Here is a 261,773-nt window from a genome sequence, read left to right as displayed (position 1 = left end):
TATTTTCCTTAGCCATATGGCTTGGTTGACAGCACTTGCTGTTGCACATACTCTGCTTCAGCAGTAGATTGAGCCACTAGACTTTGCTTCTTCGAGCTCCAGCAAAACATGGCTGATCCAAGGTTAAAAGCATACCCTGAGGTGCTTTTCATGTCATCTATCGAGCCAGCCCAGTCACTATCAGTGTAGCCAACCAGCTTCAGATTTCCTTCTTTGCCATACTTCAAACCATAGTTTAAAGTGCCTTTGACATATCTCAGCACTCTTTTTGCAGCTTGAAAATGCTTTTCATTACAACAATGCAGGAACCTTGAGAGCAATCCTACAGCATACATGATGTCTGGTCTAGTGGCAGTCAAGTATAGCAAGCAACCAACTAGACTCCTGTAGGTTGTTTCACATACTTTCTCAAAATCACCTTGGCTCAATAGTTTTTCTTCAACAGCAACAGGTGTTTTAGTTGCCTTGCTGTTTTGCATGGAGAACTTGGTCAGAATCTTTATGGCAAAGCTTCTCTGGCTTAGAAATAACTCATTCTGTACTTGAGACACCTCCATTCTAAGAAAATAGGACATCTCCCCAAGATCAGACATTTCAAACACTTCCTGCATCTTGGTCTTGAAATCAGCCAGCACTACTCGATCTCCTCCTGTTACTAGAATGTCATCAACATACAGGGACACAATGAGTTGTATTTGTGTCTCTTGTTTCTTGACATACAGTGTTGGCTCACTCTTGCTTCAATCGAATCCCAGATCAGTCAAGTAGCCATCGATTCTGCTGTACCAAGCCCTTGGAGCCTGTTTTAATCCATATAGGGCCTTCTTCAGTTTGTAGACCATATGCTCTCTGCCAGCTATTTCAAACCCTTGTGGTTGTTCAACATAGATGTCTTCATCTAAGAAACCATTCAGAAAGGCTGATTTCACATCAAGTTGATGGATTTTCCATTCGAGCTGTGCTGCTAAGGCAATCAGCAGTCTGATGGTGTCGAGCCTGGCCACTGGTGCAAAGGTCTCCAGGTAGTCCAGGCCATACCTCTGACTGAACCCCTTGACAACTAGCCTTGCTTTCAGTTTGTTCAAGGTTCCATCAGCATTGTGCTTGACTTTGTACACCCATTTCACCCCAATCACCTTCCTTCTGACTGGCCTTTCAACCAATTCCCAGGTCTGGTTCTTCTCAATCATGCTGATCTCCTCAGCCATTGCCTGCTTCCATCCTTGCTGAGCCTCAGCCTCTTCAAAGTTGCTTGGTTCAGCTATGGCTACATGAGCCCTTTCATAAATCTCAGTCAATGGCCTTGTTCCTCTAACTGGTTCATCATCAATGTCCATTTCTGGAACATTTTGGTCTGGCTCAGCTTGGTCTGTTGCTAGTTCTTCAGAAACTTCTTCAGGTTCATGTCTTTCCCAGTTCCAACATGACCTTTCATCAAATACCACATCCCTGCTTACTGACACTTTGTTTGTTGAAGGATCTAAAATCCTATAGCCCTTCTTAACAGTGCTATAGCCCACCAAAACACCAGGTCGAGCCCTTTCAGACAATTTGTCCCTTTTAACAGCAAGTACATGTGCATAACAGATGCATCCAAAGACCTTTAGATGAACCAGTGATGGCTTGAAGCCAAACCAGGCCTCGAATGGGGTCTTTTGATCCAAAGCCTTGGTTGGAAGTCTATTTTGAATGTATGTTGCAGTGTTAACTACTTCTGCCCATAGTGCTTTAGGCAGATTCTTCTGAATCATCAAGCACCTGGCCATATCCATCAAACTCCTATTCTTTCTTTCACTTAACCCATTCTACTGAGGTGTATATGTGTTGGTAAGTTGATGTTTGATGCCTGCCTTATCACAGAAGGCTTGGAACTGAGCTGAGGTGTACTCAGTCCCATTATCAGACCTTATGGTCTTCACATTGCAGCCTGTTTCAGTCTCAGCAGCAGTTTTGAACTTCCAAAACACAGTGGCTACCTCTGATTTCTGTTTTAAGAAGTAAATCCAGCAATATCTCGAGAAATCATCAATGAACAGTATGAAATACCTGTTTCCACTTAATGACTCAGTCTTCATAGGGCCACACACATCAGTATGCACCAGTTGGAGTTTTTCAGAGGCTCTCCAGGCTTGATTCGAAGGAAATGGGAGTCTGGCCTGCTTTCCTAATTGACATACTTTACATACATCATCATGGTCCACTGAGTTGATGAAATTTTCAGCCAGGTCCTCTCTGACCATTCGGGCCATCGATCTGAAGTTGGCATGTCCCAGTCTTTGATGCCACAGCTTGGATTTATCTGAAGTGGCTGTGTAGGCAATGTTTGACTTTTTTGTCCAGTCAACCACAAAGCTCTTATCAGCCATAGGGACTGCCATCAGTTTGGATCCACTTGGATCACTGATTTGGCACTGGTGGTCTTTAAACACAACTGAATAACCTTTTTCCAGCAACTGAGCTATGCTGAGCAGGTTTCTGTCAATTTCAGGCACCAACAGCACATTTGAAATCACTTTGGTACCTGTAAGGGTGCATATCAACACATCACCCTTGCCTTCAGCTTGAATAAAATGACCATTTCCTATCTTGACTTTAGTTCTGCAGCTTCTATCTAAAGACTTGAAGATTGCAGCATCAGGTGTCATGTGGTTGGTGCATCCACTGTCTAGGAGCCAACCAGATGAGGACTTTTCCTGAGCAGCTGAGCATGACACAGCAAAGACTTGCTCCTCTTGATCACTGTCCTCCTTAGCTACTCGAGCCTCAGCTTTCATCTGTTGAAACTGATTCTGCCTCGATTTGGTCTTACTCTTGCAGACTCTCTCAACATGACCATTCTTCTTACAATACTGACATACAGCTTTTGGATTAAACCAGCACTTTTCTTCTGAATGACCAGCCTTTCTGCAGTGCTTGCAAGTCTGACCTTCTCTCCTTGCAGCATCATTCTTTGGCTTGTCTCTCCAGGCCTTCTTGCCTTTATAGGCAGTGTTTGTTATTGCCTGAAAGGCACCTTCTTGATGCTCCTCCAGTCTGCTTGCTCTCCTCTGCTCTTGAGCATATAGAGCATTGATCAACTCTGTCAGGGAGATGGTGGACAGGTCCCTTGAGTCCTCGAGAGATGAGATTTTTGCCTCATACCTCTCAGGCAGAGTTGCTATAACCTTCTCCACTATCCTAGCCTCATTGAACTGCTCTCCTAAGAGCCTGATGCTGTTAACCACAGCCATAATCCTGTCGGAATATTGCTTGACAGTTTCTTCTTCCTTCATCTTCAAATTCTTGAAATCTCTCCTCAAGTTCAACAACTGTTGCTGCCTTGTCCTCACTGTCCCTTGAAACTCTTCCTGCAACTTGTCCCAGGCCTGTTTTGGTGATTCACAGGCCATAATCCTTGTGAAAATCACATCAGACACTGAGTTCTGGATGCAAGACATAGCCTTGTGCCTCTTGGTCCTTTCATCAGCATGCTGCCTGATCTGAGCCACTGTTGGATTAGCTCTAAGTGGCTCTGGTTCAACATCAGAGTTGACCACCTCCCACAGATCGAAAGCCTGCAGGTAGGTCTTCATTTTGACCACTGATATGTGATAGCCTTCTCCATTGAAGACTTGAGGTGCAGCTGGTGAAAAGCTTGATGAAGCCATGGATTTGTGTAACAGATCCCTTAAGAAATAGGCTCTAGATACCAATTGTTGGTGCTGTAACTGAAACTAACAGATTCAGTACAGACTTGTCGAGCAAGTCTCGAGACTTGCTGAGCAAACAAGAGAATTCGAGCAAAAGAAAAGAAGAAAAACTAAGAAAAATGAAGAGGAAAATTGATGAACAAATTGAACTTCATTCATAAAATTGAATAATGGCATAATGCCAATACATAAACCAAGTACTAAGCTTGTCAAAAACAGCAAATAATTACCTAAACATCACCTACTCCCACTAATTACATGGAAACTTGAAATTTTAGCTTGTAAACCTATACAAAGTTGTGTTTACAGCTCATACATAAGCTAATTACATCAGTCAACAACCTAACTTAGTTAGAAATGAACTAAGATTACATTTCATTGACTAGAAATTACAAAATAAATAAAATAAGCTTGCATCAGCAGCTCCTGCATGTCTTGGTCTTCATGGCCTGCATGCTGTCGAGTTTGCTGCATGCTGAACCAACTTCATCAAATATGAGCATTTATCCTCTGTCACACAACGCACATGGAATGTAATATTGCAATGTGAACAACAATAACTACCATGCTCTGGATCGACTTCATCATGACAAATCATGCAGTCTGAACTTGTAAATTCATCCGGAAGGAAATATTTGTGAAAAAGGCGATGGTCATGCCACTTGCTTTTGATGATGCGTGGCAATGAAGTGCACTTTTTATGGACCATAATGAAGCATGTAGAACATATATAGGCAACGTAAATTCCTTCAAGACCACACGCATCACAAATGTACGGCACTCGTCTCGAAAGTGGAGTGAATATGTGTTGATGGCGTTTGTCTTCAACAGCAAGATCAAGTGGTGGTGGTAAACATTCTATGTGAAATACAAGCTTACAATATGTACAACCATAAACAAATCCTCTTTTCTGGGTTACTTTACATATATTGCAAGAAAGTTGTTCACTATTAAATTGTAAAACAAGGGGATGTTGACGATGGTACATAAAATTTAATTTGAGAGGAAGCTTAGCACATTTCTCATGTAAATTAAATCCACAATCAGGAGAAAAATGTGTATAATTTGTTAATGGTTCCCAACACCCAAAGCACATAGCAACATAATCACCATTTTCAGTGGAAATCAAAGGATGCTGAAGGGCAACATTCTCAAGCTCTTTCAAATTATTCTCAGCAATATTAAATGTAAACAAAGCACATTTAATATGAAAGTCCAATCCGCAAGAGCAGTGATAAACAAACTTATTATCCTCTTTATCACAAAAATCACAAAAGTAGCCTCCAGATGAATAAGGTGCATTTTGCATAAGAAGAAGAGGATGACGACGATGAAAAGGATGATTAAGCTCCAAAGGTGCCTCGGCACATACCTTGTGAAGGTAAAACCCACAATCCTGGGCACAGCTAAAACATGGAGTTGACACCTTCTCGCCACACCTTGAACAGTCAGCTACAATCAGCTGATCTTCATTCAAAAGAAGCAAGGGATGTTGGTGACCATAATTCTGTGGCTCCTCCATTTCTCCTTCCTCTTTGGTTTTTTTCCGTCGACGTACCAAGAAAGAAAAAAACTGAAACTCAATGTTTGAAGTGAAGTACTAATTTGAAAGAAAGAGACTCCAAAACTATCTTAGTTTTTGCTTTTATTCTGTCTTTGCTTTCATACTTATCTTTATTAGTTGGTTTCTTTATATTTCTTAACTTTTGTTTTTAAAAAAATATTTTCTTAATAATAAAGTTAAAGATTAGTAAACTAGAAGACAAACCTTTATTCTAAAATTATAAGGGTACTTTAAATAATATTACAAGTATAGTTCTGTTTATATAAAAAAAAATATTAGAAGTATTTTAAACAATAAAGCTATTTTGGAAGGACTCCAACTTGCATGGGAAGCTAGCTATAGACATTTGGAACTAGAATGTAATAATGCAATAATATATAGTTGAACCGATTTTGGCTGGAGAAGTTATTGTTAATAGGACGATAGAGTTGCAACTGATTAATAAGTTCCTAAAACGTAATTAGAGTGTACAAATTCGACATACTCTTAGAGACCACAACAAAGTTGCTGACTACATAGTTAAACTAGTTGATCATAATCTTAATAGTTTACAGATGTTTGAAAAATCCTCAGACTCTACTCTAATGTTGCTGCATGAAAATTTGAATACATTGTCCCTTACTGTCAATTAAGAATTTTATTGGTTTGTAATTGTCATTGGTTGGCTGTACTTTATAAAAAAAATCACTCTATTCCTTGCTTTGTGGATTAGGAATGAATGTTGATATCCAATCTTTTTATTATTGTTGTGTGCCAAGAAATTACATCTCACAAATTTAATCTCTCTGGCTTAATATTGATTTTTAATTTTATGTGTTTATATAAAAAAAGAGAGTACAAAACATATTTTATCCTCTATGAAATAAATTAAAAATTTTTAATTAATTCTCTTTATATTTTATGTGTTGATAATTTTATAAAATAAATTATGAAATTTCAAACATCTGTTAAAATTTTCTGATAATTGAAATTCGATAACTGAAGTAAAACAAAATATTTGAAAAAGAAAGACCCCAAATCTATCTTTAGTATATTTCTTTTAACAAGTTTCTTTAGACTACTTTGATACATTGTTTGAGTGAATGAGTTTTTTATAAATATTTTCATAATTTAATGAGACTTGATATTTTATTTGAGTATATCTTCCAAAAACCTTTTTTTTATCAATACAATATTAGAGGATTGAGAAGGGGATCACAAGGTTTAAAGTTAAGCAAAATTTAGGAAAGCAGGAATGGGTGTCAAGAGTTGAGGTCTCTTAGGCCACTCTTTTTGGCTTGATAGCGTGGCGCTTATGGAAAAATAGGAATTTATTTATTTTTCAAGGAATTTCAAAGAGTTGTATGGAAACTATTAAGTTATCCGTTAGTTAAACATTCAAAGATGAGACTCATCTAGAGAATGAAATTTAGATTCTGTAGTAATTTAAGATAAGTATCCGCTTATTAAGATAGCAGTTGTTGTTTTCAAGAATATTTATTCATGTGATTTTTTCACCCAAAAAAATTCACATCTAGATGGCTTTTCTCGACTATATCCTTGAAAATGTGGAGCCTTTGGCCTTTGATTGAAGCATTAGCTGATTGGGCAATTGGCTTCTTTCCAAGTATTTCAATTGATATTTCTTTTGCCTCATATCTGAATGTTTTAGGATTTGTTAAGTAGACTTTTTATCTTAGCAGTTTAAGCATTTTCTGCTTATTTAGATATTCACTCAAATTTGTCTTTATCAACATAAGCTACATGGTAGAGTTGATCATGGGTCGGATTCGAGTCAGGTTTGGATAAATTTTTAGGTCTATATTTTAGGCCGGGCCTAAAAAACGGGCCTAAAATTTTGTCTAAACCTGACAAGCCTGAGCCCGGCCCTGCCTGACCCATTTTAATTTTTTTTAGCTTATTTCATTAAATAAAAAATTTTAAAACAAATATTAAAACAAAAAACAAAAAAAAAATGAGACTAAAACAATTCTTAAAACAATACACAAATTAAAAATATAATAAAAAGTAGTTATATTAAAATTGAAACAAATTAGAACTAAAATAATAGCCAAATTAATAAAACAAAAGTATATTTGATTAAAAATAAAAATATATATTTAATATATAATTTGGGCCGGTCAGGCCGGGCCCGAGCTAAAAAAGTTTTACCCGAGGCCTGACCCGTTTTCTAAACAGGCCTCATTTTTTTTTCCAAACCCATATTTTGGGCTTATATTTTTACCCGAACCCTCCCATTTTTCGGGCGGGCCATCGGGCCGGCCAGGTAGCCTAACGCATGATCACTCTACTACATAGCGACACTATTTTAAGAAGTAGATATCTGCTGCAATGCAAAACTTGGGTAAAGCCTTACAATCAACTATGGCTAGTACCACCCTGTAAACAATTCATAGTGATACTATTTACTCTTTGAAAATCTGCGTCAAATGTAACTGATCAGAAACTCTGTTTAAGCCTCGAGTATAATATTGTTACTTTTACAATGAACTTTCACACTTGGGGTATTGTCTTGCTATGACTCAATAAGTTATCTTGCTTCTACAGGGAACAAGATAAGAAAGCGTGCTGTTTGGGCCTTACATCGCTTCTTGCACTTCCCAGTGACCAGATTGGCGGGGAGGCTCCTGGGCGTGTATTCAGGGCTGCCCTTGATCTCCTAGTTGCTTACAAGGATCAAGTTGCAGGTCTCTCTCTCTCTCTCTCTCTCTCTCTATGTATATATATGTATGGGTGTGTGTGTCAATGCGCTTATACTAGCATGTTGTGTGTCTGAATTTGCAATCTTTTTGAGATTGTATCCATAAATCCTTCTGTGTTATTTATTTATTTACTTCATTTGAGTGAGCAGAAGCTGCAAAGGAGGAAGAGGCTGAAGATGATGACGATATGGATGGTTTCCAGACTAATGATGACGAGGATGATGGTTCTGACAAGGAAATGGGAGTCGATGCGGAGGACGAAGATGAAGCTGATAGCATGAGGCTTCAAAAATTAGCTGCCCAGGTATGCATTGTTTTGGCCTTTGAAGTTTATTTGATACTTGGCTTGTCATAAAGACCACAAATTGGCAAATAAGTTGGGAATGTCTAGCTACCGTATGGACAAAGACGGAAGATTCTCGAATGTTGGTACCGATGACTAGCATGGCAAGGTTGCCAATTTGTAAGAAAATGATTCTTTATGTTATGGGATTAATGAAAAAGAATATATCCAGATTTTGATAGTTTCTAGGTTGTATGTGTTATTTTTTAAAACATTTATTTTTCGAGAAATATTGTTACTTACACGAGCACTTTTGAGAATAAATTTTGATACCACCCTCATTGAGAATAATACATAGGGATTATTTTAAAAAAAATAACCCTAAAAGGAAAATTGGAAAGATTTTTGAGTTATTGTACTTATGAAATGTTTTAGAGAATATGATTTTGAAACACACATACAAGACTTGTTAAGTTCAGTTCTTAAATTAAAGCTTTTTATTTTTTTTTATTTTTTTTCTTATTAAAATATCAAAGTGGCTATAATGTTTTCACGTTCCATTCAAGTGATTATTTTCAATTTTACTACCCATTATTCTGGCATGCTTATGGTCATTTTCTCTTTATAATTTCCTTTTTTGAAGTTTATAAATCAAGGTTTAAGCATTTTATTTGGTTTTTTTTTTGGTAAATTGAACAATCAAATTCTCTTTATATAGTTTTCTTTCTACAATTATAACTACTACCGTTGCTCTTATCTCTCTCAGGTTCATATGCCTATCACTATCGCCTATCACTACACTTGTTTTACAAAGTTTGTTTTGATCTTTTTTTATTATTATTGTTATCTCTTTGTGATATCTTAATTTGTTAGATTGTAGCGTATTCTCATCTTACCAAAAGAGTTCTCTACATTTTTAATATATAAAAAAATTAATTTTTATTTCTAGTATCAATTCTAACATTAAAATAAAATATGATTGAAATTTATATTAATTTATGAGTTTTTAAGTTTTGAAATTGACATATGTATATTTATATAATTTTAAATTACACGAAAATTTCAAATCTTTAAATCAGAGAATATCGTGACTTCAAATGCCTTTAAAATTTATTGCAATTGTGTCAATTAAAATTGTTTTCGGAATCAAATTGGTTGGATCAGAATCAATTAAGGTATTGGTTTCAAATAAGGAGTTGAATAATTTAATTTGGGATATTGGAGCAGTTGAACCTCTTGCATCGGTTTTTATTTTATTTTTAAAGAAATATATTTTTAATTTTTAATAATTTATTCAATTAAACCATACAAATTGATTCAACCGAAAATGTATTTATATTTACATGTTTTCTATTCATGAGAATGAGTTCCGGCGGCTATTCTCAACAGCCATACGGTGGCGGTTATCGATGAGAATGAGTTTCTGTTCCCATCCTAGAGAAGACGAGCAAGGAAATTACATGTAAGGTTGTGATATAAGAGAGATAAATCAACTAATCCTTCAATTTTATTTGAAAGTACGGTACTAATTTCAGTTTATCAGATGCTAAACCCAATTTGAATATGCAGTTTAAAATTTTATTTTGATGTAAACTTTTATAAAGAAACAAAGAGAAGCATCCAACAACACCTTTATTATTGTAAGTACAATCACACTCCCAAATTACAAGAAATTTTAAAATTAACAATCAAACACCAATGCAAACCTCACAAGTTTCAGATTAATTACAATGACATTTATTTAAAACTTAAAAAGTCTGAAAAATCAACCTACAATGACAGCAACTAACATCACAAGTAAAAAGTCAAAGATCAAACCCTGTTTTTCACTCTTGAGTTTTCTGGCAAATGAAATGGCTGGTTTCAAATGGCTACATGTCCCACCGCGAGGGCCATTTTAGAGGATAGGGTGCTACACAATTCCAGTGGACAATATATTTGCACTCCAACTCGGAGCATTCAAGAGCCACATCTTCACAAGGCTTACTGCATTCATCACAATCAGGGTAGTTATATTTCTTCTTCACAATGGTGAGTGGGTGTGGATGACCTGTTTCTTCATAGATGCTCCCGAGTTTGAAGAATGGATATTTTTCAAGAACACAATCAACATGAGCAGAAGTATCGCATTTTGCACAATGATAAAACCAACGATCTGGGAATCGACTTTTTTCACAGATATCACAGTAATGATTTTCTGAATAACTGTTATCATCATGATTAGTGAGTGAAAGAAGATGCTCATCGCATTTGTGACGAACTGTAATTGGAAGTGAAAAACATTGAAGATGTAGTACAAAATTGCAATCCTTACAACAAAATGCCCCACCTGCCCACCTTGTTGTAAAACCACAAGCGTTGCACTGGCCTTTGTAGTCTCTGTAGAAAAAGAGGGGGTGTTCATGTTTCAAACATGTTCGAGCACCAGGAGTAAGAGCAATCACACATCGGAGACATATCTGACCCTCACATTCACTACATTCATAAGCAAAGGTATTAGATATTTGCCGACATTGTTCACACCTAATACCCTTGTACGAAATAAGGGCAAGAGGTTCTCGGCAACGATGACGCCAAACATTCTTCATCTTTGGCAACTCGGCACATGCTTTATGAAGAAAAAAAACACATTCTGTACAGTAGTAAAATGGATCCGTGATTGGCAACATACACCCTTCGCAACTATTTTCATATCCTCCAACAAAGGGACCTAACATTAGATTATGCATGTGCATGAAATGCGTTACTTTTGTAGCTTCTCCAGCATTGTTCCTCTCAATAACAATGATGGAACTTTCATTGGGTACCTCATCTTCATTTTCTACTATTTCATATGAATCTTTATCCTTCATTGCACACTTCACATGCAATATAACGTCGCACTCCGAACAATAGTAACTACCATAGTCTGTACTGACTTCATAATTGCACATTATGCAATCCAAAACTCTAAAATCTTCTATGCGAAGGAAATATTTGTGAAAAAGGTTATGATCATGCCACTTGCTTTTGATGATGCGCGGCAATGAAGTGCACTTTTTATGGACCATAATGTTGCATGTACAACATATGTAGGAAGCATAACTTCCTTCAATACCACATGCATCACAAATGAATGATGATCCTCTCGGAAACAAACTGAAAGGATGTTCATGCCTTTTATCTCCAATAACAAGATCTAAAGCTGCTGATACACATTTCAAGTGAGCAGCAAACTTACATGGTGAACAACCATAAATAAATCCTAAACCTTTTCCACTGGTTTCTCCGCATATCTTGCAAGAGAACTGTTCGGTATTAAATTGTAGAACAAGAGGATGCTTGCGATGGCACACATGGTTCAGTTTGAAAGAAAGCTTAGCGCATTTCTTATGTAAATTAAATCCACAGTCAAGAGAAAAGTATGTATAATTTGCTAATGGTTCACAACACAAAAAGCATTTAGCACCATCTTCAAGTTCTCGATCACCACTTTTAGGGCAAATCAATGGATGTTGAAGGGCAACATGCTCAAGCTCTTTCAAATGATTTTCAGAAATATTAAATGTAAATAGAGCACATTTAATATGAAAGTCCAAATCGCACGAGCAGTGATAAACAAACTTGTTACCTTTTAGATGGCATAAATTGCAAATGTACAGTCCAGATGAATAAGGTGCATTTTGCATAAGAAGAAGAGGATGATGAGGATGAAAAGGATGATTAAGCTCCAAAGGTGGCTCAGCACATACCTTGTGAAGGTAAAACCCACAATCCTGGGCACAGCTAAAACATGGAGTTGACACCTTCACGCCACACATTGAGCAGTCAGCTACAATCAGCTGATCTTCATTCAAAAGAAGCAAGGGATGTTGGTGACCATAATTCCGTGGCTCCTCCATTTCTCCTTCCTCTTTGGTTTTTTCCGTCGACGCAGCAAGAAAGAAAAAAAACTGAAACTCAAATGTTTGAAGTAAAGTAGTAATTTGTTTATATTTCTTAACTTTTTAAATATAAATTTTTTTCTTAATAATAAAGTTAAAGATTAGTAAAGTATAAGGCAAACCTTTATTGTAAAATTATGAGGGTATTTTAAATAATATTACAAGTATTTTAATGTTTATATAGTATTTATTACATGGATTTTGTTGTTGTGAGCTAAGAAAGTACATGTCACAAATTTAATTGTGTTGTAATTTTATGCGTTTCATAAAAAGAAAACTATAAAAAATATTTTATCTAATTAAAATATTTTATTGAATTCTCTTTATACATTGTTGATAATTTCATAAAATAAAATATGAATTTTCAAACATCTACTAAAATTTTCTGAGAAATTCGAAAACAAAAGTAAAGCGAATATTTGAAAAAGAAAAACCCCAAATCTATCTTTAGTATATTTCTTTTAACGAATTTCTTCGTACTACCTTAATACTTTGCTTGAGTGAGTGGGTTTCTTATAAATGCTTTTATAATTCAATGAGGCTTGATACTTTGCTTGCGTGAGTGCATTTATCAAGGATATTCTTTTACCAATACAATATTAGAGGATTGAGAAGAGGATGACGAAGTTTAAATCACATCTAGGTGTGAGACAAGAGCTTTAATTTGAACATTGAAGATGAGATAAAGTAACTTAGATTCCTCAGCAATGTTAACCAAATTTGCCCATCAACTCACCAATTGGTAAGCAAAGCTAGAGAACATATGCAACAATGAGTTAACCTCTTAAACAACTGTTTCAAATCCAAACTTTTCTTTTTAAATTTGGGCCAAGGAGAAGGAAAGGTTTGGGGTTGCAAAGTTTGTACCTTCAATAATAGTTTCATGGCAATGAAGCTCTGCTCATGACTGTAAATAACATAACTTTGTCCTCTTAATTGTCTACACAATCATTGCTTTTAGCCTTCACTAGATTTCTAAACCATGCAACATTAAGAAAATCAAGCATTGACCCTAAATCTTGTGTTTCGAGCCATATTGCTTCGACTCTTTTATTTTACATGAAATATTTATCCGGCGTATAGGGGTATGAATATGTTTATGTTAAACACGTACTCGTATTTATCATTCATATTCAAATTCGAATAACATAAGTTTAGAGTGAAAGAGGAATGAAAAAGGTATAGTAAAAGCACTGAAAATAAAAGTAGTTACGATACCACATTTATAATGTTCTTTATTTTCAAAGTCATTTAGCAACACTAATGTTTGTTTACGTAGTTCAATTTCCTTATGTCTGTGGAGTCTAGGTCAGTGGGTAATTTCACTATATTTAATCACAAATACAACAAATAATTCACACTCTATCACTCTCCAAGTATTGAGATCTCATCTTTATACCGAAACACTAGAACACTCATCTCCAAAATCTCCCTAAGAACTTGGGAAGTAAACACTTAACAATATTTACGATAACAATTTGCACTCTCTTAGAAAAACGATTCCTCAATGAATAGATTAAAGTGCTCTCGATAATCTCTCATATAAAACCTAGACAAGTCTTAAAGCATATATCAATTTTGGCTTACTAACATCAAATCTAAGTGAATACAAAATAACTCCTTGAAAATAGCTATTACAACATAAACATCTAAAGCACAATCAATCAAATATACGCTCAACAAAATTAACAACACATTCTCGATCAAATCTCCACATTTTAAGGGTTAAATTGGTTCACTCGTTTTCAAATTGATCTTCAAATGCCAAGGATTAGTTTCCATATATGACCATATTTTCTTCAATATAACTACACATTAAAAGTCTAAAGATTTTTTTCATTAAATTGCCAAACTAAAGAAGGTTGTTGACACCATTTTTTTGATAAAACGGGATCGACTTAGATTTTAAAAAATGAAAATAAAAACGGGAGTCGCCACCTTTTTGATAAGGTGTGATCGGATCACCTTGAAAAGTGGTTGTTTTTAATAAACGATTTGATTTTATTAAAACAACAATTTTGGTCCACAAAATTTAGAAAAATGGGTTCGGGAGTCGGTTACGTACGAGGAAGGATTAGCACCCTCGTAATGCCGAAAATTGGTACCTAGTCGATTAATTGATGTATTGGAGTCGAAGATTGAAAACTTTGAAGAGATTTAAAATACGATCTTTTATTGAAATACGAAAAATATTTGAAAAGAAAAAGGGCATACTTTACGTTGATTGAGAAAGAGAATTGCATCCCGTAAGTTAGGACACAATGTCTTGAATTCTTGATGCGCGAATGAATGCCAAAATTTATTTATTTTGAAAGATATTTGATTATCTCGGGTTTAGGAAAGAGATCATGTCCCGTGAGTTAAAGCATGATTTTTTGTTAATTCTCAAGTGCATTTAAAAACTTTGTTTGAAATGATTCGCGTATTTAGATTTATCGAGAAAATCGAAACCCCGTAAGTTAGGGTACGATTTTTCAAATATCAAAACACGAAAAAAAAAATTTGATAGATTGAGTAAGGTAAAACACAATGTCGCAAAAAAAATACGAAAACAAATTACACGGTGGATACGCATACGAAACAATAATGAGTACGATAGTGTAACGTAATATGAACGATTACGACAAAGATAAGATAAGGAAAAACAAACTAATAGCATGCTGAATAACGAGTATATAAGCAGATAAGAGTAAAATGCTTTGAAAAATAATAATGAAAGCGTGAATGAATAGATAATAAGTGAATGATAATTATAAAAATGCGATATGTATATGTATATGTATATGAAGTATAAGATATAATGAGAAATATGCAAGCATGTATATATATATATATGGAAATTAAAAATATGTATACAAGGATATATGGATAAATAAAATATAAAGTATATAGATATGGAAATTAAAAATATGTATATAAAGATATATAAATAATATAAGGTATAAGATATAAAGTATATAAGTATGTATTTATGAAAATTAAAAAAATATATATAGACGTGTAGCTATATACATAAAAATAATAAAAGATAAATGTGTATATATGTATGTATATATATTATGAAATATGAATACATATTAAGAAAATATATGCATGTACATACCTTATGATTATAAATAAATAGAAAATGCATGTATATATATATAGATTAATATAAAACAGGTGTGTGTGTGCGTATATATATGTATGAATTAAAATATATATATGTAAAGATACATAAATATATGTATAGATTACAAAATACCAAATATAAAACTATGTCTAATGTACAAATATATGATCACAATAATGACAATAATAATATAGTAATAATATTATATAATAATTGTTGACACCATTTTTTTGATAAAATGGGGTCGACTTGGGTTTTTAAAATAAAACGAAAATAGGAGTCGCCACCAATTCTTTTTAATGAGGTGTGATTGGATCACCTCGAAAAGTGGTTGTTTTTAATAAACGGTTTAATTTTATTAAAACAACGATTTTGGTCTACAAAACTCAGAAAAATAGGCTCGGGAGTCGATTACGTATGAGGAAGAGTTAGCACCCTTGATACGCCCAAAATTGGTACCTCGTTGATTACTTAATGTCTTAATGTCGAAAATTAAAAACTTTAAAGAGATTTAAAATACGATTCTTTATTGAAATGTTGAAAATTTTCGGAAAAATGGCATATTTCATGATAATCAAGTAAGAAGATTATATCCAGTAAGTTAGTACACAATGTTTTGAATTCCCGATGCGCGAATGAAAGCTAAAATTTACTTATTTAGAAGATTTTTTAGCTATCTCGGATTTAAAAACGGGATCATGCCCAGTAAGTTAGGACACGATCTTTTCTTAATTCCCGAGATCGTTTAAAACTTTAGTTTGAAAAGATTCACGTATTTAGATTTATTGTGAAAATCGAAACCTAGTAAGTTAGGGCACGACTTTCTTAAATCTAAATGCAAAATACTGCCTTTATTATTTTTTAGAAAAAATTCTCATCTCGGGAAAATAATGTGTCACATCCAATGCGTTAGGACACAACGTATTGAATTCACGATAATGAGCTTTTTTATTTTTTTATTTTTTAAAAGGGTAATCTCGATTATTTAGATTCAACGAAGAAAATCAGAACCCAATACGTTAGGGCTCGATTCTCTCGAAGATCCCAAATACCGAGTATTGCTTTTATTTTTAAAATGTCTTTTTTAAAATCTAAATAAAAATGGGTGTAATGGAATAACAATGATGATGATGTAAGTAAAATGATACAAGCAAAAACAAAAGATGAATAAATAAGAAGACAAATATAAATATGTATATATGTATAAATAAAATCAATTACGTATGCACAATAACAAGTAATAAACAAATAAAAATTCTGAAGCATAATGAATAATAATAACGGACATATAAATAAATAAATAAATAAATGAAGAAAATAAATAAAAGATATGTATATGGATTATAAAATACAAAAATATATAAAATATAAGTATGTACGTTATAAAAAAGTGTATGTACGAGCAGGTATGCGTTGTAAAATATATGTGTATATATACATATTTTGGAAATTATAAATATAGAAGATACATGTATGTATGTATATATATATAGGAAAATAATAGAAAGGTATATAGATATATATAGACATATATATATAAATTATAAAATAAAAAATGCGTTTGTATGTATATATAAATAAATTATAAAATATATGTACAAGCATAATGCATATATATAGACATATATATAGAATAAAAATAAACATAAAAAAACAAAACTATTCAATATATTAACACAATAGTAACGAATAAATAAAAGGGCAAATAAAACTAATAATGATAATAATTAATAATAATAATACTAATAATTCAAAAATAATAATATGATATAATAATATAATAATGAATAGATAAGTGTAAAAAGATAATTCAAAAATAACACAGGTGGACTAATTAGGGAAAAATAAAATTAAAAGGCCGAAACTGTAATAAAATAAATACTGAGGGACTAAAATGGAAAAGTACGAAAGGACGGATGGCCAAATGGGCAAATAAACCAGACCCTGGACACGCGTCAGCTTTTCAGCGTGTTGGTGGGTCAGGGATCTGATCGAAAACTACACAAAATTCTGGGCCAAATTTTAAAAATATTAAAAATGCGCAAGAGGGATTAAATTAAAAAAACATAAATGAGGAAGGACCAGGGTTGTAAATAACCCATCTGATGAAAACGTGTGGATCCTCCCTGGATCGGGTCGGGTTGCGTGCGGGTGGTCCCTATACGGCGCCTTTTTGAGCCACTGAATCTGGCACGAAACAACGTCGTTTTGCCTTAAATAAAAGCTACAATTTTGCCGTTTGTTCTTTCTAACAAAAAATGCCCTCTTTTCTCCGTTAGGGCTTTCGACCCAGTTTTGGGTGGCCAAATACCAGACCACCGTGCGCCGTCACGGCACCCCCCGAGAACGGCAGCCATGGTCACGCAGAACGGGGTTTTCTTGGTCCCTCTCTTCTGCGAGAAAAAGAGAAGAAGGAAAAGGGGTCTCTTCACCCTTTATGCCTGACTTTGACAACTGAGAGGAGGGACTCCGATGACGAAAATACGGCGCTCAGGTAAGTTTTCCTTCCTTTTCTATCTGTATTAATAGTTTTTTTTAAAGATTCGTAAAAAAAAAAATACGCAAATAAATCGACAAAAAAAACAAAGAACAAGAACAGTATTTTTTTATTTCTGATCTTTTTTTTTAAAAATCCCCCTTTTACATTTGTTTCATTCGGCTCTTATAGCCGATTGCATTGCTACTTTTTTCTTATTCTTTTGCTTTCGTTTCTGCCATTATCCCTGTTGCCCTTCCACTTTTGTCTTCTTTTTCATTTTGTTTGTAGGTACACGGCAAGGTAAACTTGCCGTTTTGGTGAAAGGCCGGCTGGTGGTGGCAGACTTCGGGCGTGGTGCGCGTTGAAGGCACACATGGGGTAGCAACCACGCATTAGGGTTTCTACTTTATCGAAACCAGTTAAGGTTTTGGGCCTGTTGGGCCCCGGGTCTTTGGGTTTAGGTCTGCTGGGCTTTATTTTGTTTAGTACTTGGGCCCGGGCAAAAATGGGCCCTTACAATAATATTAATGATATTAAAACATTTAATTTTCTAATAATAACCTAAACAACAAAAAGTAGGATTAAATTAGAAACTAATTTAAATTTCGGGACTGGAAATAGAAATAAAAACAACAAAAAGGATTTAATCGTAATGCGCGTGAAAGAAAGAGGACCAAAAGGGAAACTTTCCCATGTTGGTTAAACGACGCCCTTCTAGCGAGGATTAAATTGTAATCGCGGAAAAATTACGGGGAAAAATTTAAAAAAAAAACTAAAAGTACTTGATTGGAAAACATTAAAAAAGCGGAAGGGCTAAAAGTGAAATTAGCCCATCCCTTGAAAACACACGGATCACCCTGAAGCGGGTCGGGTCGGCCAACAGGTTAGGTCAAAACGGCGCCGTTTTGGTGCCTGAGAAGGCTGCCCAAAACGATGTCGTTTTGGAAGCCTATTTAAGTTAAAATTTTTTCGAAAATTTCATTCTTCCCACTTTTCAGAAAAAAATTCAAAAAACACTCTCCCCTCTCTCTTTTCCGGCCATGGGCCACCGTGCCTACCGCCGGTCACCGGCCGCCGGCGCCTCCGTACACGGCGACGGGAACTGAAAAGTTTCCTCTTTTTTTCTTCAACGCACTCCCTTGGCTTCCCCGAGCACTCCAGCGCCACCGATGAAGGTAAAAATCTTTCCTTTTTATTCTTTTTTGTTTCGAAATAGAAAAAAAATTAAAATAAAAATCGAAAAAAGAAAAAATACAACCACCTTCTTTGTTTTTTTATTTCTTCTTCTTCAAATCTTGTAAAGAGTTACAAAAAGAGATCCCTTTTTTACAAACATCAAGATCGGTTCTCTCACCCCATTTTTGATATTACATTCGGTATTTATCACCGATTTTACAAAATTTTTTGCTACTTCTACTGCTTGTGTGTTTTTTTCTATCTTTGCAGGTGCAAGTGGCCGGTCAGGGGGCAGTTGAGCGGTGATGGGACGTGCGGCTGACAGAGAGCCGCACCTAGGGTTTGAAAATTTTGTTTTGCTGCTAGGGTTCCTAGTTTTGTCTTGGGAGGGTGTTTTGGGCTTGTAATGGGTTAGGTTGTTGGGCCTTTGGGTTGTTGGGTTTGTAATTGGGCCCCGGGTCAAAAATTGGGCCCTACAAAGGTAAGTAATTAAACTACCTCAATGACAACCTACAGTGAGCACTATCGAGTGTCACTCAGCTTCATTATTTACATTTTTGCCTCAACAACATTGAATCAGATACAACAAAATCACTAACAATTACAATAAAAGAAAATAACTAAAAAATGTAATAGAAAACGTCCCAAGCGTAATTTTATACCCTACACTCGATATCTCAGTAATTTTAAAGCATGGTTGAAATATTTTTAATTGAAAACCAGATTGAAATATTTTAGAATAAATAATCTAGGGTTTGATGCCACTAAATCTATCACGCCCCGAATTAAGGCATGACAAACGCCGCACACTTGTAGGATAGAGTCTCATGAATATGCAAGGCTATTATACCTAAAATTTTAAATTGTCCAAAATATTTAATATAAAAATTATTGATTCATAATCTCATTAAAGTTTATCAATTTGTTTTGCAAATAATTTTCCAAATATGTAGTGAAGTTAATTTTAAAAAACAACTGAAACATGTTAAATAGCATCGAAAGTCTAAAAAAATTCAATAATTTCTTAAAACCCCTGAAGAAACATAATTATGTATAAAATTGTCATTCCCCAAAATTTTCATGTTCGCGAGCGAAGTTAGAATTTATAAAAATATTAAGAGAGTAACTAGCTAGCATTTACCTTATTTGGGTTAAGCAAACACAAAAAATTTTATGCCAATTATTTAGTAGAAAATATATAATTACAAAATTTACAAGTATTATGTAGTAACTAGACCTGTCTATGGGCCGGGCGGCTCGGCCCGTCCCAACTGCCTGAAATATGGGAGGGTTTGAGTAAAAATATAGGCCCGAAATATGGGCTTGGGAAAAAATGAGGCCCGTTTAAAAAATGGGTCGGGCCTCGGGCTTATGATGTTTTTCTCGGGCCGGGCATGGGCAAAATTTTAAACCCATATTTTGGGTCGGGCCAGGCCTGGGCCTAGGTGGCGGGCCGAAAATTTTTCCCGGGCGCGGCCATGGACAGGTCTAGTAGTAACATAGTTCAAAACATATGTAGGTCAAAGCAATAATTAAGACAATTTAATAATTTCCAAATGCACTAATAGATAAAAGCAACTCCCTTTTTATCGTTATAATCACCCCTAACCCCAATGACAAAGGTCAAAAATCATAATTTACCCCAGTGACAATAGGTTGAAACAAAAACTACAATTAACTTCGGTAGCAGTAGATCGGAACAAAAACCAAAACTTATTGAAATTATTTTATTTTATTTTAATATTTAATAATTATATACACATAATTTTCTTATTGAATTTTTTTATATAGTAATCTTAACCTTATTTTAATGTTTACATTAGAATAGTATTATGTATTTAGTATAGGTTTACTTTTTTAATGTGTTCTAAATTACATAATATATAAAAATAACATAATATAAAGTATTATAAACTTAAATTGGGCCGAGCTCGAGCCTTGAATGTTCAAACCCAAGCCCAACCTATATTTTAAATGGGCCTAATTTTTTACATAAGCCCATTTTTTAAGCCTAGTATTTTTGTCCAAACCCTCTTAAATTTCGGGCAAACCTTTGGGCCTAGGTGAATAGCCTGACCCATGAACATGTCTAGTACTTTGTCTCCAAAATCCATTAAAATCTAGTGATAAAGATCATTACAAATCTCAAACCTTCATCTCCTCTCTAAACCTAAAAAGTCCATAGTGGTACAGTTTAGGTTTAGATTTGTGACACTTACACCTATTTTCTATTGGTTTTTTAGCGGGTTTGGGATGTGAGGTGAAGGAATAGAGAAGAAAAGGGTGGGAAAATAGAGGAAAGGGAAAATGAGAGGAAAAAAAAGAAGAATAATTCAATAATAATTGTAGTTAAAAATAGAGAATATATATGCATGATAATGTTCCAAACAATCTAAACAATAATTAGAAACTAAATGATGTTTTAAAATTTTGGATAATTAATTTTCTAGGTTTGAGTTCGGTTAGGTATATTTATGCATGTGTAGATTTTTAGTCTAGATTTTATTTTGGTTTAAGGTAGGGTTGTAAATTGGATATTTGTACTCGTAAGCTACTTGAGTTTGACTCAAAAAAAAAATTAAACTCAATTCGGTAATTATCGAGCCAAGCTCGAGCTATTGATCGAGTCAAATTCAAGCTTAATAATACTTGATTCGAACAACTCGGAAGCCTTATTGAGCTTTTTATATTTTTATATTATAAAATGACGTTATTGCCCTCTATATATAACCCTAATCTTAATTATTGAGCCGAGCTCGAGCACAAAAATTAATACATACATATTTTTACAATTTTTTTAAATTATTCTACTTTTTTTATTTTATAGCTTATTGTATCCTATAGACAAAATTAAAGCTTTAAGGAAAATGATTGACTCCTCAAGTCAACTTTTTATTTGTCTTAATTTTTTTTCTTCATAAGTTATCTATCATCTTAATCCTATAGGTGCCATTGATTTTGTTTTTGTTTATAAAAATTTGTTGATCTCATCTCTAACGAGCTAGCTTATAAGTGGGTTAGTGGAGCTTAAAAAATGAGAGAAAGAGTACTCCTTCTATTGGAGCTCCGATAGTAGGAGGAGAGGAAGGTATTTTTGTCAAACTTGAAAAAAAAAATACATAAATATAGTTTGACAAACTTTACTAGTTGAAGGGTTGAGATTTTGACAAATGTTAGAGAAAGGAGGAGATGAAGGGCTGAGATTTGTAATGACATTCTATTGGAGCTCAAATAGAAAGATGAGATGAAGAGATGAAGGGCTGAGATTTATATTGACCTTCTATTGGAGCTCCAATAGAAGGAGAAGATGAAAAGATGAAGGGCTAAGATTTGTAATGACCTTCTATTGAAGCTCCAATAAAAGGAGTAGACGAAGGATTGAGATCTCTAATCAAAAGAGGAGATAAAGGGTTGAGATTTGTAATGACCTTCTATTGGAGTTCCAATGGAGGAGATGAAGGGATGAGATTTGTAATGATCATCTATTGAAAGTAATAATGTGTGCATAATAAAAGTAAAATGTACAAAGTATTTTAAAATAAACCTTTGATTGATTAATAAAATTAGACTTTTATTGATGCAAAAATAGTGGGTTCAAATCCCACGACATGCAAATTATTTATTATTTTTTTAAAATAAAAAGTGCAACCGGCCAAGTTAGCCTGGGCTTAAACAAACCAAACCAAAATAAATAATAATAATTACAACTGTCCAAAGTCCATCAGGCCCAATTTTACAATTACAAAGCTCAAATTAAACAAAAACCCTATTGGCCCAACAAGCCCAAAACCTAAACAATTTTCAGCAAAAAAAGAGGAAACAAAAACCCGAGCCACCGCTCCCCACTTCGCCACGTCAGCGCCGCACCCTAGTGCCTGCCACCACCAATTGCTTGCCACACCTTTAGATCCGGACTGTTGGCGTCGAAAAGAGGGTCTTTTGTATTTTATGGCCACCGTGGACGGCTGAGGGTCTATTTGCGCCCTTGGTCCTTCTGCTTTTCACCCTTTTTTCAATTTGGTCCTATGTCTTTTTTTGTTTTTTTAGATTGCACTGTTAATTTCAATTTTTTCAATTAGGCCCTCAAACCGTTGACCCCTCGGGAAAGGACATGTGTCTAGGAACTTTGGGATAATTTTCCATTTGGTCCCTATTTATTCTAGCGCGTTTCATTTTGGTCCCCTAGTCTTTTTTTATTTGTTCACAATTTAAGCCCCTAGATTCCATTTAAATTGCAATTTAGTCCTTTTTATAGTTCATTTATTTTATTATAATTTAGGCTCTAAATTTCATTTTAATTTCGATTGAATCCTTTATTGTTTAGTTTCAATCTTTTATATTTTTTTATAGGTATATTGTTATGTTATGTTTTATTTATTTATTTATACATTCATTCATTTATTTATTTCTTATTTTTTGTGTATTTAAAATTTGTATTTTTATTTATTCCTTATTTTTGTACGTATTATTATACATATTAGTATCATGATTTATTATATATTACTATTATTCTTTTATATTTTATTATGCATATTATGCCACTATTACTACAAATTGATATCGCATTATCACTATTCGTTAAGCATGGCATTTTTATCTATTTATCTATTTATTATTTAGATATCATTTCATTTTACTCATCATTGCTTTGTTTTATTTTATTAATTACTATGCGATTATATATTCATTCATTTTTGCCTTATGCCCGAATAAGTAAAATGCATATCATTTTAAGTATCTCTTCAAAGTTTTTAATTTTCGACACTAAGACACTAATTAATCAACCAGGTACCAATTTTGGGTATTACGAGAGTGCTAATCCTTCCTCGTACATCACCGACTCTCGAACTCTTTTTTTATTTTATTTTTTGTAGAATGAAATCATTATTTTAATAAATCAAACCGTTTATTAAGAAGAACCATTTTTCCCACCTCATCAAAAAGGATTGGTGGCGACTCCCATATTCATTTTGGTTTTCAAAATCAAAGTCGACCCCTTTTACAAAAAATGATTTCGACAAAAAGACTAAAGTAATCCCGAGTAATAAAACTTATTTTAAATAAGAAAAATCATTTTTTCAATTTTCCTAATAGAATTAGTGTCTGATTGGCACATGATATTTTAAGAAAAAAATCCTAATATATAATTTTAACATTATTTTTATTGTTACATTACTACCAAGTGGTTTTTTATTATTATTTCAAAATGTCATGCCATAACTTTTAATAGAAGAAACTTAATGGTACTAACAATTGGACCTAAATTATTAAATCTAAAAAAAAAAGAGACTAAATTTCTAAAAATAAATGTAGAAGAATTAAATCCTAAATGTACAAAATGCTTAGAGACTAAGAGCATATTTTAATCTTTAATTTTTTACTTTATAATTTGACACAAACAAATAATTACGCTAACACGAAATGTGGACAAAAAACTATACTAATTTATTTACATAACAACGACCCAACTCAAGGAAAGAAACTTAAGGGAAATTAAAAATAACTTTTATTAAATTATATAATATGATTTTTGTTTAAATTTTTTTTAATTATAATAATTTTTTTGTTAACTTTTATTAAATCGAAACACTTCAAATATAAATGTAGTAATGTGTTTGAGAGTAAAGTTTTAGAGAAGATGAAAAACTTTTTCAGATTAATGAAAAGTTAAAATTTGAGGATAATCTTTATATTTATTGATAGTTTATTTTTTAATTTATTCAATTTTACCTTTATTCTTTATTTTTTGGAGGAGATGATAGAAGATCATTACAAATCTCCGCCCTTCATCTCCTCCTTCTATTGGAGCTCCAATAAAGCCCTTCATCTCCTACTTTCTCTAACATCTGTCAAAATCTCAACCTTCAATTAATAAAGTTTGTCAAACTTTATTTATGTATTTTTATTTATTTTGTCAAGTTTGACAAATTACATTCATCTCCTCCTTCTATTCCGATAGAAGGAGCTCCAAAAATACCTTCATCTCCTCATCTCCTCTTTCTATTGGAGCTCCAATAAAAGGTCAATACAAATCTCAGCTCTTCATCTCCTCCTTCTATTGAAGCTCCAATAAAAGGTCAAATCTCAACCCTTTTTTCCTCTTTTCTCTAACATCTATCAAAATCTCAACCTTTCAATTAGTAAAGTTTGTCAGACTTTATATATATATATATTTCAAATTTGACAAATATACTTTCATCCCCTCCTTTTATTGGAGCTCCAATAGAAGAAAGAGATGAAAAGATGAAGGGCTAAGATTTGTAATGACCTTCTATTGGAGCTCCAATAAAATAAGGAGATGAAGGGTTGAGATCTCCAATTGAAAGAGGAGATAAAGGGTTGAGATTTGTAATGACTGCTCCAATAGGAGGAGGATATGAAAGGTTAAGATTTGTAATGAACTTCTATTGGAGCTCCAATGGAGGAAATGAAGGGCTGAGATTTGTAATGATTTTCTATTGGAAGTAATAATGTGTACATAATAAAAATAAAAAATACAAAATAAAGATACCAAAAAAGTTAATTTTGTTTGAATTATTAAAAAAGTTTAAAACAAATTTAATTTGTGCGAACAAATAAAGATACGAAAAGAAAAACAAAACTTACTATTAATCATTACTACTAAAAATTTTATCTTGTAATTCTATTTAGTGATAATAAGCATTGTGTATATTAAGTAACTTACATTAAACTTAACCTCGACTTTCAAATCGATAAAAAAATTTATTGAATCAAATTACATAATTTAATTTTTGTAATAGATGTTAGAGAAAGGAGGATACGAAGGGATATGACCTTCTAGTGGAGCTCCAATAGAAAAAGGAGATGGGACTAAGATTTGTAATGACTTTCTATTGGAGTTCCAATAGAAGGAGGAATGAAGGTAAAAAAGGAAGAGATTTGTAAAGGTCAGGAGGATGGGACTGAGATTTGTAATGGAGCTCCAAGAGGAGATGAAGGTATTTTTGTCCAAACTTTATGTATTTCCATATATTTTGTCAACTTCAAACGACTTTTACTCTTGATGGGCCGATGAAGCCCGTGTTTTTGGTTACATTTTTTCAACGAAAAGCTCATCAGCTGTCTGACAAGGGCTAAATAAGTACTCCTTTATCCACAAACAAAAGACAATTAGCCATCTAGAAAAGAATTAGACAGGTTGGTGAGGGAGGAGAGCACTATAAATACGCCGTTGGGGGCTTACTTTTAACACAAAGTCATAAACCCCATTTAGCCAAGGTGAACCAAGAAAATATGGAGGGAAACGGATACAACAATATTCCACCATCATCACCAGGAATAGATTTTACTGTGACTGAAACCATTAAATTTACAGAGAAGCCATTGGTTCTGACAACCCTATTTGTTGTTGCCGTGGTTTTAATCATATGCAGCTTCAGGTGTATCCGACGTTATATACATGGCAATAACGTCGATGGCAATGGCAATGGAAACTCTGCGTGTATCGAGATGTTTGCTTCTGCCTAACTCTCGCTAAGTTTTCTTTTCATATATATACCAGTTTGGTTGGTAGATATTGGTCATCTTGTTTGCCATGACCACATTTGTTATCAGCGTTGCCATTATCACAGTAAGTGTATGTATGTATGTATGTATGTATGTGATGCATACCAGCATTTTGAGGGAGAGCAATCCCAAACCAGTTCCATATTTCTCTATATAATCCTTCAGCCTAGAGTCTTCTTCAGGAGACCATGGCCATTTCTTCACATTTGCTTTGTCACAACAGGGAGCTCTCCCCATTTCTCTATTTTCTTTCTTCTTTGCTGACTTTTATCAAAACAAAGGCTCACCCATTTTATAAACTTTTACGGATCGCTTGGTTTTTGTTTCTGTTTTTCTTTTATCCAATTATTTGAAGTCACACCTATTTGGTTGTAGTAGATATTCGTCATCTTGTTTGCCATGAACACATTTGTTAGCACTTAGCAGTCTTTGTTAGATACTATATATATATTTATCACTCACTAATATGTGAACTTTAATTTTCCTGAACAGGTTGTTCTTTCAGGAAGCATCTATTCGATGATGGACTATATCAACGAGACGCTGATAATAATGTGGATTTGAACTTCATTACATTTATATCAACGGGTTGTTTAATTTCAGTGTGTTTATTAATTTGTCACCACGTTTGTATTTGGGATGGATTTTTATAAGACAAGTTGTTGAAATATTTGACTATTTTAAATTGAATCTTATGTGATTCGGATTAGTAATTATTCCAAGAAGCATCCATGTGGTTTGTACGGAATGAGTAGTTTAATTATAATTATTAAATATTAAAATAAAAATAAAAATGCTAAGGTTGGCCAAATCAAGGCATGGCAAACGCCGCGCACTTGTGAGATAGAGTCTCATGAATATGCAAGATTATCACTAACACCTAAAATTTGAAGTAAACCAAAATAATTAATATAAAATTATTAATTTATAACTCATTAAAGTTTATAAATTTGTTTAAAAACATTCAAAAACTTCTTAAAACCCCTAAAGAAAAATAATTATGCATAAAATCGTCACTCTCCAGATTTTTCACATTCGCAAGTAAAGTTAAAATTTATAAAAATATTAAAAGGGTAAGTAGCTGGCTTTTCCCTTAGTTGGATTAAGCAAACACAATCTTCTAGGTAAAATGTTTAGTAGAAAATACATGATTGCAAAATTTTACAAGTAATTGTGGTAACATAGTTAAAAACATATTTTAAGTGAAAGCAATAATTAAGACAAATTAATAATTTCTAAATACACTAATAAATAAAAGTAACTCTTTTTTATCGCTATGATCACCTTTAGCCCCGATGATAAAGGTCAAAAACCATAATGTTTTACCCTAATAGCAGTGAGTTGGAACAAAAAACCATAATTAAACCTGAAATGAAAACCAAAACTCATCTTAATTGCTAAAATTCATAATCGATTTACCCTTCCTTTGCCTTTCTCCCTCTTCTCTAGGATTAGTTTTCCCAAATTGCCAAAACTATAAAAACTATAAAACAACATTAAAGTTGGACTTTAAAAAAAGGGGCTATTAGATCACATAACTAATTGGATATTGTAAATAATGCCCATCTAAGAAAATTGTGGGTTAATACAAAACCAATCTGATTATGGTAGAAATCAATGACTTTCCCTTCCCATACTGAAAGACCGAGTCAATCATTTCCAGTCAAGTATGATGCACCGCCAATAGATTATAAGCACTCAAAATACTCACCATAGTAGTTTAGAGTAAACACCACCAGTATATAAATTATCCCTAGTTTCTTTCTCATCTCCACAAAGAAGACATAATGAATTAACTTGACACCCCATGCAAGTAACCCAGTCTCGGTAGGCAATCTGTTCTGCACAGCTAACCAAGCACAAAAGGAATGCCTAGGAATTGAGAGGCTCCCAAACAATTGTACTCCAAGGCACTTTCTCCGGCGTTATAAACTCCCACATTTTCCTTGCCTTGAATATGCTTTAGGGGTACGTTTTATCGAATAGAGTAAAAATGTATTGAGTTAATCGAATTAACGAGTCTCATTTTATAAGATTATAAGATTATATCAAAACTATTGTTAATTGATTACAAAAAGTTATGGATGTTTGTATAGATGAAACATAGAGTGCCTTTGTTTTAAGGAGATTAATCACTAATAATATCCTCCTTACCTATGAAATTCTACATGCTTTCAAGCAACGAAGAACTAGAAGAAAATGTTTTTTGCACTCAAACTCATTATGAGTAAAGCCTATGACAGGGCTGAATAACATTTTCTATGGAATATGGTGTTAAAAGATGGGCTTCGTTGTCTCATGGGTGGATTTCATTATGCATTGCATAACTGCTGTCTTTTTTTCGATTGTTATTAATGAAGAGTGGGGGAGATCTTTAAATCGACAAGAGGCCTTAGACTGAGAGATCCACTTAGTCCTTACAAATTTTTTATTTGTAGTGAAGAACTCTCATCTGTTATGAGATTGGCAAAGCGGGAAGAGTTATTGTTAGGAGCAAAAGTGTGCAGATGATGGCCAACGATCATCTTACTTATTACGATGTTGGTTTCTTTGATGCCTTGAATGGAGTTGAGTAGTTGATTTTTTTTGCTGGATTTTCGTTGGTTCCTCATGCACTATTTTTTTACTTTATTAGATTTAGGGTCTGTTTGATTGACGGAATTGATTTTCTGAAAAATTATTTTCAATTTTTCCAGCGTTTGATTGGCGGAAAACATTTTCCATTTGGAAAATGAACTCCAAAACAAGAGAAAATGGGTTACATTTTAGGGAAAATGTCTTACCCTTTCAATTTCCGTAAGACATTTTCCGTGCTCTCCTCTCTATCGCCTCCTTCATTCCTTCCTTCATTTCCGATAGAAAACTGCTTCTGTTTATCGATTTTCCAGTAACTTGTTTTTTTAATTATTCAATACTTGTTTTTTTAACACAATTACAAATAATTTATTTGATATTAGTTTTTTTCAATTTATAACGATTAATATTGTAGCTTAATAATTGAGTATTATTATAAATAAATCATTGCAATATATGTAAAAATAATTTAAAATAAAAAATTTATTAATATATATTAATATATGTAAAAACAACTTTTCCGAAAATATTTTCAAAAAATCTGCCAAGCATCAGAAAATATTTTACACAGATTCAATCAAACACCAGAAATATTTTCCAGTAAATCATTTTACAGAAAAGTAAAACATTTTCCAGAAATCATTTTACGGAAAATATTTTACTGGCAATCATTTTACGGAAAATATTATCAGTTATTATGTTTGTATGCTGAATTATTTCTTTAATATATAAAGTACAACAATTTTGTCATAAAAAATAAATATTTTGTTTTCATTTTTAGAAACTAATTTTCATTTTCTGTTTTTTTAATTGAAAAAATGTATTTAGTAAATAAAAATAAAAATTATTTTTAATAATGAAAATATGAAAACATTTTTGTACACTATTTTCTTATATAATAAAAACATAAGAAATAAAATAAAGATTATTAAATTTATATTAATTAAATTTAAATTTAGAAGTCATTGTTATCAATTCTCTTTTTTCAATTTTAAAAAACATTTTTAGTAAAAATAATGAAAATATTTTTATTAATTTTTACATATTTTTATTTTTATTTTCAAAAATCATTTTCAAAATTGTCAAGAAAACACATTTTCTTTAGTGTTTTTCATTTATTTCAGGAAACTAAAAATGAAAATAATTTGGTAAAAATACCATGAAGGAACTTACAGTAGTAGTTAACTTGTATTTTGCCCATATTACTCAAAACATGAGCAAAGTAGTCCCTATATGTTAAATCAAAGAGCAAAACTGTCATTTCTATTAAAAATTTCATTCATTTTTACTATTAAAAACTAACGTAACTGATGGAATAACTAGACAGTTACACATAGCATGTCACGTGTACTTTATATTGATGTATAAGGACATTTTACTCATATAAAGACTAATTTACTATCTTTTGAGTAGAAAGAGAAAATTGTATTTCAACTCTTGTACAAAGACTTCAATAATACTTTTATCAAATAATCTCTATTTCTTAAAACCAAACGCATTTAGTAAAGACTAGGGCATAACTACGGGCTGGTAGGGGCTTTGACCCCCTTAAAATGAAATTTTTTTTCATTTAGGCCATTGAACACTTTTAAAATTGTAAATTAGTGAAGGTAAAATTTCACTTTGACCCCCCTAAAAATAATAAAATTTTAATTTAATCTTTTAAAAATTATACAAATATAAGCTATTAAAATGATAAAATTATATTTTTATTATTGTAAAAATTACAATTTAAATTCGACCCCCTAAAAAAATTTCTAATGTCGCTCCTAATAAAGACGATGATACTTGTCCACATGAAAATTGACATTTTAAGACATCTTACCAAATTGTTTTAATGCCTTTGTCAAAATTTATGTGAGAATTAATGCACCTAAAAAATTGCAAAATATCAAGTTGTCGATGTGACCCTTTTTCTATAATAACAAATTAGCCTTCCATTATTTAGAGATTCTATTAATTTAATCTTAATTTTAAAAAATTTAATCTTCAACTTTATATATTCTATCAATTTTATATTGATTTTTAAAAATTCAAAAAAATAATTTAAAAATAAAAAATTTTAAAAATTCATTTTTCCATAAAAAATACATATAAAAATTACATTTTGAGGCAACTTATTAATGCATTCTCGGAAAATTACGTGAGAATTAATGCACACGTACAAACAAAAAAAGAAAAAATGAAAATGAATAGTCACCTATTTATTAGTATATTTATGGTTTGGTTACCTAAGTTAAATTTTTTTTTATTTTAGTCCATTATTGAAATATAATATTTAGTCACTTCTCTATTAAATCTTTAACAGAATGTTGGTGTGACTTAATAGCAAATTTAGTCCTTCATTATTTATAAATTCTACCAATTTAATTTTAATTTCAAAAAACTTAACAAATATAAACTTCAACTTTGCACATTCTATCAATTTACTTTTCATCTTTAAAAATTATATATATAAATTTATAAAAATACATACAAAAATGTAGTATTTATCGAAATCTTTCGCATTCTATAGGTTCATTAAGAATAGATATTTTTTTGATATAATACCTAAAACTACACATAGTCCCTCTTAGAGGTGCTCATGGGCCGGGCGGCTCGGCCTGCCCGAAATATGGGTTTGGGAAAAAAAATGAGGCCCATTTAGAAAATGGGCCGGGCCTCGGGCATCACTTTTTTAGCTTGGGCATGGCCCGGCCCGAATATAATATATAATTTTTATTTTTTTAATTTTAAAATATTTTTTTCTTTTTTATTTTTAAAATAAAATTTTTGTGTTTATTAAAAAAATAGGTCGGATCTGGGCAGGCTCAGGCTTAGGATTTTTTCTCGATCCGGGCCTAGGACGCGGGCTAAATTTTTTTCTGGGCCTGACCCGGCCCATGAGCACCTCTAGTCCCTCTTAACCCTTAAATCAAAGGATAATACGTTGAAACATACTCAAACCTACGTCATTTTGTACTAGCAATAATATCGATGTCAATCGAACTATGACTCAATCCACCGATAGATTTTAACACGCCTTCCCAAACCATTTTAATGCCCTGTCCAAAATTTATGGGAGAATTGATGGCACATGCACTTACACACACACACACACACAAAATGTGAGAATCAAATTCCCAATTACTACCATGGGACCGCCATTATTAACCTTCAAAACCAGATCCAAAGTTCGTCACCGAAACCCACAATTTTCCCGAGAGAATCGAAACAAACAAAAAAAAACACCCCATCTTCAACATCTCAATCATGGGTTCATCCAATGATTACATTCACATCGTAATGGTTCCATTCATGGCTCATGGCCATCTCATTCCATTCTTAGCTTTAGCAAAACAAATCCATCACCAAACTGGCTTCAACATCGCCATTGCTAATACCCCTCTTAACATCCAATACCTCCGTTCAACTCTCCGAGGAAACCCCATTCCCGGTATCCATTTTTTGCAGCTTCAATTCAACAGTTCCGACCATGGGTTACCACCCAACACAGAGAACACGGAGAACTTATCGTTAGATCTCATCGGTAAATTCTTTGCTTCATCGGCTTATTTGAAAACTCCGTTTTATAATTTGTTAAAAGATATTGTTAAAAAACAGTGCACACCACCTGTTTGTGTTATTGCCGATGTGTTTTTTGGGTGGGCTGTTGATGTTGCTAATAGTTTAAACACTATAAACATTACGTTTTCAACCGGTGGTGCTTATGGTACTTTAGCTTATGTTTCGTTATGGACTAATCTCCCACATCGTAGAACAGATAATGCAGAGTTTAATGTGCCTGGATTCCCTGATAGATGCAAATTTCATGTTTCTCAACTCCATGATTTTTTGAGAAAAGCTGATGGGACTGATTTATGGTCCAAGTTTATGCAGCCACAGATTTTAAGCTCTTTGAAATCCTTTGGGTGGTTGTGTAATACTGTTGAAGAGATCGAACCATATGGGTTGGATTTATTGAGGAAATACATCAAATCCCCTGTTTGGTCGATTGGTCCTCTTTTGCCTAAATCATGGTTAATCAACTCATCGGCATCGGGGAGACAACATGCAGGAAAAGAGCCAGGGACATCACCTGAGAAATGTGTTCAATGGCTTGATATGCATAGTGATGATTCAGTTCTATACATTTCATTTGGTTCACAAAACACTATTAGTCCATCAAATATGATGGAACTAGCAACCGGGTTAGAAAAAGCTGGGAAACCGTTCGCTTGGGTTATCAGGCCACCGCTTGGTTTCGACTTGAAAGCCGAATTCAAACCGGAATGGTTACCGGAAGGTTTCGAAGACCGAATGAGTAGGAATAACCAAGGGTTGTTGGTGAAAAACTGGGCACCCCAACTTGAAATATTGTCGCATAGATCAACCGGGGCATTTTTGAGTCATTGCGGGTGGAATTCAACAATGGAAAGCTTGAGTCAAGGTGTGAAAATCATAGGGTGGCCATTGGTGGCCGAACAAGCTTACAATTCGAAGATGTTGGTGGAGGAAATGGGGGTCGCGGTGGAGTTGACGAGAGGGGTTCGGAGCAGTATTTCAAGCGACAAGGTTAAGGAAGTGATTGAAATGGTGATGGGGAAAGAAGGGAAAGGAAGGGATATGAAGAGAAAAGCTCAAGAAATTGCTGAACATATAATGGCGGCTGTTAAAGATGAAGGAAATGAAAAAGGGTCTTCCATTAAAGCATTGGATGATTTTGTTTCAACCATTACAACAGCAAGGAAATAACAAGATCAATGTCTTCTTTTGAGCTTATAATGAATAAATTTTGTAGTTTTTTCATGAAGTGTTATATCATTTACTTTTTTTAAATTTTGAGCTTATAATGAATTTCTATTTACTTTTAATTTTTACATTTAGTTTTACAATCCCAAAACTCAGAATTTTTTTAAAAAAATCTAAGCTCAGATTTAGCTTGACCCTGAAACACCAATCTAAGCTCAGATTTAGCTTGACCCTCAAACACCGACACCAACCCTACTGCCTTACACCCACCTATACTGCTGGATAATGTTGTTTGAATTATTTAATCTGATCAAGTGAATCAATCAAGTTGATTGGATTGATTAAGCCATTAAACTAATAATTTGATTAATTTTACTATTAAACCGATTTTGAAAATCTTATATATTCCCTGCACCGGCCACCCTACACCTTTGCCAATAGACATACCTTGTTGTAACGCCTATTAACTCTAAGCCATTATCCATTTGTAACACCTATTACCTTAAGTCTTTATTGCTTGTCCTTACACTATAAACAAAATCCTCTAAAAATAGTTAAAAAATTAATTGAATTATTAATAAAAAATGTGAATCAATTGAATTCCTTGAATTGTGCATTTCTCTCAATTATTTTATGGATTTTTCTCATCATATCATTTATAGTCTCTTTTCAATTATTTAATAACATTTCAATAAATTTTTTCCATATCATTGATATATAATTTTGGTAACTTTTTTACCATGAAACCCGAACCCCGAATACAAACTTAAACCCTAAACATTAAACTCCAAACCTCAAGATTTAAGGTTTGATGTTCGAGATTTGAGGTTCAATGTTCAGGGTTCGGATTTCAAGATTCAAGTTTAAGGTTTAAGATAAAAATTACCAAAATTGTGTATCAATGACATGTAAAATTTTTTGAAATGTCATTAAATAATTAAAAAAGGGACCATATGTAACACCCCTAACCCATATTTGTTGCCAGAACAGGGTTATGGAGTATTACTGGAATAAACAGATTAAATACAAACATTTCATATTATTATTTAACATTCATGTCAGATATTATTCATAAAGCCCCTTGTGAGAGCCCTCGAGGCTCAAATTTCACTTTAGAATCGAATCGGGACTAAATTGAAAACTCAGAGAATTTTTCGAGAAATTTTAGAATTTTTCAAGGTGCAGGAAACACACGCCCGTGTGGTATTTGAAGCAGGGCACAAGGCCGTGTTCCCAGCCCGTGTAACTCACTGACTTGTAATACATTTAAGTACAGAGGTCACACGGTCAAGCCACACGCCCGTGTGCCAGGCCGTGTGATCAATTCTGAGCATTCTGTTTTGAAATTTTATGATGCTGGGGACACAAGGCCAGAACACACGCCCATGTGCTAGGCCGTATGTCATACACGACTGAGACACACGCCCGTGTCTCTGCCCGTGTGGACAAAATAAGGCCATTTCCAAGTCTTATTCCTCACCCAATTTCATCTTCCACCCACATAAACACTTAAACACATTCACCAACCAATTCAAGACATTTAAACCAAGCCAAAACCAAGTCTTATGCATGATATATTAATACCTATGATCAAATGTCCAACTTACCAAGATAACCTAATACTTATAAACACGTTTTACCAAATACATTATCATAAACTAATATCCAATATACTTATATGATTTTCCTCATTCAACCCTTTAAACATACTCATCAAGCATATTAAGACCATTTACATATCAAAACATATCATTTAATAGCCATTCCAATGGCTAATTTCAACCAACATTACATTGCCATCAATGGTAACATTTAACCTATACATGCCATTATTACCAAAATTATTTTACTATTTATATATACCGAAAAGTCCGGGGGATAGTGTGATGTAGCTTCGACCAACTTCCAACCTTTATGAGCTTCCAAGTACTATAAAATAGAGGAAATAAGACAAAGTAAGCACTTAATGCTTAGTAAGTTCGTATAACAGGAAATTAACTTACCATTCTTTTACTTATATAATAAACATGCATAATACATCCAAAGCAATTTGGCAATTAGCCTAACATATATAACCTCAACAAACATGTTAGCCATGTATTTCATGTGAATAATAAGAACGAGGATGAGCTCATTAAATATCGAGTTTCCAAGTATTTCATGCATATACAGATAATAGTTTCGTTTTGATTTCCCATGTTCTCATGTCAGAATTTCACCTGTTGAATCATTTGAAATCTCGATGGATACTGAGTAGTACACCTGAAGTGTACAACACTATAAATCCCTCAATTCATATCCGGGAGTACTTTTATGAACACTTAAATAGAAAGCTCTCTCTCAAGCACTATAACGGGAAGCTCATTAAGCCTTGTAATGGGAAGCTTATCCAGGCAATATAACAGGAAGCTCACAAAAAGCCTATAACAGGTAGCTCCGAAGAGCAATCAACGGGTAGCTTCGAAGAGCAATTAACGGGTAGCATCAGATAGCAATATAAAGGGAAGTTCAAACACACACTAACGGGAAGCTCACAATGAGCCTTTAATCGAGAAGCTCACGAAGAGCCATATAACGGGACGCTCATAAGAGCTGCGGTGTGCCCACAACACATGTGGGGTCACAATCGATCGGGATGCTCCGAAGAGCTATTAACGGGAAGCTCGCAAGAACATTATAACGGGAAGCTTGAGAGGGCTTGTAACAGGACGCTCTTTCGAGCTACGATATGTCCACAACATATGCAGGACCATTACCATTTCGGGAAATAGAACCCTGTATATCCATCAAATCTCATTATCCAAACGGGACTTATTTATTTATTAGGTATTTTCAGTTATGAGATCAATTACATACACATATATGACATTTACACAATTTAAATATTAAACACTCAATATAAGCATATAAATGTACACAATTAAGTTACATGAACTTACCTTAACAAATGTTCGCGAATTGTAATCTACTAATCCGATATTTTTTCTTTTCCTCGATCCAATTCCGTATTTGGTCTATCCGGATCTATACGAGTAAATTTTAGCATCAATTTAATATAATTTACATTCAATTCAATCTAATTCACATCCTAGGAAAAAATTACCATTTTGCCCCTATACTTTTAATTAATGATGTTTTCGTCCTTAGGCTCGGAAAATAAAATTCATGCAATTTAATCATTATCCCAAGCCTAGATATTTTCATATATATTAATATAAACCCATTAATTTCATGAAATTTCAGAATTTTTCATGAATTTAACAACTTTTCAATTTAATCCCTAAATCATGATTTCATTCAAAATTCTTTAATAAAATACTTTTAAATACCCATCAACATCTCAATTTCATCATCTAATAACTAAAATCATATAAAATTATCAATGGTATCTTTCAAAACATTCAATAAAATAAAAAACTAATGAAATGGTTAGTTGGACCTAATTGTAAAAGGCCCAAAACATAAAATTTTTAAGGAAAGAGCAAGAATTAAACTTACATGAAGCAAATATTAAAAAATAAGCTTAAACGCTCTTCAATGGTTGTTTTATATCTGAAAAATGATGATGAAAATGTCTAGAATTTCAATTTCCCTTTTATTTCACTTAAATTTGGCAAAATTTACAATTTTGCCTTATTTCACATCAATTCCTTGATTTTAATATGCTTATGCCGCCTCAGCCATCCCATGTCGGTCCTATTTCCCTTTTAGTCCTCCTTTATTTACTATTTAGGCTATTTAATCACTATTTTTTAATTAGCAAGTTTTGCACCTTTTTCATTTTAGTCCTTTTTAATTAATTAACCACCAAAACGTTAAAATTTTCTAACGAAACTTTAATACCACCTTAATGACACCCCGTAAATATTTATAAAAATATTTGCGACTTGACTTATAGGACCGAGATCTCGATACCTTTTTTCTAAATCACTTAACCTAATAAAGCCTTATAAAATACAAATTACTAATTCAAAAATCTTTTAAAAACCACATTTGGTTAAAAACGACATTTGGCTCGTAAATGTTAAATAATAAAAATTTACGAGCTTATTTGTCGGATTTAGGGGTCTCAAACCACCGTTTCTGACATCACTGAAAATCAGGTTATTACACCATAGATAATTAAAAATTGTAATAAAAATTATTATAAATTATAAATTTGAAAAGTACATGGATAGGACTAACAATAGACTACTCATTATAAATTATAAATTTATTATAAATTTTATTGTTAGTCCTTATACTTTGCAGAAGTTGTGAATTTTGTTGAGCTCGGGTTCGGATTGGTAAATGGCTTTACAGAGGTGACATTGTGAGCAGTGCCAAGCTTAGAAATTTATTATGCGATGATGTTGAGTTGGATAAGATAGACTACTAGTAACTGAAGGCGACGTTCCCTGCAGTGCCAAGCCCCGTATCGAGCTAGAGTTCGACAATATCAATGGTTTAGAGGAACCTATAGGCGCCATTCCAAGATGTGTCAAGCTCGGCAACGATGAACTATTAGTAGGCAAAAACAGTTCGATCATAGTTAAAGGCAACATTCCTGGTAGTGCCAAGCCTGATGTTGAGTTCCATCGTTGAGGGAAATCTATAGGTGCCATTGCAGGCAAAACCAAACTCGATTTAGAGTTTGAGTTTGACAATGAAGGTCGATAGGAATCCATAGGTGCCATTCTCGGTGAGCTGAGTTCGAGACCAGTGGAATATTAGTAGGCAAAGATGGTTTATCCGGTGCATATGGATGAATCGAAGTCATAGGTGCCATAACAGGTTGTTTGAAGCTTGACATTGAAGTCAATTTAATCGTAGAAACCATAGGTATCATTGCTGGTTGAGCCATTGGAGCCATTGTGGACTCTTTTGAACTCGAAACCGGTGGTTGATAACTCGCCCTAAAAGGCTCGGCAGGTGACATAGACACAAGATATCGAGCAGCTGCTATTTAATGCCAAAAAGTATGAAAACTGTTAATACGAAAATTTGGTCCAACTCGATCTATGAACACATTTTCTTAAATTTAATACGGTTGATTTTTTTTTAAAATTAATTTTTAATTATTTCATCCATCACAAGGCAAGACAAAGACCAGACACCAACAGAAAGACAGATAAGAGAATTTGCAGACACAAATGTTTGCTAAACAAATGACTACTTGTCTCTTCTTCATGGACCATTTCATTGGCTTAGTAAATAAAATATAATTTACTCAAATATATAAATTTATTTTTTTTAGAAGAAATATACTTATATTAAATGCATATTCATTGGAATATCACAACTTTGATACTAGCTAAAGTCAAAATATATAAGTTAAATTATGTTATTAGTCCCTGTATTATGTGTAAGTTTTGAATTTAGTTCTTATGTTCTAACTTGGTCAATTTTAGTTCTGTATTTTTTAAATTTTGAAATTTTAGTTTTTATCCAAACTGTAGAAGTTAAATTCATTAGGTCAAATTTTGCTATTAGTGCCATACTATGCGTAAGATATGGGTTTAGTCTTTGTTTTCAATTTGATCATTTTTAATCCCTATATTTTTCGAATTTTGAAATCTCAATTATGAATTAAACGGTAATTGTTAAATCAATTAACGAAAAATACTTGACCTTTTTTTTCTAGTGTTAAGTGAAAAGCGCAAGCTGACATTGCATTACATATACAATAATATGTTTATCGCATAAAATTTTGCAAATATCATATTTTAATTGTTACTGTTTCGGTCAAGAATGAAATTTCAAAATTTAAAAAGTATATAGACTAAATCTAAAATTTATGCACAATACGGGGACTAATAGCTAAATTTAACCCATATTAAATATATCATATCAATTGTCAACGAAAGCATTGATGCAATGGGAAAAACCTTCTCAAATTTATTTTGTATACCTCAATTACCATATTAGTCTTTAAAGTTTTTTTTATTTAGAAATGATACCTAAACTATCAATTTGTCTAATTTTATTAAAAAATGACAAAATCCAATAACAACATGCCATGTGTCATATTCTTATTGGATGATAATAAAATTGATAGTTTAGATATAATTTTTGACCCAAAAAACTTTAAGGACCAATCTGAAAATTGAGATATAATTTTGGGATTAATTTACTAATAAAACCTTTATTTTATTATTTCCATTTCCTAAGATCCGTTATCGACGGTCCAGTTCTTTAATTAAAAAATACATAATAATATAATAAACAACGACGCGTTTTCATAAACTTTATAATAAGCATTAATTTAATATAAAAAACATTAGGTTATATTAAAAACCATAATATAAATAATGTCACACCTAATTTGATTAGTCTCCCCCAACTTACACTTCTCTAAAAAGGGTGTTGTTGCATCTAAATTTTCTCCCCACCATGGAAATAGGGTTTTGTTTTTCCTTTCAAATCTAACTATTTTCTAGAGGATTTTCTCACCATACAAACAATCATATTTTGTATTATTTGATTTCTTAAAAAACTTAATTTCTCATTGCCTTCGATTAATTCTTTACCAATCAAAACATACATCTCTAGTTCCTCTTCGAAACCCGACAAGGCACCGACATCGATATCGATATCGGTATCAGCATCTTTGTTGGAATGGATGAGACGGAATTGAAAAGGGTTTTCCAAATGTTTGACAAGAACGGAGATGGAAAGATTACGAAGAAAGACTTGATCGAGTCATTGGAGAGCTTGGGTATCTTTATTCCCGAAGGTGACTTAATCCAAATGATCGAAAAATACGACGTCAATGGCGACAATTGCATTGACTACGACGAGTTCGGTGAGTTGTATCAATCCATCATGAGTGATAAAGATGAAGAGGAAGATATAAAGGAAGCGTTTAAGGTTTTCGATCAGAACGGAGATGGTTACATTTCCGTCGATGAATTGGGGTCCATTTTGGTCTCTCTAGGGCTCAAACAAGGGGAAAAGGCCGAGGATTGCAAGAGGATGATAATGCAAGTGGATGCAGACAGTGATGGTAGGGTTAATTTTAGCGAATTCAAACAAATGATGAAAGGAGGCGGTCTCAGTGCATTAACTTGACAAAGGGGTCATTAATCTCCGACAAATCAATACAATCTTTGTCTTCGGCTTCGACTGCACCAACCAATCGATTGTTGCCAACTGTCACTCGAACTCATAGTACGGAAATCCATATGAGGGTGCAATGGGATAGGTGATGTTCCTTTTTAGGGGTTAACTGTAAAATTTGATTTGGGATAGTGTATAAGTGTATATTGATATTTAATATGTTTATTTAAAATGAAAGGAAAAATTATCCGGATTTGGAATGAGTGTTGACCACGAATATGTATTTAATAAGAATATGATTTATATATATATATTTGGAGTAATTTTAACTTATAAATTATATTTGATCGATATCGTTAACTAAATATTGTTAAAAAATAAAAAAGTGTGAATAATATAAAACAAGAGTTTTTGATATGTTGGTATATACATCGATAATTTACCTTATATAGATTTTGATATGTTGGTATATACATGTTGTGTTTTAGTTATATTCTCATCTCATGTCCAGATTAAATCTTAACCTCATTTTAATAGTAGTAGGACTCGGTGTTATTTTGTAGAACCACATGAAGGTACCAAAATTCGAGTCTGGTGCCAAGATCTTTTACGATGAATATGGAAGGTGAGTATGCTTCATCATGTGTGTGATGTCTTCTCGTTGATCCAAAAGAGATGGGAGGACTTTGGCTTGTCGATTGGGATAAGAAAGGTTATTGCGTTAGTATTCAAGGTAAATTGGGTGTGGAAATGTGTCATTTTTATGTATATGTTGGCCTCTTCCACTTAAGTTTCGTTCATCATATCTAGCATATGATTATCACCTCATACTAAAGCCTAGATTAGTTGATTGAAATGTGTCGTAAAAATTATTAAATTTTTGTTTTCCTTTTGTATTCTTCCTATTTTTCGCCCTGTGTAGGGTTTAATAAACCTGATCATGGGTAAGACTATTCGACCTGGCTTAAAGGTCCGCCTAAAAGATGGGAGTATTTGGATAAAACTATAGATCCAAAAAATGTGTTTGGAAAAAAAAATAAAACATGTTTTCTAAATGGACCGGGCCTTGGGTAATTTTTTTTTGTCGTTGTTTTGTTGTCAATTTGTTACTATATTGCTATTATTTTATTATTATTGTTTGGATAATATATAACTCTTGTTTTAATGTTAATTTTGCTACTATTTTAGAGACATTTGCTTGCTAAGTTGCACCTATATTAATGTTATTTAAGTATAAAGATTTGTTTAGTGTATTTGATGTATTATTTTTTAAAATTTATTTTTATATAAAAAATAATATGAAAAAATTTAATACGAGTGAACGTGCAAAGCTCGGGTTCTAACATTTTTTTTCTGGATTGGGTTTGGATAAAATTGTAGATCCGTTTTCGAGCCAAGTCCAAGCCTAGAATTTTATCCAAACCCGACCTGACCCATGATTAACTCTAGGTTTCCAGTGCAAATACATAAGATGAGATTGACAACTAACACCGCGAATTAAGATTGTATGTAGAGTGATTGATCGTTTTTCCATATTGAGAGGAAATTTTTTTTCATTTAACAAAAGGATTAAATTAACTAGCAATCGATGAATGTAGTTGTAAGATTCATTACACTCATAATTAAATTTCGAATTTTGAAGATGACATTATTGAGAAAAACAATCAAAAAAATAAAAAAAAAACTTTTCATAAATCATAAAACGGATATTGAGAATACATTAATTACAAAAAATAAATTATTTAGGTAGGTAACGAATTTTTTTAATATAAATTCCCTTTAGTTTTTTTAATTATATTTACTATATTTACTTATTTATCTTTTTACAGTTTTTTATTTTTATTAATAATAAAATAATAAAATGAAATCAATCAAATGGAGTCTTAACTCTTAAAAGATAAGGAATTAATATTTTTTTTTTTGGTTTTTAGCCTTTTCTTAATCAAATTTAACTGAAAATAAAATAGGAACTTACTTAAATATAATTAAATAATAAATATGTATATTTTTGGTGCAAAAAAAGTAAGAATTTTCTCCAAAAATGGAAAATACCAAAAAAATAAAAAAAAATTTAATGATTAGCCTTAAGTACTCCAAAATATTCACTTAAAAAATATAAAAGCATTAAAATTTCAAAGAGAGAAAAAAAAAAAAAGAAGCTTTTATCTCAACAAACATGTCAACCACTCTACAATAATAAGTGGAGAAGAAGTAGAAAATCAAGTAAGTTTTTTTTTTAATATTTTAAAAAATAATAATTTTTTTTCTTTGCTGTTGCATTTTAGTTTCTTCTAATTCGATTTTGCGATTTAACTTTTTCCAAATTTTTTAGAATTATTCCTGAAATTCTAATTTGAATTCTTTTTAGTGGTTATATATGCGCTATCTCCCTGTTTGTTTCTCAAGAAAACCACTGGATTGTAGCTTTTCAGATCAATAGAAAAAAAATGGAAATAACTTGAAAAGAAGAAAAGAAAATTCGGGAAAAACTTGGCTCGCTCGACCTAACCAGTAACCAGAAATACTAAAAGCTCTTAATTTAATTTAATTTAATTTTTTATTCACTTCCTTTCCCTGTTTCCAAACAGCTAAAGGAAAGAAAATGTTAAATTTAGCTTATGCATATATGTATATACATGTGTGCGCTTGTGCATGTTCTTTTGTGGCCAGCAGGGCTGTGATAGAGTCGAGCAGAGCCAGAACAGTCTGAAGCTCGAGCTCACTCGAGACTTGATGCTTGAAGCTCAGTTTTAGCTCAATTGAATGCCATTATCTAAGCTCGAGCTTAGCTTGATTTAAGCTTGTTTACACTGTGTATATACTCAAACTCGAGTTTGAGCTTGAGTCCGTTTGCATATACAAATTTTTGGATAAAGTAGTAAAAGCTCAAGCTCGATTAAGTTAATGAGTTGCTCAGATCAAGTATTGAGATACTCAAAAGTTGCCTCGCTTGATAGCTCGAGCTCAACTCAGCTCGAGAATGACTGAATTGAATTCGATCTTTTTCGAGTCAAAAGCATTGTCTCACACTATTATTTGTGGGTGTATCTAAGCTCGAGTTTGACTCAATTTGACTGAAGTTTGAGCTTAAGTCTGTCGCATATATAAATATTTTGGATAAAATAGTAAAAGCTCGAGCTTGATTAAGTTCGTGAGTTGCTCAAATCAAGTGTTAAGATACTTAAACTTCACTCATTCATTAGCTTGAACTCGACCTCGAGAATGACTGAATTGAACCAGAGCTTTTTTTTGAGTCAAAAGCATTGTTTCACTTACACTGCTATTTGTGGGTGGATATCCAATTAATTAGGTGTTTCTATAAGCATTAAATGTATAAATTTGCATGGTTTCTGTTCAACTTACTATGTGATCACTAAACGATATTGGAATTGCAAAATAAGTTGTTATTATTACCAGTTTTCTGAAGCTTATGTTTATGATATTGAGTACCATGGTGTGCTTTTTTTCGCCAAGTAAATGTATAAATTGTGCTAATGCTTGTAGACCATTGTATGTTATCGGCTATTTGAAAGCCGATAACTCCACACTTCCAGAATGCTGACATGCTTACGAATTATGGTTGTTTGTGATTGTGATTATTGGCATATGTTAAAGAGTATAAGGAACCTTTAGCTGTTGAGTTGATTGTTAGTCTGTTACAGACTGTTATACTGTTAGTAAGGTTGTTAGCAATAGCTAACTCATACAATGTATATAAATAGTTGTAATGATACACAGTAAAGGAGCGGAATAAAGATTTCTCAATTCTCAGTTTATCTTTCTGTTTACCTCTGCTTTGTTGAGTATTTGTCATGGTACCAGTCGCCTAATTCTTGGAGACCTGTCATCTTCCGTTCTACATGGCTACCAATGCTTCCAGTGATTCTACTGTTGCACCACCATGTTCCTCCATGTTTAGCAACAATCAGTTGATTCAATCGTTTCCTCCACACGTAACTGTGAAGCTCGATGATAACAGTTTTGTGCAGTGGCGGCAGCAAATTCGACTCATCACCGACGGTTATAATTTGACTGGCTTTCTTGATGGCACGATAACGCTCCACCGAGGTTCGTGCAGTCGCCGGATGGTTCCTTGATGGCAAATCCGGAAGCGTTAGCGTATAATCAACAAGATAAGTTGCTTACCTCGTGGCTCCTTTCTACTATTTCTCCTTCTGTTTTACCTAGCTTTACTGATGCAAAAACAGCGAATGATGTTTGGATAACTGCTACTCGATTGTTTGCTCCCGTCTCTGGCGCAAAGCTCTCACGGATTCGGCATGATCTTTATTCGATCAAGAAGGGAGCGATGTCGGTTAAGGATTAAATTGCGAAGATTCAGAACATGTGTGCTTTGATAGATGCGGCCGGATCTCGGATTTCTGACACGGAGAAGGTTGGAATCGTTTTAGCCGGACTGCCGTCGGAGTTTGATACCGTTCTCACCCTTGCGTCATTCTCATCCGAGCCTCTACCGTTTCAGCGTTTGGTGGAGGTTCTGTTGGAATTTGAAAGTCGGCAGGTTCGAGCGGTTCAAGAGGTGCCGGTCCATGCTCATTTCGTAGAGGCCTTTTCGACGCCAGCGGTTGTTGACTCTGGGCGCGGTGGTCGACCGTCTGTTAGTCGAGTGAGAGCGTTTCGGTCTTGCGCTCAGTGCCAGATATGTGGCCGGTTTGGACACTTGGCTCAACTGTGCTATTACCGTTTCAATCGCGAGTATGGTGGTCCGGAATCGGGGGTGCGAGCTTCACGAGGTCGGTTGATAACGGTTCGGGTGCGGCAGTGGTGGATGGTTCTGTGCCGTATGGTGGTTCGGTGAAGGTTTCTGGTGATGCTTTTCCTTTTATGACGAACCAGCCGAATCCATGGTGGGATGGTTCCCTTTCTGGTGCGGCGCCCTATTTGCAGTTTAGCGTTCCTCAATGTTTTGAGGGTTGTGACAACAAGGCTGGCACTGGTGGTGTTTTTGGGTCTGTTGGGCCTGGCGCTAGGTCTGTTGGGCGTGTGGCAGGTTATGCTGCTGTTGGGCCGTCTATTGGGCAGGGTGTTAGGCATTCGGCAGGCTCGGCAGGCTATGGTGCTGTTGTTGGTGATGAATTTACTAAGCCAATGGTTGGGCTTTCAAACAATTTTGGTCCCTCCGCAGCAGTTGGGCCGAGTCCACACACGGCTGGTCATCAATTTGGTTCATCGTGATTTCGCTTAATCGAATTCGAATTGTGTTCAATTTACAGGGACTGTTGGTCATGATTCCAGTTTGTGGGTGTATATCCAATTAATTAGGTGTTTCAATAAGCATTAAATGTATAAATTTGCAGGGTTTCTGTTCAACTTACTATGTGATCACTAAATTTCGAGTCAATAAACGATATTGGATTTGCAAAATAAGTTGTTATTATTACCAGTTTCCTGAAGCTTATGTTTATGATATTTTGTACCATGGCGTGCTTTTTTTCGCCAAGTAAATGTATAAATTGTGCTAATGTTTGTAGACCATTGTACGTTATCGGCTATTTGAAAGCCGATAACTCCACACTTCCAGAATGCTGATATGCTTACGAATTATGGTTGTTCGTGTTTGTGATTATATTGGCATATGATAAATTGTTTTGTCCAGGTTTGCAGTGGAAAAGGAGAACCTCGAGCAACGTATCGAGATAACAGAAAGTTGAATCAAAGGTGAAGCCGGCATAAGCAAAGCTGACAAAAGCAAAGAAGATAAAGTTTTCATTATAGAAAGTTATTTAGATGGCGAATCCGGTGTAACTGAAGTCGAAAAAAGCAAAGAAAAGATTCTAGTTGCAGAAAGTTGTGCAGGAGATGAATCTGAGTTACGCAAACTCAACCTAAACCAAGAACCATATGAGGGTATGCTATTTGAATCCATGCAAGCAGCGAAAGCTTTCTATGACTAAACGCATGGGTTTTTAACACGAATTATCTCGTCCCGAAAGTGTGAGCTCGATGGATCAATCATCCATCGTCGACTTGCATGTAACAAAGAAGGTTTTAATAAGAACAGTCAAAAGAGTACTCGTGTTCGGGTTCGAAAGCGAGAGAGCAAACGAGAAGGGTGTATGGCGAGGATGAACGTGAAGCGAGAGAAACCCGGGAAATACGTTATCACGAAATTCGTTAAGGAGCATAATCATCCTCTTTTTGTTACCTCAGGAAAAGATCAACCATATACCGTAAGTTATTACCCTTCATTTTTGGTTTGAAAGAATTAGGCCGATATTTCTTACTGTTCTGCTTTTACTTGTCGGAGAGATAGAGGATTGTTATGTTGCTTCGACTATTCGTTTTTCTTGAAGTACATGTGTCCGGAACTTACGTTTGATGCTTATCTAGACACGGGTAGTCCTTCCTCCAAATACGTGAAAATCTTAGAAAAAATTGAATATACTTTTATCATATACATATTTGAGTCCCATGAATCGAAAAACCATACCAGACCTGTCTGTTCAACCCGTCGAAGTTGGTCGGTAATTCAACTATGTATGTTGAATCAGAAAATTAGGGAACCGGCCAAAACCAGTAAAAAAACCGGGAACTAGGAAGCTAAACCCGGTTAAAAACTGGGAATAGATGGAGAAAGAAGAAAGAAAAAGACAAAAAGAGAAGGCCATAGGAAAAAGGCCTGTTGAAGAAGAAGAAGCAGAAGAAAGTCCTTCCCCACCAAAACAAGTTTCAAAGTCACTAATGATGCAAAAGGAAAAGCATTCTTATAATAATCCTTTAACCAATTTTTTAAAAGGTTATAATCAAGAAATGCTTCCAAAGATATCTGTTTCACAAGAACCGAAAGAATCTCCTGTGGAAATGTCATCTTCATCAGAATCTTCAAATTTACAAGATGATTGAACAGTCCGGTCAAATATGGAATCAAAAGTCCAATCGGTTGGACCTCCGGTTTGGTTTTTTCAACTTTGCCGAGTACAAGTTTATAAATCAAATCAACCATGTTCTTTTTTTATGCATCAGGATGACTAAGATAAGAAAATCCAGGAATAATCATCCAAGTTGAATCAAGCAAATGAAGAATTAGTGTTTTGTAGGGAACAATTATGTGCATTTTTGGCCTCCATCGAGGAACACACAAACCAGTTATCGAAAAAAGTCGAGGGTGTGGTTCGAAACATCAAAGAAGTTGAATCTAGAGATCATCACAGTCATAATTTGTAGCATTCATGGTGTTCAAGATAATGGAGAATTAAGTGCCTTTTTTGGCCTCCATCAAGGAACAAACACATTTCGAAAACGATCGAGGGTGCCATTCGGAACATCAGTGTGGTTGAATCTAGAGATCATCACAGCCATTATTTTGTAGCATTCATGGTGTTCGACCCTTTGATAAATCTATGAAAAGGGTAAGTAAATTCTCGCAAATATATTATTTTTGTTGTGTAGATTTTGTAAATTGGTTGTAGGCTGTTAATCTTTATGAACAATGAGAGATCGGGACACAAGATATATTTACATATATATTTAATGTATTTGAAAAGTTTTTAGAATTTTATGTTTTCATATTCGGTAAAAGTATCGTGAAGATTTATGCATTAAGAGTTAAATTACATTTTGTTAATATGTTAGATTTTAGAGTAAATTAGTCTTTCGGTTAAAAATCCTTTCATTTTTACTATTAAAACTACGCATTATACGTCAACATAAGATACACATGGCACGATACACGTGGCATGTCCCAAGTCACTATTTGGTTATTTCGTCATAGTACAAATGAATAAAATTTTTAACATAGATTATTGATTTACTTTTTAATTTAATATATAAAGATTAATTTACTCTTTTTTTTTAATGAAAACTTACAATTATGAACTTCCACGATACTTTTACCTCTCATATTTATATTTAAATATGTATCAAGAAACATTAATCTTAAGCATCGGACATTTGTAATACACATGGATTATGCCATGCTTTGGATTGGATATTATCTTTTAAAAGTAATTATATGAATTAATTAAATTCTATGCTTTTGTTTAAAAAAATTCATAAACCCAATTTGGCCCTTGGAATTTTCACATTTGTGCAATCAAATCAAAGTATGTTTTAATTTTATTTTTATCCCAAATCAAAATAAAGCAAAGTCATATTTTAGGAAAATTACTATGAAAGCCCTTATATTAAAACTCAAATTGTACTTTTGTCATTCTAAATGGGTATATTAACCTATATGGTTAAATAAAAAGAAGCAATACATTTGTATCAATAAAAACTGACATTACTGATGAAATATCGTGCCACATGTACCTTATACTAATATACATAAATTAATTTTTAACAATAAAAATAGATAAATTTCTAAACTAAATTACCAATTTACTTTTTGATCTAATATATAAATTAATTTACTCTTTTTTTTAATTAAAAGAGACAATGCAATCTAACGTCTAGTATTAAAACATTCATTTGACTTTTTTTTTAAGTTCAAATCTTGAAACGATTTGTTCACTTATAGGTCTCTGTACTCGAATCTTGGAATGATTTGTTAACTTAAAGGATTCAAGTTTGAATCTTGGATTAATCCGATAACTCGGTCTGAATAAGGTAACATCTAACTGGATTTCACTCAACAAATATTAATGTTAATGTAATAATAAAACAATAATTATAATGCAAAACTCAGGGAAATATAATTTTGAGTTAATTATAAAAGAAGAAAAAAAAAGTGAAGTTTCAAGCTTCCAATTCCAAATAAACACATTCAGAACATGATTTACATATTCAGACATATTCATAATACAGAGTTAAAGTTTGTTCTTAACTTTTTTTCCTAGTAAAGTCTACTACAAAACAATATAATTGACACATAATATCATTTCTGAATCTTCAAGATCCTGATCCCAACACAATCATTGAAACCTGGTTGGAAAAAAAACATGTAGCATGTTGTTGTAATGAAAATATGTGGAACTTTATTCAAATCATTAACAATATATAAATGCTAAACTCAGTTAGATTAGGTCATAACTTATGCTACTCGGACTCAGGTGAGAGTATCATGTACGAGTATGTATCTGACACGAGTATGTTTGTTTCCTTTTAAGTTTTTCTGTGTATTTGGAGATTCGTTGAAGGGTTATAACCCATATCTATGGGTGGAACATGCGTATAAGAAAAACGACGAGTTGGAGAAACATAGCTGATGGTACCGGTAAACATGATGTTTATCAAAGAACTCCTAAAATGCCGATGACCCAATGAAAATAATATATTTCATAGGTGCATGAAATCTACTAGTGCTCTAGGTTTGGTGGTAAAAGTACAATCGAGGCCCTTATACTAAATCAAAGAGCAAATATTCTTTCTATTAAAAAAATTATTCATTTCTACTATTAAAAATTGATTCCTATACGTCAATATGATGTACACACAGTATGCCACTTATCACTATCGAGTTATTTCAATAACCACACCAACTTTTAATAATACAAGTGAATGAAATTTTTAACAGAAATGACCAATATGCTTTTTGAACTAATGTAGGGAGACTAATCTACCCATTTTTTAGTAGAGGGGGCAAAATGTAATCTGACTCCTAGTACAGGGGCTTCCATAATACTTTTACCAGGTTTAGCCTATAATGTTTCGACTCCTCATTTTTCTTTAAGTACCCTAGACTGCCACCTTATCTGACACGGCTTCGAACATAGTTTTGAGGATATGACCTTCTAAACACCTTTCAAGTACATGGAAAAGCCTTAGAAAAATTGAATGTGCCTGTGTTAGACACATACTCCTATTCGACACGCATGAATCGAGAACAATAGGGTTTTACGTTTAGTAAATACAAAACTTTGGAAATTTGAAACTTAACCATCGAAACTTTCTAAAACTACAAAATAAAGATTAAAAAACCAGATAACATACATACCTTAATAGCAACTTGCATTTAGATTCCTCCATCCGGAAGACCACTCAAGTCACCCGACTCTTGTTTCTCTCTCCAGATTGCGTGCACCTCATCAGTACGAAACCGTTGGGTGAATGTTGACTCCTCGAGTGGTGTTGAGTACCCATGAGCAAAGGCAAGGAGACCTGTATGTGCTATCATCGCTCCATTGTCGATGCAGTACCTGTCATCGGTTGCAAACAATCTCCCACCTCGCTCGGAACACATTATTCGCATCATCTCTTGTAACCGCTCATTGCAACCCACGCCACCAACAATAAGAACATCTTTCGAGTCACAATGAGCCATTGCTCGTTCCGTAATCTCCACGAGCATTGCAAATAGAGTTTCCTGTAATGTATTGTAGAATAAGTTGAAAACGATATGATAGAGTGCTTGTAAAAGGATCCTTGGACACTTTACCTAGTCTGAATATACTCTTGAAGTAAAGAATGAAAAAGGGTAATTCACCTGAAGGGAGTAGCATAAATCCGCAGGGGTGCATTCATTATTTTTGAGCTTCTCCTCGGCAGTAGCTTCGATGTAGCTCAATATTCCACTAAACGAAACATCCATCCCTTTGACCACGTATGGAAGATCGATAAATTTTTCACCTTTCTTTGCCAGCTGGAAATGGAGAAAATCGTATCAGAAAAGTTTAACAGAAAACTGGAAATACATTAGGCTGTTTGAGAAAAACTTTATTCCAAGAAAAGAAACAACAAACAAATCTAGTAATATGGAAACACTGATAAAAGCATCTAATTTGTCTCAAAAAGAAGCCCGAAAACATCGACTAAATGCTTAATAGAGCTTCAGCAAGACAAACAAATCCGAAATGGCTGAAATCACTTAAAAGTATGAAGCATACACTGCATTATCGACCTAAAAGTATTCAATCAGTGGCAAAACAGCTAACAGTAGATGACCGCAACTACGAACTTGAAAAACACCATATAACATCTTTTAGACTACCTGCTCAATGTTATATCCAGGACTTGGATCATTCGAAAGGGTTAAAACACGAGCAAACCGATCCAAGCAATTCCCAACAGCAATATCAATAGTCTCTCCGAAGATTCTATATCGTCCTTCACTATACGCAATAACCTGAGTATTCCCACCACTAACATACAACACAACAGGATCATCGGCCCCAGTAACAATCCTTCCCATCTCAATATGTGCAACGCAGTGATTAACAGCAACAATGGGCTTCTTCCATAGCAGTGAAAGAACCCGAACGACAATTGCGGACACTTGTAACGGTGCACCCATACCCGGACCCTTAGTGTAACAAATACAGTCGATTTCATCTGGGGTAATCTCAGCTGTTTTTAAAGCCGATTTAACCAATGGGAGCACATGTTGGAGATGGTGTTGAGCAGTTTCACGTGGAAGGAAACCTTGGCCAGGTGGAGTAATGTAGGTGTGACGTGGGTTCGATAAAATGGTGCCATCTAATGTTACAACACCGATACCGATCTTGTTGGCCGATCCTTCGAAACCAATAGCTATCATTTTCTTCTTCATTTTCACAGATATGTAATGTGCTGAGTACAAACCTTTGAAAATCAAAACAAACACAAATGATCTTTAATTAGCAAATAAGTACCACAAAAATTATACAAAAATTCACTCATCTACAAATATTTTAATCATTTATCCACAATTCCACACCCAAAAAAACAAGTTATTCAATTAAACTGTTCATTTTAAAAAAATTTATCCTTTGGAGCCTATAAATTTATTAAGAAAAACCTTAAATTTTTAATCTTTTACATATTCCACCAAAAATTAGCAAATATGCACCAAAATAAACTACACAAAATTCACTCATCTAAATATATTTGAAGCATTTATCCAAAATTCCACAACCAAAAAGCAAGTAATTCAAGAAGCTTTTAAATTAAACTGTTCATTAATAAAAAAAATATAAAGTTTATCCTTTGGAGCCTATAATTTTATAAATAAATAAAACCCCCTTAAATTTTTAATTTTGTACATATTACTCCAAAAATTAGCAAATAAGCACCAATATAAACAACACAAAATTCACTCATCTACATATATTTGAAGGCATCCAAATTAAGAAAACAACATCTATTCATAATTCCATCTCCAAAAAGCAAGTCATCGGAGAAGATTTTAGTTAAAACTGTTTTTAAGAAATTACTTCATCCTTTGGAGATTCTACACGAGAAACCCACCTTACATTTCTTCTTCTTTTTTTGTTACAAATTCAATCCCTCTTGCCCTGAATACACAATACCCAAGTTTATCTAGGATTGTGTTTAAATTATTTTAATTTTATGAGAAAATACTTACCTATTTTGATTCAATAAAGAAAAAGAGACGCATGAAACTGAACTTACCAAAGACGAGCAGAGCTTTATGAGAATCTTAGCGCCCAAAAATATGGCTGTGGCGGCGGAGCGGGAAGCAATAAAACGGCTACTGACAGTGGAAAAAAGGAGAGAGGGAGAAAAAATGAATAGAATAGGGTTTCTGCTTATCTTTTCCCGCAACGTTTGACTTCTTTATTCTTTTTTTTGTCATAAATAATAATAATAATAATAATAATAATTCTTATTTTACATTCTACATTTTCAAAAATAATATTAACAAAAGTAAACTAATTTATATAATTTTGTTTCAAGAGTAAAAAATGAGAAATTAAAAAAAATATGATTTTTAAACGAAATTAAATAGGTAAAAATACATATTTTCATTTAGTAAATTGGTCTTTCTAAAAAATATAAGCAAATTAATTCTATCAATTTTGAAAATGAGCAATTATGGATAAATTAATAATTATACATATTTTTTTATTAGTATAATAATAAATTTAGCCCTTGGTATTTATATATATTGTCAATTGATCCTGATATAACAAATTTAACTCACAAATATTTATACATTATGTCAAATTAGTCTTGATTAAACAAATTTAATCAACAACCTCAAATTGACAAAAATATATAAACTTTGAGGGCTAAATTTATTATTATACCAATCAAAATTACATACAATTACTAGAAAAATATTTATATGGTGATTAATTATCTTTAATTACTCATTTTCAAAATCGATTGAAATTATATTGCTTCGATTTTTGAAAAAAAAAACAATCTAAATGGAAATTAGACCAAAATTCTCTCCACATAAAATGTAACTATTCATTTATATAATTATTCAAATAAATACTACTTTTAAAAAATGACTAACACTAAACCAGGAGTAAACTACACCCAATGTTATTACACTATTAGTAAGTTTATTAGCCACTTATTTTTAAAAGTAATAAAATTATCACTAAATTATTCGAAAGTTCTTATTTAAGTATTGAGCTATTAAGTTTTTTTTTAAATTTGACTAGTGAGCTCCAAAAGACATTTCAATAATTGGTACAGTAAATCAATATCAATCGACGAGTAGTGCATACCTTAGATCCAAGTCTTAAGGTCAATTTCAGAGATCGAAGAAGAAAGCTTTTTGGATTTTAGTTCGCATATTTGTGACATTTAAAGCTGTTTCATAAAAAAATTGTAAAAGAAAAGAGGAAGAAAAGCTTTCAATTGGTATAGATGGTAAGAACAGAGAAAACCATACAACAAAAATTTTAATAACATAATTACTTAAATGAAAACTTTCAAATAGTTCAGTGACCATTTTGTAACTTTTAAAAGTTGAATAGCCAAAACGTAAATGTATTAATAGTTTAGTGATCTTAGGTGCAATTTACCCAAAAAAAAGGAACAAGGCTGGCCTCAAAAGACCGTACATTGACTGATCCTAGTCCTTAAAAAGCACGAGGATTGGCATCCAACACAACTAGCTAGAGTCTAGCAAAGACCTACGACAATATCAAGATGTGGCTTTTCTATGAAAACTGAATCGTATAAACACCGGTGTATACCCGAAATCGTAACGCTATACTTGGTTTTGGTTTCAGTTTTGGTCCTATATGTTGTCAACAATGTATGAAAAAGCTACACAGAAACTATACACGACTCAGCTGCTATTTGTTTTCGATTTCCCGAGCACTGTCGACTATGTGTTGGATCTTCTTTGACAGACTTTTGTTGCACTCGTCGATTTGCTCGAAGATCAATTCTAATTGTCTTTTATAGGTTGCAGATCTCTTTTTCTCAATGGCCAGTTGATGTGTTAATTCTCGGATTTTGTCGTGTTCATTCTGCAAAAAGAACCAAGATAGATAGAAACAAGTAAACAAAAAGGCCATTTGAGCAATGAATACACAAAAAAGCAGCATTTATGTCTACTGAGGCAATCCTCAATATTAGTTTTGCAGCGAAGATGTTATCGGTTATGTCAAACAACTCTGGTAAGACAACACTTCATAAAAGCTAAACTTCGAAAGCACGTATTACTATGGCTCAAGTTAGGGCATACAAACTCCAATGAAATCCGAATACGAGAACAACATCACACAAGAACACAGATTTTATGAAATTATTAATGTTAATTCTAACCTACGACACTAGCAGACTTCAAATGTGACATATTTCTATGTTGCTCCGACTCTTTTCTAAAGTATCGGTATCCCTTCGACCATGCCTTCTCCTTTACACTATATTTCAATCATCTCCATCCCCAACTAGAGAAAAAAAGTTCAATTTCCAATCAGCAAGAACAAACTGGTCTCGGCTAATACGAAACATCATCTTCAATTATAGATATTCGGGTGAAAGTAAATGAAATTGCTTTACCCCAATACTGAAAAGAACAAGCATAGATATTTTAGAAACCAGTAAAGAAATGCACACAGTTGCATCATCAAAAAACCTGTTTACTTGTAATTCAAGCTACTACAAGGTCAGTGCTTCTTCTCCTATAAGATATTTCACTCATATATATATATATATCTTGAGCATAAACGAATCTATTATGAAAGTGAAAACTGACCGGATATTGATCGTAAATGCAATCTGTTCGACCTTTTCCGGGCGTTAAAGGATGTGTGTGTTCCTTCACGAATTTTGTGACAACCCATTTACCAGAACTTACTTTCCTCACCAAAATCATTGCCCTGCATCCGACCCTCGTCTCTGCCCTGCGCCTCATAATTTTTTCTCGTTTGTCAGGCATTCTAAAACCTTCTTTGTTACAAACAAGAGCCCTACCGATAGCAGATCCGTCATGCCTCGAACGGGAAAGTTTGCTCACACGAATGATGAATCCTACCCTCGTGGCATATGCATTATAAAAAGCATGTGCAGATGCCTCAGATTCAAACTCCTGACCGACGTAAGGCTCATCAGCCAGAACGATCTCTGGGATGTCATCCCTTTGCAGAGAAGTTCGATCCAACTTTTCATTCAAACCCGGTTGAAAAATTCCTTCAACGGGATTTTCTCCAGTTTCATTATCATTGTCCATGCTACTACTAGCCTCTGCTTGGACCGGATTCAACATTATGCCACCATTAACATCACCATGAACCCAGAACTCCACTGCAAGAACAAGCATTTTTTTCAACAAGTGCTCGAAGATGAAACGAAAGCATGCAGAGAAACATAAATAAACTCATCTCCGATGAGGTCGAAAAGCACTCAACACATTCAAACTCCACTAAGTTGCTACATAGTAACATTTACATTATATTGCTTCTCAATTAATATGCAACAGATTGATATAACTATCTTTTCTTAATTCGTTTTTCTTTTTCCAATTTCCAATCTACCAATTTGAACAAAATCCATCCGAAGATCGAAAATCGAACACGAATAAATTTCCTTAACAAATTGCATCCATTGGAACCTACATTGAATCTGAATGCCAATAAAGCTATGTTAGTTTAAAAGTTCTCGAGTCCAATATGAAGTCAATACTATTATACAAGTTTTCTCCTTTAGTCTTTACTAGCAACCAAACAGATTGTAATTTGTAAGCATAAAATTTAATTTAAATCATCAAATAATTCTACAAAAACGGGGCCCTAATGCTGTACTTTACTTGCTAATTACTTTCTTAAGGGAGGAAATGGGGGAAAAAGTAAAATTACCAGTAAAGAAATATATATATATATAACCCAATAAAAATTCAAAGTTTAAACTTTCTCGCATACACGCACATTTTCTCGGAAATCAAACAGAAAACAAAATCAATAATTCAAACGAAAAAAAGCAAAAATATAATTAGTTCCTCCATTAAAAGAGAAAATAAATGAACAATTAATCAAAAAATTAATTAAAAGAAACTGATATATAAAAATATATATATAATAAACTTACTGGAAATTATACCGTTAATGGAGATGAAATTATTGATGATCGATTAGGTAATCGGAAAAGGGCGAAAACATTTTGGGGATGCGAGAACAGCGTAGGGATTATAGGGACGCAAAAAGAACTTGACGTGGCGAGGGTATATTGGTTTCGACATACAATAAAGTCAAAACGCTTTATAATTACCTAACGCAATATTGGCACGTGTAAGAACGAGTGGACTTGACTTCGCTTGATTGTCGCTTTGCACTTGGTTGGGCAAAGCCGCATAAAACTCGGGTTTGCCTCCAATGTCCGGTCCGTTAGAATGGCTCCATGAATTATATATATGGTCAAAATTCTCTACAATTCCCTGTGATTTGGCAAAGCTTCAGATTTAGTCCCTACACTTTAATCTTATAATTTTTTAAATTAAAAAAAATCCTAATCAAATATTTAATATCATTAGTATTTTCTATCAAAAATTTTCAAATCTAAAATTTTTATTTTTCATCAATCACATGTTACAATAAACAAAAATAACTTTATCAATTGCTCTATTGACAAATTTTGACATAAAAATACTAAATTTTAATGATTAAATTATAAAATTTTAATTGATAAGGTAAAAAAATTCAATTTTTTATTTTTAATATAATAATAAATTTCAAACTTTGTCAAAATAAAAGGACTCACGATATAGTTTAACCAATATATATTTACATAAAAATTTGATATGTTAATAAATAAAATATTATTAAATTTAGGTGAAGATACCTAAAAGATCTCTCTATTATAGGACATGATCAAATTAATCCTTCTATTATAAAACGGATCAATTTAGTTTATGTACATTTAAAAAAAATCAAATAAAGTTAAATGAAAATTATTTAACATTTATTATTTTTAAAAAATATCATTTACTATTTAACACAGTTAATATTTTTAGATTTAAATTGTAATTAAAAAACATTTTTTATATATTAAATGTTAACTTATTACAATTAAAATTTATTTAATTTTTTTAATAATATAAGAATTATATTGATCTATTTAATAATAAAAAGATTATTTTAATGCAAATTGCAATCCCGGATTTAGATTAATGTATTACATAGCCATGTTACTTGAATTTGGGAGTACGTAATACAAAAAATTCGAGTTCTAATATTTTCGTGTATTTAAAATTCGAGTTCTAATATTTTCGTGTATTTAAAAGATCATATCTTTATATTTGTATCCAAATATACAAACAACACATACTTCAAGAAAACATAAAAGTATACCCTGAGTTTCCTAGAAGAGGAAAACTAGATTATTAGCCCACAGCTAAGCTTCTATGATTGCTTATACATACGTACATATAACAGAAAGTTCATTAAAATCAATATTTTGTTCTTCCATCACCATCCGTGATCACATCTTTGAATGCCCCTCCACCAGGGATCATAGGCAAGACGTGTTCTTGATGCGGTACGATTACGTCTAACAAGTACGGTCCAGGTGTTTCCAACATTTTCTGAATCGCCTGACGGAGATCTTCCTTCTTCGTCACACGAGCAGCGGGTATTCCGCATGCCTCGGCGAATTTCAACATGTTTGGGAATATATCAGACTCGTCGGATGGGTTGCCTAAATATGTATGAGCTCGGTTTGCCTTGTAAAACCGATCCTCCCATTGAACAACCATGCCTAAATGTTGATTATTTAACAATAGTATCTTGATGGGAAGATTCTCTACACGGATTGTTGCTAATTCTTGGACGTTCATCATGAAACTTCCGTCACCGTCGATGTCTACAACAACAGACCCGGGATTTGCAACGGCAGCTCCAATGGCAGCAGGTAATCCGAATCCCATCGCCCCTAAGCCTCCAGATGTTAACCATTGACGAGGCTTTTTGTACTTATAAAACTGAGCAGCCCACATTTGATGTTGACCGACACCGGTACTTATAATCGCATTGCCATCAGTTAATTCATCGAGAACCTCAATTGCGTATTGAGGCGGAATTGCTTCACCAAAGGTCTTATAATTCAAAGGGTATTTCACCTTTTGCTCATTTAACTCATTCCTCCATGCAGAATAATCGAGTTTCACCTTAGCTCCTTTACTCTCCAATATCTTATTTATCCCTTTCAACGCCAATTTAACATCCGAACAAACCGATACATGAGGCTGTTTATTCTTCCCGATCTCAGCTGAATCAATATCGATATGCACGATCTTCGCTCGGCTGGCAAAAGCCTCGAGTTTCCCGGTTACCCGATCATCAAACCGAACACCAAAAGCAAGTAAAAGATCACTATTATCAACAGCATAGTTAGCATACACAGTTCCATGCATTCCGAGCATTTGTAACGATAATGGATCCGGACTCGGAAACGAGCCAAGACCCATTAAGGTAGTCGTGACGGGTATTCCCGTAAGCTCAACAAATCTCTTCAACTCTTCATTAGAGTTCAAACAGCCACCACCAACATACAAAACAGGTTTCTTAGATTCAAAAACTAACCTCACAATCTGTTCTAAAAGGGATTCATTGGGTTCTTTAGGCAACCTAGACATATAACCAGACAATCTTAAAGGTTGGTTCCAATTAGGAACAGCAAGCTGTTGTTGTATATCCTTAGGTACATCGATTAAAACAGGACCTGGTCTGCCAGATGTAGCTAAAAAGAAAGCTTCACTAACGATCCTAGGTATATCATCTATATCAAGAACAAGATAATTATGTTTTGTAATAGACCTTGTTACCTCAACAATGGGCGTTTCTTGGAAAGCATCAGTGCCGATCATTCTCCGAGGGACTTGGCCGGTGATTGCTACTAAAGGAATACTATCGATCATCGCATCAGCTAGGCCGCTCACTAAGTTAGTTGCTCCCGGGCCGGAAGTTGCGATGCAAACGCCGGGAAGGCCGGAGGAGCGAGCATAACCCTCGGCGGCGAAAACCCCACCTTGTTCGTGTCGTGGAAGGACATTTCGGATCAGTTTGGATCGTGTTAAAGCTTGGTGGATCTCCAGTGAAGCTCCACCTGGGTAAGCAAATACGTCCTTGACCCCTTCACGTTCAAGGGCTTCAACGAGGATATCGGCGCCTTTTCGAGGCTCGTCGGGGGCATAACGGGAAATGAAATCATGGGTAGGGGCCTTCGTTGGGGCGACGGAGGAGGCGGTGGATCCGGGGGTGGAATTTGATTGTGAAAGAGAGCTGGAAACGGAGAGGGAACGTGGCGGCGTGAGCTTTCGAGGGATTGTTCGAAAGTGGAGGACGGATTTGGAAATAGGTATTGAAGATTTGGAGGAGGAAGCTAAAGGAGAAGGCTTGAGTAATGATGTATTTGCAGTGGTAGCCGCCATGGTCAATGGGAGTTTGGCAATGAACTCTTCTTTGATGTGGAAAACAAATTTAGAAGCCTTTTAAAGTTCCCTAAAATATTGGATTAATTACACAAGAAGTCCCTAAACTATGACCTAATCTTAATTAATCCTAAAACTTTAAAATATTCTAATTAAGTCCTCAAGTTATTAGTATCATATCAATTAAATCCTTCTATCAGCCTAACTATAACCTTAGAACTCCGATTCTGCAACGGATAAGTGAAGAGGAGGCTCGTTGATTTAACCGTGATTTGCAGTCCTTTAAGAGCCTTAATGGTATAGCATTGTACATAGATGGAGGACCTATACTGGGGACTCTTCGCTTGAAAACACCTACAGTTGACTGTTTGCCGTTTTTCATGTTGAGGTTGCACCGATGGGTCGGTAGGAGCATCGTAGCCGAATCTAGGAAGCATTGAGGATCCATTTATCGATTTTGTGCCAACTAAATGAGGCCTCCATGGCATAGAAATTGTACATGACATCTTTCAAAGTCGTAGACTAGGCCCGGATTTTCAGTTGTTGCAAGATTCAGATGACTGGCACCATAGGCGAACTCGGCATCGTTGTTTACCGTCCAGTTCATTGGTTTGCTAGATTATCATATATTGCAAGTAGGAGTGTAAGGGATGATAACAATGTAAGTAGCGAATTACATTAAGAATGAATAACATCTTTACCTGTGGTCACAATTGCAGATTTGATAGTGCTGTGTTCAAGTAGGGGGCAATGATTTTATATAGGCTGCAACACCTGCAGCACGAGGGCAGTCCGTGCAACTGCCTCATACGCGGGTGTCACCTTTGAACCCTGCGTGTGACTTTACAAGTGTATGCAGCCACTGCACCGGGGTACAAAAGAGACTATTGGTTTAGTTATGAAGCACTTGATGGTCGAGGGACAAGACGGTCCGGTTTAAAGACAGAATTCAAAGCTTATAGTTATATACCTTGAGAAGGCTCCCTGAGCCCGGATTCGGACCCCGAGATGAAAATGAAGCAACAAATGGAGCTGAAATTTGACTTCCTCAGACTTATATACCACTGCTGAAGGTGATCTTCCATTTTTCATTTGATAGTTTCAGCATTTATCATTATCAAAAACTAAAATCGTAAATTCTAACCTCGGAGAAGAGGACTCGCTTCATCGCCTTCACCAAGAAGACTCCCACGCATAAGTACATCCACAGCACCAAAAAGTAGTACGAGTTTCTCCATACAATCTTTCCAAGGACAGCCAAACAGATAACCATGAAAGTATACCCTGCATGAACCAGAACGTCAAGCAAAGGCAATGGGAGTAATGTTACCTTCAGCAGCATGACTTGCGGAAGTAAGCCGAACAATAAGAATACGAGAAACTCAACAGACAGATAATGCTAGTTTGGTTTTGGTCTTTTTATTATCCTTAGTTCAATATCAGTTCAGGTAATAGTCAGAGCCATTTAGTACAACGGATCCTTATAGGATCATACATGTCTGGATATGCGTAGAAAAGGGATTTTGATACAGGAACTTCAAGAAGACACATATTACTATGATGCAGCAAGGAGTACAAGTAATACATTATTTAAGCATATTGTAGTGGTAGCTGCACCAGCATGTTATTTGCATTGCTTTGGACGTACTCAGAACTTGAACTCGAAATTTTCTCTCCATATGCACTGAAACCACCTTAGATAAGACCCTAACCAGCACCATAAAATGCATTATGAAATGGACTTAGCTGAGAATTTGTTGGCAGCCTTGGCACACCAGGCTGGGTGTGAGGGGCAAAATTAAATTGTATAGTTTTAAGATAGTAAAAATGTAATTCTACCATTTTAATAGCTTATATCTTTATAATTTTCAAATGATTAAATCAAATTTTTATCATTTTCGGGAGTCAAAGTGCAAATTTACCATTATAAATTTAAAATTTTATGGGACCTAAATAAAAAATTTTCATTTTAGGGAAGTCGAGGCCCCTGTTAGCGCCCCGAATTCGCCACTACTGGTTGTAACACAAATGAACCGATGCATCTCAAGTAAGGAAGGTAACATTTGGTCACTAAGACTACTTAACTTGAACATCAATTTTCAAAACTTGTTTTAGCATAAATAAATTCTTTTGAAACTAATCAAATTATATCTAAGCTTCCTTTAAAGTTCAGTTACGAACGAAAAATATTCGAACCTTTTCGAGTCAAATGAGATAACAATTAACTAATCAAATAATATAAATTTCATCAACATCATGATTATAATTCAAAGGCTCATATATTATACTTCAACACTAAGCAAATTTAGTGGTCACAATTTATCCACACATTTAATGATATTTTGGTAATTTTCTCTAAAACTATCTTTCTCAAATTTTATATTAACCTTTCCTCTTTTTGGTTATTTTCACTTTTAATCCTTTAATTTTTTTAATTTACACTTTAACTTCTCAATTTTTGAATATTCACATTTCGACCCTATCACTTTTCACTTCTTCATAATTTAATTTGTTTGAACTTTCTCCGGTATCCAATACCTTCCTCTTGATGTGCCTTTTTTTTATTAACTTCTGACTGAGTATAACACTTTGTAAGTATAACATTTCTAAAATCAAACAAAAGATGACAAAACATAGTGAGAAGACTTCATTCAACGTACATTCATATGTATGTGTACATACTTGCATGCATGCATAATCTGTTCAGAAAATTAGCAATGCTTATTGACTAGTGCTCGTAAATACATTATGACTAACACATGTTTGATGTTTATTAAAATTAATATTTTGTTCTTCCATCACCCTCAGTAATCACATCTTTGAAAGTCCCTCCTGTGGGGATTATAGGCAAGACATGTTCTTGATGCGGGATGATTACGTCTAAGAAGTTAGGTCCGGATGTTTCCAACATTTTGCAAATCGCTTCTCTCAGATCTTCCTTCTTTGTAATGCGAGCGGCAGGTATTTCGCATGCTTCTGCGAATTTCAACATGTTTGGGAACACCTCAGACTTGTTGGACGGGTTGCCCAAATACGAATCAGCTCTGTTTGCCTTGCAAAATCTATCTTCCCATTGAACAACCATGCCTAAATGCTGATTATTTAACAACAGTATCTTGATGGGAAGATTCTCTACACGGATTGTTGCTAATTCTTGGACGTTCATCATGAAACTTCCGTCACCGTCGATGTCTACGACAACAGCCCCTGGATTCGCAACAGCAGCTCCGATGGCAGCAGGCAATCCAAATCCCATCGCCCCAAATCCCCCAGATGTCAACCATTGTCTCGGCCTCTTGTACTTGTAAAACTGAGCAGCCCACATTTGATGTTGACCGACACCGGTACTTATAATCACATTCCCATCGGTTAATTCATAGAGAAGCTGAACAGCGTATTGAGGCGGAATTGCTTCACCAAAGGTCTTATAAGTCAAAGGGTATTTCACCTTCTGCTCAATTAACTCCTCCCACCAAGCCGTATAATCAAGTTCAAGCTTAGCTCCTTTACTCTCTAATGTCCTGTTTATCCCCTTCAATGCCAATTTGACATCGGAATGAACCGACACATGAGGTTGTTTATTCTTCCCTATCTCTGCTGAATCGACATCGATATGCACAATCTTGGCCCTGCTGGCAAAAGCCTCAAGTTTCCCGGTCACGTGATCATCAAACCGCACACCAAAAGAAAGCAACAAATCACTCTTATCCACAGCATAGTTAGCATACACAGTTCCATACATCCCAAGCATTTGTAACGACAACGGATCCGAAGTCGGAAACGAGCCGAGACCCATCAACGTACACGTGACGGGTATTCCCGTAAGCTCGGCAAACCTCTTCAACTCCTCACCAGAGTTCAAACACCCACCACCAACATACAAAACAGGCTTCTTAGATTCAAAAATCAACCTCACAATCTGCTCTAAATGAGCCTCACTGGGTTCCTTAGGCAACCTAGACATATAACCAGACAATCTAAAAGGCTGGTTCCAATTAGGAACAGCAAGTTGTTCCTGTATATCCTTAGGTACATCAATCAATACAGGGCCTGGTCTGCCAGATGTAGCTAAAAAGAAAGCTTCACTAACGATCCTAGGTATATCATCTATATCAAGAACAAGATAATTATGTTTTGTAATAGACCTTGTTACCTCAACAATGGGAGTTTCTTGGAAAGCATCAGTGCCGATCATTCTCCGAGGGACTTGGCCGGTGATTGCTACTAAAGGAATACTATCGATCATCGCATCAGCTAGGCCGCTCACTAAGTTAGTTGCTCCCGGACCGGAAGTTGCGATGCAAACGCCGGGAAGGCCGGAGGAGCGAGCATAACCCTCTGCGGCGAAGACCCCACCTTGTTCGTGTCGTGGAAGGACATTTCGGATTACATTAGACCGGGTTAAAGCTTGGTGGATCTCCACTGAAGCTTCACCCGGGTAAGCAAACACGTGCTTGACCCCTTCACGTTCGAGTGCTTCCACGATGATATCAGCGCCTTTTCGGGACTCTTCAGGGGCATAACGGGAAACTAAGTCACTGGAAGGGGATATCGTCGGGGTGACCTCCTTGGCGGTTGCCGCCATGGTCGATGAGGGCTTGCGAAGAGGCATTTTCATTGGTTTATGTATGAGTCGAGAAAGTAAGATAGGAAACTCTGACCATGAATGCCTTTTATAGGTATGGCTATGGCCGGGCCGGGCTTATATTGTATAAATTAACATTTACTCCCTAAATTTGGTAACTTTTTCTAACTTGATCCTGAATTTTTTAGACTTGAAAACTTTACCTATTTTGTTCCTAAATTTGGATTCCATTTAACAGCGATTATGACATGATGTACTAGCCTGAGATAGTGTTCATGTTACTTTATCCCTAAAGTATCAAATTTATAGAAGGCCCTTTGATTATATATATTTTATAGATTACTCCCTCTATTATTATTTGATCTTTTCTGGTCTCTCAACTTTTTGAATATATATTTTTAGTCCCTACATGTCTTATTTTCTTTAAACAAGTTTCTATTTTTCTTTACAATTGGACAAAAATTTTGTATATTTATAAAATAGAAAAAGAAAAGAAAAAATTACAAAAATAAAAAAAAAACCCAAAATGTATCATATATTAAAAGAAAATTACACTAAATTCTTTAATGGAAAAAAGTTATCTCCATCTTGAAAATACACATTTTGTAAAATAGAAGGACTACAAATGATAATTTATAATAGAGGGGCTAAACCTATTAAAAATACTTAATATAAAGACTTATAGTATTCCACTATAGCTTTCTCTTATACTCATAAATGTTCTCATTCATTCGTTTTATGGCCTAAGTCTAACTTTATTTGAGTCGAGAGTCTGTTAAGGTAAAGCCATAATAGTAATGACTTCAGGATTGGAACTCATTCCAAATACAGGAAAAAAAAATACATTGCCACTTCTTTCAATCACTCGTTAGTAAAAAATTTGTTAAAAATATATAATTTTGCATTGAATTTTATATATTTTATAATTAAATTTTATAAAAATATTTTATACTTAAAATAATAATTCAAGCTATTTTTTTATCCAAAATCATCTAAAAAATTATTTTTATCTATAACCAAGGTAGAGGTAGTTAGTATTGTACCGATAGGCATACTATTTTTGTCTTGATACCAATACATTCCGTTATCGGCAGGTTTCAGCACACTGTTTTGGATTTATCGTTGTTTTTAAATATTTTTCTTATATATATATATATATTAACAATCTAATTTTTAGTTTATTGATAAATTATATGTACATTTAAATATTTTTCATATATATATATTTATAGCCTAATTTTTAGTTTCTTAATAAATTATATATTAGTTTAAAAAATATATATTATATATACATATAAATATATCAAAATTACATATATAAATATATTTATATGTAAATATAAATTTTAATAATAACTAATTAACATAATTGATTCTAATATTAATTAAATGATAATTAAAATGTTTAGAATTTTATTCAAGTAATAACCCTATTTTATATCAATAAAATTAGAGCAACTTTTTTTTACATAAAAAATTAACTAATGATTGTAATTTAAATTATAATTATAATTATCATAATTTTTTTTCTTAATGCTTAGAGTTTTATTTAAATAATAAATAATAAATATTCTAATCAATTCAAAAGTTTTTTCTTAACTCGAGTTTATATATATATTCAAGCTTTATTTTTTATATAATTCATATTTTTATTTTTAGTTAAGAATTCATCCCATCTCTTTATTTAATTTATTTATTTACCTTAAAAAAACTTGTTTCTATTTTCTCATATTATTTTGGTCATGTACAGGGGCGAAGTTAGAACAATTTTTTAGGGGTCGAATGAAATTTTAATTTTTTATAGTCTATATCTTTATAATTTTTAAAGGATTAAATAAATTTTTAATAATTTTAGGGGATTAAAGTGAAATTTTATTTTTACTAATTTAAAATTTTAAAATATTTTAAAAGGCTTAAATAAAAATTTTATATTTTAGGGGGCTGGGACTCCTGCCAGCCCCCTATATTCCCCTCTGGTCATGTATTTTTGTTATAATGTGTGACACTTTAATTTAATCTCTTCACATTTATCCTTTTATGGTTTTATGCTTTTACTTGTATTTTTATTCATATTATCTCTTATGATTGGTTGTTGACAGTTTTGTGATTTTGGGTTGTTAGTAAAATTTAGATTTAAATTTAAATCTTTATATTTAGGGTTTATTTGGTTAGATACTATTATTGGAATTTTGGTTTAATTTTAGCTTTAGACATATTTTAAGTTTAGGTATTAAGTTTTAAATTAGGTTTTTTTGAACTTTATATTTTTAGATCTAAATATTAAGTTTTAAGTTAAAATTTCGGATTTTAGGCTTCAAGATTTAAATATTAGGTTTATCAGTTAGATTGTTAGGTTTAAATATTATGTTTTAGGTTGGATTCTATAATTTTTTTTAGGTTGAAGTACAAAATTTTAGGTTGGATTCCTCTTTTGATTTTAGATAAGTTAGATTTTTAGGCTTAGGTTATAGTCGAGTATTTTTTTTATTTTAAAATGTCACACTAGTGAAGAATATTAACTATATTAACAATTAAACCTGAATTTTTAAAAATCTTGAAAATAAAAATAGAAGGACTAGATTCTAAATGTATAAAAAGTACATGAACTTGAAATATATTTTAACTAAACCATATTTAATTATTTGATTAATTAAAAAATTGAGAATAGTACATGTTCAAGAACTGGATTATCCGGTCAAATCAAATTTGAATGCCCATCCCAAATTTACGAGGACTTAAATAAAAGTATTAAATTTGGAAAAATAAGATTAGACAAAAAATTAAGTCTTTTTAAATTATGAACCGAATTTAGGTTGGGCTTTGAAATTCAAAGCCCTAAAGTTTAACCTCAGTTTAGAAACAATTGTCAAGTTTAGAAAAAAAAGTTCAAACCCTAATGTAAAAATAATTGACTAATTCAAAGTTTAACTTGGACAAAAAAAAAGTTTATGCCTGAACATGGGGATAGTTGTCAAGTTTAAGCCCCTAAACAATAATTTAACCATTTTCGAAATAAAGAGTTTGAACTCGAACCACATACATTCAAGTATATTTTTGGTTAGGAGTTTGATGTTTTCATTGTTTTCTAGGTATGGAAGATGGATGAAGACAATCTTTGTTTCGAGTTGTCACCAATTTTACTTTAGATTTTAATGTGAGAATGGTTATTGTATTTAAATCTCAAAATAAACCTCTTCTCGGCGAAAGCAAGTCCAAATGAATCACTTGCTTTTGTTCTTAAAATAGTAGGATAAGTCTACCATATTTTCTTCAATGTATGCATAATTTCTTATAGAAGATGTTTTTCTATATGTTATGTGTATGCTTTGTGAATTTATCCGACTTAGAACGTCTTGTAGGAACTTGACTCTGATCTTGCCAGCGGAGGTGCGAGGCAAGTGTGTCTGCTTTTTCTGTCTTCATTTGAGATTCAAACCATGTCACATTTAGACACTATTATATAAGAGAGAGTTATCGGTTTAATTGATCGGTTTAATTTATTCTTTTACAAACGATTTGGACACATCGAAGTTAAATTCATTGATTTTTACTGATTAAAACAATCAAATTGAACTGACATAGATTTCGTCAATTTTTCAGTTAACCAACTTAATTTTTTATTATATATATTTATAATATTTTTATTATAAAATATAATTCTTTTTAAAGAATTAAAAATAATATAATTTAAGTCATTTTTTTATTGATTTGATTTTAAAATTCAAAAATCAAGAGTTGACCAACAAAAGGTGAAACCAACAAATAAAATTAATTTATATTTTTATTTGAAACAAATAAGATAAATATTTTTAAGTTTAAACTTAAAACTTAATATATTATTTATTGAACGCGAAATGTTGATACATATATTAGGAGTATTTTTTGTAAATATCTCAAGATAAGATGTATTTACCTCAACCCCGACCCAATCATTTTAATTTCACCCAATCTAGCCTATATTGAAGCCGATTTTCCAAAATAAAAAATATAACCCTAACGGGCAGATTTGAATCTCGTCGAATTTAAGTTTTTTTTATGATCCCTAAGAGTAATTATGATAATTACTTACACTGGCTTGTCTTACTCACTATATGAAATTATCATTTGCTTATGTATAAATATAGTTATTAAATGGGTAAATCTGTAACAATGCATTATAGAAAAAAACAACAATATATTTTATGTTTAAATATATATATTTTAAAATTTATATTTACTTAAATTTAAAAAAAATTGCAAATATTAAAGATAGGTGGGACAGACAAATGCATCCAACATCCATATTCATGAATTCCAATTAAAATGTCATAGAACTATGTCCACTTAATTTTGTTAGACCAAGATTTCAAAAAAAAATTCCAAAATGAAACCGACCTATTAATTGACCAAAATGGAAGTGCAAATATGATATGAACATAATTTGACATGTATAATCAGCCGCCACTAAAAATAAAAATTTAACACTTGGGTAGCTAACATAAAAATACCCTAAAAGTTGAGTGACAAAATTACAAAAATTATTTTTAACAAAATAAAAACGCCCAAAAATTAAATGACCAACTGGATAGTTTATCTAAGTATAAAATATAGATATGTTATTTGTCAACCAATTACGCAACTTTCAATTTGTTTCTATTTTGGTCACCAATTATGAAAACATTCATATTTTTTTTGCAATATCTTTTCACATACCAAATATGTGAAATCATTAATAACTTTTCGTCATATCAAACACCCTCTTAATTCTACCAATTGACGAACCACATAGTCCATTTAGGAACTAATATTTTTAGATTTCTCAGCACATGGAAATTGGTTTTTATGAATTTGGGGAACAAAAATATTCTAGACAGAGAAGAAATTCTCTAATGTAAAAATTGCCTAAAATCAGAGTTAAAAGAAGCTGGTATAAACACACAATTTAGACAGTGGTTGCAGTTTTAGAAAAGCCAATTAACACTAATGTTACCTAGCCATGTGAAAAGCGGGAATTGAACCAGGGCGATAAAGAGCAAAAGATAGTGATGCTTGCTAGAATCGTAACTTCTAACCTCCGCGAAGAGGACTCGTTTCATCGTCTTTACCAAGAAGACTCCCATGCATAAGCACGTCCATGGCATCAAAAAGTAGTATGAATATCTCCATACGATCCTTCCTAGAACAGCCAAACAGAGTCCCGTGAAAGTATACCCTGCGTATGCCATAATGTCGAGCAAAGGTGCCTCACCACTGCCTAATGAGAGTAATGTTACTTTCAGCAGCATGACTTGCAGAAACCAGCCAAATAATCCCTTAACAAACAACCAGTTGAGTACTTCGGGACTAAACCTGGTGGAAAAGAAGAGAATAGATATCATTTGAGCGAAAAAGAAAAAGAGAGTATTCTAGCCAAGCACTGCACACAAAGAAAACAAAAGGCTGGGTAAAAGTATCATGTAAGCCCCGGTACTTGGAGTCAGATTGCTTTTGACCTCTACTCAAAAAATGGACAAATTAATCTCTGTATATTAGATCAAAAAGTAAATTAGTTTTTTCAGTTAAAAATTCCATCCAATTGTACTGTTAAAAATTGACATAGTTGACGAAATAACCAGATAATGACATGTGACGTACCATGTGTACCTCATGTTGATATATATGAACCAGTTTTTAACAATAAAAATGAATAGAATTTTTAACAAATGGACCAGTTTACTCTTTAATCTAACATATAAGATTAATTTGCTCATTTTTGTAGTAGAGGGGGCAAAATTCAATTCAACTCTTAGTACAAGAGCTTCCATGGTACTTTTACCCAAAAAGCTGCTAAAACTCCTTAACCATTGACACACAAATAACACTACCCATTTCTTTTCCTTTCATAATTTGGATACTATCTGGAGAAAGCTGTCTATGGTGTCAGAATGTAAACCTTAACTTGCCTTCATCTCAATCGTGTATTCCGCTATAGAATAAAAAAATGCTAGCTTCCATACACATCAGTTTAGCTACTGGTTACACAAAGGGAAAGCCTCTCTGGTTAGTATTGTATTATTTAGCTCAGATGTGAATGTCATACGTGGGTATTTTCAAATTTCAATCACTCTGTAAGGTCCTTCAATGGTCATATCCTCATCCATCTTCAAGTCTGAATATGTCAGACACCGGTTTTGGATATAGATACTTAAAGAAAAGTGAAAATTATCATATGTCAGACACCGGTTTTGGACATAGATTAAAACCTTTAAAATGAACATTGCAAAGTTTGGGAAAAGAAGGTAGGAATAAGAGAAAATACAAGAATGAGGGGGGATAAACACTTATATATAAAGAAAAATGAAAAATCGGAGCAACATAGATTAAAACCATTAAAATGAACACTGCAAAGTTAGGAAAAAGAAGGTAGGAATAGAAAAAGCTATTAGAATGAGGGGGGAAAATCACTTACTTTCCTTGAAGGCCGAGCGATAATCCAGCAAGAACAACGTAGGTACCAAATGCCATAAATGGGATGTATAAATCTGGTGCATTTATGTCAAAAATCGGGGGTTTATAGGAAAGCCTACCACCTACTGGCTCGGTTATTCTTGTCCAATGGCCCTGAAGGAAAAGAGAAAGTATGAGAAGGTAAATTGTATAAAAACAAGGAAAATGTCACAAATCTGAGTGTATGCTTACCCTGTGCAGAAATGGCAGTAAAACAACCTTCAATTTGTTTCTCACATATTGATCATTCACTTGAAAGTAGTATTGAGGATCAGAGAAGTATCTACTTATCTGCTCATTTCAAGATGTAAATAGTAAAAAATAATAGTCCCAAGCAAAATCCATAATTTCAGATACAGATCCCTTTTTTAAACTGAAGGCCTTTTATTGTAATAGGAATGTATTTCAACTTTCTTTGCCATTTAAGCAGACATTTTTAACCCTTTATTACACGATTAACACATCCTTATTACAAACATTAAGACTGCATATAGAATTGTTTCCATAGAACTCACCTGACAAATAAAGCTAGTTTGGTTCAGTCTTTTATTGTTTTTAGTTCAATTTCAGTTACAGTAATAGTAAGAACCATTTAGTACGATGGGTGTTGTACTAAAAATACAAAATATTAATCCTAACCAGAACAAATTTCGTTTTAATTACTTCAATACTTTCATAATTTTTTTTCTTCTTCTTAAAGTTCAAGTAGATTATAAAAACTTAAAAATTTTAAAATCCTTTTAATATAAAGACCAGGTTAAAAGTTTAAGAACTTTTGGTCTCAATTTTCCATTTAAAAAGCAGACATCTTAGTTTGATTGAAAGTTTCATTGAAACCTGATTGAAAGTCATATGAATATATTCAATATTTTCCAAGGTTTCCATGTATTTGGAGGATCTTTGTAGGATCATATCTCCTATACCAATACCACGATATGCGTCAGACAGGGATTTTCTTTTGACACAGGAACTTCAAGAAAGCATATAAAACTATGATGCAACAAGGAGTAAGAGTGATACATTATTCAAGCATATTGTAATGATAACTGCACCAGCTACTTACATTGCTTTGCACATACTCAGAACTTGATCCCAAAATTTTCTCTCCATATGCACCTAGACCACCTCGGATAAGACCAGAACCAGCACCATAAAATGCATTACCAAATGGTGCTGGTTGAGGATTTACAGGCGGCCTAGGCACCCCAGGCTGGGCTCCCAAGTTATTGTACATTTCTAAAATCAAACAAAAGGGGACAAAACATAATAAGAAAACTTTATTCAACAAGCACAGACACATCTCGTCATGGTACAAGAATAGTAAGTCATGAACTTCAAAATTTGAAAGCATCAGTATATCCTACTACATATAAATTGAAGCCAAAGTTGATATTTGTGCTTAATAATATGTCATAACTATCATAATAAGGTTCAACATACATGACTGCATAATCTGTTCAGAAGTTAGCAATTTCAATTGACCACTGCTATTGTTAGATGCCAAAATGCACTTGGGAAAATGGTAAAAGCTACAGAGACTGATGCTAATTTAAACAAAACGCAGAAAATGAAGAATACATCATATGGGATCCCTATCTAAAACTAACAAGATGGGTTATTTAGCTCAATTTCTCTTCGTCTTGCAACAAAAATTCCTCAAAAAATTGGTTTCTTGCAAATTTAAACCTCTCACAATATTACTATTGGTTTTCTCCACAACCCAACCTTGTTTAAAATAGGGAGAATTCTAATCTTTTAGACTATTTAACTATGAAAACTGCAAAGAAGGATCCTTCTCTTGTGTCACTATTTTATGTTTATTAATCATAATTCATAAGTAATTCATCACCCTCTCCCACCTCGGACAACACCATTCATTCTAAAAAGCACCTAATAGTGAAAGGGGCTTTCAATTCCAAATACCCTTTCTTTGCAACTTGATAATATTATCAATCGAAAGTTTGCATGTTATAAAATTGAATAGAACTTCAACTTCTACTCATACCACAGAGCCCAATCGTCACAATCATTTAAATTTTTTATCTGGGTCAAATTGACCTAAACCCTAAAGTAACAACAGCAAAGAAATGCAAGAACAGCCCAGATTTCATTCAATGATATCTAATCTTTACATCCAGATTGAACCCAAGCAATGAATTATCAACTGATTTGTGTATTTTTAAGCTAGTTATCAACTTTCCAAAACGCAAAGATATCGAGAGCAATCAGATCAGGCAAAAATATACATCTAGTAAAAATATTTTATTATAATTTACAAAAAAAGAGAGAGATTTGAATCGGAAAAGAAAGAACCTTTCGACTAAAGAGAAAGCTGTTGGCTTGAAGAATATCCCGGCGATATAGATCGAACCTCCGACGATATTCCGGTGAGGACGGCAGCGGAAAACTTAGAGAAGAAGTAACGGTGATAGATCTAGAGAAATTTGATATAAGCGAAAAAAAGGGAAAAATCTTGTGAGGCACGTGTCATCCACCTTGTACGTTTTAAGTCATTAGACCGAGGAACAAAAAGGTAAAAATACCTTCTAAGTCCCTTTATTATAGTAACTGGATCAAGTTAGTCCTTTACTATTAAATAAACCAGTTAAATCCATGTATTATTAAAAAAAATTAAATAAATCCAAATTGTAACACAGTTAACAAATAAAAAATATTTTTTAGTTTAACAGAACCATAAAGAATTTCAAAATATTAAATTTTTTTAGGTACTTTTCATGTCCATCGGTAGTTCGTAATTATCCTTTTTAATAATATTATTTCCAAAATTCCAACAAAAAATTTAGATTTATATATCATTAATATCATGATTTGCTTGTTATTATTTTACGTTTATTTTCTACATCAAATAAAATAAAAGGTTAATTTGCAAATTTGGTACTACACTTTAGATAGAAATTAAAATTTGCCATTATATTTTAGTTTTGTTGATATTTGCCATTGTATTTTTAAATTAAAGGTAAATTTACCACTTTACTTAAATTCTATATTGAATTTTACACTTCACTTTATTTGGTTAAATAATGAAACTAAAATTTGATTTTCTTAATTAAATTCTACCGTTCAATTTTTATTTAAATTAAGTTAGATTTAATATGTTTTAAATATTTATATTTAAATAATTAAAAATATTCAATTAACATAATATTAAATATTAATAAAAATTGTGGTTTATAAAATAAAATAAAGTAATGTGTTTTATATTAGAAGTTTTCAAGTCTTCTTTCCATTGAATACATTTTCGAATTTAATTTATAATGTTTTATAATATTATAAATTAACTTCATGTTCACTGTTAAAATAAAATATTTTAAATAATATTTATTCCATTGAATTTTATTTTTGAATAATTATTATCAATATTTAATGGTGAAAATTTATTTAAAAATAATCAAAGTTGATGACAAAATTAATCAAAATTTAAAGTTAAGTGATTAATCTCAATTACGTAAAAGTTGAGTAGTAAATTTATTCATATTCTTAAAATTTAATAGCTAATGTCAATCAAAATAAATATAGCGACAAATTTCAATATCCATATAGTGACAAATTTACACTATCATGATGTAAAAAACTTTTTATTTTCTTAATTTTCTTTAATATTTTTTGTAAAATTTAAAAAAATATAACGACGTCATGATATTATTGATGGGTTTGGTCTTATTATATTTTTGTTGATGGACTTGCGTTTACTTTTGATTGTGGTAAAAACAGCGATAACGGTGAGATTAAATATTGTAGTGATATTATAACGTGGGGCAATAAAAAAGTTAAACGCAGTGTACCGGAAGTAAACACCTATCCAAAAGGTAATTTCAATATTTTTCAAAATTTGAAATTTTAACCCTAACTAAATGATAAGGATAGCAATTAAATTCGTTTGGTTAAATTTTACTATCAGTTAGTCATGTACGTATATAAAGTTGTAAATTTAGTCATTGTTCTTTAATTGGGTCGTTCTTAATTCTCGTAGTTTTCAAAGTTTAAATTTCAATATTGATGGAAAGACGGTTGTTAAATCTACTAACTAGCTTTTCTGTGAATAGTACATGTAAATAACAAGTTGCATTGGGTTATAAATGTGATAATATGTTTATTGCATCTTATTTTGAAAATAATTAAACTTGATGAATTTAAAAAGGTTAAACTATGCTACAAGTCATTGTACTCTTCGTATATTTGAAAACTAGTCCCTCTACTTTTATTTAATGAAATTTAGTCCTTTGACTTTCTAACTTAAAAAATGCTATTGGACTCGCATTTTTAAGTGGAAAAGTTAAAAGGACTAAATTATAAGGATTAAATTATAAATTTATGAAAAATATAGAAACCTAGATCATATTGTAACCATTTAACACCTAACATTTAGCCAACGATGAAAATTTAAAATTTGAAAACTAAATTAATAACAAAATTTATAATAAATTATAAGGACTAAATTAATAACAAAGATTAAAAATAAATAAAATAATATATAAGGACTAAATTTATAATTTATACATAATATAAGAACTAATAACAAAATTTAAACTAAACTTTATTTTAAAGAACTCGGGTCGGGTCACTCAAATAAACCCGACCCATCTCCCATCTTATATCCCAAGTCCCGCCCCGTAACCATCATAACCCCCAAGCTCAACTTCATTTCCCCAAAAATCTCAAAGAACCCGCACAGGCAACACCACCACTCGCGCTCGTTCTCTGCGCGTGCAATATCTTTGCCTTCTCTTCCTTTTCGGTCACCTTCTCCCGCCCCACCGCTCCTGCTCTGGTTCACCCGATTCCTGACCCGAGTTATCGCTTCCGGTCCCGCCTTCAAGTTCTCGACGGGTCAAACCAAAACCTATAAACAAAACTATTAAATGAGGTAATTTTCAATGCCTAAGCTAATAGATTTCTTCCTCAACTATGAGATTTTTGAGTTTTTTATTTGATTTGTGGTTATGTGATATCCGATTCTGCATTTTTTTGTGGCGTGTTTCGTATACTGTTTTCAGTTTACATTTTTTTATTGTTGTTTTCTCTTTCATGTTTGAATTATAGAGGTTTAATTTAGCTTTGTAATTTTGCAGATAAGTTTTGTAAGTGATTCAGTTCGCATATTTGAATTAAAAAAAATGTTTGTATTCTAGAGTTTTTATTTGGCTTTGTAATTTTGCAGATGAGTTTCGTAAGTGGTTCCGTTCACGTATTTGAATTTTTGTAAAAAAAAAAGTTTGAATTGAGTTTTAATTTAGCTTTGTAATTTTGCAGATGAGTCTTGTAAGTGATCCACTTCGCATATTTGAATTTTTTTTAAATGTTTAAATTATAGAGTTTTAATTTGGCTTTGTAATTATGCAGATGAATTTTGTAAGTGATTCAGTTCAAATATTTGAATTTTTTTTTTAAAAAGTTTGAATTCTAGAGTTTTTTTTTTTTTTTTGTTGGCGCTGTAATTTTGGAGATGAGTTTTGTAACTGATTTAGTTCTAGTATTTTGATTTTTGTTTTCTTCTTAAATGTTTGAATTATTAGAGTTTTCATTTGGCTTTGTAATTTTGCAGATGAGTTTTGCAACTGATTCCCCAGTACACTCGTCTAGCAGTGACGATTTTGCTGCATTAATTGATGCGGAGCTTGAAGTTGGTTCTTCAGGCTCATCGCCAGATGAACAAGACAATGAAGAGGAAGAAGTTGATGCTGATAGTGATGATGACGACAGCGACGATGAAGAGGATGACAGTAATGATGACCTTAACGATCATAGGTGCATTTTCTAGAAATATTGAACTTTTAAATTTGTTAAGAGTTATTATCAAAGAAAATTTGCAAACAATGAAAAGTGAACACATTATTAACTTTGTGTTTTAATGGTTGCTATGGGAAGTTTTAGTATTTCATTAGTTATGTTATTATAACAGTATTTGTATATTTTCTTTATGTTACATGAAACTCTGCTAATTTTGTGATCCATGACTTTCTTGACGGATGCACACAACATATGGATTTCCTTGGTTGACTTCCTACAAGTTTTTGTTGTGTGTTTCGATTCAATTCACTACAGATAGATATCTATTGATGTGTAGATGAATTCGAATTCAAGGAAATAGTAAAAAATTGTTTATGGATTTTGTTTTGATCGGTGTAAAAGCTACCATGGCACTGGATTATGTTATGTTCTTGGCAGAACTCAAGAATTGATTATCTTAGCATCTTATTGAATATATCATTTGAATTTTGAATTGAACTTGCTACCTTTATCACTTTCTCTTTACTAAAGGACTCGTGTAAATTTAACTTGCAGGAACAAAAGGTGCAAGACCGAGAAGTTGGATGACCTAGAAGGACCTCAAGGGTCAACCTCTCAGGGTTTGATAGAAGAAAAGTTAGGTAAAGTTCTTTAATTTGGTTAGCTGCCCCTCTAGTTTATTTGAAACTTGGGTCCCCTCCAACTCCCTGAACTTCAGCACAAGTAACTATCTGGAGATCTGCTCAGAAATACCTCAAGTTAGTAATGACTTTTAGGAGATACAGGAAGAGAATGTTCTGGTTGAAACTAGTCTATTCTTAAGTTTTAATCTAATACCCCGTTGATAAATGCTCAAATAAGATGTGTCTGTTGTAGATTTGCCGTACTGAAGAGAAAACGTATCGAATTACTAATGGCTTTTAGGAGATACATGAAGATTTGAACAATTTGGCTAGAACTTGTCAATTCTTGAGTTTTAATCTAATCTGCTGCTAAATGCTCAAGTTGGATTAGTCTGTTTTAGATGGTTTGCCATACTGAAGCTTTCAAAGTTTTAAAACATCAACTGACTTTATTTGTTAAGCTTCATGAAGTTGTTTTCAAATGATATTGCCTATCCAATGCATGCATGCATCAACATATTCTTGCTCTTTCTTGGACTGTGTTCCACACCCCCCCCCCCGGCCCGAAACTTCTATTGAGAACACCTACTAGAAAAAGGTTTTTGCAAAAGGATTAATATCTGTGTCTAAAGATGGTAAAAACATATGTCTAGTCTCTAAAGATGGAATTGCATGCTATTGCATATCACTTTGAATGTACTGTTAAAGAAAATGAGAAAAAAGGTTTACGTACATAAATTGCAACTATCCAGAAGTTAAGTTTAATTTTAGTTTGGTGCTTTACTTTCTTTGCTAATTTCACATTTTATGCATGCAGAAGTATCCTTGAACAAGGATACATGTACACATCCTGGTTCTTTTGGACAAATGTGCATCCTTTGTGGGCAAAGAGTGGATGATGAATCCGGTGTAACATTTGGTTATATACATAAGGTGAAATTATCCAAATGAGAATAGTAATAGTTAGCTGTGCTTTTTATTGATTGTGTCTCGACTAAGATGTGGGGAACAACGGTACTTTTCAGGGTTTAAGGCTCGGAAATGATGAAATTGTTCGATTACGCAGCACAGACATGAAAAATCTGTTACGTCATAAAAAGCTTTACTTAGTTCTTGATTTAGACCACACACTCCTTAATTCTACTCAACTCAATCACCTAACAGCTGAGGAAGAATATTTGAAGGGCCAATCTGATTCTCTTCAAGGTATGTTTTGTTAAACTGTTTTACTTCTCTCGCCTTCAATATTCTTGTAGTGTAATTGTTTGAATTCCAATGCTTGTATGTTTTCTCGTGAAATTCAATTTTCTTTTCCTGGTCGCTGCCTTTATTCTGTCTGGTTTGTGTATGTGTTTAGATATCATTTGAAAATAAGCTTTGCCTTCAAAGTTTGATTTGGTGAGTTCTAAACATAAATCAACTAGGCCTCTGAGTGTAAAATATTTTGGTATGTTTTGACCAGACATTTTTTGTTTGTAAACCGTAGCGTCATTTTTCATTCTAATTTCTCAAGTTATGTAAAATTCTCAACAGAAGAAACTGCAACATTGTTGTTATATGCCGATAAGGCTTATGTACCCTTATTTTTGGGATTGAAAAATCAGCGAAGGTTTTATTGGATGCATCAATCCTTTTTTGGACAATGCTATATCGTGTGGAATAAGTTACACTTGGACTAGGATAATGAATTGTAGCCAAAATATAACAGTGAATGTGCGATCTTAAACTCTGATTTCGAGATATAAATTAATTTTTAAAGAATTAATCAAATTTGAAGCATTGTATTTGTTGCTATCAGTTTAAGTTTGGTGCTTGTAATTCTTAGGACTGAACATCTAGACTGGTATTGTCAAAGCTTAAACTGAACAATAGAAAAATGACAAGAAATCTGTGTTGCTTGAATGTAATGAGTTTCGAGTTTTGCATGTCACATGACTTGGTACTTATACATCATCGATCTTCTTTTCCATTCTCGCTCTCTCTCCATAGATATATATATGTGTGTGTTTATTATGTCATCGATCTACTTTGATGGATTTATGATCATTGTGCTCTTTGGTATTCTTGGACAGATGTTTCAAAGGGCAGCCTGTTCATGTTGGAATTTATGCATATGATGACCAAATTGAGGCCCTTTGTTCGTACATTTCTCAAAGAAGCAAGTGAGATGTTTGAGATGTACATTTATACAATGGGCGATCGACCCTATGCGCTAGAAATGGCTAAACTGCTTGATCCAAAAAAAGAGTACTTCAATGGCCGAGTGATTTCACGAGACGATGGCACCCAGAAACACCAAAAGGGTCTTGATGTGGTACTAGGGCAAGACAGTGCCGTCGTGATCCTGGACGATACAGAAAATGTGAGTTCACTTTTAATAAGCTGACATTGTGTTTCTTGTTTTAAATTTGGAAGTATATTTCGATAAGCAGTCGAATATGGTGTATGAAATTTGCCTTGATGCGATGTTTTTAGAACCGGACCGGTGGTCAAACTGGTCAGGGCATTAGTTCGTCGATTTGACAGGTTTGATTAAAAAATCATTAAAATTCAAACAAAAATTCCTGTTTAACTGGTTTTTTACCTGGTTCAACCGGTCTGTACCAGTTCTCAGTCTAATCAGCTCATTCTCCAGATTCCCAGTCCAACCGGTCTGACTGGCCATTCCGGTCCTGTATTGCTTGAATGTTTTGAGTGTTGAATCCTGTTACGTGTTTGAATAAATTTTTCTTAAAAGCTTGATGAAATTATTGCCTTCTCTTATTATAGGCATGGACGAAGCATAAAGACAATCTGATACTGATGGAGAGATATCATTTCTTTGCTTCGAGTTGTCGCCAATTCGGCTTCGATTGCAGGTCTCTTTCTCAGTTGAAGAGTGACGAAAGTGAGCCCGATGGAGCACTTGCTTCCATTCTTAAAATACTTCGACAAATCCACCATATTTTCTTCGATGTATGTAATCATTTGTTATAGATGTTGTTTTCTATATGTTGTGGCTGGATTGTGATTTTTTTCTTTTTGGACTTTATTTATTTTAAACTCCTTGCAGGAACTTGATTCCGATCTTGCTAGCCGAGATGTGAGGCAGGTATGCCTTTTGTTATCATTTGAGATTCAAAATAGGTTAAAGTACCTAGGAGGTCCTTGTATTATAGGGATTGGATCAAATTAATCACTCTATTATTAAATGGATCAATTTAGTCTCTATACTATTAAGAAGAATCAAATATGTCCAAATTGTAACATAGTTAACTCTATTCTAATTTGGCTTTATTTGATTCTTTTTAAATAGTACATGGACTAATTTGATCAAGGCCTTATATTAGAGGGACCATACATTTAGACTCTACTCGAAGCTCCAAACAAATATCTTTTGTTTCCCGAGGGGATGTCGTCATTTAGTTAAACTCTGAGCAGGGTCGACAGCGACAGGAGAGGGGCTGCCCCTCTCTCCTCCCCAAAATGGGAAATTGTCTTTAGACCTCCACAAATTTTATAAAATCTTAAAATTATTATATGGTAAAATTATTGTTTGCCCCTCCAGAAATGCTAGAATTTCAATTTAGTCATTTTGAAAACCATATAGATATAAGTCAATATAATGGTAAATTGCATTTTAACTCTCGTAAAAATATATAACTTAATCGGCCCTTCCCCCCAAAAGAATTCAGCTTCGCCCCTGACTCCCCAGTTTTTCCCCTGTTTCTTACAGGTCCTGAAAACAGTTCGTAAGGAACTGTTGAAGGATTGCAAAATCGTTTTCAGCCGTGTTTTTCCCACTAAATTCCAGCCAGAGAATCATCTTCTATGGAAAATGGCAGAACAGTTAGGAGCTACGTGTTCGACCGAAACTGATTCTTCAGTAACACACGTCGTTTCAATGGATGCTGGAACGGAAAAGTCCCGTTGGGCTGTGAAAGAGAACAAGTTTTTGGTCCATCCGCGGTGGATAGAAGCTGCAAATTTCTTTTGGCAGAAACAACCCGAAGAAAAATTTCCAGTTAGCCAAACTAAGAATCAATGACCATTAATTCTTTAAAGTAGTGTATTCATCTTATTTTGGATAGACAGTTACATTAGTAGTAGAAAAATTGATGAATGACCATATTTTAGTGTACACATTAAAAAATGCCTCCATGTTGGCTTGGGAGGATTCTTAACACTTTTTGGTAGTTCAAATTAGTTCTCTAATTATTTGAGACTCGGAATTCGATATTCAAACTTGATTCGAGCTTTTTTTTTTTTTTAAAGTTGAAGCTTGATTTGAGATAACAACTGAATCGATTAAATTATTCTAATTTTTTACTGTTCCTTAGTAAAAGGAAATTTTATTCTTGTATTTGGTGTTAAATGTGATTATTTATGCTTTGTGTATGAGTTTAGATTAAAATTTTTTAATCTTAATTAATAAAAATATATGGGTAAATTTTATTAAGGTCACTAAACTATTAATAAATTTACGGTTTTGTTACTTAACTTTTAAAAGTTTTAAAATAATTATTAAATTATTTGAAAGTTTTCATTAACTCAAGTATCAAATTGAAAAAAACTTGGGTGCCATTTTGAATATTGAAGTAAAAGTCAGGTACCGAATTGAGAAAAAAAAACTCAGGTATCAAATAGAATATTGAAACGAAGTTTAAGTACCAAATAATATATTGAGATCATTGCAAAATAAGAAAAATTTAGGTAAAAGAACCTCTTTAGCCCTTATTAATTTTAATATTGAGCAAATTGGTCCCTCTTAAAAAAAGTAATGCAATTTAATCCTTATCAAATTTGAAAGTGAGCAACTAAGAACAATTAATCACAATATTATTAAATGTACATGTTTTTATTGATATAATAATAAATTAGCCTTTAAAGTTTATACATTCTGTCAAATTTAGTCTTGATTTAACAAATTTAGCTTACAATATTCATACATTCTGTTAACATTTATATAGAATATATAAACATAAAGAGCTAAATTTATTATTATACAAATAAAAATAATATTCAATGAAAACATTAATTCTATAATTAATTATCTTCAATAATTCCATTTCGACTCTAATTTTTTGAGAGGACCATAAAGTTTTTTTTACCAAAATTGTAATTAATTTACAAAGCACGGAATTTAAAAAAAATCTTTTTGCTTTTATTGGAGCATAGTCACAGAAAAATGGCGGCAACTAGCGACCTTTACATGGATTCGCTTCTTTCTGGTTTCGATCAAATTTACGAGGTAAATCCCTCTGTTTATCTGTTTTTTTTTTTTAGTTTTTCATTTTCTTTTGTCTTAGCTTAATTGGGTTGTAAATGGCGTTTTTACATGGATTACGTGAGAACTTTTTCAAATTCCCAAAAAGATTTAAGCTTACCAAATATTATCCTTCGCAGTTCCTTTCTTCACTTTTTATGATGGATTAATTGAAAGGAATTTATTAGCTCTTTGAGTTTGTTTGTTTGTTTTTTCGGTTTGTTTTGGATTATGCAGGATTTCAAGAGGAGAACCGAAGAGATTCAGTTTCTGAAATCAAATTGGAATGGAGAAATAAAAAGAGGAGAGGCTCTTAAAATCACTTGTGATTCTCTAAAACAAGGTTGTTTTCCTTAAATCCTTTTTTATTTATTTGAGGATCATAAGTTTCATAATCTGATCAAAGCTTTGAGTTATAGTTTTGTTTGGTATGAAGGAAAAAGAAAAGGTGAAGATGAGAAATGTAAGGAAAGAAAGGGGTGTAAATGACATACCTCGCAAGTTTCAAATTTGAACTTGATTTGGTAATTATCGAGCTAAGCTTGAGTATTGGTCGAACCGAATTCAAGCTTAGAAATACTTGGCTCGAAAGGCTCGCGAGCATTATCGAGCTTTTCATATATTATTAAATTACGTTATTACCTTTAATATATATTATTAACTCTAACCTTAATTATTAAGTTAAGCTTAAACTTGAGTACAAAATTTGGTAAACGAGCTTATTAAAACTCAAGTAGTTTAATTATATCTTAAAAATAGATGTTCGATTGAGCTCAAGCTAAGTATCGAGCTCTGAATTTCGAGTTAAGTTCAAACTTGGGCTTGACAGTATTCGGGCTCGGCTCAATTACATCCCTAGGGAGTATAAATAAAATGATTTTTCCCCTCTTAACATATTTGACAGAACAGGTTTCGGAGGGAATTAGAAGGTGCAAATCCAATTTTTTTCCTTTTTTTTCCTCCTACCAAACATGATGTGAATTTTGGGAGAAGAAATTGTAAAGATTTTATGCCTATAAATTACATCTAATTTAGGATGAGAGATTTAGTTCAATGTTTACCAAGAACGTGTATAGGTTTGATTGGAGAAACAAAAATTAAAAAGCAAATTGCTACTTATTTAGCAGGAACAAAATACAATTTTATTGGAATGCTAAATGTATTTTTGGGAACTTACATATTGATAGTTTTCGTGTTTATATGAATACACAATTCAATGTAAATAAATTCTGAAACTTGCGAGTTGTTTGTTTTACTCAATTTTATAATGAACTGTTTGCTTATCAGATTATTGGTCTCATTGAATTGAACCTCTAGCATTCCTTAACTGGGATCGTGGATACCGATTCGAAAATCGTTGATCCACTGATTGCAGGTGTAGTTGCTTGTAATGAATCAGTTTGCATGTAGTGGTTTCTATGGTGCAAAATCCGAAAATGGATTTCAAATCGATTCTTTAATAAAGTGAGTTTTTTTTTTTGAAAATTGGACAAGGAGTGATTATAATAATTGCTTGTCCAACGCACTCTGCTTCACTTTATCATTTTATCCTTATATATAATTATTAAAAAGGTGAATGTAATAATATGCTACAGAAAATCTTATATATTTTATGTTTAAATAATATTTTTGAAAAATTATGTTTATATTTTTTACTCACCTTCAAAAGATTGAAAATATTAAAGATAAGTAGCAAAAAAATAAATTTAAGTAGAGCGAGGTGGAGATGGATACATCCAATATCCATAGAAGTGGTAGTGATTTTCAATATTATATATCAATAGTAAAGCGGGGTGAGTGATGGAACAGAGTGTGATTGTGAAGTAGTGATAGATTAGCAACATTCGTTTCAGTTCCGCTCTATTGCCATCCCTAGTTACACTATTTTTTACATTACATTGAACTAAAGGGCCCTAGTTACACTAGTTTTTAGCTTACATTGAACTAAAGGACCCAGGTTTCTTCCCTTCTAATTTCATATTCTACTCGTATGTTTTTCATATATAGTTTCTTGTGAAGAGGACAGTTTGTAATACTCCTTTGTGTAGTTCCAACTTTTCTAGAATTGCAAAGTGGAAATTTTGTTTGTTCAAAACTTAAAATGGAAAATTTTCTCCCATAATTTGTAGATAATGCACGACTTACAAAACTGTACACAGAATCCTTGAACAATTTTGCTGAGCAGGTGCACCATCCTTTTTCATGTCCTTGGTGGTCTAGACATCTTTTAAGATTTATTTACTTAAATTTTGTTGTGACCTAATCCACTTCAATTTTCTGAAACCAGCTTGAAAATCATGCTGAATGTCAGAGATTGAAAGAAGAACTCTGGAGAAGAAAGGATGAATATACGAGTAAAGAAGAGGTAAGCATCTTTGATGCTGAGTTCTTTTTAAGTTATGCTTGTGTGCCCATAAAAGGCTAAATGTTCAAATTGGGGCCCAAGGTTTTAAGAGTTGCTTACATAAGAGCTAAACATTTTAAAATGGTCAAATAAGGGTCAAACATTTTCAAAAGTGTTCAAATAAAGGCTTCTCAAATGTTGTAAATGTTAAGTACTTATATGACCATTTTAAAAGGTTTGGCCTTATATGAACAACCCCTAAAAGGGGCCTTAATTTGAGCATTTAACCGCCAATAAAATATGGATGATTGAAATGAAAGAGAAAATGGCTCCATAAAATGTCTGGAGGTGAGTTCCATAATCTGTTGGGGCTAAAGACAACTGTTTTAAACAAGTTGCATGACAATGAGAAGTTGAAATCTCTGAGCAGGAACATAGGAAGGCTATGGAATTGCTTAAGAAAGACCATGCAAAGGAAGTTGCGGATCTAGAGGCTAAAGTCAGGTAAGTTTCTGGTAATTTGCTCCTGTATATTCGTGTTGAGGGGGGGAGGTTCCTTAGAGAAAAGTCTTCCAGGGAGGGTGCCTCCCATGTTCTGCCAAAAGCCACTGGCATAGGTCTGGGGTTGGAACCCCAACAAGGGCAAGACGCTCACATCACATCTTGGTGAGTGGTCGTATGTCCATATACGGTCGAGGCGCTCTAGGCTCTTTGAACTTAGGGTAGCCGCTCACGGCAAGCTAGTTCTTGATAGAGTACAAAAGACAAAACCCTCCCTGAGAGACAATACCTTCAATCGTTGGGAGATCAGATTGGCTGTCCGGCGGACGAAACTTCGAAGACTTCTCCCAAAAGAGCCAACCCCCCTCAAGAATTCTGTTTTTGTGGCTGTAAATATAATTTGCCTTCTGTTAGAGGTCTTCTACTTGAAAAAGCAACAAATGAAGCAACCATAATTCAGCTGCGTAAAGATTTAGCAACACATAAATCCCATGCACAAGTGCTATCAAAGAAGCTGGATCAACTACAGTCTGATGAGGAATCAAAATGTGAGATCCTAAGTTTAAAACTGTTCAATAATTACCAACCTGATTTTGTTGCATAATCTTATAAATACTAAATATACATTACAGATCTTCTCGAGATTTGGGACTTAAAAGATTGTCTGCTGATAGAACAAGAAGAGAAAAATGAGTTGACTAAGAAACTACAGGAAGCTGAAAAGGAATGTAAGTTTGTGATTGGTAAATAGTAAATCATTTAACACCGGGTTTTGATGAAACTTAGTATGCTAGCTTAATTAAGCAAAAATCTTGCCTGACACTATAATAGGGATTTCTGTAACTCTTACTCGAGTTCATTGCTTAAGAATTTAGGATGTTCTTTCTTATAATGCCATTGATATAATTATAATGAGTTTGCTGCAGTATTGATCAGCAGAACAAAGCTTGGAGAACAACAACAAGATTCTGCTTCAAATCAGCAAGTTGAAACACTCAAGCTGAAGATTATGAAATTAAGAAAGGAAAATGAGATCCTCAAAAGGAAGCTTTCCTCTATGGAAGCGTGTTAGAGGTGCAGTATCTCAAACTATATCCTTCATGATTTGGAAACCGAGCTGTTTACCATTCAACTTTATGCAAAGTTTAGTTGGCTGCAATATTCTAGAAAAAAAAATGCAGTACATAAACAAGTCATAACTCATAATTGAATGCTTCAATTTTCCTTTAAAATTCTTGACTGTGATACCATGGAAAAATTTTAGGTGGAAATAAGTATAGGGGTAGTCTATTTGTTACCCTCATATACAGTTTGGTTGAGAACTAGTTGGTGGAATGACACAAAATCTGAATTGGATTAAACTAAATCTATAAAATAACAGATAGAAAATGTCGTTAGATTCTTTTATTGTTATCATTATTTTATTTTCTTAAAGAGTTAATTGCACTAGACATTCTTAAATTATAACCCTTATTCTAAATTAATACCTAAACTTTAAAGCATTTTAATTGTATTCCAAATTATTGATATTATATCAGTAAGGTTCTTAAGTTATTAAAATCGTTAATTTAACTGTTAAATTAGACATCATATCTAATGTGATATAATTGAGTCACAACGCTTTTTCCTTGTTTAAAAATGACAAATTGATGATTTTTAGAAATATGATACATCCCAATATCCTCCAATCTCAAATGAGTCCAGTCTCTGGTTTCCTTAGAAATCTTAAAGGTGTATGAAAGGTGATTCAGAAATATATAATTAGAGAGGTGAGATACGTAGGAAAGTATTATTAATTAGTTCTTGTTTTTAATTGATCAATGAGCATCATATCTGTGATCTCTTGTTTCATCAGCTTGAAGAATTTATTTAGTTGTCTGTGATCTAATAGATGCATGTAGTTCCTTAATGATTTATAAGTTTCATAAGTTTCATATATATATATATATTATTGTTACTAGAAGCATGGCGTTCATTAGCAGGGAACCAAATACTAATCCAAATTAGTTTTTGTGCAAACTAGCTATTAGCTGATGTTAAATATGATGATCTGCTTCTTGTGTTAAATTTGTTTCTGAGGGCCACAACTTGCTATCGGGGCTGAGAATTGTACTTACAAATATTAAATAAAACGTACCAAAAAGAACATGAAAGATAATCTTGTGCCAGTAAAAATTATTCTATTTGATCATTTATTCTTCTATATTTGTTTATTTGCTATATATATATAGCCCACTGTGGATTTATTATTAAGTACTCTGATGAATTCATCAATGCTTATTAGTGTTTCTTCCTTGGGCACCAGATGCCTGAACAAGCTATCCTTGGTTGTTTCATCGCCTCCTGGAATTTCACCTTTCCATTCCCAACTGCATGAAAGCACCACCACAAGTTAATCATAACTGGCATCAAGGATACAAAAACCGAACCTTGGATTTAGCGTAGTTGGTTCCTACAATCTTTTTAGCAAATCCGAGATTCGGATCTTGACATTTGCAACCCACCCATTCTAATTATTTCCAAACTATGGCCTCATTTGTACCCAAAATATAAGGATAATATAATTTTCGGCTTCTAAACTTGACAATTAAGTTTACTTTAGTATATGTATTTTTTTTCATTTATTTTAGTACTTAAACTTGGCAACTAAATTTATTTTGGTCCCTAAACTCAAAAAATATAAAAGGTTGATGATGACATGGTATAATCTTAGAGTGTCACATGCAATGTTCTAATAACTGGATCGGTGGTTGAACCAATCAAACCACTAGTTTCCGATTCAATTGGTTTAATTGGTTCAACTGGTAGATCAACAATAATTAAATAATTAGTTCAAAATTCATAAAAAATTTAAAATATAATAAATTATTTCAATTTGTTCAACTAGTGGTTTTAATCCCACTTTTATTTTTTATTGGTTTCAATTAATTTCTGATTCAATCGGTTTAACCTCTTTTTTTGAACCAGTATACCAGTTGGTTCCCAGTTCAATTGGCCTGATTGGTCAATCTAGTCATGTTCTAAGAATACTAGTCACATCATTAAATCTTGACAGAATCCAAGTTTAAGGATCAAAATGGATCTATTTGCCAAGTTTTAAGTACCAAAGTGAAAAAAAAAATATAAGTACCAAAGTGGACTTAGTTGCCAAGTTCTGAAGTTAAAATTTATATTATCCAAAAAAATACAAAAAAACGAATATTAAACGTAACATCTGTGACCAAAAAGATTCATATTGTATATTGTAAATTACTTACTGTTCAGGAGTTTGCTCTCAACCATGGTGATCATGAGAAGAAATGATATCAGCAGAATGAAGTTAAAGAGCATTGATGCTTTGACGTTCAGCCTAGCCATTGATTATCAAATGTGCCCCAAATTGCAGGTACGAACTCTTTCTTGTTTATATGTGTAGATTTTTGGTTTGATTTCATTTTGAGCATGTTGAAACCTATTTATAGGGATTAGCTACATTAGAGGAACAAAATACATATAGGATTGATGATATTTTCTAAGAGAAGTTTGTCTCTATATATGTATAGTATAGGTATACTCAATTTAGCATGGCGGATCTTACAACTTAAGCCATTGCAATTATCGTAAATATGGAAAAGGTTAAATTTGCTATGTATAAATTGTGGATATAGTACTTGTACTTTAATTTGGTTATTTTCGGTCTTTGTACATCTAAAATTTTAGTCCTAATCAAACTATAGCTATTTGTTATTTTAAAAAATTGATACAACATGTGTAATGTCATATCAGCTTATTATTTTCACAAGTTACTCATAAAAAAAACTCAATTAATAGATATAACTGTTATCGTTTGCATTAAAACTGAAATTTCAAAATTCAGAAAATATAAAGACTAAGAATAATTTAGTTGAAGAACATGGACTAAATCTATAACTTTACGCATAATACACGATTACTAAAAGAATTTAACTCTTGTTGTTTATTCAAGACTACAATTTTAAAAATTGAAAAATATAAGGACTAAAAATGATCAATTCAAAAAGTGTAATACTAAAATTGATAAAATTAAAATATAAGTACTAAATTCATAATTTAAGCAAATAGAAGGTTTAATAGCAGAAATTGACATGTGAAAAATAAAAACCTTACTTTTGTCATTCATGCTTCATTACATCCATTTGGTTGAATTATGGTGTAAGGATGCATGTATGTATTGGTAAGTTATTTAGGTTTAGGAAAGAAAATTGAAGTTTTGGTCATTATTGACTCGAGAAATTTAAGTTTTTCAATGTTTGACTTGAGTACTCATTAAATAAATATTTTATTTTTATTTGGTATTGAAAATTTTAGTTTAATTTTAAATTTGAGTCCGAAGTCAAACACTAATAATCAAGTTTAAAGTTAAGAGAATAAAATGTATTTTATATTAAATAAATAAATTTAATTGAGTTATCTTGAATAATTTAATCTTTTATCTTAAATTGAATTCGAGCTGGATGAGTCTTAAATATTAACTCAAATTTGAGTTTTTTTATTGTTTGAGCTTAGTTTGGTTTAATTAAAAAAAAATGAAATGATTATTACAACAGGATGTTATTGGTGAAAGTCTACTAGAAGTATTTTACCTAAAATTGCTATAGATCAGTCTTTTTATATTAAAATTTTATTCAAATTATGATACTGTTGTAATTTGTTGTTAGTTTATTCGTAATTTAGATAAATATCATATTTAATTGATTTACCCATAATTTCATCCTACCCATAAAAAATCATGTATTTTTTTGTTCCACATTGATAACTAAATTATCATTTTCATCCCATTTTACCCAAAAATAAAATTTGTCAATAATATGTCACATGGCACATTCTTATTAAACATCAGTAATTTTTGGATAAACTGGGAAAAAACTTATAGTTAAGTACCAAAATGGAACAAAAAAAGGTTTAGATACCAAAATGAGAAAAAGAACATAGTTAAAGGATCAAATCTTAATATAAACCTTTAATTTTAACACTCTTTCGCGAGAGTCCCAGACACATTTATTAATCAAATTAAAAACATTGAATCATTTCCCTGATCTTCTATTGGTAAAGTACGAAAAGGAAAACCAGAAGCAAAATCTAGAAAGGCAACCAAAAAAAACTGAAATCGATTTACAAAATTACAATCAAAGCTCATAAAGTAAGATCCCAAATCCCCCTTCTTAAATTTCCTTTTAAATTTTCTCAATTTTCTCTTCTTCTTTTTTGCTTCAACCAGTTTATCCATCCACTCTGAAACCCCCCCAATTCTCTTGTTTTTTTTTCTGTAATTAATTTATTAGTATTTGAAAATTTTTGGGTATTTTAGATCTGGGTTTTTCAGTTCATGCAAGATTTGGGTTTTTTTAATGAATTTTTTTGATGGGTTCTTGAATAGAAATTCTGGGTTTTGATCCATTGATTGAATAAAGTACAAAATTAGGAAGCTGAAACAATTTTCTTTTAGAAATGGGGAAGCCGTTGTTTTATGAGGTAATGGAGAAACCAGCAACAAGTTGTATAATAGGTATATGTACAACAATATGGTTTTACATACAAAAGAAGAACATTGGTTATCAACATGTTGGTGTAAGTTATGAAACCGCCATTGAAGGTCACTATTGGAGGTTAATTACTTCAGCTTTTTCACATATCAGTGTTATTCATCTTGTTTTCAATATGAGTGCACTTTGGAGTCTTGGTATTGTTGAACAATTAGATTATTTGGGTCTTGGAATAGCTTATTATCTACAATATACACTTGTTTTAGTCGTATTATCCGGTTTACTCGTATTAGGAATGTACCATATCTTGATTCAACGGTTTAAGATCGAGTATTTCCGGCGAGTTACCGCTGTTGGGTATTCTTGTGTTGTTTTCGGTTGGATGACAATTTTGTCCGTTAAGCAACCTTCGTCGAAATTGGATCTTTTCGGATTCATTTCGCTTCCCATTAGTTTTGCGCCATTTGAGTCGTTGATTTTCACTTCGATTATCATCCCGCAAGCGAGTTTTCTCGGTCATTTATCGGGAATCATAGTGGGGTATGCTATTGCTTGGGGTTTGATTCATGGGATGACTAATTATTGGGCTGTTTCGATGTTGGGATGGATTGTACTTGTTTTTGTATTCAGTTTGAAACGGTCCGGTGCATACGATTTCAACTTCCTCGAAATTGAATCCGTTACGGATCCTTCTCTTCCTTCTGTTCGGTTTATGGGAAACAGTAGAACATTGCAGATGAGCTCGGTTCCCCTCGGAGGCATCGAAATAGTGTAGTTCATTCCGAAGGTGTTGCCATTATATGTACAATGTAGGTCCGGATCATTGTGTCATCCCTTAACAGCACTGCAGTTCAATGGTAATTCCGGAGTTGGAAAAACCGGGATATTCTTGATGATTCGATGTTTCTGATCAATTGCGTTCATCGGGTATGATCGGATAAGTTTTAAGGTCTGGTTTTGAACTTCCAAAAGATTTTTGCATAAATTTCTTTGTTGCTAAGTGTGGACTTCAATTTTACTGATAATTGTTCATCATTATTGTTATTTTACCATGTAGTTTATGATGTTGAAAATTCAATTTCATATGACATTTATGTTTGAATATAACTTGAATAAATAAAAAAAACATGTATTTCTCTGGATTTTATCTCTTTGATTCAGTTTGAATGTGGAGTTCTATTGGCCGTGTTATTCGAACTCGGGTGCGAGTCTTGACTATGGGTGTGATTAGATTCAGGGGCGAATCCAGAAAATTTTTTATGGAGGCCAAAATAGAATAATAAATTTTTTAGAGATTAAAACATAATTTTATAGTATATTAGTATATGATTATACAGGTTTTTAAAGGAATTAAATTTTTTTTAAAAAATTTTGAAGGTTAAAGTGTAATTTTATCGTAAAGTAATTTATAATTTAAATGGAACTATTAAGATCAATTTTTTCATTTAAGGGAGCCAAGATGAAAGATCCTTCAAGGTTAGCTAGCATTGTGATGCATTAATGCTTGTTTACCATTCGTGTTTGACTTTTACATATTATAGCAAATTATATCAATTTAGTTCTCAATTTTGATTTGGCCATAATTTTAAAAAATTTATCCTTAAAATTTACAATTTGATCTTAATTCTAAAAAATATATATATAATTATTTATCTAACTTTTGGGTAAAGTATCAAAATAGTCGTTTTTGTTTACTTCAGGTTATATTTTAGTCACTTATATTTGAAATGTTACGTTCTCATCACTTATGTTAACGTGTTATAACATTTTAGTCATTGAGCCGTTAATTGCCAGTAACGGTGTAACAGTTAGCTGACGTGGCACGTTAAATTTTTATTTCAAACAAAAATTTTAAGTTAAATTATATAATTGGTCCCTATATATATATTTTTTTGTTTTGAGCTAAAATCAAACCTAAAATTTTTGTTTGAAATTATGATTTAACATGCCACGTCAGCTTACTGTTACACTGTTAATGGAAATTAACGCTCAGTGGCTAAAATGTTATAACACGATAACATAAGTGACTAAAACATAACATTTCAAACATAAGAGACTAAAATGTAACCCGAGACAAACAAAAATGACTATTTTAATAATTTATCCTTAAATTTTATATTTATATTAATATTAACTATATAATTATATTAATTTAAAATAAAATAAAAATCCCACACCGCCGTTCCTCTCCGTCTTCCTCTCTGCTCCTTCCATAACTTCGGATTAAGTGATTTTCCACTGAGCTGCCGAGAAGAACAAACATAAGATTCTGAATTAACAAGTGGTCCAAAACCGGCTTAGTTGTCAACAGAAAGGCCGACCTTACGTACTAAAAAGGGAATCGATCTCGATCATTGCCGATTACAGGAAATACAATCAACAACGCTTAACAAAATCGTTAATAATCTTACCTCCGTGTAGAAAGTGCTTGAAGCATAGTGTGTAATTGGTATTTTATAGTATCAGATTAGCTGGAGTGTGTAAATTTCTTTTTGTATAGACGCTACAACCAAGGAACCCGGTGGGGGAGGAGGGGAGGGACGGCGGTGTGACGGGGAGAGGGAGAAGAACGGGAGTGGGGGATTTTTATTTTATTTAATATTAGTATTAATATAAAATTTAAATTTATTATTATCTTTTTTTAAAATATTTATGTCCTTTTATATTTTTTTTGAATTTTCTAGAATAGGATTAAATTGAGTTAATTTGTCAATTTTGAGGGTTATATTATTAAAATTATGACTAAATTGATGTAATATGTAAAAGTAGAGTGCTAAATTTATTATTATACTAATTTTTTTAACTACCACGTTAGCTTATCGTTTAACGGAATTGACCAAACTAATCGAATTACGTAACGTGAGTGCTTAAATTATAAAATTTTATTTTGGATGAATATTTATGTAATTTATCCTTATAAAATCAATTATGATGGTTTATTAACTATATTTGTAGATTTAAAATATCCTACCCTCAATTTATAATAAAATTTTTAACTCTAGTAATGTGATTAACAACTCTAGACTAGGGGTGAGTATTCAGTCGAGTTGAGTCAAAAAATTCACGTTAGTCTAGTTGACAAATCCTATTTCAGCAACCAATCTCAAATTAAAATTTTTTCGAATCGAATAGAGTCAAAAAATTTCCAGTCGAGTTAACAAATTTTGTTATTTATACTCAATGTTGCGTTTACATAGATCGATTATTGAACTAGTAGACAAAGTACAAGATTATTTAACTACATAAACAATATAATGGTTTTGCCTTTTAACTTAATGGATAAACAATTATCAAAACAACGTAGTTTTGCCTTATAACTTAATAGTTTTGATTTTTAACTTTAGAAAAGGTAAACATTTATCAAAACGACGTAGTTTTTTTTTCTTATTCAAATTTCGAATAACTCGAATTGTGTAATTCATATTCGAGTTAAACCGGAAAAATTAAATTTTTTTATTCGAGTTGGTTTGAATAACTCCATTAACTCAAATAACTCGAACTATTTAATTCAAAATTTAAATTTTTATCGAGTTTTTCGAATCAAATCGGAATTTGCTCACCCCTACTCCATACGACATTAAAATAAATAAATGAAACATGGTTATTAAATAATAATAATCTAAATATCATATTATAAAATTAAAAACAAAAAAAAAACTCAGTATATTTTATTTTATTTTATACTCGGGATTTATAATTCGAACGAATGAATATCGAACTAACTTTCTATCTCGATTTATATAATCTAAATACCATATTATAAAATTAGAGATCCACTCAAATATCGAACGAACTTTCTATCTCGATTTATAGTTCGACTCGATTTCATCCAATCATTAAAATAGATAATATATAGAAATCCTAATCGAATGAATTAACTTTATCGCCTATATAATCGAAATTAAGAATATTATCTTTAGCTTTTTCCGATATATATTTAAAGATTTAGGTATAAAAATAATTTTTATATATAAATATTCTAATTTCCAATTTCGAAGAGGTAGTATTCCTAAGTCCATAGGATTCTATGTGATCAAGTCTTATCTATAATTTTTAAAATATTTTTTATATCGATATATATGGATATGTATTTAAGCTTTAGCTGTTGATTCATAATGTTGAACTCTAGTCCAGTTCCCTATGGTTATCAATTTCGTCCCTCAAGACAAGAAATTTTCATCCGTTTTCTTTTCCCAATCGTAAATGGAGAGTGTTTGCCTTCTAGTCCTTTAATCCAGGTTGATATTTATGGTGAAAACAAAGAGCCGTGGAATATTTTCGACAAAAATTCGAAAACCCCGTATTGGGTTTTCACTAAGTTGAAGAAGAAGAGCAGATTGAGAATCGATCGGACCGCCGGTTCGGGATGTTGGCTTGCTCGGAATACGAAAGAAGTTTATGACAACGGTGGTAAGCTTTTAGGGTATCATAAGTATTTCACTTTTAGTTGCAAAAACGATGAATGGATGAATCAGGACAATGGGCATTGGATCATGCATGAATTTTCTTTGAAACGGGAAGAGTCGAACGATTATGTTATTTGCGAGATCAGGAATAAAAATGCCGCTGATTTGGATTCGGATTCGAAATTGAACACGAAGAAGAGAAGAATCTTAAGTTCGGAAAAGAATCATGAAGAGATGAACCTACCTTCAAAGCCAAATGATGAAGAGATGGGGTTGATTTCGATATTCTCTGAGTCAGGTCATAAAGATTTGAGTAGCGATGTTACTTTTGAGACCAGAACTAGGAATGATGGTTTGGATTTGAATTTGAACTTGAAGTTGAACGATGAAGATTTGAGACTTTACGTGAATCATGAAGATCCTAAGATCATAAATAAAGATGTTGCAGGTCGGAATCTAAATTTGAGTAAGTTGGAGTCAGATGATGAAGAGATAGAGTCAATTTCGAGATCTTCAAATCACGAAGATTTGAGCAGCGATGTTACTTTTGAGATCAGGAATAGGAACGATGATTTGGGTTTAAATTTGAATTTGAAGTCGAACGATGAAGATGGAAAAAAGCGTTATTTACGACAAAATGTAAGAATTAGTGACGATTCTCCTTTGTATATTTTCCCAAATTTTATCATTGAATCAAACAAGTTTGAAGAGGAAAATTTGTTCAAATCCATATATGAAAATCTATTCAAATCTGAAAATGGTTAATTTTTTGGGTTTGAAGCAGTTTATCGGTAGTTCATAGTTTGTAATTACCACGTTTAGAGGTTATTTCTAATTTTTATTAGAATGGCTTAAACCGTTATTTCCATTATATTTATTTTAATGGAATTATTTAAAATTCCGTTATTATATTTATTATCAGTAAGTTAATTTATGATTTTTTTTATTCAATCCTAATATTTATAGGACTTTATCTTTTCTAATTCTTCTTCTTCTTCTTATTATTAGGGTAAACTATAGAATTAGTCACTTTTAGTATTCTCAGATTATATTTTAGTCATTTATGTTTAAAATGTTATGTTTTAATCATTTACGTTATCAAAAATGGTCACTCTACCATTAAGCTCCGTTACCTTTCTAATGGTGGTCGTTGATGATAGTCCAAATGAGTTTTAATTACCAACTTAAAAATAGGGGCAAAATCACAGGGGCTGGTAGCGGCCCTGACCCCTACTAAAATGAAAAATTTTTTATTTAAGCTTTTTGAAATTTTAAAATTTAAAATTAGTAAAGGTAAAATTGTACTTTGGCCCCCTTAAAAGTGATAAAAAATTGATTTAATATTGATTAAAAACTTATTTTCATCTCAACAATTGGACATCAAAGTTGGCATTAAAAACTCATTTGGACTGCCACGTAGGACTGTTGTTAGGGAGGTAATAGAGTTTAACGATAAAGTGACCACTTTGTAACAAAACGATAACGTAAGTGACTAAAATATAATATTTCAAACATAAGTGACTAAAATGTAACATGAGACAAATAAAAGTGACTACTTTTATAGTTTACACTTATTGTTGTTGTTGTTCACGACATAGGTAAATCAAAATAGTAATCTTGAATATGAACTCTATATTTGAAACCCTAAATTCAAAACCAAAGTTGATTTTGGGGTCTTTGATTTAAACCTTATATCTAAAATTTTAAATCCAAAGCCAAATCATGAAGAGATGGAATCGATTTCGATATTCACTAATTCAATTCACAATGATTTGAGCAGAGATGTTACTTTTTATAGCAGAAATTAAAATGATGATTTGGATTTGAATTTAAGTTTGAAGTCGAAAGATGAATATATAAGATTTTATCTCAATCATGAAGATTCGAACAATCACTATATCTGCAAGGTCATAAATAAAGATGTTGTAGGTTGGAATCTAAATTCGAGTAATTTGGACTTTGGAGTCCAACAACGAAGAGATGGGAATTGATTTCAGAGTTTGATTACCGCATTTGGTTCTGTTACTAACTTCTTAATGGATTCAATCGTTCTGCTATATTTTGATTTGAGATCCCGATCGAAAATCTTTGTGATCTTCGAAGATGGGAACCCGCAGGACTTCGATCCGTCGAAGCTTCCGAGGGCCCGGCGGCCAAAGAATCTACAGATGAAGGTTCGGAATATGCTTCCGATGAGTATACATTGCAAGACATGCGAGATATTCTAAGGGATCCGAAGTTTTATTTCAAATGCACCAATTGCTTTGCTGAGATGACGACAAAGACTGATCCACAAAATAAAAATTATGTTGTTGAATCGGGTCCAACAAGAAATTTTGAACCTTGGCGTGCTGAAGATGAGGAAGTGGAGAGAGAGAGAAACAGAAGAAAATCTCAAAGAATGGGGGATGCGATGAAATCTTTGGAGAACCGAACGTTGGATTGGAAAAGAGAGATAGACATCCTTGCTGCACTTGATAAGATGAAATCTAGGAAGTCCAGACATGCTACGGTGAGCGTAGATTCAATGCTGGACGCCTTGCAACGCACTGCTGCAGAAAAGGTAAGATACTTCGTGGTAGTCCAAATCTGAACTCTAATGTTAGTAAGATAGTCTTCTTGAATCATGCTTAATGAATGCCAGTTCTCTTAAATCTGAACTCTGATATTATAATCTTTATGAATGCTCGCATACTTGCTGTGAGAGGGAGATGAGTATGCAGACATACAAACATGGATTGGAGTGATAAGTAGGACTCACGTTGCTTAGCATGCTTATCTATTTCTTCTCTTTTCTGACTACTGCTTACAGGAAAAGAAACTAGAAGAAGAAGATGAAGCCCTCATTAAATCGATTTTCCAGGGTAGAATTGGTGTATTGCTTTTATTATCACCACTTGTGATTGCTCTTTGTTCTAGGCGGCCATGTTTCTAACATTGATGTCATCTTTAATGCAGAAACCAAAGGAATTTGTTCCAAGGATTTCAGATGATGTTTTCATCTATGATGAGGATTTGAACTGTTTATCGAATGGCTTAAACAGGAGAAAGGTGTCAGAAGAATCTTCAAGTAACCCTGCTCGATTCAAGTCGTCGGTTGTGAAGAAGAAACCAAAGATACAAATACAGGAGAGCCAACTTATTTTCCTGATTATTTTGGATTATGACATGGAAGCTCAAACCTTCAACTTAGCTAGATACACAGATGCTAGCTCCTTTTCCCAATTACGATAAACTAAGTTACTATTTTTATTTTCAAGGGAATCCGATTGGTGAACTCATCAAGTTTTAGCTCCTAGAAATCAGAAATAGCTTTTCCATTCATATTTGTGCTGGTTAGACCTCTTCATTGTTTAGGTTACTTCTTTAGGCTTGAAGTTCTATTTGAAATTTTAAAGGTTTTGGCCAAATATATTAAGCCTAAAAAATGGACTTGGAAAAAAAATTAGACCCGTTTAAAATATAGATCGGGCTTGAGTTTAAATATTCAATGCTTGAATCCGGTCTGACCTAACCCGTTTTAAGTTTATGTTACTTTATATTTTTTATATCTTGTGTAATTTAGAACACATCAAAAAAATAAACATATACTAAATATATAATACTAGTCTATTTACATTAAAATAATGTTAAGAAGACTATAAAAAAATTTTCAATAAATAAAAAATGTATAAAAATATTAAATATTAAAATAATATAATATAAATATATTTTTTAAAAATTTAAAAAGTAATATGGATGGACCTAAAATAGGCTTGGGTTAATCTTTGGTAAATATAGGAGGATTTTGACAAAATTTTAAGTTTAGATTTTGGATTGGACCAGACTTGGACAAGTATAAAATATAATAATATTATGTTTAGGCCTAATTCAAACTCAACCCGACTTGACCCATGAACACCTCTAGCGTTGATACTCTCCGGTCATGGTTAAGGCCTTCTAGTTTACTACTCCATCATATAAAAGCAAAATTATAAGACTTTACATGAAGAAAAAATTTTAACCCTAGGATTTGAATTTTAGTTGTTTTATCACTGACCTATGTGAAGCATGTCCAGATATCTCGCATCAAAGAGACTTCCTCTATGACCTTTAAGTAACATCACCTTTATACGAGGAGAAACTTAGCTTTTATCGACTAAAATATTAAATTTTTAAATATTTTAACCAACATGATAATCTACATGTACTCCATACTTATTTCTGGAAATTTTTATAATTTTGATTTTTTTAAAATATTTTTTATAATTTTTAAATTACTTGTTAATGTGACATATAAAACAAATAGTATCATATCAGCTTTAAGTACAAAAGAATTGCCACGCGAGTTTGCTATGTTAATATTATTAAAAGTATTATGCTACATTTGGTTGAAGTATTTTTTTTTCACATGTTTTAGGCCGTGGTTAATTATAAACTAGTTCCCAATTGATAGTTTTTAATCACTTACATGATTTGTTTGTAGCAAAGAAAATGAAAAATTTTCGTTTATTTTAAAGATATCTTTTTTTTTTTGCAAGAGTTTTTACTCATTTTTCTAATTTGCGCGTTTAAATTTGTACTAATTATTCTTTATTTTATGTCTAAATATTTTAAAACACATGTTAAACATGTTTTTTACTCGTTTATTATACTAGTAACCAAACAAAGCATTAATGTTTTAGTCAATATTTTCATTAAAAAATAATTTAACTCTTTTTGAAAGGTCAATGACCAAATTTAGCTCAAAAAAGAATAAAACTAAATTGATAAAAGAAATAATTTAAAAGGATTAAATTAAAAACTTAAGAAGCTTAAAGGGGTTGAATATAATTTTATATTACACTTTTATTTGGTGAAATAAAACAAAACTAACAATTAATTACAAGAAACATTATGAAATAACACATTTTTAACTCTATTTATATCTTCCTCTTGTTCAAAAGCCAATTTGGCTAAAGCATTCGCCACGTTGTTCTATTCTCTAGATATATGTCTTACAAGTCAGTGATCTTCCTGATATAAAAGATGTTGGATCCTCCTAATTAGTAGAATTCGAGATGGTCAATGCATTGTCCTAAATCAATTTAACTACCTCTAAATTACCAGTAATTTGAATTATAACCTTGTCATGGCCTTTTCTTTGAACTATTTTGAGGCCATCCAGAATGTCTCATAGTTCAGCGTCAAAGATTGAGCGCTTTCCCAAATGGTGATTATATCCAAGGATCCACTTCCCATTTTCATCCCGCACTATACCCCCAACAGTAGCTAGGTTAGAACTCGACGAAACAACTTCATCAGTATTTAGGAAAACCCAATTCACTGCTTTTGGTTTCTCAACCCTAGTTCCTGGCAGCAAATGGAATCATCTCTAGACATCATAGAGTATTGTTTGGCGCAAGTATCTAAAACTTCGACAATCTCCACGTTAAACCTTAAAAGAAAAAGAGATTGCAGTTCTTCCAAATACACCAAAATAGGAGTCCAAAACGACAGGCCCAATTGACTCCTCCCGCATGCACTTTCGAAAAGTCCTGCATATTAGAAACTAGCTAATCATGTAAATTATCCGAAAAAAAAAGTTCTTTGTTGGTTTACCGCTACGACGTTTAGCCAGACATCCTTAGCCACTGAACAATATCTAAGCACGTGTAAAACGTCTTCCGAACCATGGCCACAAATGGGACATAAAGGGTCAGCTCCAATCCCTCTTCTAATTCTTTCGGTATTTGTAAGGAGTCTTTATTTTAGAGCAGTCCAAATGAAGAAACGAACTTTGAGATCCAGGGTATTTCCATGCCATTTTCCATTTATTTTCTCTTGAATTCCAAGAATCTTCTTTTAACATCCTGTAAGCACTTTTGACCGAAAAGCCACATGTAGTTGTATGGCACCATGAAATCCTATCTGGACCCCCTGAAAGATGCGGTAGAGGGACACTCACAATACATCGTATAATGTCAGACGATATCCATCCACGTAAAAGTTCAAGATTCCATGAGCCTTCCTCTTTAATCATATCCTTAAGAAAGCAATTTGAAACAAAATTATCTGAGACAAGTATATGATTAATCAAGGGTCCTATACTTGGAAATATCCAAGGATCCTTCTAGCATCTAATGTTGTTTCCATCACCCCTATAATCAGATTAAGTTGTCTCATAAGAGAGGCCAAACTTTTGAGATAGCCTTCCAAAGGAACGAACTGCGGCCTCGTGCAATATTTTTCAGCATACTCTCCTTCATCCCATATTTTGAACAGATTACACGAACCCATAAAGCATCAGTAGTTGCCACAATATTATATCCAAGTTTCATCAGAAAAGCAGTATTTTGGTCACGTAGTTGCCTCATTCCAGGCCCTCCGCAATCTCTTAGTTAACATATCGAGTCTTATCCCACTAAGGGCATCTTCTTCTTGCCATCGGAAGAACCCAAATGAATTTCCTAACCATGCTTTCAATCTCTTCAAAGATTTTTGCAAGAACCCTTAATGATTGCGTAAAATAGCTAGGGATAGACAAGAGAACCGATTGAGCCAAAGGTAACCCGACCAACAAAGGATAGCTTTCTAGCATCCCAACTTTTTGCAAACTTTTTTCACAACGAAGTATAAGGTGATATTAGTTATTCTTTGGTGAAAAAGAGGAATTCCCATATAGTAACCAAGATTTTGCACCCGTTGAAAGCTGAACGAGTTACTGATATTTCTGTTGTAGCCTCATCCACTCCGTTTGAAAAGAAAATATTAGTCTTCTGAGCATTGATTCTATGACATGAAAACTCACAAAATTGTGCTAAAATCCTAATAAAGATTCTGTCGTGCTTCAAATCTGATTTGCAAAAGATGACAAGATCCTCAACAAAAAAATAGATGAGAAAGGGTAGGTCCTGATCTGGACAAACGTATAGGACCCCACTCCCCAACTGAAATAGCATTATGTATACCGTGACCAGGCCATTTCATGCATAATAGAAAAAGGGTAAATTACACCCATAGTCACTTTTGTTTACTTCATGTTACGTTTTAGTCATTTATGTTTGAAATGTTACGTTTTAGTCACTTATGTTATCGTGTTGCAACATTTTAGTCATTGAGCCATTAATTGTCGTTAACGGTATAACGGTAAGCTAATGTGGCGCATTAAATCATCATTTCAAACAAAAAAAATTAGGTTAAATTATACAATTGGTCCCTATATTTTTTTCATTTTGAGCAATTTTATTTTTTCTTTTATGTTCTTTTAACTTTCTTTTTTTTTTCATTATTTTCCTTTTCTTCTTCTCCCTCTATTTTCCTACCTTCTCCATTTCTTTCAACATATCAGAAAGTCGAATTGGCAGTGAAGAAAAAAGCATGGTATGGGTTTATGGGTTTTGGTTATACGCAATGATGGTTTTCGACTTATTTTTTCACTGCCAATTCAGCTTCTTCATATGTTAAAAGAAATGGAGAAGGAAAGAAAATAGAGGGAGAAACAAAAGATAATGGAAAATAAAGAAAAAAAATTAAAGAACATAAAAAAAATTAAATTGATCAAAATGAAAAAATATGGGGATCGATTGTATAATTTACCCTAAAATTTTTGTTTGAAATGATGATTTAACGTGCCACGTCAACTTACTGTTCACTGTTAGCGACAATTAATAGTTTAGTGACTAAAATATTACAACATGATAAGATAAGTGACAAAAACGTAACATTTCAAACATAAGTGACTAAAATGTAACCTAAGGTAAACAAAAGTGGCCATGGGTATAGTTTACCCATAGAAAAAAGATAGGGAGAAAGTAGACAACTCTATCGAATCCCTCTGACCGGCCGGAATTTATTAGACGGGACTCCATATTCTACAAAACCTGCAAGGTAGAGTTAGTAATAGCAGATAATATAACATTTCTAAGATAATCCGGGATACTTGCGGCCTATAATGAAACATCGATGAAATCCCATAGATCATACGCTTGTTTTAGGTCGATTTTGATCGCCATCCACTTCCTTTTATTTTTGCTTCGCATAGATTGAGTTGCCTCTTGCGTGACGACAATGTTGTCAGTGATATTCCTTCTGGCAATAAATCCAGTCTGCTCATGAGCTATAATTTTGGGGAAAATAAGCTTGAAGCGATTAGCTATTGTCTTTATAACAAGCTTATAAAGAACCGTGCAAAGGCTTATAGAACAGAGCTGTGTAAAGCTCTCAGGATTTGAAATCTTAGGGAAAAGAACGATCAGGATGTTATTTAAATTCGAATCCATGGTACCATTAGCGAAAATTGTTTTAACCCATTCGCAAACTACTCCCGCTACCGTACTGCATTGTTTCTGGAAAAAAAAGCATTGAAGTCATCACTATTGTCAAAAAAAACATCCCTTATTTTCTCATCAATAATTGATTTACCCAAAAATTCGGTATGAACAAGATCAAGCTGGAGGAAGGCATTAGGGGCAAACTTCCCATGAGATGATCAGGATTTTCTCCATACAAATTTTTGAAAAAGCTAATCGCCTCAGATTGAAGTGTCTCCAGGTCTTAAATCCACTCACCATTAGAATTACGAATCGCAAAAACTCAGTTGTTTTTATCTTTTTTGAAGAGCATGACTATTTTGTATTACAATCTCCCAAACTTAACCAGTCACACATCGCATTTTGTATTACTTGCGATTAGTGTAAAAATAACATTGGTGGTAAAATTAGATATTATAATAATATTGTAGTGTGAGATAAAAAGTAAGCTAAACACATCGCACCGTCCATTCAAACTCACACTAAAAAGCAAAGCCCTACGTGGTACTTTAAGTTTATGTATGTGAAAAACTAAAAAAACATGACAAATACCCAAAAGTACCATAAAAATCCTTATATTAGGAGTAAAATCTCATCTTTCCTTTGCTATTCAAAAAAAATAGATAAATTAATTCTTGCACGCAAAATCAAAGAGCAAATTGATTATTTTGTTTACAATTTCATTATTTTTTATTGTTAAAAATTTATCACTGTACGTCAAAATTGAGTTTTTTATAATAAAAAAATAACGCTTTACTCTTTAATCTAATGTATAAGAATAAATTTACCCATCTTTTTTAGTAAAAGGGACAAAATGCAAGCCTCCGTGGTACTTTTGCCCAAATACCCATATCAGACGCATTCAAATCCACGTAACAGGACACACAACAAGCTGAGCAACAAAAATGGGGCACGAAACAGATCAAAAATCGGACAATTTCGGAAACAGTAAAACTATACCGGATAATATTATATATAAATCTTAGTTCAGTCTCCACCTACATGTAAATATAACAACCTAGAAATAAAGTTTATATGAAAAAAGGCCTAGAGAGATAAAGAGATGTGAAACAACAAATATGGAAGGGAACATATGCCCTATCTATAAAAAGGAACCCAAAATACCAAGTCTTATAGGGTCATCTAACCCATCAATCCTTTGTTGCTGTCAAGCTGACATCCGATGAAGCATCTTTGTGGTTAGGGGTTGGCACGGGACCTCTAACTCCCATGTCCCCCGTTTGATGTTGCAGCTGGAATGGATGCGGCTGTTTCTGGGATTGGATTTGAAGTTGCTGGAACTGCTGCGCGGTTAGCAGAGTATGCATAGCTTGATTATTGGGGTAGTATTGTTGATTAGTTCCATAAGACGCATAATTCATCATCGGTCCACCGTTTGGTATAGATTGGCCGGTCAGTACTTTCAGATGCTGGATTTCATCTTTCAGCGCTTCGTTTAATGCTACCAAACAACGAAAAGAAAAAGAATCATGAATATGAGCGATAATTAAAGCAGTTCAAACATAAATCCCATGTTTATGGTAGTAGAACAAGAGGCATTTATATTCATAACTTGTATACAAAACCACATAAAAAACTACTCACTACATCATAATAACTGATATATAAACCAAAAGTGGAAAAACTACATCATGCACCACCCGAGTACATCGGAATAGTAAATACTGTCTCTGTGCATGGAAAGGAATCTGAGGTACAGTTGAGTAAAACACATATTATCAAAAGCTAGGGGTATTACTTGTAATCTACTCAGGCTTCACTCGATAAACATTTTACTCTCTTATCAAACTCGAATTGCTAGAGCTTGAGCTCAACTCCACAAAGATTGAATATTCAGAACCTATATCAGCCATGTTATAGAGATCTTACTTCGATATGCAAGTGCAAAAATATGATTGAAACTGGTTTCACCTAAACATGCTACATTTAGTGCAATTAGGAGTCCAACAAAGGTTATAGTATATACTATCTGCTTCCAACTGAAGTCAAAGTGTCATACAGCCATTCAAAATAAATACCTACTTTTTCTCTCAAATTCGATACATATCCATATCGTTACTAGCACATTGTCACAAATAAAGTAATAAAAGCCAAATTAATCAATAGCAAGCAGGATTTTTTAGTCTAGCCAAGAAAGAATAGCCTTAAACTGCGACCAGTGTGACCCTATACACAAACGTCCATACCAATGATTACATAATCTCAAATCTTGGCAATAAGTAGGAGAAGTACATAAAAGCGTTTAAAAAGGTGCAGTGGAAAGAATGAAAAACACAATTGTTTACAAACAACAACAACAACAATTGCTTACTCGTGGTTGTCATCAATAATGAACCTCTTCGTGTTATAAGAGATAAAATAAAGCGCCTCAATTCAATAAACTAAATAACAATTTAAGCATATATTGAAACATCTCTCCAAGAGTCTTGTTTATTGTATTATTAAAACTAAAAATGTCCATTCAACCAGATTCTCACATGTAAAATGTTCACATCATCATGAAATAGCATATTGTCCCATGATATTTTTTTCCATCAAGATGAGGAGGACTACACAAAAAAGGTATACGGAAAGATGCAATAAAGCAAACATATTGGTATTTGGTATTTAAAATTAACAAGTTCTCAAGAGGTGCCCACCATCTTGCAAATGAACCTGCTGCTCCATTGTTGTCAAACGCAGTTTCAACTCATTGTTTTCAGCAGTCAGAGTACCGGTGTCTCTCTGTTAATAGTTACCAGATAAAGAGTTCTATGAAACATTAGATCTAAATAAGTTAAAAGAACACAAAATCATAATATATATCTGAAGGTACAATATATATAACAGCATTTGGCACACAATCAAGGAGAGGGTGTGGAGCTTATGAAACCACCTGTAACAGAGACAGCTGGGCACTGAGTGATGTTGCTTCAGTTTGCAACGTCTGAACTTTCCTTTCGAGTTCAGCTATATATCGCATCTTTCTTTCCTTTGACCTAGCAGCAGACTGCCTATTTGCCCAGATCCTGTTTTTTAAAAGAAAAAAGAAGGTGGCATCAAATTGGAAAAAAAAAATCAGGGTAACAACAATCATCCCTGTTGTGGAAAAGATAAGTCTAATACAAAGGGGAAGATTCTTTTAAGGAGAAGGGAAGAAGAGGGGACAGAGGAGGTTACCAAGAGATGCGAACAAGGGAAGATAAAAAAGCCAACAATAACTTAGGCAACTGCCCTAGTTTCAAGCTAGCTTCAAGTTAAAACCTAGTTAAGTAGTCTCTGAGCCATGGCATCTTTATGAAGATGGCCTTGTCATGACAATGAAAGGCTTAATGCTGGGAATTGAGCTAAAAAAAGAGTAACAACATCACTTAATGCTGGACTTTAAACTAACATGTGGAGCAAATTGGAGAAGACTTAATGCTAGGATTTAAGCTAACAACAAATTAACATCATGTGGAGCACGTTATGAAAGGCTTAATGCAAGACTTTAAGTTAACAACAAACTAATGACACGCGGAGCACATCAGAAAGGTTTAATGCTGGGATTTAAGCAAACAACAAATTAACATCACGTGGAACACGTTACAAAAGGCTTAAGGCTGGACTTTAAGCTAACAGCAAATTAACATCACATGGAACACGTTACAAAAGGCTTAAGGCTGGACTTTAAGCTAACGGCAAATTAACCTCACGTGGAGCACGTTACAAAAGGCTTAAGGCTGGACTTTAAGCTAACAACAAATTAATATCACGTGGAACATGTCATGAAAGGCTTAATGCTGGACTTTAAGCTAACAAGAAATTAACAACACGTGGAGCACATTGCGAACATTTAATGCAGGGATTTAAGCTAACAACAAATTAACATCACATGGAACTCGTTGCGAAAGGCTTAATGCTGGTATTTAAGCTAACAACAAATTAACATCACATGGAACTCAATACAAAAGGCTTAATGCTGGGATTTAAGCTAACGACAAATTATTACCTTGAGCAAGTAGAACAATTCTTTCACTAACACATACCACACTGATATAACTTCAGCCATGAGTTAGATCACACTTCCATCCCAAAATATAATCACCAAACTCATAAAACAGAATTGTGTCGTCATTAAAACAAATATCATAGTAAAAAAAGTAAAAATCCCTACCTTCTTAAACAGCAATCCTTCCTTCTAAAGCATGAATCTTTTAACTAAATTCATAATTAAAAAAGCTAACAATATATTCCAATTCAATCAACTGAGTATACATATAAGAAATTGTAATGAAAAAAAAAAAGAGATACCTCTTAGCACGCTTGGGATCAATAATAGCAAGCTCAGCAAGCTTAGTAGCAGACAGAGCTTTCTTAGCCTCAGCAGGTGAAACTTCCTCCGCACCGGACATAAGCATTTCCGGCTTAATACTGGTCGACCCATCCATCGACTGGCTATGTTGGTGCCTAACCCTCGGTTTCTCCGAAGACCCAACAGTAACACTCTGGTTCTCACCATTCATCCCAGTCCATGCAGCAGCAGCCATATGAGCAGTTGCCGGAGCAGCGGCGGGGGCTGACGACTCACCAACCTGAAAAGTCGATGTTGCAGAAGAAGAATTGAACTTATCCATATCAATGAACATAGAGAACATATCCTCCCCCGTATCATCAGAGTACGACGGTCCATCAGCCGCCCCAACAACACCGAGATCACTATCAAAGCTAATATCATCAGGAAGAGTAAGGATTTCAGAATGAGCACGGCGATGACCCAAGTTCTTTGGTGGATTATCAGGCATTTTGCTAATATCCTGACTAAAACGATTCGCATCAGAACTTTGACCAAAACATCCAGTTGAGTTCAAAACATTCCCGACGGCCGCAAACCCAGTATACCGACCAGACGGCGGTGGCAAGCCTGGGGATTTGTCCTTCTCCATTTTCTCAGGAAAATTCCAAAAGAAACCCCTAAATCTCTATTTTTTTTTGGAACTAAAACCCAAGCAGAAACAAAAACCCTAAGAAAAGCAAAGATCTGAAACTAGAAAAAGAAGAAGAAAAAAAAAAGAGGTGTACTGAAAACAAATGGGCAACGATAAATAAAAAGAAAATTACTGAAACTCGAACTGAGAATTTGGTGAAGAAAAATGGAAAACAAAAAACAACAACAGCAGTAGTTTAAATAGCCGGAAAATGATGGAGTTTCTCAGGGACTTGAAAATCTAACGCTAGATTTTTTTTAAAAAATTAAATTAAAATGAGAATAAATGGAAATAAATCAAAAAATTCCATATAAGGAAGGAAATTGGGAGGAATTAATGATGAAATAGTTTTTTTTTTTAATTAAAAGTGAAACGGAATCGAAAACAAAGGATATGATTTCACATAGTGGGAAAAGGGCCAAACAGAGAAAAAGGGATAATTAATAAATAAAATTTTATATGTAATAAGAGATCTACAACATTATATTTTACTCCTTTTTATTTCCAGGTATAATTTAAAATTAGTCCCTGTACATTCTAAACTTTTCAAATTTAAATTAAATCTTAAGTAATAATTATTTTAAATATAGGGGTTTAATTTTTAAATCTTACTTTTTAATATTTAAATATATCGCACTCAAATTTAACAAATATTTTGTTAATAATGTTACCGATTGGATTTTAATTTTTAAATTAGGCAAGTAAAAGGACTAAATTATTAAAAATAAAAATAGAAAATTAAATTTCAAATGTTTTAATAGTGATATAATATAACCTATTTTGTGCCTTTTTTTTTCTTTGATGTGATGGTAAGTAACATCATAATCTACTCTAGTTTAACTCAGAAAATCTAAATTTAATATGATCGATGATCTTTTTTAATTAGATTCCAGTAATTCGATTCGTCAAACTAAAATCTAAAATCTAATATTAATTTAACAACAATTTTATTAATGGTGTTTTTTGTTAGACGTTAGTTTCTAAATCAGGCAAGTAAAATGACTAAATTCTCAAAAATAGAAATAGGTGAACTAATTAAACTTATTTTCGGGTTTTTTTTTCTTTGAAGTAAAAGCAAGTAAGATTGCAATCTATGGGAATTTAATTCGATAAATTCAAATCTAATTTGATCATTGTCGATTCCAATTTGGAAAAAGAATTCAAATGTTTAATATGATCGATGACCGTTGTCTAATTAGATCCAAGTAGCTCGATTTAATATGACCGTTGATTGTTGTCTAATTAGATTAAGTAGTTGAACTTGTCGAACTAAAATCTAGATCGTAATACTTAATTAACTCAAAATACGTAGTCGGTTTCTATTTTTGGCGTAGTGATAAATTTTACATTTTTGTCAATTAAATCTTATTTTTTAGCTAAATTTAACCGTTTACATTTCAAAAAGAGATAATTTTTTTTATGAATACGAGACTAGAACGTTAATTTTTGAATGATGTTCGCATGCTAATCTTATATATCACATCAATAAATAATTTAAAATTATTAAAATATCCAAAAAAATATAAAGTTCATAAAATTAAAAAATGAAGTACACGTGGATTGCCATGTAGGTTGCTATGTTTAGAAATTTAATTTTTAGTCAATATTTAAAAAAAATCGACTATTTTTATAAGGATTATGGTCAAATTTGTCTCTCTCTTTTTTTAAGTTGAAGGTCAAATTTAGCTAAAAATTGAATAACGACCAAATTGACAAAAAAATATAAATATTAAGAACTAAATTTGTCATTACACCTTTTTTTTATTGTATACTATTTTGAATGAAAGTCAAATTTGCTTAACAGATGGATTTAATTGAACAAGCTTGAATTTTGGAAGTAAAATTCAATAAATGACATAAATATGGGTTAAAATATTAATTTCTCAAAAAATTGGGACAATTAATAAAGAAATAAAAAATTTAACAATAATTGACGTTACATTAATATTTAAGTAATTAATGCACAACAATTAATTACAAACTATTTTTAGTTAATTATTAGGAAATTAAAACAAGCTTTAAATATGGCATGAAAATCATAATTATAACTATTTTTAGTTAATTATTACTAAATAATGACTCACTTTCCTTTTAAAATCAAGTGCATAAATGAATGCCATAAATGGAATTTCAATATGAAATATTGTGTTCACATTGGAAGGATTTAAAAAATTCCTTAAAAAGGTTCAAAATTTGTAATTCCTTAAAAAGGTTCAAAAAGGGTGAAATTGGCATATAAATAAATATATATATATAAAGAAAAAATGACCTTAGAAGATAGACGAGGGAAGAGAAGCAAAGAAAGACCATGGAATCGAAAATCTTGGTTATTCAATTTGTAATTTTTTTCGATTTAGTCATTAAATTGTAAAAGTATTATGGAAGCCTTTATACTAAGAATTAGATTGTGTTTCGCTCCTTCAATTAAGAAATGATCAAAGTAGTCCTTGTATGTTAGATCAAAGAGCAAATTGATCATTTTGTTCAAAATTTTATCTATTTCTATTGTTAAAAATCGGTTCTTGTATGTTGACATGAGGTATACATGATAGTGGTGAAACTAGAGGGGCTGGTAGGGGTCAATGGCAAAGCTAGAAACTTTTTTTGGGGAGGTCGGAATTAAATTGTATATTTTTTCGATAGTAAAAATGCAATTTTTATCGTTTTAATAGCCTATATCTTTACCATTTTTAAAGGGTTAAATTAATTTTTTATCATTTTTTGAGGGGCAAATTGTAATTTTACAATTACTAATTTAAATTTTTATAAATTATAAAGGGCCTAAATTTAAATTTTACCATTTTAGGGGGTGCTATGGCAGTGGCCCGGTCCCCCCTAAAATGGAAAATTTTCCATTTAGACCCTTTTATAATTTATAAGATTTCAAATTAAAAATGGTAAAATTACACTTAGGCCCCCTAAAAATGATAAAATTTGGTTTAATCTTTTAAAATTATAAAGATATAGGCTATTAAAATAACAAAATTATATTTTTACTATCGTAAAAATATACATTTTAATTCCGATCTCCCAAAAAAAATTTCTTGCTTCACCCTTGATACATGATACGCTACGTGTAACTGTTTGGTTATTTCGTCAGCTACATTATTTTTTAACAGTAGAAATGGATTAAATTTTTAATTAAACTAACTAGTTTGCTCTTTGATTTAACATGCAAAGACTAATTTGCTTATATTTTAAGTAAATGGAGCAAAATGCAACCTGACTCATGGTGCAAGGGTCTCTATAGTACTTTTACCGTCACTAAACTTTTCAAAATTAAAATTTTAGTCACTCTTCTAGTAGTTGCTGCTAGGTGAGTGACAAAAGGCTAACGTGTGTGTTTTCTTATTGGTCTAATAATAAATTTAACCCTCTAATGTTTACATATTCGATTAATTTGATCCTAAATATAAAATAATTCAACAAATTTAGCCCTCAATATTTATAAAAATTTTCATTTTAGTTCAAATTCTAAAAATTCAATAAATTTAATTCTTAACATTTACAAAATAAAAATTTTTTATTTTTAAAGTTTTTGTAAATGTTGAGGGCTCAATTTTATTTTTAGTACCTAAAGTATCGTTTCCTTATGGGTTTTTGGTCTAAATTTTTAACAGGGGTTTAAAAAAATTCTTGGCTATTTTAGCCAATCAAATAGCACAATGTGACATTTTGTAAATATTGAGGGCTAAATTTATTGAATTTTTTAGAATCTGAACTAGGATGACAAATTTTGTAAACTCTGAGGGCCTAATTTGTCAAATTTTTTATATTTAAGATCAAATTGATAAAATGTGTAAACATTAAAGGGCTAATTTTATTTTTTAGAATCTCAAAAAGTTTAGTGATTAAATAAATAATAATAATAATTGAATGACCAAAATAGAATGAAGTCAATAGTTAAGTGATTAAAATGAAACTAATGTTAGCTTTCCGTCACTCATTTAACTACAAGAGTTTTATGTTTTGCTTTTTGTGTTAATATTTTCTAAGTTTAAAATATTATAATCTTATTAAAATAATTTAAATAATTTTTTAAGTGTTAGTATTTTGTGTATATTTTGGCAAATTGGTTTTTATTATATTTTTCATTTTGCATATTATTTCTTTTAAATTTCATTAAGAAGAATAGAACAGTTACAAAATCAAGTAATCAACACAAATATCCATGGAAAATACAATGTGAAACATTTTGACTAAATTATGGAAAAAGCCCTTCAATTTTACCATTTAATTTAAACAAGCCCTTAATACTTAAATCAATTCAATAACAAGAAAAAACCACATAACCCAAAACAAAAACCTTAACATAAAAGACAGTGAAAAGTATTAAATCAATGAAGGACCAAAAATCCAAAAAAAAAAAAAGATCCCAGACTAAGAAAAGAATTAGAAAATTAAACAACATAAAATATTTTCCTCCATATAAATTTTAACTTATTTTTTTTATAAAATTTGAGTATCTGGTCCCTTAATTTGATTTATTTAATATTTCAACCAAATTTGTTCATCGTCATAAATTTCAACTTATCTAAGTAAAATTTCAAGAGTTTGAGTCTTTGATGTCAATAAACTGATTTATTTGCAAAAAAAAACAAAAAATTTTATATAAGGAAATTTACGTAACTAATATAAAGTTATTGACCTTTTCCTAATTCAATAACAATAAAAAGATCATCATGGCGAGAGGCTTTCTCGATATATCCATGGCCGTTCGTTAAACGAGCTAATAGACGTTGGGATAAGCTTAAGAAATGGTTCAACAATCTCGGAGGCTGAGGCTACACTTAGAACGGGTGCATGGGTATTCGTTATCAAATCATTACAAGTACTTTTAAAAATCAAATTGTCATTTTCAACTCAACTTCTCTATTGCTTTTATGACGATCAAGAATTGCCAGAAGAAAAGAACTCGAAGGCGACTTCTGGTTGGGAATTATAAGTGGTTACTCTTTCTATCACCATTCGGTTAATGTTTACTTGATACCGTTAAGTCAGGTTATTGCCTCTGACTTAATTGTCGAGATGACATACATTACTTGGGAAATAACCTGACTTAACGGTAACGAGTAAACATTAACCGAATGGTGATAAAAATAGTAATCACCTATAATTCCCAACTAGCTACCAGAAATCGTCATTGGGTTCTTTTTGTTCGGCAATTCTTAACTGTCATGAAAGCAATAGGGAAGTCGAGTTGAAAGTGACAATTTGATTTTTAGAAGTGTTTGTAATTATTCGATATCGGATTCCGATGCACCCCTTTTAAGTGTAGCCTCAACCTCCGAGATTGTTCAACCATTTCTTAAGCTTATCCCAATGTCTAGTAACTCGTTTAACGAGCAATCAAGGATACATCGAGAAAGCCTCTCGCCATGATGATCTTGTTATTGTTATTGAATTAGGAAAAGATCAATAACTTTATATTAGACATGTCAATTTCCTTATATAATTTTTATTTATTTATTTTTCAAATAAATAAGTTTATCGGCATCAAAGACTCAAACTCTTGAAATTTTGATTGAATTATATGGAGACCTAAATCCCTAACCATGTAATTCTTCTTCCCTCGACAAACAATTCCAAAACCTTAAAACCTAAAATTTAGAAAATAGGTTATCATTTAAAAAGGTAAGGGTATTTAAAATTATATTGGATAAACTGTACTAGTAGTCATCTAACTATTAATAAATTTCTTTTTCTGCTCACCTGATTATGAAAAATTACAAAATAATGATCCAACTATTAATAAGTTTCTTTTTTGGTCATCCAACTATTTAATTAAAAAATGGGCTAAAACATGTGACGGAAGTCGAATTCAACTGCCAATTTAAACAAAAAAAAATCATAAGTATCAATTTGAACATTGAAACTAATTTAAGGTATCAAGAGATGTATTTACCCTTAGAAAAGCTATGTTATTTAAGTAGACGTATGGCAGTATTCTTTTTTAATCTGAGGTCGGATTCTGGGCACTTTTCTATTAAAGTTACGCTTAAGCTCAAATTGGTTTGAGTACAGAAGCATTCAAATGAATACGACTTATTCCGACCCCAACCCCAACCCCAACCCCGACGAGTTCCCTAGAAACGAAAAATGAGATGAAACTTGACAAACACCGGGTTGTAAACTTGTAATCCGTCCTGTAGTTTCAACCCTTTTCGGCCCAAAGAGGGTATCAACAGTTAGATAGCATTTCAATGCATGCATATATGTAACATCATGGCGAATAATGTATGCAAATAGTTGAAGATTAATGCACATCTCAGTGGGTAAGCTCATATATAAGAAAATTTCACAGCCTTCGATACCAACAAAACTAAAACTCGAAACATGAAATACGTTACCCATTCAAGTTGACATGTTTCGTCAAAGTTAAATGGCAGATGATATAAATTGTATTTGGAATTTGAAAAATATTTCTCAAATTTAGTCCAATGTGATGATGTGGTGCCACGCATGTCATTACAAAAATTGAAAAAATATCAAAATTGATAATGACCATCTTGTAAATTTTTAAAATTGAGTGACTAAAACATAAACTTACTAATTGTTTAATGACCTTGACTGTAATTTACCCAATATATTCTGTGTTTTACACACAAGCAAACCCCATTCATTAACGACAAGTAACAAATTTTATGATGAGAGTAATATCGCAAAATGTAATGGAAGAGCAAAATAGGGTTTTCACACATACAAACAGGCAAAAAGTCTGAAATCAGGAATTTCTGTCAAAAAACATAGTCTGGCATTTCTAATGGGAACCTTGCCACTTGAACTTCAAATGGACCGCCTCTTGGATCAGCCAACCTAACCACAAAATAATCAAAGTTTACATTAGTAACTGTCAGTGTTCACTTCATATATTCCGGCATCAGTAAGGAATGACGGGCATATTCGGGCATCATAAAAGTAAGGGTGTACTCAAGCTGAGATGAACTCGGCTAGTGGCTAGTTTGAGCTACTCAAAGCTTGAGCTCAATTCAGCTTGTTTATAAATTATCGTTGCCGTTTATTGGGAAAATATTGCCAGTCTTAACCAAGAAGAAACTAAATGTAGGAAGAAAACGATGTTTATGTAATAATTCTCATACAAAAGTGAACTCATTGGTTACGCTCGAAATACATTCCGGACTTTCTTATTTTCTGTTAAAAGTATTTATATCACTCTCACACCCATTCTTCTCAACAGATTTCTACGACCACATCAGATTTAAATCTAAACTCTGTTGCCGAAGGATTTCGACTCACGTTACAAGACACTGGGACAAGACAGTCGGCCAAAGGTAGCATGATTCATTGAAATAGACCTTCTAAAAGTAATCAAAATTTGTTTCACATACCTCCCAGGGACAAATGTGAAATGACCTTCAATGGAACCTGAAGGAGATGGTAAGGGCGCGCAGCTCTGATAAACAAATTCGCCTTCTCCTGGATGCAACAGAGGGTACTGCAAGCATAAAGGAAAACAAGATTTATAGAAAACGTTGATGACTTGATGAATCTTGTCAATAATATACACAAAAAAAAAGGTGCAAGTCTAGTGATAGTCCACTGAAAACAACACTCGAACATCGAACTTCCTTCTTTAATCATTGTCGCTCACGTAACTCAATAATGAAGAAACCTGGTAGTGCTACGTCATTTCAAAAGCTTATTTTCTAATAAGGCTCACTTATATAAAGAAAATCGAGCAAGGTAAAAGGAAATGAAGAGTCAAACCAGCATAAATTTTTATAGGAGAAATTAAACTGAGAGAAATAGGCATTTCATCACCTCTCCGATCACGGCCTCATCATCAACACTGGATACGACTTCTCCATCAGCACGAATGATCCAATGCCTCCTATTCAATTGGCAGGAGACGAAGGTCATTCCATTAATGATGCACCCTTCAGGTAAGAGTGACATGCGGATTGAATAAGCAAACGTGAACTTCTCGGCTTCATCTACTAGGTCAGCAAATTCTGGAACGAACACAGCCGAAGCACGAACCTGGAAGCTAATACTTCTTGTTAGTGCCATCATGTCAAAAATAATGAAAACAATTATTGCAATACCATTAAGAGTAGGGACATGAATATCAAAAACGACTAAAAAATGTTAAAATAATTACTTAGTTTCCAGCATGGATAGAAATATACAAAAACCAATAAATCTTTTGGTTAGTCAAAGTCAACTGAGCTAGCAACACACATGTACTAACTCTTCGATAAAATCAATTCAAAACAATGAAGTATCCAAAAATTACCTGCACACCGTTTGTTACAGTAGTGACACATAAGGGAGGAACCTCGGGAAATAAATTGATACTTCGATCATCTCCTTCTTTACGGACTTTGATAATACCATTCTCTAAACGGCGTCCGTGTTCCTCCAACCACAGCAGCATGGCATCTTGTTGCTCTTCACCATACAAATCGTGCACGGAACGAATAAGTGTATTCGGGACACACGGAATCATTTCACCATCTGTAAGAGGCTTCCTTGTACCGACAAAAAGTTGGCCATTGGTACAGTTCAAGAAAAACACTTTCCTACTAAAAGTGAAAGAAGAAGCCATGACGATGCACTTAGATCGGCTCGAAAAACCTAGGTGACGAATGACATATCTTGTCTTGGCAATAACCTGATTTAACGGTAACAAGTAAACGTTAACTGAATGGTTATAGAAAGAGTAACCACCTATAATTCCCAACCAGCTACCAGAAGCTGTCTTCGGGTTCCTTTTTTCCGGCAGTTCTTGACCGTCATGAAAACGATAGAGAAGCCGAGTGGGAAGCGGCAATTTGACTTTTAAAAGTGTTTGTAATTGTTCAATTTTGGATTCCGCTGCACCCCTTCTAAGTGTCGCCTCAGCCTCCGGGAAATTGTTGTTAAACCATTTCTTAAGCTTATCCCAACATCTTTTAACTCGTTTAACAAGCGGCCATGGATACATCGAGAAAGCCTCTCGCCACAACTGATAAGCTAACTGGAAAGGAAAAAGAAACAAATATAAAAACATTACTTGAAAGAATTTAATCATCTACATTTCCAAATCCATAAATTCATGCATATCATATAGTATTCAACCCTAATGAAACATTTTGACTAAAATATAAAAAAGCCCTTGACTTTACCATTGTATTAAAATAAGTTCGCATTCGTTTTTGTACACAAAAGTAATCCCTTCAACATTTTTAACTTGTATTCTAATAAACCCTTAAACTTTAACTTAACCCTAAACAATCACTTAATCTTTAATCTATACCTAAAACCCTCAACATAAATAAACTTTTCACTATAAAATAAGGGCTTCCTTAGGTATCAATAAAAGAATAAGGGTTTGTTTAGGTGCAGAAAAAGTATAAGGGCTTATCTAAGTAAAACATTATGATTCAGGGGCTATTTTAATATTTTATTCAAATATTTTCCTTCTTATAAATTCCAAACTTATTTTCTTCTAAAATTTCTAAAATTTGAGTCTCTGGTCCCATTAAACTTATTTATTTGTAAAATGGTCCTTTTATCCAAAAAAATCCATTAAAGAAAGCCAGACGAAGAAAAAGAATTAGAAAATTAAACAACATAAAATATTTTACAACATATAAATTTCAACTTATTTTCGTCTAAAATTTCTTAAATTTGAGTCTCTGGTCCCCTTAAACTGATTTATTTAATATTTCAGCCAAATTTTTTCCTCGTTATAAATTCCAACTTATTAAGTAAAATTTCAAGAGTTCGAGTCATCGATCCCAATAAACTGATTTAACTAATCAATATAAAGTTAGATCTTTTCCAAATTCAATAACAAGAACATCCGCATAATAAAAAAAAATTCACAGAAAAACACAATGAAGAACAAAAAATCCAAGCATGCAAACTAAGAAAAGAATTAGAGAAACAAATAACGAAATGGGTTTTGGAAAAATGATAACAACATTACCATAAAACAAGGTAGAGGGTTTCCATGATCATCTTGAGGGGTTGAAAGCTGAAGTTCTTGATAACAAATTTGAGCCCAAAGGGACTCGTCAGAAGCTGAATCTCTAAGCCTTTTATTAGCGCAAGAAACTTTAATAATATCTGAAGGAGATAATTTTGATAGAATTATGTGGAGAGGTAAAAACCCTAGCCCATCTAATTCTTTTCCCATTGAAAAGCAATTCCAAAACGTCGAAACCCTGAATTTAGAAAATGAGAGAAAAAATAAAAGTTGGGAAAAGTTTCTATGACTAAATCTTGAACAGAATTGTGCTAAAATTTGGGGGGGGGGTTCAACTAGTGAGATGGTGAAAGGATAGAGAGCGACAGCAAAGATCTCTTATATATTTGTTGGCTGCTTTATAGTGTGCTATCTCGCGGTGGCCGGTGTGGTGGAGTGATTTGTATTTACATGAGAAATTTTTCGAGATTTTTCATTTTAGAAAGGGTAAATTCACCAACAGTCCCTAAAAATGATTTAAAATTATATTAAGTAAACTACACTATTAGTAATTCTTTTTAGTCTCTCAACTATGAAAAGTTACAAAATGGTCATCCAACCATTAGTAAATTTCTTTTTTGGTCACCCAATTATGACAAGTTACAAAATGATTATTGAACTATTCAATTTTGTCTTTCTTGGTTACCAATTGGCTAATATAAAAATGGAAACACCTAAAAATCCAAGATAATTGGGCGATAAAAAAGGAAATAATTGAATAATTGAGTGACTATTTTGTAACTTTTCATAGTTAGGTGACCAAAAAATAAATTTACTAATAATTAGTGATCATTTTGTAGCTTTTCATGGTTGGGTGACCAAAAAAATACTAATAATTGGGTAACCATCTTGTAACTTTTCATAATTGGGTGACCAAAAAATAATTTACTAATAGTTAGATGATTACTAGTGTAATTTACCATTAACCTTCCAAAAAGAGCCAAATTGCTTTTTATAACGAAAATGTTGACTAAAACATCAATTTTCAATCCAAAATATAATATTAGATAAGGTTAGTGTGTAACTTTTGAAATTTAGATGGCTAAAATATAATTGGATAAACCACACTAGTAATCACCGACTATTAGTAAATTTCTTTTATGGTCATCAACTATAAGGAGTTACAAAATCATTACTCAACTGTTCAATTTTTTCTTTTTTGATCACTCCACTATCTTGAATTTTTGAGTGCTATCATTTTTACGTTAGCCAATTAGTAACCAAAAAAGTCAATATTGAATAGCTAAGTGACCATTTTGTAACTTTTTATGGTTGAATGATTATTTTCTAACATTTCACAATCAGGGGACCACAAAAGAAATTCACTAATAGCTGGATTACTACTAGTGTAGTTTACCCAAAAGTTTATAACCAAAGATTAAAAAAATATAAACATCGAGGGCTAAATTTACCATTATCCCAATTAAAATTTACTATTATGCCACGTGTGCATCTACAAGGACCATTTTTTTTTATCAGAAGAGTTTTTTTGTTGAAAGTTTTATTAAAATAAATTTTAAGTTTTAATCAATGACGTTTTACTTTGACATGATACCAATCTAAAACATGATACATGGCAGGCGTTTTTCGGCAAATATGGTGCCAGGCGAGCCAAAGTTTAGGATTAATTTGGACTTTGTATTAAGAAAAATGAAGATTCAAAGTGAGAAAAGCAGCTTTTATCCCATTACATAATTTCACTGAATTAAACTCGATTATTTTTTCTGTTTTTTTATTTTTTATTATCCATATTTCAACTTTCTTCCCTATTAAATATAACAAAACGATAAGACAGCGAGATAATTGAACATAAATGGTGCCGAAATATTTGACATGGCTAAATAAAAATCAAAGCCAATATTCATTAACTAAAGGGAAAAAAAATTAATTTGTACAATCTAGTCCTTGATTGAAGTCAATCTATTACCCACAAAATTTGCATAACAAGGATTTTTCATTCACGAACAGTCGACGGCGATCATAGTTGTTCATTTTCAGAAAAAATCGAAATTTGCTTCGTACCTACGGATTCACAGCCCAAAAATTTTTGCCTACATAAATCGAATAAATGAATTAATATAAAAAGGCTTTGTTATGTTGGGACTTGGAAACAAACGAAATAAACATGGAAAATTATTTTGGATTTTTTTTTTGCCATGAATATGAATCCTAAATCCTACTGCAATTATGTTGACAAAACTTCGAACGAGCTAGTAAACATATTCATATCCGACATTCAACCGAACATATATAACGTTGATGAGCTTGAGTAAAAACAGGAATACCCATATCCGATATTTAAATAGACGTTAAGCAGGTGGAATAGAAAGCAATCATTTGCATTAGAAATGGTAGATAAGTTAACCTCATATTTGAGTATCAGAAAATAAAAAAATAATGATGCTACCGATGCTAAAAAGAAAGGGTTAAATTTACCTTTTGACAACTTAATTTAGTTTCAATATTCAAATTAGTACCTAAAATTAAATTCCAAACCAATCAATGAAACATTATCAACTGATGTAGTTGCCACTTGCAATAGCTTGATTGGTCCACATCACACCATTTTAATGGTGTTACAGAAATAGACTAACACACGGTAACAATTTAAACAAAAAAATGTGAACATTGAAGCTAATTTAAGGTATCAAGAGATATATTTACCCTTAGAAAAGCTATGTTATTTGAAGAGACGTATGGAGATTGTTTGCAGTATTCTTTTTTAATCAGAGCTCGGATTCTATGCATTTTTCTATTAAAGTTATGCTAAAGCTCAGATTGGTTTGAGTTTAAATCATATAGAAGCATTCAAATGAATACGACCTATTCCAACCCCAACCCCGACAAGTTCCCCACGCGATCTGTTTTATGTTAAAAAGGAAACGAAAAATGAGATGAAACTTGACAAAAACTGGGTTGTAATCCATCCTGTAGTTTCAACCCTTTTCGGCCCCTTATACAAATGAACAAAAAGGGTATCGACAGTTCGATAGCATTTCAATGCATTCATGTATGTAACATCATAGTGAATAATGCAACACCAACCGTTATATGACAACATTGATTTATGTATGCAAATAATTGAGGATTAATGCACATCTCAGTGGGCAAGCTCATAGATAAGAAATTTCACATCATAGAGCACCGGATTCAACATCGTTCCAACGCTTCGATACTAACGGAACTCAACGAAACCAAAACTCGGAACATGAAATACGTTATCCATTCAAGTTGACATGTTTCGTCAAAGTTAAAGGGCAGATAGTATAAATTGTATTGCGAAGCCAACCACAGTTTGATACCTAAGTTTAATCGAATCCCCAACCAAAATCATAACGGACCCCGACGTTTTTAACAAAGTGCCTCAACATCCTTGTCATCAAATTCCAACGTATTTGGAATTTGGCTGACTAGATTCTCAAATGCTACTATAGAGCCTTAATCAAGATTTAATATATTATTTTATATACTATAAGAATATCTCTTTTACGAAAATTGCTTTCTTTGTGTGTGTGTATATACCAGATCAATTTCAAAATATATCAGTAACCTTCAGATCATTTGTTTCGCAAAAAATTGACTCTCGAAGAATAATTTTTGCAGTATTTGTTTCGAGGATTTGGGATTAACAACGAACTAGGTAGAGGGGGGTCCCATCTTGAAGCAAAGCAAAAACAATCCCCTAAGTATAAAAGATTGATCACTTAAAAGAGTAAAAACTAAAAGAAATGAAAAATAGAGTAGACCATCCAAATTCCTATCTCCTGAATCATTGTAACGAATGTCAATACGATTGGCCGCAATTTGTGTTTACTGAGTACTTTAAAATGTACAATTTGTGGCTTTGGAGAAATTCAAGATGGGGATGACGATGATGACAGGAGTGTGTTTATAAATGGTGATTTGAGTTTATTGCTCTTTAAATTATTAGGGACACTACGCTAAGGTTAAGTTTCAAACGTCATTTAATAGCCGAGTGGCTGACTCAACACAGTTAGAGGCTTATGGCACCTAGCTTTACGATAAATATTTGAGTGAAAAAGCAGTTTTGGCATTTCAACGTAAGTCTCAAATGCAGTAAAACTCAGTTTTACAAAGCAAAATTACAAATTTGAATCCCATAAATATTTACATTTCTAGAATTCTAAGAAAGGTCCATCCTATAGTCTAGTAAAAAGGGCAAAATCTTCAAAATTAATGCTTTGAAATATATGCAAACAATAAGATAAATAGCATAAGATGTGATATGTATAATTACGGTAACAATGCTCATAAAGCAAAGAATAAAGAAACTAACATTTACTATTTCTAGAGGAAAACATATGCATACAATAATTTCTATAAAGATAAAACTAGTGAGCTAGAGAAAAAAGAACTTCATCCCCGTGCGGTGAAAACAAAGAGGAAAAGATGCCAATGCAAATGTTCATGGATTCAGTAAAGAAATAACTAATTATAAAAACCTATGTTACATGGACTCACGTGTGAATGTCAGAAATGGTTGTGTTTGACATGGGTATTTTCAATTTTCTAAAAAGTTTTACATGTATTTGGAAGGTCTTTGTGGGGTTATATCTCGAGCAATGCACCAATTGTTTAACTATCCAACAGGTATATTTTAGTTGATTAGATCAATCTGGAACTACCCAGCACCACAAAATTTGCAGCTTAATTCTTAACCATGTGAATAAGCATCCAAACATTTTCCAATGCAATACTTCTAAAATAAAAACCTATTTTCAGTTCGGAGAACAGTCTTTTTGTCTAACATGATAAAGGAACAAAAAGAACAGGCATCAAACCACATCATCTTAGCTTGAACCATTAAATAATAGCCATCCTACAACGGGAAGGCTAATGGGAATGGTGCATAAAAAATGACTAGAAAGTCTCAACTTTAGATATTGTGCACGTCCTTTGCACCACCTAAACAGCAAATTCGCTTTCAACCTCCAAAACACCTCTTAAAAAACACATCAGATTAAATCAAACTCTCATATCCTTCTTGTCACAACCAATCCTAACAATCTCAAAATACCATTTATACCTTGAAACACTTCGACAAACAAAAAAAGATTCCAACCATCTCATTACATGACATAACATCCCAACACTTTCATATTAATGCCCCACTTCCTATTCTCAAACTAGTAAAAGGTCTAGCCGAATCTAATGACACTTGCCCTACACACTACCAACATTTTCTAAGTTCTAAATCCAAAAGGTTATGCATAATTTTAAGAATGCATATGCAACCATCTAAAAGAAGGATTAATAATAGTCAACAAACATCCATCATCACATGATAAACAAATATCAAGACATATCCCTAGACTAACCAATTAGCATGTGTCCATTCAAGAAAGTAAGTTGTGGAAAGGATAATTACCTAGATTGAAGAAGATATCACAGCTGACTCCCTGTCCCTTGTCCACCTGGAGTATTTGTTTGCTGCTGTTGCTGAATCTGGAGGAGAAGACTAGCTGCAAATTGCAGCGTTGATTGGTATCGCTGGTTTTTATCAACTTCTACATCTGATGTGCCCTGACCAGCTCCAGGAACCACAGACTGCAGCTGCTGTCCATGACTAGGAAGCTCCAAATTTTGTTTGTCACCTTGCATCAAATTTTGTGGCTGGAATACATTAGCACCATTAACCTGATTAGACAAAACATCAGGATTGTTCGGCTGCTGAAAAGCTGGCGCACCATACAACCCAGAAGTATCTGCTCCATGCATCATTCCATAGCCATTCTGTGTATTCGAAGGGGCCTCGGGATGATACTGTTGGCTAAAAGGGGCAGAAACATGTTCTCTTTGAGAAGGGATACTAAAATTTGTTAATGGCCTTGAAGATGAAGCAGTTTGCTGTGGTAAGCCCGCTGCAGAATCCAGATATTGGGTGCTGCCATGGGCCACTTGGGCAGAATGGATGGGTGTATTGGATATCGATGAGTAATGCTGAGCTGGTGGTAACTGTGCTGGAGGATTGAACTGTTGGAAAGATGAGGCTGCAGGGTCATAAGCTTGCTGCTCCTGGTTCCAATTTTGTGCAGGAGCTCCTTTCGGTGCAATGCCTTGAGGAAATGAGGGCTGTGTAGTTGATGTCACTAATGGAGGCTGAACACCACCAACAGCAGTAGACTGTGACACCGTTGGGAGAAAAGAGGCCAGAGTAGCAATCAGATCTGGTGTTAAAGAAACACCAGTTTGGGGAATTGCTGCAGCATTGCTGGGTGGTTGATTTTGCACAGTAGTTTGCGCAAGAGGTCTTGCAGAAGGTATGGACTCCTCATGTGGAACCCTTCCATACTCCCTCTGCAAAGCTTGTTCTTCCTTCAAATGTGGAAGACTATAATCATGCTGAGAAAGAGAAGGTGGATGCGATTGTAGAGGTGCAGTGGAAGGTACCTGTGGAGGCAACTTTAAAATAACTCCGTAGAGCCGTTCAGGTCCTGTAACTTTAAGAACCTTGGTTAAGAATTCTGATGGGGGCACCAAAAATAGTGTTGTCCCATCATCAAACTTAGCAACACCAGCTCTGCTTTTTGAGCCAAGGTAGCGAAGGAATTCAGTATATGATGCAAAATCATCTTCACTATCTGGTAAGAAGAAAACAATATCAAATCCAATGGCCTCACAGTAGTGTTTTGCTAGCATATCCAATCCTGTTCTGGCTGAACAGTTAACAACTTCGGGACTGAGGAAAAGGAAAGAAGGAAATTCAGTAACATAATAATATCCAACTGAAAGGAATTAAAAATAAATAAATAAACAAAAGATCACCTAAGTACAACAAAGAAAACTCAAATTTAACATATTTTGAGGAAGTGAGCACTCAAAGAAAATAACCTTTCAGGCAATGCCTCAAACACAGGAATCTTTAGTAAATAAGAAATTTCATTCAGATACTACGAGTAAAATGAAACCCAAGAGGAATTTAAAACTACAACAAATTACAAGAGTAGCATGCAAAACATTTATGAATAGCACATAAATTACAACAGGAATGTTTATGGAATACGCCCTTCATCAATCTAATAGAACATTAACCACAGAATACAGAGTCAAAAGAATGGTTCCAGTAAAACTACAATATACACTGTCCAGAATTCAAAACTGAAAGTAAGCCTTAATGGAAATCTAGCCAGATCAAACAAATATCATGCATTTCCTTCACAAATAGGGAAGTCTAAATGAAAAGATGTACCAAGGAAAATAACAGCACTTACAGTTCTGTCTCGAGCCCTTTTCCGATGGGAACACATCGGGCATGACAAACAGGGGTTCCACCCTTGGCAATAATGCCACGCCAAATGTAATCATTATCAGGATGAGCTCGTCCAGGTCCACCAGCAGGGAGCTTTCCAGGCACTGGACTCAAACGACCCTTTCCCTGGACATTCAAAAATGGACTTGAAGCACCCCCACCAATTACTGGCCCAAAATGGTCTGAGCCAGGCCCAAGATCATCCATCTTTCTTAAAGGAAAAGAAGCATCATCAATAGGCAATGAAGCCTCTATCCTCAAACGTTTTGCATCTCTTTGAAATTGGTTCACATCATAAACATCCCAAGAACCAGACGTCTGTCTCATTGGAGGCCTGACACCTTGAGCAGAAGGGAGAGAAGGAGAAGATTTTCTCCAATTAGGACCCGTGAGATTTTTAAGATCAGCATCCAACATATTATGATGTGAAGATAAATCGTTGTATTCTGGACCAGAAAGCAAAGGGTCATAGCTACCTTGATGATTAAAAGGCCTGACTGGCACATTTGATCCGAGAATACCACTAGTTGCTAATGGTCCAGTTACTGTATTTGGTGGTAGTGTATGATTTTGACCAAACATGTCCATTTGTGAAGATCTAAATGGATGATCACTTAAGAGCATGGCAAGCCCTGGCCCCTTTATGCCTGAATAAAGGCCAGAGTAATCTTTGCCAGGTGCAAGTTCACTGCTTGAGAACATAATAGTAATCCTTGGATCGTTAAATAAACGACCCTGTAAACCCTCCTTTGCACGACGAGCTTCCTCCACGCTCCTGAACTCCACAAAAGCATAGTGTCTTGAAGGGAAGCTCTTAATGTTCTCAATCTCACCAAACAGTATCATGGCATTATGAAGCATTTGTTCATCAATTTGCACAGACGGAGGAAAGCCTACCCACAAAACATTGGTAGGCTGACTGTCTCCTTTTCGGCCAACTATTTGAGAATGCTACAAAGATGATTTACATGAAAAATGTATAAATATTCAATTTAAGCAATAAATGTAGGTGCAAGAACAGTGAAGAATAATTATGCAAAGTCTAGTTCAACAGAGGCTTTAGGCTTATTACTCACTGGTCTTTTCGCCAAATGGCTATCAGAAGGCCCCATTCTACCAGTAAAAGGCCCATCTCTGAGATCATGAGAGTTAGGCCACTGTTCCTGTCAAAAAGATCAAGGAGAAAGTTCATTCAATATGACAACTACTAGCACATTAAGCATTTGAAATGAGTGTTTCAACTTTCAAGTTACATGGAAGAAATGGAAAAACAGTTGAACAGGTGTTGAGTACAGGGAAGTACTAGTCTGGGAATATAGATGCTAACCAATTCGTTATCTAACTATTAAAAGCAGATTTAACATTCTAAATGTATGTACTTACTCTTCTTGAAGGATGGGATCGCAAAAAATCAACACGTATCTGTGCACCACCTATTCTCTTTCCATTCATGCTTCTCATGGCCTGGGAAGCATCTTCCATTCTAAAATACTCTACAAATGCAGTATTACGATCTCTAAGGAACTTGAAGTCTTCAATTTTACCAAACTTGGAAAACTCTTCTTCCAATTCTTCCTTCGAAATAGTTTGACTAATTCCACCAACCCATAGACTCTTACAAGGCTTTGCCTGAGGAATTTCACAACAAACCCCAAAAAGATAAAAGATTAGACATGTTTTATCACATAAGGCAGGACAAGTTAGAAGGAAAAAGAAAATAGATGATCCAAGTTTAAACACGCTAATTACTGGAGAAATGTAAGTCATATAACAGCAAAATTTGAATCACAACCTACTGATGTGATGCTAGCATTCTATTACTATGAATTCATATAAATGCAAAATATTTATTCTATTGCAAGAAAAAGTCTAGATCTGCCATTCTACCATCCTTCAAGTCAAGAACAAGGAACAAGGGAAAAAATAGCAAATATAAACAATAAAAACCACTTTCAGCATGACAAACTTCTCTTTCAAGTCAAGAGAAAACAAATAAATAGAAATTCACTTCCTTTAAGAGGAACTTAAGCATATTTAAAGAATAAAAGAACAAGCGAAAGTCTCAAAGGATTCCCACAAGATCAATTTCTGCTTAATGTTGTATAAATTTGACCCTTCGCTCTAGATGTCAGAATGAAAAGGACTTCAATCAAGCTTAGTAAAAATAGGACTATGACACTCCAATTAAGATTGATGACCACATCAATTTTTTTTTCTTTTGTTCTCTTTTCTCATGGGCACAAAGGCCCAATGCGCACAAGAGTAACCATATTCAGAAAAAAGATGGAAGGGAAATGAAGATGGGTTTTAGGAAGAAGACAATGAAGAAACAAATTTGTATCTCGAGATCTTTTAAATTATGTTCCTACAACTTTTTCATTTCTTTAAGCATAAATACCCGAAACATATCCAAACACAATTGGGGGGATACAACCCTCATAGAACCCTCTGTTAATTCATATGGAATGACATTTAAAAAGGGAGGTCAATGAATTCACAGAGCCCTTTGGTTTCTCTTTAACATTATAGTTTATGATTCTTTATGGAAGGTTTCTAGTTTATACTTCTAGTTTATAAGGGCTTTAGTCTTCTCTTAGACAAAATACCATATATCTTGTAAATTTTCATTGCAAGAACATGTCAATAAGTAGTTTGTAGTTTGTAGTTTACCTCAGTCAACAATAGCCACCAAATGAACCATGTTAAATTTTTACCAATGATTATCAGCTAGATTAGAAGCCAATTAAGCTAACAGTGATGATTTAGCTATCAATTGAGGAATGGTTGAACTCATTTTACAAATGAAACTAGTTTTGAAAGGGCATGTATGGCATTTTGAAGATACTTGTTTCTCCTATAAAGTTTCCCACATTATAGAAACAAAAGGAAAGGAAGTAGCACTTTTTTATACAAATATTACTAACTAAATATTATTTAATTTCATCAACCTTCATACTTCATATCCCTTTTTATTGCTTGTTGCTAGGTTATTAAGGGGAGAAGTGATAAGACAAAAAAATGAAATAAAAAAGTAGAGTTTTGTGAATAATAAAGAATACACATTAAGATCATGTATCAATCCGTTGAGCATGCAGGTTTAAATTGGAAATTTTGCTTGGTGTAAGATCATTACTGCACCCGTTTTTCTATTCATATAGCTAGAAGAATAATAGTACATGTTAAAATCCGAAATATTGCTTGGTGTAAGATTATTATCGCTATACCGATCTGTAACAATCCAAATACAATAAGGAAAAACTAGGATTTGTATACTTTGGACTACTAATTGCACATTTTTCTGAGAAAAGCTTTATAGAGTTAGAACACTGGAAATTGTCTTAAAAATTTCACACCATTACCCTCCTTAAGCCATAAATCCATAAAATATGAAGCATTTGAAGCATTAGATTGATACGCCTTTAACAGTTGCAAAGATTTCCCTTCGGCAATCTCATGCCTAAATTGCTTTCTCATCTAAACCCAGATTACACCTTGACTCTGTGTAATTTCGCCTACTATTTCAATACAAAAGAATTATATCATATTGAGCCCGCATTCCTTAATTTTTATATCCCTTTATAAAATTTTTATATCCCTTTATAAAATTTAAATTCTGATTTTCATATTTGGTTGCATTCCTTAGAATTCCAAGATTTATTCCGAGCATTGATATAAATGAGACGAATAATATATGACAAACTGTAAAACTAGAATGTAAATATATGCATTCAGAACTAAAACATCAAACTTTATTTTGGTTCTTTCAAAACACAAATAAATATACAAAAACCGAGCAAAAACTGAAAAACCTAAAAAATAGTCAGAAAAGATAAGAACATCGAAACGAACCGGTCGAGCAAACTCAATCTTGATCTGGTTTCCATGCAAGGTGGCTCCTCGTAGAGCTTCCTTAGCCGCCTTCGCATCTTCCACACGCTTGAAGAACACGAAAGCGAAGCTTCTAGAAGAGTACGTAGCGACGCTATCGAGTTCACCGAACTTGCAGAACAAATCCATCAGATCTGAATCCACCGTCTCACCCGATAAGTTCCCTACCCATAAATTGCTCGACGGCGTATCGGATACTTCCGATTGTTTCCCGATGTTTTGTTGCTTCATCGGCGGGAACATTGTTAGAGATGTCCAAACGGTAGTGATTTAAAATAATTTTTTCTTAAATTGTGTGAGAGTGAAATGAAATCTGAAAGAAACCCTAAAAATTAGAAAATCAAATTGAATGAATTTTCCTAGAGAAAAAAACCGAACAACCGAAATCTGTAGAAGATGTGGGAAAAGCTATTTATATATATACAGGGAGGAGAAACAAGGTAAACGTCGTCGTTTCAATAAAGGAAGCCCTAGCCCTAGCCCGTGACCCAAAGGCCGTGCCGCTCGTGAGCTGCATGTAAGTGATGTCAGCAGATGGCTGCTTTTTTTTCTTTTTCTTTTTTCATTTTTGGCACTTTTTATCCATGTATTTAGAATTGGATTAATGGCTGATTTTAGAGGTGTTTATGGCCAGATCATTCGGTCCATTTTGAAGACCCTTTCACAAAGTGTGAGAATTTGGACAAAAAATAATGTTTGATTAAAAAATAGGCCGTGCTTTAAGTAATGTTTTTTTTATTTAGGCTCGACGCGGCCCAGATACATACTTAAGGTATTAATACCCTCCTTAAGGTATTGATACATGCCTAAAGAAAAATTGGCTGAGTCACCATACTCTCCCCAATGTATCAATACCTTCCGTACTATATTAATACTATAGGCTTTAACACAAGTCGAATTGGTCCGGACTTAAGTTTAGCATCTATAATGGATTGGGTCTGGGCAAAATTTAGACCCATTTTTTGGGTAGAGCCTAAAATTTTGTTAGGACTCGGTCCAACCTGAAGATACCTTTAATTAGTTCATATAACCAATTAAATTAAACTTTATAAAATAGAAAATCTCAATTCAATTCATTGTATTAAATCAATTAATTTGTATGCATTCACAATAATAAAATGGGACAAACAAATTTAAGTATAGAAATAGGAAATTAGGTATAAGTGAAGGGTGAAGTTATGATTCAAGATATTTATTTATAAATTCGATGATACAACTTGCTTATTTATGCTCCCGTCGCTGTATTTTTATATATCTAAATTTTAGTTTTATTTTTAAATTTAAAAATTTAGCTCTCTATTTGTAAATAATAAAATTCCTATTGATAATAATATTGGAATTCAATTAAATTGAATTATATAGAATTTAGAAAAGAGAATGTTTACTTACGTGATCAATTTAAGTAGCCTCAAAGCCGTGTACTATTTATAAATGAAAACCTTATGATCCTAAATTTAACATTTTTATTCATCTATTTGATTTTTTAAGGGTGTAATATTAATTTAATTTTAAAAAAGTTATTTATAGTATTATCAAATCATAACACCCATTATTAAATCAAAAACCCTAACAGCTTAATTTTTTTCCAATTCAATTTTTTTGCTTTACTTGAAATGGTATCAATCTTCAAATTAGTTGTTAGTTACGGTTTCTTTAATGATGTTTTTTAAAATGATATTTAAAAAAAATTGTTTTTAATTTTCGTTCATAGTATTGATGTTTTTTGCCTACACTTACGAAATTTTTGTTTTGTCCACTCTATTTTCTTTGAAAGTAGTTGTAGTTTTTGTTTTAATTTTTAGTTTCTAATCATGTTTAAAATGTTTGTACGTGATTTGCCTAAATAAGAGTGTTGATATGTCTATTAAGAATCATTCTCAAAGTGTTTTATCATGATAGAGTACAATAATGATACTTATTAAATAGAAATCGAATTAAAATGATGCATATCTAATTTATTTATAAATTTTTTTTAATATTACATTTTTCCAATGTTACAGTTAATGTCATTTTGTTTTTCTCTTCGTTAGCAATTATTTTACAAACATGACATTTAAACATCAATTTGTAACGTCTTATTTATAGTATATATTATGAAAGGATTTGGATTATTGATATTTAATCTAAGACTTTGCTGGTTAAAAGGAAAAATAACTGGATTAAAAATGTTTTAATAAAGAAATCTTTCAAATTTTAGAACACTTTTAAGTAAAATTCATTATGTATCAGATAGTATCTATTTTAAAAAAGATTTCTCAAAGTTATGATCGGAATTTGGAAATAATAAAATTAAGGGCATAAGAGAAAAGCTTAATATTCTCTTCAAATGAATTAAAATAGACAAAAATCGAGAATGAAAAATCAAGATCGAAATTTCTAAGTACAAATTTATAAATTATATAAATTCTAAATTTATAATTAGGACAAAATGCAACTCAAATTACAATCTCAATACTTGAAAAAGTTTAGAAAATATTAAACATGCCGCATTAAAGTCTGAATAACATACCCCAGCAATATGACCGAAGAAAGGTGAAAAACAGAAAAATGCTCGATACAAAACATCTCGAGCTGAACTTGAGGATTACTATAATTTATTTAAGGGTAATGGATTATGAAGGTCTCTAAGACTACATTTTACCCCCTTTAATAAAAAAAAAAAGATAAATTAGTCCTTGTATAGTAAATCAAAGAGTAAATTAATTCTTTCTGTTAAAAAATTAATCCATTTTTACTATTTAAAACTAACATTGTTTGACAAAATAACCAGACAGTTATACGTGACACGTACACATTGTGCTGACATACATGGACTAATTTTTAATAGTAAAAATAGATAAAACTTTTAACAGAAGAACCAATTTATTCTTGAATCTAACGTGTAAGAACTAATTTGCCCAATTTTCACTAATTTACCTTTATTTATGTAGCTACATAAAAGAGTGAACATCTAATAAATCTAGAATTCGAACTACAACATCTACAGCCCTTTCTCAATTTCGAATCTACCTGGAAAAGGAAGTCCCCGATGGAATGTAGTTTTAGAACACTACATTTGGCCAGTAACCACATTTCAACAGTTGAAATATTCAGGTAACATGTGCTACATAGTTGTCCCCTATGTTACTCGGAATCTTCATTTTCTCTAAAACTAGGCATATATTCGAATACGGATGTTGAAAAATGATGAGATACGAAAAGATAACAATATGAACGTACCTGTATTCAACACTCACCGTCAAGTCTGGTAACATGTGTATTTTACCCTGATTTACTTTTAATGATACGAGGTAGAATTTATGCTGTTCAATTAAGCTACTATATTTTGATAGGAAAACAATTTCTATCGTCTGATCATCGATGCTAGTCTAAGCTAGTCTAAACACAATACAAGCCGATCAGTAAGGAAAACTAAAATACTACTATAAGAGCTTGAACTGGTAATTACCGTGCATTTACGAAAAGTGAGCTTTTTCTTGATGCGAACCGTTGTTGTTTCGAAGAAATGCTGTGACGTAATCTGGCAGGGTACTTATTATCAATCCTTTTGATTCCATGATACCAAACAAAAAAACTGCCCATAATCCTTCGATCACTGATTCATATTGTTCGTAAATGAAGAATGCAGTGAAGGCAAAAACCAGAACTGCATTACGGATTATTTCCGAAGTCAGTATCACACGATGAACCAATATAATTACCCATTTAAACAAAAAGTAATATCGTTACTTACCGATGCCAACAAGAACAGCCAAGGAATATGATACAATCCACTTGAACAAATAAAGGAAAGCCATAACCTGTATAAGTTACATGCATATGTCAGTATTTCTATGGACCTATGCATAGCTCATATGGTTATAATCAATCAAAAAATTTCAGGTTGCTTCAAGTCGAAGTTTGCAACAGATCCACATTGAGTTTTCAGTAAAGTTTATGCATGTCTGGCTATAAAGAAGCTAACCCCTCAGTTAGATTCAAAATATTTGACAGGGAAACCAATTTCATCTATGAGTACGTATAATGTGGAGATGGACAGTTGTAACTCAATAACCCGATAACATTATTACATTTATTTAAAACCTAAGATGCAATGGGAAATTATAGTGGCACATTTTGTAAAACAATTAAGTACCAGAATGCACCTGGATACAAAATTTCAACTGAAATACATGAGGGTTTCAAGGGTAGGATATAAGGTCGGACCGTCGGAGATTTCAGGTAGAAGTACTATGTAGGGCCTTTTAATAAGAGTGAGATTGCATTTTTCCCCCTCTATAAAAAAAAAAGGACAAATTAGCCTTCCGTAAAATATTCCATTCATTTCTCCATTAGCTAATTTGCCCACTTTTTAAAGTAGAAGGGGCAAAATAATCCAACTCTTAGTACAGGGGCATCCATGATACTTTTACTGAGTTTACGTGTTTGACATGTTCAAGAATGAAAAGTTTAAAAAGTAAAAGAAACTATAAAAGAAAGCATGAAACCGTAAACACATTGCCATCAAAATACAAACCTTGAAAAACCTGCTCCAATCCTCCCCCTTGGCCAACAATCGGATGCTACAAACTACTCTATTCCACATATAAGATATGGATCTGATTGAATTTTTCACGTCTGAGTTTTGGATTTCAAAACAAGATGAAGGTATGTTTTGAACAGCAAAACCACATCTGTCGCAAAGGCAATCATAATTAAGACAGAAAAGTATATTTCAATAATACGATATTCAGCAAGTTACTGAATAAAGAATAGAACTGCAGATTTTATAAGCTAATAGTAGGAATGTAAATACTGTAAGAGAAAATTGGTTCAGGTAGGTGTTCCAATTGTTTCAAGGGGGAAAAGGGCGTGGCATCTAATAAACTAGTTCACCAGACAGGAAGAAAGCCCGATTGGGTCATGTCGATAGAAATGGTAAAAGTGAACCAAGGGAAACATGATTAGTACTTTAGAACATTTCTTTAACTATTTAAAAAGAAATTCTAAAGGAAAACAAGCAATCAAACCCCATCTCTGTATTGGTAATGACATTCCCGAAGCTGGGGTATATGCCAAAACAAGGAAATGGAAATGAGGAGAGGTAATGGAAAGAGTATCTTAATCAAAAGAGTTTGGCATCGAACACGGACACTGGAAAACAAAAAGTGAAAGAGGTCCAAAGAGGACCCTGGAACTGGTTCACATTCCAGATTGAATCAATCGATGAGTAAAAACGGGGAACTACAACAAATTGACCCAATGAACTGGGATGAAAGAACCAAGGGATGTAATTAGCAATACTCACATATCTGATGCTAAAATACCATATCCATAAAGAATGGCTGTAACTAGCAGCAGAAGCTGGGCTGCAGATGAGGTAAAAGTCTTTCCACAGAAAAAGAACCAGTAAAATGCCAAAGCCAGTATAAGGAAGCACATAAATGTTCTCCTTTCATCTCTCCACAGGAGGACATCTGCAACTGAATTGAAGTAATTCAAGGTCACTATATGGAGAAAATTGCACTATCATGCCTCATTTATTTATAAGAGCCTATTTGAATGCATCTATCTATATGCTATAATACAGTGTTTGATTGAGCTTTGGTGTCAAATGACACCAACTCGGTAAAATTACTAAAAGTTTAAATAAACTATTATTAATAAAATCAAAATCAAAGATATTTTTTTATTTTAAAATTTTTAAGAAAACATATATTAGAAAAACCCTAACCACATCTTATGACTGCTAAAAACAACACATAATAGATTAAAAAATAAATGTAACACCCAGGTATGGAATGCATCCAGAGAAACGATGATGACTCAAGTATTCAACTAGCGACCAATTGATGCGTCTTGTTTTATGCCTCCATCTGATTGTACAGTTTGCCATGAAATGTTGCCTCGGCTTAGGCTTAAAGCTGAAGTCAAGATGGACTATGTAGCCTGTCGGCTACAATTACAACCTCAAAGACCTTCACCAACTTTAGAAGAAAGAATCATTTTAACCATTCAATCCCATAGTACAATCTCATGGCATAGCATGACATGCTCAAAAGTAGTACGCAAAAATAAATCTACAAACTAACTAATCATGTGCTCAATTGTTGAAAGGACACTACAAATTCTTTGGCTAAGCATAAACTTCAGAGAAATAGCTATGCAATACCATTATTGAAATCTGCATAAAAAACATAAAATAGAATACCTATCCCGCTGCCTAGCAGCTTCTCTGCTTTGGATTGTTCATCAAAATTGCCGAATCTCATAAAAGATGAGTTTTTAGATAAATGAGAGAATGATGCAACTGTTGACTTGATACCATCCTGCATTATCAGCAACAAATATAAAAAAGGTATGTCAAACTTTCAGATTAAAAAAGTTGCAGTCACCCTAGTGGATCTTTGGAAACTACTTTATGTGATTGATGTGATCACGAGATGACAAAAACGATCTTCAGATAAAACCATTCTATGAGCTCAATTCAATTTCTTAAAGGTATAACAAAATGTAACATGAACGGGAAAAAGTGTAATAGAGAATGAAAATTGTCTTTCCATTTATCAACTTAGGGAAGAAAAGGATAAGGCGTAAAGGACAAAAGCAGTTATTAGTTTCTACAAGAAATTCTAAACCCAACAGCCATTCCTTTGCTTCAAAAATTCCTCCAGCTTTCAAATTTAGAAAAGCAATGAGGATACCCAATTCCACCAAGTTCCATTCATCCTAGTGTTCAGTTCATGAAAATAAGCTGAATTAACCTAAACTCTAGCTAACTACCCACCAAAGATATGTTCATGTGTCAACTTATGAGTTATAACCACTCAATCCCTTAGAAGTGGAGACAATAATTAGTGCTTCTACTCTATAAAGATGAATATTATTCAGAAATACCAAGAGATGAAAAATATATGTTCAGATATTGAAAAGGATGTTGAATGCACTAAGTTTAAACTTTGGCTAGTCAACTGAATTTTTTTTTTTTCCATTTTTGTAAAAGTCCTAATAAATCATGAAAAACTAACAGCTAAAAGAGGATCTGGAAATATTCTGTACAAAATAGGGGTGCCAAAAGAAAAGAGAGACTACAAGAATATTACATGTTACAAAAGAATGGATTTACATATAAGGAAAAACAGCAGAAACTTACTTCTAGTGAGACAACAAGTGAGTATCCAAGATGCTTTTGAGCTGCGGAGCAGTCAAAAGTTCTGTTACGTGAAGCTAACTGAACAATGTAATGAGGTGACACGGAATATTTATACATTCTGTAGCCCAACTTGTCGTGTATGTATTGACTAAGTATGACTACATAGGAAACCATCCAAGTAGGAACTTTTATGAACGGTCTGCAATGCAATTGACAACTCCAGTTAGGAGAATACTAAAGGTGACAAAAAAGAAAAGAAAAGAGAAAAGGGATTTTGTAATTGCTTCAGCATCCAATTTAGCAGAAAGAAAAAAAGTACATAAATTGTCAACCAAAAGAAAAAGAGAATTCAGAGAAGGAAGTCAAACAGGACACTAAAACATAAACCAGCAGATTTTGTAGATCATATTAGTAGGATTCCACTTCCAAACAAGAAAAAACATCCATTCCTACACTAAAATTCTTGATGGTATGCCAAAATCTAGCAGTATTTGTGCTGATGAATTGGCAATGAAAAACATATTTCAAATTTCAAAGACCAAAGGAAAGGATCCAAATAAGGAACAACGCTTCATAAGATGATCATAGTTTCTTTGTTCCCTCCTCTGGCCCATGATAACCGTCTTAGTAACACAAGTAAATTATGAACAAAAAATGTAACACAATTAAATATATTACATGTCACAAAATGTAACACAATTAAATATATTACATGTCACAATCATGTTAGTTTGATGAATCTACAGCATAGTAACCTACCACGAATCAGTACGATATCGCAGACTTTCACACATTGGAAAACCAGCATGCTTTACCTTTGATACCCTAAGCCTTCAAGTATGAGAGATATAAATTCCCAGAACATTATAGGCTCGAGATTTGTAATGAAAAAAGCCTGCATATTGAGAACATCTCCCTTAGACATAGTTTTAATATTAATTAAAATAAGAGAGAACTTTACGTATCTTTCAAACTTAAGGAGTACCTTTCCAGCCACCGAGACTACCCAAGAATCCATAGTTTCTGCAGCACAGATATGAGCATGAGCAACATTCTCGACATAGGTAAAGTCAGACATATTTCCACCACTTCCTGTAATGAACTGAAATGCGAGCTGTTACTATAAAAAGGATTAATAGAAATACTACTTATTCCATCATAACATAAAGTAAACATATATTTTCCAAAAAAAAAGCAAGACATAATATAATTTTAGAAACAGAACTAGCTGCACATTCCCAAAAGGCATAAATGATCTGGGATGCAAAAAGGATCTTACTTGAGATAAATCAAACATGGGAAATTAGGGCTAAAAGTAAAGAGGTTCCTAAAGACACATTGCCATATTTCACTTTTAGCCTATACTTTGATAATCAATGTAGAAATATCCATTACGATACGATAGATAACAGTAAGAATTTTAAAATAATCAAGATAATAGTAAAACTACAGATCTACACAAATAAAGCGAAGTTAAGATTGTTCACAAACCTTTGCCAAACTGAACTTGGCTAGATTCGCTAGCAAAGGCACAAATTGTGTTTCACCAGGTCCAAAGACATTGCTAGGGCGAAGTACACATGTTTGAAGACCGCCAATATTGTTAGCTAACCTGATTAGTCCTTCAGCTTGAAACTTAAGGTCAACTGTCATATCCTTAAACTGTAGAGGCGCATCAATAAACAAAAGGACAATTAGCAAACAGATGGAAACTCAAAACCAAAAATAGTTTTATCAGAGTGAAGCAATATGAAACATACTTTCCCTGGGTAAGCGAAGGACTCATCACCATTAAGTATATCTTGTGAACCATCAAAAACAACATCTGCAGAACTATTGTATACAAGTCGCTTAACTTTACTCTCTTGGCATGCATTAATGACATTTTTTGCACCTGAAAATATTGTCAACGCAATGGTATGATTTTGAAATATAGTATATAGTTATAAATCTCATCAAAAGAGGCAAACAAGAAAGGCACATTACCTTGAACTATGATCATGTAGCAATTACTGAAATCATGTGTGTCTAAATCAGTCGGTTCCATGTAAAATACAACATCTGCACCTGTAGTTACTGCAAGAGGTGTATTGTCAGAACAGAGCCAATTTCTCAAACATTTCCAAAGTTGCAATGATATTTTAAAACTGAAGATGACATAAAAATGCAACATTTGTGAATTCAATTTATTTCCTTTCTGTCTCAGCATACGCTTCAGTTCCTTAACAAAAAAAAAAATTCAGAGACTAATTTCTTTTATCTATTTTTCTCGCAAACAAACAGAAACAAATACATCCAGTAGGTCTATCTTCCTTGTTTAGCTTGCAAAGGGTGAAAATAAACAAGATTGATAAAACTAACATTTTCAACTCTCAAACATTTTTTCATGGCTTCTCACGAACTAACTATGGTGTATCCCTAATTTTCTAAGATTTCCAGCTAAAGTTAAAGCATCTAGTAATATTAATCTCTGAGGTAACAACAAAAAGCCTCTATTTCAATTAATGTAAATCTAATACTATTTTAACAATCGCTTTTTCAACTCACGTTCATTTCCAGAGACAAAACGAACAAGTTTTGAATCGAAAGCAAAACAGCATATTTTTAAATATATATATATGATTTTACTTTTATAGAGACCAATTATGCTATAACGGATACGACCTGTCAATCATTTGTTCATTTATGATCAACTATGAGTTTTATTTGACTTCACTGCAACTTCTTTAGAAACCAAAAATCAACAATCAACAAAAATGCTTAGCGCAAACTCCATTCTCAGTTAAACTAACTTTAAATCACCTTAAACTTAAATAGATAACTGATCGAGCTCTCTTTCCTAGCATTTCTCCAGTATCTCCATCGGAAATGCTTATATGTTTAAAGAGGTATATATATACATGCGAATATTGATCGTATATTTACTTTACTTTTTTACCTTTGACGATTTGAGAAGTATCGAGAACATCGACGTGGCAAAAGGTGGCTTGACCAGAACTGATAGCATCAGAGAGGAGAGAATCTGAACCAGAGGAAGTATCGAGCAGCAGCGAGTGAGATGATGAGTCAGCGACTCGGACGATCCAGCCTCCGAGTCGCAGTAACCTGTTGACTAGCGTTCTTCCTATGAATCCACGACCTCCTAAAACAACGCACGTCCGAGTTTCACTCCAACCTCCACGCGCCACGTCATACGCCGCCGCCTTCTCCGCCATTTTCTCTCCTTTTTCTTTTTTTTCCCCTTTTTTATCAGCAAAAAATGGGGATCGTCGATATTATCGATTAGTGTGCGGAAAATTGATAAATATTATGGGCGTTGTGAATAAAAAAGTTGTGAATAAAAAAGCTGTTTGGCGGGGCGAAACGTTGATTTATTTTTTCCCCTTCTCAACGTGAAGGAAAATTAATAGGACTAATCCTTATTTTAGTCCCTCTACTATATGAAATTTTTTATTTAATCTCTCTATCATTAGTTTGACATCTTTTTAATATGATATATGTGTATTGCTTTTGTCCAATGTGATATTTATATTTTGTGAATATTGTACATTTTGGGATTTAAAGATTATTATATTAATTTTTTAGTATTTAAGTTGGATTTTTAATTTGATTTAACGAGAGTTAATTGTTAATATTAAGTTCGAGTTCTCATGATTTTGTTAATATACTAATTTTAGTGGTAAAAGTATGAGGGAAGCCCTTCTATTTAGGAGTGGATTGCATTTCGACCTTCTACTAAAAATGGGTAAATTAACCTTTGTACCCTTTGTTTTGAAACATGAAAATTAACCCTTTATCAAAATGATATTTTAGCTATAGTTTAGGGACCAAATTATGAATTAACCATTTAAATTAACATTTCACATCATTATTTTACAGATGAAATTTAACGGAATGACTAATTTGCATGTTTCACGATGTATAAGGGCTAATTTGTCTATTTTTCCAGTAGAAGAGCCAAAATGCAATCTACCCCTAAGTATAGGAGCTTCTCTGGTACTTTTACCTGATCTTAACTTAATTGATGAAAGTTAATAGTTAATATTATTAGCTATAATTTTTCTTCAAATAATCCCTAGAACTCGAAATTTGATTGTTAATGTTATTAGTTAAATTATAATTTTTTTGGTATCCACCAAAAGTAAATGGTTTGTCACTGAACCACTAGTGAGTGAAAAAGTACTTGCGTTAGAGTATTTAGTTAACACCAATCTCGAGTTTGATCCGTAGACAATCCTTTAAACTTTACCAAATATCAGAAAAGGACTAAATTTTAAATTCCAAAGTAATAGAGGATTAAAACCAAAATTAGACCACGTTATAAATATTATGTAACTAATATTTTGGTTGAAAGGAAAAAAAGTAGGGTAGTGACTAGTGGCCAGTGGGTGGTAGGGACCAGAAATCGGGTGAGTCCATGGGGCGTCAGATACATGGGCGCTTTCAGGTGAAAATTACGGCTCCCACTAAACTTTATTTGTCACCTACTATTATTTTCTTCCTAAATTCGTTCCAAATTTTTCTTTAAATATGATGATATAAATATTACATAAGTATGATATAACTTATAAATAAAACCAATTAATATATATGATAAACATGGTGATTCAAGTATTGATTTGCTTGTTTGATATGGGTTTAAACCGTGTTATCAAGTTTTTATCTTTAATATTGAATAAAATTAATTAAAAAGAATATGATTAAGACCTCTAAGTAGTAGATGTAGTGGTAAGACATATTATAATTTCGAAAATAGAATATAAGTTCGAACTTTAATGATTATATAGTTGAAAATGATTGTCACAAATCCTGAATATAGACTGTAAAACGAGCATGAATGATAAAAAAAAAAACTAAAAAAACCCACACATATTATACACATATGGAGTGACGTAGGCCTAAGTACTCAAGGGACTTAAGCCATTCACTTTAACCATATATATAAACAGTTAAAATATGTTCTAAGTTCTTATGCTTTTCGTGTTTTTAGAATTTAATTTCTTACTTTTATTTCTTAAAATTTAGCCTCTTTACTTTTTAATTAAAAAAAAACAAGTCCAACTACCAAGATTTTCAGAAATCAAATCGATCAAGCCACCTGTTCGTTAGTCCAATTAGTTCGTCCAATTTAATTAAATAAATTATTTCAAATTTTCAAAATAAAAATATTTAAAAAAATATGGTTCAACTGTTCATTGGCTTAATTGATTTAAAGCCTTTCTCTGAATCAATACATTTAATAAAAAGAAACTCAATCACTAATCTTCTGCGTTTTGTAAGCCCTCAATCGGTTTTAAACCTTTCCCTGAATCAATACATTTAACAAAAGCAGCCTAATCACCAATCCTTAGCAATTTGTAGGCCCATTAAAAGAGTAGATGATGGTCACGGGTTTTAAAGTTACTTCATACTCAAGGCGAGGATTAAATCCTCGATCATTGTTTAAAATAGAAGAAACACTTACCATGTCACCTAACCCCGTGATTATTGAACCTAAATTTTAAAATATTCACTTCGTCGTCTTTCACTCAAATAAGAAAACTATATCAAGATTTCAGAGTTCGGGTTAATCAAAAGTTGTGCAGATTAATATTTTTTTTCATTTTTTTGGTATGATTTGATCAGAATGCAATTGTTTTGTGGTTTCACTATTTGGGTTAACAGAAGGCTTTGTATTTAAAAAACAAACCTTAATACATATAGTTTCTGTTTGAAGAGTAATCATCTTTTCATAAATCAAAGTGCTTTTGAAAAAACTGTGCAACTAAACTATTAAGTTGGAAAATAAATAAATGGAGAACATGAGTAATTAAGAAATTTATCTCAATGTCTAAATCGGAGGAGGAAACAGAAGAAATAGTGGGGGAAGACGGTGGTGAAAGCATATCGGAAGTTCGGAACCTAGATCTAGCATTTCTTTATGCTATTTAATATGGGGATTTAAAGGGTTAACTTAAAAATTTTGTAATTTTTAAAGGGATTATAAGAACAATTTTTCTTTTTCTTTTTGCAAATCCAGTCAACAAACTATGGGATAACCATTTTGATTAAATTTTCTAACAGTAATGACTAAATTGACAAAAAAAAAAACCAAAGTAAGAACGATGCTATTTTAAGATAATCTTTATGTAATTTATCAAATTTGATTAAATCAATATGAAATAACAAAAGTTTTATATTTAAATTTTCCCATCGACATTCTCTCCAAATTCATCTTTTAGGCTATCCTTATCTTTATAAAAAATATATTAAAATCCGGCTCAATCAATTCAAACCTAAACCCCGACGATTAACCTAATTTGTTAACAAAAAAACAACTTAAACTTCTCCAATCACACCTAAATTGATTCAAACTTAAATATAGCGCGAATAACGAAGTGATTAAAATCCAAAATGATCTATACCAATAATTATTCAACCCAAAAATCCTAAACCTCAAACACAATTAAATCAGATTCAAAATGATCCAAACTCGAAACGACCAGAAAAACTTGAAATTTTAAAAACTTCAAATTAACATGATCTAAATTGGTCTGACCCAAAACCAATCAACCCAATCAATTAAACTAATTGGACCGTAAAATAAACCAATTCGATCTCCAATCCGATTTTGAGATTTTAATGTTAAAAATTAAATGTATATAAGAGGCAAAGGAATAAAAAATTGTTATGATGAAATAAGCGAAATAATATTTTGAGATTAGCTCAAGAGAATTTCGAAAGAACCAAAAAAAATTAAAATCAAAGCATATGAACATTGGTAAACATTTGTGGTTTTTTATTTCACATATGGAAGAGCTAACATCACCTATACACATACAGCAATGGTGTCTAAACAAGCCCTAGAAATTATCCTTTGCGTGACGAATGACACCAAACGCTTCAGCCGCATTTGCATCGGCCGGAATATTTAATGCCTGCCTGATTTCTGAGCTCATCGTTCGAAGGAACGGATTACACGCCTTCTCTTTTTTCAGTGTAGTTGGAATCTGAAAAACAGCAGATTGTTAGTTGATGCTACATTATCAGGCAATTCGGGGGAGCTTGCTCGACTCGTATGGATCGAGTTGAGCCAACGGTCAAACACAGTTGCATAAATAACTAAAAAAATTTATTAAACCGTTTCAACCTATTCAATTACTGGTTTCTGTCCTAGTTTTTTATTTTTACTGGTTTCAAGCAGTTTTTGATTCAATCGGTTCAACCCAAAGGTTTCAAGCAGTTTTTGATTCAATCGGTTCAACCCTTTGTTTGGACCAGTATACCGGTCAATTATCGGTCCAATTAATTCGACTGACCAATCCAGTCATTTTCCAAGCACGCTAGTCACATCATTAAATCTTGACGAAATCCAAGTTCAGGTACTAAAGTAGACCTAATTACTAAGTTCAATGACCAAAAACAAATCATTATCGGTTTGTTCAACAAATTTTATGATCTAGTCCTTGAAAGGTATATTGAACAAAAAAGAAATCCTCAAAAGGTATGAGAAATTAGCTAAGAAAGACAAACTATAGAAATTACCGTAGGCAACCCTTTGTTGTGAAGGTGAGTTACATGCGCTGCATACGACTGAAGTGCTTCATTCTTGGGTTCTATCGACAATGCAAATTTCGAATTACTCTGCCAAAACAGGTACATTATATGGTTAGTGCCTTTCTGAATTCTGAGTGGGGAAAACTGAAGGGTTCGATAGAAAAGATTAATAGACTAACCAAAGTATATTCGTGACCACAATATATATTTGTATCATCAGGCAGAGACATGATCCTCTGAAGGGAAGAAAGCATCTGCCAGGTAGAATTCAGCCATTAAGATATGTATTGATAAAAACACAGATGATTCACCAGAATATGAAAGTTTGTGATATATGGCGCCAGAATTTTAATTTGTTTCACATTTAATTCTATGTTACTTTGACTTATCCGGACTCTTCATTTTTTCTAACCTATGTATGATAGTCATGTCTAATGCTGGATATAGGTGCGGGGATACTGGATCAACCCCCAAATACATGGAAAACTCGAAAAATATCGAACATACCGACATTCGATACTAATAGCCAAGTCCAAATAGCCCTTTAGGGTATCCACTGTTAACTAAGATATCGTAAAGTTTAGATGTCAAAGAAGATACCTGTTCCGGGGTTCCTTCGAAAAGCTTGCCACATGATAAGCTGAACAATGTGTCCCCGGTAAATATTGCTGCAGAACTTGGAAAATAGAAGCTGATATGGCCTGCATGACATGTTTCAATTTAATAATAACAATAAATACTAATAAACTATGTTACTCGGGATCTTCATTTTTCTTTAAGTACTTGTGATGCTTGGATTTGATGCATATATGAACATTAGTATGATGAGATATGACCCTCCAAAGACATGAAAAACTTTTAAAAAACGAAAATACCCTGGTTGGACATATATACATATCCAACACTCATGATCAAGTCCAAGTAATATAGCTAATAAATAAAAAAAGGGGGATTGAGAAGGTACAAGCTACCACAAAGCGGAGACCAGAATATGACTGCTATAAGTTCATACATTATTCAGTTGAATTTCAGATAAAATGGGGTAATGAATCTAACCTCGGGTATGACCTGGAGTTTCAATGACATGCACCTCATGACCTGCAAACATCCACTTGTCCCCATCATTTAGAACAATATCAATTCCAGGAATCCTATCCTTGTCTATTCCCGAACCGATAACCTACACGAAGAACAACAGTTATTAATACTATCATTATCCCGGTCACAATATATAAAATCCATGATTCAAATGCCTTTCCAAACAATTGAAACCCACATATATGTCATTGTCTAAAGACCGTTAATAAGCTTCACTTGCACATGCATTGTAAATAAACCTGTCTATGGGCCAGGCTGGGATATGGCTCGTTTTTACTTGCCAAGCCCAGCTGATGCCCTGTTCCGTACCTTGCTTTCACAGGGTACAAATGGATATTCCAGTCGAGTTTATGATTTTAATGTCTGATAGGAGCTGAAAAGATGACCGAACCAAGAGACAACAGTTTTCGTACCTTTGCTCCATACCTTGCTTTCAGCTCTGCATTCCCACCAGTATGATCGTGATGGTGATGGGTATTCAATATATAAGTCAAGTTCCAGTTTTTCCGACTCAAAGCATCGATAATGGGCATAGCTATTGAAGGATCAACGACTCCAACCGTGCCTGTGTCCACGTCGTGTAAAAGATATGCATAGTTGTCTCTAAGACATGGTACCTGCAAAAAACAATGAGTTGAGAAAATGAAGGCGAACAAACTATCACAAAAACAAAACAAGTAAAAAGATTATTAAAACGAAACATTTTAAACACGAGAAATATTAAAAGAGGTGTGCTCACCAATTCGATTTGCAATGAGGAAGACACGTTGGTGACACTACAAAACTCCGCGACCCTGAGAGAACGACTTGCCCCGCGCAAGGTTTTGAGGGGCATCGATAATAAGCGCAAGCCATACTCGAGACCCTTTCTTATGCAAAATTGCCTCAAGCCTGGCCAAACACAAAGCCCACTCCTCACCTAAAACATTCGAAAATAGGCTTTCAAATATAACCATAAACCAACATATATTCAAGACAAAAGTTCCTGCAATAACAATCAAATACAAAATCACATAAAATGATTTCGAATTATAATAATGATTGCAAACCACCAATTCATATAATAATGATATCTACATACATACTAGACAAGCAAATGTATAGAGAGAAAGCAGGTTCGTATCAAAGTCGAGGCTTTATTTTAATGACTTGAGGGAAATGATTCATAACATGCAACTTTGTTATAGGGCTCGGATCCTACATCGGGAAGTATGAGATTTCCTTAAAAGGGTTTATATGGACCTAGACTACCTCACCTAATATCCACATACATACAAGACAAGTAAATGTACAGAGAGAAAGCAGCAAGTTCGTATCAAAGTCAAGGCTTTAGTTTAATGACTTGTGGGAAATGATTCATATCATGCAACTCTGTTATAGGGCTCAGATCGGAACATACATTGGAAAGTACGAGATTTCCTTAGAAGGGTTTATATGGACCTAGACTTTCACACCCTAATATCTAGCTTTTTGGGTATGGTTCTCCGAAGATCCATATCAATTAGTATCGAAACTTCACATCATAGGTAAAATCAGTATTGTAGCATTGCAAACCTAGACCACATAACATAGCTGGTGATATCATGCTACTCTGTTATAGGGCTTGGATCCTACATTGGAAAGTAGGGGATTTCCTTAAAAGGTTTATATGGACCTACTCTCTCTCACCCTAATATCTAGCTTTTCGGGTATGGTTCTCCGGAGATCCATATCAATTGGTATCGAAGCTTCCCGTCATTGGTGAAATTGGTATTGTAGCATTGCAAACCTAGACCACATAACATAGCTGGTGATATAGGTAATATAGCGTAAGCCTGAGGCTCGAAAAACAACAAAAACCAATGGAAAGTCACTTGAGGCTCATATCTGACATTGGCATTGCAATGCTTACCCTAAACTAGATTAAGCCATCACAAAACCAACCTCGGAACCGGGACTGCCAAGCATAGTGTATTGTTATATATCTAAGTACCAGGTACGGGTCTTAGATCCCACCTTAATAAGCTCTCTTTTTTAAAGTGCATCATATGAACTTCAGATAATGGAAACACTAACTATAAATCACACCATTTTGAACAAGATTCATATCAACATACAGTGATAAAACTAGTTTCAAATGTTCATACAAGGCAAAACCACTTAAAATCATATGAACCCTAATTTGGAAAAAAAATAGATGGTTAAAAATGGCATAAAAAAAGCAAATTATATATCACAAAAGCCAAAACCCAGATTTCCCATCAAGCTAAAACTAGTCCAACACCCATTTCTTCGATTAGCCATAAAAAGAAATGTCATTTTTCTCAAATTGGGTATTAAAAAAAATCAGATCTTTGCTATGATATTTCATTATATTTTCAGTTTCCTTCCTAAAAAAAATGCAAACTCAAGGATTAAAAAAAGGGGAAAATGAAAATGAAAAAGAAGAAAACAGACCCTTGAACAAGGAAAGGAGGCCATAGCAGATGAAGCTTTAGAGAGCATTTGCATATATCTCTCTTCTCTCTCCTCCTAAAAATGGATTCTCCTTTAGAAAGCTTTCTCTTTTTAGAGAGAGATACAGTGCATGTACATTGTGGGCTGTCACTTGTCAATAAAATGTCTGTTTTTTTGTTGAGTGAAACACATGAAAAAATATTTATTTTGAGTAAAAACATAGGTTTTCATTACTGGGTAAATAGTACCCAATATCATTCATTTATTAAAAAATTTACGTTTTGGTCACTTAACTTAAAAAATTTATAAAATAATCACTGAACTATTTATAAATTTTTATTTAAGTTACTAAACTATATAAAAATTTTCATTTAAGTTACTAGATTGTTATTTTTTAAAAAAATTTAGCTAACAAGCTCTAAACTATGATTTAACGATTTGAACGGTGAATCAGTAGTTCAATACCCATTGACGAGTAGAAGAACATACTTTAGATCAGAATCGAGTTGATGATCAATGATGAAGATCGGAAAAGAAATCTTTTTGAATTTTAATTTGAAGATTCATAACATTCAAAGTTGTTTCATGAAAAAAATTAAACTGTAGAAAATAAGGAGAATAGAGCTTTTGATGAGTGCAGGCGGTGCAAGCAAAGAAGGCCATACAACATCGATTTTAATAGCCCTATGACTTAATTAAAAACTTTTGAACAATTTAATGATCATTTTGTAATTTTTTAGAGATGAATGACCAAAAAGTAAACATACTAACAGTTTAGTGACCTCGGTTGTAGTTTACCCTAAACTATTGATTTTCAAAGATTTTGGGAAAAAAATGTTGATTATGTGATATTATTGAGATATTCTATGATTTTTTTATATTATTCAGTTTTTATTTTATTTAACATCAAGTAAAATAAATGGTATTTATTATTAAAAAATTTGTCAATTTGGTCTTTACTTTCTAAAGTAATAGGAATAAATTAAATTAAAAACATTTTTTTCTGCGAGGTATAAATGAAATTTAATCAATTTGTAAGGCAAAGTTTCTTTTTTTTTTAATTTGTGGATATTAAAAAACGATTAATTTATTTCGAAATAAATAAGTTTATTAGTAAAAAGTAAATTTTGATAATTTTTTATTTTACAAGGGAGGGAAAAATTCTATTTTTTTCAAAAAAGAGCGACTAAGGGTGGGTTTGGATGAGCGATTGAGTGCGGTGTGGTGCCTTTAGCTTACCTTTTGTCTCACGCTACAGTATCCTTACAGTATCTAATCTCACCGCCACCGCTGTTTTTACACTAACCGCAGGTAAACGCACCGCCATCCAAACTCACCCTAAGAAAATATTTTGCTAAATAATTTTTTTATTTTTTAAATATTCCCACCTTTTTTTTTTCATCGCCTTGACACTTTTGATAGAATATAGAATATAAAGGAACGCTTTCTATATATATTTATTATAGTTATTATATATTACTTTAATTTTATAAATTTAATTATTTATTGTTATTTAGTTTTTTAAGGCGTGTATTTTAATTTTAATATCAAATTTTTTCTCGTTAAATTTTTTTATTTATGTTTTAAAATAGACATATGCTTCTTTTTTTGACAACTTGATAATATTATATATTTTATTATTTTATGTTTTTCTAAAATTGTAAAAAAGAGAATTTGACTATAAAAATTCAAGGTGTATATGTCATATTATTTAAAAAATAAATTATATCAAATTATTTTGGTTAAATTCTACTATTATTCCATGTTCTTTGCAAAAGTTATGGATTTAGTCCTTATACTTTAGTCTAATTCATTATTATTTTTGGTACTTTTCGAATTGGTCAATGTTAATCCCTGTACTTTTTAAAATTTGAAAAATTATTTCTGATCCAAAAAATATCAATTAAATTCGTTCGGTTAAATTCAATTATTTCTAATCCCTGTACAATGTGTATAGTTGTAGATTTAGTACATATGCTCAGATTGGATCATTCTAAGTTTCTATACTTTTCAAATTTTAAAATTTCAGTATTGTAGCAAATGACACTTGTTAATCTATTAACTGAATTTTTAGTGAGTAATGTTGAAATAGCAAGCTGACATGACATTACACATATGATCAAGTGTTTGCCACATCATATTTAGAAAATAGCAAAATTTAACTTAATGGATGTAATAGTTATTGTTCGATGATGATTGAAATTTTAAAATTTAAAAAGTACAAGAATTAAAATTAATTAAATTAAATCCATAACATTCGCGAAGTACAAGGACTAATAGCAAAATTTAAGCAACTATTTTATAGAATTAATGGAAAACGGACTTCAAAATTAAAATTATATATTTCGAAATGTAGAAAACTATAAATAATTAAATTATAATAAATGAGCTATATATATTAGATTTCAATAAGATTTTGACCATTTTAAAAGGTGACGATAAAGTTACTGGTCGGTGACAATTTTATAAAGGTTGTGGAACTACACGTAGAAGTGAAATTGAGCCGACTTGGTGACATAATTGCTGTCCCCTTTTTATGAGACATTTGTTAGCTTCACCTAACGCTCTTTTAAATGGGGCAAATTTTCAGATGAGGTTGTTAAACAAATTTGGTCCCTCGATCAAAACGGAACTGCTCACCTCATCATCAAAAAATGATTAAATGTTTACATTGGAATTAAAACTTTTTAGTTTTCGGAATCTTATTATAATTAAATTAATCAAATCATCAATTTGTTGATTCAATTGATTTAATTAATTTATTAAATAAATTATTAAAAATTTATGATATATATTAAAATTTTGGTTCAGTTGCTGGATGCCCCGATTCAAAATTGATTATTAAGTAAATTTATTCAAGATCAATTTTTTGATAGATTCTTGATCTAATCGGTCTGATTCAATTCAAGTTACTTTGTTTTTTGAATATGCTCAAATTAAAGCCATTTTTAAAAAAAAAATTTCAAAGAAAAACTCTTTTAAATAATATATATTAAGTAATATCTGATTTAATTATCATTTGTTCCTATTTTAATTAAAATAAGTCACTATTCATTTAGTTTTTATTATAAATCTAATGAAATGCATGAAAAATTGAACACTTTAAAAAAAGATTAACTTTTATTTAATATTTTGAAAAGTTTAAACCGGGCAGCTAATCTAAAAAATAAAAAAGAAACGGTAAAATTTAATATTTTAATTTTACACAATTAAATGCTTTTATGTTTATAATATTATTAATTAATCTAAATTATTAACACTTATTTTTTTCTTGTTAAAATGTTAACTTGAAATTCAATGTAAAGTCATTTTATTAAATGTTCAACTAATTTTTTTTTTTTAAAAAAAACTTAATCATTTGAAGTTCACATAAATTTATTTTAAAAAAATTATGTGTTAATATTTTCAACTAACTAATAAACATTTTAAAAATAAAATAATATAAACTAAACCCCTAATATAATAACAAAAGATTTCCCATTACAATAAAATCTGGGCCGATATTCTCAAAAGGATAAAACAAAATAAAATAAAATATTGGCTTACACTTAAATTTAGGGTTCCATCTCAAATAACCCACCACCACCACCACCACCACCACCATAATAATAATTCAATATTTAGCATAATAAACATACTAAAATGATAACTACACCAAAATACAATTAGCTTCAAAATTAGACCGATTCATTAAGTAAAACTCAACTTTTATTTTTGCACAACACAAGTTGACTTGTAACTCAAAATTTTGTGTTTATCTATAATTTGAAACATATATATATATATATTATAATTAAATTTTAAAAAAATTGTAAATGACGTGGAAAAGTTGAATCAGATGCAAAGTGTAAGCAAAACAACAATAATTGAAAGTTCCAATTTATTCAACAAAATTAGCATACAAACATGAGGTGGATCATGGAATGTTAGCAGTTTTCAGCTTCAATGTTCATATTACAACACTGATGTTACAACAACAACGACAACAATGAGAACAACCAGTACACGGTAACCCCAACTCTCACAGCATGGAACCTTGCTTCGATTTTTCTCTTTTTCGTAATTGAAATGGGATCCTAAAACTCGCGAAATTGTGGTGGACAACCTCATAGTTCATCCTAAAGAATAAGGAAAGAAAAAAGAATCTGTGGTTAGGTGTTTGGTCGGGAATGCTATCGAGTTATGTGTTACTCGGACTCTAGTGTGTCGGATATTTGATTATGCAATGTGTTGTACTTATTTTGTCTGTGTCGTGTCTAATATGGACACATCTAATTCAAAGCCAGTAACAAAGAAAAAAAAGAAAGGAGATAACAATCTATGATGGCCCTAAACCTAAATGCAAAGGACATTAACAATTTATGATGGCACTGAATATAACAAATACCAACTTTTAGCACAATCATATTCATCGATTTGAGATAAAAATTCGACCAAACTGAATAAATGGTTTCATAAAAAGAATTATTGTGAAGGAATAGAAAGGAAAATTGCACTTACATGGTAATCGTCCAGATAATCACGAGGATCGTGCTGCCAAGAAAAAAAAAAAAAAAACTTCAACTCATACTATAATGCAGCTTGGTAAAGAAAGGCAATATTATATTCTAACGATTTGCAGTTCAGACCTCTCTTTCTAACATGGTGCAAACAATGACAATCTAATTCTTCACACTAACCCATGATTACTTCCATCACCACTATATACGTAACAAAGAAATGCTTTCTTCCAAATCGTTGGCGTGTGTATAACATATATACGTATGTATGTTATATATACACATACCACCAGCCACCACTACTTAGGAAAAGAACTAAAGTTACCATAGACTCCATTTATTATGATTAAAACTTGATCTTACTCTCTTCAACAATGAACGCACATGGGATCATTGACTTTTGTTGATTAAATGATTTACAAAGGTAAAAAGAAAATGTTAGAGAAAAGTAAATAAAGAAGACAAATAAAATACCCTTCTACGGTGCCTCCTGTCTCTATGTCGGTGGTCCCTCTCTCTTCTCCGCTTTTCACCTTCCTCTCTAGCTCTTTTGGCTTCCTGCACAAATAGAGATTCAAAGACTTAATATTCAGAAATAATGCAATGAATTCCAGATTCAAAGTTCGAAGAGAAACTATATTGGGCTAACAACCTCCTCTTCCCGGGCTCTTCGTTCTTTCTCTGCTTCTTCAAAGGCTTCCTTTTCGGCCTGAAATATTCCATGCAAATTGTTAGCTAGTTAGACACTTCAATTCACTCTAAATCTGAAGTCTGAAAATAAACATCTCACCTCCCTATTCCTGGCCCATATATCTTCTACAACTTCTCTTGCATATTGTGGGTCATCACAAATCAATATGTTGTCAAAAACCGAACCAGCCTTTACCTGCAGTATGAAAAATAATCCATTTAGTTTTGCCATACAGCTTACTGTACCCCCCTTTCAACATATATATTTCTTTCCGGGAATTAGGCATTCGATCTGGGTTGGCAACAAACATGCAAATGTACCATAGGAACAAGAGGTATGCCTCTTTAACGTGTCATTTAATACACATTATTGAAAAAGGAAACAAGATTGGAAGTAATCAACTTTGGAACAATGGGATTATTTCTTTTGTTCCTGAAAAGATTAGTTCTATCTTAAATCACCCTCCACCAAAAGCATATGAAGAAATGTTTGATGCTTACCTGCCAGACTTCAATACCCACATATTTTATTGGTCTCAGCACATAGAGGTCCGGATCATCTTCGAACTCTGGAGGACAGGAAAATGAAGACAATGGAAAATTCACAAATTAATTAGAGTTTATGCAACATATCAGAAGAAACAATGAAAAAAGAGGACAGTACATATTCAGCCTGTATTGAAGACAGGCATGCATAGCAACTGCATAAATCCATCAGAACTAAATATAAATGCGAAGAGTAGCTTGGATAGTCATAGCAGCTCGGTGACTACTTATAGACTATATTAACCATTTTTGGCAAGTTAAAGTCCCCCGGTTACGCTCTAGTTGTGTGATTTTACCATTGAGCTGCTGACATCTAGCAAGGACATACCTGGGTTATCAATCCATGGAGTCTTCCACTTTCCCTTGTAGTTGGGGTTCTTGATTTTCTGAATAAGGGATGAAGAAGTTAGAACTTTAGCAGAGGTTTTACTTTCTATCTTACGTTAATAGCTTGAAAGTACCTTACGCTTCCATGGTCCTTTGTATGCTGGGTTTGGGATCTTAGGTGGTTTCCAAATACCATCCTCTTCATCATCCCAGTCATCAGGCTATGAGAACAAAATTAAAAGAAATTTTAAATAACTTCTTATCATTGAAAGCATATCAACTACCAGAATTAGAGCCTAATTATCATCCTTCAGGGGGAGGGGGATGGGGAGGAAGGGAACACATGATCTGTCGAAAGCATCGTGTTTTGACAAAAGAAAGGAATAGGAATATCGGCACAAATTATATCTGTACTGAAATTGTTTTATCCATCTGAAAATACGACCTTTGGATGTTGAACAATGAGCACAAACCTCTTTTGCCTTTGGATCTGGAATCTGAGCTGGAATTTTATCATATCCCTGCATAAAACCGGATAATAGAAGTGTTTAGTTCACAGTAAATCACATGATCGCTTCAGAGATCACATTCCGAAGGGACAAGAAGCATGTGGTACCTCCGGTTTGACATCATTAGGATCCTCAATGTATTCTCTATCATCCCAATCTGCAGGCTGTGAAAAGAACAAATGTGAGAATTTTTTGAGGCAGCAGGTAAATAGATCAGGACATACCAGCATATTCAAAAAAATAATGAGAGGAACTCTAATTCTTTCTGGGTAGTAACATTATATAAATCGGTGCTTCTTCAAGGTCTTTTGCATGAGTACGTTCTTAAAGTTGAATTTCAAATATAAGTGTAGATGCATCATATCAGATATCATAGCTGGTATCCATTAATGAATACCTAATGTTGACACTTGGAGTCCTACCTTTTTGGCTTTAACATCCTTTATTTTTCGTGGAGGAAGGATATCCCAATCAGTATACATGCTGCCTGTTTCTCTCTCTCTGTTATCAATTAAGACGCTATAAGAGGCATCAGGCCTTAGAATAAATGTGTAAAAGTGAGTTAGCTTGTCCGTTTCACATTGTAGATCCTTTCTAATAGGATAATTTTGTCCCTGGTAGGATAGTATAACATGGAGCTTTTTGGTCTGTGTGCCACAAATATCTGGTCCGAACATGAAACTGCACCACAATGAAAGACCCATCAGCTAGTGTTTAAAGTAAATATGAAGTCAGAAAATGGCATCAGTTTCTATAATAACATCTATAGAAAAGGCAAAAGTCGCCAAGAGGAAAAGAAAAGAAAATGCAATCTAACCAGAAAATTATATATGGTACCAAAATATACATACAAAAGCAATAGATATGACTTTGAAAAACAAACAGCAGGTCAACAGTCTGAAATTTCTGTTGTAGATAACTGATTATTCCAGTCTGGATTCGCATGGAAATAATCTAAGATGTGGAAATATGAAATTTGTCATTGGCAAAATTTATATATTAATGCTACATTTGGTGGGAGTATTATTATTTCCACATGTTTTAGTCATTGGTTAGCTATAAACTAGTCATAATTGGAAATTTTTAGTCACTCTAATGAATTGATTGTGGCAAAGAGAAGGAAAACTTATTGCTTATTTTGAAGTGGTCTTAATTTTTACAAAAGTTTATACTCATCTTTCTAACGGCAAGTTTAAATTTGTACTAAATGTTCTTTATTTTAAGTCTAACTATTTTAGAACATGTGTGTTAAATAAGCTTTTTCCTCATGTTATTACACTAGTAACCGAACGTAGATAAATGAATTGCTAGACCTGTAAGGAGTGTCGCCACCAAATTTCTTTTGGTTTACATAACCGGAGAGAAGCTTGATGTAACCACCACCACATTCAATGTCTTGTTCAATTTTAATAGAATACTGGACCACTAGAGTTCTGTTTTTGTTGCTAAACTCTGGTATCTTAGCAGAGATGGCATAATGTTTGGCATCATTATAAGTCTGAATACCTGCAAGATTTCCAAGCATAAAAAAATCAGCTATAGCCAGCAGTGCTTTTCCATATATGTAATACATACACCAATACTCTAATTTGGTAGGCCATCCATAAATGTAACCATGTATATTTAGACATCCTTTTTTTTTCAACCCTATTAGGTAAACATAAATATGTATGAAAATGTAACAATTACTAGTAATGCTTGATAAAAAGATCATAGAAGTTGAAAATGATAAAAATAGCAACAGTTCTTAGCAATCAATTCACAAAATCATTATATATAACAGTCATTGCATTTTTTTTATCTTAAATTACTAGGATTCATGATTCAGCATTTAAATCTCTAAAATCCAAATATATATTATAACAGTGTAAATATACCCTTATCATCAGGATCGCCAGACCACTTGCCGGCGGTGTGCTTAAAGGTGCCGGCTTTTCCCTCACTCCTTTTCCAATCTGACAGCACCCATCGGCTCTTCCACCCATCTGTCTCCGAATTCCAAAAAGAAAACAAAAAATATCAAAAATCTTTTCATAAGTAATCACACTTTACTCAAAATAAATCAATTCAAATCATTCAAATATACAGGATCCATCATCGAACGTGATAACTACAAGTATAATGATCCAGTCAAACTGTTTGACCAAAACTTCTAGAATCTTCTTTTCCTATCACTACAGTTAGACCCCTCTATGTTTAATTTAGCTACAAATGTTCCTTCACTAAATTCTAAAAGAAGAAAATATAAATTTCTTTACTGGTTTGCTAAGAACAAATTAATCCAAAAATACTCTAGAAACAAAAAATGAAAAATCGAATATCATTTTTCATAAGCAATCACACTTTACTCAAAATAAATAAATACAAATCATTGAAATACATAGGATCCATCATTGAAAACGATAAATACAAGCACAATAAGCTACAGTCAAACTATTTGACCAAAATTTCCAGATTCTTATTTTCCTATCAATACCTCAAAAATCCTTTATGTTTGGTTTAACTACAAACTTTTCGTTACTAAATCCTAAAAGAATGGAACAGAAACTTTTTGGCTACTCTGCAAAGAACAAATTAAATCCAAAAGCATTCCAGAAAACAAAAAAAAAAAATTGAATATCATTTTCATAAGCAATCACACTTCACTCAAAATAAATCAATTCCAATCATTGAAATACACAGGATCCATCATTGAAAACGATAATTAAAAGCACAATACACTACAGTCAAACTGTTTGACCAAAAACTTCCAGAACCTTCTTCTTTCCAATCACTACCGTAAAAATCCTCTAACTTGGTTACAAATTTTCCGTTATTAAAATCCTAAAAGAAGAAAACAGAAAATTCTTTCACTAATTTGCTAAGAAAAACTAATCCAAAAGTATTCTAGAAACTTCTACAAATCACCAAAAAAACAATTATAGAAAGATACAACAGATGAAATGAAGCTCAACGATATTAGATTTAATAGTATTTACATAACAAGAAATGATGAACTAAAGTTTTTTTTCCTTATCTTTTTTACCTTCGAAGCGTTCTTCGAAGAAAATCTCAGAGAGAGCGAAATCGAAGAGGAGAAAGTGAAGAAAAAGGAAAAATAAAAGGAAAAACGAGCGATTGGGAACAAGTTTGCCCATTTCCGGTAAAGATTTTTAACTCATTAATATGGTGTTTCAATGAAGTTTTGATCTAAAAGAAGCTAAGCAAAGCTAAGCTATAACCCAATCGTGTAAAACGGACACTGGCTCGGTGTGTTGACTCACTGAAGTCTTCTCTTTCCCATTTTATCTGTAAATATATACTTACTTTTAAATATGGAGACAGCGTAATGTCATTTAAGCCCTTTCTACGGCAATATTTGTCCATACCTTGAGGGTTAATGTACCATTTGGTGGCTGAGTTCTTTTCTTTTTGCAATTTCATACATGAGTTTGGCTCCAATGTTCAATTTGGTACGAAAGCTAAATGACATCGTGTGAGCTAATAAATTTTTGACATGTGTGCTTTACTAAAAAATAGGTACTTAATTAGGATAATGAAAAAAGTATGTACTAAATTAACGTTGAAGCCAAAATCAAGTACCAATTTGAGACAAAAAAACCTCAATTATCAAATTGAAAAAATTTAAGTACCAATGTGAAAATTGAAGCTAAATTCAGGTGCCAAATTGGGACAAAAGAAACTTAGGTATCAAATTGAATATTGAAGCTAAACTTAGATACCAAATAATGTATTAACCCATACCTTATCCATATGTATATTTCTCTTGGTTCTGATTTTGGTCTTTCTGGCTCAAATTTGAGATTTAGTTCTTTGTATTTGATTTGGTATAATTTGGTATACTACTTTTATAATATTATTAGTTAGTCCGAACAATTAACATAGCCAACTATTCCAATTAAAATATTGATATGTTTTTAGAACATAGTTTCCAAATTCACCGTGTTGACATGATTCTTTTTGTTGTATAGAAAGACTTGCTTTTTTTTTAAAATCACTTTAATATTTTAACCGGAATAGTTAATTGTATTAACTATTTGAATTAACTAAAGGTAAATTATATTAGTAGCCACCCAACTATTAGTGAATTTATTTTTTAGTCACTCAATTATTTAACTTTTTATTTTTTGGTCACCAACCGTTAAATTACTAACAAAAAGAAAACTTAGCAACTTTTAAAATTGGTATAATAGTAATTTTAACCCTCAACATTTATACATTGTGTCAATTTAGTTTTTATTCTAAAAAAATTAACCTTCAACATTTACACATTGTGTAATTTGGTAATTTTTGTAGTTTTGTTTTTTTTTTCTTTGTGTATTGAGGGTTAATTTTAAAATAATGAAAAAAGATGAAAAATATTATTTTGGATCTTTCTGGTGTTCCTATTTCTTGGTTTTTTTTATCAAATATATCTGATAAATTTATTTTTGTAGCTTTTTAGGTAAAATGTCACAAAGAAAAATTGCTTTTCTCGTGACATTAAGGGTTAATTTTAAAAGAATGAGAAAAGATGAAAAGTATTATTTTGGATCTTTGTGGTGTTCTTATTTTTTCTATTTTTTTTATCAAACTTAACTAATAAATTTATTTTTTTAGCGTTTTAGGTGAAATGTCGCAAAGAAAAGAAAAAAGAAAAAAAATTACGCAATGTATAAATGTTGAGGGTTAAATTATTTAAAATCAAAACTAAATTGACACAATGTATAAATATTGAGGATTAAAGATGCTATTATGCCAAATAAAAAGTTGCCTCATCATATTTCCAGTTAGCCATTTAACGACAAGTGATCAACAAAGACAAATTCGATTAGTTTAGTGAGACAAATTCGATTAGTTTAGTGACTATCTTATAACTTTTAATAGTCAAGTGACAGAAAAAGAAACTTACTAATAATTGGATGACTACTAATGTAGTTTACCTATTAACTAATAGCACTTTAAAAATGAAAAGATTAATTTATGTGGACTAAGTCTCCATTCTTATAATAGAGGGATTAAAACCATAAATTGACCTTTTCTGTTTTAGGTACTTACTAATAAATCTACTTATTTAGCAGGTTTTTTTTTTCTAAAAGGAAAACACATTAAAATATAAAACTAAATATATATATATATATACATATTTAATGAGTTTTATTCAACTTCTAAATTATTACAAAAGGATGAGAGGCTCACTAAAAACTAATATAGGAGTTTCTTTAGTAAGGATAAATTCATCTTTCAGTGGCCCAGTTAGGGGCTGGTAAGGGCTTACCTTTTAAAATAATTTTTTTTATTTAACTCATTATAATTTCTAAAATTTTAAATTATTAATGATAAAATTACACTTTAATCTTTTAAAAAATAATAATAATTTAATTTAATCCTTTAAAAATTAGTAAAATTATAAAATTATATTTTAACAATTATAAATACACAATTTAATTTTACCTAAATAAATTCTGATTTCGCCTCTCGTCTTCTCTTTTAAACCTTATGAAAAATTTCAGTGAAGCTATTGATGAGCAGAGTAAGGATGTGGGTTGGTTTCGGAGAAAAAAAAGTCCAGCTCCGTAGTCCGTTTCAAAATTTAAAAATTATTAGAATATATTTTTATATTAATAGTTATATATTTTTATAATCGAGTTTAAATTTAAAAATATCTTTTATTACTTAAATTAAATTCGTGAACTCAATTGAATCGAATCGGGTTTATTGGGCTGGGCTAGGTTTGTTATTAAGTTTTCTACATGTCTAATTGGCAATATAAATGACAGCGAAATAGATATCTATATTTTTTTGAATTATCCCAATATGATTATGCAAATTTGTATAAAAATTCGAATCATTTTATAATCCGTAAATTATTTGAATTCAAATTAAATATTATTATTCATTAGATGTTTGGATATGCAAAGAAACGCATTCAAAATTTTCAATCATTTTTTAAATATCTAAATCTTTATATATATATATTAAATCAAAATTATAAGGTAGATTTAAATATTCAAATTTCAAATAATGAATTTTTGGGTTTTATCTGGATTCGCTTCAAATCCACAACTGTCAATAAATTTAAATTTTAAATTTTAATATTATTTAAATCCAAAAAAAAACAAATAACCACAAATATTAAACTATAACTGGCTTATAGTACAAACAAACCATACGGATAATCACAAAGTATAATCAAACTATTACAACACAAATAAACTAAGAATTGATACAATTCAATGAACTAAACTAAAATTCACACATGATAATTGTACGGGTCTCGAAAACCCATACTTATAATTGCGCATGACAAAATCTCAAATGTGGGTATTTCAGAACCCAAACCCAAGATTTTTAGAATCAGATCAGAGATCAAATCAATTAAAACTCCAGTTCACCGCCTCCAATCAATTCGACTGATTTAATTATATAAATTATTAAAAAATCATAAAATAAAAATATTTAAAAATCTGATTCAATAAATTCAACTATACAATTCAATTTAATGGAAAAAAAACTGATTGAATCGAATAATCATACCAATTTAAACAACGGTACCAATACGTCTGCCTTTATCAACTGTACCAAACGAGAGGGCCCCGTTGGCATAATGGATTTTATTAAATGACCAATAAAATTCAATCAACTAGAAAAGAGGTGTGAATGGTGAAACGAGATGTGTAGTGTGAAAATTTGGACCTTTTGATGTTGATATCACGTGAAAAAAGCACTCCTTGGATGGGCGGAGAAAAAGAACACATCAAGTTGTTGCACAAAACTCATGGGCCACGCAAGTTTTTAAAGCTGTACCACTAAAAACAAAGACGAAGGTTGTTCCTTTAGGTTTTGTAACTTAAAGTGAGTCAATGTTTAATATTTTAATATTTAATTCCAACCATATGTAAATTTAATTTAATTATTTAATTATTATATATGTTAAAATATTTTTAATATTGTTATGAATATTTTAATACTTAGAATATAATATATTACTTGGTTGTCATAAATAACAGTAAATGCACCTTGTATTCTTTTTCTTTTAATCGATATTTTATCTCACTGAATTTTCTTGATAAAATTTATAATGAGATAACTTGTCATGCGTATCATAAATATTTGTACTCTTTTTCTTTTACTAATAATATTTTTTTCAAAAGGTTTTCATGTTAATAAGGTTTAATGGAGAAATTATTTTATGAACCGTTTCCACCACATCATCCATTGTCCATTTTTTTAATTATTTAATGACATTTCAAACAAAAAATCATGTTATTGACACATAATTTTGATAATCTTTTTACGTTGAACCCTGAACCTTAAACCTGAACTCAATCTCGAACCATGAACTATAAACCCTGAACCTCAAATGAGTTCGAAGTTCGAGGTTAAAGATAAAAAAATTATCAAAATTATGTATCAATGACACGAAAAAAATTGTTGAAATGTCATTAAGTAATTGGAAATAGACCATAAATGATGTGGTGGGAATGATCTATAAAATAATTTAGCGATTTAATGAGGCACATTATCTACTCATGGACATTCAAATAGGTGTGTTATAAATATTTAATTATGAAGTGGATGTTCATCAAGATCAATATAAGTTTAATATACTTCATGATTCTGAAAGTGACTAGAAATAGAGTTTTATTTCATTTATACTTTCAATGCCTATAGTGTAATGACTCAAAATTCATAGGCATTGAAAAAGTACATTATCGGACCTCCGTCTTAGTAAACTGAGTCATAAATAATTATTAGAAGTAATTATGAGTTTAGTTGAGTGTTTAATTAGATATTAATTAGGTGAATTTAGTCTAATTAATAATAATTAGAAAAAAGGACTAAATAGAATTAAGTGTAAAAGTTAAATTATAGATTAAAAGAAATCAAAAAGGATCAAATGGGAAATTAAACCATATTTGGAATATGAGGCGGCAAACATTAAAACAACCATCTAAGATTTTTGTTAAGTTATAAATTATAAATATATTATTTTAGTTATAAATTATATTAAATTAATTCAAAATAACTATATTACAAGATTTTTTATGATAAATAAGTTATGATTTTGAGGTGATAAAATAAGACATGTGTAATTAAAAATATTAATTAAATATAAGATATTTATTATATATTATCAATTATTATTAAATTAAAAGATATTTAATAATTAAATAATTATATTATGAGATTTTTATTTGATAAACAAATTAAGTAGTGACAATTGTATGGTATTGATGGTGTACAAATGTGAATATATGATTAGATATTTAATAGATATTTACAATAGAAAAAAATATATTAATATATGTTAAGCTAGCAAACAAAATAAAGTAAATGAATTATAAAATAAATAAAGAACAAAAGATAGAAAGAAGAAACAGAGAAGCATTCGAACGGCGGAAAAGAAAAAGGGAAAAAAAAGAAGAAAAGGAAAATTAGGGATTTGAAGCTTAGAATTTAATTTGGTAAGTCGATTAGGTTTTTTTTATTTAATTTTGATGTTTTAAAAGCTTTAAAACAAGATTTTTATTGAAATTAAGTTGATATTTTAAGAGCCCATAGGTTTTCAAGTATAGTTTATGTTGAACAAAAGAGATGAATTAGGGGATTTAATTGAATGAATTTCAAGGTAGAATTGATAAAAGGATTAAATTGTGAAGTAAGCTATAAGTTTTATGTTTTAGGGACTAAATTGAGGGGAATTCAAAATTAGGAAAATATGCTGAAATTTTAATAGTAAAATTTGAGTTTAGATGAAATTTGAATAGAAATAGAGTGTGAATTGAATTAGAAAAGTAAGAAAATTTAGTTAGGGTTAAATTGAGAACAAGGTAGGAATCGATTAGAAATTTAATTATTTATCATAATTAGTGATGTAATTAATAGTATAAATTATTATTATTTTCGTAGCTAGCAAAGAACCAGAAGCATCGGCACGGAAGGGAAAAGAGAAGATTATCGAGGAGTAAACTCGAGAGAATCACGATTTGTATTATTATACTTCAAATTATTTATTATTTTAATGTTGAATTTAGATTATGTGTATGGTAAGCAAATAATAAGGTAAGGTAAGACATTATTGAATTGAATTTGGAAAATTAAATTGAATGAGAAAAGTATGTGTTGGTATTGAATTGTGTTGTAATTAGTAAATGTAAAAGGTTTCTTCGGGGTTTGAGAGATGAGATCAGGGTACAGCTAATGTCACATCGAATTACGAAATTTGTAGATTTGGTAGAGAGAGCAAAGATGGTAAGAGCAGGTGTCGGGTTTGGATAAAAAGCCTGAGATATCTAGATCGATTGGGAAACGAGTTGGTTTTTCGAGATCTTTTTGGTGATTCGGTATGAGCTTGTTTACCGAAAAGATCTCGAGAATCCAGCTCGTTTCCCAGTCGATCTAGATATCTCAAGCTTTTCATCCAAACACAATTCAATACCAACACATACTTTTATTGTTCAATTTAATTTTCCAAATCCAATTCAATAATCTCACTTATCTTATTATTTGCTTACCTTATACATAATCTAAATTCAACATTAAAATAATAAATAATTTGAATTATAGTAATACAAACCGTGAGTTTCTCGAGTTTACTCCTCGATAATCTTCTCTTTTTCCTTCCGTGCAGATGCTTCTGGTTCTTTGCTAGCTACGAAAATAATAATAATTTACACTATTAATTACAATACTAATTATGATAAATAATTGAATTTCTAATCGATTCCTACCTTGTTCACAATTTAATCCTAACCAAGTTTTCTTACTTTTCTAATTCAATTCACACTCTCTTTCTATTCAAATTTCATCCAAACTCAAATTTTACTATTAAAATTTCAGCATATTTTTCTAATTTCGAATTTCCCTCAATTTAGTCCCTAAAACATAAAACTTATAGCTTACTTCACAATTTAATCCTTTTATCAATTCTAACTTGAAATTCATTCAATTAAATCCCTAATTCACCTCATTTGTTCAACATAAACTATACTTGAAAACCCATGAACTCTTAAAATATCAACTTAATTTCAATAAAATCTTGTTTTAAAGCTTTTAAAACATCAAAATTAAGTAAAAAGAACCTAATTGACTTACCAAATTAAACTCTAAGCTTCAAATCCCCAATTTTCCCTTTCTTCTTTTCTTTCCCTTCTTCTTTTCCGCCGTTCGAATGCTTCTCTGTTTCTTCTTTCTATCTTTTGTTCTTTATTTCTTTTATAATTCATTTACTTTATTTTGTTTGTTAGCTTAACATATATTAATATATTTTTTTCTATTGTAAATATCTATTAAATATCTAATCATATATTTACATTTGTACATCATCAATACCATACAATTGTCACTACTTAATTTGTTTATCAAATAAAAATCTCAAAATATAATTATTTAATTATTAAATATCTTTTAATTTAATAATAATTGATAATATATAATAAATATCTTATGTTTAATTAATATTTTAATTACACATGTATTATTTATCACCATCCATTTGTCAAAATCATAACTTATTTATCATATAAAAAAATCTTATAATATAGTTATTTTGAATTAATTTAATATAATTTATAACTAAAATAATATATTTATAATTTATAACTTAACAAAAATCTTAGATTTTTGTTTTAATGGTTGCCGCCTCATATTCCAAATATGGCTTAATTCCCCATTTGATCCTTTATGATTTCTTTTAATCTATAATTCAACTTTTACACTTAATTCTATTTAGTCATTTTTCCTAATTATTCTTAATTAGGCTAAATTCACCTAATTAATACCTAATTAAGCATTCAACTAAACTCATAATTACTTCTAATAATTATTTAACTCAATTTACTAAGACGGAGGCCCGATAATGTACTTTTCCGATGCCCGTAAATTTTGGGTCATTACACTATAAATATAAATTGTAAAATTGTAAATTTTTCATTGATCAATAAAAATACGTATTTCTCTTTTACTTTTTGTTTCTCTTGTTTTTATTATCTTTCTTATATATTTCATACCAAATACTAAATTATTACATTTTAAAATATATATATTTAAAATCAAAATATTAAATTTTGTTATTTAAATATAAATTAAAATATTTATGTACAAATCATAATTAACAACTTAATCAAGCTAAGTTGTATGGTTTAATTTTACTTTAAACTGAGTTGAAGCTTCTATAATAAGATTCAATTGAGTTAAATCTAATTTTAAATTAAACTCAAATTTCTTAAGGCTCTTATTTAACATAAACACAACCTTTTCTTTGTTATTCGAGTTTGACTCAATCTAGTCCGACTATCAACACCTTTCTACTTGTGCATGGTGTGACACTATCAACAATGCTACAATGGAAGAGGAAAAAAAGTTTCAATATGCTATAGGTGGATAGACTCTTCCCAAATGAAAGATTTAATCCCTATTTTTAGTTTTCGAAAATTAGTCCAATTGTAATACTTTTAATAATTTTTTTTGTTAAATTGGTTGCCATGACCTTTCAAAATTATAAAAAAAATCGCTTAGTACCAATGTAACTAAAAACCTTAATGTTATAATGAACTTAAATATAACAAAATAAGTTTATCGATGTTAACAATTAAACTTGAATTTTTAAATTTAAAAAACATAAGAACTAAATTTCACATTTACAAATATTACAAGGACTTATGGCATATTTTGACCAAAAGAAAATAATATCCCATTGCCATTGGAAATGAGTTGTATAAATACCTTTCAAACTGTTTTCATCTGTAAAAGTTGCATGCAACAAATACCAATATGGGGAGGAAAAAGAAAAAGAAAATGAAATCACCTCAACTTTGAATTGAAACCCTAATTTTTTGACATGTTATGCATCTATACCTCCAAACCCATGTAGGATTTATATACATATCAATGAATCGTTAAACCGACTTCGGCTCCAGCTTTTGTTGTGCCTAACCGCATTTTAACGATGATCGAATGAGTTACTTTCTCGCTTTTGTTTCAACTGTTCGGATGGGAGGTGACGACTGTGATCCACCACCTAGAGCTGCGGCGGCAGACTCTACATGTGTAAGAAGATAATCATATATTTTCTTCCGAAGCCGATCAACTGTTTCTAACGAAACATGCGGAAGTGTCTCACCTTCGTCTTTACTCGAACTAATTTCGTCTAACCAGTCATTAACACTCTTGAGCTGTGTCAACATCCCGGCTATTTGACCGTTGTCGGATAGAGCAGATGTGTCTACATCGGCATCCAAGAATTTCTCGACAAATCCTAGGAACCAATCTTGGGATTCCATTTGCAACATATCCGCCATGTCAACAACTTCATCAAGGCCATTTCCCCTTGTCCATATTTCAGGTGGTGGTTGAACCGGAGCCTTGGGACCAAGAGCTGAACCATTCCCAGGTTTACGAAGAACACCTTGTGCTACAAGCTTAGAACCAACAACTGGACGGGCTTTTACTTGGGTTTTTGTGGAACCGTTCTTAGCCGAATTTTCGAGAATTAACATGTTTTGGTTGGCAGGGATGATCTTCTGGCTTTTTACAAAAGCTGAACCATGACTCGAGTTTGAATGATGTTCTTTGGTAAATACAGAGAATGATGACATACTGGTAGCCAATGCGGCTTGCACCCATGAAACTGCGTATTTCCGTCTATCTGATGCGACTTTTACTGCCTCTTCTGATATGGTACCTTCTGACTCCGGAGATGAACCGACTGGGATGGTTCTCGATAAAGAATCTGCAACCATGCGAGCATTATTCAAGCTTGCATGGAGAGTCAAGAACTGATCCACGGTCGGCTGAGGGTTGTCTTCCTTGGCCGAGGTAGTAAGATCAGAATATAAGCTGCAAGATAAAATAGTATACTGAATTTGTCATAAAAGCAAAGAACAAAAAGTTTTCCGGCAAGACCGAAGACATACAAAATGAGGATACAATAGAAACAATTGATTGAGGAATGTATAGTTCCATCGACATTAGCATGTTCTGAAGGTTTCCGTCACAAACATATTAATAAATTTGACAAAGTGGTAAAGAGAATCAAAACACAGACATTTAACATATTTGATGTTTCCTCATTTTGGAATTTTCTTCAATCAAATTTCTTCATTTTATTGTTTAAAATCCATACCTTAAACATCGAAGTAAGCTCTCAGAAGCAGCAGCCTCTTGTAAAGCTTCTATTGCAGCTGTTTGCGCTGCATCCCGGTGTCTCATGACGTCCTGTAACAACAAACACAAAATTTGGCATGAATAAAAGAAGCAACCATATATTTCCCAATGCTAGAAAGTGTCAAAGACAAACAATGACCCTTAAACATCGATTAATAGTTGTTGTAGCCATGCAAAAAGTATATCGTATGGCCCCGAAGGCTGGGATGCTGTAAATATCCCAAAAGTCATATGTTCATACCTTCCCGAGCCTCGAAAGTGAAGAGGGGAGTGAGCCCCATGAAACACTACTTCCATCTGTCAATCTTTTACTATTGATCTGAACCTTAACCAAGTTTCCAAGGCCACCATTATTAGTTGGTTCTCCACATTTATTCCCAACATGCGTTTTGGGCTTGTTTTGTTTATCATGGTCACTCGACATTCCATTTCCCACGGCTTTCCTAGTTGACACCTGAGATTTGCTCTCCTCTTTTAACGACCTGGTAGATGCCAGGAGCTTAGTCTCCTCCCTGGACGACAACTTTTCACTTGATGTGCTTTTCCTTGGAGCCTGGCATCGAGATTACAATTATAAGATGGGGAAAAAGTAGCTCAATGAAACATGAATTCAAGACAATGAAGAAATAATTCAAATGTACTTCCAATTCTAGAACATTTTTGACATTAGAAGATAATAGGGGAGGAGAAGCCGTATTCAATGCTTAAATCTTTTGATCAAAATCCACTAAAATAGATTGAATCGTTCTAAAGTGCCCAAACCTTAAGCTCCGATGCACCTATATCTAACACGCATCAAGCACTTCAAAAAAATCTACTGCAAATTGAAGTAAAAACTAAACGACCCCTACACTTAATAGCACCGTCCAAGAATCAAATCATGTCCTTTGAGAAATACCAGTCCGGAAATCTAACAACTAATATAGAACAGTAAAAACCAATGTTCGACAAAAGAACATAACAGATTCTATTATCTCTTATTTTAAGCTTTCTTATGTTTTATATGGTTAGAGACAACAGACCAAAAACAAGAATACATACCGAAGTGCTCCGAGATTCTCCCTTGGTGTCATGCTTGGTCGCCTTTGGTTTGTTCAAATGGTTCTTACCCTTTACTTCCATATTCCCTTCCCAGCTCTTTCTCAAAGCCTTCGCCCCTAATTCAATCCCATGAACCAAAGTTTTGATGACAGGTGCTTTCTTTCCAGTTGAACTCGGCCCATTAAAGGAATTTGTCTTCTCCAAAGATCCCACCTTGGGACTTCCTTTCTTCATCCCCTTTATTTCAGTTTGATGCTTAACCCTGGTTGCAAACTTCTCGAAAGAAGTTGGCAACGAGTAACAACTTGTCGGGGACGAAGGGATCGACCGCGAACTTAATGCTTTCAATTTCCCTAAAGAATCCTTCTTCACATCCACACTCAATGCCGGTTTACTCAATAAAGACTTCGTTCGAGTCAAAGAACCTGGTTTTGTTTTCTTATCCGTTCCATCATCCTTTGATCCAACATTTGATCTACTCCCAACAGATTTCCCTTTCTCTCCACCATAACCACTACCTAACACCACTTTTGATGGTGACTTAACTTTCTCTCCAGGTTTTGAACCCAACCCACTTTCACTACCATTATTGAGGAACCCAAGAGAATGAGTTGCAACAATATCCTCAGGGCTTCCTACACAAGGGTGCCGACCGGGAACTGGTCGAACCCCACGAAGAATCGGAACAGGTGAAGCGGATTCTAACCGGTCTACATGTATAAACTGACCTAATTGGATCTTATCACTAAGAATTAAATCATCATGTTCATCAGGCAATGATACATATGTAGCATGAGATGAATCTGAAACTTTAAGATAAAAACCTTGGTTAGGGAACAACTCACCACCTGCTAATGCAGGAACTATACTCACTACTTGCAATAATGATGACCTATGTTCACCAGCAACCTTAACATCAGTGTTCATATGTTGTAAAAGCTTCAAAAGAACCCCTGGAACAAGATTTGCCATTTTGGACGCCTCCAATTTGCATTACTTTTACAACAACAAAAAACCCCCAAGAAAATGAAAACCCAAAGATTTTCTATATGAAAAGAGAGAATCAAAGAGACCTTTAATGAAAGAAACTGAAAAAAAAGGACTTTTTGTGAATACCCAGATTGGAAAAAAGTGACAAAACCCAAGTTGAAACAAGGAATCAAGAATTACAGATAGAGATTTTGACAAACAGATGGTAGGTGTAAGATTGGGATTATGGTTTTATAGTGAAATAAAACATGTTACCATAAACAAAGGGTTCATATCGTACAATATTCAAAGGGGTCTTTAATATTGGTCTATAACAAAGAAAAAGAAGGAGGACAATCCAGAAGAGATTTATTAACAAAAAAACCCAAAAAAAATGAATTAAAATGGGATTATTTTAAACAAATTACTAGTAAAAATGAACAAAAATGGTAGTGCAAGAAAGAAATAACAAAAGAGGGAAAAATTACCAAATATAATCCACCAAATCCAGATAAGAAAAATGAACAAACAATATAATTTCCAAAACCCAATATGGAAATGGTGAAAAAAAAACTTGATAAACTTTGGGTTGGTTTTGAAGTCACATGCCATACAAGGAAAATACAGCTTTTAAGAAGGGCTGAAACTTGAAGGGATAGCTGAAAAATTTCCAGGAAAAGTATGTGAAAAGGAAAATACAGGAGAAAATTTTGAATGGTTCACTATATGAATGACATAACATTAAAAAAAAGGGAGAGAGAAAAAATAAGATAGAAATTGTGTGTCAGAATCTGACAACACCTATACTGTAAGAAACCAAACATGGAACCCTTGACCTACACTCTGGCTTCAAGATTGAGTTCCCAGTACATAGGCAAACATGAGAGATCTTACGATAAAGAAATGGGTTTTATTTTATATATATATTTTTCATTTTAATGTTTTTTTGGAGCCAAATATTATGAAGTAAATTTGGGTTTGGATTCTTTTTTGTTCAACTTAAAATTTGGGTTTTGATTTGAAGAAGACTTTTACAAGAATTGATTGAAATAGGAATATTTTGGTAGAGAGAATAAGTTATTTTTTTATAAATTTATTTAAGTTTTTAATTAATATTTCAGTTTCTCATTGAAAATTATTTCAATATTTATTTATACTATTATTTAAACAAGCAATTGTTCAATTGAATAAAAAATTATTAAAATTTCATTTTTCTATAAAATAGCAAATATTATTATAAATGTATTTTTTATAGTTTTCAGCTAGTTGAATTAAAAATCGATTATGATATCAGTTTGGAATAAGAGATTTAGTCAGTTGATCTATGAATCTGTATGAGCTCGTTGAACCTATTTTTTTATCTAATTTTTAATCTTTTAATTTTTACAAGACTTTCATGATTTTTAATTAGGTCAGATCGATAAATCGGTAATTTAATTGACTTGACGGTTGATATGATTTTAAAAACCTTAGTATTTTTTCCTTTTATACATATAAATTTTTTAAATTTTATTAATCATTTATATATTTAAAATATTAACATTTTCATTCTATTTTTATCGAGCCAATGAATGCAAGAATTATGAAATAAGAATCTAGTCAGAGAGAATAAGTTAAACAATTTCTTTCAAAATGATGGAGATTTTTCTTTTGAATTAATAATGGAATATTTTATTATATGTATGCTAATGGTTGCATGTGCAGAGCAATGGGGGTGTTAGAAACAATGTAATTTGCTTTGTCGGCTACCTTAAAATAAATAAATATATGTCACATCCCCAAGATTATTGCTCTTCCCTACACCCTTTTTTTTATTTTGTTTTTCATTGGTTAAATAAAATTAATTAACAAAAAACAATTTACTTATTTATTTCAATAAATTATTTTTATCATTCGTATCCGTTTTATCGTTTATATTTGAGATTTATAGTTATTGGTTCAATAATGTCGGTTTTAAGGTTTAAACTTACGTTCTTTATTTGAAATTAGACCGACTAAGGTACTAGTTTGAAATAAGAGGTTGGATCGAATGAATTAATTTTTTTCTATTTTTAAAATTTTAAAATAATTTATTCAATTAAAAATCTTGCTTACCACTATACCCAACACTTATCGATAGTATTATATTTTTATTATCTTTACATAATTTGAGCTCAAATATGTGAAATATAGCTTTTTTTTAAAAAAAAAATCAGATGCTTGTTACATCGAGTAATAAGAAGTTTGATATTTCAAAAATAAATTTTTGGGTTTGAGCTTTATGAATGAAAATAAAACATAGCTGCGAGAATTTGTCTTTATAAATTTCAACTTCGAATTTATTCAAGAACTAATATAATTATTAAAAATCTAATATCATATGTTTTTAAAAATGCATTAATTAAATAAAATAAATTTCGAATTTTTACGCTTTCGATTTTATAAAAAAAAAGTTTCTTTTTGGTCTTTCAATGTGTTTCACATTTGTTTAATGGAAAAATGGACTATCAAATATCATGAATCAAAAAGTAGGAAATGGGTCTTGAATAATTTTTTTAATAATAGGCATAAATAATTTTATTTTAAAATGTGACGTGGATAGATTTTATAAAATAATTCTAATAATATTAACAGTTAAATTTATATTTTAAAAAAATAAATTTAAAATATATAAATAGTGGAAGAAATTGGAGTGTATTTTAACAAAAAGAAAAGTATTGTAAGGAAAATTACCTCCTACCCGAGTTCATTAAATTTCACAAGTGAATTAATGGTATGATAAATTTATTGTACTATATAGTAAAAGAATAAACATATAAATAAATGGAATACTTGTCATATCTTGAATCCGCTTGTAAAAACTAAAAAAATTTCATAATTGGTGTATCAAATAATTACCCATAATATAAATACAATTGTTTAGAAATGAATTATATCGATTGCATTGCCCCATTTAAACATGTTTTTGGATTTATAGTAGGGTTTAGGTTTTGAGATTTTTGAAAACTTAGATTCCGGTTTTATGTATGGTTGTTTGAACTGGATGGACCATTAGTTGAATTAGAAATCGGTTGAAGTATCGGTCTAGAGAAGGGTATTAGATTAGTTAATTTGAGAATTAGTATAAATCTGTTAAACCAGATTTGTATTTAATTTTTTATAATTTTTTAATAATTTACTTAATTGAATCAGACGAATTGGTTGGACCAGACGAATCAATTAGATTGACGAACCAATGTCTGATCAGTTTGATCACCAATTCAATGTAAACTATGCACGCATTTTCTTTAAATTTATGATGGTTTAAGTCTTATCATGTATGAATTCCATTCAAATTTATTTTGATATTGGTTTGGTTATTTGTTGTATCGTGCTTTTGTAATTATTGATTCTAATTATAATTATTCGAATACATTATTTATAATTACAATTATAATTATACTAATAATTTCCTAAAATATACATATACTTATATATATGAACATGCTCATGAGTTCAACAGCTCATCTACCTTGGTAGGTTCGGCTCGATTTGAACTAAATTTGAATAAAAAAAGTATACATTTTGACTAATTTAATTTAATTTAAATAATAAAAATATTTATATAAAATATATACTTATTATCTTATTAATTTTAAACAACTATGACAGTAATATGTGTGTTTTTATTTTAGTTTTAAATTTTGGTTAATTGTATTTAGGTTATTATTTAATAAGCAAATTATTATTTAAATTTAATTGTAATATATTAAAATAAAAATATTAATATTTACTATTTGATAATGACCAAAGTTTTAAGCAATAGAGAGCAGCCAAATTTATGCAGTATTGGTGGAAAAGCAATAATTAATAAACAAGATAAATTGTTGAAGAATAAAGTGACATGAAATATATTCTTAAGTCAACTTAAAATAAAAAAAATAAAAAGTTAGCTGCAGAAGCATCTTTCATAGACTTTTTTTTTTAACATTCACAAGTCAATAATTAAAAAAAAAAACAATTTTTCCCTTTTGACATTGTCAAGTAAAAACAAGAAAATAGTACATCAATATTATATGCATAAATTATATAATAAATATAATTTTTATACATTAATAATATAAAAATAGTTCTTTGTTACGCTAGTAGTAGATTTTTTTTAATTTAAAAAATGAAATTAAAAGTTGACATGTATTCTTAATTGATATGATATTGATACGAGCTTGATAGTCAATATGCATCGTTCTAGTCCTAAACCATTACCAATAGTCTAAGTATTGTTCAATTAAAATTTCAATGCATTTTAGCCTACTTCGATCAGTGCCGACTTGTATCAATGCGTATTAGTTTGTATTAGTTTGTATCATGGTCATGATACTAGGAGTCAAATTGTATTTTACCCCATCTACTAAAAACGGATAAATTAGTCTATAGATGTTAGATCAAAGAGCAATTTGGTCATTTTTATTAAAAATTTCATCCTTTTTGACCGTGACACATGATGTGTCATATATACTTTATGCTGGCATATAGGGACTCGTTTTCAATAATAAAAATGAATGAGATTTTTAATAGAAGGACTAATTTAATTTTTAATAGAAAGAAAAAAATGTAAACCGATTCTTAATATGGGGCATCAATAATACTTTTACCCATTCTAATTGATATTCTTATTTTTATTAAATTATTATTGAATCAACAATTTAATTGATTGAATTAACAATCAATAATTTGACCAAATTCTTGATTCATGTTTTGATATAATTCTACTTTTTTGGGGAATATTTTGGATTGAAAAAAACATCGGATTCGTTAGTTTTAAAAATGGTATTAATTTATTTATATTTTATTAAAAAAAAGGGTTGTTTACCTAAGCATTTTAATTTAGATAATGAAAGAGAATCCCAAGTACTTTCTATTAATAATTAATGGGTTTTAATTGTTTTATTTTAATCCCTTTTTTTTGTAAGAATATTTCAATTAAAAAAGAAAAATTGAGAAAAAAATATATTAATTAATGTTTAATATAAATTATTAGAAAATTAAGATGGCATTTAAGAGAATATTAACCGTGTTTTAATAAAATAATAATTTCTTATTTTTAATAAATCTCAAAATTTATCAAATTAGTTACTAATTTATGTATTTCTTTTACATTTAATATACTACTTTCGTCGATTTTTAAAATAATCCATTAATTTTATTTTTTAAATGTCATATTAATTAATGTAAAAAATATATTTTAAAAGTTAGATAATGATTGAGATTGAACATCATTTTATTTTCATATATTCACCAATTAGATTTCACTCTCAAAAAGAGCACTAAAAATCTTCTTAGCCTTATGGCCGACACAAGGATTATTGATTATTTAACTAATTAATTTTTTATTAAAAAATTCTTTCAAAATTATGAAATTGTTAGAGTATTTTAGAGTTTGTCCTCTTCAAATGGGTTAAACTGTGTATTTATAAGATATGATATCATAGGTAGGTTTCTATACATACCAATATATACTTTACTTTAGAGTTAACACGTGTTTTCTAGATGTGAGTTCGCATCCATAATGATGCAAACCTACATCGTGTGGTCTCATAAAATAGCGCGAATGCCTCACTTACAATTCCAAAATACGAACCGCATAAAATCTGGATCAGAACCCAGTAGAGTAATTGGGTAACGGGTCGATAATAATAAAACAAAAAAGAACAAAGCATTTAATTATTTTTCCTTAAAAAACCCAAATAATAAATATACTAAAGAGTAGTAATTAGTATTTATTGCCTTAAAGTTAATAAAGATAAAGCAGCAAATATTTGGTCATTGTCCACACCAATCATCATTTAATAAGCAATCTTCAACCAAAAGATTCAATAATGTTTGTTAACATATTAATTAATAATTAATTAAAGTATTAAAGCATTTCATACTCAAAGATTTTTACCCTATTTTTTTAATTTAAATTATTTATAAAAGGATTTTGTTAGAATATTTTTATTTATTATATATAATATTAGTTTCAACCAATTCATTAAAAGAATGGATTAAGTTATCAATAATTGAACTTTACTCAAGTTTATAATTATAAATATTATACTAGTTGACTTTAGATTTTTTAAATTAATATTTTTTATTTTTAAGAAATTATAAGTATGATTAAAAGTCATATTATAATTCTAAATATTAATGATGTGTTGGGTCGAATTGTAAAGTACGATGAAGTTAATAATTGGAATATATCCGTTAATAGTTTACATTGCGAGATTTAAACTAAAATAAACGGAATATATTTATATAAAGCGCGCATGATAAGATTTAAACTAAAATAAATATAATTGAGAATCTATGAATACTTTACATAAGGTGGGAACCGAACTTGAAATCTCAATGTTCTCGGAATCTAGGAACGTAGCTAGGAGCAGGTAAGGCTTTAATCCACTTATATATGAAAAATATTTTAAAATATTAATAAACTCAAAATGGTACACCAAAACACATTGATATTGGTATGCATCAGTAGCGTAACAAAAATAATAGCTTACGATATAGACTACCTTATGTATACCATTCAACAATGTCTTAAGTTGATTTGCAATAATCTAAAATTGTATATATATACTTTCTATTAGGGGTGTAGTCAAGCCGAGCTAAGCCCAAATAATGTCAAGTTCAAGTTTGACTCAAATTCGGAGCTCGGTATTTTACTTGAGCTTGATCAAATATTTATTTTTAGCTTGAGCTTGGCTCAAGATATAACTGAGCTACACATGCTGAAGCTCAGTTAAGCTTATTTATCAATTTTTTGTATTAAACTCGAATTCTAGCTTGATAAATAAGCTTAGGCTTAATAATATATATTAAGGGCAATAATATAATTTAACAATATAAAAAAAGGAAAAAGCTCGGTAAAGTCTGCAAGCCATTTGAGTAAAGTAGATTAAGCTTGAATTTGGCTTAATAATTATTGAATCTAGTTTGAATTTTTTTTCTGAATTAACTTATGAGTACTAGTGTTTCATTTACACCCAATGATATTTCAATCAGACTGGACTGAACCAGGCAGTTGAACTAGAAACTGGCCAAAATATCAATCTAAAAAATGATAATGAACCGAAAATCTAAACATATCAAATGAACTGACAATTTAACCTATTCAACTAATGATCTGATTCTAAAACTATGACTTAGAAGCATTATTTTTACACTAACGTGAAATGTAACATAGGCGTTTTACGAGTTGAAGCGTTGAAGTAAACGAATGAATGGATCAATGGTAGCAAGTCAGTGTAATGCATCTTTTTAGCTCAGATGTTGCTGTCAAACTTCAGTTTCAGTACCTCACGATGTGCATCCATGCTGTACATCTTTATGTACACTTCTCAATGGGTCCCTTATTAATTTATTAACTTTTTATTCCTTCTTTAAAAAAATATTTTTAATAATTAAATTTAAATAAAATTATTTTATTTTGCTTTTTTTTATCATATTAATATTGAAGGGGAAAAAATGTCATGCTTATTATTTTATAAAATTATATGTAATTTGACATTTTTTCAATTCAAATTGAGCTGTCTAATCTACTAATTTTCAATTGAATTGGTTCAACCAATCAATTTAGTTTAGTTAGACCTAAAAAAATAAAATAAAAAATTGAAATTTGACCCAATCCAACTTAATTACAGGATCAAACTAGCATGAAATATACTTCTTTATTATTATTGTTTGGCACTTTAATATTTACATTGAGCTCTAATTATATTCAAACTCAAGCTACGATAGAGGAAAAAAAATTCTTCTAACATTATTGTTTTTATCTATAAAATTCAAACTCGAGACCTTATTTAAAAAACATCAAGCTTTTTCTCTGCTTGACTCAATAAATGTTCATCGAAATTATTATTATCTTATACTTTTAAAATTTAATAATAATAATAATAAAAGAAGAAAATAAAGAGTCTTGAGATTTTATAAATGGTAGGATGGTGACACTTACATCCAACTACTTGTGCTGTGTAGGGTCTCATAGTGTTCTAAACCATCAACACATACATTAACTACAAATGTCGGCTGCAAAACAAAATAAAAAATGGAAAATAAATGTCAGTGAAATTCGAGTTTTTCATCTTTTCTATTTATAATCCGAATAATTGAACATATGTATTGAGGATGCTAAAGGCATGAATGTCATAAAAATTAGAACAAATTGAGCATAGCTAAACACAAACTTCTTACCATGGATCTTTCACACTTCTATTGTTATTGTTATTGTTATTATTATTATTATATATGGAGGTACTTGAATTTAGTAATTTATATATACTTGATGTCTAAATTTTTTATCATATGTCAAAATATGAGATTACCAGGTGTCATTATGCTATTGGTTGTTAGCATCATATCAACGTATTTTAATAATATTAGTTAGGTACCAAAAAAAAGTACCAAGTTGAATTTCTATTGCTATAATAATGTCGTAGACAATCCAGTTAGGTGTATAGAACGTGGGTCGAATTTCGTATGCTTTTTTCATTTGTCTTCAAAACATCCTGCAAAGAGACTTGATAAGTGATTTGAGATTCCTTTTAGTTGATTCATCACTTGTGAAGCCGAGTATATCAGAGCTTATATTCTGCAATGGTGAATGAAGAGTGATAAAGCTGCAAATAAAACAATGAATTTTTCTTCTTCCTAATAGAGGAATGTTAGTAGTAGGTAAATATAATCTTACCTCAATATTCTTCAAAGTGAAAAGCAGTGTATAAATTGATGTTTGAAGTAATTCAGTGTTCTTTGGGGTCATAATGGATGAATGCACTCTTCTGTACAAAGCAAGAAGAATATCTTTAAGGTTATAACGAGGAACAGGGCAGCCGGTACATAAAGGAAGGGACTGCAACTTATTTTCAACATGAAGATGTTGAGTGGAATCCTTTATCTTAAATGAATCTTAGTTATAAGCATGTGAGAGGTAAAAGTATCGTGGAGCTCTTGTATCATGATTTAGATTGTATTTTGTCCTCTTTATTCAGAAAATGGACAAATTAGTCCCTATACGTTAGATCAAAGAATAAATTAATCATTCTATTAAAAATTTCATTCATTTTTACTATTAAAAGCTTGTCATTGTATGTTAGCATGAGGTAGACGTGGCACATCACGTGTTACTGTTTGGTTATTTTGTCACCCATGCCATTTTTTAAGAGTAGAAATGAAATCCACTAATACGACCTGAAAACTTTTACCTTTATACGTATTATTGATAAGCTTTCTTACAGTTAAATTCTGCTATTGATCTTTGTAGTTTATGAAAGTTATGGATTTAGTCTTGTATCTTAATTTAGTGTTTTTCAAATTTTCAAATGGCATAATGATAAATTTAGCTTTTAAATTTTATATATTTTGTCTAACTTTTTTTTTTAAAAACTAATTTTGATTATTAACCTTTTAGAAAGAGTTAAGTTGCTTTCTTTTAACGTAAATAATGACTAAAATATTAGTCACAATTAACTTTAAGGTGGGCTTTATTTTGATCAACTAACTTCAAAAACTTTCAATTTCATCACCAATATTTTTAAAATTTAAAATTTTAGTGACCCACAATTAAATATTTAATGAGAGAATTAATATGGCCTGTTTTTATTGATTTAATAACAAATTTAGCCTCTGAAACATGAATAGTGAAAGGAGAAAGAGAAAAACTCAACATCCAAAATGGAGTCAATTGTTTAAGCTTGAGCTAAATTAAAGTGCGAAAAGCTCAACATTATTTCAATTGCGATGGAAAATAAGTATAAATCTAAGGACGAAAACACTATATGTGCATAAAAGGGTTAGATTTCACAAAATTAACAATAAAAAGACATTAAAAGAAAAAAACACATCCATTGAATTTCAGCTCCAAAACAAGTGGCAAAATTGTCTATCTTTTACCATGTAACCTTCCACGGTATATATCAAGAAAGATACGACGTCGGAAATGAATCATATCTTTTTGTGTAAAAGGGAAGAAATCATCATGCATTAGGCAATCACCATATTTCATCACGAATACTCCGCAATCAATCGAGCTTTAGTTGTAGTAAAAGAAATGAAAAAAAATGTAAGATAATAAGTAAATAAAATATAGAAAACTTGTAAGTTTTGAAAGATGAAATCTTACTTTTCTTGCTTTGGAATATCAGTACGCACTTCAAATGGCCATTTCTCTGCATCGTTATAACCAAATTGTGGCAGTAGATAGAGTGTGAACCACTGGAATATTTTTTGTTTTTCGAAACTATTAGACATTATCCGAGAAGATGGTATCGGATCTAACCATGAAATCTTCTTCTCTTTGGTATCTACACAGAAAAGAACCCAATGTGCTGATAAACACATTGGTAGAAACAACTACAAAAAAGGAATTACAATTAGATATGATCAACTATTTAAATCCAAATTACATCACAAGTTTGAGCTTACTTTATGGACCCCTCTTAACTTTTCATCTTTAAACCAAGCCAATACTTCATCTTCTAATTTGGATCCTTTTATTAAGAAAGTCTGGTAATTGCAAAATATACAAGTTAAATGGTACTCTCTTTATATAATTTTATATCATGTACTAATAATTTCATATAAAAATACCAATAATTTTTGGCAGGATAAAAATTCTTACAGCTATTTGAGAATCAAACGAATAATGTTTGATGTATACATTTGGAAATTTGTCGGATCTCTTCTTAAGCAATTTAAAAAATGTATTAACGACCTGCATGTAATATTAATAATTAATATCATTAGTATATCTTCAATCACAATATTAAATGGTAGAACTATTCACTTTGAAGATGAGTAAAACATAACACTAATTATAATTATAAAAATGATAACAATATATGAATTAAAAAACTAGTTTATGGCTCAATCACGTAATAAGTAATTACCGAATCATCGATATAGTACTCTCTTAGTGTTTCATCACAATGAGGCGCCACGAGTAAAGGTGTTAGGTTCTCGCCCATTAATTGAAATTCCTTGTCTCGTCCAATTTTCTTTCTGTGAAAAGTAGATTTTAGTTTATAGTTAGATTTTTCGTGAAACATAAACTATAATATATATAGGTAGAATATAATCATCACTTCTTATTCCGATATTAACTAATAAAATCTAGCAACATACCCGCTCAACTCACTCCTTTTCCATCTATTTAATCGTTTTTTCTCCTTGTTTGTAAAGCTTGAGACTAAATATGTCCGAACATCCTTATAAGAACAAGAAATTAGAATTCATAATGTGAGAACACTAATATATGGATAAAAAGTAAAGGAATGTATATAAAAAAAATTGAAATAAAGTATGAACCTCTCTACACCATGACCCTTGCTCCCTCAATGTTGTCTCATCATCAGACTCGGAAGATGAGCTTTGAATTTGATCCAATTGATTACTGTTGAATGATGGTTCATCAAAATTTGGAATTTCAATTGCGGCAGCAATGTTTCTTCCATGATTAGTTTCTGTATCAAGAAATTTTGCTTAACAATGGAGTGAGCCATTGCCAAATGTTAAAGGAAACCATTGTTTAAGTAGTTTTGGATTTGTCTCCACAACTAGTTTCTCCGTAAGAACTTACTTCCTATTGACGATTCCAACCTATCTCGATTGCAAACCGAAGCTTCCATGATCTCTGCTTTTTCACCAACAGACTCTGAAGGAGAACATTGTGGCTCCATCCAATTGTCAAAAGATAGACTACCATCTGGCATTTCAACAGTTCAATTGATACCAAGTTTAAGTAGCAAAACAGATAATAATGGCAAGTATGGTTCAAATACCATTTTTGTTGAAATCACTAGCAATGTCTCCATTACTACTAGCTTTTTCATGAGTCCGGTTTTTGAAAACTTTTACAGTAGAAGTGTCATTCTCTTCCATCTTTCTTTTCCTTTTATCCTGTGAAATGAAAATGCATTAATGTAATTCAATCTTTTGAAATTCTTAGACATGTTGTAGGAAAAGAATTCAATGGATATTAATACCATATTTTGCATGGGTTCATGAAGTTCTCCATTATCTGTGATAGAAAATGAATTCATATAAGTGAAAACTTGATGTAACTCTAAAAAGTAGACCCTCTATTGAAGTGTAGGAAAATAGAATGATAAACTCTAGCTAAACAAAAGGGTCTAAACAAAGTCAAAGTTAGACTTACTTTCTTTTGTAGATTCCAACCAATTTTGACTGCATACCAGAGCTTCCATGCTCTCAGGGTCTAAGCTACTGTAGGCTGGATTTATGGTCATAGCACGAATATTCGAACATGGTGAGGAAACTGATACTGGGATTGCGAGGAAATCACGAGCCATCTTTGCAAGTGTAGGGAACCTTTGAGAATTAACACGCCACCAACCAAGTATGTCTGCATCCGAGGGAAGCAAAGTTTCTTCTAAGTAACAGTCAAGCTCCGACTTCTGTGAAGCCACCTCGTTAACATTGCTTGCAGATGCAAATTTACTGAAGTAGCTCACAATACAATCTTTTGTGGTCTCTGCTGTTAAAGAATTGGAATCATCCATGACCGAAGATGATGCACTCAGATTTTTGGCTTCATTAGCATACTCAAAGTAAACATCCATGAGAACTTTACGAAATCTTTTCAGCTTCATCATACTTTCAGGATCATAGGTCTCATTACATGAGAATCTAAACTTTAACCTTGGATCAAGAGCAGCTGCAATAGTGAAAGCCACATTACATAAGCTCCAATAGTTGTCAAATTTCCTCTTCATCAATATAACAAACGGATGATTGCTCTTTTTTAGTTGACCAAATTCCTCATACATGTTGCAGAGCTTCGGGAAGTACAAATTTGCAGTGAGGGATTGAGTTCCTTTGATATCATCAAAACATTTGAAACAACTTTGTAGAGTTACTGCCTTCTCCCATTCCTCCTTTGATAGGTTTAGCATAAAATTGTCATCAATTTGCTCCAGCTTACAAAATATTTCTCTTGATCTCAAGGCACTATCAAGTATGTCAGAGTCTGATTCCAGCTTGAAAGAAAGTTCGTCCCATGATTTCCCACCTTGTAGCTTCACTTGATTTACAGCTTCTTGAAAGTTCAGTTTTCCATGTGTTGTTTCAGTGACATATTCAATGGATTTCCATAACTTTGAATGTATGCTATCCATCTCACGAAACCCATCCTCAAGAAGTGTGGAACTGATGAACCAATGAGCTGAAGAAAGAGAGCCCTGCTCACTAACACAATTTTCTCTTATCTGATGAACCATACCATCATTCAGAAAAGAGTTATCCACAGTTATGGAACATACTTTCTTACTTATCTTCCACTCCGAAACAAAGCTCCGAATAATTCCACCTACGACCTTTGTGTCATGTACATGCTCTAATTTCCTCAAGCCAAGAATCTTCATCTTTAGTTCCCAACCATCATCAATAAAATGTGCTATCAAACAACAAAATGCAGTCTTTCCATGATTGTTCTTCCACAAACTTACTGTCAAATTTAATTTGCAAGCAAGCTGATCAAAATACAACTGAAGTTTCTCTCTCTCTTCATTATAGATGCGATGTATGTCAGATAACAATTTATCTCTTGATTGAAACTCATACATTGGCTGCAAACCTTCCACAAAATTCTTGAAGGCTTCTTGACCAGCCAGATCTAATGGATACTGATGCCTAATAACCATTTTCACAAGATCCAAGTGACTCCTTTCTTGATCAAACGTTGAGCTTCTTTCATTGGTATCAACTGGAAGTATCAACTGGCTTTCTTGATTTTGTTTTTTCTTACCAGGACATACTTTCGAGTGGTTCTTCAAGTGTGTGGTTCCACTCTTACTTGACCCTGTAAACACCTTGAGGCAGTGTTTACATTTGGCTACTTGTTTTCCATGTTCTTCAAACTTATCAAAGTCCTCCCAAACCTTTGACCACGACTTTCTCTGTTTGTTTCGTTTTGTTTCCACAATCTGAGAGTGATCATTGAAAATAATCTATGAAAAATGAGAATAATAAATCATGTATATTACTTTATATGATTTCAATATTTTATCCAAAGGGAAAATTTATTTGATACTACATATAATTATATATGCAATATTTAAGAAGAAAATATGAAAACGATGTTGAAAAGATATTCCACCAATATTGTAAAAAAGGTAACTAGATTTACTGTGAAATTAATTTATTAAGCTGGATTCTTGATGTAAGTTTTTCCTTATGGGTTTCTATGGAACTGATTAGGTTAAAAAAAATAACTAGATTTCATGTTTAGACACTCTATGACATTAACAAGGAAGAATAAATAATGACTTTGTTATAAGGCCCTTCTGGTGTGTTAAAAGGAGCTGCAACAACCTTTGATGAAGAATGTATAGAAATCAGAGAGTCAAAATTATGAACCATCCCTTCTTAGAGCAAATGTTATTATCACATTAGAACCATAAATGCTAACCCATAATTAATTCAGTGTTGAAATAATATAAGAATATATAAGGTAATGTATTTACCTGCTCAATATGCGCATTTTCAGCTATTTTCGAAGGCATTGCTGTGTTTGAAGATGTAGGAACGCTTGAAATGGCTTCTTCTTGGAACTTAATTTCGGGGCCTCGAACTTTTACTGTTACAAACGTTGTCTTCATATGTTTGAAGTCATCGAAGATTCGAAGAGCTAAAAATTTTGATATTTCACTCTCAGTTGGAGGCCAATAAAATTCTACGATATAAACTTCATCACTTGTGTGACGATTTTGTAGACAAATGGCAACAACAACATCTATGTTACAATCCTTTAACATGGAATATCTGAAGTCTTCTACCTTAGGAAGTACCTTAGTAACAGATGGTTCAAAATGGTAGCCGTCCCTGGCTTCAAGTGCTTTCTCAATAATGAGGCCACTAATCAGGCATTCAGAAGCAAACATAAACTGATAAGATTTACCATCTTTCACATAGCAAGAATTACTTTGGATAGAAAAAGCATGTTTCTTCTTAGGATCCGAGATGGTTTCATTCATATTGTTAACCTCAGCAGCCCATGTTAAAGCCAATGAAAGCTTATATTTACAACATAAATCTTTTGATATGTCATGTATCTCAGCAAGTGTAGCTAATCGATTCAATATCAAGCCCTGTAAATTTATTAAATAAGAAACAATTATTACAAACAAAATTTGAAAATTTGAAATAACACTCTAAATGAAAAGAATTTTGACATTATACTTTTAATTTGATAAAGATAATTAAAATTGAAAGGTGACTAAATTTAAAAAAATTAAAAACATAATGTCATAATTATACTTATTCAAATAAATTTGATTCTCTCTTACATAGATAGGTATTCATAAGTTAAAGTTGGATTGAACCAAAAAAAATTGAAAGCTCATCTTAGTCAAGTCTAGGCTACCTAAAATAGTTAATTTTACTATTTTAAAAATTAAAATATTTCAAATATTTTTATTTTTATTTTTATTTTTATAATTAAATTTAAATAAAAAATATACTTTTTATAGTAAAAAAAAGGGGGGGATAAATGTTAAAGTAATACCTCTAGAAAAGGTTGAAGAGGCTGAAGAGGCAGAGGATTTGGATTGAAACCTACAAAGATATCCCATTCAATGAAAATGCTATAATTAGTCAAATAAAGAAAGGACAAATTAGAGGTGTCCATGGGCCGGGCTGGGGAAAAATTTTCAGCCCACTTCCTAGGCCTGGGCCTGGCCCGACCCGAAATATGGGCCTGAGATTTTGCCCAGGCCGGGCCTGTAATAGCCTGAATTTTCAGTGGTGTCGGAATGGTGATTCGAGATCACTAAATCTGACAATGAGTAGAAAATATTATAAATTTAGTAAGTATAAGTTAAATGTGAAGTTAGGAAATTTTTTGAAATAGTGAATAGTGTACTAAGAATAAATATTAAAATAATTAAAGTAAAAAATGAGGTATCGAGACCTCGAAGATTTTAAACCGAGCCATAAATATTTTTAGAAATATTTATAGAGTGTCATTGAGTTGGTATTAAAGTTTCGTTAGAAAATTTTAACGTTTGGATGGTTAATTAACTAAAAAGGACTAAATTGAAAACAAAGTAACATTTGTTAAATTGTGATTAAATAGCTTAAGTGACTAATGAGGAGGGATTTAAAAGGCAATTAGACCCAAATTATATGGGTTGGACGGTTGGGTAAGAAAAATCAGCAGAATGTAAGGAAAAACAGGGGCAAAATTGGAAACTTAACAAATTAAACATATAAAACAAAGACAAAAGTGAAAAATCTAGAGATCTCTTCACAATTTATCAGCAAAGACGCCATAGGAGGTCTGAAACAAGCTGGTTTTTCATATATTTGAATCATATCGAGAACCCGAAACAAGTCGAGGAAAATAAAAAGTAGCTGATTAGTCCCTAAACTTTTACAAATTCTGCAAATCAACCCAGGTAAGTTCATATGGCTGAAATTTAATGATTAAATGTTAATTTCATGAATTATATAATGTATGTTGAAATATATATATTTATTGATGAAATGAGAATAAAATAAAAATGCAAAAACTGAATAAATAATCAAATTGAGCGGAACGCCGGATTTGAGTACTTCTGATCAAGTGACAAAGTGATAAATGGTAGCTTTAGCTACACTTATCTGATCAGGAACAAGTGATAAGTGTTGATAAAGTGATAAGTAGTAGCTTTAGCTACACTTATCTGATCAAGTGACAAAGTGATAAGTGTTAGCTTTAGCTACACTTATTTGATCAAGTGACAAAGTGATAGGTGGTAGCCTAGCTACACTTATCTGATCAAGGACAAGTGATAAGTGATCTTACGTAACACCATAGTTATACTATGGCAAAGTGAAAGTGAAGTACTCAATTTTCCGTAACCGTTCCTTAATTTTGATCAAGGATGGTAAGTGACAAATGGGCCCAAAGGAATTATGGTAAAGAATAAGTAGTAGTGAGTTTATACTAAGGAACTCACCAAAGATTGTGGTTGACAGGTAATCTTAATAATGGTGTATAATGTATAAGTGTATAAATGTTTGGTAAGATTTATGTTTTGTGCCTATGAACTTACTAAGCTTTCTATAAGCTTACTTGTGTGTGTTTATTGTTTCTTGTAGATTGACGTATTTATACATTCGGAGGATCGGATCTACACTAAGAATCACACTATCCAGATTTACTCCGATAGATTTTGTTAAACAACTTTTTGGATTTATATGGCATGTATAAGGAATTGAAGTAAAAAGTAATAGAATGAATGACTAAGTATGTAAAGTAAATTTGAATGTGATGGTTGTGTTAGACATTGAGATATACATGTTTTTAGTTTGAAATGGTTGATTGGTTGAACTTCATTAGTATTTAAGTGAAGTAGTTGAAATACTGAAATTGGTTGTGATTTGAAATTTGCCGGGAATGTTAGATAATTATAAAGGGGTTATATTGAACTTTTTTTTTTAAAATTTCAATGGAATAGTTTTTGGACAGCAGCATTGATGTAACTTTGAAAAATCACCAAAAATAGTGTAAATAGAATTAAAAGTTGAATGAGACATGAAATTAAAGCTGAATGAGTCTACTTTCACATGAAAGCAATAGAGTAAGCAAAAGAGTTATATACTTTTAGATATTTGAATTTTAGTGAGACAGGGTCAGAATGATTTTGAAGTCCCCTGTTCTGACTTTAGAAATTCATTAAAAATAGTACAAAAGGAATTATGAGTTATAAATTATATATTTAAATTCCTTAATGAGTCTATTTTAAGTAGAAATAAGTGGAAGCACCATATGAAGTCTGTGCAAAGAGAAAATTTAATTTTAGTGACAAGAGGTCAGGACAGTCAGTTACTGAAACAGGGGAGACTTTAACTAATAAACTGTATTAATTGGCTGAACCAAAAATTCTGAAAATTTTATGGTAAAAAGATATATGAGTCTAGTTTCAGAGAAAATTTACGGATATAAATTTTGAGTTTCGTAGCTTGAGTTTTAATTAATTTAGTGACTACTGCGTAGGGGGACAGCTTTATTAGGAACAATGAAATAACTTTTAAAAGTAAACTTTTATGCCCTGAACTTTTAAATTAAGTCAAGTAACGTCTCATACTCGACTCCGGCAACGGTCTCGGGTAAGGGTTGTTACAGGGCCCGGGGGAAAAATATAAAACCCGAGCCCGGCCCGGCCCGGCCCTTTTTTAATTAAAATTAAAATTATATTTTTATTAAAATTAAAACTAAATGTTATTAAAATTAATTGTTATCAAAATTAATTATTATTAAAATTGTATCAAATTATATATTTTTTGTACCAATCAACATTTTGTAAAATCTAACATTTTGTTAGTAAAATTATTAATTGTATTAATTGTTACTAAAATTATCAAATTATATCAAATTATTAATTATTAATTGTTACTAACATTTTGTTAGTAAAATTATTAATTGTTAATTGTATTAATTATTAGTAAAATTATCAAATTATATCAAATTATTAATTGTTAATTGTATTAATTGTTGTAACAAAATCTAACATTTTGTAACTTAAAATAAAACTAAAACTAGTATATTTTAAAAATAAAAAAAATATATATTTAATATATTTTTGGGCCGGGCCGGGTCCGGGCCAAATTTTTTTTGCCCGAGGCTCGGTCCATTTTCTAAACGGGCCTCGTTTTTTGCCCAAAATCATGTTTCAGGCCTATTCTTTTTCTCAAACCCTCTCATATTTCGGGCTGGCCATCGGGCCGGGCGGGACAAATGAATCAACTTTTATTAATTTGGTCACTTTCTGTTGAATTCAACTTATTACTAATCATGTCCTAAATATATATTTTAACATAAAATAAATATTATTAAACTAATAATATGTAAGCTATAATTAAAATAAATTAATTTTGTATATGCAATATACCCAGAAATTTGGTTAAATGAATAATTCAGTTAATTAATTTCAACTAAATCAAATTAATTATAAACTATTTTTGTAAATCCTTTTGATTATGAATTAAATTTTAATTGATGATTCAAAAAGTCATGTAAGTGGAAATTAATGTAAGTTATTCATTTTCACGTGTGTTTATAATCTATATTTGATATATTATTAGTATACATTGAGAATAATATATAAATCATATTATATAATAAAATAAAGGTTTTGAAACATTTGAAATTTTTGAAAATAATCAATTCAATTTTTATATTTTTTTAACTCAATTGAGGTTTTAAACATTAAAATTTCAATTAGGTAAGTCTATTACTATTTTTTTTAGATTATTTTCATCATGTGGTACATTAAGATTATGTCACATAACCAAAAAATTGATATTTTCATTTAAAAACCATAAAAAATAAAATCATAAAACAACTATAAAAATTATAAACATGCAAAAAAAATGTATAAAATTACAAAAAAATATTCAACAAATAATAGAAAATTTTAAAAAAATAAAAATTATATCAAATATTTTAAATATATATAAATATCTACAATTTTATATACAGCCTTAGTTGTCACTTGACTTCTCAACTTATTTTCCACCTTAGTTTATCTTATCCTTTTAAATTTTTTTATAACTTTTATACTTTTTTTATAATATTTTATATTTTTATTAACTTATTAAAATTTATTATTTTCTATATTTTTAAATATTTTTCATATTTTTTAAAACATTTTCTTTTTGCAATTTATATCATTTTTAATTTTTAATATTTAATATTTTTGCAAGTTTTTAATTATTTTTATTTTTATTTATAATAATTTTATCATTTTTGTGCACTTTTCTATATTTTCAATAAATTTTTTTGTAATTTTTAAAATTTTTTTGTATATTTTTGTATTATTTTTAATAAAATATTAGTTTTCACCATGTGTCGCAATCCTTCCATGCCATGTGATGAAAATAACACAAAAAGGTGACTATTACCATTTAACAATTGACCTTAATTTTAACAGAAAAATCACAATTGATTGAAATTTTAACATTTAAAAGCTCAATTGAATGAAAAAAAAAGTATAGAAAGTTAAGATTATTTATTTTAACTCATTTATTTTTAGTAATTTTAAAATAATTTATTTTAATATGGATGTATCATATGGTTGACTATTAATATAGAAATTTATAAATTTTCAATGCATAAAAAAATTGATATATAATTTAAGATTATTTAAATTGGATTGAATCAAAAGATTGATGAAAACAATAAATTGATAATTTGGTGGTTCAACCATCAATTTAATTGCAAAATTATTATATAATTTAAAAAGAAAAAAGAAAAGAAGAAAAAAAGAATACCTTGTCCAAACGTATGGTTGGTGGAAATGGAATTGAAGTGTCCATCTTTAACTTTGAGTTTCCATGCCGATAAGAAAAACATTGGACATCCGTTGTAACCTAAAATCAAACACTCTTCTTTCTCCCCCATTATTTCTAACCAACTTTCATCCTCAACGCTAAGATTATCTTTCCTGTGGTTTAATGGAATTCGACTAAAGCCAGCCATTGAAAAGAGATGTTGCCATTCTGTCAAAGTTGGGTGCCGCCTAATTATATTATTACCTTCCCCTGCCTCTCTGTTGCACTCCCACCCATACTCCTCTCCAAGATAATAGTCCAACTCCGCCCAGTAATCAAGAGTCTTCAAGGAATACTGAAATGAATCCTTGAAACATGTCAAGAAATTGGAGTCGCTATGATTAGAATAAAAGTCTAGCATGATTACAATCGTCGGATTTATCTCCTTCAATCTTGCTAACTCTCTCTCCATTGCTTTTGCTTCTCTTACCAACTTATCAAGTTTAAATTTATAGTAAACCACCACCATTTCATCATCTCTTCTTCTTTTGAAATCTATTTCACATTCATCCACTTCTGCCAAACTATTGCCATAAACCACTTTCAATTCATTCTCCAACTTTACATTAACTTCCTCGGCATCCTTAGTCAAAATCTCCATTTGGCGTGAGAACTCTACATATTCTTTCAGAAATGGTGGAAGTATGTAACTTACACGGACGGGTAGAGGATCGCCGAAGAAGTTCGGTAGTGTACGAAGAACTGAATTCTCAAACCTGTAGTAATACGGGATGGAGAAATCAATGACGTGCAATCGCCTGTTTCCCATGAAAGCATCATCGATAACTTTTTCTATGACGCCATTAATATGGTAGCTGTTATAATGATAATATGGTGCAGGATCCACCGGGAAAGTAAAGTAGCAAGAAGCGGGATGCAGTCCGTAGGCTCGGCGAACCAGAGCGTCGGCAAAGTATTTCACCACTCCTATTTCATTTGGAAACCAGGAGGTTCCCTGATCAGCAAGAATCAAGATATCGTGAAGGAACGCATCGGCGCTTTTCAGATCCCCATATTCTTCAATAGCTTCAGCGCAGGATAGTAACAATCTCAAGGCGGTGTCGGTGTCGATGTCAAAAAAAGAAGCCATGAAAGAAGGTGAGATTCAACAGAGTTTGGGTAAAGCAGAAGAGAAATATAGTAGAAAAGTAAGTGAAAGCAGCAACATGATCACTGAGGAAAAGCAAAAGCAGTAGGAAAAGCGCGTCATTGATCACTCACGCGGAATAGTCACTGTTTCTATTTTGACTTTTCTTTTTTCTTCCTACAAATTACCTGCCTGAAAATTAAATATATAATATCTCAACCTACTCTCTCTTTTTTTTTTCTACATTAATATTAGAATTTCACAAATTTGATCCCTGATTTTGTATTCTAAAATGGTGTGATGTTATTATCTAATTTTTATAAATATATATATATTTAAAGGTAAATTTATTAATTAATGAAAGGAATCATAAAATTTAAAGAAAAAATAATAAATATTCATCATAGATAGTAAAAGACAAACTCAAACAACAGATTAAAGATTTTATCCTCAATATCATGACTCAACTCGTTGATAATTGACTTTATCACAATTCAAGCACGATATATATAGAGTGATTACAAGCACTTAATGCGATAAGAAAATCAACCACGGATGATCTAAAGCGGCGGGTAAAAATAAAAAAAAGATTAGAGCATTCATCAAACTAGAGAGGACGACTACAAAATCATCCATAAAATCACTTGTAAAACTAAGGTTACTTGTATAAATAAGACTAAAAAAAGTACTATAAGAATAGATAAAAATTCCTAAAACGGAAAGAAAAATATATTTTTTAAGTGATAATATAGTATAATATCATATTATCATGTCATCACATGACCTAAAACTTAAAAAAAATTATCCAATTCTAAAATAAAGTAAACCAAAAAAATTAAGGACTCAATTAAAAAAATATCAAAATCAAAGATTAAAAGTTAGTTTATCCCAAAGTAAAAGCAATCGCGAGTCCTTGATTGATGGAGATACTCCACGCGGAAAACACTGTTTCAACTTTGAAGTTTCTTCTTTTCCTTGTGGTTCTGGAAATAATGTGATACAGCCTTTTCAAATTTTGGCTTCCATTTGGATTTAATTATTTGCCAAATTATTATTTATTCTAAAATAATATTTTAAAAACTAAGGGCACATTTGGTTCGCTGTAATGGAATAGAGGTGTAATGAAATAAATGCGTAATGAAATAGAGACGTAATAGGTAAATATTTTGTTTGGTTAAATGGAATGGAATAGAGGCGTAATGGTATTCTTGTGTTTGGTTGAATGTAATAAGATGTGTAATAGCATAAGGAAAAAAACTAAAATGACTAGAATACTCTTTGCAGAATTTTTGTTAGGTAGATGATTATTGTTATTGTTATCAATTTTTAATAAGATTATTAATATAAATAATAAATAATTTAATCATATTTTAACATAATTATTATAATTTAATAAAAATATATAATTTAATAAAATATATGAATTTACTAAAATCATAATATGTAATACTATAAAATATAATTTAAAATAATTATTATAAAATATAATTTAATAAAAATATATAATTTGATAAAATTCTTAGTATTAAATATTCTTATATGAATTTACTAAAATCATAATATATAATACTATAAAATATAATTTAAAATAATAATTATTAAATATAATTTATAATCTATGTAGTATTAAATATTATTATATGAATTTACTAAAATCATAATATATAATACTATAAAATATAATTTAAAATAATTATTATTAAATATAATTTATAATCTATGTTGTTTAAATTTCTCAATAGAATAGGTTCAGAATCAACTTAATATGTATTACCTTATTGTATCTGTTATGTTCCCAAATATAAGCCTACAGATATTTTTAACCTCTCATTGTGTCTTCTACTGCTTGCAGGGAGTTTTCTCTGACATGCTGAGATACCATGCCAATGTTCATGCTATTAAAATATTATTAGCACATAAGGAACGTGAATTGATTTATTAGTACAAATATTTTGAGAAAAAAAGTTGAAAATATAGCCTTTTCTTTCTTATATCAAAATCTATGGATCTTCTACAACAAACTTAAGCCAAAATTTAGGAGGAAACAGACAAAGCTGGGAAGTAAAAAGGCAAAAACAAGAGGCTAACTGGCACAAAAGCTTATCAGATCCTCAGTCCAGATAAGCATCTTCCCCATGTAAAGAACATGGCTAATGTCAAGTGCCATGTCATTTAATCAGAAAATGGAAGTTGTATTGCACCTTCCACTTTGCTAAAGCACTAATCTTCTTCACTTTCTTCCATATCTTCCTCGTTATCCGCTTCATCATCTTCATCGCTATCCTCCATTTGGCCATCATTGTCACCGTCTTCCTTTTCATTACCCTCATTGCCTGGCTCTTTCTTATTGCCACCATTGCCTGATAAATAACAAAATAGTTAAATAAATATGCTAGTTGAATAAAGGCACGTTATAGAACATGTCTCAGCAAAATAATCTAGCATGTAAATGATAAGGTTAAGAGACTTCTTTCTTTTTCGAGATAAATTCTTATTCTTCTCTTGTTTTCACATGGATAGATGAACATACCATATTCACTGAACATAACTTCACCAGAACATAGTCCACCCTCAATTTTGGTGAGTTGGAGAGTCATTCTAGGTCCAATTTCTTGAAGCTTAACTGCGCTTTTTGTAGAGGCACGATTAACTCGACTAAGATCACTAGTCAGAGTAACTGTTGCAGCTTCCTCATCAGCTTCGCTTTCTGATCCATAACCCGCTCTTCATATAATAGATCAAAGGTGTGAGGAGAACTAAACGAATCACAAAGAGTATACCATTCAAAAGGACAGTACTATAAATACGTATAGCTCATAACAATACAAAGTCGCTCACATCTTGAAGATTCCGAAGATCAGGCACTTGATGGTTCTGCACGAATTTTTGAATTCTACGCGAGACACCAACAGGCTGTAGTCTGATAGAATAATGTCGAAAATCAATAAGCTTCGTGTCTTTATTGTAGTTAAGCAACACAATCCTCTGGCAAGAAGAAAGTTTAACCTGAAACATTCATGTCCAAACAATGTTAAAGAGGGAAGAAGAAAAGAAATGAGATCACTTTGGATACTATAATTTAACAGTCTAAGTGAACTCACAGTATTGATATCAATATCCGGAAAGATGTTCTTGAACACCATAGTCGTGAGCCTTAATTGTTCATCTGCTGCCGCAAAACCAGACAGAACAATCTGCCCAAAGATATATTCAGAATTACTACCATGAAGGTTCCATACAAGTTAAGGCATAAACTCAAAGAAAGCACGAGGTTTCAATCTCTCTTTCCAAATTATACAATCAAACAATACATACACACACAGACATGCCTCAAATTCTGACCGTGTACAACTTGACAGTTTCACATTTCTGAATAGTTCATGAGTTTCAACCAAAGGATTACAGAAGTTGCTGTAAAAGACAGTGATTGTTTTTTTATTGCTTCTAACTACATTATGGTCTCAAAGAAAATGCAAACCTCAAATGGAGGGGAAAACAAGTGCAAGTGACCATAAAAAGCTATGCATTTCAATGCTCAATTAGATAACCAACACTCAGATTTGTGCATAAAGTGTAGTGTGAAATTCTTGATATCTTTATTAGGACATTCTATGTATAATAATCTAAGCTTATACATTCTATGTATAATTATCTAAACATAGATAATAAAGTTGCACTCTGTTGCTAGAAGTAGCATGACAAGGTCTAAGGCAACAGAAAACATGTTGGACACAAGTGCTGGACATGGTTGGACACAAGGTCTAACGATCTTTAGAGGTAATAACTCCATATCCACATGTTGGACACAAGTGCTGGAGATGGGTACTTCAAGAAAAATTATTGAGATGCCCATTCGGTTTGATTTACACTTTCCTTTTATTTATATTATTTCTTTTCCTTTTTTAAAGTAAGGGAGGAATGTCATTTACTTGTACAAAGACGTCAATTCACACATCAGGAATCTAGGAAATACTATGGCACTTTGAGACAATCATCCCCCCTAAGCTCCCTCCAACATATACCCAAGTCTCTCACCGGTGAAATTCAAGCTTCAAGAACAAGAGTACAGTCAAGAACAAACATCAAATGGTATAATACTCAAAGCAGTCGTTATGAAAACACTTCTTGTATTATTTTGCTTAAGTTTAAACTAGATCTCATCTATATACAAAAGAATATATATTTATACACATATAAATATCAGTTAGAAAAGATATATGCAGTAACCAATTCCATGATCCATTTTATTTTCCCATTTTTGATATAACAATGTCTACTAGAAATATTTTCCTATAAAAGAAGAAAAAAATAAACAAAAAACTTGCCTTCATTGTAGCCTGCAGAGCAGCACGTATCGCATCTCGCTCAGCTTGCCTAACAATGACTGAAGTTCTTGTAGATTTCCTTATAATTCTTTCACCTTCTGCATCATCAGGGGCATCATGATGCTGTGTAGAGGAAGTCTTTTGAGTAAGATTTTCATCCTTGGAATCACCATCTAAATTTGAAAGAACTTTCTTTTTCTTCATAGAAGGCTTTCCAGGAAATATCAGACGCTTCTTTGTGCGAAACCTGCTAGGGCGATTAAATATAAAAATAAGGGCAATGAAATGGAGATGTAAATACAATACAAAAAAGGTAAAAGAAGCTAAACCTTTCTTCTGCATCATTTTCTACTTCCTCATCTGGCTCAGGTTCCTAGCAGCCAAGCCATAGAAGAGAGTCAATTTTCAAGATACCAAAGGTGTGAAGTTCTCTTAGCACAGAAAGATATCCTACAACGGAAGAGTAATTATAGAAAATGAATTAAATCAAATGTAGAGAAAAGAGCAATACAAACATCTTCATCGAAGTCACTATCAAACACATCAGCAACCTCTGGCTCTTCTTCGTAATTGACATTATTCTCCTCCTAAGGAGAGAACCACAAACAGAAAAAGGGTTAATGCCTCTGAATCCTTTAATCAAAACCTAAAACTAATAAACTTTAATGCCTCTGAATCCTTTAATCAAAACCTAAAACTGATCATAATTTCTAGCTACTCCCAATATTGTGGCTCTAAATAAAAGGAATCCTATCTTAATTTAGGTTGAAGATTCACCTTCTCCCTCTGGTTGATCGAGAAGCACGATCCAGGAAGACTGCTGTATCTTCTTTACCGGTTCCCATGGACACAATAGTAAAAACTTCACCAGTTTCGCCGGAAAACGTGAGATGGAGGGTGCTTTCTGATCGGTGTTCTAAGTCCAGTTGTGATGCCAAAGAGATGTAAAAAAGAGAAGGAAAAGACGGCGAGGAGAGTGGAGAAGAAAGCTAGAAGGAAGAAACAGAAGACGGTGGATTTTGGGTAAAACAGAAGCGTGAATCGAGAGGGTAAATCAGGGCATAAAACTAAAGCAACACCTAAACTGAGAAAAGGAAGGAAATAGAAATTAGTATATTTTGGGGTATTTTCATAATGTAATAGACCCGTATTAGGTCAATACACCGAACCAAAAGATTGAATAGGGCCCACGGACTATTACGTAAAAGTTAAATAAAAGGTATGAATTTTTTTTTAATTTCAAGATTCTCCCAAAGTTAGTGGCTAAAAAGAATACTTTAAACCGCATTTTATTTTCACAATGCTTAAAGCTATTCTTCTTTACAAAAAAATATATATATTATTTTGTTGTTCCCAATTTTATAAGGAATAAGCTTTAATTGTGGACGATAAAAAGAAAAAAAAAATCTCTAATCACGCATTGATCCAAAACCAAGTTCACTAGCGCTGGCCCAAAGTAGCAAGGGGTGCTCCAGCACAGCAGCCAGCGGCCCGAGTTTCATGCCACAACCCCTTTTCATCGAGGCTTGACATCATTGCCCGTGTCTTGTGGGTTTGTTTGCTATTTCAAAATTAAGATGAATGGTTACTTTTGTCTTTTTGAGTATTTAAGTGTAAATGTGGGTTTGGATGAATGGTACTTTTACCTGCGTTAGTGTAAAATAATCATGTATGTGAGATTAGATATTGTAGTAATATTGTAACGTGAAACAAAAAGTAAGTTAAATACATTACACCTCAACCCCCATCTGAAACCATGCTAATTTGTAACCCTAGTTTGAAGTCAGTTAAGACTCCATAAACTCTATAAATAGGATCTTAGAATAGAGATGAAGGATCTCCGTTTCCAATTTTAATTCGCTTTGCGTTTTATTTTCTTTATGACTTGCTAAACTCCTCTTTTCTAGTTAAAGTAAAATTTGAAGTTCGATTCTACAGGTTGTGAGATTTAATTTGCTTTTAATCTTTTTTGTGTTCTTTGGTATTTGCATATCTTTTGGTTTAATTACAATTGTTCAAGTTTGTTAAATATATGACCAATATTTGAAAGCTTAGAATAATTGCTTTGTGAATTAGATAATTAGTTGATCAATTGGTTTCTAATAATTGTGGCGATTGCATAATAATTTATGTATGTAGGCATGCAATCTTATTTAAATAAACTTTGATGTGCATTTGTTTTTTAGAATTAAGTTTCTTTTGTTCTTTAAAACTATTGATAAATTAAATTCTTAAGTGGTCGTTATGAGGTTGTTTGTTAATAATGAAAGGTAAGAAGATATTAAGTTACTTGACAATCGTCGATAACTATAACTAATTTATTAAAAAATATTGAAATTTATTTTTGCATCAATGATCAAACCTTTGAATTAAACGAAAAATTTACTTTGATTAGAAACTTCATCTCATTGATTTTCCTTGGAATTTTAGTTATTGCTTTCTTTGTTTTTTCCAAATCTTAATATTAATTTTTAAGTTTTTCTTTAAACAAAACCTCCCTCTTTATTTTAATTATTTTAGTTAAGGGAATAAAATTTCTACCGATTTTTGTGGATGCAATCCTATTTGTCATTTTTTACTATTCATTTTTTAAGTAAATTTTATTTTTGGCAGTTTCAACCTTACAATCAAGTTGGTCCTTGTTGAACCTCTTCATGAGAACCTGTTCAAGTAATTTTTTTTCAAGTAAATATGCCTTAACATCCAATGTGAACAATATTCAAATAAAATTATGATGCAGAACCATTAATATATGCATAAAACCAGAGGAATATATATGTGTGTGTGTAAGAAATGAAGCATTAACCTGTTCATGGTCCTTACTCCTTCAATTGTTGGAGATAGACTCGATTAAGTAACGAACAAGTAAAAATAGAGGAATAAATTGAGAAATTGAACATACAAATTTAACGTGAAAAAACTACTCCAAAGAGGATAAAAAACCACAAACAAAGATGATTTTACTATAATGGCAAGGAACGAATAGTACAAAAGATGGACATAAAAACTAAACCCCAAAAATAAAAAACCCTTAAAACATAAACACAAAAATATCTAAAATTGTTATGAGTTCTAATCTCTAATAAGTGTATTTTCTAAGGTTGTAAAAGAGCATATTTATAGGCTAAATCCATAGATAAAATAATAATAAAATAATCTAGACTAATAAGAGTTTGATTGAAACAAATAAACAAAATTTAACTGGAAGATTATTTCTCAAATTCGACTAAAATAGGAGTCATACTCAACAAATCTCTACATTGACTCATATTTCTACAACGCCATCTTTGCCAAAACCTGCCATGAGCCTATCTTGAACTATACAGGGAATTAATTGAGTTGAATCTGTGCTTAGAACCTGGAAGACTTCTAGCCTTTGACTTGTGCACTGCGAAATCAAAACTAACTCGAGTATGACTTTCACGAACACAGTGCTGTAACTTTTCAAAACCTACATCCAAAAGAGAATCTCTCTTCAACAAAATAGTCAAACACTTTTTCCTCCTATAACTAAGTTGTCTCCGTGCCAAACGAGTTGACTCTGACTCCGTAATGGACGAGGGACATCTGGTTTCACCGGTCACTATAGAACCTTCTAGAATATATATATTGTCGGTCCTTTTACCTTTTAACAAAATGAGAGCCCCACGAGACACCTTAATGCCGCTCGACTCAATGTTGATTCTGCAAACTTTTGAGTCTAAAATACTCAAGGAGATGAGATTCTTTTGTAAATCAGGTATATACTTGACATCTGAGAGTGTCCTAATTGTCTCATCGTGCATCCTAATTTAACAGTACCAATACCAATTACCTTACCGAATGAATCGTTTCACATGCGCACAACACTACCTTTAATCGAACTATATGTGGAAAACCATTCTCTGTTGGGACATATGTGAAAAGAACATCCCGAATCTAAGATCCACTCAGACGTAATCTTGGAGCTATCACTCATTAACACTAACAAGAAATCGGCATCGCTATTATCAGCCAAATTAGCGCCAGCTATATCTTTCTCGTTACTCTTAGCAGCCCTTTTATTTCGTAATTTATAACAATCTGCTTTGACATGACATAACTTCTTACAATAGCGACACTTTTTGTCTCGCTTCTTTGATGCGAACCAAACTTATTGCTGAGTTTATCTCTACTCAACAAATGACCCTTCACATATTCGATGAGAGTTTGTGAGAGGTAAAAGTATCGTGGAGCCCTTGTATTGGGAATTAGATTGTATTTTGTCCTCTTTATTCAGAAAATAGACAAATTAGTTACTATATATTAGATCAAAGAATAAATTAATCATTCTATTAAAATTTTCATCCATTTTTATTGTTAAAAAGCTTGTCCTTGTATATTAGCATGAGGTACACATGACACATCACGTGTTACTGTTTGGTTATTCTGTCACCCATGCCAGTTTTTAAGAGTAGAAATGCAATCCACTAATACGACCTCAAAACTTTTACCTTTATACGTGCTATTCATAAGCTTTCTTACAGTTAAAATTTTGCTATTGATCTCTGTAATTTATGAAAGTTATGGATTTAGTCCTATATCTTAATTTGGTGTTTTTTAAATTTTAAAATGGCATAATGATAAATTTAGCTTAACTTTTATATCTTTTGTCAAGTTGACTTTTATTTTTTAAAAACTAATTTAAATTATTAACCTTTCAAAAAGAGTCAAGTTACTTTCTTTAACCTAAATAATGACTAAAATATTAGTCACCTAACTTTAGGGTAGGCTTTATTTTGATCAACTAACTTCAAAAACTTTCAATTTCATCACCAATATTTTTAAAATTTAAAATTTTAGCGACTCACAATTAAGTATTTGGCTGGAGAACTAACATGGGCCTGTTTTTATTGATTTAATAACAAATTTAGCTTCCGAAACATGAATAATGAAAGGAGAAAGAGAAAAACTTAACATCCAAAATGGAGTCAATTGTTTAAGCATGAGCTAAATTAAAGTGCAAAAACTCAACATTATTTCAATTGCGATGGAAATTAAGTATAAATCTAAGGACGAAAACACTATACGTGCATAAAAGGGTCAGATTTAACAAAACTAACAATAAAAAAACATTACAGAAAAAAAACACATCCATTGAATTTCAGCTCCAAAACAAGTGACAAATTTGTCTATCTTTTACCATGTAACCTTCCACGGTATATATCAAGAAAGATATGACGTCGGAAATGAATCATATCTTTTTGTGTAAAAGGGAAGAAATCACCATGCATTAGGCAATCACCATATTTCATCACGAATACTCCGCAATCAATCGAGCTTTAGTTGTAGTAAAAGAAATGAAAAAAAAATGTAAGATGATAAGTAAATAAAATATAGAAAACTTATAAGTTTTGAAAGATGAAATCTTACTTTTCTTGCTTTGGAATATCAGTACGCACTTCAAATGGCCATTTCTCTGCATCATTATAACCAAATTGTGGCAGTAGATAGAGTATGAACCACTGGAATATTTTTTGTTTTTCGACACTATTAATAGACATCATCCGAGAAGATGGTATCCAATCTAACCAAGAAATCTTCTTCTCTTTGGTATCTACACAGAAAAGAACCCAATGTGCTGATAAACACATTGGTAGAAACAACTACAAAAAAGGAATTACAATTAGATATGATCAACTATTTTAATCCAAATTACATCACAAGTTTGAGCTTACTTTATGGACCCCTCTTAACTTTTCATCTTTAAACCAGGCTAATACTTCATCTTCTGATTTGGATCCTTCTATTAAGCAAGTCTGGTAATTGAAAAATATACAAGTTAAATGGTACTCTCTTTATATAATTTTATATAATATACTAATAATTTCATTTAAAAATACCAATAATTTTTGGCAGGATAAAAATACTTACAGCTATTAGAGAATCAAACGAATAATGTTTGATGTATACATTTGGAAATTTGTCGGATCTCTTCTTAAGCAATTTAAAATAAGTATTAACAACCTGCATGTAATATTAATCATTAATATCATTAGTATATCTTCAATCAAAATATTAAATTGTAGAACTATTAACTTTGAAGATGAGTAAAACATAACACTAATTATAATTATAAAAATGATAACAATATACGAATTAAAAAACTAATTTATGGTTCAATCACGTAATAAGTAATTACCGAATCATCGATATAGTACTCTCTTAGTGTTTCATCACAATGAGGCACCATGAGTAAAGGTGTTAGGTTCTCGCCCATTAATTGAAATTCCTTGTCTTGTCCAATTTTCTTTCTGTGAAAAGTAAATTTTAATTTATAGTTAGATTTTCCCTGAAACATAAACTCTAATATATATAGGTAGATTATAATGATCACTTATTATTCTGATATTAACTAATTAAAACTAGCAACATACCCGCTCAACTCACACCTTTTCCATCTATTTAATCGTTTTTTCTCCTTGTTTGTAAAGCTTGAGACTAAATATGTCCGAACGTCCTTATAAGAACAAGAAATTAGAATTCATAATGTAAGAACACTAATATATGCATAAAAAGTAAAGGAATGTAGATAAAGAAAATTGAAATAAAGTATGAACCTCTCTACACCATGACCCTTGCTCCCTCAATGTTGTCTCATCATCAGACTCGGAAGATGAGCTTTGAAATTGATCCGATTGATTACTGTTGAATGATGGTTCATCATTTGGAATTTCAATTGCGGCAGCAATGTTTCTTCCATGATTAGTTTCTGTATCAAGAAATTTTGCTTAACAATGGAGTGAGCCATTGCCAAATGTTAAAGGAAACCATTGTTTAAGTAGTTTTAGATTTGTTTCCACTACTAGTTTCTCCATAAGAACTTACTTCCTATTGACGATTCCAACCTATCTCGATTGCAAACCGAAGCTTCCATGATCTCTGCTTTTTCACCAACAGACTCTGAAGGAGAACATTGTGGCTCCATCCAATTGTCAAAAGATAGACTACCATCTGGCATTTCAACAGTTCAATTGATACCAAGTTTAAGTAGCAAAACAGATAATAATGGCAAGTATGGTTCAAATACCATTTTTGTTGAAATCACTAGCAATGTCTCCATTACTACTAGCTTTTTCATGAGGCCGGTTTTTGAAAACTTTTACAGTAGAAGTGTCATTCTCTTCCATCTTTCTTTTCCTTTTATCCTGTGAAATGAAAATGCATTAATGTAATTCAATCTTTTGAAATTCTTAGACATGTTGTAGGAAAAAGGATTCAATGGATATTAATACCATATTTTGCATGGGCTCATGATGATCTCCCTCATCTGTGATAGAAAATGAATTCATATAAGTGAAAACTTGATGTAACTCTAAAAAGTAGACCCTCTATTGAAGTGTAGGAAAATAGAATGATAAACTCTAGCTAAACAAAAGGGTCTAAACAAAGTCAAAGTTAGACTTACTTTCTTTTGTAGATTCCAACCAATTTTGACTGCATACCAGAGCTTCCATGCTCTCAGGGTCTAAGCTACTGTAGACTGGATTTATGGTCATGGCACTAATATTCGAACATGGTGAGGAAACTGATACTGGGATTGCGAGGAAATCACGAGCCATCTTTGCAAGTGTAGGGAACCTTTCAGAATTAACACGCCACCAACCAAGTATGTCTGCATCCGAGGGAAGCAATGTCTCTTCTAAGTAACAGTCAAGCTCTGACTTCTGTGAAGCCACCTCTTTAACATTGCTTGCAGATGCAAATTTACTGAAGTAGCTCACAATACAATCTTTTGTGGTCTGTGCTGCTAAAGAATTGTAATCATCCAAGACTGAAGATGATGCACTCAGATTTTTGGCTTCATTAGCATACTCAGAGTAAACATCCATGAGAACTTTACGAAATCTTATCAGCTTCATCATACTTTCAAGATCATAGGTCTCATTACATGAGGATCTAAACTTCAACCTTGGATCAAGAGCAGCCGCACTAGTGAAAGCCACATTACATAAGCTCCAATAGTTGTCAAATTTCCTCTTCATCAATATAACAAACGGATGATTGCTCTTTTTTAGTTGACCAAATTCCTCATACATGTTGCAGAGCTTCGGGAAGTACAAATTTGCAGTAAGGGATTGAGTTCCTTTGATATCATCAAAACATTTGAAACAATTTTGTAGAGTTACTGCCTTCTCCCATTCCTCCTTTGATAGGTTTAGCATAAAATTGTCATCAATTTGCTCCAGCTTACAAAATATTTCTCTTGACCTCAAGGCACTATCAAGTATGTCAGAGTCTGATTCCAGCTTGAAAGAAAGTTCGTCCCATGATTTCCCACCTTGTAGCTTCACTTGATTTACAGCTTCTTGAAAGTTCAGTTTTCCATGCGTTGTTTCAGTGACATATTCAATGGATTTCCATAACTTTGAAAGTATGGTATCCATCTCACGAAACCCATCCTCAAGAAGTGTGAAACTGATGAACCAATGGGCTGTAGAAAGGGAGCCCTGCTCGCTAACACAATTTTCTCTTATCTGATGAACCATACCATCATTCAGAAAAGAGTTATCCACAGTTATGGAACATACTTTCTTACTTATATTCCACTCCGAAACAAAGCTCCCAATAATTCCACCTACGACCTTTGTGTCATATACATGCTCTAATTTCCTCAAGCCAAGAATCTTTATCTTTAGTTCCCAACCATCATCAATAAAATGTGCTATCAAACAACAATATGCAGTCTTTCCATGATTGTTCTTCCACAAACTTACTGTCAAATTTAATTTGCAAGCAAGCTTATCAAAATACAACTGAAGTTTCTCTCTCTCTTCATTATAGATGTGATGTATGTCAGATAACAATTTATCTCTTGATTGAAACTCATACATTGGCTGCAAACCTTTCACAAAATTCTTGAAGGCTTCTTGACCAGCCAGATCTAATGGATACTGATGCCTAATAACCATTTTCACAAGATCCAAGTGACTCCTTTCTTGATCAAACATTGAGCTTCTTTCATTGGTATCAACTGGAAGTATCAACTGGCTTTCTTGATTTTGTTTTTTCCTTTCTTGATAAAACGTTGAGCTTCTTTCATTGGTATCAACTGGAAGTATCAACTGGCTTTCTTGATTTTGTTTTTTCTTACCAGGACATACTTTCAAGTGGTTATTCAAGTGTGTGGTTCCACTCTTACTTGACCCTGTAAGCACCTTGGGGCAGTGTTTACATTTGGCTACTTGTTTTCCTTCTTCTTCAGATTTATCAAAGTCCACCCAAACCTTTGACCACGACTTTCTCTGTTTGTTTCGCTTTGTTTCCACAATCTGAGAGTCATCATTGAAATTTATCTATGAAAAATGAGAATAATAAATCATGTATATTACTTTATATGATTTCAATATTTTATCCAAAGGGAAAATCTATTTGATACTACATATATATACAATATTTAAGCAGAAAATATGAATACGAGGTTGAAAAGATATTCGACCAATATTGTAAAAAAGGTAACTAGATTTACCGTGAAATTAATTTATTAAGCTGCAGTCTTGATGTAAGTTTTTACTTATGGGTTTCTATGGAACTGATTAGGTTAAAGAAAAACTAGATTTGGAGTCTATGACATTAACAAGGAAGAATAAATAATGACCTTGTTATAAGGCCCTTTTAGTGTGTTAGACGAAGAATGTAAAGAAATCAGAGAGTCAAAATTAGGAACCACCTCTTCTTAGAGCAAATGTTATTATCATATTAGAACCATAAATGCTAACCCATAATTAATTCAGTGTTGAAATAATATAAGGTAATGTAATTACCTGCTCAATATGCGCATTTTCAGCTATTTTCAAAGGCATTGCTGTGTTTGAAGATGTAGGAATGCTTGAAATGGCTTCTTCTTGGAACTTAATTTCGGGACCTTGAACTTTTACTGTTACAAACGTTGTCTTCATATGTTTGAAGTCATCGAAGATACGAAGAGCTAAAGATTTTGATATTTCACTCTCAGTTGGAGGCCAAAAAAATTCTACGACATAAACTTCATCACTTGTGTGACGATTTTGTAGACAGATAGCAACAGCAACATCTATGTTATAATCCTCTAACATGAAATATCTGTAGGCTTCTACCTTAGTAATAGATGGTTCAAAACGGTAGCCGTCCCTTGATTCAAATGCTTTCTCAATAGTGAGGCCACTAATCATGTCTTCAGAAACAAGCATAAAATTATAAGATTTGCTATCTTTCACATAACAAGAATTACTTTGGATAAAAACAACATGTTTCTTGTTTAGATCTGAGATAGTTTCATTCATATTGTTAACCTTAGAAGCCCATGTTAAAGCCAATGAAAGTTGGTATTTACAACATAAATCTTTTGATATGTCATGTATCTCAGCCAGTGCAGCTAATCGATTCAATATCAAACCCTGTAAAAGTATTAAATAAGAAACAATTATCACAAATAAAATTTGAAAATTTGAAATAACACTCTAAATGAAAATAATTTTGGCATTGTACTTTTAATTTGATAAAGATAATTAAAATTGAAAGGTTACTTTTTTCAGTCAGTTATTCATAAATTTAAACAAATTAATAACATAATGTCATAATTGTACTTATTCAAATAATTTAATTTTCTCTTATAGAGATAGGTATTCATAAGTTAAAGTTGGGTTGAACCAAAAAAATTTGAAAACTCATCTGAGTCAAGTCTAGGCTACCTAAAATAGTTAATTTTACTATTTTAAAAATTAAAATATTTCAAATATTTCAAATATGAATATTTTTATTTTTATAATTAAATTTAAATAATTTAAATAAAAATTATACCTTTTATTGTAAAAAAATAATTCAAGCCTGGCCCAAATGCATTTAAACATGTATAAAAGATAGACTATTTGTTTAGGGTGGATTGGGTGCAGTGCGGTGTGTTTAGTTTACTTTTTATCTCACGCTACAAATCGCTACAGTGTCTAATCTCACCGCCACCGCTATTTTTACACTAACCGCAGCTAAAGATACTGCCCATCCAAACTCATCCTTAGTCTTGGATAACGTAATACCTCTAGAAAAGGTTGAAGAGGTTGACGAGGCAGAGGATTTGGATTGAAACCTACAAAGATATTCCAAAAATGCTATAATTAGTCAAATAAAATGAGTCAACTTTTATTAATTTGGTCACTTTCTGTTTAATTCAACTTATTACTAATCATGTCCTAAATATATATTTTAACTTAAAATATTCTTAAACTAATAATATGTAAACTATAATTAAAATAAATTAATTTTGTATATGCAATAAATTTTGGTTAAATGAATATTTCAGTTAATTAATTTCAACTAAATCAAATTAATTATAAAGTATTTTTTTAAATCCTTTTGATTATGAATTAAATTTTAAAATTTATTATTTTCTATATTTTTAAATATTTTTCATATTTTTTACAATGTTTTCTTTTTGCAATTTATATAATTTTTAATTTTTTAATTTTAATATTTTTGCAAGTTTTTAATTATTTTTATTTTTATTTATAATAATTTTATCATTTTTGTGCAATTTTCTATTTTTTCAATAATTTCTTTTGTAATTTTTAAAAATATTTTTGTATATTTTTATAATGATTATAATTTTTATTATTTTTAATAAAAATTAATTTTCACCATGTGTCACAATCCTTCCATGCCTTGTGATGAAAATAACACAAAAAAAGTAATCATTACCATTTAACAATTGACAGTTAATTTTAACAGAAAAATCCTTCAATTAATTAAAATTTTAACTTTTATTAGTATTATAAATAAAAATAATTTATTTTTTTAAAATAATTTATTTTAGTATGGATGTATCATATGGTTGGCTATTAATATAGAAATTTATAAGTTTTCAATGCAGCAAATAAAAATTGATATATAATTTAAGATTATTTGAATTAGATCGAATCAAAGAGATTGATAGAATCAATAAATTGATAATTTGGTGGTTCAACCATAATTCAATTGTAAAATTATTATATAATTTAAGAAAAAAAAATACCTTGTCCAAACTTATGGTTGGTGGAATTGGAATTGAAGTGTCCATCTTCAACTTTGGGTTTCCATGCCGATAAGAAAAACATTGGACATCCCTTGTTACCTAAAATCAAGCACTCTTCTTCCTTCCCCATTATTTCTAAGAAGCTTTCATCCTCAACGCTAAGATTATCTTTCCTGTGGTTTAATGGAATTCGACTAAAGCCAGCCATTAAAAATAGATGTTGCCATTCTGTCAAAGCTGGGTGTCGCCTAATTATATTATTACCTTCCCCTGCCTCTATGTTGCACTCCCACTCATACTTCCCATCAAGATAATGGTCCAACTCCGCCCAGTAATCAAGAGTCTTCAAGGAATACTGAAATGAATCCTTGAAACATGTCAAGAAATTGGAGTGGGTATGATTAGAATAAAAGTCCAGCATGATTACAGTCGTCGGATTTATCTCCTTCAATCTTACTAACTCTCTCTCCATTGCTTTTGCATCTCTTACCAACTTATCAAGTTTAAATTTATAGTAAATCACCACCATTTCATCATCTCTTCTTCTTTTGAAATCTATTTCACATTCATCCACTTCTGCCAAACTATTGCCATAAACCACTTTCAACTCATCCTCCAACTTTACATTAACTTCCTTGGCATCCTTAGTCAAAAACTCCATTTGGCGTGAGAACTCTACATATTCTTTCAGAAATGGTGGAAGTATGTAACTTACACGGACGGGTAGAGGATAGCCGAAGAAGTTCGGTAGTGTACGAAGAACTGAATTCTCAAACCTGTAGTAATACGGGATGGAGAAATCAATGAGGTGCAATCGCCTGTTTCCCATCAAAGCATCATCGATAACTTTTTTTATGACGCCATTAATATGGTAGCTGTTATAATGATAATATGGTGCAGGATCCACCGGAAAAGCGAAGTAGGAAGAAGCGGGATGCAGTCCGTAGGCTTGGCGAACCAGAGCGTCCGCAAAGTATTTCACCACTCTGCTTTGATATGGGTAGGGTCTCTCATCAGCAAGAATCAAGATGTTGTGAAGGAACGCATCGGCGCTTTTCAGATCCCCACCTTCAATAGCTTTAGCGCAGGATAGTAACAATCTCAAGGCGGTGTCAAAAAAGGAAGAAGTCATGAAAGAAGGTGAGATTCAACAGAGTTTGGGTAAAGCAGAAGAGAAATACGGTAGAAAAGAAAGTGAAAGCAGCAAGATGATCACCCAGGAAAAGCAAAAGCAGTAGGAAAAGCGCGTCATTGATAACTCACGCGGAATACTCACTGTTTCTATTTTGACTTTTGTTTTTGCTTCCTACAAATCACCTGCCTGCAAATTAAATAATATCTCAACCTACTCTCTGATTTTTTTTTGTCTACATTAATACTAGAATTTCACAAATTTGATCCCTGATTTTGTATTCTAAAATGGTGTGATGTTATTATCTAATTTTTATAGAAATATATATATTTAAAGGTAAATTTATTAATTAATGAAGGGAATCATATAATTTAGAGAAAAAATAATAAATACTCATCGTAGATAGTGAAGGACAAGTTCAAACAACACAACAAAGATTTTAGCCTCAGTATCATGACCTGACCTATTGACAATTGGCTTTATCACAATTCAAGCATGACATATATAGAGTGATCGCAAGCACTTAATACGATAAGGAAATCAATCACTGATGATCCAAAGCAGCGGGTAAAGATCGAAAAAAGATTGGAGCATTCACCAAACTAGAGAGGACAAAAAATTATTGCACGGAAAATTATCTCCTACCCGAGTTCATTAAATTTCACAAGTGAATTAATGGTATAATAAGTGCATTGTACGGTATAGTAAAAGAATAAACATATAAATAAATGCAATACTTGTCATATCTTGAATCCGCTTATAAAAATTAAAAAACTCTATAATCGGTGTATCAAATAATTACCCATGATATAAAAACAATTGTTTGGAAATGAATTTTATCGATTGCATTGCCCCATTTAAACATGTTTTTGGATTTATAGTAGGGTTGAGGTTTTGAGATTTTTGAAAGCTTAGATTCTAGTTTTATGTATGGTTGCTTGAATTAGATGGACCAGTTAGTTGAATTAGAAATCGGTTGAAGTATCAGTCTGGAAAGGGGTATCAAATTAGTTAATTTGAGAATTAGTATAAATCGGTTAAACTAGATTTGTATTTAATTATTTTTATAATTTTTTAATAATTTACTTAATTGAATCAGACGAAGTGGTTAGACTAGACGAATCAATTAGACTGACGAACCAATGCCTGATCAGTTTGACCACCAATTCAATGTAAACTATGCGCGCATTTTCTTTAAATTTATTATGGTTTAAGTCTTATCTTGTATGAATCCCATTCAAATTTATTTTGATATTGGTTTGGTTATTTGTTGTATCTTACTTTTGTAATGATTGATTCTAATTATAATTATTCAAATATATTATTTATAATTATAATTATGATTATACTAATAATTTCCTTAAATATACATATACATATACATATACATATACATATACATATACATATATATGAACATGCTCATGAGTTCAACAGCTCATCTAACTTGGTAGGTTCGACTTGATTTGAACTAAATTTGAATAAAAAATAATACATTTTGATTGATTTAATTTAAATAATAAAGATATTTATATAAAATATATACTTATTATCTTATTAATTTTAAACAACTATGACAGTAATATGTGTGTTTTTTATTTTAGTTTTAAATTTTGGTTAATTGTATTTAGATTATTATTTAAATTTAATTGTAATAAATTAAAATAAAAAATTTAATATTTACTATTTGATGATGACCAAAGTTTTAAGCAATAGAGAGCAGCCAAATTTATGCAGTATTGGTGGAAAAGCAATAATTAATAAACAAGATAAATTGTTGAAGAATAAAGTGACATGAAATATATTCTCAAGTCAACTTAAAATAAAAAAAATAAAAAGTTAGCTGCAGAAGCATCTTTCATAGACTTTTTTTTTTTTACATTCACAAGTCAATAATTAAAAAAAAAACAAATTTTCCCTTTTGACATTGTCAAGTAAAAACAAGAAAATAGTACATCAATATTATATGCATAAATTATATAATAAATATAATTTTTATACATTAATAATATAAAAATAGTTCTTTGTTACGCTAGTAGTAGATTTTTTTAATTTAAAAAATGAAATTAAAAGTTGACATGTATTCTTAATTGATATGATATTGATACGAGCTTGATAGTCAATATGCATCGTTCTAGTCCTAAACCATCACCAATAGTCTAAGTATTGTTCAATTAAAATTTCAATGCATTTTAGCCTACTTCGATCAGTGCCGACTTGTATCAATGCGTATTAGTTTGTATTAGTTTGTATCATGGTCATGATACTAGGAGTCAAATTGTATTTTACCCCATCTACTAAAAACGGATAAATTAGTCTATAGATGTTAGATCAAAGAGTAATTTGGTCATTTTTATTAAAAATTTCATCCTTTTTGACCTTGACACATGATGTGTCATATATACTTTATGCTGGCATATAGGGACTCGTTTTCAATAATAAAAATGAATGAGATTTTTAATAGAAGGACTAATTTATTTTTTAATAGAAAGAAAAAAATGTAAATCGATTCTTAATATGGGGCATCAATAATACTTTTACCCATTCTAATTGATATTCTTATTTTTATTAAATTATTATTGAATCAACAATTTAATTGATTGAATTAACAATCAATAATTTGACCAAGTTCTTGATTCATGTTTTGATATAATTAAGTATAAATAATGAAAAACACCTACTTTTTTGGGGAATATTTTGGATTGAAAAAAACATCGGATTCGTTAGTTTTAAAAATGGTATTAATTTATTTATATTTTATTAAAAAAAAGGGTTGTTTACCTAAGCATTTTAATTTAGATAATGAAAGAGAATCCCAAGTACTTTCTATTAATAATTAATGGGTTTTAATTGTTTTATTTTAATCCCCTTTTTTTATAAGAATATTTCAATTAAAAAAGAAAAAATTGAGAAAAAATTATATTAATTAATGTTTAATATAAATTATTAGAAAATTAAGATGGCATTTAAGAGAATATTAACCGTGTTTTAATAAAATAATAATTTCTTATTTTTAATAAATCTCAAAATTTATCAAATTAGTTACTAATTTATGTATTTCTTTTACATTTAATATACTACTTTCGTCGATTTTTAAAATAATCCATTAATTTTATTTTTTAAATGTCATATTAATTAATGTAAAAAAATATATTTTAAAAGTTAGATAATGATTGAGATTGAACATCATTTTATTTTCATATATTCACCAATTAGATTTCACTCTCAAAAAGAGCACTAAAAATCTTCTTAACCTTATGGCCGACACAAGGATTATTGATTATTTAACTAATTAATTTTTTATTAAAAAATTCTTTCAAAATTATGAAATTGTTGAGTATTTTAGAGTTTGTCCTCTTCAAATGGGTTAAACTGTGTATTTATAAGATATGATATCATAGGTAGGTTTCTATACATACCAACATATACTTTACTTTAGAGTTAACACGTGTTTTCTAGATGTGAATTCGCATCCATAATGATGCAAACCTACATCGTGTGGTCTCGTAAAATAGCGCGAATGCCTCACTTACAATTCCAAAATACGAACCGCATAAAATCTGGATCAGAACCCAGTAGAGTAATTGGGTAACGGGTCGATAATAATAAAACAAAAAAGAACAAAGCATTTAATTATTTTTCCTTAAAAAACCCAAATAATAAATATACTAAAGAGTAGTAATTAGTATTTATTGCCTTAAAGTTAATAAAGATAAAGCAGCAAATATTTGGTCATTGTCCACACCAATCATCATTTAATAAGCAATCTTCAACCAAAAGATTCAATAATGTTTGTTAACATATTAATTAATAATTAATTAAAGTATTAAAGCATTTCATACTCAAAGATTTTTACCCTATTTTTTTAATTTAAATTATTTATAAAAGGATTTTGTTAGAATATTTTTATTTATTATATATAATATTAGTTTCAACCAATTCATTAAAAGAATGGATTAAGTTATCAATAATTGAACTTTACTCAAGTTTATAATTATAAATATTATACTAGTTGACTTTAGATTTTTTAAATTAATATTTTTTATTTTTAAGAAATTATAAGTATGATTAAAAGTCATATTATAATTCTAAATATTAATGATGTGTTGGGTCGAATTGTAAAGTACGATGAAGTTAATAATTGGAATATATCCGTTAATAGTTTACATTGCGAGATTTAAACTAAAATAAACGGAATATATTTATATAAAGCGCGCATGATAAGATTTAAACTAAAATAAATATAATTGAGAATCTATGAATACTTTACCTAAGGTGGGAACCGAACTTGAAATCTCAAAGTTCTCGGAATCTAGGAACGTAGCTAGGAGCAGGCAAGGCTTTAATCCACTTATATATGAAAAATATTTTAAAAATATTAATAAACTCAAAATGGTACACCAAAACACACTGATAGTGGTATGCATCAGTAGCGTAACAAAAACAATAGCTTTACTAGTACGATATAGACTACCTTATGTATACCATTCAACAATGTCTTAAATTGATTTGCAATAATCTAAAATTGTATATATATACTTTCTATTAGGGGTGTAGTCAAGCCGAGCTAAGCCCAAATGATGTCAAGTTCAAGTTTGACTCAAAATTCGGAGCTCGGTATTTTACTTGAGCTTGATCAAACATTTATTTTTAAGCTTGAGCTTGGCTCAAGATATAACTGAGCTACACATGCTGAAGCTCAGTTAAGCTTATTTATCAATTTTTTGTATTTAAACTCGAATTCTAGCTTGATAAATAAGCTTAGGCTTAATAATATATATTAAGGGCAATAATATAATTTAACAATATAAAAAAAGGGAAAAGCTCGGTAAGGTTTGCAAGCAGCTTGAGTAAAGTAGATTAAGCTTGAATTTGGCTTAATAATTATTGAATCTAGTTTGAATTTTTTTTCGGAATTAACTTATGAGTACTAATGTTTCATTTACACCCAATGATATTTCAATCAGACCGGACTGAACCAGGCAGTTGAACTAGAAACTGGCCAAAATATCAATCTAAAAAATGATAATGAACCGAAAATCCAAACATATCAAATGAACTGATAATTTAACCTATTCAACTACTGATCTGATTCTAAAACTATGATTTAGAAGCATTATTTTTACACTAACGTGAAATGTAACATAGGCGTTTTACAAGTTGAAGCGTTGAAGTAAACGAATGAATGGATCAATGGTAGCAAGTCAGTGTAATGCATCTTTTTAGCTCAGATGCTGCTGTCAAACTTCAGTTTCAGTACCTCACGATGTGCATCCATGCTGTACATCTTTATGTACACTTCTCAATGGGTCCCTTATTAATTTATTAACTTCTTATTCCTTCTTTAAAAAAATATTTTTAATAATTAAGTTTAAATAAAATTATTTTATTTTGTGTTTTTTTATCATATTAATATTGAAGAGGAAAAAATGTCATGCTTATTATTTTATAAAATTATATGTAATTTGACTTTTTTCCAATTCAAATTGAGCTGTTTAATCTACTAATTTTCAATTGAATTGGTTCAACCAATCAATTTAGTTTAGTTAGACCTAAAAAAATAAAATAAAAAATTGAAAATTGACCCAATCCAACTTAATTACAGGATCAAACTAGCATGAAATATACTTCTTTATTATTATTGTTTGGCACTTTAATATTTACATTGAGCTTTAATTATATTCAAACTTAAGCTACGTCGGAGGAAAAAAAAATCTTCTAATATTATTGTTTTTATCTATAAGATTCAAACTCGAGACCTTATTTAAAAAAATCAAGTTTTTGCTCTGCTTGACCCAATAAATGTTCATCGAAATTATTGTTATTATTATCTTATACCTTTAAAATTTAATAATAATAATAAAAGAAGAAAATAAAGAGTCTTCAGATTTTATAAATGGTAGTATGGTGACACTTACATCCAACTACTTGTGGTGTGTAGGGTCTCATAGTATTTGTAGGACTATGGTGTTCTAAACCATCAACACATATAATAACTACAAATGTCGGCTGCAAAACAAAATAAAAAATGGAAAATAAATGTCACTGAAATTCGAGTTTTTCATCTTTTCTATTTATAATCCGAATAATTGAACAAATGTATTGAGGATGCTAAAGGCATGCATGTCATAAAAATTAGAACAAATTGAGCATAGCTAAACACAAACTTCTTACCATGGATCTTTCACACTTCTATTGTCATTGTTATTGTTATTATTATATATGGAGGTACCTGAATTTTGTAATTTATATCTACTTGATGTCTAAATTTTTTTTATCATATGTCAAAATATGAAGTTACCACGTGTCATTGTGTTATTGGTTGTTAGCATCATGTCAACCTATTTTAATAATATTAGTTAGGTACCTAAAAAAAGTACCAAGTTGAATTTCTATTGCTATAATAATGGCGTAGACAATCCAGTTAGGTGGATAGAACGGTGGGTCGAATTTCGTATGCTTTTTCCATCTGTCTTTACAACATCCCGCAAAGAGACTTGATAAATGATTTGAGATTCCTTTTAGTTGATTCATCACTTGTGAAGCCGAGTATATCAGAGCTTATATTCTGCAATGGTGAATGAAGAGTGATAAAACTGCAAATAAAACAATGAATTTTTCTTCCTCCTAATAGAGGAATGTTAGTAGTAGGTAAATATAATCTTACCTCAATATTCTTCAAAGTGAACAGTAGTGTATAAATTGATTTTTGAATTAATTCAGTATTCTTTGGGGTCATAATGGATGAATGCACTCTTCTGCACAAAGCAAGAAGAATGTCTGTAAGGTTATAACGGGGAACAGGGCAGCCGGTACATAAAGCAAGGGGCTACAACTTATTTTCAACATGAAGATGTTGAGTGGATACCTTTATCTTAAATGAATCTTAGTTATAAGCATGTGAGAGGTAAAAGTATTGTGGAGCTCTTGTATCATGAATTAGATCGTATTTTGTCCTCTTTATTTAGAAAATAGACAAATTAGTCCCTATACGTTAGATCAAAGAATAAATTAATCATTCTATTAAAAATTTCATTCATTTTTACTGTTAAAAGCTTGTCATTATATGTTAGCATGAGGTACACGTGACACATCACGTGTTATTGTTAAGTTATTTTGTTACCCATGCCAGTTTTTAAGAGTAGAAATACAATCCACTAATACGACCTGAAAACTTTTACCTTTATACGTGTTATTGATAAGCTTTCTTACAGTTAAATTCTGCTATTGATCTCTGTAGTTTATGAAAGTTATGGATTTAATCCTGTATCTTAATTTAGTGTTTTTCAAATTTTCAAATAGCATAATGATAAATTTAGCTTTTAAATTTTATATCTTTTGTCAATTTGTCTTTTATTTTTTAAAAACTAATTTTGATTATTAATCTTTTAAAAAGAGTCAAGTTGTTTTTTTTTAACATAAATAATGACTAAAATAGAGTCAATTGTTTAAGCTTGAGCTAAATTAAAGTCCAAAAAGCTCAACATTATTTCAATTGCGATGGAAAATAAGTATAAATCTAAGGACGAAAATACTATATGTGCATAAAAGGGTCAGATTTAACAATGAAAAGACATTACAGAAAAAACACATCCATTGAATTTCAGCTCCAAAACAAGTGGCAAATTTGTCTATCTTTTACCATGTAACCTTCCACGGTATATATCGAGAAAGATACGACGTCGGAAATGAATCATATCTTTTTGTGTAAAAGGGAAGAAATCACCATGCATTAGGCAATCACCATATTTTATCACGAATACTCCACAATCAATAGAGCTTTAGTTGTAGTAAAAGAAATGAAAAAAAAATTGTAAGATAATAAGTAAATAAAATGTAGAAAACTTGCAAGCTTTGAAAGATGAAATCATACTTTTCTTGCTTTGGAATATCAGTACGCACTTCAAATGCCCATTTCTCTGCATCATTATAACCAAATTGTGGCAGTAGATAGAGTGTGAACCACTGGAATATTTTTTGTTTTTCGACACTATTAGACATTATCCGAGAAGATGGTATCGGATCTAACCACGAAATCTTCTTCTCTTTGGTATCTACACAGAAAAGAACCCAATGTGCTGATAAACACATTGGTAGAAACAACTACAAGAAAAAGAATTACAATTAGATATGATCAACTATTTAAATCCAAATTACATCACAATTTTGAGCTTACTTTATGGACCCCTCTTAACTTTTCATCTTTAAACCAAGCTAATACTTCATCTTCTGATTTGGATCCTTCTATTAAGCAAGTCTGGTAATTGCAAAATATACAACTTAAATGGTACTCTCTTTATATAATTTCATATAAAAATACCAACATTTTTTGGCAGGATAAAAATTCTTACAGCTATTAGAGAATCAAACGAATAATGTTTGATGTATCCATTTGGAAATTTGTCGGATCTCTTCTTAAGCAATTTAAAATAAGTATTAACAACCTGCATGTAATATTAATAATTATTATCATTAGTATATCTTCAATCAAAATATTAAATTGTAGAACTATAAACTTTGAACATGAGTAAAACATAACGCTAACTATAATTATAAAAATGATAACAATATACGAATTAAAAAATTAATTTATGGCTCAATCATGTAATAAGTAATTACCGAATCATCGATATAGTACTCTATTAGTGTTTCATCACAATGAGGCACCATGAGTAAAGGTGTTAGGTTCTCGCCCATTAATTGAAAGTCATTGTCTCGTCCAATTTTCTTTCTGTGAAAAGTAAATTTTAATTTATAGTTAGATTTTTTGTGAAACATAAACTCTAATATATATAGGTAGATTATAATGATCACTTCTTATTCCAATATTAACTAATTAAAACTAGCAACATACCCGCTCAACTCACTCCTTTTCCATCTATTTAATCGTTTTACCTCCTTGTTTGTAAAGTTTGAGACTAAATATGTCCGAACATCCTTTTAAGAAGAAGAAATTAGAATTCATAATGTGAGAACACTAATATATGCATAAAAAGTAAAGGAATGTATATAAAAAAAATTGAAATAAAGTATGAACCTCTCTACACCATGACCCTTGCTCCCTCAATGATGTCTCATCATCAGACTCGGAAGATGAGCTTTGAAATTGATCCGATTGATTACCGTTGAATGATGGTTCATCATTTGGAATTTCAATGGCGGCAGCAATGTTTCTTCCATGATTAGTTTCTGTATCAAGAAATTTTGCTTAACAATGGAGTAAGCCATTGCCAAATGTTAAAGGAAACCATTGTTTAAGCAGTTTTGGATTCGTCTCCACTACTAGTTTCTCCATAAGAACTTACTTCCTATTGACGATTCCAGCCTATCTCTATTGCAAACCGAAGCTTCCATGATCTCTGCTTTTTCACCAACAGACTCTGAAGAAGAACATTGTGGCTCCATCCAATTGTCAAAAGATAGACTACCATCTGGCATTTCAACAGTTCAATTGATACCAAGTTTAAGTAGCAAAACAGATAATAATGGCAAGTATGGTTCAAATACCATTTTTGTTGAAATCACTAGCAATGTCTCCATTACTACTAGCTTTTTCATGAGTCCGGTTTTTGAGAAGTTTTATAGTAGAAGTGTCATTCTCTTCCATCTTTCTTTTCCTTTTATCCTGTGAAATGAAAATGCATTAATGTAATTCAATCTTTTGAAATTCTTAGACATGTTGTAGGACAAAGAATTCAATGGATATTAATACCATATTTTGCATGGGTTCATGATGTTCTCCATCATCTGTGATAGAAAATGAATTCATATAAGTGAAAACTTGATGTAACTCTAAAAAGTAGACCCTCTATTGAAGTTTAGGAAAATAGAATGATAAACTCTAGCTAAACAAAAGGGTCTAAACAAAGTCAAAGTTAGACTTACTTTCTTTTGTAGATTCCAACCAATTTTGACTGCATACCAGAGCTTCCATGCTCTCAGGGTCTAAGCTACTGTAGGCTGGATTTATGGTCATAGCACTAATATTCGAACATGGTAAGGAAACTGATACTGGGATTGCGAGGAAATCACGAGCCATCTTTGCAAGTGTAGGGAACCTTTGAGAATTAACACGCCACTAACCAAGTATGTCTGCATCCGAGGGAAGCAATGTCTCTTCTAAGTAACAGTCAAGCTCTGACTTCTGTGAAGCCACCTCTTTAACATTGCTTGCAGATGCAAATTTACTGAAGTAGCTCACAATAGAATCTTTTGTGGTCTCTGTTGTTAAAGAATCGGAATCATCCAAGACCGAAGATGACGCACTCAGATTTTTGGCTTCATTAGCATACTCAGAGTAAACATCCATGAGAACTGTACGAAATCTTATCAGCTTCATCATACTTTCAAGATCATAGGTCTCATTACATGAGGATCTAAACTTTAACCTCGGATCAAGAGCAGCTGCAATAGTGAAAGCCACATTACATAAGCTCCAATAGTTGTCAAATTTCCTCTTCATCAATATAACAAACGGATGATTGCTCTTTTTTAGTTGACCAAATTCCTCATACATGTTGCAGAGCTTCGGGAAGTACAAATTTGCAGTAAGGGATTGAGTTCCTTTGATATCATCAAAACATGTAAAACAACTTTGTAGAGTTACTGTCTTCTCCCATTCCTCCTTTGATAGGTTTAGCATAAAATTGTCATCAACTTGCTCCAGCTTACAAAATATTTCTCTTGATCTCAAGGCACTATCAAGTATGTCAGAGTCTGATTCCAGCTTGAAAGAAAGTTCGTCCCATGATTTCCCACCTAGTAGCTTCACTTGATTTACAGCTTGTTGAAAGTTCAGTTTTCCATGTGTTGTTTCAGTGACATATTCAATGGATTTCCATAACTTTGAAAGTATGCTATCCATCTCACGAAACCCTTCATCAAGAAGTGTGAAACTGATGAACCAATGAGCTGAAGAAAGGGAGCCCTGCTCGCTAACACAATTTTCTCTTATCTGATGAACCATACCATCATTCAGAAAAGAGTTATCCACAGTTATGGAACATACTTTCTTACTTATATTCCACTCCGAAACAAAGCTCCGAATAATTCCACCTACGACCTTTGTGTCATACACATGCTTTAATTTCTTCAAGCCAAGAATCTTCATCTTTAGTTCCCAACCATCATCAATAAAATGTGCTATCAAACAACAATATGCAGTCTTTGCATGATTGTTCTTCCACAAACTTACTGTCAAATTTAATTTGCAAGCAAGCTGATCAAAATACAACTGAAGTCTCTCTCTCTCTTCATTATAGATGCTATGTATGTCAGATAACAATTTATCTCTTGATTGAAACTCAAACATCGGCTGCAAACCTTTCACAAAATTCTTGAAGGCTTCTTGACCAACCAAAGCTAATGGAAACTGATGCTTAATAACCATTTTCACAAGATCCAAGTGACTGCTTTCTTGATCAAACGTTGAGCTTCTTTCATTGGTATCAACTGGCTTTCTTGATTTTGTTTTTTCTTACCAGGACATACTTTCGAGTGGTTATTCAAGTGTGTGGTTCCACTCTTACTTGACCCTGTAAACACCTTTGTTGAAAGCTGGACTGCAATACAACATGGAGCCAGAAGCATGCTACTGTCGAGACCAGCAGCTATCAAGCTCGGCTCATTTTGCTTGGCGCTCACGAATGGTTTTTGGACCAAATGAAGCAACTGACATTGCTGTTTTGTTTTGATGTAATTTAGTTCAGTTTGATTGTAACTAGCTTTAATAGTTAGCAGGATTAAGTTAGTGATTAGATAGCTGATGTAAAAGCTGATATGGCAGCTCATTTTGTATTTGACTTTAACTTACATTGGTTGTAAATTAGTGGAGGCAGTTAGATTAGTAGGTAACTATCAAATGAACAAATTGTAACTCCTTTTTATTTCAAATTTTGAATGAAAAAAGGTAATGCTCAGTTACAATCCTCGCTGTACATTCAAGTTTCTTGCTTGCTGCTCTGCTTGTTTTTCTTTTCTGCTTCGATCACTCTTGCTTCTGCTTGCAAATCTCTTTGTTGCTGCTGCCATTGTTCCTACAAATGGTATCATGAGCCCGAGTCTTTGAGGGGCTTTTGCTTGCATTCTGTTGATTTCAATTTAAAATCTACAGTAAAGCTTAAAACTAAAAAGTATCGAAGCACTTAAACTCAGTCTAGAAAGATGAGTTTCACTCCACCACCTCCACCAGTGTTCACTGGAGAAAACTATCACATTTGGATAGTTAAAATGAAGACTTATCTTCAGGCACACGATCTTTGGAGTGTGATTGAGAATGATGCTGAACCACCTCCATTGAGAGCCAATCCCACCATTGCACAGATGAGGCAGCATGCTGAGGAGCGAGCCAAGAAGCATAAGGCTATGGCCTGCTTGCAAAATGGAGTCTCTGATGTGATATTCACTCGCATCATGGCCTGTGACTCACCAAAACAGGCCTGGGAGAAGCTGAAGGAGTAGTTCATGGGGACTGACAAGACAAGGCAACAGCAGGTGATCAACCTCAGGAGAGATTTTGAAAATTTGAGGATGAAGGAGTCTGAGACCATCAAGCAGTACTCAGACAGGATAATGGCCATTGTCAACAGCATTAGGCTCCTGGGAGTGGACTTCACAGAGAGCAGAGTTGTTGAAAAGGTTATTACAACTCTCCCTAAGAAATTTGAGTCTAAAATCTCTTCACTTGAGGACTCGAGGGACTTATCAGCCATTTCATTGTCTGAGCTGATAAACTCCCTATATGCACTTGAGCAAAGGAGGGCAAATAGGCAGGAGGAGAATCCTGAAGCTGCTTTCCAGGCTAAAGCCAGTGAAGGCTCAAGCATGAGTGCAAAAGGCAAGAAGCCTTGGCACAATAGAAAGGCCAAGTCAGGAAGAGATGAAGCAAAAAGGGTGTTTCCACCATGTGTTCACTGCAAGAAGACAACACATTCAGAAAAATATTACTGGTTTAGGCCAGATATTCAGTGCAGAAAGTGCAAGCAGTTTGGTCATGTAGAGAAGGTGTGCAAAGGCAAACCAAGGGAGGCTGCTCTACAACAAGCTAGACCAGCCGAGGACATGCAAGCTCAGGAGGAGCATGTGTTTACAGCAACCTGTTTTGTTGGCACAACAAAAACCAGCAATGATTGGCTACTAGACAGTGGCTGCTCACACCATATGGCAGCAGATGAGAAGTTGTTCAAGGGCTTAGACAGAAGCTTCCACTCTAGGATCAGAATTGGAGATGGCAAGCTGATTGAGGCTAAGGGCAAGGGCAGTGTGCTGGTTAGCACTGGTTCAGGTAACAAGCTGATCTCAGATGTGCTTTTTGTACCTGACTTAGACCAGAATTTACTTAGTGTAGGCCAATTAGTTGAAAAGGGCTATACATTGGTTTTTAAGGATGGTTGATGTACTGTTCAAGACATGAATGGTCTAGAGTTAATCTCAGTCTCCATGACCGATAGATGCTTCATGCTGGATGTTAGCCAAGTAGAAAGAAAGGCATACACCAGCCTTGCTGACAGCACTGACTTGTGGCATAGGAGACTAGGCCATGCCAATTTCAGATCGCTTGATCTGCTACATAGGCTGAATTTGGTTTATTTCATTTCAAAAGTTGAGGTTAGTGGGAATGTTTGTGAGGTTTGTCAGCTTGGTAAGCAGGCTAGACTGCCTTTTCCTGCTGACAGTGCTTGGAGAGCTCAAAACAAGCTCGAATTGGTGCACTCTGATGTTTGTGGTCCTATGAGAACACCTTCAATCAGTGAGAACAGGTACTTTGCCCTGTTTATAGATGATTTAACAAGGTTGTGCTGGGTCTACTTCTTGAGGCAAAAGTCAGAAGTGTTTGAAGCCTTCTGTAAATTCAAGGCTTATGTTGAAAATCAGTCAAGCTGCAAAATTAGAGCCTTGAGGACTGATAATGGCTCTGAATATGTGTCTGAGAGATTTCAAAAGCTTTGTGACAGTGATGGGATTCATCATCAGCTCACAACAGTCTATACTCCTCAACAGAATGGAGTCTGTGAGAGGAAGAATATGACTGTGCTGAACATGGCCAGGTGCCTCTTGTTTCAAGGCAAGCTTCCAAGTCAGTTTTGGGCTGAGGCAGTTAACACCTCAGTGTATCTGCTCAATAGACTGCCAACTAGAGCAGTCAAGGATAAGATTCCTTATGAGGCTTGGCATTGAGTTAAACCTGTAGTAACACACTTGAAAGTGTTTGGTTGTGTGTGTTATGCTCTTGTTCCAGTGGAAAAGAGAACCAAGCTCGAGAGCAGGGCCACTCCAGAAATCTTTGTTGGCTATAGCAGCAACAAGAAGGGCTATAGAGTTTATGATCCTATAGCAAAGAAAGTCTTAGTCAGCAGGGATGTAAAATTTGATGAAGAAAATATGTGGAATTGGAATAGTGCTGAAGCTAACATGTTTGAAATGGATCAGTTGGACTTGGTTGCTGAGCCTACAGAAAAGGAACCAAGTGAAGATGCTGTAGGTGACACACCAGTGAGGGGCACCAGAACTTTGGCTGATGTCTATCAGAGGTGCAATGTTGCTGTGATTGAGCCCTCAGACTTTGAAGAGGCTGCCAAGGACAGAAGCTGGATGGAAGCTATGGAAGCTGAGCTGGAAATGATCAATAAAAATGAAACATGGGAGTTGGTGAGCAGACCAGAAAATAAGAAGGTTATTGGGGTTAAATGGGTGTACTGGACCAAGTACAATGCTGATGGCTCACTGAACAAGCACAAGGCCAGGCTTGTGGTGAAGGGTTACAGTCAGCAGTATGGTGTGGACTTCTTGGAGACTTTTGCTCCAGTGGCAAGACTGGACACAATCAAGCTACTGTTTGCTTTAGCAGCTCAGAAGCAGTGGAAAGTTCACCAATTGGATGTCAAATCTGCATTCCTGAATGGTTTTCTTAAGGAGGAGATCTTCATTGAGCAACCTGAAGGTTTTGAAGTTGCTGGACATGAAGACAAAGTGTACAAGTTAAGAAAGGCCCTCTATGGCCTGAAACAGGCACCAAGGGCCTGGTATGACAGAGTTGATGCTTATCTGACCAAGCTTGGATTTGTGACGAGCCTTAGTGAACCTACTCTGTATGTTAAGAGGTCAGAATTTGAAACCTTGCTGATTGTCTCCTTGTATGTGGATGACTTGTTAGTGACAGGGAGCAAAGTTGAGCTCATTGATGAGTTCAAGATTCAAATGCAGCAAGTGTTTGAGATGACAGATTTAGGGGTCATGACTTACTTCCTTGGCATGGAAGTTCACCAGTCTGATCGGGGCATCTTCATCAGCCAACAAACATTTGCCTTGAAGATTCTTGGCAAATTTTGCATGCAAAATTGTAAAGCAGTAAGTACACCAGTGGCACAGGGTGAAAAATTAACCAGCAATGGTGATCAGCAAAGGGTTAATGAGAGGCATTATCGAAGCCTAGTTGGTTGTCTGTTGTATCTAACAGCAACCAGGCCAGACATCATGTTTGGTGTTAGCCTGTTATCGAGATTCATGCATTGTTGCAATGAGGCACATTTGAAAGCTGCAAAAAGGGTCCTTAGATACATCAAAGGCACAGCTAACTTTGGTGTAATGTTTGAAAGTGGGAAGGAACTGAAATTAGAAGGTTACTCTGATAGTTATTGAGCAGGATCCCTCGATGACATGAAGAGTACCTCTGGATACTTCTTCACACTTGGATCGGGCATGTTTTGTTGGAGTTCAAAGAAGCAACAAATTGTTGCTCAGTCCACAGCTGAAGCAGAGTACATTGCTGCAGCAGGAACAGTTAATCAGGCCATTTGGCTAAGGAAGCTGCTTCATGACCTTAATGAAACTCAAGATGAAGCAACTGAAATTTGGGTGGATAATCAGTCTGCAGTTGCGATAGCCAAGAACCCTGTGTTCCATGGTAAGACTAAGCATTTTAAAATCAAACTGTATTTTGTTAGAAAGGCTGAACAAGCAAAGGAAGTCAGCCTTGTGCATTGCAGCTCAGGGGCACAATTGGCTGACATAATGACCAAGCCTTTAGGGGCTGCTCGATTTGAATCTTTGAGAAGTGCAATTGGAATGTGTTGCATACAGTCCAAGGAGGAGTGTTGAAAGCTGGACTGCAATGCAACATGGAGCCAGAAGCATGCTACTGTCGAGACCAGCAGCTATCAAGCTCAGCTCATTTTGCTTGGCGCGCACGAATGGTTTTTGGACCAAATGAAGCAACTGACATTGCTGTTTTGTTTTGATGTAATTTAGTTCAGTTTGATTGTAACTAGCTTTAATAGTTAGCAGGATTAAGTTAGTGATTAGATAGCTGATGTAAAAGCTGATATGGCAGCTCATTTTGTATTTGACTTTAACTTACATTGGTTGTAAATTAGTGGAGGCAGTTAGATTAGTAGGTAACTATCAAATGAACAAATTGTAACTCCTTTTTATTTCAAATTTTGAATGAAAAAAAGGTAATGTTCAGTTACAATTCTCGCTGTACATTCAAGTTTCTTGCTTGCTGCTCTGCTTGTTTTTCTTTTCTGCTTCGATCACTCTTGCTTCTGCTTGCAAATCTCTTTGTTGCTGCTGCCATTGTTCCTACAACCTTGAGGCAGTGTTTACATTTGGCTACTTGTTTTCCATGTTCTTCAAACTTATCAAAGTCCACCCAAACCTTTGACCACGACTTTCTCTTTTTGTTTTGTTTTGTTTCCACAATCTGAGAGTCATCATTGAAAATAATCCATGAAAAATGAGAATAATAAATCATGTATATTACTTTATATGATTTCAATATTTTATCCAAAGGGAAAATCTATTTGATACTACATATATATACAATACTTAAGCAGAAAATATGAATACGATGTTGAAAAGATATTCCACCAATATTGTAAAAAAGGTAACTAGATTTACTGTGAAATTAATTTATTAAGCTGCATTCTTGATGTAAGTTTTTCCTTATGGGTTTCTATGGAACTGATTAGGTTAAAATAAAACTAGATTTCTGTTGAAAAAAATTCTCACTTACTTGTTTAATACACAGAGTATGTTTACATTTATAGACTATTTGTTTAACTAACTAACTAATCTTGTAACTGCCTAATTTTGCTAACTACTAACTACATTAACTTCTCAACACTCCCCCTCAAGTTGAGGGTTGATATATATCTTTAACCCCTAACTTGGATACTAAAAACTCATGTTGTTTGATGCTCAAGGCCTTTGTCATCAAATCAGCAAGTTGCTCGGTTGTTCTAATGTGCTGCATCTGAATCGTTCCATCCTTGATTTTATCTCTTACAAAATGGCAGTCAATCTCTATATGCTTTGTCCGCCCATGAAAAACGGGATTAGCAGCAATTTGCAACGCTGCTTTACTGTCTGAAAGAACCAATGATTTATCAAATTGATTGGGACTAACTTCTTTCAATAAACCGTTCAACCATACAACCTCTGCTACAACCACTGCCATACTTCTATACTCCGCTTCTGCCGATGATCGGGAAACTGTGGTCTGTTTCTTTGACTTCCACGAAACAAGGGATTCTCCAATTTTTATACAGAAACCAGTCACCGATCTCCTAGACATGGGGCATGAAGCCCAATCAGAGTCACAAAAAGCAATCAACTGTGTCTTGCTTGCTGCAGATAATAGAATACCTTGACCAGGATTTTTCCTTATGTATCGTACCACCCGAAAAGTAGCTTCTAAATGCGATTTTTTTGGTCTGTGCATGAACTGACTCAAATGTTGAACCGCAAACGTTATGTCTGGTCGTGTATTTGTCAAATATATCAATCTTCCCAATAACCTTTGATACATTGTAACATCCGTGACTAAATCATCTCCATCCACCTTTGTTTGTACCGACTCATCATACTCAATTGATGTGAGTTTCAAATTCTGTTCCAGCGGTGTACATACTGACTTCGCTTTTCCTAATCCCAAATCAGCTATCAACTCCAAAGCATATTTCCTTTGATTCAATATAATCCCTTTATTTGATCTCATTATTTCAATTCCAAGAAAAAACTTCAATACACCCAAGTCTTTCATCTTAAAATTCAAATGCAGAAACTGCTTCAATTCATCTATCATGCTAGCACTGCTGCCTGTAATTAATAAATCATCCACATATATGAGTAGAACAACCATGTTACCTCCATCCCTCTTTGTGAACAAGGAATAGTCGTATTTACTTTGTACATATCCTCCTCGTATTAAAGCCTCTGTAAGCTTCCAGTTCCACTGCCTGGACGCTTGCTTCAGACCATACAACGATTTACGCAGACGACATACATGAGACCCCCCTTGGCTGCGAAAACCAATTGGAATTTCCATATAAACTTCTTCGAATAGGTCTCCTTGAAGGAACGCATTGTATACGTCCATCTGAAAAAGAGGCCAGCTATGGATGGCTGCCATGCTTATCACCGTCCGAACCGTAACATGTTTAACGACCGGAGAAAAAGTGTCATGAAAGTCAATACCAGCCTTTTGATTATATCCCTTAGCAACAAGCCGTGCTTTAAAGCGTTCCACCGAACCATCAGAAGCATATTTAATTTTGTAAACCCACTTGCAGCCAATGGGAACGACGCCAGGCGGTAAAGGAACAATCTCCCATGTACCATTAGCCTCCAAAGCTTGAATCTCTTTTTGCATGGCATCAACCCACCGAGGATCCAAAAGGGCCTCATCATAAGTACGGGGTTCAAGTAAAGAAGAAACATGAGCAGCAAACAATTGAGTATGAATAGGCAAATGAGAAGAAGAATAAACAGCAACTATAGGAAACAAACTTGTGGCACAAGAAGTGGACGATTGGTTAGAGCAGACGTAGTCTTTCATTCAAGGAGGCTGCTTAACAGACCTCGTAATACGTCGTAAAGGAACAGCAGTAGGCATAGAAGGGTTAAAAGATGGCTCGGGTACACAAGATGAAGAGGATGAAGAAGATGGAATAAACAAGGAAGAGGAAGGTTCAAGTTGTAGAAAAATAGAAGGATCAACATCAGGAAAAGGCAAAACCGGTTTGGTGGGAATCTTAAAAGGAAATATGGTTTCATGAAAAACAACATCTCGGTTAACAAAAAAGGTTTTGGTTTCAAGACTAAACAGCAAGTATCCTTTTTGTACAAGAGAGTAACCCATGAATACAGATGGAATAGCCTTATGAGAAAATTTATCATGGTAGCTAGGATTAGTAGCATAATCTAGACAACCAAAGACCTTTAATTGAGAAAAATCAGGTGACTTATGATACAATAGCTCAAAAGGACATTTCCAGCTTAAAATAGGCGTAGGAAGACGATTAATCAAAAAACAGGCAGTTAAAACGCACTCGCCCCAAAATTTGCTAGGCACGTGAGACTGAAATTTTAAGGATCGGGCGACTTCTAGTAAATGTCTGTGCTTTCGTTCAGCAACTCCATTTTGTTGAGGAGTATAAACACATGAACTTTGATGAACAATTCCAGACATATTAAAAAATTCAGTACATTCATTTTTAAAGAATTCATACCCATTATCACTACGAACAGTTTTGATTATAGTAGAAAATTGATTTTTAACCAACACAAAAAATTATTTGAGACATATAAGAGCATCACTCTTAGAGCGCAACAAATAAACCCAAGTCATTCGTGTGTAATCATCAACAATCGTTAAAAAAAACCTATGACCACTATGAGTAGAAACTCGATAAGGTCCCCACAAATCAATGTGCACAAGAGAAAAAGCAGTATTAGCACAAGACTTATGAATAGGAAATGGAAGTCTGGTTTGTTTAGCTAGTGGACAAACAGGACACTTATGAATACTGTCAACAGCAGATTTTGTACAAGAAAAAATAGAAACCTTGTTCAGTCTCGAAACCGACGCATGACCAAGTCTATGGTGCCAAAGAATGGATGAATCTGTAGAAGCCATGGATGAATCTGTAGAAGCCATTGTAACAAAAGAAGGAGGTAAAACCATAGTCTGTTGAGACGAATCCAGGATATAAAGACTACCTCGTGCTTTACCAATCCCCCTCATCCTTCCACTGGAGAGATCCTGTATAAGGCAAAAATGAGGATAAAAAGAAACCATACAATGAAGATCGGTGGTAAGTTTGGAAACAGAAAGTAAATTGTAACGAAAATTTGGAACATAAAGAACTTTTGTCAATGAAAGGTTAGGTAAAATTGTGCAAGTGCCAGTATGAGTAACGGAGACTGAAGACCCATTTGGAAGCCTAACACTTGGTGACCCTAATGGACATGCAACAGGAGATTCCAAGAAATGAAGATCCGACAGTATATGGTCAGTGGCCCCAGTGTCAATGATCCATTTGTTACCAAGATCCACCATACCTGCTATACTGGTAGCAGCTTCAACGTCAACAGGGTCTTTATTCAACAAACGCATGATCTGGTTATATTGATCTTGTGTAAACATAGGTGCTGTCGAACATGACCCACTAGAGTCCAGTACTTCACTACTACAAGCAGAGTCAGGGGTAGAAACATTATTCACTGCCGAAGAAGAAGAAACATTCATTTTCCTCTTTGTAAACTTAAAATCTGCAGGATAACCGATGAGTTTATAACAAGTCTCTCTTTTATGTCTCTTAACTTTGCAGTGGTCACAAATACCATTAAATCGTTTTTTCTGTACCATCTGAACTGAAGAAAAAGGAACCAAGTCATCCCCAACATTACTAGAACTATGCTTTCTCTGCGACTCTTCTTGCATAATCATCGAGTACGCATGATTAACAGACGGTAAAGGACTCATCAATAAAATCTGACTACGCACAGCACTATATGACTCATTCAATCCCATAAGAAACTGGAATAAACGCTGTTGTCCAACATGAACATCATTCTGTCGAGGTTGACCACAATCACAAGAAACCGGTGGTACAAGGGCATCATATTCGTCCCAAAGTAACTTCAATCTGGTAAAATAGGAAGAGATTGAGACCGTACCTTGAGAATAGGTAGTAATTTCACGATGCAAGAAATAAATTCTTGAACCGTCAATTTTGTGAAATCGTTCACTAAGATCGTTCCAAACTGCTGCCGCACTGGACGCAAAAACAATCCCCGTCGAGAGTTCTTTACTAACAGTATTTAGAATCCAAGAAAGGACAATCACATTGCAGCGCTCCCACTGATGACCCATATCCTCCGGTACCATGGTTTTAGAACAGGTGCCATCCACAAATCCCAACTTGTTTTTTGCCAATAACGCAATTCTCATCGTCCGACTCCAAACAGTGTAATTCTCAACACCTGTCAACTGATGAGCGACGAGCAATGTACCCGGAGTATCTGATGGATGAAGATAACACGGGTGATTGAAATCAAGAACAGAATCAGAGAGACTCATCTTATTTGTTACTGAAAGAACCCAAAAAGAAAACAAAGATAACCAGCAATCCAAAAAACGTCGAAGACACAAATGAAAAGTGCCCTAGAGAACAAACCAAAAACTGCCAGAAAAAACGACTACCATAGCATCTGATACCATGTTGAAAAAAATTCTCACTTACTTGTTTAATACACAGAGTATGTTTACATTTATAGACTATTTGTTTAACTAACTAACTAATCTTGTAACTGCCTAATTTTGCTAACTACTAACTACATTAACTTCTCAACAATTTCCAGTCTATGACATTAACAAGGAAGAATAAATAATTACCTTGTTATAAGGCCCTTCTTGGAACTTAATTTCGGGGACTTGAACTTTTACTGTTACAAACGTTGTCTTCATATGTTTCATGTCATCGAAAATACGAAGAGCTTTAGATTTTGATATTTCACTCTCAGTTGGAGGCCAAAAAAATTCTATGATATAAACTTCATAACTTGTGTGACGATTTTGTAAACAGATGGCAATAGCAACATCTATGTTATAATCATCTAAACTGGAATGTCTATAGTCTTCTACCTTAGTAAGAGATGGTTCAAAATGGTAGCCGTCCCTTGATTCAAATTCTTTCTTTATAATGAATGGGCCACAAAATGTGTCTTCATAATAAGACATAAAATCAAAAGATTTGCTATCTTTCACATAACAAGAATTTCTTTGGATAGAAAAAGCATGTTTCTTATTTGGACCTGAGATAGTTTCATTCATATCGTTATGCTTAGCAGCCCAAGTTAAAGCCAATGAAAGCTTGTATTTACAACATAAATTTTTTGATATGTCATGTATCTCGGCAAGTGCAGCTAATCGATTCAATATCAAACCCTGTACAATTATTAAATAAGAAACAATTATCACAAACAAAATTTAAAATTTTGGAATAACACTCTAAATGAAAAGAATTTTGACATTGTACTTTTAATTTGATAAAAATAATTAAAATTGAAAAGTGACCTTTCAAAGTCAGTTATTCATAAATTTAAATAAATTAAAAACATAATGTCATAATTATACTTATTCAAATAAATTTGATTTTCTCTTACATAGATAGGTATTCATAAGTTAAAGTCGTATTGAACTAAAAAAAATTGAAAGGTCATTTGAGTCAAGTCTAGGCTACCTAAAATGGTTAATTTTACTATTTTAAAAATTAAAATATTTCATATATGAGTATATGAGTATTTTTATTTTTATAATTAAATTTAAATAAAAGTTAATACTACATTTTTTCATATTCACGATGTGGGTAAAAAAATGATATTAAAAATATAAAAAATAAAAAATTAATGAAACATTGTCCTCAAATACAGTACTGGAAGATGATCATAATTCAACTTTAAAATTGACAAAATGTGTGAGTGAAAGTATCATGCATGCATTAAAAAACAATAATTTCGATCAAATTTTAAAAATTCGAATTCACATCCTTTTGACTATGAGTTCTTAAACAAGGCATCAATCTTCATTTTTTTCTATGTAATCTTCCACGATATATATCTAGAAAAATGCGACGACGAAAATGGACCATGTCTTCTTGTTTGAAAGGAAAGCATTCACCGTGCGTAAGACAATCACCGTATTTCATCACAAACACCGCACAATCAACCGAGCTTCACATTATAATAAAAAAATGAAAAAAAAAGAGACAAATTTGTAAGATAACAAGTAAATTAAAAAGTTACAAAGCTGTAAATTATGAAAAGTACTTACTTTTTTTGCTTTGGGATATCATTACGCACCACAAATGGCCATTCATTTGCATCACTATAACCAAGCTTTGGGAGTAAAAAGCTTTTAAAGCACTGTAATACTTTAACAGGTTTTTCGAAATGGAAAGATAGTATTTGAGAAGACGGATTTGGATCCAACCATGAAAATATTTTTTCCTTGATATCAACATATAAAAGAACCCAATGGGATGATATGCACAATGGTAAAAGCATCTGCGATCACAAACACATTTTAAATCTCAATTATAAGCCAAAAGGAAAATTAAAAAAAATAAAATCAGAGAGCTTACTTTATGTACACCCCTTAGCTTCTCAACTTTAAGCCAAGCTAATACTTCATGTTCTGATTTGAATCCTTCTATCAATTGAGTCTGATGGTTCCAAAATATATGTTACTTTCATTATATATAATGTTTATAAAATAATAACAATTTCAATTCCAAATACCATTAGATTGTGGTAAGATAAAGGTTCTTACAACTAAATGAGAGCTAAATGAATAGTGATTGATGTATGCATTTGGAAATTTGTCAGATCTCTTCTTAAGCAATTCGAAGAAAACGTTAACAACCTGTATCATAACATAAAAAATTAACATAATTAATTTATCTTCAATTAGTTTCATACTAGATTGAAGACATGATAACATTGAACGCAACTTGATAACTAATGCATGACACAAAATATAATTATGAAGATGATACAAATATACGAATTACTGAATTAATTTATGCCCGACCACTATACATTTGATAATTTCTTACCGAATCATTAATATAGTACTCTTCTCGAGTTTCATCATCTTGAGGTACCATGAATAAAGGTGCCAATTCGTTACCCATCAATTTAAACTCTACATCTCGTCCAATCAGTTTTCTGTAAAATATAAACATTGTTATATAGTTAAATTATGATGATCACTTCATATTCAAATATTAACTCATCAAAGCTAGCAACATACCCATTTAACTCATTCCTTTCACATTTCTTTTGCCATTTATCTAGCCGTTTATGCTCCTTGCTTGTAAACCTTGAGAGTAAATATGCCTTAACGTCCTATAAGAACAATAATCAAATAAAATCATGATGTAAAAACATTAATATATGCATAAAACCAAAAGAATGTAGGTGTATATGTAACCAAAGAAATGAAGTATGAACCTGTTCACACCATGATCCTTGATCCTTCAATGTTGTTTCATTATCAGACTCGAAAGATGAGCTTTCGACCTGATCTAATTGATTAGTATCGATCGACGTATCTTCACTCGAAATTTCTATTACGTCATTAGTGTTTCTTCCAAGATTAAGTTCTGTATTAAGAAGCTTTGCTTAATAATTTAATTTATTTTCATTGTTAAGGAAAACCAAATTCAAGTAGTTTGTTTAGTTGAAAATACCTGATGATTTTGATGGTATCACTTCTTTGCCAACATTCTATAAAGAAAGAGTTCTCATCTTTTCAGTTCAAGTGAAATAACAACATTTATTCTTTAAATAAAGATAGAAATGATAAAAAAAAATAGCACTAAATTTCTTACCATTTTGATGGCAGCTTTGTATTTGTTTCCACTGTCAGTTTCTTCCTTACACCAATTTTTGCAACTTTTCACTATTTGCAGCTCTTCTAGATTCAATTAAAATAAGATATATTACCATATGATATTTCAACAGCTTAATCAATTTCAAATTAAATAAAAACATTGACATCCGAGTTTGAGTACCATAATAGTTAATGATAATAAGTGTAGTAAATTACCATTGTTGTTGGAATCTTTGGCAATGTCTTTGGTACTATTAGCTTTTTCGCAATTCGAAGGTTTGAAACTTTTTACCACATAAGTGTCCTCCTCATCCATCTTCCTTTTCCTTTTTTCCTATGAAATGAAAATGCATCAAGGGAGTTCAGTCTTCATGGTGTATGAAAAAAAGATTCAATGGAGATAGCTTCTAATCATAATTCATGTACACTGCCTACCGTATTTTGTGTAAGTTCATGATTTTCTCCCTCATCTGTGATAGTAAATGAACTTAGTTAAGTGATGAATAATGCAGCTTTAAAAAATATATTGGACTCTCTCAGTGAAGTGTAGAAGATCAAATGAAAGCAGATAAACAAATTAAGAGTTATGACTTACTTTCTTTAAGAGTTTCCAACCAATTTTGACTGCATACCAAAGCTTCCATGCTATCAGGGTCCAAGCTATTGTAGCTTGAATGTGTGATCATGGCACTAACAACCGAACATGGCATCGAAACTGATACCAACATTGCAAGGTGATCACGAGCCATCTTTGCAAGAGTAGGGAGCCTTAGGGAATTGACACGCCACCAACCAAGTATGTCTCCATCTAAGGGAAGTGCAGGCTCTGACTCACCTAAGTAATCCTCAAGCTCTGACTTCCATGAGGGTAAAAAGTTATTGAAGGAGTCCAAAATACAATCATTTGCAGTCTCTGTTGTCAAAGAATTGGAATCACCCAATATTGAAGTGGATGCAATCGAATTTCTAGCTCCATTGGTATATTTACAGTAAACATCTGTAAGAACTTTATAAAACCGGTTCAGTTGCATCTTATTTTCATGGCCATAAATCACATTATATGAGAGCTCCACAATTTTAAATTTTAACCTTGGATCAAGAACAGCTGCAACAGCTAATTCCAAATTACATAAGCTCCAATAGCGATCAAATTTCCTCTTCATCAATGTAAGAAATGAATGATTGCTTTTTTCCAGCTGAAGAAATTTCTTGTATATGTCACAAAGCATTGGAAAGTACAAACTTACAGTAATGGATTGAGTTCCTTTGATATCATTAAAACATTTCAAACAACTCTTTAGAGCTATAGCCTTCTCCCATTCCTCCATTGATGGGTTTAGCTTAAAATTGCCATCAATTTGCTCCAACTGACAAAAGATTTCTCTTGATTTCAAAGCACTAGTAAGTATGTCAAATTCTGATTCCAACTTGAAAGAAAGATCATCCAATGATTTCCCACCTTGTAGCTTCACTTGATCTACAGCTTCTTGGAATTTTAGTCTCCCATGTGTTGTTTTAGTGACATATTCAATGGATTCTATTGAAGTAATGGTTAGCATGTAGTAATCACATGTTTTATTATTATTATTATTATTATTATTATTATTATTTGGATGTAATGATGTAACTTAGTTGTATTCCAACTAAGTTTGTTTGTGGTAGTAGGTGGTGATTTATTTTAAGTGGATGTAATAATGAAACTTAGTTGTATTCCAACTAAGTTTGTTAGTGGTAGTAAGTGGTGATTTATTTTAAGTAGATGTAATGATGAAACTTAGTTGTATTCCAACCAAGTTGTCAAGTTGTAAGCTTGTATAAATAGGCTTTATGCCATTTTAAAAAAAAGATGAATGAATTCAATCAAGATTTCATCCATATACTCTCTATTTTAGCTTTGCTTAAAATTTATTTCATTTTTCTTCTTTGTTTCTGCCGCAAGTCTCGATTCTTGCTCGGCAAGCTTTTTGTTGAACCTTGCTATTTGTTGCACTTAGCTCCAACAATTGGTATCAAGAGCCTATTTCTTAAGGGATCTGTTATACAAATTCATGGCTTCATCAAGCTTTTCACCAGCTGCACCTCAAGTCTTCAATGGAGAAGGCTACCACATATGGGTGGTTAAAATGAAGACCTACCTACAAGCTTTCGATCTGTGGGAGGTAGTCAACTCAGATGTTGAACCAGAGCCACTTAGAGGCAATCCAACAGTGGCTCAAATCAGGCAGTATGCTGATGAGAGGACCAAGAGGCACAAAGCCATGTCTTGCATCCAGAACTCAGTGTCAGATGTGATTTTCACAAGGATTATGGCCTGTGAATCACCAAAACAAGCCTGGGATAAGTTGCAAGAGGAGTTTCAAGGGACAGAGAGGACAAGGCAGCAACAGTTGCTGAACTTAAGGAGAGATTTCGAGAATTTGAAGATGAAGGAAGAAGAAACTATCAAGCAGTACTCTGACAGGATTATGACTGTGGTTAACAGCATTAGGCTCCTTGGAGAGCAGCTCAAGGAAGCTAGGATAGTGGAGAAGGTTATTGCAACTCTGCCCGAGAGGTATGAGGAAAGAATCTCATCTCTCGAGGACTCAAGGGACCTGTACACCATCTCCCTGACAGAGTTGATCAATGCTTTATATGCTCAAGAGCAAAGAAGAGCAAGTAGACTGGAGGAGCATCAAGAAGGTGCCTTTCAGGCAAGAACAAACACTGCCTACAAAGGCAAGAAGGCCTGGAGAGACAAGCCAAGGACTGATGTTGCAAGAAAAGAGGGTCAGACTTGCAAGCACTGCAGAAGGGCTGGTCATCCAAAAGAAAAATGCTGGTTCAATCCAGATGCTGTATGTCAGCATTGTAAAAAGAAGGGTCATGTTGAGAGAGTCTGCAAGAGTAAGACCAAATCGAGGCAGAATCAGTTTCAACAGATGAAAGCTGAGGCTCGAGTAGCTAAGGAGGACAGTGACCAAGAGGAGCAAGTCTTTGCTGTGTCATGCTCAGCTGCTCAGGAAAGGTCCTCATCTGGTTGGCTCCTAGACAGTGGATGCACCAACCACATGACACCTGATGCTACAATCTTCAAGTCTTTAGACAGAAGCTGCAGAACTAAAGTCAAGATAGGAAATGGTCATTTTATTCAAGCTGAAGGCAGGGGTGATGTGCTGATATGCACCCTTACAGGTAGCAAAGTAATTTCAAATGTGCTGTTGGTGCCTGAAATTGACAGAAACCTGCTCAACATAGCTCAGTTGCTGGAAAAAGGTTATTCAGTTGTGTTTAAAGACCACCAGTGCCAAATCAGTGATCCAAGTGGATCCAAACTGATGGCAGTCCCTATGGCTGATAAGAGCTTTGTGGTTGACTGGACAAAAAAGTCAGACATTGCCTACACAGCCACTTCAGATGAATCCAAGCTGTGGCATCAAAGACTGGGACATGCCAACTTCAGATCGATGGCCCGAATGGTCAGAGAGGACCTGGCTGAAAATTTCATCAACTCAGTGGACCATGATGATGTATGTGAAGTATGTCAGCTAGGAAAGCAGGCCAGACTCCCATTTCCCTCGAATCAAGCCTGGAGAGCCTCTGAAAAACTCCAACTGGTGCATACTGATGTGTGTGGCCCTATGAAGACTGAGTCATTAAGTGGAAACAGGTATTTCATACTGTTCATTGATGATTTCTCGAGATATTGCTGGATTTACTTCTTAAAACAGAAATCAAAGGTGGCCACTGTGTTTCGGAAGTTCAAAACTGCTGCTGAGACTGAAACAGGCTGCAAGGTGAAGACCATAAGGTCTGATAATGGGACTGAGAACACCTCAGCTCAGTTCCAAGCCTTCTGTGATAAGGCAGGCATCAAACATCAACTTACCAACACATATACACCTCAGCAGAATGGGGTAAGTGAAAGGAAGAATAGGAGTTTGATGGATATGGCCAGGTGCTTGATGATTCAGAAGAATCTGCCTAAAGCACTATGGGCAGAAGCAGTTAACACTGCAACATACATTCAAAATAGACTTCCAACCAAGGCTTTAGATCAAAAGACCCCATTCGAGGCCTGGTTTAGCTTCAAACCATCACTGGCTCATCTGAAGGTCTTTGGATGCATCTGTTATGCACATGTACCTGCTGTTAAAAGGGACAAATTGTCTTAAAGGGCTCGACCTGGTGTTTTGGTGGGCTACAGCACTGTTAAGAAGGGTTATAGGATTTTAGATCCTTCAACAAACAAAGTGTCAGTAAGCAGGGATGTGGTATTTGATGAGAGGTCATGTTGGAACTGGGAAAGACATGAACCTGAAGAAGTTTCTGAAGAACTTGCAGCAGACCAAGCTGAGCCAGACCAAAATGTCCCTGAAATGGATATTGATGATGAACCAGTCAGAGGAACAAGGTCATTGGCTGAGATTTATGAAAGGGCTCATGTAGCCATAGCTGAACCAAGCAACTTTGAAGAGGCTGAGGCTCAGCAAGGGTGGAAGCAGGCAATGGCTGAGGAGATCAGCATGATTGAGAAGAACCAGACCTGGGAATTGGTTGAAAGGCCAGTCAAAAGGAAGGTGATTGGGGTGAAATGGGTGTACAAAGTCAAGCACAATGCTGATGGAACCTTGAACAAACTGAAAGCAAGGCTAGTTGTCAAGGGGTTCAGTCAGAGGTATGGCCTGGACTACCTGGAGACCTTTGCACCAGTGGCCAGGCTCGACACCATCAGACTGCTGATTGCCTTAGCAGCACAGCTCGAATGGAAAATCCATCAACTTGATGTGAAATCAGCCTTTCTGAATGGTTTCTTAGATGAAGACATCTATGTTGAACAACCACAAGGGTTTGAAATAGCTGGCAGAGAGCATATGGTCTACAAACTGAAGAAGGCCCTATATGGATTAAAACAGGCTCCAAGGGCTTGGTATAGCAGAATCGATGGCTACTTGACTGATCTGGGATTTGATCGAAGTAAGAGTGAGCCAACACTGTATGTCAAGAAACAAGGGACACAAATACAACTCATTGTGTCCCTGTATGTTGATGACCTTCTGGTGACAGGAGGAGATCGAGTAGTGCTGGCTGATTTCAAGACCAAGATGCAAGAAGTGTTTGAAATGTCTGATCTTGGGGAGATGTCTTATTTTCTTGGAATGGAGGTGTCTCAAGTACAGAATGAGATATTTCTAAGCCAGAGAAGCTTTGCCACAAAGATTCTGACCAAGTTCTCCATGCAAAACAGCAAGGCAACTAAAACACCTGTTGCTGTTGGAGAAAAACTATCGAGCCAAGGTGATTTTGAGAAAGTTTGTGAAACAACCTACAGGAGTCTAGTTGGTTGCTTGCTATACTTGACTGCCACTAGACCAGACATCATGTATGCTGTAGGATTGCTCTCAAGGTTCTTGCATTGCTGCAATGAGAAGCATTTCCAAGCTGCAAAGAGAGTGCTGAGATATGTCAAAGGCACTTTAAACTATGGTTTGAAGTACAGCAAAGAAGGAAATTTGAAGCTGGTTGGCTACACTGATAGTGACTGGGCTGGCTCGATAGATGACATGAAAAGCACCTCAGGGTATGCTTTTAACCTTGGTTTAGCCATGTTTTGCTGGAGCTCAAAGAAGCAAAGTCTAGTAGCTCAATCTACTGCTGAAGCAGAATATGTGGCAACAGCAAGTGCTGTCAACCAAGCCATATGGCTAAGGAAAATATTGGCTGACTTGAATGTGCATCAAGAGGAAGCTACTGAGATCTTCTGTGACAACCAATCTGCAGTAGCAATTGCTAAAAATCCAGTGTTCCATGGAAGAACAAAACATTTCAGCATCAAGTTGCATGTTGTTCGAGAAATGGAGCAAGCTCAGGAAGTAAAGCTGATCCACTGTAATTCAGAGGATCAACTTGCAGACATTTTAACCAAAGCCCTTAGTGTCACAAGGTTCGAATGTCTAAGAAAGAAGCTAGGTGTTTGCTTCATGCAAACCAATGAGGAGTGATGAAGTTGGTTCAGCATGCAGCAAACTCGACAGCATGCAGGCCATGAAGACCAAGTCATGCAGGAGCTGCTGATGCAAGCTTATTGTGTTTATTTTGTAATTCCTAGTCAATGAAATGTAATCTTAGTTCATTTCTAACTAAGTTAGGTTGTTGACTGATGTAATTAGCTTATGTATGAGCTGTAAACACAACTTTGTATAAGTTTACAAGCCAAATTTTCAAGTTTCCATGTCATTAGTGGAGGTAGGTGATGTTTAGGTAATTATTTGCTGTTTTTGACAAGCTTAGTGCTTGGTTTATGTATTGGCATTGTGCCATTATGCAATTTTATGAATGAAGTTCAGTTTGTTCATCAATTTTTCTCTTCATTTTTCTTAGCTTTTCTTTCTTTCTCTTGCTCGAATTCTCTTGTTTGCTCAGCAAGTCTCGAGACTTGCTTGACTAGTTTGCACTGAATCTGTTAGTTTCAGTTACAGCACCAACACCTTGTTATAAGACCCTTCTTGGAACTTAATTTCGGGGACTTGAACTTTTACTATTACAAACGTTGTCTTCATATGTTTCAAGTCATCGAAAATACGAAGAGCTTTAGATTTTGATATTTCACTCTCAGTTGAAGGCCAAAAAAATTCTACGATATAAACTTCATAACTTGTGTGACGATTTTGTAAACAGATGGCAATAGCAACATCTATGTTATAATCATCTAAACTGGAATGTCTATAGTCTTCTACCTTAGTAAGAGATGGTTCAAAATGGTAGCCATCCTTTGATTCAAATTCTTTCTTTATAATGAATGGGCCACAAAATGTGTCTTCATAATAAGACAAAAATCAAAAGATTTGCTATCTTTCACATAACAAGAATTTCTTTGGATAGAAAAAGCATGTTTCTTATTTGGACCTGAGATAGTTTCATTCATATTGTTATCCTTAGCAGCCCATGTTAAAGCCAATGAAAGCTTGTATTTACAACATAAATTTTTTGATATGTCATGTATCTCGGCAAGTGCAGCTAATCGATTCAATATCAAACCCTGTACAATTATTAAATAAGAAACAATTATCACAAACAAAATTTGAAAATTTGAAATAACACTCTAAATGAAAAGAATTTTGACATTTTACTTTTAGTTTGATAAAGATAATTAAAATTGAAAGGTAACTTTTTTAAGTCAGTTATTCATAAATTTAAATAAATTAAAAACATAATGTCATAATTATACTTATTCAAATAAATTTGATTTTCTCTTACATAGATAGGTATTCATAAGTTAAAGTCGTATTGAACTAAAAAAAATTGAAAGCTCATTTGAGTCAAGTCTAGGCTACCTAAAATGGTTAATTTTACTATTTTAAAAATTAAAATATTTCAAATATGAGTATATGAGTATTTTTATTTTTATAATTAAATTTAAATAAAAGTTAATACTACATTTTTTCATATTCACGATGTGGGTAAAAAAATGATATTAAAAATATAAAAAATAAAAAATTAATGAAACATTGTCCTCAAATACAGTACTGGAAGATGATCATAATTCAACTTTAAAATTGACAAAATGTGTGAGTGAAAGTATCATGCATGCATTAAAAAACAATAATTTCCATCAAATTTTAAAAATTCGAATTCACATCCTTTTGACTATGAGTTCTTAAACAAGACATCAATCTTCATTTTTTTTCCATGTAATCTTCCACGATATATATCTAGAAAAATGCGACGACGAAAATGGACCATGTCTTCTTGTTTGAAAGGAAAGCATTCACCGTGCGTAAGACAATCACCGTATTTCATCACAAACACCGCACAATCAACCGAGCTTCATATTATAATAAAAAAATGAAAAAAAAAGAGACAAATTTGTAAGATAACAAGTAAATTAAAAAGTTACAAAGCTGTAGATTATGAAAAGTACTTACTTTTTTTGCTTTGGGATATCATTACGCACCACAAATGGCCATTCATTTGCATCACTATAACCAAGCTTTGGGAGTAAAAAGCTTTTAAAGCACTGTAATACTTTAACAGGTTTTTCGAAATGGAAAGATAGTATTTGAGAAGACGGATTCGGATCCAACCATGAAAATATTTTTTCCTTGATATCAACATATAAAAGAACCCAATGGGATGATATGCACAATGGTAAAAGCATCTGCGATCACAAACACATTTTAAATCTCAATTATAAGCCAAAAGGAAAATTAAAAAAAATAAAATCAGAGAGCTTACTTTATGTACACCCCTTAGCTTCTCAACTTTAAGCCAAGCTAATACTTCATGTTCTGATTTGAATCCTTCTATCAATTGAGTCTGATGGTTCCAAAATATATGTTACTTTCATTATATATAATGTTTATAAAATAATAACAATTTCAATTCCAAATACCATTAGATTGTGGTAAGATAAAGGTTCTTACAACTAAATGAGAGCTAAATGAATAGTGATTGATGTATGCATTTGGAAATTTGTCAGATCTCTTCTTAAGCAATTCGAAGAAAACGTTAACAACCTGTATCATAACATAAAAAATTAACATAATTAATTTATCTTCAATTAGTTTCATACTAGATTGAAGACATGATAACATTGAACGCAACTTGATAACTAATGCATGACACAAAATATAATTATGAAGATGATACAAATATATGAATTACTGAATTAATTTATGCCCGACCACTATACATTTGATAATTACTTACCGAATCATTAATATAGTACTCTTCTCGAGTTTCATCATCTTGAGGTACCATGAATAAAGGTGCCAATTCATTACCCATCAATTTAAACTCTACATCTCGTCCAATCATTTTTCTGTGAAATATAAACATTATTATATGGTTAAATTATGATGATTACTTCATATTCTAATATTAACTCATCAAAGCTAGCAGCATACCCATTTAACTCATTCCTTTCGCATTTCTTTTGCCATTTATCTAGCCGTTTATGCTCCTTGCTTGTAAACCTTGAGAGTAAATATGCCTTAACGTCCTATGAGAACAATAATCAAATAAAATCATGATGTAAAAACATTAACATATGCATAAAACCAAAAGAATGTAGGTGTATGTATAACCAAAGAAATGAAGTATGAACCTGTTCACACCATGATCCTTGATCCTTCAATGTTGTTTCATTATCAGACTCGGAAGATGAGCTTTCGACCTGATCTAATTGATTAGTATCGATCGACGTATCTTCACTCAAAATTTCTATTACGTCATTAGTGTTTCTTCCAAGATTAAGTTCTGTATTAAGAAGCTTTGCTTAATAATTTAATTTATTTTCATTGTTAAGGAAAACCAAATTCAAGTAGTTTGTTTAGTTGAAAATACCTGATGATTTTGATGGTATCACTTCTTTGCCAACATTCTATAAAGAAAGAGTTCTCATCTTTTCAGTTCAAGTGAAATAACAACATTTATTCTTTAAATAAAGATAGAAATGATAAAAAAAAAATAGCACTAAATTTCTTACCATTTTGTTGGCAGCTTTGTATTTGTTTCCACTGTCAGTTTCTTCCTTACACCCATTTTTGCAACTTTTCACTATTTGCAGCTCTTCTAGATTCAATTAAAATAAGATATATTACCATATGATATTTCAACAGCTTAATCAATTTCAAATTAAATAAAAACATTGACATCCGAGTTTGAGTACCATAATTGTTAATGATAATAAGTGTAGTAAATTACCATTGTTGTTGGAATCTTTGGCAATGTCTTTGGTACTATTAGCTTTTTCGCAATTCGAAGGTTTGAAACTTTTTACCACATAAGTGTCCTCCTCATCCATCTTCCTTTTCCTTTTTTCCTATGAAATGAAAATGCATCAAGGGAGTTCAGTCTTCATGGTGTATGAAAAAAAGATTCAATGGAGATAGCTTCTAATCATAATTCATGTACACTGCCTACCGTATTTTGTGTAAGTTCATGATTTTCTCCCTCATCTGTGATAGTAAATGAACTTAGTTAAGTGATGAATAATGCAGCTTTAAAAAATATATTGGACTCTCTCAGTGAAGTGTAGAAGATCAAATGAAAGCAGATAAACAAATTAAGAGTTATGACTTACTTTCTTTAAGAGTTTCCAACCAATTTTGACTGCATACCAAAGCTTCCATGCTATCAGGGTCCAAGCTATTGTAGCTTGAATGTGTGATCATGGCACTAACAACCGAACATGGCATCGAAACTGCTACCAACATTGCAAGGTGATCACGAGCCATCTTTGCAAGAGTAGGGAGCCTTAGGGAATTGACACGCCACCAACCAAGTATGTCTCCATCTAAGGGAAGTGCAGGCTCTGACTCACCTAAGTAATCCTCAAGCTCTGACTTCCATGAGGGTAAAAAGTTATTGAAGGAGTCCAAAATACAATCATTTGCAGTCTCTGTTGTCAAAGAATTGGAATCACCCAATATTGAAGTGGATGCAATCGAATTTCTAGCTCCATTGGTATATTTACAGTAAACATCTGTAAGAACTTTATAAAACCGGTTCAGTTGCATCTTATTGTCATGGCCATAAATCACATTATATGAGAGCTCCACGATTTTAAATTTTAACCTTGGATCAAGAACAGCTGCAACAGCTAATTCCAAATTACATAAGCTCCAATAGCGATCAAATTTCCTCTTCATCAATGTAAGAAATGAATGATTGCTTTTTTCCAGCTGAAGAAATTTCTTGTATATGTCACAAAGCATTGGAAAGTACAAACTTACAGTAATGGATTGAGTTCCTTTGATATCATTAAAACATTTCAAACAACTCTTTAGAGCTATGGCCTTCTCCCATTCCTCCATGGATGGGTTTAGCTTAAAATTGCCATCAATTTGCTCCAACTGACAAAAGATTTCTCTTGATTTCAAAGCACTAGTAAGTATGTCAAATTCTGATTCCAACTTGAAAGAAAGATCATCCAATGATTTCCCACCTTGTAGCTTCACTTGATCTACAGCTTCTTGGAATTTTAGTCTCCCATGTGTTGTTTCAGTGACATATTCAATGGATTCCCTAAACTTATGAAGTATACTATACATCTCACGAGACCCATCCTCAAGAAAATTGCAACTAATGAACCAATGAGCCGAAGAAAGCGAGCCTTGATCACGAACACAAGTTTCTTTTATTTGCTGAAACATTTCCTCGTTCAAAGAAGGGTCATCCATAGTTATGGAATATATTTTCTCATCTAGATTCCATTCTGAAACTGATCTCTGGATAATTTCACTTAAAGCCTTTGTGTCATATATATGCTTCAAAGTTTTGAAGGCAAGAATCTTCATCTTCAGTTTCCAATCATCATCAATAAATTGTGCTATCAGGCAACAATATGCAGTCTTTCCAAGACCATTCTTCCACAAAGTGACTCTCAAATTGAACTTACAAGCAAGTTTATCAAAACCCTGTCGAACTTCTCTTTTCTTTTCCTTATAGAAGTCAGATAACAATTTATCTCTTGATTGAAACTCAAACATCGGCTGCAAACCTTTCACAAAATTCTTGAAGGCTTCTTGACCAACCAAAGCTAATGGATACTGATGCTTAATAACCATTTTCACAAGATCCAAGTGACTCCTTTCTTGATCAAACGTTGAGCTTCTTTCATTGGTATCAACTGGAAGTATCAACTGGCTTTCTTGATTTTGTTTTTTCTTACCAGGACATACTTTCGAGTGGTTATTCAAGTGTGTGGTTCCACTCTTACTTGACCCTGTAAACACCTTGAGGCAGTGTTTACATTTGGCTACTTGTTTTCCATGTTCTTCAAACTTATCAAAGTCCACCCAAACCTTTGACCACGACTTTCTCTGTTTGTTTCGTTTTGTTTCCACAATCTGAGAGTGATCATTGAAATAATCCATTAAAAATGAGAATAATAAATCATGTATATTACTTTATATGATTTCAATATTTTATCCAAAGGGAAAACCTATTTGATACTACATATATATACAATATTTAAGCAGAAAATATGAATACGATGTTGAAAAGATATTCCACCAATATTGTAAAAAAGGTAACTAGATTTACTGTGGAATTAATTTATTAAGCTGCATTCTTGATGTAAGTTTTTCCTTATGGGTTTCTATGGAACTGATTAGGTTAAAATAAAACTAGATTTCCAGTCTATGACATTAACAAGGAAGAATAAATAATTACCTTGTTATAAGGCCCTTCTTGGAACTTAATTTCGGGGACTTGAACTTTTACTGTTACAAACGTTGTCTTCATATGTTTCATGTCATCGAAAATACGAAGAGCTTTAGATTTTGATATTTCACTCTCAGTTGGAGGCCAAAAAAATTCTACGATATAAACTTCATCACTTGTGCGACGATTTTGTAGACAGATGGCAACAGCAACATCTATGTTATAATAATCTAAATCGAAATATCTTAGGTCTTCTACCTTAGTAAGAGATGGTTCAAAATGGTAGCCGTCCCTTGATTCAAATTCTTTCTTTATAATGGAGGGGCCCCAACATGTGCCTTCATAATCTTCCATAAAATAAAAAGATTTCCTATCTTTCACATAACAAGAATTTCTTTGGATAGAAAAAGCACGTTTTTTATTTAGATCTGAGATAGTTTCATTCATATTGTTAACCTTAGCAGCCCATGTTAAAGCCAATGAAAGCTTGTATTTACAACATAAATCTTTTGATATGTCATGTATCTCGGCAAGTGCAGCTAATCGATTCAATATCAAACCCTGTACAATTATTAAATAAGAAACAATTATCACAAACAAAATTTAAAATTTTGGAATAACACTCTAAATGAAAAGAATTTTGACATTGTACTTTTAATTTGATAAAAATAATTAAAATTGAAAAGTGACCTTTCAAAGTCAGTTATTCATAAATTTAAATAAATTAAAAACATAATGTCATAATTATACTTATTCAAATAAATTTGATTTTCTCTTACATAGATAGGTATTCATAAGTTAAAGTCGGATTGAACTAAAAAAATTGAAAGCTCATTTGAGTCAAGTCTAGGCTACCTAAAATGGTTAATTTTACTATTTTAAAAATTAAAATATTTCAAATATGAGTATATGAGTATTTTTATTTTTATAATTAAATTTAAATAAAAGTTATACTTTTTATTGTAAAAAAGTAATTAAAGCCGACTGGCCCAAATGCATTTAAACATGTACAAAAAAAAGAAGAAGAGCTAAATGTAAAAGTAAAACCTCTAGAAAAGGTTGAAGAGGTTGACGAGGCAGAGGATTTGGATTGAAACCTACAAACATATTCCATTCGATGAAAATGCTATAATTAGTCAAATGAATCAACTTTTATTAATTTCGTCACTTTCTGTTTAATTCAACTTATTACTAATCATGTCCTAAATATATATTTTAACTTTAAATAAATATTATTAAACTAATAATATGTAAACTATAATTAAAATAAAATATATTTAAAAAACCGAGAAATTTTGGTTAAATGAATAATTCAGTTATTTAATTTCAACTAAATCAAATTAATTATAAATTATTTTTTAAATCCTTTTGATTATGAATTATTACTATTTTTATATTTTTTTTCACTTAATTGAGGTTTTAAACATTAAAATTTCAATTAGTTAAGTCTATTACTATTTTTTTTGGATTATTTTCATCATGTGGTCCATTAAGATTATGTCACATAACGAAAAATTGATATTTTCATTTAAAAATCATAAAAAATAAAATCATAAAACAACTATAAAAATTATAAACATGAAAACAATTTGTATAAAATTACAAAAAAAATTATTCAACAAATAATAGAAAATTTTTAAAAAATAAAAATTATATCAAGTATTTTAAATATATATAAATATCTACAATTTTATAAACAAGCTTAGTTGTCACTTGACTTCTCAACTGATTTTCCGACCTTAGTCTGTCTTATATTTTTAAATTTTTTATAATTTTTATACTTTTTATAATATTTTTGTAATTTTTTTATTAATTTATTAAAATTTATTATTTTCTACATTTTTAAATATTTTTCATTTTTTACAATATTTTATTTTTGCAATTTATATAATTTTTAATTTTAATTTTTTTGCAAGTTTTTAATTATTTTATTTTTATTTATAACAATTTTATCATTTTTGTGCGCTTTTCTATATTTTCAATAAATTTTCTTGTAATTTTTAAAATATTTTTGTATATTTTTATAATGATTATAATTTTTATTATTTTTAATAAAAAATTAATTTTCACCATGTGTCGCAATCCTTCCATGCCATGTGATGAAAATAACACAAAAAGGTAACCGTTACCATTTAACAATTGACCGTTAATTTTAATAGAAAAATTCTTCAATTGATTGAAATTTTAACATTTAAAAGCTCAATTGAATGAAAAAAAAAAAGAAAGTTAAAATAATTTATTTTAACTTATTTATTTTTAGTAATTTTAAAATAATTTATTTTAGTATGGATGAATCTTATGGTTGGTGATTAATATAGAAATTTATAAGTTTTCAATGCATAAAAAAATTGATATATAATTTAAGATTATTTAAATTTGATCGAATTAAAAATAGATTGATGGAATCAATAAATTGATAATTTATTATATAATTCAAAAAGAAAAGAAAAGAAAAAACAAATACCTTGTCCAAACTTATGGTTGGTGGAATTGGAATTGAAGTGTCCATCTTCAACTTTGGGTTTCCATGCCGACAAGAAAAACATTGGGCATCCCTTGTTACCTAAAATCAAACACTCTTCTTCCTCCCCCATTATTTCTAACAAACTTTCATCCTCAACGCTAAGATTATCTTTCCTCTGGTTTAATGGAATTCGACTAAAGCCAGCCATTGAAAAGAGATGTTGCCATTCTGTCAAAGTTGGGTGCCGCCTAATTACATTATTACCTTCCCATGCCTCTATGTTGCACTCGCACTCATACTCATAAAAAAAAAGGCCCAAGTCGCACCACCAATCAACAGTCTTCAAGGAATACTGAAATGAATCCTTGAAACATGTCAAGAAATTGGAGTGGGTATGATTAGAATAAAAGTCTAGCATTATCACAATCGTCGGATTTATCTCCTTCAATCTTACTAACTCTCTCTCCATTGCTTTTGCATCTCTTACCAACTTCTCAAGTTTAAATTTATAGTAAACCACCACCATTTCATCATCTCTTCTTTTGAAATCTATTTCACATTCATCCACTTCTGCCAAACTATTGCCATAAACCACTTTCAACAAATCCTCCAAGTTTACATTAACTTCCTTGGCATCCCTAGTCAAAAACTCCATTTGGCGTGGGAACTTTACATGTTTTTTCAGAAATGGTGGAAGTATGTAACTTACACGGACGGGTGGAGGATAGTCGAGGAAGTTCGGTAGTGTACGAAGAACTGAATACTGAAACCTGTCGTAATACGGGATGGAGAAATCAATGAGGTGCAATCGCCTGTTTCCCATCAAAGCATCATTGATAACTTTTTCTATGACGCCATTAATATGGTAGCTGTTATAATGATAATATGGTGCAGGATTCGCCGGGAAAGCGAGGAAGGAAGAAGCGGGATGCAGTCCGTAGGCTCGGCGAACCAGAGCGTCCGCAAAGTATTTCACCACTTCGCTTTGATATTTGTTGCGTCTCTCATCAGCAAGAATCAAGATGTTTTGAAGGAACGCATCGGCGCTTTTCAGATGCCCATCTTCAATAGCTACAGCGCAGGATAGTAACAAATTCAAGGCGGTGTCGGAAAAAGAAGAAGCCATGAAAGAAGGTGAGATTGAACAGAGTTTGGGTAACGCAGAAGAGAAATATGGTAGAAAAGCAAGTGAAAGAAGCAAGATGATCACTCGCGTCAATGATCACTCACGCGGAATACTCAATGTTTCTATTTTGACTTTTCTTTTTGCTTCCTACAAATTACCTGCCTGCAAATTAAATAATATCTCAACCTACCCTCTCAAAAAATTTTTTTTGTCTACATTAACACTAGAATTTCACAAATTTGATCCCTGATTTTATTATCTAATTTTTATAGAAATATAAATATCTAAAGGTAAATTTATTAATTAATGAAGGAATCAAATTTAAATCCTAAACCTTAAACTTTAAACCCTAAACCTTAAATACTCATTGGAGATAAAAATAATGTTATTTTTATAAACAAGACTAAAAAAGTGTTACAATAGCATATAAAAATTTTTAAAACGGAAAGAAAATTATATTTTTAAGTGATAATATAGTACAGTATCATATTATCATGTCATCACATGATCTAAAACTAAAAAAATTTATCAAATTCTAAAACTAAAGTAAACCAAAAAAATTAAGGACTAAATTAAAAAATATCAAAATCAAAGATTAGAAGTTAGTTTATCCCAAAGTAAAAGCAATCGCGAGTCATTGATTGATGGAGAAACTCCACGCGGAATACACTGTTTCAACTTTGAATTTTCTTCTTTTCCCGTGGTTCCTGGAAATAATGTGATACCGCCTTTTCAATTTTTGGCTTCCACTTGGATTTTAATTATTTGCCAAATTATATTTTATTCTAAAATAATTTTTAAAAACTAAAAGTTAAATAATTACTTGTACGTTTTCTTTTTCTGCAAAAAGATTCTCCCAAAGTCTAGTCAATTTCTACACTTCTCCCCACGTTCCATCTTCCTTTCATTTTCAGTCACTTTCTTTTATTTGCATTTTTATTAAAAATTAAGATAAATGGATATTTTAATTATGACCTAATCTTGATTAAATTTTCTACTTACCGGTTTTCTTTTTTGCTTAACAAAATTATATTTTATTATACTTAAATAATAATATTATTAGTAATAATAGATAATAGTTCCATCCTCCATGAAATATCATTTTTTATAAACAAAATAAGTGGCTAAAATAAATATTTTAAACCGCATTTTATTTTCACAATGTTTAAAGCTATTCTTCTTCACAAAAAAAAATATTATTTTGTGGTTCCCAATTTAATAAGGAATAAGTTTTAATCACGGATGGTAAAAAGAAAAGAAAAAACTCTAATCACGCATTGATCCAAAACCAAGTTTACTAGAGCCAGCCCAAAGTAGCAAGGGGCGCTCCAGCCCAGCAGCCAGCGCCCCGAGTTTCATTTTGCGACCCCCTTTCATCGAGTCTCGACGTCATTGCCCGTGTCTTGTGGTCTGTTTGCTATTTTAAAATTAAAATGAATTGTCACTTTTGTCTTTTTGAGTATTTAAGTGTAAATATGTGGGTTTGGATGGACGATGCATTTACCTGCGTTAGTATAAAAATAACTGTTACAGTGAGATTTGACACTGTAGCAATATTATAACATAAAAGAAAAAGTAAGTTAAACACATCGCACCTCAACCCCCATCTGAAACCATGCTAATTTGTAACCCTAGTTTGAAGTCAGTTAAAACTCCATAAACTCTATAAATAAGACCTTAGAATAGAGCTGAAGGATCTCCGTTTCCAATTTTAATTCGCTTTGCATTTTATTTTCTTTATGACTTGCTAAATTCCTCTTTTCTAGTTAAAGTAAAATGTGAAGTTCGATTCTACAGGTTGTGAGATTTAATTGCTCTTAATCTTTTCTGTGTTCTTTGGTATTTGCATGTCTTTTGGTTTAATTATAATTGTTCAAGTTTGTTAAATATATGAACAGTATCTGAAAGCTTAGAATAATTGCTTTGTGAGTTAGATAATTAGTTGATCAATTGGTTTCTAATAATTGTGGCAATTGCATAATAATTTGAGTAATGTGGACATGCAATCTAATTTAAATAAACTTTAATGCGCATTCGTTTGTTAGAATTAAGTTTCTTTTGTTCTTTAAAACTATTGATAAATTAAATTCTTAAGTGGTCGTTATGAGGTTGTTTGTCAATAATAAAAAGTAAGAAGATATTAAGTTATTTGACAATCGTCGATAACTATAACTAATTTATTAATAAACATCGAAATTTATTTTTACATCAATGATCAAACCTTTGAATTAAACGGAAAATTGAACTAGATAAATTAGAATATGAACTTACCTCCATTGACATTTCAAACCTATTTTAATTGCAGACTGAAGCTTACTTGATCTCTACTTTATTTTACTTTAATTTTAGTATTTGGTTCAGTCAAATACTCATATCAATATTCACATTTGAGTTCGAGTAATGTTGTACTTAATAATAAGCATAGATCAATTAACATAACTATTATTATAATATCAATTTATGTTTATACATTACATATATGAATAATTATATTTATTTAATATAAAAATAAATTAATGTATTTATTTCTTTAAATACATATTATTAAATTAAAATTAAAATTCTAAATATATATTTGAACCACTACTAGAATCTCAAGTATATATTTTCTTTCAGATATGGATGTTCTACTAAAATTCTCCTCTTATCACTATCCCTCTCAGGTATTTCTTCTTCAACCACAAAGGAATTCTTTTGATACACCTGCAACTCCACTAGACGGTCACCAAATAGCAATTTGGCTTTATCAGCCGTGATCTCATCATATCTCTATAGACTATTATTGCTTTAGCTCTACCACGCATTTTGGAACTAACACACAACATGGTTCGATTTTGTGAAGAAAATGCATAACCTTTTCAGCAATTCATCCCCCCTCGTTAACTTTTTTCGCAAAGCTTCAGTGGAGAGATTGTCGAGACACGTAATAAAGTGCATCTTTGACCAGTCCAACGTTAACATATTTTATATAAAGTAATCAAGCCTCGTAACAGGGTTGGGTTTGGGAAGAGTCTATATAATATTTGAATACCATATATAGTTAGTCGAATTTAACTCGATCTGAAATATAAACTTAAAATTTTATCAAAGTTCACTTATTTTTATAAATAATTAACTCAAATTTATTTTAATTTTTATATATTTTTTATTTATTAAAATTAAATATATAATGATATTAACATTCTTAATGTTTACATTATAATTGTATTATATATTATTATTAATTTAATTTTTATGTGTTATCCATGGCGATGTATCATCCATCAAGGTTAGAGAGCTTCTCCCTTCAATTTTTGTTAATTTTTTAGCTTAAGATAGTAGATAGATATAGGCTATTCATATAGATGGTGTAAAATGGCTCAACAAAATATGGAAAGTGAAACATAATGAATTTGATATCCTATAATTAATAATAACTTGAATGACTAAAATTACGCTTAATGAATTTTTGTGGAACATGCTAGTTAATAGGTTAAATTTTTTATGTTTAAAAATTTAATAAAAAATACTAAAAATATATAATTGCTTAATAATAAATAAATGTAATTTGAAAAATAATATGGACGGATTAAATGGTTCGAACTAATTATTTATAAATATAAGTGAATTTAAGTAAATTTTGAGACTTATATTTCAAATCAAGTTAAATTTGACTAACTATATATATGGTATTCAAACATTACATAGGCTCGTCCCAAACCCAACACTATTAAGAGGCTTGATTACCTTACTTCTAAGTGTCTATTTGGTTCACATAATATCTGGCTACCTTAACAAAATTAGGGTAAATTACTTAGGTGGTCATCCAATTTTAGTGTAGGTTTTATTTTAGTCACTTAACTTTAAAAACTTTCAATTTCATCATCAATATTTTCAAAATTTAAAATTTTAGTCACCACAGTTAAATACTTAACGGAAAGCTAAAGCAGGCCTATTTTTATTGGTTTAATAATAAATTAAGCCCTCCAATGTTTGCACATTATTAATTTGATCCTAAATGTAAAAATTCAACAAATTTAGCGCTCAATGTTTACAAAAATTTTCATTTAATTCTAATTCTAAAAAAACTAATAAAATTAGCCCTGAACATTTATAAAATTTGTTAATCTTAATTTTAATTCAAAAAATTTAAAAGAAGAAAAAATATTTAAAAAAATTGTTATGATCGGCCCTCACACTCAAAATACAAATCACTCAGATTTTTATTCAACAAGCAAAAGCTAAAAAGATAGGTAGTCTAAACCCTTCTATCATCATAACGTTAAGTTTAATGAAGCTTTCCTCTTGGGTAACGTATGGAAATTTTTGAACTTCCACACATATTTTGAACTTTTGAAATATTTTTTCTTCTTTTAAAATTTTCGAATTAAAATTAAATTGATAAATTTTGTAAATATTCAGGGCTAACTTAATTGAATTTTTTTTTAAAACTAGAACTAAATAAAATTTTTTGTAAACATTGAACGTTAAATTTGTTAAAATTTTAAATTTAGGATCAAATTAATAAAATATATAAATATTGGAGGGCTAAATTTGTTATTAGATCAATAAAAACATGCCCGCATTAGCTTTCCGTGAAGTATTTAACTGTGGGTGACTAAAATTTTAAAATTTAAAAATTTTTGTGATGAAATTGAAAATTTTTAAAGTTGAGTGACTAAAATAGAACGTACCTTAAATTGGGTGACCACTCAAATAGTTTGCTCTAAATTTTATTAGAATGTATGATTATTTAGTATAATATCAAGTGTTCTATTTTTTGTTTGGTTAATTTGAATGGAATGTAAGATATATATATAATTTGGTTGATATAATATAAAATTATTTAAAAGTCTATTTTATTAAATTGTTGATTTGATTTTTTTAAATATATAAGAAAAAATGAAATTATTTTAGACTCTAAAATAAAATGATTTAAATTGAATTATTGATATTTGAGAGGAACTAAACAAATATACTTAATCAACTTAAATATGTTGGAGTAGAATTAAATTTAAAAATACTATATTTATCATATTCATGATGTGGTTAAAAAAAATGATATTAAAAATATAAAAAATAAAAAAGTAATGAAATATTGTCCTCAAATTCGGTAGAAGATGATCGTAATTCAACTTTAAAATTGACAAAATGTGTGAGTAAAAGTATCATGCATGCATTAAAAAACAATAATTTCCATCAAATTTCAAAAATTTGAATTCACATCCTTTTGACTTTGAGTTCTTAAACAAGGCATCAATCTTTATTTTTTCTATGTAATCTTTCACGATATATATCAAGAAAAATGCGACGACGAAAATGGACCATGTCTTCTTGTTTGAAAGGAAAGCATTCACCGTGCGTAAGACAATCACCGTATTTCATCACAAATACCGCACAATCAACCGAGCTTCACATTATAGTAAAAAAATGAAAAAAAGAGACAAATTTGTAAGATAACAAGTAAATAAAAAGTTACAAAGCTGTAGATTATGAAAAGTACTTACTTTTTTTGCTTTGGGATATTATTACACACCACAAATGGCCATTCATTTGCATCACTATAACCAAGCTTTGGGAGTAAAAAGCTTTTAAAGCACTGTAATACTTTAACAGGTTTTTCGAAATGGTAAGATAGTATCTGAGAAGACGGATCTGGATCCAACCATGAAAATATTTTTTCCTTGATATCAACATATAAAAGAACCCAATGTGATGATATGCACAATGGTAAAAACATCTGCGATCACAAACACATTTTAAATCTCAATTAAAAGCTAAAAGGAAAATTAAAAAAATAAAAAAAATCAGAGAGCTTACTTTATGTACACCCCTTAGCTTCTCAACTTTAAACCAAGCTAATACTTCATGTTCTGATTTCAATCCTTCTATCAATTGAGTCTGATGGTTCCAAAATATATGTTACTTTCATTATATATAATGTTTATAAAATAATAACAATTTCAATTCTAAATACCAATAGATTTTGGCAAGATATAGGTTCTTACAACTAAATGAGAGCTGAATGAATAGTGATTGATGTATGCATTTGGAAATTCGTCGGATCTCTTCTTAAGCAATTCGAAGAAAACGTTAACAACCTGTATCATAACATAAAAAATTAACATCATTGATTTATCTTTAATTAGTTTCATACTAGATTGTAGACATGATAACATTGAACGCAACTTGATAACTAATGCATGACACAAAATATAATTATGAAGATGATACAAATATACGAATTACTGAATTAATTTATGCCCGACCACTATACATTTGATAATTACTTACCGAATCATTAATATAGTACTCTTCTCGAGTTTCATCATCTTGAGGTACCATGAATAAAGGTGCCAATTCGTTACCCATCAATTTAAACTCTACATCTCGTCCAATCATTTTTCTGTAAAATATAAACATTGTTATATAGTTAAATTATGATGATCACTTCATATTCAAATATTAACTCATCAAAGCTAGCAACATACCCATTTAACTCATTCCTTTCACATTTCTTTTGCCATTTATCTAGCCGTTTATGCTCCTTGCTTGTAAACCTTGAGAGTAAATATGCCTTAACGTCCTATAAGAACAATAATCAAATAAAATCATGATGTAAAAACATTAATATATGCATAAAACCAAAAGAATGTAGGTGTATATGTAACCAAAGAAATGAAGTATGAACCTGTTCACACCATGATCCTTGATCCTTCAATGTTGTTTTATTATCAGACTCGGAAGATGAGCTTTCGACCTGATCTAATTGACTAGTATCGATCGACGTATCTTCACTCAAAATTTCTATTACGTCATTAGTGTTTCTTCCAAGATTAAGTTCTGTATTAAGAAGCTTTGCTTAATAATTTAGTTCATTTTCATTGTTAAGGAAAACCAAATTCAAGTAGTTTGTTTAGTTGAAAATACCTGATGATTTTGATGATATCACTTCTTTGCCAAGATTCTATAAAGAAAGAGTTCTCATCTTTTCAGTTCAAGTGAAATAACAACATTTATTCTTTAAATAAAGATAGAAATGATAAAAAAAATAGCACTAAATTTCTTACCATTTGTTGGCAGCTTTGTATTTGTTTCCACTGTCAGTTTCTTCCTTACACCCATTTTTGCAACTTTTCACTATTTGCAGCTCTTCTAGATTCAATTAAAATAAGATATATTACATATGATATTTCAACAGCTTAATCAATTTCAAATTAAATAAAAACATTGACATCCGAGTTTGAGTACCATAATAGTTAATGATAATAAGTGCAGTAAATTGCCATTGTTGTTGGAATCTTTGGCAATGTCTTTGGTACTATTAGCTTTTTCGCAATTCGAAGGTTTGAAACTTTTTACTACATAAGTGTCCTCCTCATCCATCTTCCTTTTCCTTTTTTCCTATGAAATGAAAATGCATCAAGGGAGTTCAGTCTTCATGGTGTATGAAAAAAAGATTCAATGGAGATAGCTTCTAATCATAGTTCATGTACACTACCTACCGTATTTTGTGTAAGTTCATGATTTTCTCCCTCATCTGTGATAGTAAATGAACTTAGTTAAGTGATGAATAATGTAGCTTTAAAGAATATATTAGACTCTCTCAGTGAAGTGTAGAAGATCAAATGAAAGCATATAAACAAATTAAGAGTTATGACTTACTTTCTTTAAGAGTTTCCAACCAATTTTGACTGCATACCAAAGCTTCCATGCTATCAGGGTCCAAGCTATTGTAGCTTGAATGTGTGATCCTGGCACTAACAACCGAACATGGCATCGAAACTGATACCAACATTGCAAGGTGATCACGAGCCATCTTTGCAAGAGTAGGGAGCCTTAGAGAATTAACACTGTTGTGCGGAAGCGTGTAAAAGAGTAAAATTATTGTACTAAAAAATCACACTAAGTTCAATTCCCAGGATAGAGAGGTGGATCACAAGGATCGCTTAAGTACCAGGTCTTTCCTAGCCAGAATATCCCTCAATCGTAATTTAATAGCACAATAAATCACTACAATCACACACACAATTCATGCAGAATAATACAATAAAGAACACAAGAATTTAACGAGGTTCAGCAAATTTTGCCTACGTCCTCGGGCACTACCAAATATATTTCACTCCAAAATACAAGTGAGAATTTACAAAGAGAGAGAGAGAAAACAATGCCTTAAGTAGAGAATGGCAAGTTTGAGATACAGAATGAGAGATGGTTATGCCTATTTATAGTTGAGGTTCAGGGATCAACTTGCAAAGTCACTTTACAATTAGGGACCATATATTGCAAATATCTCAGATTTTATTATGCCAATATCTCGATACCCATATCTTTGACTTTCCAATATTTGATACCCATATCTTTGATTTTCCATAAATATGGATAATTCCCAATAATCTCCACCTTGAAGATTTGATTAGAGTAATCTTATCTTCACACAATTCTCTCTGCCTTTGTCAACAACACTTGATAGTGCCTTCTTCAACTGTTAAACATGCAGAATATTGATCAAGTTCAAACAATGTTCGAACTTGATTGTTGTTACCACCTTGGTCATCATATCTGCGGGATTATCTGCAGTCTTAATCTTCTGAAGGTGAATTTTCCCCTCATCAATAATTTCCCGCACAAAGTGGAAACGTACATCGATATGCTTTGTACGTGCATGATAGACTTGATTCTTTGCTAAATGAATAGCACTTTGACTATCACAATACACATTAATATGCTCCTAGACCAATCCCAAGGTTTTAACCATACCTTGTAACCAAATAGCTTCCTTTACAGCCTCTGTTACAGCCATGTATTCAGCTTCTGTGGTTGACAACGCAACTGTAGACTGCAGTGTAGACTTCCAACTTATTGGTCCTCCAGCAAGAGTAAACACATAACCAGTGGTTGATCTTCGTTTGTCCAAATCACCGGCATAATCAGAATCAACGTACCCAACAACACCTTTACCAAGTGTAGTATCCTGCTTGAACAGTAATCCAATATCCATGGTCTTATGAATATACCGTGGAATCCATTTCACAGCTTGCCAATGTCATTTTCCAGGATTATGCATATACCTGCTCACTATACTAACTGCCTGTGAAATGTCGGGTCTTGTACACACCATTGCATACATCAAGCTACCTACTGCATTAGAATACGGAACTTGTAACATGTATTCTTGTTCCGTATTTGTCGAAGGAGATAGTTGTGCAGAAAGCTTGAAATGAGAAGCCGACGGGGTACTTACAGCTTTAGTCTGCTCGTTCATGCCAAACTTCTGTAGTATCTTCTTTAAATATTGCTTCTGAGATAAACTAACTCTGCCATGAGCTCTATCCCTACATATTTCCATGCCAAGGATCTTCTTAGCTTCACCTAGATCTTTCATCTCAAACTCAAGGTTGAGTTGAGTCTTCAATCTCTCAATTTCAACTTTACTCTTAGATGCTATCAACATATCATCAACATATAAGAGCAAGTATACGAAAAATCCTTCTTGTAGCTTCTGAAAATACACGCAATGATCAAATTTACTTCTTGTATACCTTTGCCCTTTCATGAACTGATCAAATCGCTTGTACCACTGCCTTGGAGATTGTTTCAATCCATAAAGCGACTTTGTCAGTTTGCAAACCCAATTTTCTTTATCAACAACCTTGAATCCATCTGGCTGAGTCATATAGATTTCCTCTTCCAAATAACCGTGTAAAAATGCGGTCTTCACATCGAGCTGAACTAGTTCAAGATCATATTGCGCAACCAAGGCTAGCAAAATCCGAATAGACGAATACTTCACAACTGGAGAAAATACTTCATTGTAGTCTATTCCTTCTTTCTGAGCGTAACCCTTTGCTACCAATCTAGCCTTGTATCGAACTTCATTTTTATCAGGAAATCCTTCCTTCTTTGCATATACCCATTTGCATCCAATTGCCTTCTTTCCTTTAGGTAGTGTCACCAACTCCCAAGTCCTATTTTTATGAAGAGACTGCATTTCTTCATTCATAGCTTACTTCCACTTTACACTATCAGAGTTACTTATTGCTTCTGTGTAAGTAGAAGGAACATCATCATCTGCAATTGAAAGTGCATAGGCCACCATATCATCAAAGCGAGCAGGCATACGAATCTCTCTTCTTGGCCTTCTATATGCAATTGAATCATGTTGTTGTAGAAGTTCTTGGGTCGAAACTTCTTCATCATTTGTTCCTTCAATATTAGCTGGATCATCATTAACCTTTTCAAGCTCCACCTGCTGCAAAGTGCCACTGGTTGTGTTATCCTTTTGTGAATCATTGTTCTTCATCATGGTTGATTCATCAAAAGTCACATCTCTACTGAAAATTATTTTCCTTGTATCAGGACACCAGAGACGGTATCCTTTTACTCCACCAGTTATACCCATGAATAATGCTTTCTTTGCTCTTGGGTCTAACTTAGATTCTTTTACATGATAATATGCAGTGGAACCAAAAATATGTAAAGAATCATAATCAGTAGCAGGTTTACCAGCCCACCTCTCCATAGGAGTTTTTCCATTTATTGCAGCTGATGGCAACCGATTAATTAGATGGCACGCATATGTAACTGCCTCAGCCCAAAATTCTTTGCCCAATCCAGCATTGGACAACATACATCGAACTTTCTCCAGTATAGTCCGATTCATACGTTCTGCCACCCCATTCTGTTATGGTGTATCTCGAACAGTGAAGTGTCGTACAATACCTTCATCGTGACATACTTGTAGAAATGGATCATTCTTGTACTCAGTACCATTGTCTGATCGAAGTTGTTTGACTTTTCGACCAGCCTGGGTCTCCACCATCTTCTTTCATTTCAGAAATACATCCAAAACTTCATTTTTCCTTTTCATTAGATACACCCATACTTTTCTTGAATAATCATCAACAAAAGTAACAAAATAGTGCATACCTCCCAAAGAAGCCACTTTAGTAGGTCCCCACACATCACTGTGAACGTAGTCCAGAATTTCTTTTGTATTGTGAATTGCTGAACCAAATTTTATCCTCGTCTGCTTGCCCAGAACACAATGTTCACAGAATTCCAATTTGCAAGAATTTGTACCTTTCAACAAGCCTTGCTTCGCCAAACTCTGCAAAGCTTTTTCACCAGCATGTCCCAATCGCATATGCCATAACCTGGTAGCCTCTGAATCTGCATCTTTCGTAAAAGCTGTTGATGTTGATCCAATAACTGTACTTCCATTTAAATAGTACAGATTATTCCTTCTTGTACCTTTCATCACCGTCAATACCCCAGCTACTACCTTTAGTAATCCATCTCTCAAAGTGATTGTGAGCCCTTTAGATTCTAGGACCCCTAATGAGATAAGATTTTTCTTCAAGCTAGGTATGTAGCGAACATCTGTCAAGACTTGAATTGAGCCGTCGTGATTCTTCAATTGGATTGTACCTACTCTCATTGTCTTACAAGCGCTATCATTGCCCATAAAAACAACTCCACCTTCTAGTTCTTTAAGACTAGAAAACCAGTCCTTATTAGGACACATATGGTAAGTACATCCCGAATCCAAAATCCACTCATCTGTATGACATGCCATTGCCATTCCAACCAAGCTAAAGTCTGACTCCTCATCATGCTCAGCTACACATGCATCAGAAATAGCTTTACCCTTTTGTAACTTAGGACAATTCTTTTTCCAATGCCCTTTCTCACGACAAAAAGCACATTCATCTTTGACAGGTCTCCCTTTGGACTTACTCCTTCTACCAGATTTGTTGCTACGCGAACGACTTCTTACTGTTAAGACTTCTGTAGTTGTATCTCTGTGATCTTTTTTATCTTTCTTTCGAGTCTCAGATCTATACAACGCACTACAGACTGCATCAAATGTGATTGTATCCTTCCCATGAAGCAATGTGGTGGTAAGATGATCATATTCATCAGGAAGAGAATTCAACAACAGTAATGCCTTGTCTTCATCTTCAAATTTCTCATCCAAATTTAGCAAGTCTGCTAAAATTTTATTGAATGAGTTCACATGGTCATTCATCGACATACCGGGTGCATACGTGAATCGATAAAGTTTTTTTTTCATATAAAGCCTATTTTCAAGACTTTTTGTTAGAAACTTTTCTTCCAGTGTATCCCACAACTTCTTCGCTGATGTCTCCCTCATGACAGAGTACTTCTGCTCTTTGGCCAAACATAGGCGAATTGTTCCACAGGCCTGTCTATTGATCTTGGCCCACTCCTTGTCATCCATCTTGTCAGATTTTTCTTCAAGGGCTATATCCAGCTCTTGCTGACATAAGACATCCAGGATCTCACATTGCCACATACCAAAATTATTGGTACCATCAAATTTCTCTACTTCAAATTTCGCATTGGTCACAGTAGTCTTTGACGATGACTTTTCCATTTTTTTCTCCTCAATCCCAACTACAGTACGTGAACAGTGCCGTGAACGATCGTATTCCCCAAGTACGAATCTAGCTCTGATACCAATT

At 32.3% G+C, this 261,773-nt stretch overlaps 28 protein-coding genes and 2 long non-coding RNA genes across 48 annotated transcripts; 9 read left to right on the top strand and 21 right to left on the bottom strand.

Moving 5' to 3' along the window:
* Positions 1-6,996: 6,996 nt before the first annotated feature.
* On the top strand, positions 6,997-8,519 carry LOC107938706 (importin beta-like SAD2). Its single transcript, XM_016871939.2, has 3 exons — positions 6,997-7,031; positions 7,801-7,940; positions 8,105-8,519. The coding sequence occupies exons 1-3, from the start codon at positions 6,997-6,999 to the stop codon at positions 8,308-8,310; spliced, it is 381 nt and encodes a 126-aa protein (XP_016727428.1). The 3' UTR covers positions 8,311-8,519.
* Positions 8,520-9,835: 1,316 nt separating this feature from the next.
* LOC107938704 (uncharacterized) lies at positions 9,836-12,216 on the bottom strand. The gene has a single exon (XM_016871937.2). The coding sequence runs from the start codon at positions 12,117-12,119 to the stop codon at positions 10,110-10,112; it is 2,010 nt and encodes a 669-aa protein (XP_016727426.1). The 5' UTR covers positions 12,120-12,216; the 3' UTR covers positions 9,836-10,109.
* Positions 12,217-31,992: 19,776 nt separating this feature from the next.
* LOC107938717 (UDP-glycosyltransferase 92A1) lies at positions 31,993-33,817 on the top strand. 2 transcript variants are annotated; one of them, XM_016871951.2, is made up of 2 exons: positions 32,081-32,558; positions 32,793-33,817. In XM_016871951.2, the coding sequence occupies exons 1-2, from the start codon at positions 32,282-32,284 to the stop codon at positions 33,761-33,763; spliced, it is 1,248 nt and encodes a 415-aa protein (XP_016727440.1). In that variant the 5' UTR covers positions 32,081-32,281; the 3' UTR covers positions 33,764-33,817. The 2 variants fall into 2 exon arrangements, with proteins under 2 accessions (XP_016727439.1, XP_016727440.1); XM_016871950.2 differs by having other exon boundaries at positions 31,993-33,817.
* Positions 33,818-40,138: 6,321 nt separating this feature from the next.
* Positions 40,139-41,129, top strand: LOC107938698 (calmodulin-like protein 7). The gene has a single exon (XM_016871926.2). It carries the CDS (start codon positions 40,358-40,360, stop codon positions 40,808-40,810), a length of 453 nt encoding a protein of 150 aa, XP_016727415.1. The 5' UTR covers positions 40,139-40,357; the 3' UTR covers positions 40,811-41,129.
* Positions 41,130-49,446: 8,317 nt separating this feature from the next.
* Positions 49,447-53,270, bottom strand: LOC107938720 (probable tRNA N6-adenosine threonylcarbamoyltransferase). Of its 2 annotated transcripts, XM_016871956.2 has the most exons (6): positions 53,087-53,253; positions 52,922-52,968; positions 51,687-52,276; positions 51,183-51,338; positions 50,694-51,062; positions 49,447-49,681 (listed from the first exon to the last, which is right to left on the bottom strand). In XM_016871956.2, exons 3-5 carry the CDS (start codon positions 52,242-52,244, stop codon positions 50,712-50,714), a joined length of 1,065 nt encoding a protein of 354 aa, XP_016727445.1. In that variant the 5' UTR covers positions 52,245-52,276; positions 52,922-52,968; positions 53,087-53,253; the 3' UTR covers positions 49,447-49,681; positions 50,694-50,711. The 2 variants fall into 2 exon arrangements, with proteins under 2 accessions (XP_016727445.1, XP_016727444.1); XM_016871955.2 differs by lacking the exon at positions 52,922-52,968 and having other exon boundaries at positions 53,087-53,270.
* A 1,146-nt stretch (positions 53,271-54,416) lies between these two features.
* LOC107938701 (protein FAR1-RELATED SEQUENCE 12) lies at positions 54,417-57,116 on the bottom strand. 2 transcript variants are annotated; one of them, XM_016871930.2, is made up of 3 exons: positions 56,969-57,116; positions 55,641-56,188; positions 54,417-54,909 (listed from the first exon to the last, which is right to left on the bottom strand). In XM_016871930.2, coding segments are annotated over exons 1-3 (726 nt in total). In that variant the 5' UTR covers positions 56,970-57,116; the 3' UTR covers positions 54,417-54,732. The 2 variants fall into 2 exon arrangements, with proteins under 2 accessions (XP_016727419.1, XP_016727418.1); XM_016871929.2 differs by lacking the exon at positions 56,969-57,116 and adding an exon at positions 56,740-56,967.
* Positions 57,117-58,128: 1,012 nt separating this feature from the next.
* On the bottom strand, positions 58,129-60,348 carry LOC107938712 (acetolactate synthase 2, chloroplastic). Its single transcript, XM_016871944.2, has one exon. It carries the CDS (start codon positions 60,303-60,305, stop codon positions 58,326-58,328), a length of 1,980 nt encoding a protein of 659 aa, XP_016727433.1. The 5' UTR covers positions 60,306-60,348; the 3' UTR covers positions 58,129-58,325.
* A 2,581-nt stretch (positions 60,349-62,929) lies between these two features.
* Positions 62,930-64,967, bottom strand: LOC107938702 (acetolactate synthase 2, chloroplastic). The gene has a single exon (XM_016871931.2). It carries the CDS (start codon positions 64,921-64,923, stop codon positions 63,085-63,087), a length of 1,839 nt encoding a protein of 612 aa, XP_016727420.1. The 5' UTR covers positions 64,924-64,967; the 3' UTR covers positions 62,930-63,084.
* A 4,729-nt stretch (positions 64,968-69,696) lies between these two features.
* Positions 69,697-73,834, bottom strand: LOC107938722 (protein YIF1B). The gene is made up of 5 exons (XM_016871958.2): positions 73,669-73,834; positions 72,419-72,591; positions 71,548-71,646; positions 71,318-71,469; positions 69,697-70,218 (listed from the first exon to the last, which is right to left on the bottom strand). The coding sequence occupies exons 2-5, from the start codon at positions 72,587-72,589 to the stop codon at positions 69,831-69,833; spliced, it is 810 nt and encodes a 269-aa protein (XP_016727447.1). The 5' UTR covers positions 72,590-72,591; positions 73,669-73,834; the 3' UTR covers positions 69,697-69,830.
* Positions 73,835-75,992: 2,158 nt separating this feature from the next.
* LOC107938696 (RNA polymerase II C-terminal domain phosphatase-like 4) lies at positions 75,993-81,963 on the top strand. The gene is made up of 9 exons (XM_016871923.2): positions 75,993-76,240; positions 76,919-77,121; positions 77,659-77,744; positions 78,544-78,659; positions 78,752-78,932; positions 79,799-80,088; positions 80,496-80,681; positions 80,779-80,817; positions 81,442-81,963. Exons 2-9 carry the CDS (start codon positions 76,919-76,921, stop codon positions 81,751-81,753), a joined length of 1,413 nt encoding a protein of 470 aa, XP_016727412.1. The 5' UTR covers positions 75,993-76,240; the 3' UTR covers positions 81,754-81,963.
* Positions 81,964-82,871: 908 nt separating this feature from the next.
* LOC107938711 (protein At-4/1) lies at positions 82,872-87,168 on the top strand. The gene is made up of 8 exons (XM_016871943.2): positions 82,872-82,956; positions 83,209-83,314; positions 85,101-85,156; positions 85,259-85,336; positions 85,746-85,819; positions 86,231-86,364; positions 86,449-86,544; positions 86,743-87,168. The coding sequence occupies exons 1-8, from the start codon at positions 82,894-82,896 to the stop codon at positions 86,886-86,888; spliced, it is 753 nt and encodes a 250-aa protein (XP_016727432.1). The 5' UTR covers positions 82,872-82,893; the 3' UTR covers positions 86,889-87,168.
* A 3,650-nt stretch (positions 87,169-90,818) lies between these two features.
* LOC107938700 (RHOMBOID-like protein 13) lies at positions 90,819-92,459 on the top strand. Its single transcript, XM_016871928.2, has one exon. It carries the CDS (start codon positions 91,283-91,285, stop codon positions 92,090-92,092), a length of 810 nt encoding a protein of 269 aa, XP_016727417.1. The 5' UTR covers positions 90,819-91,282; the 3' UTR covers positions 92,093-92,459.
* A 2,973-nt stretch (positions 92,460-95,432) lies between these two features.
* On the top strand, positions 95,433-96,488 carry LOC121214898 (NAC transcription factor 29). The gene has a single exon (XM_041089396.1). It carries the CDS (start codon positions 95,433-95,435, stop codon positions 96,486-96,488), a length of 1,056 nt encoding a protein of 351 aa, XP_040945330.1.
* Positions 96,489-97,687: 1,199 nt separating this feature from the next.
* LOC121214897 (splicing factor YJU2-like) lies at positions 97,688-98,957 on the top strand. Its single transcript, XM_041089395.1, has 3 exons — positions 97,688-98,286; positions 98,536-98,598; positions 98,643-98,957. The coding sequence occupies exons 1-3, from the start codon at positions 97,936-97,938 to the stop codon at positions 98,955-98,957; spliced, it is 729 nt and encodes a 242-aa protein (XP_040945329.1). The 5' UTR covers positions 97,688-97,935.
* A 5,980-nt stretch (positions 98,958-104,937) lies between these two features.
* Positions 104,938-109,423, bottom strand: LOC107938716 (probable transcription factor PosF21). Its single transcript, XM_016871949.2, has 4 exons — positions 108,287-109,423; positions 106,890-107,022; positions 106,654-106,738; positions 104,938-105,455 (listed from the first exon to the last, which is right to left on the bottom strand). The coding sequence occupies exons 1-4, from the start codon at positions 108,916-108,918 to the stop codon at positions 105,145-105,147; spliced, it is 1,161 nt and encodes a 386-aa protein (XP_016727438.1). The 5' UTR covers positions 108,919-109,423; the 3' UTR covers positions 104,938-105,144.
* A 6,090-nt stretch (positions 109,424-115,513) lies between these two features.
* Positions 115,514-119,306, bottom strand: LOC107938721 (F-box protein SKIP16). The gene is made up of 5 exons (XM_016871957.2): positions 118,895-119,306; positions 117,218-117,940; positions 116,743-116,961; positions 116,310-116,416; positions 115,514-115,776 (listed from the first exon to the last, which is right to left on the bottom strand). Exons 1-5 carry the CDS (start codon positions 119,102-119,104, stop codon positions 115,698-115,700), a joined length of 1,338 nt encoding a protein of 445 aa, XP_016727446.1. The 5' UTR covers positions 119,105-119,306; the 3' UTR covers positions 115,514-115,697.
* A 1,469-nt stretch (positions 119,307-120,775) lies between these two features.
* Positions 120,776-130,480, bottom strand: LOC107938713 (flowering time control protein FPA). Of its 3 annotated transcripts, none has more exons than XM_016871946.2 (7): positions 130,053-130,480; positions 127,587-127,832; positions 127,280-127,366; positions 126,166-127,154; positions 125,345-125,633; positions 124,323-125,269; positions 120,776-120,984 (listed from the first exon to the last, which is right to left on the bottom strand). In XM_016871946.2, exons 1-6 carry the CDS (start codon positions 130,332-130,334, stop codon positions 124,340-124,342), a joined length of 2,823 nt encoding a protein of 940 aa, XP_016727435.1. In that variant the 5' UTR covers positions 130,335-130,480; the 3' UTR covers positions 120,776-120,984; positions 124,323-124,339. The 3 variants fall into 3 exon arrangements, with proteins under 3 accessions (XP_016727435.1, XP_016727436.1, XP_016727434.1); XM_016871947.2 differs by having other exon boundaries at positions 124,323-125,633; positions 126,166-126,544; positions 126,680-127,154; XM_016871945.2 differs by having other exon boundaries at positions 124,323-125,633.
* Positions 130,481-133,283: 2,803 nt separating this feature from the next.
* LOC107938719 (3beta-hydroxysteroid-dehydrogenase/decarboxylase) lies at positions 133,284-140,557 on the bottom strand. Of its 2 annotated transcripts, XM_041087993.1 has the most exons (13): positions 140,162-140,557; positions 139,210-139,299; positions 138,984-139,117; positions 138,715-138,885; positions 138,209-138,325; positions 138,039-138,118; positions 137,224-137,422; positions 136,282-136,399; positions 135,379-135,553; positions 134,608-134,764; positions 133,825-133,891; positions 133,540-133,737; positions 133,284-133,310 (listed from the first exon to the last, which is right to left on the bottom strand). In XM_041087993.1, exons 1-12 carry the CDS (start codon positions 140,436-140,438, stop codon positions 133,547-133,549), a joined length of 1,776 nt encoding a protein of 591 aa, XP_040943927.1. In that variant the 5' UTR covers positions 140,439-140,557; the 3' UTR covers positions 133,284-133,310; positions 133,540-133,546. The 2 variants fall into 2 exon arrangements, with proteins under 2 accessions (XP_040943927.1, XP_016727443.2); XM_016871954.2 differs by having other exon boundaries at positions 133,294-133,737.
* Positions 140,558-143,937: 3,380 nt separating this feature from the next.
* Positions 143,938-148,506, bottom strand: LOC107938699 (probable hydroxyacylglutathione hydrolase 2, chloroplastic). Of its 2 annotated transcripts, none has more exons than XM_016871927.2 (8): positions 148,294-148,506; positions 146,597-146,776; positions 146,271-146,474; positions 145,816-145,939; positions 145,360-145,460; positions 144,939-145,013; positions 144,748-144,846; positions 143,938-144,212 (listed from the first exon to the last, which is right to left on the bottom strand). In XM_016871927.2, the coding sequence occupies exons 1-8, from the start codon at positions 148,345-148,347 to the stop codon at positions 144,066-144,068; spliced, it is 984 nt and encodes a 327-aa protein (XP_016727416.2). In that variant the 5' UTR covers positions 148,348-148,506; the 3' UTR covers positions 143,938-144,065. The 2 variants fall into 2 exon arrangements, with proteins under 2 accessions (XP_016727416.2, XP_040943925.1); XM_041087991.1 differs by having other exon boundaries at positions 146,597-146,842; positions 148,294-148,415.
* A 3,650-nt stretch (positions 148,507-152,156) lies between these two features.
* On the bottom strand, positions 152,157-158,197 carry LOC107938718 (calreticulin-3). The gene is made up of 14 exons (XM_016871953.2): positions 157,890-158,197; positions 156,742-156,849; positions 156,178-156,370; positions 155,287-155,545; positions 154,972-155,028; positions 154,829-154,876; positions 154,490-154,576; positions 154,357-154,414; positions 153,984-154,051; positions 153,583-153,678; positions 153,445-153,501; positions 153,267-153,350; positions 152,794-152,826; positions 152,157-152,411 (listed from the first exon to the last, which is right to left on the bottom strand). Exons 1-14 carry the CDS (start codon positions 157,999-158,001, stop codon positions 152,400-152,402), a joined length of 1,272 nt encoding a protein of 423 aa, XP_016727442.1. The 5' UTR covers positions 158,002-158,197; the 3' UTR covers positions 152,157-152,399.
* A 2,787-nt stretch (positions 158,198-160,984) lies between these two features.
* On the bottom strand, positions 160,985-165,032 carry LOC121214409 (uncharacterized). Of its 2 annotated transcripts, XR_005910011.1 has the most exons (3): positions 164,942-165,032; positions 164,424-164,498; positions 160,985-161,652 (listed from the first exon to the last, which is right to left on the bottom strand). It is a non-coding gene; the product is annotated as an uncharacterized lncRNA (long non-coding RNA). The 2 variants fall into 2 exon arrangements; XR_005910010.1 differs by lacking the exon at positions 160,985-161,652 and having other exon boundaries at positions 163,950-164,498.
* A 1,509-nt stretch (positions 165,033-166,541) lies between these two features.
* LOC107938707 (uncharacterized) lies at positions 166,542-171,035 on the bottom strand. 2 transcript variants are annotated; one of them, XM_041087990.1, is made up of 5 exons: positions 169,052-171,006; positions 168,252-168,563; positions 167,970-168,061; positions 166,968-167,683; positions 166,542-166,886 (listed from the first exon to the last, which is right to left on the bottom strand). In XM_041087990.1, exons 1-5 carry the CDS (start codon positions 170,021-170,023, stop codon positions 166,807-166,809), a joined length of 2,172 nt encoding a protein of 723 aa, XP_040943924.1. In that variant the 5' UTR covers positions 170,024-171,006; the 3' UTR covers positions 166,542-166,806. The 2 variants fall into 2 exon arrangements, with proteins under 2 accessions (XP_040943924.1, XP_016727429.2); XM_016871940.2 differs by having other exon boundaries at positions 166,542-167,683; positions 169,052-171,035.
* Positions 171,036-179,719: 8,684 nt separating this feature from the next.
* On the bottom strand, positions 179,720-191,702 carry LOC107943687 (zinc finger BED domain-containing protein RICESLEEPER 1). Of its 4 annotated transcripts, none has more exons than XM_041087985.1 (14): positions 190,289-191,702; positions 185,538-185,587; positions 184,498-185,121; positions 182,172-183,957; positions 181,999-182,033; positions 181,795-181,912; positions 181,593-181,718; positions 181,322-181,494; positions 181,139-181,221; positions 180,904-181,015; positions 180,636-180,728; positions 180,440-180,520; positions 180,138-180,367; positions 179,720-180,045 (listed from the first exon to the last, which is right to left on the bottom strand). In XM_041087985.1, the coding sequence occupies exons 1-14, from the start codon at positions 191,436-191,438 to the stop codon at positions 179,898-179,900; spliced, it is 4,809 nt and encodes a 1,602-aa protein (XP_040943919.1). In that variant the 5' UTR covers positions 191,439-191,702; the 3' UTR covers positions 179,720-179,897. The 4 variants fall into 4 exon arrangements, with proteins under 4 accessions (XP_040943919.1, XP_040943920.1, XP_040943922.1 ...); XM_041087986.1 differs by having other exon boundaries at positions 181,322-181,476; XM_041087988.1 differs by lacking the exon at positions 185,538-185,587 and having other exon boundaries at positions 181,322-181,476; positions 190,289-191,482.
* A 2,368-nt stretch (positions 191,703-194,070) lies between these two features.
* LOC107943686 (SWR1 complex subunit 2) lies at positions 194,071-196,875 on the bottom strand. 2 transcript variants are annotated; one of them, XM_016877470.2, is made up of 7 exons: positions 196,538-196,875; positions 196,272-196,347; positions 196,090-196,133; positions 195,761-196,007; positions 194,537-194,629; positions 194,274-194,441; positions 194,071-194,191 (listed from the first exon to the last, which is right to left on the bottom strand). In XM_016877470.2, exons 1-7 carry the CDS (start codon positions 196,603-196,605, stop codon positions 194,174-194,176), a joined length of 714 nt encoding a protein of 237 aa, XP_016732959.1. In that variant the 5' UTR covers positions 196,606-196,875; the 3' UTR covers positions 194,071-194,173. The 2 variants fall into 2 exon arrangements, with proteins under 2 accessions (XP_016732959.1, XP_016732958.1); XM_016877469.2 differs by having other exon boundaries at positions 194,071-194,159; positions 196,538-196,872.
* Positions 196,876-200,739: 3,864 nt separating this feature from the next.
* Positions 200,740-209,246, bottom strand: LOC107943691 (uncharacterized). 2 transcript variants are annotated; one of them, XM_041087983.1, is made up of 14 exons: positions 207,762-209,246; positions 206,791-206,840; positions 205,543-206,154; positions 203,187-205,074; positions 203,014-203,048; positions 202,809-202,926; positions 202,607-202,732; positions 202,339-202,490; positions 202,156-202,238; positions 201,921-202,032; positions 201,653-201,745; positions 201,457-201,537; positions 201,152-201,384; positions 200,740-201,058 (listed from the first exon to the last, which is right to left on the bottom strand). In XM_041087983.1, exons 1-14 carry the CDS (start codon positions 208,891-208,893, stop codon positions 200,911-200,913), a joined length of 4,863 nt encoding a protein of 1,620 aa, XP_040943917.1. In that variant the 5' UTR covers positions 208,894-209,246; the 3' UTR covers positions 200,740-200,910. The 2 variants fall into 2 exon arrangements, with proteins under 2 accessions (XP_040943917.1, XP_040943918.1); XM_041087984.1 differs by having other exon boundaries at positions 203,187-205,050; positions 207,762-209,245.
* Positions 209,247-218,462: 9,216 nt separating this feature from the next.
* Positions 218,463-218,863, bottom strand: LOC121214408 (uncharacterized). Its single transcript, XR_005910009.1, has 3 exons — positions 218,779-218,863; positions 218,606-218,640; positions 218,463-218,518 (listed from the first exon to the last, which is right to left on the bottom strand). It is a non-coding gene; the product is annotated as an uncharacterized lncRNA (long non-coding RNA).
* Positions 218,864-218,971: 108 nt separating this feature from the next.
* On the bottom strand, positions 218,972-220,282 carry LOC121214896 (zinc finger BED domain-containing protein RICESLEEPER 3-like). The gene has a single exon (XM_041089394.1). The coding sequence runs from the start codon at positions 220,280-220,282 to the stop codon at positions 218,972-218,974; it is 1,311 nt and encodes a 436-aa protein (XP_040945328.1).
* Positions 220,283-221,055: 773 nt separating this feature from the next.
* On the top strand, positions 221,056-222,285 carry LOC121214895 (uncharacterized). The gene is made up of 2 exons (XM_041089393.1): positions 221,056-221,253; positions 221,644-222,285. The coding sequence occupies exons 1-2, from the start codon at positions 221,056-221,058 to the stop codon at positions 222,283-222,285; spliced, it is 840 nt and encodes a 279-aa protein (XP_040945327.1).
* A 9,308-nt stretch (positions 222,286-231,593) lies between these two features.
* On the bottom strand, positions 231,594-232,897 carry LOC121214407 (ubiquitin-like-specific protease 1A). 2 transcript variants are annotated; one of them, XM_041087981.1, is made up of 5 exons: positions 232,791-232,897; positions 232,505-232,597; positions 232,317-232,397; positions 232,003-232,239; positions 231,594-231,906 (listed from the first exon to the last, which is right to left on the bottom strand). In XM_041087981.1, the coding sequence occupies exons 1-4, from the start codon at positions 232,866-232,868 to the stop codon at positions 232,003-232,005; spliced, it is 489 nt and encodes a 162-aa protein (XP_040943915.1). In that variant the 5' UTR covers positions 232,869-232,897; the 3' UTR covers positions 231,594-231,906. The 2 variants fall into 2 exon arrangements, with proteins under 2 accessions (XP_040943915.1, XP_040943914.1); XM_041087980.1 differs by having other exon boundaries at positions 232,007-232,239.
* An 8,162-nt stretch (positions 232,898-241,059) lies between these two features.
* LOC107935578 (zinc finger BED domain-containing protein RICESLEEPER 1) lies at positions 241,060-249,306 on the bottom strand. 4 transcript variants are annotated; one of them, XM_041087976.1, is made up of 15 exons: positions 248,181-249,306; positions 246,764-246,813; positions 245,726-246,277; positions 243,633-245,400; positions 243,473-243,507; positions 243,254-243,371; positions 243,036-243,121; positions 242,894-242,930; positions 242,655-242,806; positions 242,455-242,549; positions 242,258-242,369; positions 241,972-242,064; positions 241,784-241,864; positions 241,474-241,706; positions 241,060-241,373 (listed from the first exon to the last, which is right to left on the bottom strand). In XM_041087976.1, the coding sequence occupies exons 1-15, from the start codon at positions 249,304-249,306 to the stop codon at positions 241,196-241,198; spliced, it is 4,716 nt and encodes a 1,571-aa protein (XP_040943910.1). In that variant the 3' UTR covers positions 241,060-241,195. The 4 variants fall into 4 exon arrangements, with proteins under 4 accessions (XP_040943910.1, XP_040943911.1, XP_040943913.1 ...); XM_041087977.1 differs by having other exon boundaries at positions 243,036-243,118; XM_041087978.1 differs by having other exon boundaries at positions 241,238-241,373; positions 241,470-241,706.
* Between the last annotated feature and the right edge of the window lie 12,467 nt (positions 249,307-261,773).

Source organism: Gossypium hirsutum, chromosome D02, assembly GCF_007990345.1.
Source record: "Gossypium hirsutum isolate 1008001.06 chromosome D02, Gossypium_hirsutum_v2.1, whole genome shotgun sequence".
Taxonomy (NCBI): domain Eukaryota; kingdom Viridiplantae; phylum Streptophyta; class Magnoliopsida; order Malvales; family Malvaceae; genus Gossypium; species Gossypium hirsutum.
Note: the sequence above shows the minus strand (reverse complement) of the source record. Positions and strands in the feature narration are given on the sequence as shown.

What these genes read in the sequence shown, in the direction of transcription:
- LOC121214896 (XM_041089394.1), bottom strand. Translation starts at nt 220,282, where the DNA reads ATGGTTATTAAGCATCAGTTTCCATTAGCTTTGGTTGGTCAAGAAGCC.
- LOC107938711 (XM_016871943.2), top strand. Translation starts at nt 82,894, where the DNA reads ATGGCGGCAACTAGCGACCTTTACATGGATTCGCTTCTTTCTGGTTTC. An exon ending in GTTTCGATCAAATTTACGAG is followed by an intron (nt 82,957 to 83,208) that starts GTAAATCCCTCT and finishes TGGATTATGCAG; the next exon opens with GATTTCAAGAGGAGAACCGA. An exon ending in TGAACAATTTTGCTGAGCAG is followed by an intron (nt 85,157 to 85,258) that starts GTGCACCATCCT and finishes TTCTGAAACCAG; the next exon opens with CTTGAAAATCATGCTGAATG.
- LOC121214407 (XM_041087980.1), bottom strand. Translation starts at nt 232,868, where the DNA reads ATGGGTAACGAATTGGCACCTTTATTCATGGTACCTCAAGATGATGAA. An exon ending in CATTTAGCTCTCATTTAGTT is followed by an intron (nt 232,398 to 232,504) that starts GTAAGAACCTTT and finishes TGGAACCATCAG; the next exon opens with ACTCAATTGATAGAAGGATT. An exon ending in AGCTAAGGGGTGTACATAAA is followed by an intron (nt 232,240 to 232,316) that starts GTAAGCTCTCTG and finishes TTGTGATCGCAG; the next exon opens with ATGCTTTTACCATTGTGCAT.
- LOC107938717 (XM_016871950.2), top strand. Translation starts at nt 32,282, where the DNA reads ATGGGTTCATCCAATGATTACATTCACATCGTAATGGTTCCATTCATG.
- LOC107938713 (XM_016871945.2), bottom strand. Translation starts at nt 130,334, where the DNA reads ATGTTCCCGCCGATGAAGCAACAAAACATCGGGAAACAATCGGAAGTA. An exon ending in AGATTGAGTTTGCTCGACCG is followed by an intron (nt 127,833 to 130,052) that starts GTTCGTTTCGAT and finishes GAAATTCCTCAG; the next exon opens with GCAAAGCCTTGTAAGAGTCT. An exon ending in GATCCCATCCTTCAAGAAGA is followed by an intron (nt 127,367 to 127,586) that starts GTAAGTACATAC and finishes TCTTTTTGACAG; the next exon opens with GAACAGTGGCCTAACTCTCA.
- LOC107938704 (XM_016871937.2), bottom strand. Translation starts at nt 12,119, where the DNA reads ATGGAGGAGCCACGGAATTATGGTCACCAACATCCCTTGCTTCTTTTG.
- LOC107938696 (XM_016871923.2), top strand. Translation starts at nt 76,919, where the DNA reads ATGAGTTTTGCAACTGATTCCCCAGTACACTCGTCTAGCAGTGACGAT. An exon ending in TTTGATAGAAGAAAAGTTAG is followed by an intron (nt 77,745 to 78,543) that starts GTAAAGTTCTTT and finishes TTATGCATGCAG; the next exon opens with AAGTATCCTTGAACAAGGAT. An exon ending in CATTTGGTTATATACATAAG is followed by an intron (nt 78,660 to 78,751) that starts GTGAAATTATCC and finishes GGTACTTTTCAG; the next exon opens with GGTTTAAGGCTCGGAAATGA.
- LOC107943691 (XM_041087983.1), bottom strand. Translation starts at nt 208,893, where the DNA reads ATGACTTCTTCCTTTTTTGACACCGCCTTGAGATTGTTACTATCCTGC. An exon ending in GTTGGAATCTACAAAAGAAA is followed by an intron (nt 203,049 to 203,186) that starts GTAAGTCTAACT and finishes TTTCTATCACAG; the next exon opens with ATGAGGGAGATCATCATGAG. An exon ending in AAAAGGTGTGAGTTGAGCGG is followed by an intron (nt 202,033 to 202,155) that starts GTATGTTGCTAG and finishes TACTTTTCACAG; the next exon opens with AAAGAAAATTGGACAAGACA.
- LOC107943687 (XM_041087985.1), bottom strand. Translation starts at nt 191,438, where the DNA reads ATGGCTTCTTTTTTTGACATCGACACCGACACCGCCTTGAGATTGTTA. An exon ending in AGTTAAGAGGGGTCCATAAA is followed by an intron (nt 180,368 to 180,439) that starts GTAAGCTCAAAC and finishes CCTTTTTTGTAG; the next exon opens with TTGTTTCTACCAATGTGTTT. An exon ending in GATATTCCAAAGCAAGAAAA is followed by an intron (nt 180,046 to 180,137) that starts GTAAGATTTCAT and finishes CTACAACTAAAG; the next exon opens with CTCGATTGATTGCGGAGTAT.
- LOC107938712 (XM_016871944.2), bottom strand. Translation starts at nt 60,305, where the DNA reads ATGGCGGCTACCACTGCAAATACATCATTACTCAAGCCTTCTCCTTTA.
- LOC121214895 (XM_041089393.1), top strand. Translation starts at nt 221,056, where the DNA reads ATGAGTTTCACTCCACCACCTCCACCAGTGTTCACTGGAGAAAACTAT. An exon ending in AGCGAGCCAAGAAGCATAAG is followed by an intron (nt 221,254 to 221,643) that starts GCTATGGCCTGC and finishes TATGCACTTGAG; the next exon opens with CAAAGGAGGGCAAATAGGCA.
- LOC107935578 (XM_041087976.1), bottom strand. Translation starts at nt 249,306, where the DNA reads ATGGCTTCTTCTTTTTCCGACACCGCCTTGAATTTGTTACTATCCTGC. An exon ending in ACAAAGCTGCCAACAAAATG is followed by an intron (nt 242,931 to 243,035) that starts GTAAGAAATTTA and finishes CTTTCTTTATAG; the next exon opens with AATGTTGGCAAAGAAGTGAT. An exon ending in AGCTAAGGGGTGTACATAAA is followed by an intron (nt 241,707 to 241,783) that starts GTAAGCTCTCTG and finishes TTGTGATCGCAG; the next exon opens with ATGCTTTTACCATTGTGCAT.
- LOC107938716 (XM_016871949.2), bottom strand. Translation starts at nt 108,918, where the DNA reads ATGGAGAAGGACAAATCCCCAGGCTTGCCACCGCCGTCTGGTCGGTAT. An exon ending in GATCCCAAGCGTGCTAAGAG is followed by an intron (nt 107,023 to 108,286) that starts GTATCTCTTTTT and finishes TTTAAAAAACAG; the next exon opens with GATCTGGGCAAATAGGCAGT. An exon ending in GCAGGTTCATTTGCAAGATG is followed by an intron (nt 105,456 to 106,653) that starts GTGGGCACCTCT and finishes GTTGTTTGGTAG; the next exon opens with CATTAAACGAAGCGCTGAAA.
- LOC107938721 (XM_016871957.2), bottom strand. Translation starts at nt 119,104, where the DNA reads ATGGGAAAAGAATTAGATGGGCTAGGGTTTTTACCTCTCCACATAATT. An exon ending in ACCCTCTACCTTGTTTTATG is followed by an intron (nt 117,941 to 118,894) that starts GTAATGTTGTTA and finishes TTTCCTTTCCAG; the next exon opens with TTAGCTTATCAGTTGTGGCG. An exon ending in CTGTAACAAACGGTGTGCAG is followed by an intron (nt 116,962 to 117,217) that starts GTAATTTTTGGA and finishes ATTAGCTTCCAG; the next exon opens with GTTCGTGCTTCGGCTGTGTT.
- LOC107938700 (XM_016871928.2), top strand. Translation starts at nt 91,283, where the DNA reads ATGGGGAAGCCGTTGTTTTATGAGGTAATGGAGAAACCAGCAACAAGT.
- LOC107938720 (XM_016871955.2), bottom strand. Translation starts at nt 52,244, where the DNA reads ATGAAGAAGAAAATGATAGCTATTGGTTTCGAAGGATCGGCCAACAAG. An exon ending in CTGGATATAACATTGAGCAG is followed by an intron (nt 51,339 to 51,686) that starts GTAGTCTAAAAG and finishes CTCCATTTCCAG; the next exon opens with CTGGCAAAGAAAGGTGAAAA. An exon ending in ATTTATGCTACTCCCTTCAG is followed by an intron (nt 51,063 to 51,182) that starts GTGAATTACCCT and finishes AATACATTACAG; the next exon opens with GAAACTCTATTTGCAATGCT.
- LOC107938722 (XM_016871958.2), bottom strand. Translation starts at nt 72,589, where the DNA reads ATGTACAATAACTTGGGAGCCCAGCCTGGGGTGCCTAGGCCGCCTGTA. An exon ending in CTGAGTATGTGCAAAGCAAT is followed by an intron (nt 71,647 to 72,418) that starts GTAAGTAGCTGG and finishes TGAAATGAGCAG; the next exon opens with ATAAGTAGATACTTCTCTGA. An exon ending in TCGCTCGGCCTTCAAGGAAA is followed by an intron (nt 70,219 to 71,317) that starts GTAAGTGATTTT and finishes CTTTTCCACCAG; the next exon opens with GTTTAGTCCCGAAGTACTCA.
- LOC107938706 (XM_016871939.2), top strand. Translation starts at nt 6,997, where the DNA reads ATGGTAGAGTTGATCATGGGTCGGATTCGAGTCAG. An exon ending in ATGGGTCGGATTCGAGTCAG is followed by an intron (nt 7,032 to 7,800) that starts GTTTGGATAAAT and finishes TTGCTTCTACAG; the next exon opens with GGAACAAGATAAGAAAGCGT. An exon ending in TTACAAGGATCAAGTTGCAG is followed by an intron (nt 7,941 to 8,104) that starts GTCTCTCTCTCT and finishes TTGAGTGAGCAG; the next exon opens with AAGCTGCAAAGGAGGAAGAG.
- LOC107938718 (XM_016871953.2), bottom strand. Translation starts at nt 158,001, where the DNA reads ATGGGCAAACTTGTTCCCAATCGCTCGTTTTTCCTTTTATTTTTCCTT. An exon ending in GGTGGCGACACTCCTTACAG is followed by an intron (nt 155,546 to 156,177) that starts GTCTAGCAATTC and finishes ATTGTGGTGCAG; the next exon opens with TTTCATGTTCGGACCAGATA. An exon ending in ACAGGAGGCACCGTAGAAGG is followed by an intron (nt 152,827 to 153,266) that starts GTATTTTATTTG and finishes TTTTCTTGGCAG; the next exon opens with CACGATCCTCGTGATTATCT.
- LOC121214898 (XM_041089396.1), top strand. Translation starts at nt 95,433, where the DNA reads ATGTTGAACTCTAGTCCAGTTCCCTATGGTTATCAATTTCGTCCCTCA.
- LOC107938719 (XM_041087993.1), bottom strand. Translation starts at nt 140,438, where the DNA reads ATGGCGGAGAAGGCGGCGGCGTATGACGTGGCGCGTGGAGGTTGGAGT. An exon ending in CACTTGTTGTCTCACTAGAA is followed by an intron (nt 136,400 to 137,223) that starts GTAAGTTTCTGC and finishes CTGATAATGCAG; the next exon opens with GATGGTATCAAGTCAACAGT. An exon ending in GGTATTTTAGCATCAGATAT is followed by an intron (nt 134,765 to 135,378) that starts GTGAGTATTGCT and finishes CCTTTGCGACAG; the next exon opens with ATGTGGTTTTGCTGTTCAAA.
- LOC107943686 (XM_016877469.2), bottom strand. Translation starts at nt 196,605, where the DNA reads ATGGGAACCGGTAAAGAAGATACAGCAGTCTTCCTGGATCGTGCTTCT. An exon ending in TGACTTCGATGAAGATGTTT is followed by an intron (nt 196,134 to 196,271) that starts GTATTGCTCTTT and finishes CTTGGCTGCTAG; the next exon opens with GAACCTGAGCCAGATGAGGA. An exon ending in ATCTTCGGAATCTTCAAGAT is followed by an intron (nt 194,160 to 194,273) that starts GTGAGCGACTTT and finishes TATTATATGAAG; the next exon opens with AGCGGGTTATGGATCAGAAA.
- LOC121214897 (XM_041089395.1), top strand. Translation starts at nt 97,936, where the DNA reads ATGCGAGATATTCTAAGGGATCCGAAGTTTTATTTCAAATGCACCAAT. An exon ending in AACGCACTGCTGCAGAAAAG is followed by an intron (nt 98,287 to 98,535) that starts GTAAGATACTTC and finishes TACTGCTTACAG; the next exon opens with GAAAAGAAACTAGAAGAAGA. An exon ending in TTTTCCAGGGTAGAATTGGT is followed by an intron (nt 98,599 to 98,642) that starts GTATTGCTTTTA and finishes TCTTTGTTCTAG; the next exon opens with GCGGCCATGTTTCTAACATT.
- LOC107938698 (XM_016871926.2), top strand. Translation starts at nt 40,358, where the DNA reads ATGGATGAGACGGAATTGAAAAGGGTTTTCCAAATGTTTGACAAGAAC.
- LOC107938702 (XM_016871931.2), bottom strand. Translation starts at nt 64,923, where the DNA reads ATGAAAATGCCTCTTCGCAAGCCCTCATCGACCATGGCGGCAACCGCC.
- LOC107938707 (XM_016871940.2), bottom strand. Translation starts at nt 170,023, where the DNA reads ATGGCAAATCTTGTTCCAGGGGTTCTTTTGAAGCTTTTACAACATATG. An exon ending in GAGAATCTCGGAGCACTTCG is followed by an intron (nt 168,564 to 169,051) that starts GTATGTATTCTT and finishes TCTCGATGCCAG; the next exon opens with GCTCCAAGGAAAAGCACATC. An exon ending in CACTTTCGAGGCTCGGGAAG is followed by an intron (nt 168,062 to 168,251) that starts GTATGAACATAT and finishes TTGTTGTTACAG; the next exon opens with GACGTCATGAGACACCGGGA.
- LOC107938699 (XM_016871927.2), bottom strand. Translation starts at nt 148,347, where the DNA reads ATGCAAATGCTCTCTAAAGCTTCATCTGCTATGGCCTCCTTTCCTTGT. An exon ending in AAGCAAGGTATGGAGCAAAG is followed by an intron (nt 145,940 to 146,270) that starts GTACGAAAACTG and finishes TTCTTCGTGTAG; the next exon opens with GTTATCGGTTCGGGAATAGA. An exon ending in ACAACAAAGGGTTGCCTACG is followed by an intron (nt 144,213 to 144,747) that starts GTAATTTCTATA and finishes GCTGTTTTTCAG; the next exon opens with ATTCCAACTACACTGAAAAA.
- LOC107938701 (XM_016871929.2), bottom strand. Translation starts at nt 56,800, where the DNA reads ATGCGAGAAAGTTTAAACTTTGAATTTTTATTGGGTTATATATATATA. An exon ending in ATATATATATTTCTTTACTG is followed by an intron (nt 56,189 to 56,739) that starts GTAATTTTACTT and finishes TTGTTCTTGCAG; the next exon opens with TGGAGTTCTGGGTTCATGGT. An exon ending in GCATTTACGATCAATATCCG is followed by an intron (nt 54,910 to 55,640) that starts GTCAGTTTTCAC and finishes TTCTTTTTGCAG; the next exon opens with AATGAACACGACAAAATCCG.